The 288,358-nt window shown below is 41.2% G+C and overlaps 2 protein-coding genes and 1 long non-coding RNA gene across 9 annotated transcripts in view; 2 read left to right on the forward strand and 1 right to left on the reverse strand.

Moving 5' to 3' along the window:
- Nucleotides 1–77,175: 77,175 nt before the first annotated feature.
- On the reverse strand, nucleotides 77,176–176,001 carry IQCM (IQ motif containing M). 3 transcript variants are annotated; one of them, XM_082237702.1, is made up of 12 exons: nucleotides 175,942–176,001; nucleotides 172,338–172,440; nucleotides 168,881–169,174; nucleotides 166,046–166,136; nucleotides 162,082–162,152; nucleotides 147,627–147,751; nucleotides 142,399–142,469; nucleotides 134,816–135,005; nucleotides 133,179–133,323; nucleotides 122,096–122,230; nucleotides 94,139–94,297; nucleotides 77,176–77,697 (listed from the first exon to the last, which is right to left on the reverse strand). In XM_082237702.1, exons 3-12 carry the CDS (start codon nucleotides 169,167–169,169, stop codon nucleotides 77,564–77,566), a joined length of 1,410 nt encoding a protein of 469 aa, XP_082093828.1. In that variant the 5' UTR covers nucleotides 169,170–169,174; nucleotides 172,338–172,440; nucleotides 175,942–176,001; the 3' UTR covers nucleotides 77,176–77,563. The 3 variants fall into 3 exon arrangements, with proteins under 3 accessions (XP_082093828.1, XP_082093826.1, XP_082093827.1); XM_082237700.1 differs by having other exon boundaries at nucleotides 162,082–162,155; XM_082237701.1 differs by lacking the exon at nucleotides 175,942–176,001 and adding an exon at nucleotides 175,740–175,935 and having other exon boundaries at nucleotides 162,082–162,155.
- A 115-nt stretch (nucleotides 176,002–176,116) lies between these two features.
- Nucleotides 176,117–213,582, forward strand: LOC309540721. Its single transcript, XR_014223428.1, has 3 exons — nucleotides 176,117–176,444; nucleotides 191,592–191,820; nucleotides 213,420–213,582. It is a non-coding gene; the product is annotated as an uncharacterized lncRNA (long non-coding RNA).
- Nucleotides 213,583–244,566: 30,984 nt separating this feature from the next.
- Nucleotides 244,567–288,358, forward strand: part of DCLK2 (doublecortin like kinase 2) — an 84,308-nt gene continuing 40,516 nt past the window's right edge. For 3 of the 5 annotated variants that reach the window (XR_014223383.1, XR_014223384.1, XM_082237632.1), the window contains exons 1-5: nucleotides 244,567–246,055; nucleotides 269,031–269,365; nucleotides 284,173–284,275; nucleotides 286,028–286,147; nucleotides 287,822–287,872. Coding sequence is in view for 3 of the 5 variants with exons in the window: in XM_082237632.1 (XP_082093758.1) it covers nucleotides 245,626–246,055; nucleotides 269,031–269,365; nucleotides 284,173–284,275; nucleotides 286,028–286,147; nucleotides 287,822–287,872 (1,039 nt within the window). In the remaining 2 variants the exon portion in view is untranslated. The remainder of the gene's footprint in view (nucleotides 246,056–269,030; nucleotides 269,366–284,172; nucleotides 284,276–286,027; nucleotides 286,148–287,821; nucleotides 287,873–288,358) is intronic. The other 2 variants (XM_082237630.1, XM_082237631.1) reach the window with 2 other exon arrangements.

Genomic DNA, 288,358 nt, shown 5'->3' on the forward strand with positions numbered 1-288,358 from the left:
TTTGCAGGGCTTGCAGCTTAAAATGTTGTGAAATATTCCATAGCTGGATAATGAGGTATAAACCGCAGGAATTTCTTTATAATGCATACATGTACCACCAGGCTGAGAAGAAAGCTGGGGGGGGGGGGCGGAGAGGATTTGTGTACTGCCTGGGAGGACCTCATACTTTATCTATAACACCCACCCTACACTTTTCCATCATTATTGCATTTGATTCTGTTTGCTATCCCACTCTGCTAAATGTCAAGAAGTTGACCATATAATGAGTGCTTGTATCTAAGGTCCACACATCTGTGATTAGTGATATGGGTAGTCTTTATCTAAATTAGAAATTCTGCCCAAGATGGAGATAAAATCCCCACAATAGAGGCACTACCATATTCATAAATCAAATTATTATTATTAATTTCATAAAAATTTATACATTGGAATGTAGGTCTTCCTACATTCAGAAGTTTAATAAAGTTGTGGCCTAATTTTAATTCCATATAACATTGTCAGAGTCTTTATTCCTTCCTTGTGATCCCTGGGGGCTGGGGCTGTCGCTGCCTGGTCACGCAATTGTCCACCCCTGTCAGTAACTGAGCCCAGTAGCTTCATCCCTGGATCATCTCATTGCTTGAGGTAACTGGAAGTTCTTGCAAGCACAAACCCAGGAATCGTCACTTCACATTTTAGTGTATTCTTAGGAGGTGGAGTTTTCATTTGACATGCTATTATTGTCTAGGGTTGTTAAACTACAGTGAGTAGGTACACTATGCACTTTCAGTGCGTACACATTGGTCAGACAATTGCTTATTACTCCAGATTTACTTCCATCATGTTTAAATAAAATAAGGAACTGATATACATTAAAGGAGAACCACCCCAAAAAATGAATAATTTTTCTTCAGACCTATAATTGTTTTGTTTTTCACATGAATTCTACCCCTAGCTGAGAGATGAATCAGTTTTTAATGGTTAGCTCATCAGAAAAGATTTATAACGTTCATTGTTAAACTCCAGCACAGTCTATCCTTATATTTAACATTTAAAATGTGTGTTCATCATGTTTCTTGAACTGAAGAGTAATTTCACCTACACTGCAGTGTTGAGAAAATATAGCCATTATTGAAATTAAAAATACATTTTGAAAGACATTTGATAATTTAATTGTTATGACTATCAGACAGGAATAGAAAACATTGTGTTTGCAGGCTGTATTCATGCTGAATTTAAAACTTATTAAAATCCTTCTGTTCAATATCAGTACTTCTGACATTCTGAATGGCATTTCCACCGTAGGAACATGGAAATCTTTTGGGTCACTCAGAGCATTGGTCCATACTGTTGGTTTATTTTCTTACATTCATGTCAATTCTTTCTTCCACTCTGGAGCCCATACCCCTCAACGGTCCTGTTTTAAGTGGGACATCGCAGAATTACAGAAGCCATCCTTGATTGGATATAAGAATGTCCTGTTTTTTGGTCCAGCGTGAGTCAGCTGGCTTGCACCAGACCAAAAGTCACTCAAAAGTCATTTTTGGGTCTCACGCTCTTGCGTGGGATCAGCTGTCTCCCGTGAAAACTCAGAATGACCGCTCCCCGCTTAAAACGGGGGGCGCCCTTTGCGTGGGCGCGTGCAGCCCCTAGACCTGGAGCGGCCCCAAAAGCATAGGCTTGGCTTTGCCTTCCCTCAGGTGTGATACCTGGAGGTCTCCGCCTACCTCAGTCAGTTGTCCAATCCCACCTGGGGGAAGCGTTGCCAAGGAGACCAGGCCAGGTAGAGGAGGGATTACCTGCCCACACAATAGAGGGAGGATCTTACCTAGGAATCCTCACTTGGCTCCAAATACAACCCCCCCAAATACATCCTGGACCTGACCAACCACTGCCTAACCAACACGTACTTCATCCACAATGGACAAAGATACAAACAGATAGAAGGAGCACCTATGGGATCACCCCTCTCACCGGTCATCGCAAATTTGTACATGGAACACTTTGAAACCAATGCTTTAGACAAGTCAGAACACAAACCCAAACTTTGGCTCAGATATGTTGACGACACCTTTGTAATTTGGCCACACGGGAAAGAAAAACTAGATAGCTTCCTCACACATCTCAACAGCCTACACCCCAAAATACAATTCACTATGGAAATAGAAGACAACAACCAACTCCCCTTTCTTGACGTCCTAATCTACAAAAAACCTGATGGCTCCCTAGGACACACTATCTACCGGAAAAAAACACACACCAACCGCTACTTACATGCACAATCACACCACCACCCTGCACAAATAAACTCCGTAGCCAAGACTCTCATCTCCAGAACCAAACGCCTGGCTGACAAAGACCACTTGACAACTGAGTTACAGAATCTCTCAAATGTGTTAATCGCCAATGGATACCAGAAAAACAGGGTTACGAAGCTAATCCAAAAAGAAACACCCCCCAAAAACCAAGACACAGAAGAAAACAATGGCATGGCCCTCCTTCCTTATATCAAGGGCACTACAGACAAAATCAGCAAAATCCTCCATAAACACAATATCAAAACAGCCTTCTGCACCAACCAAAAAATAGCCAATATCCTCAGAAACCCAAAAGACAAAATCCAGCTGGAAAACCAAGGGGTCTATGAAATACCCTGCAAAGTCTGCCCAGCCACGTACATTGGACAAACAAACAGACGAATAAATGCACGTATCGCAGAACACAAGAATGCCGTCAAAAAAGAAGAAAAAACTTCCTCTCTTTTCCAACACATGAAAGAAACAGGACACGAAATTAATTTTGCAGATTCCAAATTGCTCTTTAACATGGAACATCACCACAAGAGAATAATCATGGAAGCCATCGAGATAGAGAAACACCCTCACAACATGAACAAGCGTGACGACACGTCCCGCCTACCAGACATCTGGAAATTAGCCCTCCCCACAAAAACCGACACCAGAACCAGAGGCACACAGAACGCCGTCACCAATCAACCACACCAGACCCAAACCCAGACCCTCTCCACAGACATATTACAGACTCCATCCAGTAGCCAAACTATAATGGCACCTCCGAATGCTGCACCCCCCTGCAATCCCTACACAGATCTGGCTGGCACAAGGCACAAAATCACAGCTCGCCCCTATACACGAAGCCAAGCCAGAGCACAACTAAATGCAGCACAGCCATCTTCTCAGAAAAACTCTTCACAAGTTCAAGAGGTCAAGACACGAAAGCTTTAGCAACTAATCTACACTTAATGACCCACCCAGTGGTATTCAGAATATCACTCATGAAATCACTCAAGATATCCCTCAAGTAATTAAGGAACAAAAGAAGAAAAGGCACACTAATCTAGGAACTTCCTCTCTGCCCAGAACGTTGGAGGCTATACACCACACCCCTCAACAGTATTTATAGGAACTCAAACACCAGATTCTGCTCTGTTCCAGTAACAAGAAGCCGAAAGCACCAGCCTGAAGATGACGAGTGAGACCTCGTCGAAACGTCGCCCAGACACCCCGACTCTTACACGGGAAGACACCCGAAGACACCAAAACCTGCATATATATATATATATATATATATATATATATATATATATATATATTTCTATGTAAACTGCTTTGTGAAGTTCAGAAAAACTATAAAAAAAGTATTTCAGATGAAAGGAGATTTCCATTTGGGACATTTCTCGCACCAATCATCAGGTCCCCAAAAGTGGGTCAATAGCCTTATCAGTGAGCACAGAAAAGAAACCACTGAGAGACTCAAGTGGTCATGGTAGTGGTCAGTCACATGATAGCTCTACATTGCCTGAATCTGCTGTCAGGGATTAAAAAAAACCAACATTATCACCCAATGAATGAACCCACTAGCTGGTTTGTCAAATCTCATGATAACTTACCCATGGACAAACTTCCAATCTGGTTCCGTCATGTGCATCTGTCAGAGCAGAATTTGTCGTGCCTTGTGCTAGGAGAGCTGATTTAAATGAGCTGATTAAACTGCACACCCTAAAAAGAATGCATGTGCTGTGCACCAGACCATGGAGAACAAAACAACTGAAACTGTTTTTACTTGAATTCTCAGCAAAAGAATAGACTTGTTAAAATTATTTTCAGTTCTCCAGAAGGTGAACTGCAGTAGGAAAATGAATGCATTTATACAAAATGCCTGACAAATATGTTCTGCATTGCAAAGCAATACGTATTTCACAAAACCATGGGGCATTTTTAATGAACATTAGTTTTGTGCCAGATGCTTAGGCTTTTAAAGCGGGTTTCTAGTGTACTTTAGTTTTAACCCCATGCCCCCCTACTGCTTCCCAGTATAAAGTCCCAGCAGGCCTGCACTTGGCTAACAAGTGAAGAACCCTGCCCCAGTTTTCCATAATGCATTCATGAAAGGATTTGTAACAACCGGCAGTTACTGCAGCGAAAAGAATAAACCAGTGTTACAAAGGCATTTGGGAAGTAAGCACAAAACCACAATCACTACCATTCTTATGGCCCATGAATGCCCTATAAACATTTGCATATTACCAATATAAGTCATGCTCAAACCGTATGTTCAATACATATCCTTCATATCCTTTTTATTTACTCTCCAGACAAAAAGTATTCTGATAAACCTTTTATTGAGACCTAACATCTCTATTTTAGACACAGTGACTTGGAAGGTTATAATGTAATGCTCTGCTAATTTGAATGGCTGCTAATTTCAAGTGTCAAACAAGAAGGGATGGTAAGGAAGATAAGGAACTCCTACAAGATTCTCAGCTAAAGCAGACGTCTCATGCTCCTATAGCTGTTTCTGCACTACATTCTGGACTAGCAGAGATCTGTATGAGGATCTGCACTGCTCCAAGTGGATTGTGGTGAACAGGCATGCTGACACTCCCAAAGGCCTACATTTGAAAGCACCTGCAGAAAATAGATGTTGCTTCGGATGTTGCAAGGAGGTGCTGACAGACTATTCATTAGTAACTTTGGGCACTGCATTTTTGTGTGTGTGCTTATTATGTCATATTCAATGTAGTCACTTGTGAGAAGAGTTTGGATTTGGATTTGATATCCCGCTTTATCACTACCCGAAGGAGTCTCAAAGCGGCTAACATTCTCCTTTCCCTTCCTCCCCCACAACAAACACTCTGTGAGGTGAGTGGGGCTGAGAGACTTCAGAGAAGTGTGACTGGCCCAAGGTCACCCAGCAGCTGCATGTGGAGGAGCGGAGACGCAAACCCGGTTCCCCAGATTACGAGACTACCGCTCTTAACCACTATACCACACTGGCTCTCATGAGAGCCAGTATCTCTCATGAGATACTTGAGTTCCAGATAGGTATGGAGGAGAAATTCATTTCAGCTGTGATTTAAAGTCAAATTTATCAAATTTATGCAAAGCAGAGAGAGAGAGAGAGAGAGAGAGAGAGAGAGAGAGAGAGAGACTGAAACACAGTCATTTTCAAGAATTGCACTTATCCAGATTTTGTAGAGCTGTTCTCAAACCAAACAGTGCTTACAAAATTGTATGTTTTAGGAGGAAATGTGCATTAAAATAGTGGGGGGAGGGGAATTACAAAAATGCATTATATTAGGAGAAATTGCTTGCAAAAATGTGTACATTAATCAAAACTGCACACAAAAATGTGTTTGTTTGGATAAATTCACACTAAAATGCTGACAACTTTTAATGAGGTTTTTTTTATATAAAAATAATAATATCACAAAAGTCTGTGGAAATGTGGATAACTGAATTTAAGACTGAAAAGATGAGAAACAGGAAGAACCAAAATCGACAGACCTTCCATCTGTAGTTCCAGATGCACATTTCATTTATCCATTTCTCTAGAGGTTGGATGCAAAAATCAACAGTCTGAGAGATACACCAGAAATTTTAAACAAGGAAGTATAACAACTTCCTTCATCTATATTGGCTATGCAGAATATCACATGTACTTTGCAGTGATATAGTTTTATAGATTAAATAATCAAATTGGCTTTGAAAATTAGCTATGGCTCTTCCCAACTTGGAGTGGGGAGAACATTTCCAAATTAATCCATTATGAGCTGGGATATTCTTGCCTATCTCTAATGAATAGACAGTATAATTAATTATTTATCCCTCATGGAACAAAAAGTGTATGAAGACATAATGAAATACTTTCAACACTGGTTTCCACCCTGGTTTTAGGACCCAAACACCCTTGGATGCCCTGATAGATGACTTACCCCTGAGAATTGTAGAGGGGATGCAACCCTGTTGGTTTTCCTGGACCTCTCAGCTACTTTCATTGCTATTGACAATAGCATATAATATTGTTTCTTATAAAGGCTTTCCAGCAAAGGTACATTAATTCATGCTAAACTGCAATTGAGTATCCACGGAACTGCAAATTTCATCGACATGAATAAGTAGAGAGGTCATCTTGATTAATGCTATTATCAAAGTGAATAATAGAGATACCAATGCCATCCCTTTCTAACTATGAATTATGACCATTTTTCCCCCTGTTGAAGAGCATGAGATTGAACCTAATTATTTTTAAAGTTACATTCCCCTGGCATTACGTACAACAAGGCATTTCGATCTTTCAGATGAAAGGAATGGAACTGAATCCCCGCCCATTAAGATAAGATTAGGTCTTGCTGAACTGTGTGACCTTATTGTGCAAAACAAAGATCAGCTCGCATGAAAATGCTTTCTGTTTCTGTGATTTGGAGCACATTTTATGTATGGCTTCCATTCAAAACACAACTGATAATATTTCTTAACAGGTAATGATAACTAGTGCATCCTCCCCTGTTTCAGTTCAGAATGGCTGTTCAGCTACAACTAATCATTTCCTCCCACAATGAGAATAGCTTGCATTACTACAAAGCTCAGTCTGATACTTTATGAGATGTATTGTGCAAAGCATGATATCCCTAAAATCTGTAAAAAAATGCTGGACATAGGGTACTGGCTTGCTAAACCTAATATTTAAATGCCAGGGCAGGGACTTGGGGGAAGCGCTGTAGCTGAGTGATAGACTGAGAGAGTGATTTACATTCAAAATGCCCCACCTTTGGAGTCTGGCATCCTCAGGGAGGGCTGAGAAGGACCTCTTGTCTGAAACCTTGGAGAGCTGCTGTCAGCAGTTTGAGCTGCTTAGACCAATGGTCTGTTTCAATATGAGGCAGCTTTCTGTATTCCTCTGATTGCAAGAATTTGTATGGCTGAGCAGCTTACTAGGTCACAAGCTGGCTTATAACATTGGACGTTAAAATATAGATTCAATAAGTATGGAGGACTTTTACTTAACGTTGGATGGTTAGTTTCTTTGTGGTGATGGTGGTTATTGTGATGCTACAGAGCACAGCTTTCCTATGCAAGGTATCTTGTCTAACAAGGGATGGTCATAGCTACAACTGACAGTTTTTAAAAGGGATTTTTCACTGGTGTTTTTTAATTGAGGGAGTTTGGCAAGCCCACATAGCAAGCTTAGAAAGTGTAAAACAAGGAAGAACTCTCCTGTGCAGATTGTGTTGACTCCTTAGGCTTAACTCATTGACAATCTGTCAAAAAAGCATTGCATTGGGAGGCACAATATTTTTGTTATAGCATGTCATGGTAAATTAATCTGCCCTTAGGCTCCCAAGATTGGCAGGGATGGGATTTGCATACTTTTTTCCTGAGAAGAAGTAACCAGAAAATAGTTTGTTTATCGCCGTATGTGGTATTTTTTCAAGCTTTCATAGTCTTAGCGATGCACAGCCAAATGTTCCAAAACTCATCAGAATAGATAGGCAAGTAGTTAACTTCATTGAGTTGCCCAAATATTTGTTGTAGATTACCCATCTAAAAGGGGACGTGGGTGGCGCTGTGGTCTAAACCACAGAGCCTAGGGCTTGCCAATCAGAAGGTCGGCGGTTTGAATCCCAGCGACGGGGTGAGCTCCCATTGTTCAGTCCCAGCTCCTGCCCACCTAGCAGTTCGAAAGCACGTCAAAGTGCAAGTAGATAAATAGGTACTGCTCCAGCGGGAAGGTAAATAGCATTTCCGTGCGCTGCTCTGGTTCGCCAGAAGTGGCTTAGTCATGCTGGCCACATGACCTAGAAACTGCGGACAAACGCCAGTTCCCTCAGCCTATAGAGCGAGATGAGCGCCGTAACCCCAGAGTCGTCCGTGACTGGACCTAATGGTCAGGGGTCCTTTTACCTTGACCTTTACCCATCTAAACCTGGAATAATAACAACCCTGTGGTTCATTTTCAAATGGTAATGCTACTTGTGCTACTTCACACCTGCAAGATCTCAACCGGTCTATCTCTAGGATACTCTTCACATAATGGTATCTGTATTAGGTATCAGATCTTAGTAGCAACTCAATGGGTGGGGCAGAACCATTACACTAGCATCCTGGCAGAGGGGGATCACTGTAGCTTATTGGGACGGAGAGGAGTGAGGTGACAAGGAGGTCCATGCAGTGCAAACACAGTGGCAGAGCCAATCCAGTGCTCCCACTGATGTGGCTGCACCTCTTCAACCTCCCCACCGCTTCACCCCTCTCAGTAAGCAGCAATGACCCAGAAAGGTAGCGGAGTGCCTCTACCCTCCCTGGTGAGCTGCTTCTGCCTGATCTACTTCTGTTTATTGTTCTTTGCTTTGTCTTGCTTTCTTAACTGTTGCTCTTATGATGTCAGTCCTCCAGGACAAACGTTTGTAATGATAGATGAGTGATGGGGATTCATGCTATCAGACTGCAGCTCCCTGACCATTGGTCATACTAGCTGTGGCTGATGGAAGCTGTACTCTAACAACATTTGAAGGGCCACGTGCATCATCTCTGTGTGATAGAATATGCTTTGAGATGACGCCTCTCTATGTTATTGGATTGCTACAATTCTGGGATGGGGGAGAAATTTGATGTGCTCCATATTTAAAGATGAACCAATCTAATTTGCAGTTTCCAAAACAAGATGCAAACTGAAGCACAGCTATCCTTCAAAATTTAAACTTCTCCAGATTTTTTGCAATACAATTCTCCAGCCAAGTAATGTGTACAAAAAGGCATATGTTGGTGCAAAATGGTGATAAAAATTAATACATCGGTGTAAATAATGTACAAAAATGCATTCTGTTAGGAGAAATTGCTGTGCAACAATGTGCATATTAGACAAAATTGAAGACACAAAAGTGTGTATTGGGATAAATTTGCACTAAGATGCTGGTGAATTTTCATAAGAGCTTTAAAAAAATCTGTTGTAGAAATGTGGGGAACTGAACTTAAGATAGGAAAATTAAAAACTGAGAAAAATTGAAATTGATGGATTCATCCATTCTTAACTTGTTTATCTTTACTGAAGCTGCAAATGAAACCAGTGTTTCTCAACCTTTTCTCAACCCATACCACCTTTTAGTTAACATGAAAATCCCATGTCCCCCTTCAAACCTGGCTCCCCCAATTATTTTATCTGAATTTTAAAATGGATAGAAATGTTGACTTTCCTTTAAAAAAAGAGACCCTGATATTATACATTGGGGGACACTTATGGCCCCCTACTATTTTCATACATGATGTACATAATTTGCTTAAGCTCTGTGCATGGAGGGAGATAAAGTTTGGGTAGGGAAAGGAATTGATAAAACTTAATCTTCATCTCTGCAGCCAGTTTCCTGAACTGAAATTACAATACTACTTTGTCACTTTCAAGGGAGCTGGGCATGTTTAGCCTGGAGAAGAGGAGGTTAAGGGGTGATATGATAGCCATGTTCAAATATATAAAAGGATGTCATATAGAAGAGGGAGAAAGGTTGTTTTCTGCTGCTCCAGAGAAGCGGACACGGAGCAATGGATCCAAACTACAAGAAAGAAGATTCCACCTAAACATTAGGAAGAACTTCCTGACAGTAAGAGCTGTTCGACAGTGGAATTTGCTGCCAAGGAGTGTGGTGGACTCTCCTACTTTGGAGGTCTTTAAGCAGAGGCTTGACAACCATATGTCAGGAGTGCTCTGATGGTGTTTCCTGCTTGGCAGGGGGTTGGACTCAATGGCCCTTGTGGTCTATTCCAACTCTATGATTCTATGATTCTGTACATCCAGGAAACAAGCAGGAGGCTTCTTAGGAAGACTTTTGCAAATGTATACCTTCCTGTCCCACAGCCCTTTGCGAAGTGTACCATAATGCTTAAGGTACAAGAATGAGCAGAATGAGGTGGAATTGCTAACACCACAGTGAAAGGAAGAAGAAATATTGCCAAACCTCTTGCAACCTTTGAGCACTGTTCCGAGAGCTTGAGTAACCTGTTGCTCATCCAAGTGCTGGTGTTTCTTTGAGCACTAGTGCAAAACGCTTCTTATACAATGGTCAACACAGATGAATGTTGTAAGATAAAATATTGCTTTTTCATCTGCAGCCCCTTTTGGAAGTGACTTGACCACTATACTTCATGCTCTGGTAACTTTCAGTTTGGCTAAATACAGCATGCTCTGCAGGAAGCTGCTCTTGAAGATGACTCAGGAATTTAACGCAGCAGCCAGATTACTGACTGAGCTTTTGTTTAGAAACTCAACATAAGTCCTCTTTTAAAACAGCTACGCTGGTTGTCGGTTTGTTTCTGGGCCCAATTCAGTGTGTTCATTATGTTGTTGTTGATGATGGTGATGATGAGGATGATGATGTTATCATTAATTAAATTTGTATGCCACCCTTCATTCATAGATCTCCGGGCGGTTCACAACAGTGTTTAAAGCCTGTCGGGTGTTAAGATCAGCATAGAGGACCCTCTTGGTTGTCCCACAACCCCTCATTGGGTGGGGAGACATTCTTTGCAATATTCTTTGCAACAGCTTCTAAGTTGTGGAATTCCTTCCTCCACAGAGATGTGCCTGGCACCTTCGCTGTATGGCTTCTGTTTCATACTGAGGATGCACATATTTATCCTGTAAATTGTTTTAAGTGATTTGAATAATGTTGTAACCCACCCTGGGCCCTTATGTCTGAAGGGTGCACAAGAAATGCTATCATTTTTTTAAAAAAAAATTATTAAAAAGTGCATAATGCAGACTTTAAAGCAGCATAAGCACAAAATCATCAAAACACTGTTAGGATAGCTGTAGAAGGCAGTAAAGGATGACATCACCAACAACAACACTGTAGAAGTAATCAAAGAGTGCTGGGCTGTTTGACAGAGTAGGCAGACAAGCAAACAATGAAAACAAGAAAATAAGAGGAAACCAAATAACAATTCACAAGGAAAAAGAAATAGGAACGAAACTGTGCAAATGCACAACCATTTTGGAAGGATTCGCATAGAGTACTGACATGTGGTTTACTAACCATATGAATATATATTATGTAATAAGAGAATCTATGCCTTGTAGCTAAGCAAGCTTGCAAATAAGTAGCAATTATTTATACCAGGATTTGTTACTAAGAAGTTACATACAGTGGTACCTCGGGTTACATACGCTTCAGGTTACATACACTTCAGGTTACAGACTCTGCTAACCCAGAAATAGTGCTTCAGGTTAAGAACTTCGCTTCAGGATGAGAACAGAAATCGTGCTCCTGCGGCGTGGCAGCAGCAGGAGGCCCAATTAGCTAAAGTGGTGCTTCAGGTTAAGAACAGTTTCAGATTAATAACAGACCTCTGGAACGAATTAAGTACTTAACCCGAGGTACCACTGTATATTGTTTGTGTGCCTACTACAATGCCTATTGCAATTTTTAAAGGTTAATTTGGACTTTGTTAAAGCTGCTGCTGCGTTTCAATTTTGCATTATTTATTTTTTGCCTACATTATCCCTTGTTTTAACGCTCAGCTGTATTTGATGAAATCTAGGTGATGAATTGTTGTTATTCAGTGCACTGATATGCTATTGCCACATTATAAATTCCCCTGTTGCATTGAGATATTGCAATTATAGATTAATTGTTGCATCACCTAAATGTGGGTGGATATTTTTTTTAATGAAATAGTTTTCCAGTTGTGTTATATTGATTACGTTTCACATTGTTTGATACAAGGAGCTTGTTTGGAACTGCTTTTCTTTTGAGGCTTGTGATATATTGTTGCAGATCTAATTGTTCTATTGCTGTTATTTCTATCATTTGCTGTTGTTGCAAACAGCTTTGAGCATAATGTATGGAAAGGAGACATATGAACAATATGCCAAATGCCTATGGAAATCTTCCCTCCGAGCACAATGGTTCCCATAGGCATGTACACCAATTCTGAGGCCACTGGTGGCAGAAGGAGCAAGCTTGGCTGTGTCCTGATAGTTGCCGTGTCTGTATGCAACAATGCTGGGAGGGGGGGTAAAAATGAACTGCTGGTGCTCATGTATTGATAAAAGCACCATGGATGCCAGCAGAAAATGGCAACAAAAAAGGAATTCCACTTTTCTGTACCAGTGTCAGACCAAAAAGCCCTGGTTAGCATTGAGAACAATATCGTACCACGGTGGAATCAATAGCAACACATTTGTAGCAGAGATCTGCTACAACAATGCCTGCAGTCTACATATGGGGACAAAGAGGGGCCAGAGATAAAGTGAGGCTCTCCTGTGGAAATGTATCTGGCATAGTTCACCATTTCAGATAAACAGATCTCTATAATATATAAGCAGTCACGACAGCCGAATACCTGGACTTAGATCCTCCAGATTGTAAAAGGTGAGCTGTAAACAGGAGGGAGTTGGTAAGCAGCAGGCATAAGCTGCTTATCTTTACTGGAAGCCTCTTTCTGTATATGCTTTTCTGACCTTTAACATTATTTAACAGAGTCATTTTGTATTTATGTTATGAGTGGGCCAATGGCATTGCTTGGAAGTTGGGTATGTAAACAGCAGAGGAAAGTCTGCTCGCCAAGAATGTTCTGTTTGCAGGGCTCCACTTCGTTGGCGGGGATGAGATGAAAATCAGTACTGTAATAAAAGAGATGCATTTACAACGCAGTCAGCAAATGAGAGAATTGATGGTGACCCCTGTTGGTGTAAGTGCCTTCTGAGTGTCCTTCATGTCATTTGTCTCAAATGACATCATCAATAGATGCCCACAATTGCGGTGTACACATCTGTGGAGTTAGCCTTCATTTGCTTTCTAGGAGGGGAAAAATAGCTTTCTGAGATGCAGCTTGATGTGTACCAAAAACCTACAAAATTAGGATGACCAGAGACAGCAGCACAGAATAAATGTTTATGCCTACTTGTATCATTCTGGAAAATGTTACTTGGCTCAAGAGGAGATGATATTGGTGACAGGGATTCGTACCAACATTTGCTCCCCAGATTCACTGGAGTCTCTAAACCTTTCTGCTTGTCTTCTCTGCTCTTGTATTCTCTAGATGTTTAGCAAAAGTGCATACATATACAGTGATGAAACTTCACAATTACAACAATACATCTAATGAGCTCTGTATTGTCTAAGCTAAATGAATCTCTGGTACTACAATTCTGCCAATAGTTTAAGTAATTTAAGTTACATTGATATTAAGACCAAGTCTTCCTAGAGACCTTGCTCTATTTTTTATTTTATTTTTTAATTTTTTTATTGCTTAGAAAGAATGGTAACCATTTTTTCCTAAGCCAGTGAAATACCGGTAACAAAAATAACTTTAAAGTAAGAGATCCTTTCCCTGAGCTTAATTATCTGGAATCTCAGAAAGGAGACTCAAAGGACAATTCAGTAGTTTCATAACTATATGAACTAATAAAAACCTGTGCTATATATAGGCAGGCACAGCTGTATGATAAACTTTTTATGGGGAGTGTGCATTTTTCATTATGAACATCCATGATTAAGAGGCTATATATTTAAGCATTACCTAATGGAGTTACACGGCATCAGGAGCCAAAAAATAGGCATATTTCACTGCCACTTGATTTGTGAGGTCATAATCCTATATAAATGCTCAGACACATATTGCAAACTGACAAATTAAGGGCTCTAACTTAATTTCCTTTTGACTGGGGACTCTTCTTTCTTTCCCTTCATCATTATTAGTCGTGGTCTTGATTCAGGACCATCTAATTCACAAGTTCTAATGCTTTCTGTGTATGTCAGGGAAGTATATCAGGGCAAACCTTTTGCAGTTGTTACCTTAATGTAAGTATCTATAAACAGTAAAAGGATTATGATTTTTAAAAGTCTTAAATGGTTTTCCCTTCAATTACTCCTTTGATCAGAACTGCAGGATGAATGAAGAATAAAAATACAATGTTTTAATGCTACTTTGAAATTTGATCTAACAATATGAAAATAAAGGGGAGAAGCACAATGAACAATCCCTTCTTTTTTACAGAGATTGCCTCACTATAGAGTAGAATCCTCATATCACAGAATCAGAGATCTGGGAGAGACATAATAAGTCATCAAGTTCAAACCTCTGCCAGAGGCAGAAGGCTACTTGAATATACAAGTGTAAGAAACTTTGAAGGGGCTATCCTGTTACTCTTCCTGCTCAAGTATTGAACTTACCTAAACAGATCTAATCACTTGCTTCTATTAGACAGTGAAGGCCTTAGGTGCTGAAGATTCCACCTCATCCATTTAAAATCTAGTGATCTAATGTTCCAGGGGTAGAGTGGGAAGGCTTTTCTTAATTTCTGTTGAGATAATTATAATCTTGACCACAGTAGATAAGAAATACTGATCTCTATCTTCTTTAAAGCAACTATTTATATATTTGAAGATTCTTAATAAATCCTGCTTCAGTTCCCTCTTCTCTCAGCTAAATAAACACAATTCCTTCAGCCTTTTTTCCTAGACTACATTGTCAGCCTCCACCATTGCTTGTTGCTCTTCTTTGGATTCATATGGGATCCTTCACTGTAAGCCAATGTGATCATATTCTGATCAGATGGTTATAAGGCAGGTTTTAGTGGGCAGTTGCCATGTTTTATGGTACAATGGTGGGAACGTATAATGACAAAATGTGGATATCCATCTAATTACATACATGAGTGAAAAAGTCATGAGACAAACATGAGTGGGTGATGTCTTGGTAGGATACATTTATTATTGATTTGCCAGCACAATCGAGTAACATGAGAAGCAGACTACATGTCCTGTGAACTACCAACCATTGTTAGTAGTACGTTAGTTCTATAGGTGTGAACTGAAATTTGTAAACTAGTATATGTATGTGCATCACTGTCTTTCCCCATATCTTATATCACACAGCTTTCAGTTCACAGCATGAGACAATCTGTTGCCTTTCAGACTTTTGCAGTATTCCTTAGTAACAATGAAAAGAGGAAACACATGGTTAGGAGGTTAAAAAAGCTTCTTGTTGCTGGAAGCTGAAAGGCACTGTGCTATAGAGATAACCAAAGACCTCACATGTTGCTAAGGGATGGTGCTAGCTGTGTGGCAGAAATCAACAACATGCTATTATGAGTGTTATCCTTCCTCATATGGACTGTTGGCAAGTGACCTACAGCGAGAACAATATCAACCATCATATTCATGCCATACTGCAAATTGTTGAACAGTAATTTCTCAGTTGCCTAGAAGATTGCAAATGGGATGGAAAAGCAATCCAAGTATGTGCCATAGTGCATTTCACAAGGTCACACTGTGGATTGGCAATGAAAGCTCTGGAACTTTGCAGCTCAACTGTGGATGCCTAGTGCTTGGTGATGGTAGAGAACTTTGCCCCACCTTTTTATGGTGAAGGTACAGAACAAAGGTGGCGCTGTGGTTTAAACCACAGAGCCTAGGGCTTGCTGATAGGAAGGTCGGCGGTTCGAATCCCCACGACGCGGTGAGCTCCCGTTGCTCGGTCCCAGCTCCTGCCAACCTAGCAGTTCAAAAGCACACAGTGCAAGTAGATAAATAGGTACCGCTCTGGCGGGAAGGTAAATGGCATTTCCATGCACTGCTCAGGTTTGCCAGAAGCAGCTTAGTCATGCTGGCCACACGACCCGGAAGCTGTACGCCGGCTCCCTCGGCCAGTAAAGCGAGATGAGCGCCAGAACCCCAGAGTCGGTCACGACTGGACCTAATGGTCAGGGGTCCCTTTACCTTTACCTTTATATAGTATACTATATAGATTATACTAGGAGGTAAAGGCTGCTTTCAGACAGCACTTCATTCTGTTTTCCTGTACCTGATAATTTATGCATCAATGTGATCTTTTACATAATGTAAAAACCACTTCTAGAAATCTAGTGGAATCTAGCAGAAATTTAGTGCTCATTTCTATGTTAATTGCTTCCGGGAGGGGGGGGGGATTCCATAGTAACCTGAGAAATCACAGTAACTTAGTACTGTACTTTCCCTGCAGTCCCCCCCCTTGCGATGTGATGAAATTTGGGGTGGTATTCAAGCATACAGTCCCCCCCCCATGTTTTTATGGGTGCATCATGTGGCAACAGAAGCACACATGCACATAAAAGGTGGTGACATCTCCAATGGTATCTGTCTGGTGTGAATGAAATTTAGCAGAACATGTGATCTAACGGTCACAGTTCCATAACATAACAGGTAATGGAAGAATGTTTAGAAATCAGAACAGAAACACTAGCATAATCAGGAAAACCAACACAATAATCCCCGTGTCAAAATGCACCCATGGGAAAGACAAGACTGTGACCATAAGGTGAAGGTAGTATATAAATAGTCATATAAATAAAATAAATATTCAGAAATGCAGTAAGATTTAGAACTTACATAGGAAGAAATAGTAAGCAAAGCAGAAGCCAGCTGTAGAAGGGCTTGTATGTATGTATGTACCGTATGTACGTATGTATGCATGTATGATCTTGACTGCAACATATCACCTACTGTCACTTTTCCTTTGACATGAATGCCCTTTTTCATCTGGGTCCCCAGTGGCCAATCTTTCTTTTTCTTTTGATCCCTTCAGGATTTCTGGCTTCCATGCACAGCCACCTGTTTCACACAGGCAAAAACTCCCACTGAAGTGCCTTGCAGTTTTCCCCCAGTGCAAAACAGGCATGGGATCTCAGCAGCTATAAAGGGTTTTAAAAACCACCCCTCATACTAGGATCCCAATCCAGTCCAGTCCCTGTCTGTGGTCTATTTGTGTAACAAAAGAAAACCACACTCAACAACAACACTAAAAGGCACAGAAAGGTAGTTAATGTAACATGTAGCTTGGCCACCACAGAAGTCTCACGGTCTTTCTAAGATTTCAGTAAGAAAGATAGTGAAGACCAAGTCCAAGGAAGCTCTTTCTTCGCTTTGAATAAGTTTGTTTGGGAAAGGAAGGCAGGCCCAGCCATAAAACTTGGCTGGCAGTGAAGATAAGTCCCTCCCGAACTTCAGAAGAGGTCTGGAGGACTCAATTGATAATGAGGATTGTATTTGCCAGCTAGGATAGTTTTGTTTCTAAACTCTAGTAATTCCAGAATTTGCAGGCCTCATTGCCTTCTATTGATCTTCTGATAGCAATCACAGAATGTAACATATGGGGGTGAGGGGAAGAAGGATACACTTGCGCCACTAAGAAACAATCACTTCTGTTCCCTTTTATGTTCTAGTTAATCACTTCATTTTAAAAAGGCCCAGCAGTTCCCAAAGTGTTTGCTTGCTTAAACTCCAGCTCCCGTACACTGTGTCATGAAAGTGCAAATGTTAATGATTAAAGCTATAAAAGCGGACTGAAGCGAATAGTCACTGAAGTCAAACACAGCCATCTCTCATTTTATCCTGCTGTCATCGTGTGGTGTGCTCCCAGATATGCAGTAATAAAGAGGAGGCTGAAGATGATAAATGGTATTTCTGCCAGCTAGCTTCTGTTTTAAACCATCCCCTCTTGCCGCTATACCACCATCCCCATCCCAAATAATCAGCTACTTATTGTGTAAGAGAGAGAACAATATTAATGCAATGTTTTTTTGAAAGCACGTCATAAAAGTGGAAACTGGGTCCAAGATCACGAGTGGAGCAGCTCTAACAGGAGTGCTCAGTTTTTTTGCAAATTTAATACTTCCTCCATTACCATTATCCAAAATTGCTCTCCTTCACATGTTAACTTTCTCATCTAAAGCTGGACATTTAACATGTTTCAGGCTGACGTTCTTCATCCATGGGGCTGCAGATAGACCTCCAGTTTCATTTCCATAATAAACCTGCTTTCGGGATATTTATAAATCAGATACTTTTAATTTGATTCAAGCTGTAATGATCTTTGTACATACGCCAGGGAGTGAGGCACTTTTTTTCTGTATATTACCACTTCTTGATGTTTAGTCATTTAGTCATGTCCTGCATTTCAGCCAATAGCCTGTAACCCACAATGAGGTACCTGGCTTTACATTATCTCTTAATTACACAAAGCACAGAAAACAAACAGGATTTTGAAGGAACTCTGTGGAGTAGAAGGGTGAAGGGGAAAGAGAGAAAAATAGTTCCTCTTGCTCAAACAGAAGTGTCTTCTACTTGTGCAGCAATACCATTAAATCCAAGCGCGCTCTCTCTCTCTCTCTCTCTCTCTCTCTCTCTCTCTCACACACACACACACACACACACACACAATGCATGCATAGAATGACATTTTCCCTGAAGCTGTCACTTGAAGAAAATAAGAAGTCTGTATGTACATGACAATGATCTGATCTTTTATTTTATTACCATTTGAGGAGTTTTGCCTTCATCCAAAAATTGCTTGAATATTCCCTTTGCAGCAGTTATCTGTTTTTGTTTTTATACGTATCCAGTTCCAAAATTCATGTCCTTTACATTTTCCTTGTTCTAGAATGTGTGTGTGTGTATTTGTGTGCTTGCACACACACATCTGGTCATGGCATTTCTCTCTCCGCCCCACCCCCAATATATTATTAAAGATTTTATTAAAGCTTTTTCATGATAGAATAATATCAAATAAACTAATCTAAACAAAAACAGAAAGAGAAAGAGAAAAGAAAACTCTGACAAATATGAAAGATCAGAAAAAAGAAAGGCTTCTGTGTGTTGATGAGGAGATGATAGTTTGGTTATCTCAAATTAGACCTAATATAAATGAGATTACCCAGCAAAAGCAAGCTCACACCTCTCATTGAGTTTGCATACATGCTTGAGGTACATATGTAAAAGGCTAATTTATAATGATATTTTGGGAATGATTCATTATCTTATGTAACTGCATTGTTTTATAGTTTCTGGATGTCCCATGATCATATTATAAAGTACTTAGGTTCTATGTTATAAATCAAGCAGTGCTAGAAGTTGTTTTGTTTTGTTTTCCAATTTATTTCTTATCAATAAAAAAATCAGTGTGGTACAAGCAAATTTTTGTTCTGTGGCCCAGAGAAAAAAGTTTGAGAAGCCTGCTTTAGAAGTATTGAAATATTACTCTCTTTTTTTCCTATATGGAGAATCTCTGGTTTGGAAAACCTGTAAATCAGGGCAAGAACCTCTTTTATTACAAATTAGGATAGAATCCAATCTGTATATTCTCAGTGGAGAAATACACTTAGTTCTGGCTTAAAAACACCCCCTCTCTAATGTGGACATATTTTCCTATATAGCAGTGATCTCTGTGTAGAATAAAAAATAGTATGTGACATTGCTGTTACTAAAGGGTTTTTCTTTTGTACCTAATCAGCCTTTCTGCCATCTACACTTTTCTTCATCACCAGCAAATTGCCTCACCTTCCTGCATTCTTGTCTTCTGGGGTTACATGATACATAATGTGAACATAAAAGCTCTCTCTGCTTATCCTTGTAGCATCCATTACTTACATTTCTGTTTCTGAACTGTTCATTCTCACTTACCCTTCTGCCCTATTTTTTCCATTCTGTTTTGCATCCATTTAAAACTCTTGTGCCTTGTGCTATACACATACAACATCATTGATACTTGTAAGATAGATGGATTTTAGGTGTGTGGGGGGAAGATGCCCTTCTGCTTTATTTCTAAAAAGTCACTTAAAGGATATTTAAATTAATATCCAAAGTATCCTCCTCGTCTGTACAAGAATTATTTCTATGTCTCTTCATAACAATCCCATCCATGACATATGGCCATCCAACCTCTGCTTAAAAACTTCCAAGGAGGGAAGGTCCACCACTGTCTGAGGGAGTCTGTTCCACTGTCAAACAGCTCCTACCATCAGAAAGTTCTCTCAGATGTTTAGTCAGAATCTCATTTCTTGTAAGTTGAATCCATTGGATCCGGTCCTGTCCTCCAGAGCAGGAGAAAACAAGCTTGCTCCATCTTCGATGCAACAGCCCTTTAGATATTCGAAGATGGCTATCATATTTCCTCTCCGTCTCCTATTTCCCAGGCTAAATATACTCAACTCTCTCAACCATTCCTCATAAGGCTTAGTTTACAGACCCTTTATCATCTTGGTCACCCTCCTCTGCATACTCTCCAACTTGCCAATATCCTTCTTAAATGGTGGTGCCCAAAACTGGACACAGTACTCTGGGTGTAATCTGACCAAGTTTGTCCTTACCTTAACCGAACCTAGTAGCTGGAGGGGAGGAAAGAGACAGAAAAGGATATGCTGAGATGTGACTGGAAGTTATGAATAAAGCTTTTTCAAAGAATCATTAGAATCTTATTTCTCACCTGAATAATAATAATAATAATAATTTTTTATTTATACCCCACCCTCCCCAGCCAAGGCCGGGCTCAGAGCAGCTTACAAGCAATAATAAAAACAAGATGAATGATTACAACTTAAAAACAAAAATAAAATACAACATTAAAATAATGGAACATTAAAATATTAAAATGTAGCCTCATTGCAGGAGGAGAAGGAAAAGAAAAAAGAAAGAGAGGGAATCAAATTGGCTCCAAGCCAAAGGCCAGGCGGAACAACTCTGTCTTACAGGCCCTGCGGAAAGAAATCAGATCCTGCAGAGTTGAAAAGGCTTCTGGTTGAAGCCAATCTAGCTTCCTTAGGGCCTGGGACCACTAGAGTGTTGTTATTTATGGACCTTGAGGCTCTCCGTGGGGCATACCAGGAGAGGCGGTCCCGTAGGTACGAGGGTCCTAGGCCGTGAAGGGCTTTAAAGGTCAAAAGCAGCATTTTAAAGGTCAAAATGAAGAGGTAGATACAAAAACTGGCAGAAGGAGCGACCACTCAAAGCATGCAACCAACCTGATCAAAACATTAGGTAAGAGATATTAAATAGTGCAATAAGAAGAGAGGAGAAAGAGATAGCATCTTTGTCAAGTGCCTTCTTGGATTACACAACAACCTGCCTAGCCTATCCCTTCGATAAATGCTTCAGAAGGGCTTCTTCTAACCGCATTCATCTAATATAGGTTGTCAGTTAAATGATTTGATTAGAGTCTACGAAGCGTAACTTGTGCTCAGGTGGTCAACTGTACCATATGGATTAAAGCTTTGGGAGTAAAATGGATTAAAGGTTTCACTGGATTCCATCATCTTGCACATTTTATTATTAATATTATTGGTTCATCTACCTCAGCATTGTCTACATTGACTAGCAGATGCTCTCCATAGTGTCAGACAGGTGATGTTCACAGCCCTACCCGGAGATGCCAGGGATTGAACTGAAGCCTTCTACTTGAAAAGCAGATGCTTACCACTAAGTTGTGGCTTTTCTCCATGGAGGAAGAGAGCTTTGGACATGCATATCAAGCTGCTAGAACACAGAGAGGTGCATGTTCAGTTCCCTTTTTGCACAATTGAGTTCTTGCTCACCCAAGAGCAATGATGTGTTATATTATTTGGCAGAGATGTGAGCTTTGCTGTTCATAAAAATCCTAACAATTCCATCTACATTTAGATTATTGAATAACAGGCATTAAAAAAAAAAAATGATGCACTGAATACCTCTGGAAGCCACCAGAACACAGATTGACAGTGGACTGGAACTTTATGACAAAAACCCAAAAAAACTGGGACCCTCAACATACAGAGCCTAACCCACAAAAAACACTTATTTGAAATAAAACACAGATTCTACAGGGGTGGGGGGAGGTCAACCACATCTCTCATTTTGAGGTTTTTGAAATTTGTGGCTTTATAATTTACATCATATGTTGTAGTACAAAGAGCAACAGTGTTCATTTCGGATTTGCTTTTGAGTTAAGGAAAGAATAAATAAAGACATCTGTCTCCGGGTTTTCTGTTCCTTACTGCTCAGAGCAACTGATGAATGTGGATAGCTATTACCTAGAGATGAGTACAAGTTATGGAACTAGTAAGAGCATAAAAAATATTAAAAGCTCTGCTGGATCAGGCAAAGGCCCATCTAGTTCTTATGGTGGTCAACCACAAGCCTATGAGAAGCCTGCAGGCAGGACCTTCACACAACAGCATTTTCCTCATTTGTGGTTCTCAGCACAACATAGCCATTGTGGCTAGTAGTAGCCAATGATAACCTAATCCTCCATGCATTTGTCTAATCTGTGTTGCTTGATATATTGCATATGGTAGGAAATTAGAGGTCAAGTCACCTGCCGGCCCCTTCCAGTTCCTCCCATAATGGTCCATAGGATGACTGCCTTTGTGATGGTTTCAGTAGCAGACTTCCTTCCTGGATCAGACTTCCTTCCTGGATCAGGAAGGAAGGTTATAATCTAAGTACTAAATAGGGATTATAATCTAAGTACAAAGCAGGCAAGTGCTATTATTATTTATTATTTATAGCCTGCCCATCTGGCTGGGTTTTCCCAGCCACTGTTCTGTTCTTGTTTATGTCAGTAAGACCCAGAAGTCTTCCCTCTTCCCCCCTTCCCTCAGGTAAGCTCCCCTACCTCCCCAGTGCAATTCTTTCTTCCATGATACACATTGCATGAGATAAAGTGCAGTCCAGGGAAGGGGTGTTCTAATGCAAGCGTAAAGTAAAGGTGACAAAATGCACTCACAATGCAAGAGAGTGCCAACTCAGCTTGAAGAACGAGAAGGTTCAGGTACTATGCAGGATTATTGTTGCCCTGTTCATACATTCAGGATGAACACATGTAGGCTTCAGGTGGGATGGGGGCACACAAAACCTGCTTCCAGCATCCCTGCCTCCACCGCTACAAGTTCTGAGCTTTCCACATTGATCATGTCGTTTGATCATCGGTTTTGCAGCAACTGAGAAGAATTTCATGAAGAGAGCAAAGGGTTAACACTAATTAAAGAACTTTTGTCCATGTCACTGCAGTGCAGATGGAACAGTCTGCAAAGCTGACAGCACTTGGGCAGAATCTCATTTCACAGTTTGAACCTGAGAAGAACCTCTCGGGGACTCATAATCTATCCAGGCATCACAAACCGGGCAAGCTCATATGCTGAACCAGGAAATTACAAAATTCAGCACCATCACTACCTGTCAGAGATCTTAAAAGTTATGAATAACTAATAATATAATTATATAAAATAATGAGCTCACAGTCGTGCCTGCTGGCAGGAGGGTTGTTGATTGGCCAGTGGTGTGAAATGTGGCAAGGCACCCCACTCCCCTCTGTTTCATAGGCAGTGATACACTGAGCTAGGCAAAATTAATGAATTACCTTTCCCCTAATCCTTCCTAAGCTATTCCTAGCTTTCCATTATGACAGGAAAACTTCTTCCTGGCTCAGAGGCAGCATGCCACTAAATATCAGTTGATGGGAACTGAAAGAACTATTGCCCTCATCTTCTACTTCACAGAGGCATCTGGTTCACTGAGAAACAAGGTGCTCACATGCATGGGTCTTTGGTTCAGCAGAGTTCTTCTTTTTAGTAAAATGGCATGGGCTTGGCATACGGATGTATTACAGCACACAACTAAGTTCCTTTTGTTATTTAATAAATAGCTTGTGAAATTAGCTTGCTAATCACTTCAACAGCTCACTGCAATTGTCAGTGCTGTTAGCGCCACCCTAAGTAAAGCACCAATATGCAGCCAATCAGAAAGCGGGGGGAGGGATGCAACACCAATGGAGTTGTCTCCACATGCTGTGCTGCAATGCATGTGCTTCAACAGCCAAAATTTTCAACATGCCCCGTAAGCATATCGCATATGCTAAACAAAAGTAATTCCCAGTTTGGAACAGCATAATGTGAATTCTTCATGAGATATGCCACTCATTTCCAAAGAGATATGCCACTCATTTTTAAGAGAATAATATGCAGTAACTGTTCTTTTCCTTAAAAAAAAAAAAAAATTCTGATGCCCCATCTCAAAGGTGAGGTCATTGTTGAAGTCAAAATATGTAAGTAGGAGTTCCCTAAAATGAGGTGTGTAATCTGAGTTTATGCATGTTTACATGGGAGGGGAAATCCCATTTGCTCCATGGGGCTTGCTCCCTCAGCTAGGTGTGCATTGTTGACAGATTCTTGTTGTTGTCAACCACACCTTAGGCCACCCCCAACCTCTCTCAGCACCAAAGAAATACAACAAAAGAATAGTAAGAGAAAACGCAATTTGAAAAAAAGAGAAAATGCATGTATTTTTGTAAACTAAGAAATCTTTAATAAAAATATGTTTTTAAAAACTAGGTGTGCATTGTATTTCAGTGTTACTTTTTATTTAATTCATCTACCTGGGTGGTTTTTAAAAACAGAAACAAAAAAAAATACAATTCACTAAGACTGCATCCTGTTTCATTAAGTTTTTAAAGGCATGAACTTGCTTCACTCCCCTCCACCCATACCCCTAGATAGCTGAGGTTAAGTTTTCCTTTAATTTCCTTAGTTCTCTGCTTAATTTTTATGAGACTTGGTTTTCCCTATGAAACTTGCCATATCAAACGGCAACTTCCCTGCCTTATCCTCTTCTGCATACATTTGTACATAGGAACATAAGAAGAGTCCTACTAGAGTTGGCCAGTCCACCTAGTCCAGCATTTTATTGTCACAGTGGCCGGCCTTATGCCTATGGGAAGCCCACAAGCCGAATCTGGGTCCCTCAAAACATGTTTGTTGCCTTGCTATTACTCTGTTACCGGTGAGGGGAGAGAGCTCATTCCCATTGATAAGGCAACCATGTTCACATGAACCATGTGGAGCATGCATAGCAACCCCTAGCATTGGGTTGCACATACAAAACGTGCCAACGCAAGACTGAGGAGTGACATCCATATTCAGACACACAGTTGGATGCAGACCCAACTGCATATACCCTAATGCAGATGGCATTTCACTACACTGTGTGGCTTTCAAATGATCTGGAGGCACGCCTGTCTCATTGCAAGCAGCATGAAGTGTCCTAAAAGACTAATTTTACAAGGGGTGAAAATATCTGCAGAACTCACACCCATTGCTTCACTTTGTTTCCATTAATAATTGCAAACAGACTTGAAATCGATTGTGAGGTGTGTCCTGATATCACTTTGAGAAATGCCTCATGGGTAACAACACAATATTCTGGGCTACCAGCTTTGAATTCATGTAATACAATAAGTGACCTACAAAATGCAAGAGGCCATAGGATAAAGGTGTACATATGGGGCATGAAAAAGCAATATGAAAAACCAGGAGAGGACTCTGTTAAAAAAAGAAGGCCATTTTCATGTACCTTGAGCATAAGCCACAAACACATAGGACACAAACCAAGTGAACTGTGGAGAGTCTGCCTATAACCAGTGAAGGCCTATTTATAGTGCTAGAGCACCTGTAAAAATCCTGGCTCCTGACCACTGCCTGGAGAATAAAGTGGCCAGGGCCAGCCTAAGACATTATGTCACCTGAGGCAAACCACAAAATGGTATCCCCCCGCTCCTAGCCAGGGAAGAAGGGTAAGTGAAGATCTACATTAGGAACAAGGTGGGGGAGGACTAAATATTTAAATCAAGTTGTCATTGTAGAACCTGCTGCCTGAAGCAGTCGCCTCATGGATGGGCCGGCCCTGTCCAGGTTCCCTTTAGAAGCAGTATATAGAATTCATGGCAGAGTAAGCTAAATCACATATTATGCATTGCTTGTATAACTGGGGCAGGTTTCATGTCATCTTTAGAAACTGTTGCATGAAGTATATCCCAGAGTGCAAACTGATACCTTTGAACTTACAAGAATCTACAGATTTGCATTAAATAATACTGATGGCCTTTGCATATAAATGTTTTCTGAAGTGTAAAGAAGCAGATATATTCTTCTGCTCCATACCTGCACAGCATGAATAGCAATGCAAAGCATTTGCAGATTAGCTTAAAAATATGTAAATTTTGAATGTTTTCTCCAGTGCTGTGGGTGGAAGAGGAAATAGTAAAACATCTGATTAGTTACGGTTTTGAGAATATTTACACTATTGAATATTGAATGAAGACACTCAAATGGGAACAGGTGGAGATGGCCTTTGAAAACGGAGGCAAATGCCCGGAGGATAGGTCTATCCATGGCTAATAGACATAACAGTTAGAAATGGAACCCCTGTGATCAGAGGCAGGACATACCTGCCTATCATATCCTGGAAGTAACTTAGGGAGTTGCTATTTCCATCAAAATGTTCGTGAGTTTCCCAGGGACACCTCAGTGGCCACTACTGGAGAGCGAGAAAGGGGGTGGGGTGTTAAATAGACTTGGGAACAAAAGAAGCTGCCTTCTATCAAGTCACACCATTGGTCCATCCAACTCAGTCTTGTCTACACTGACTAGCAGCCACTCTCCAGGGTTTCAGGAAGAAGTCTTCCCCAGCCTTAGCAGAAGTGGCATGTATACCAGGTGCTCTACCACTCAGCTACAGCCTTTGTCTAGCCCTTGTGTTTTGAACAGGCAAAATGGTTCCTACCATTTTTAATGGGGTTGTTTTTTTTAAAAAAAGTGGGAGCATGATACTAAACAGACGATAACAGACAACATGCTTTTTGCCAACAGCATCTAAAAAAGGTTTACTGTTGCGAATAATAAAAGCCAGAACTATGGAACGGCAATTAACTTTTGAAAGATAAATAGCATGGCACTGAGCAAGGGAAGATGCTTGTAAAATGGAAACCGGCAGGATCGGTGGGGAGATGGGACAACAAATGAGGGCAGCCCTCCCTCCCTCATCGTTCCCTGTGGCTTCTTGTGTGCCCTGGAGAAAGACAGAATAGGAAAAGAGCAGACCCTAGCAACACGTACCATCGGCTCCTGCAGCAACCATCAGTGGACTGAGAAAACTGTTGGGGTAACTCCCTCAACCCTCCCAGAGGCTACTTAAAGACCTCTCTGCCCTATCTGTGCTATCTTACCACTTGCTGGGATTTGCAAATAGGGAGCATTTTTGCTCAGGTCCTGCTGATGGGCTTTCCATAGGCCTGTGGCTGGTCACTGGGGGAACAGGATTCTGGACTAGATGGGCCTCTTCTTATATTTTGTCACAATTTAGCAGTGCAAAATTGTAAACCATCTTGGGTGCCATGGCAGCAAGGTAGTACACAAATGCAGTACACTATATAAGTCAATCAGGGTCAGAGGCCAAGACCTCATACTTCAGTGACAGGCATTTCCTAGATGATGGAAAGTCAGCAGAGTTACTACCTTCCAATTTTCTAATTGAAAATTGAAACTAATTGAAACCACCAACTCAAGCAGGCTTATTTTAGCATTTTAATAATAATACTTTTATATTAATAAGCCAGAGTGGATCAAAAGGTTAAAAGTAGGGATGAATCAAATGTCAATAGTTCATGCAAATGTAGTTTAATTCATTCATTTCCCCTTTTTTTGTTAACATTCCATCTCAACATTAAAGTTGGCAGAAAGAGAAACAGAGCACTGACACATGAGAGTCTTTCTTTTTCTAGTCTCATATTTTAAACCCTTCTCTCTCTCTCTCTCTCTCTCTCTCTCTCTCTCTCTCTCTCTCTCCCTCTTCCTTGGCGGAAATTTTAGTTACTTGGTTACCATCGCAGTTAGAAATGCAAGAAAGCTAGCTAGCTAACAAGGCCCGGTTCAGGTGGTGGTTTCTTCACCTGGTGCCAAGATAGCAATCAGACTTGGCAGTCCCCAAAACATTCCCATGAATTTCACACTGTTCACTTGTTCATAAATTAACACCAAGTTGGCTTTCCTCTAGCCCTCCTTCAGTTCTTTGTTAAATAGCTATGTGCAAGGTGGGCAATCATTTGAGGCATCTGGGATCTGCCACATAAGGACTATGGAAAACTTAATAAAATAGTGCAATCCTAAACATAGAAACTTATTTCCATTCATTAAATTGGCTCTTTCAAAGAAAAAGCTCTGGATAGCCTTTCCTGACCTGATGTCTCCCAGATGTTATTGGACTACAGCTCCCATCAGTTTTGACCATTGCTATGCTGGCCAAGAGTGATGGGAGCTGTAGTCTAAAACATCTGGAGGGCACAGAGTTGGGAAAGCCTGGCTTATGATCTTGGGCTCAATTCAACCCCAAGTTTTAAATGTGTGTTCTGAGTTTTTACAAAGATAGCGGTGAAGCTCATTTTTTTCCAATTCTCTTAGTGCTACATTTCCATTTGACTTTATAGGGGCTATATCACACCCTATATTTCTAAGAACATTTAGGTGAGCATCTGTTCAAACAGTAACCAGCCTATGTTCACATATATTACCTTTTTCTTGTATTATTCTAGCTTAATTCTTACTTACGGAACTGAAACAGTAGTAGAAAATCATGTGAACCTACTGCTTAAATGTTTTTACTGCATAGCAGATGCAACTGTGCAGAACTGTGGTCATCTCTAGCCTCTGGTCAGAGCACCAACTCCATACAGTTTCTTGGGAATTTAAAGAAAATCATGATACTGCTAGGATTATTATGGGACTGAAGACTTCACATGTAGTTACATATACAAATGAGAGAAGCATTTGAAAAGCAACAGCTTGGTTTCAAGGCATGTGTTCCCACCCTCCAAAGCAATGGAATGTGAAACATGCAACACACCAAATATGTACGCTTCAGTGATTAATTTTATCACATTCCATATCTAAAAGTCAATAAGCCAATCCAACCATTGCTTTGCCCATGCAGAAAAGTTATTCTGCATGCACAGACCCTCATCAGAAGCACAGCATAAGGGCAGAAAGGACTTATCCAAAGGGCTGGCTTTTGTGACTGCACATTGGCAAACTGGGCAATAAGTATGGGTGCAGGTGCATATCATCCAAAATGCATGTGCCTACAGATGCACATTTATATCAAAAGATTCAAGCACTACAATGCAATCCTCTTCCATTGTGTTACATTCACATAGGCTGGTAGGTACAGGGTGGAACTAGCTTGGATACTATAAATTGGGGTGTGGAGTGAGGCTGGATGAAAATCTCCAGCACAAATATTCTATGTTCAATTTACCACTGGTAGTTGACCAAATATTTCCAAGAGAAACTTTGACATTATGCAGAAAGTTTGGTTCCTCCTATAAAGCATGAGTAATTGCTTTACTCACCCTGATAATAGTCTATGCAAAAATATTTTTAGACACTGATGAATTCATATGGCAATTTAGGATGTTCGCGGAATGGGTGAGGCTGTTTACCACGATGGACCAGCTGTCTCATCTAGCTTAGTTTGTATAAAGGCTTACATTATCACATTTGACCAACAATGTACATAGGACTGCATGGGAAAAGCCAGCCCAGAATTAAGGAACTCACCTAACCAAAAATGACTCTGTTATATAACATGACATTTTCTCCATCTCAATTTTTTCCTGTTTGGATGTCATTTAATATTAGGAAGGTGTTGCTTCAAACACCTGTTATTTCATTTGTCTCATTTGTATTTATGCACCAAATCATTCCTTCAATTATACCAATGCAATGCTATTGCCATTGCTGATTTGCAAAGGCTTCATCTAGGGATGCTCGAAGATTTTGTTTGATCTGCATCTCGTAGGTGATCCAACCTGATCCACATTTCCCAGATTAATAGATGGATTGGAACACAGTTCTCCTTTGGTTTTTGCACTTCTCTGAATTTTGTAGCACAGTTATTGGCTCAAAATGCACATAAGATCAACATGCATTAAAATGTGTGTATGCAAGGTTAAAATAGGCACAAAAAATGTATAGTTTAGGTTAAAACACACATTTTAAATTGCACATGTAGGAGAAAGGGCAAGCAGAATGCATCTTTTGTGAAACATATGGAGAAAAATAATGTGATTTATTTTATTTTTTTAAAAAGCAGATTGATTCAGAAAGTGGGCTGAATGGACTTTTGAATATCAAAATATATCCTCAGTTGCCATCTTTCGTTAGCTCATTAAGACATTCGCAGGAAAAATAGTGGTGTATTCTGGGATGACAGGAACTTCCAGCACTCAGTCTAAAACAAGAAAAATGTGTGTATTTTAAAGTTGCAAAAGGCCAGGAGGGTAGTAAGACTATGTGGTCAAGGCTGCATGGGGGAGGGAGAGAAAGGATTGGGTAACAGCCTGGATACAGCAAGGAACTGCATAAGATATATGTGTTGATAGCTATTACTGCTAAATTTATAGGCTGTTCTAGTTAGGCTGGTGCATCTGGATCATGCAACCCAAGATGTTTGCACAGGAATATTTGGAATGCTGTGTGTTATCTGAGAGTTGAAGCTCATCATCGAGTCTTGCAAGGGTGTTTTAGACAGCAACCCTTGCACCTTCACCCCTACAAATATCCCTATCCCAATGGGTTGCTTGTATAACCACAAAGGACTCTGCTTGCAGAAGAGAGGAATACATGCTGAAGACAGAAATAAAAGCTCTTCCCAGGCAGTGTGGGAGACAATGTCCACTAGTGCGGTCTGCTTGCACATTCCCAATAAGCAATCCAAGTACTGCCCAAGCATAAAGGGGAGCAACTCATCCTTAATGGATGGGAGATGGGGGAAAGAGTCTGTATACACAAGAGGGCCAGGTTCCATTATTTATCTGAGGAATAATATTTATGCTCTGTGAACAGAGCTCAAAGTAGAAACCTGCCTCAGGTAGGAAGCTGTAGAGAGCAGTACACATTTATTTATTTTTTAAACCCTCGTTCTCTCCCTATTCTTTGTGTTCAGTGAGTGCTGTGCATGTTTCATAGAGTTTCTTGTTCTTTTCAGCAGAAAGAGTTTGCTTCTATAATTCTGACTCTCAGCAAGCATGGACAGCACACAGCCTTTTTAACTGCCAGGCAGGTCTGCCTCCGCAAAAGTCTAGCTAGCCTGATTATCTGAAAATCGAATAATGTTACCAATACACCAGCTGCTGTTGCCTCCTGAGCCTCAGGATCTTTATAGCATCTGCTCTGCTAGGTACAAAAAAATTGCTCTTTTCCAGTTTTATATTCTACATCATTGCCTTCTGTTCAGCTTGCAAGCGCTATGCATCTTCTTCTTCCCCCGCCACCCCCACCAGTGTTTCCTCTTACCGAACCACGCTTTCTGAAATTGTGACCTTACAACATTTGAGAAAGGAAAGGGAGGGGTCATCCTGAGGGGGGGAAAGGCCAAGTCAGTCCAACGGAAGAATAGGCAGGGTTATCAACTCTTTCTTAGCAGAGGTTTCACCCAGAATTCTGTTGCTCACCAGGGGGCCCTTACCATTCTGTTGGGGCTTCTGATATTAATTTTTGATCCATTCATAAAGTGGAAACAACGGGCCTGGCACTTTACAGAACAAATAATAATAAAAAGATAGACCTCTTCCCTGAGTAGCTTACAATCTAAAACTTGGCACAAGTGAATGCAACGGAGGGAGGAGACAAAAATGGAAGTGAAGCTAAAATATATGCAATAAGGCTACTGGTGGCTTATAGCTATGGTTACTGTGTTCCACTCAACTCCTACTGCTATTGCACTCAGCTCCTGCTTGGGGGCTGCCCACTTGATTGGCCACTGTGAGGACAAAACTCTGGACTGGATGAGTGTGTTTGCAGGCATTTCTTAGACCCTTCTAGGACAAGAAAATCATAGGGCTCAGACTCATTCAGGCCAGAGGATGGGATGCAGAACCAACCAGTGACAGAAACCAAGGGCTGAACTATAGGTAACATGGGGATAGGACCAGTGGCCAGGGACAGCCTTTGGAAATACAGTGCCCTGAGCGAGAACACAATCTGGTGCCCTTCACCCTCCCATTCTGTGCATGGTCTCACGTGCACTATGTCACAGTTTTGTGCCCCCTTGGCTCAGTGCCCTGTGTAGGGGGGAAAGCCTGCATCACCCAAAATCCAGTACTGCGGTGGCCCTTCATGTCGTTCCCATCAGCCCCAGCCAGTTTGGCCAATGGGCAGGGATGATGGGAGTTGTAAAGCAACAATATCTGCTTCCTCATCCCTGAGTTACAGTCTTGTGCAGTGCTCTTGCCTCACTATCCTGCTTCCAGTCTCCCTGCCCTTCTTTGGATGCTGGAGTTGGGAGTACCAGAAGTTATATCATATGAAATTCATGGCAGTTATCTAGCCAGATAAAGTGTCTTCTCCCCAGTCCTCTAGGGTGCCGTCTCAAGTGTCCATTTGGGCTAATATTCTGCAAAATGAATAATTGGAGAAATTGCATTTTAATGTCCATTATTCCTTTATGCTTGATCACAGCATAGCAAATGATCTAATTTTGCCTTCAAGCATTCACTTAGTAATTCATGTTCATTGGGTCCTGGTACTTCTTCCCTTTATGGAAAACCCTCTAATTTTTGCACACACCCTGAAACACCACCCCAACATATATGAAATTAGATTTTAGATACTGAACTCGACCTCCCTGCACTAAAAATAGCACTAGATGGATTTTCTGAGCTTCTCTTTTCCTTTGTGCACCATAGTCTATGACCTACATAATTGGCTTTTCAATATTAGACACATCTACTTAAACGTAAGCTGAATTGAGTTTAATGGGGCTTATTCCCAGATAAATGGGCATAGGATTCCAGCCTAAATCTAAAAACACATCACAGCATTTCAAACCATTTTTAATAGACTTGTGAACAATATACAGCTCACTCCTAAACATGCTGATTTGGAAGGAAGCTCCACTGAGTTCCCTGGGACCTTTTCCCTATTATGGATGTGCTTGTGTACAGCCTTCATCTGCCTTTTATCTAATGCTTGTGTATGAAAGGCATCAAAATGGCAACAAAATTAATGTCACTGGTATATTGAGAACTGTAAACCACTCCTTACATATTTTTCCAATCTGGCATTTGATTACTCACTTGTAATCCACCTGGTTTCTTGTCCCTTTTGAGTAGTATGCAGTAAGCTTGCTTTTAGCAGACATGTAGAGCTTTGTGCTATAAGTCACACACAGCAGTTTATTGCCTGTGACTTTTTCACCTATTGTTTACTGTTAATCTAGAAAGATGGGTAAAGAAAGTGTACTGCAGTTTAAAAACTCTGTGACAAAGGCTCAAGTCACTTCCTAAGGCACAAGGAAAAGAAAGAATCAGGTCCCAAAACAGAATAATTTTCAGGGGAACAGTCCAGCCAAATATGTTGCCGTATTTGATTTTTAAAAGCAGAGTTTGGTTTAAGCCTTATTTGAAAGGCAGTTATGAAACCAAATTCTCTAATCTGAAGTATTATTCAGAGGAAAGAGGTAGGTACTTTGCACATGTATGTATTACTTCATGTGTGCTAGAGCATGGAGGGGAACCTGTGACCCTTCAAATGTTATTGGACTCCAACTCCCATCATCTCCAGGCAGCAGGACTAATGGTCAGGAATGCTGAGAGTTGTAGGCCAACAAGACCTGGATTGGCCACAGTTACCCCCCCCCCCATGTTCTAGACCTTGGCCTGTCAGGTTCTGAGGTTGAGCATTAGCAACCCTAGCTTCATATGAAGCCCTGCCAGCTGGTAATAAATATAAGCTGGCCTTTCCTTCACAGGTCTGTTTTTCAGTCCATCCAAATAATCAGCTGATTTCCTTGCATCATTGTTGCAGTCTCCGAATTTACAGAATGACCTCACCAGCATTCAATTAGAGCATATGAAATAATGATGCCATTCACTTAGGGAATACTTTATTGTGCATTTATTCTGAGTTGGAAAATATTTCAGCCTAATGTATTGCTTGCTACCTTTTTAGAAAGAGTCCTGCGGCTGACATTTTAGAATGTAACTTATACAACTGTTTTCCTTGATCAGCTGCCACAGAGCAATCCAAATGGCACTTCTAAAGGGATGAAAAATGTATTAGGTCCTGACTGTAAGTTCTATGAAGTTACTGTCCAAGGGTGCAATCCAAACTCCTTTGTAGCAGGCTGGCTGTGTGTGTGTGTGTGTGTGTGTGTGCTGGCTGAGGAGGGGGGGACGGGGGACGGGGAATGACAGTGATGACAGGGTAACTAAAAAGTGATGCCAGAGTCCTTTCATCAGTTCAGAAAACCTCTCCTACCCACCAATTTGTTGGGGAGGTGGAAATGTTTGCTAGCAGTGAGCTTTCCACTGTGAATGGCAAGCAGAATGCCTTGAAATAAGGCATTGTGGGAGCAGGCAAAGGAGAGGCTGAGCATTCCCAGGATCCATTGGATCCTGAGTCCATCCCAGTGCCATCATGTGAGTTTGATCACTGGGGCTGCCAAGCTGGTGCAGCAATTTGCCTACCTCCAGAATGCACAGCAGGTGACTCCACTGCCCAGTTAAATCCTGCAGAGCAGCAGCCAGGGTTAGGATTCCACCCCACATTCACTTATTTCACTATGGATCCACACCATCGACCAGTTAAATGTATGAGGGGCCTAAGACATTGATAAAAATGAAGGATGTAAGGAGTATGTATTATTAAATTCCATGCACTTTCTGTTCATCTAAAACACATTTGACCCCTATAGTCTCCATGGCTGCCAATCATTGCTGGTTCCCATGTGAACTACACTGTCTGAACCAATCTACAATCCTATAGGACATCATAATTAAGTACTCCTGTGTAGTTTACAGCACTATATCATTAATTCAAAAAACTTCCACCCAAAACTTACAGTATATGAACTTAACAGCATGTGCCGACAGAGGGGTATTATTGTTAACAGTGCAAAAAACATACATTACTATCTATCTTGTGCATTACATCAGGCAGTCCACCTGTTCACGGAATTAACACAAGAACAGTGGAGATTCTATCAGTATGTCAACGGGAGCTGAAGTGAACTCTAAAGTCAGAAGAAGAAGAAAAGATTTGGCATAAATACAGCAATGTGGGGGTGGCCAGTCTCGCTTTTAGTGAACCAGGAACACAGAGTAATAATCTGACTTCTGTTTTCTGCTGTTGCAGACATGTTGGTACTGAACATGTGCTGGAGTATTGTGGTGCTTCAACCATAAGGAGACAACTCTGTGTTTTGCTAATCTCTGTGCCATGCTACAGATGGCACATAACCTGAAATTACCCTATAAAAATGTAAATCTTTGATGGCTTTTTTTAAAAAATGCAATGTTCACTTTATCTCCATTTGCTTTTTGGGGGGAAGAGAAAGTAGAGAATGGCACCGGCAAGGACACACCCTCCAAGTGACCTTGCCCTTCAAAGTGAGATGGTGGCGGATAAGTGGGCATTTTTAGGTGTGATATGACTTGCCTAAGGCATGCTTTCCCCAAGTAGTCTTGCCTGCTGCCTACTATGATAGGATTTCAGAACCAGGTAAAGACCTTTTAAATCACTTACTCCTATCCCCCTCAAGACCCCTTCTAGACTTCACTGTTTCTCTGATTCTATGTTATAGTACTGCTTTTAATCCACTCTGGGGTGTGTTTATCTGTTCTTCTGCTCCCTTTTTATTGTTGTTATTCTGACATTATTCTTATATCCTTCTTTCTTGTGAGCTGCCCTGGAAATATTTACATGGACTGGCCGGGTACCAATGTATCAAACACATAAATACAGTATTGGTTGACAGGGACTGCAGAAAGTTGGCAGGACTTGAATGCTAGTTATATCTGCTAGTTCAGGAATGAGGAACCTCAGACCTGAAGGCCAAATGTGTCTCTCCATGAACTTTTGCCAGGCCACACAGCTCACCAGGCCTTGCTTTTTTTTCCCAGCCCACTCCATGCCATTCTCAAATGCATTTGTCTGGATGGAATGCTTCCTTGAAGTGTGATAACGCCTCTTGCTTGCCCAAATGAGGAAGTGTGTGGAGACGTCAGAAAACATTAACTTTGGGACGGGTGGAATATTGCCTAGTTTACAAAGGTAAGGTCTACATCTATTGCTCCAACCACTTCAGCCTCCCACCCCTGTGCTAGGTAGCTGTCTGTTTCACTTAAGGTGAATGTGGAAGTTCCTGAACAGGTAAAACATCTGAAGGAATTTCGAGATTAAATTCGAGTAGCAAACTTTTTTCAGTAGGGTTGCTCTCATTGCCACCATGAAAAGTGAAGATCCACTGACATCTATAGCAAGACCTGAATCTCATTGGGTTTTCTCTTTAAAACAGTATTTTAGTGTTATGAATTTGTGGGTGCCAGACTCCTTAAATTCTTGGACCCAGGAGGTGTTAGAATTTAATTAAGCTTGGTGTGTTAAGTTGTGTGCTGGACACTTCTAATTCCTTGGAATCAGCAAAGGATAAAAGCTAATTAAGCCAGGCTATTTTCCTTTTGAGGTTGAAGCCTAGGTGTTGGGTCATAAAGATAATAAAGGATCAAAAGGACTCAGTGTGGGATGGGAAAGGGGTGGGTCCACTCTCACTCCACAAATAAAATCAAAACTTAGAGTAGGGAGAGTTAGGAGTTATGTGATTGAGATGCAAAACATGATGGCTGATGTCTGTTTGAATCAAAGGCTGTGGCTATGGGAAAAGCAAGACTCTCTTGGGGAGACTATGCTGTCAACCCCTCTATCATAAGCTCAGGTGGTATATATGTGTAAATAAATCATAAAGACACCTGAGTCTCCACTGTGTCTCATTTCCAAAAAGAAATACAGACCCTGGATGAATGCCTAGAACCCCTGGAACACCACTCAGAGATTGGGGTGGCGCACAACAGTACATTACAAGAATGGCTAAAATAATTAAAATTTATTAGCAACATTTTTCAGGGAGGGCTTGTCTATTTCTTATCATGCATGCCATTTTGTGTAGTCATAAATATTATGCTATATGCTTTTACTTTTTACTCCATGAACATCACAGGTATCACCTCTGGAAGCTACATTTCTTTGAATGTTAAACAACAAGAACCTGTATAGTTCCAAAACCAGAAACTCAAATGGGTTTGAAATTTTTCAAGAAGCTCCACAATATTTCTGCACTGTGACTATCATTTTACTTTGTAATCCAGCCTCATAAGAAAATACAAATGCATCTGATAATTGCCTCTTCTTTTAAATTCATAGGCTAATTCCCAACAGTTTGTTGGAACCTGAAGTTTAAAACAAGCACCGCTGTCCTCAGCAATGCTCAATATTTGCAGCTGAGTAAAGGCTGGAGTCAGTACTAAACTAGTACAAACTGTATGTGGATGAACTAGCCTATTTTGCTATTGTTATCCAGAACTGTGTATGCTATGTAACAAGCAGCAGTTTAATTAGGGTGCAGCAGCAACTATTATTATTATTATTATTATTATTATTATTATTATTATTATTATTATTATTATTTACCCACCCTTCACCTAGAAGTCCCTGTGACCCTACCAGTGTTGTTGGACTACAACTCCCACCATCCCCGGTCATTATTCACGCTGGCTGGCACTGATGGGAGTTGGAGTCCGACAACATTGGGCGGGTCAAAGGTTAGCCACCCCACCTTACGTGGCTATTGATAAGCTTCTTTATCTCATGCTCAGTTCATTATCTGCCCTTTATAAATGTTAAGTATTTTTAAAATAAAAATTGTGGGACTTCTTGTACAAATCAACCTAGTAAGCACTAATATATAGACTGGTGCCACATGTCTTGTCTATGAAGACAACTGTGCCTTTCATGAAAGTATGTTTTGCAGCATTCCTCTGTGTGGAGCTGGAATATAGCCTGATGGTGAAAGCAAATGATCTGCTGCAAAAGTGTATGCAACAATAAAGAGACACCAAATAGCTCAGCCTCTGAGCCTATTCTTGAGCTCCTGGTACAATCCTAAGAAAGGGCAAGATATCTCAAGCTGTACGGAATGCAAGAGTTAGATGGGATAACTCTCCTTCTGTAAATCAACACAGACCCGTCAAGGAAGGACATACAAATTGAATTATAAAGTGAGGGCACTGTGATATGACAAGCAAATAAGTCTGCTGCTCTCTCTGCCTTGTAGATTAATCCCAGGAGAGAAAAGGGCCAAGGGAGTTTACCTTAGCCTTCATTTTTCCTGGGGATTAAACCTACAAGGCAGAGAGGACTACACACAAATTTGCTTATTGCTATGTTCAGAGCTTTTCTCCAGCCAGAACTCACCAGTACACAGTTCCGGCACCTATTTCCCATTCTAAGAGAATGAGGGGAGTGTTCATGGTGAGTTCCAGCAACTCTTTCTCTAGAAAAAAATAGCACTGGCTTATGTTGCTTATTGCCAGTGCTTTTTTTCAGGGGATACTCAAGGGTATCCTGTACTGGCCATTTTTCTTTTCGTTTTTTGGTTTAAAGGTGAAACTTACTGTAACAACTTCATGGTGAGTCCCGGCACCTATTTTTATAGGGGAGAAAACACTGCTTGTTGCTAACGGCGCTCTGGAGCGACCCACCTGACTAGGGTTGCCATACGTCCAGAATTTCCCAGATATATCTTTAATATTGCTATTGGAAGCAGTGTCTGGGAGGAAATCAGGAAAATGTCCAGGAAAATCCGGACATATGGCAACTCATGTTGGCAGTGTCATTTCCCCTTAAAAATAGCTCAAAAACACCTGACTCACACCAGAGTGAGGACATTCCGGGATTCAGTCAGAACTCAGAATTGACTTCTGTAATTCCAGGATCTCCCACTTAAAACGGGGCAGTTGAATGGTATGGAATGAGCAAAACAACAATGCACAGGTATACTCATATATATATTAGGTCTTTAATAAAACATTAACTGATCTCTTTACCGTCACCTGTTCACTTTGATATGTGATTATTTGTACACAGCACAAAGTGGCCATCACATTTTTTTTTTGTTTATTTAGAGTAATCTCTCTGGAAAATTGAAAGGATGTAAACAGCACTGTGCTATGTGGAAATTACTGGGGTATTCACTTCAAACTTAGATCTACCAGAAGTTTAAATATTAATAAAGACTTTCTGCTGTGTTTTATATGCAGCAAAAGAAAGAGGAAGTGCTAAAATCAATGGGCAATCTATAATATATGGCTTGGGAAAATCCCCGCTGGAGCAGCATAATATATATTTATTGAGCAGTGCATGCACTTTTTAACTGTGAAATTCCCACTGATGTCCATGGGACCCAGGCCAAAATAATCCCACATTATGAAAAATGAGGCTCAACTAAGCCAATGACTGAGGAACGCCTGTGACCGTTTTTCACTGAGGTCCATCTAATAAAGTTCCACTGCATATCACAAGAAAAATAATTCATTTCCTCTCCCAGCTGGGTGTTTTTAATATTTCAAAGCCCCATATTCAATGAGTTAAGTAAAAAGTGCATTCTCAATGATTTCAACTGCAGAGACCAAGAAACTGCAGCTACACTGGAAGGAAACCAGGAAGTGCTGGTGAGCATCTTGTATATGTGTGCATGTTTGTGTGTGTGTGTTTGTTGTAAATATGTGGGTTATGCGTATACAGCTCAGGAGTGTAATAGGTTATATTTTAACAAGGCAGCTGGGAGTGGAAAACTTGCCCATTATCTGAAGCAAGTGGGTCCCTGCTGTATAAAAGTCAAATTGGTAGGTTTGGTGACAGGGTTGCTAATGTCACACATTAAATTGGCTCGATGTCAGCTCAGTCTCAGAATTTTGTTTCTTCAGTGTCAGATACTAAGGCTTGGAAGTACTGTAGTACCCATTTACTGAGTACTCTGATTTATTTTCTTTCTCCTTGACTCATTCCTCTTCTTTATTATTATTATCATCATCAAACATGCACAATACAAAAACTATAAGTGAAATCTATGAAATCAGCACATTGTAGTTACCGCCACCTACACCATCTTTAGTATTCTATGGGCATCAATTTTTAAAATCCTGTTTTGATTATTCATTGAACAAACATTGTAAGGTGTTGTATTACCAGTAGCAGAACCTTCAGTTTCTAATTGTTTCCTGCTTGGCAGGGGGTTGGACTCGATGGCCCTTGTGGTCTCTTCCAATTCTATGATTCTATGATTCTAATTGTCTTTTACTTTACCATTTTACTCATAGACTACTTCTCTATGGGCTAATCCACATTTGCCCCATGATTTCCAGGCATGGGTCCAAGTTCTTCTTTTTTCCTTCCAGTTTCCTCAGGAAAACTCACTGTTTCCTGCTAAACCAGAACAAAAACATCAATCTGCAGAAAACCCAGCTGAAGGCTCATTCACATGTTCACTTGTCCCATTCCCAGAAAGCACAGGTCCAAGTGGTTTTACCTTTGCCTTGTCGCTTTCCCCCAGAAAACCAACTTTTCAGGGCTAAATAACAGCTATCTGCAGAAAATCCGAATACTGTTTGTTCTGATTCGGCGCTAAAGATCAGGTTTCCCCAGAGGAAAGCAGAGGGGCAAACGGAGGTTTGAATAAGCCCTGACATTTGTTTCCATTCAGCAGAAGTTTGGGTGAACCCTATATTTCTCTATGAATGATCAACAGTCTATGGCCTTTAAGATGTGTTTGTGGAAGTGGAGTTCTTGGTTTGCTTTTCCTTTTGTTTTATTGTGCATTTTCTGTTCTCATTTTGTATCTTTTTGGGTTGTGAACCACTCTGCAGACTTTTTACCTGGGAGATAGTTCATTACCCCAGCTCAGTACAAAAGGTTTGTGTGCAGAAACAGGCCCACAATGACACGGCATTAAAAAGCTCTCATGACTATAAAGTATGGAGCAGTGGAGTCCGCAATGCTGAGTCTGCTGGCATGCAAACTGCCTTATTCAGTGGATGACCCATATCAATCAGTCACAGGAAGGTTTTTTTTTTAAAAAAAAGAATACACTACTAAATGATCAGATGGCTCTGGCTCCTTCAAAACAGTCTCAATGGATAGATATGTAAAGTGGAAATATGCATCACCAGCATCTGTGCAATCCAATAACTCTCTGATGACTAATAGCATACAATCGGAAGCTAGCTGGCAATGAGGAAAATCTGTAGGAGTCACAGAAGGGTTCTTTTCTCGTTTATGAATGAGCAAGACATAATTATCCCTTATATTTACTACATCTCTGACACAACCTCCTGGTGAATAGAGAGGTCAGAACCAGGTATAGATTAATTTTAAGACGGACAGACCAGCCTAAGTAATGTAGAAGAAGAAGAAGAAGAAGAAGAAGAAGAAGAAGAAGAAGAAGAAGAAGAAGAAGTTTGGATTTGATATCCTGCCTTTCACTCCCCTTCAGGAGTCTCAAAGTGGCTAACATTCTCCTTTCCCTTCCTCCCCCACAACAAACACTGTGGGGTGAGTGGGGCTGAGAGACTTCAAAGAAGTGTGACTGGCCCAAGGTCACCCAGCAGCTGCATGTGGAGGAGCAGAGACGCAAACCCGGTTCCCCAGATTACGAGACTACCACTCTTAACCATTTGACTTTGAACTATAACGCTTCAGTCCAGTACTTCTAGCCCTCCGCTGGAGTACCCTGGGACAGCAGAAAATGCTCTGGGAGAGCACACTGCTTCTGATCTTGCAGTTTTGCTTTGGTGTCGGTCCAGTGAGACCTACTATATTTATGATGTTCTGTTGTAAGCTCTAGATGATTCATGAATGTCCTGGCGGCATTTGTCTATAGCAAAGAATGAAATATAGGATCAAATTTAAGAGCATGTGTGGAATACTGGTTAGAATGTTGAGCAGGGCTAAGAAGACCCAAGTTCCAGTTCCCATTCATCCATAAAGCTCACTGGGTAACCTTTGATGGTCACTATCTCTCAGTCTAGCCTAATTTAGAGGTAGGGAGCAGAGTGATCTTAGATTTCAGTTTAAGTTGAACAAATAATTGGCCTGATCCAACATGGAATATCCATATGTGAAATATCAAATGGGGCTCCTGTTCACAATGAATTGCATATACCTCGGAAGATGAGTGCTATCTGCACCTAAACTTTATGGTATGAGAAAAGATTGTTTATTTCTACCCATCTTTAAATATGGAAAGACTGTGGATGGGGAAACTGCACACACATCTTTTTGCTGCTCTACACTAATGTTTATGCACAACAGTTTGTTGACGATGTCTTCTCTGTTTTGGATCCACTTGGAGGAGGAGCAGAGAAAGAAAAGAGGACTAAGATGTAATTATAATCAAATAACATGATTTCCTTGTTTAGGAGCCAGGTAGACCACAGTCAATTTATTTTCTTAATTCAGTTAAGTAACTTATGTCTTTTGAAGGCTCCTTGACCCTGGCCATTAAATGTCGAAAAACATTTGTTTTTAAGATATGACATTTCACTATATAATCATCCGAGAATACATGGAAATTATAGGAGATAGATCAGGATGCAGGATCAGTTGAGTCATGAAGTAGCTGCCTCTAAGGGCATTTGGAAGAAGAGAAGGGTGTCCTTGTGATTGGCGTTGCTGCAAACTGGATTTGGCTGCTTTAGGACAGAAGCACTTTGCAATAGTGACAAATTGCTTTGCAGCAATTTGGGAAATGTTGAAATATGGCTTGCTCAAATATAACCTTGGGAAGGAATCTGAAAATCCTAGATAATGTATTTGTATTTTCCTATCACAGTGTCTCAAAGCAAAAGGACCCATCAACCCATGCTCACTCACACTAGACAAGCTTAGTCATTTGAGCAGCTTTTGAACAGCTTTGTTCGCATTAGTGAGATTGCTCGCATACGTCTGTGGGAGGAGACAATATGGCCATATAATTGTATGCTAGTTCATCGGTTTAAATATGTGGCATAATGGTAGACTGGAAAGCAGGAGGAAATAAATACTTTCTGTAGGATATGCAAATTTGAAATCCAAAGTCAAATATAATCATTTCAGAGTTTTAAATCAAAGAACACACATTTATTTGTGCCAGCTGTGAAATATACACCACAATTTTTAGAAAGTCATTTCAGAATGGTTTCCTTTCTGACAAAAATCGTAATTGCAGACTCCTGTGGTCCACTTGAGCACCATCCAGCATCACAGAATCATAGAATCATAGATTTGGAAGAGACCACAAGGGCCATCGAGTCCAACCCCCTGCCAAGCAGGAAACACCATCAGAGCACTCCTGACATATGGGTGTCAAGCCTCTGCTTAAAGACCTCCAAAGTAGGAGACTCCACCACACTCCTTGGCAGCAAATTCCACTGTCCAACAGCTCTTACTGTCAGGAAGTTCTTCCTAATGTTTAGGTGGAATCTTCTTTGCATCATGGCACTGAAGCATCAGGAAATGCCTTGGTTCAGGGACTTCCGGTCGGTGCCAGCGCTTAATGGCGGTCCTACCTCCGAGCTCCGGAGAAGGACTGCTCCGCAAGTTCGGGTCTTACCCGCTACGGCGAGCGGGGGACCCCTAAAATCTCAGGCGCTGAAGCCTGAGAGCAAGGAGATTCGGTGGGCACCTTTGCGCCCCCCGGTACTGTGAAAGAGCCTTTTTAAAGGCTCCGGAGCGGCATCGGGAGTGAGCGCGGTGCTGAGAGTCGCTACCCAGCCTGCGGAGTGAAGCCGCGTCGCCATAAGCGGAGAGCGCCGATTTCTTCCTGAAAAGAAAATCTGGACTGAATTCCCGTGAGTAAGAGCAGAAAAAGAATCGGGACCCTTTAAAATTTGAAAATCTGGCTGAAAATGGGAGGGAATAAAATAAGGAAGTCTGCCCCCCCTGGACTGCAGAAATTTAAAGCAACGAAAGACCCTGCTGCAGTTACAAGAAACTTAGTTGCGAACTGTCAACCCTGAGCCGTCAAAAGTATCTCTTCCCCCCTGATCGGAGGAGAAGGGGGGAAAAAAAGACAGTCTTGTGAAGATACTCTTAATTCAAAGGAAACAAAGTTTTCCACTGCCCTGATCCCCTGGGGACGATCTGCCAGGAATTAACACCGGGAAAATTGTTCTTTAAAATAGGTATGAAGTGGATATAGACTATACCTTAAATGGTGAACGAGTTTTAAGACTTGAACGGGACTTTGTTACAGATATTTGATTAGCTAAATCTACCTGGAGAAAAAGTTTTAAATAACTTTAATGGCGGACTTCTGACTCTTTACATCCGGCTTTCTGTTTCTTTGTTTCCTCCAACTTGGACACTATTAATTGCTCCCTCTGGAGGACTAAGAGGGAAAAAACTGTAAAGTAACTGGCGGACAGTGGGATTTTCCATCGCAAGTTTTTCCTGTGAGAACGGCCTTGGGATATGAGTGGCACGGCAGAGGAGATAAGAACCAGATCTAAAGCTAAAGTGACACAAAAGAAAAGAGGCTCAATCTCTGGCAATACAGTGCCTCCACCGGAAAGTGTGACAGCAGCATCAATGGAATCTATGACACAGGCACTGCTTAAAATAAATCAATCCCTAGAGGTCTTAACAAAGCAATCTACAGAAAATTCAAAGAAATTGACAGAACTCACAGCAAGACTGGACTTGAACACCACGTCAGTGGCAACTAATACAGAATCCATAAATAGACTGATTCAGGAATCTACAGAAACTAAGAAAATTGCAGAGAGTGCAAGATCTATTGCCGGGGAGACACAGGAAAAACTTGCACCGATAGAGAAAAAGGTGAATGAGCATGAAGCGGCCCTCTCCTTACTGGAGCTACAACGGAAAGAACGGAATCTGAAATTAAGACAGGTCCCAGAGAATGAAAAGGACAACCTGACGGAATTTCTCACAGAGGCAATTTTGGAAAATTGGCAAGGAGATCTGGAGGAGGATGAAGTAGAGATAACAACTGCTTTCAGACTTGGTAGAAAGCAAAGTGCGAAGCCAAGGGATTGTCTGATCACCTTCAGAACCAAAGAGGAAAGAGACAAGATACTGAACCTTCATTATCAAAAAGCTTTGGTAATTGGAAACATTCAAGTCCAAATCTTTAAGGACATCCCTAAATACATCTTGGAAGTGAGGACTTTCTATAGAGACTTGGCCAATTTGCTGAGGAAGAACTTTATACCTTTCAGGTGGGAATTTCCACAGGGGTTGTCCTTCAACTACAAAGGGAAGAAAAGAAGAATAAGATCAGTACAGGAAAAAGAAAACTTCTTGGAGAGGAACCTAGAGGATCTACAGAAAGGTACGGTGGGCCTGGCAAGAGGAGGACAAGAATCAACACCAGAAGGAGGAGGGCTAACAGACATTGCAAATCTATCATTTGGATTAACACAACCGCCAACTGAAGAGGAAGAAAAGCTTGGAGCAGTCGGAGGGTCAAACATCTAATAAACAAAATGTCTCTGCAACTTCTTAGTTGGAACTGCAACGGTTTGAACCATCCCAGAAAAAAACGACAAGTTTTTCATATTTTGAAAAGGGAACAACTGGATCTGATATGTCTACAGGAAACCCATATAACCAGAGCACACAGGAAACTGTTGGTGAACAAAAGATTAGGACAAGAATTTATATCTTCTGACAAAGTAAAAAAGAGAGGAGTAGTGATTTATGCAAAAGAAAAATTGGACCCAAAAATGAAATTTAAGGATGAAGAAGGAAGATATTTGGCAATCGAAGTACAGATTCAGGGAGAAAAATATTTGATAATTGGAATATATGCACCTAATGATGGGAAGGCTGAATTTTTTAAGAAGTTGCATGAAACCCTATTGGACTACCTCGACTGCAAAATAATACTGATGGGGGACATGAACGGAGTGGTCTCCACAAATATGGATAAGGCACAAAGACAAACAATTTCTAAAGAAGGAAGACTACCAAAGACTTTCTTTGAGATGACGGAAAATATGGATTTGATTGACATCTGGAGAACAAAGAACCCTCTCGAGAGAGAGGGAACCTTTTTCTCGGAATCTAAAATGACATGGACAAGAATCGACCAAATTTGGGTATCTAGTGTGATGGCTACAAAGATAAAGAAAGTAGAAATCTGCCCAAAAACCTGCTCCGACCATAATGCAGTAAAGATGGAAATGAAAATGACAACAACTGGATCCTTTAGATGGAGAATGAATGACTCCCTATTTAGAGACGAACAATTCTGTAAAAAGGCCCTAAAGACATTGAAAGATTACTTTGAGATAAACCTGAGAACAGAAGTGGAAAAAAGAACAATCTGGGACGCGAGCAAAGCCGTGATGCGAGGCTTCCTGATACAACAGAATTCAATTAAGAGGAAAAAGCAAAATGAAAGGAAAGAAAGAATTTTAGAAAAAATGAAGGAAGGAGAAAAGAAATTGAGGTCTAAACCAAAGTCTCAAGAAATTTTGAGAGAAATAAAGTATTACCAGACGCAATATATGGAACTGACAAATCAAGAGATAGAATGGAAAATTAAACAAATGAGACAAAGGACTTTCGAGTCAGCAGACAAATGTGGGAAGCTTCTTGCATGGCAATTGAAAAAGAGGCAAAAATTGAATACAGTCACTTGTTTGGAGATAGAGGGAAAGAATATTCACAAGCCAAATGAGATAAGTAATTGTTTCCAAAGCTTTTTTAGGAAATTATACACACAAGGGCCAGCGAACGAACAAGAAATAGATGAATTCCTTAAAAATCATGGACTACCCAAAATTTCAGAACAGAGCAAGCGGACTTTGAATGAGAAAATAACAGAGCAAGAAATAGAGGAGGCCATTCAAAAAGCGCAATTGGGAAAGTCTCCAGGACCAGATGGTTTGACGGCTAGATACTATAAAGCTTTGAAAGAATGTTTAGTGCAACCATTGAAAGAAGTTTGCAATGAAATATTGGAGGGGAAAAAGGCACCTGAAACGTGGAAAGAGGCTTTTATTTCGCTTATACCAAAAACTGAGACTGAAAAGAATCAGGTCAAGAACTACCGCCCGATATCATTACTAAATGTGGATTACAAAATATTTGCAGACATTTTAGCAAAAAGACTGAAGAAAGTACTGATAGGCGAGATTCATAAGGACCAAGCTGGCTTTCTCCCGGGAAGACATATGTCTGATAATGTGAGGATCATAATAGACATTGTGGAACTGCTGGAAAGGAACATTAATAGAAAAGCGGTTTTGATCTTTGTGGACGCGGAGAAAGCCTTTGACAATATTTGCTGGAGTTTTATGAAAAAGAATCTCCAAGGGATGGGGGTAGGCCAAGGTTTTGAAAATGGTATAGGTGCAATATATTCTGAGCAGAAGGCAAAGCTAATTGTGAATAATGTGGTAACAGAAGAGATAGCTATAGAGAAAGGAACACGACAGGGATGCCCTATCTCCCCTCTACTTTTCATACTGGTCCTGGAGGTTTTGTTAAATATGATTAGAAAGGACCAGTTGGTTAAAGGAATTCAGCTCGGAGTGAAAGAGTATAAACTGAGGGCATTTGCAGATGACCTAGTTTTGACTCTACAGCAGCCAAACACCAGTACAAAAAGAGTTTTAGAACTGATTGAGATATTTGGTCAAGTTGCAGGATTTAAATTGAATAAACAAAAAACTAAAGTGCTGGAGAAAAATTTAACAAATGAGGAAAAAGAGACATTTCAGAATGAAACAGGTTTGGAGATAGCAAAAAAAGTGAAGTACTTGGGGGTGAACTTGACAGCGAAAAATGTGAACTTATTTAAAGACAATTACGATAAATGTTGGACAGAAGTTAAGAAAGATCTAGACATATGGTCAAGGCTGAAACTTTCCTTGTTAGGCAGAATTGCTGTTATCAAAATGAATGTATTGCCTAGAATGTTATTCCTGTTTCAGACATTACAAATAATAGACAAGATGGACTGTTTCAAGAGGTGGCAGAAAGACATATCGAAATTTGTTTGGCAGGGCAAAAAGCCAAGAATAAAATTTAAGACATTAACAGACGCAAAAGATAGAGGAGGTTTTGCCCTGCCGGACTTAAGACTTTACTATGAATCAGCAGCGTTCTGCTGGTTGAAAGACTGGCTGCTCCTCGAGAATACAGACATTTTGGATCTTGAAGGGTTTGATAACAGATTTGGTTGGCATGCATATATATGGTATGACAAGGTAAAAGTGCACAAAGGCTTTAAGAACCATATGGTAAGGAAAGCTCTGTATAATTTCTGGATAAGGTATAAAGATTTGTTTGAAAGTAGAACCCCTAGGTGGCTGTCACCAATGGAGGCAAAAGAGGTGAAAAAATTGAATATGGATTCTAATTGGCCTAAATATTTTGAAATGATAGAACAAGATGGTGAAAAAGTAAAATTGCAGAGTTTCGAGAAACTGAAGTTTAAGGTGAGAGATTGGCTACATTATCGACAGATAAATGAAGTATTCAAACAGGACAGAAAGAAAGGCTTCCAAGTGGAGAAGTCAAAACTAGAAACAGAACTGTTAGAACCCAATACTAAAAACTTGTCAAGAATGTACAACTTGCTGTTGAAATGGAATACTCAAGATGAAACGGTGAAATCTAGTATGATTAAATGGGCACAGGATATTGGGCATGACATTGAGCTTGCTGACTGGGAGCAGTTATGGACCACTGGTGTAAAATTTACGGCATGTAATGCCTTAAGAGAAAACATTATGAAAATGATCTACAGGTGGTACATGACTCCGGCTAAGTTAGCAAAGATTTATCATTTGCCCAATAACAAGTGTTGGAAGTGTAATGAAACGGAGGGAACCTTCTATCACCTTTGGTGGACCTGCCCGAAGATTAAGGCTTTCTGGGAAATGATCTATAATGAAATTAAAAAAGTTCTGAAGAGAACTTTTAATAAAAAGCCAGAAGCCTTTCTCCTGGGTATGGTGGGCCAAATGGTGCCAAAGAAGGATAGGACATTTTTTATGTATGCCACAACAGCAGCAAGAATCCTTCTAGCAAAGTATTGGAAGACACAAGATTTACCCACGTTGGAAGAATGGCAGACGAAGGTGATTGACTATATGGGACTGGCAGAGATGACTGGCAGAATCCGAGACCGGGGGAAAGAGGCGGTGGATGAAGACTGGAACAAATTTAAAGTTTACCTTAAAAACTGTTGTAATTTGGAAAATTAGAGGATCAGGGTTATAAAAGATAAAGAACTACAGCTGTTTTAATATCTTATGGAAGTTAAATTTATGAAATAGAAATAAGTTTAATACGAAAGGGTTGCTGAAAAATCTTGAAACAAGAATGCAGAAAAGGGGTGGTACGGGGAAGTCGTTTTGTGTTTATTTATGTTTTTGCTTTGTTTTCTTTTTTACTTTTGGAAAATTAATAAAAAATTTATATATATATAAAAAAAGTAAATGCCTTGGTTCAGTCTGCTACAGAAAATCATACATGGCAATTTCCACACACATACTGTAAGTATTTTCCCACTAACAGGAACCTTTTCCCATTTCTGCAGAGATTCCTCTGGGAAGTGACTGAAATGAACTCCAGGATTGCACCCAAGACCTTCTTCCCTTCAAATTCTAAACATAAGCCATTACAACACAAGACTGTCAGATGGTTTCTCTACTAACCATATAGTAAATGTGAGTAGGTGGAAAGAAGGCTTTAAAGTGTATTCAGTTGAACACGCCTAGAATCCCTCTTCTTAGTGTGCTACCACTAAGTTACAGTTCTTTCCCCATCTGCATTATCCATTATTTGTAAAGTGGAACATGGGCAACCTTCAGTTTGTGTCACTAAATGTAAAAATATGCTTATTTGGAAAAGAGGAGACTGAAAGGAAATATGGACACCATCGTCAAATATCTAAAGGGCTGTCCCATGGAAGACAGAAGCTTGGTTTTTTCCTGTTCCGTAGGGTAGGATCCAAACCAATGGCTTTAACTTACAGGAAAGGAGATTTCCATTAGGCATCAGGAAGAATTTTCTGATGGTAAGAGCTGTTCAACAGTGGAGGAGACTCCCTTGAAAGGTGGAGGACATTCTTTGCAGGTTTTTAAGCAGAAGTTGGATGGCCATTTATGATTCTATGAACTACAGTCCAGAGCACACAGAAAGGGCAATAAAGTTTAGTTTGAAAGCAACGCTTTTGCAGTCAATATTCCAACTCCAGAAGGACTTTAGTAACAGTTTCAGCTAATATGAAGCAAGAAGAAGATTTGATAAGATACCAGAAATTATGGCAGTCTACCCACCCACAGCCTTCTTCCCTTCAAATCCTAAGCATAATTCATTGTCAGCAAAAGGCAGGGCATATAATATCCAGTTTACAAGATTTCTTTTAATAAAAAAAGTGATGGGTAGATCCAGCATCTCCAACTATTAAATCACATGGAAACCTGGCGTACTGATTAAAGCTAATGTTCATGCTGCAACACCAGAAACATGCTCAAAAATAAAGTTGGGAAGAACATAAATCAAATTTAAAATTGTCCAGTCCAAAGACCTTCATTTTTCATGAAATATAGATTAATATCACCGGGTGAAATCAATTCACCGTGGACTAGGAAATGGCAGCTAAAAAGTTAGAAAGTGTCATAAAGTTTTTACTATTAGCACTCTAAAATAATTATGTTTTCTTATCAGAAGGTCTGGAACTGACCTTCACATCACATGGGATTACCTGAAGATAAATAGGTAAGTAGATAGGTAAGTGGCCAGGCTCTCTTTCATTTTGGTCTAGCCAAGAGTTAATATAAGTGAAGGTTATTCTGTTCAAAAAATGTACCGTATAGAACCATTACCAATAATTTCCATGTACTTAACCTCGGATCTATTAGATGTAATTCATCAGTAGCCACAGCAAATGGGTTTGCTGTATTTAAAGGCTGTGGGTTTCAAATGGCTTTCTGAACCAGTTAGCATGGATGTTTTGAAATAGACATTCTGGCGGGAAAGCATTTCTAAATAAGAAGCTTCAAGCATGCTATTTCACACCTGAAAACAGAAACTTCTAGTAAGAATTTTATTTTTAAAGGGTATACTGTACTGCAGTTATATGCATATTAAGGAAAGGTTAAGAGAAGTAATAAACTCACATTCTAAGGACTCAAATTGATGAGGTGCAGGATCCACAACTGGGTCCTAAATCTATGTATATGTTTCTGTGTGGTTTAACTAAAAGCTAATGTGACTCACATTTTGATCAAAACACAAGCACTGAGGGAAAGTGGCATGTAACTTCCCTATTCACAGTTTTTTCGATTCTTTCAAAGGTATTAACCTCACTGGACAGGGGAAAGCAAATGCCTGTCTCATATCTGCATCTCTCCCCCCCCCCCTGCACTAAAGCTAGTAGCAACTTTGAGGTATGAGGCATTTTTGATAATAGAAATGTAGCTGTGGTCCATGTCATATTATAAGCTGTCGCAAATTATCATTGCAGTAATTAGGCCAGTTAGCATTGTCACCGTCATTCAAGTCAGGCAAAATACCACCTTCTTTTGCAGACTTTGCAGGACTCTTACTATCTTGACGTCCTCTTTTTCCTACGTGTGTTTTCCAGAAAAATCTCAAACTTGTGAAACTTCTGTCTTATAGTTTGTATCATTTGCAGTAAGAGCATCACATTCAGCTCCCTCAGTGTTAGTTTCAACAAGTGTATAGAGTGGTACCTCAGGTTACAGACGCTTCAGGTTACAGACTCCGCTAACTCAGAAATAGTACCTCGGGTTAAGAACTTTGCTTCAGGATGACAACAGAAATTGTGTGGCGGCAGCGCAGCAGCAGCGGGAGGCCCCATTAGCTAAAGTGGTGCTTCAGGTTAAGAACAATTTCCAGTTAAGAACAGACCTCCAGAACAAATTAAGTTCTTAACCAGAGGTACCACTGTAGTCATATTCTTGTTCTTCAATTGCTTTCTGTGTACAAAGATATTTCAGGAGGAACCCCTCTCGCTTTGCTTGATCCTTAATGTTTTCTACCTTTTGTTTGTCCAGATGGTCGGGGGGTTTTTATCTGCCATAGCTTACTAGAAAAATGAATGTATTTTCAAAATAAGGTTAAGATGTGGCTGCAAGTGCATTTTCACTTATTATGTGTATGCATTACCTAACCTCCAAACAACTCTACAGTCTATTTCATATATACATAAAAAATATAATATATGAATTATCTCAAAAAGGATAATATAAACTGAAAATAAAATATAATCTGAAATTTATAAGCTATAACAAAAACTACTCGGTATAAACTGTGCGCCTCAAATGTCAAAACTGTGCTCTTCCGAGTTCTGAGCCCTTGGCAGCTGCCTAGTTGGCCAATGATAGCACCAACCCTGCTGCTACCTTTGATGAAGAGTGGGCTTGTAGAGCAGATTCCCATACAAACCTTCCGGAAAGTAATGATCATATTTGATGGCCATGAGGTTAGGAAATGGCAACCAGGGAAAAAATCCTTCCCAGCTGTAGCACTCCATTTGAGAAAGGCTGGAGACTTGGTTAGGGCCAAACTTTGAATCATTCCAGCAACAGATGAAGACATTTTTATTCACCCAGGCTTTTTAATACCAGCCTTTAATGCCTGCTAAATGTACTATATGTGCTGCTGTTGCTTATTTGTTCTGCTGCTTTTAGTTGTGTTCTATTATGCTTTATCCTTGACTACTTTTAATGTTGGATTGCAGGCTACCCTGGGAGTTATGAAGCTGAAGGGTTGGGTAGCAAATAAACTGGAATACATTTGCAAATAACATATTTTTTCTTCAGGTTCACCTCCTGGTCAGGGAGCTTGTCTGAAATGGTTGCAATCACTCCCCCCCCCCACATAAACACACAACCTTCCCCATAACTGTTGCTTTAAAATTAGAATCTCATAGGAGCTTTTAAGTTTGTGTGTCTATGTTACAAAATTAAGACACTGGGCTCATGAATCTCATGTGTCAATGTCTTGGGGGGGGGGCTAACAGGAATCACTCATCTAATTTCATTGTTGCTGTCTTTTTATCGTTATCCTAAATATTTATGAAATCTCACAATGCCATCTAGTTAATTTACTTAATATACTTTTCCCATTTGGATAAAAAAGGTATACTCTTAATAAGAGAATAAACAAACAAATTGCTATGTATTTTTTCCCTGCTTCAAGAAATAGCAAAACAAAGCAAGGTCACTTTATAGCAGGGGCCAGGGAGCTGGGTGCCTTCATAACGTTGCTGGACTTCAGGTGGGGCTGATAGAAGCTAGAGTCCAGTGGCACCTGGAGAGCTGCAATTCGGCTGTCTCTGCTTTTTCCCTCGTGAGCCTCAATTATGCTGGGCTAACAAAGAAATCCCCTTCCTTCTCCAAAATCTTGTCTGGTTCCAGAACAAAAAAACTGGTAGCACATGATAACATGGTGGTTCACAACTGGCTGGCCACTGGCAAGAAACTGCAGCACAAATTAAAAGCAGAATCTCCAGCGCTTACCATATTGTCTTATGAATTTGGCAGCACAAATACACATAGTGCTTTTTTCTGGGGGGAACGCAGAGGTACGCATACCACTAAACATTTTGCGAATCTAAGTTTGGCCTCATTGAGGAGAACTATTTCAATGCGTGCAGGAAAATGAGAGTACCCCTAGACATTTTTTTAGAAAAAAAGCACAGAGCACTTATATGTGTGGCACTGAAATTTTGAATGGCAACACCTGTGTACCAACACTTAACAGTTATTCCTATAGCTTACTAGCAGATGTTGATGGTATTGCTAAGTGAGAATGGAGGAAGGGTTGTGTTAGGGCTTCATAGCGCAGTTCCCACACTATGACACAGGGGAGTGACTACTGTGCCCAACATGGCTGGAGACCAGTAAGATCATTCATCTACAGGTTCTGTTGCATCTGCAGCATGCAGCTCCAATCTGCCTCAACTTCCTCCACTGGTGGCCAGCAGCATCCACAGGAACTTCACTCATCCTCTTTCAACTGTTCAGTGACAGCAGCCATGTTGTACATTCTTCTGCCCTCCCCACATGTGCCACCAGAGGAGGGATGTCAGAGGAGGGTCAGCACCAGGACAAGTCAATGTGAATGATGCTGAAACAGAGGTGCTTATTCTTTTTTCATTTCAACACAATGCAATTCGTTTAAACCAGGTACATTGCTGAAAGCTTGCCCACTTTACTAAGATGAATGGCTGAACTGAAAAGGGCTTCTGGGGGAACAAAATGTTGCTGTTGTCAAAGCTGTTTAAATGATTGTTCCATTTTTGCTATAAAAAAAATTCAGTTAAACTTTCAACAAGTTTTCGTGTTATGGTGTTGCTCCAGAAACAAACATTTTCCCCACCTAATTTCCTAACCGGCCAGCCAGCTGCTCCCAAAGGTGGTTCCAAAATGTGGTTGCAATGCACAGTGCAATTGGAACATGGTGTTAGAGGTGCCTATTTGACTGTGTGATTAAATGGCTAATGTGAGGGGGAAAGATTGCTACATTTGGTTTAGCTGAATTTGACATTGACATTAAGCAGTGGTACATTGAGTTAAGTGCATAGCACACAGTCAGAGTAATGATTATATTAATAGACAGCACAGACAAAAATCGGTTTCATCTGTAAACAAAGGTTTTCATCTCAACCTGTCCAACCTAAATATCACTTGACAGTGGAGTGTAGGAAATAATGTTCTGCATGTTCAAACATGCAGTCATAACTCATTTTTGTCACAGTTCTGGTTTTTCTGTACCCTTCACTTCCTGTGGTAATGTCTAGGGGTTCAACTAGCTGGCTAGGGTTGATGGGAGTTTTTACTAATCCATCAACATCTGAGGACCCAAGGCTGTAGAACGTTGTGTTATGATATTGGTGTTCTGTTCCACCTTAAAAGGAACAGACATGATTGTTGTATGTCACATGTCTGTTTACTCTCCAGCACAGCTTCCGTTTGTGTATAGCTTTTGGTTTTTGTTTCCTGCTCTTGGACATGCAAGAGAGCAGACATGTTTTCTTTGTCCTGAACTATGCTGAATAAACTGCTTGTAAATATGCTTCACATATGCCTCTGTCCGCCACTTCTGTTATGTGTTATTCACTCTGCTGATTAAGGTGTGCTCAAGTTTCTGAAGGCTTTTGAAGCTGTGTGCCGCTGTTTTGATGCTCTTCCAAGGACCAGAGTTCGCCTGGCTGCCAGCTGGTGGGCTGGAGCCAGCTGGGGGCCTGCAAACTGCCCCCGTTCCCTTGGACACATCCCAACAGGTTGTACCAATGCAATGATGTTGTCTTCTCCCTTTACGACAAACATAGCACCAGGAAGACTGGCTGTTTGAGAGGCCAGGTCAGAGATCCAAACTGAAGGTTGGCCTGATTGTTCTTGTCCCATCATATGAACCTGAATGAAGTCCACTAGAAACTCAAGTTATTACTATTCACCCTGCAAAATAAGGAACATTAAAAGAACAAGCAGAAACACCACTTGTAAAGAACCTACAAGAGTCTTTTGGGGAAAAGGGGTAATAATAAATCTGAACTTAAAACACAAATATTAAATAGTGCAAAGAACCTACGGATCATTTTCTTTTTGTTTTTTTTAAAACCCTTTGGAAATAAAAACAAAAGGTATTGAAGGAAGTATAAAAGTGTGAGCAAAGCATGCTGTTGCCTTGTGCTCCTTAATATGCACAGGCCTATTAATTGAAGCCCTACATAGCATAGTCAACACCATGTTTCCCCTAGCAGTAGAAATTATTCCCCACAGTGAACTCAATGAGTTCTACCAGGGACTTGAATATTGTTTTTGTGTTGGAAAAGCACACAGCTGATTCAGGAACCCAGTGTTTTCACTTCAAGGGTGTGCTGTTCTTATAGAGAAATTACACTTTCCCCAAAACCAAACACAGTATTTTGTTCTGATTCCGCCCCCGCCCCCCACCAATTAATGGACCTATTTGATAGCTTGTGCACCATCTTTAAATACAAGTGCCAAGGACAACTGTTGCCTACAGTACATGACATCATGTGATATAATTCCTCTTATTCCTCATTTTGTGGTTTTTGTGACTATATATGAACATGAAACACATAATACAAATAAACTGCCTTATCCAGTCTTAGGGAAGTCCTGTCTACCATTGTAAATCGCCCTTCTGCTGTAAAATTGCTCTAAAAACACCTTAACGGAGAAATGTGGTGCATGTATAGACCACCTAATTTCAATCTACCTATGTTTCAGACTACCCCAGCAAATCCCATTTCTATCAGCCCAAGGCTTTTTAGTTTACGTGAGTCAAATATTTTGTTGTAGCTGTGCATTGCTTGCTCTATACTGGACAGGGATGGATAGATCTTTTGAAAGGGAGATCTCAGAAAGCTGTTCCCATTTCAATTTGATCCAGAGACCCATGCAAAACTGGATCAGGTCTTATAAGGGAAGGGGCTTCCTTTCCACCCTGCAGACTGGATGCAAGCATCAACAGGTGCCAAAGAAAAAGCACTTCAGTTTACAACTGATAAAAGTACACTCAGTCCATACAACGTGCTCTCAAACCTTATGACGTGTTGCAATTATATGGAACAAAGTACCACTATCCTCTGTTTTATGTGCAATGCATTGGCTACAGAGGAAAAAATGCTACTTAGTACTTAGAAATATCCTTCTCTGTTTCTGTAGCCAAACTTTACCCATGTAAATACTACTGCATTCAGTGGGGCTTATTCCCTAGAAAGTACACACAGAATTGCAGTGTAAATGTCTCTTTCAGTTTCCCTCTAAATATCTACTACTGTTCTGGTTGATGTTAGAAACTGCAACAAAGGTGAGCTCAGCTGGAGCGGACAAAACACCCATCAAGTCCAGCAATCCTGTTCTCACAATGATCAACCAGATGATTCTGGGAAGCCCAGAAGCATGACCTAAGCGCAACAGCACTCTCCCCACTTGTGTTCTCCAGCAACTGGTGTACAGAAGCTTACCGCCTCCAATTAGTAGCCATTGATAATCTTACTCTTCATGAATTTGTCTAATCTTTTAAAGCTATCCAAGTTGAAGCCATTCACATTCCAACATTTTGTGGTAGAGAATTTCACAGTGTCATTCAGACAGATGTTTTCCCCAGTCCTGCCTGCGATGCTATGTACTGAACTTGATATATTTTGCATGCAAAGCATTTTTTAAAAGAAGTTGTTGTTGTTGTTATATTACTTCAAAAAGGAGATGAACTCAAAGTGACTTACAAACACATATCCTGTCCTTCATCATAGGTGATCTCAGGGCATGTAAGAAAATTTAAGATACAATGAAAGAGAAAATAAGATCCCGTTAAAACAAATATAGTATAACTCTCCTCTGTTGTCATGCTGGCCATATGCTCTACTGCTGCACAATAGCCCCTAAAAAAAGTGTTTGAAGGTTGACCTAAACAAACCTATCAGGCACATTTTTACTATAGTGCTCCAATATAGAATATAACACTAAGTGGTTTAACTGAAATATAGACATTTCTGAGAGTGGTTAAGTTTGTTGTCTCTGGCTACAAACCCAGATTATAGAAACCTCAGTGGGCTTGTCACACATCCAGGGAATGAAAATCTTAAACTCCATTTGCTATTAAATCCAGATGTTGGTTAGCTGAAAGTGCATAAACTGATTATTCCTCTTTTCCTTGTGGTGCATAATATATTAAATCCTCAACATTGTTTTTTAATAAATGGGCATAGCTGCAATACAACAGCAAATGAAATATCTTGAGAAGAAGATGCTTTTGAAACATACATGCAATCATGCAAAACGGAATGACAAACCTGATCATGGTTGGATATAACAGTAAGAAATTCCTGAAATAACCCAGTGCTACATCTTTAGCTTGTCAAAAGAGATTGCCACATAGCAGAGGAAAGAAAGGTACTTATCTGGTCCAAAGGCATGGTGGGAAAATGAAGCCGCTAGCCTCTGGCTAAGGATGCTGCAGTTATCTGTGAAAAGAGATATTCATGGTAAAATACGAAGTTTTGCTGGGTCAGGGTTCTTCTCTTTGGCCCACAATGTAGGATGTGGGCTTTGGGATGAAGAAGCAATACATGGGACAAGCAGATACAATATGGAATGTGTCTCTTGAAGGTGCATTTGTTTTGTGCTGTTTTTAGCTGCTGGGTGAGGGGATTTTTGCCCCAGTCCTCATTAAAATTTTCCCCTCCAAAGCTGCTGCTTATCTCAGAAAGGAAGCATCCATTGGTGGCAATGGAAGAGGGCTCTCCTAGGACTAATAGCAATTTTGGAGAGGTCATGGACTTCATCAGGACCCTGGCAGGGAAGCAAAGGCTCATTCCCCTGTTCCCCACACAATGTTGTCCTGATACAAGTCCCACCTCCTGCAGTGACTATTAAAAGTGCCACACAAATGCAACGTCAAGGGACCCATTTAGCATTATGTATGGTTTAGCACATACGTAATGTTCTCGTGAAGTCTAACTATAACTGAATTTACTCCCATCCTTCCCTTGCTATCTTTGTTCCTCCCCTCTTTATGTCCTCTTGTCTTTCTCTTCCCTCTCCTCCCTATGTTCATCTACTCTTCTGTCAAAATTTAGACCCGAGGTTCCTTGGGGCAAAGACGTTTTTGTTCATGAAAACACATTATACAGTATATAAGTATGTAAACTGTTTGATGTGTCTCAGCCGTTAGGGGTGTTATCCACTGTTATCCACAGAGAAGACCCATCAATATGAATGGTCTACTCTAATTTAGTTGGGTATCACCCTAGATGTACTGGAAGACGCAGCATGCTATGCATCTGCTCAGACCCAGTACAAATCTTTGATCTGTGTATCCCCAGCCATATTAGCAATTACAATGCAATAAACGTTATGGAACTGCCAGCACTTTCAAGTTCTTGCCAATCCTTACAGCTCTCTGAGATTCATTCAGTAGATTAGTTAAAACATTATAGAGAAGTTGGAGACGATGACAAAAGCTGATGACAACAACATTTGTCTGGCCCTCTTGAAATCATTTGAAAAACTGGAGGTTGTGTACGGTCTTGAAGCAAAAGTTTTATTGCTTCTTAAGGAAACATTTGCATCTCTAATAGCAACCCAATTGTGTGTCACTAACTCAACTGACTGAGTCAGATTTGTGCATTGATTCTGTCCTCATCTGCAGACTCAGAGCAGAGGATAGTTTGCGATCAGTGTTTTACATGAGAAAAAGGTAGGGCAGGTGGTGAGCCAGGAGCCAATGCAATTGAATACATGTCTATGTGCATTCAGGAAAGAGCTTTCAGGATGTCACAACTGCTGAAACTCTTCGGCTATGCAGTAGCATTCTGGAACAGCTGGTTGCAACTTCCAGTAAAACCTTTGCCAAAAATAGGGAGGGTGCTGTGTATTCCTTTACAGATCAGCACTAAAGGGGGGGGGGAGAAAAACTTTTTTTTCTTTCTATAGCCATGGTCTGATCCTAGCAGTCTACATTCTTATGCTGAGAACTTTATTTTGAATTTGATACTGTTGTGATTTTCTGTGGTTATATATGCTTTTGAAATGTTTTTCACCTTTGTTAATTAGGTACTGGTTTTGCCTTGGTTTAGTCAGCTGCACTGGATCTCTTTAATGAGAGAAACGTGGGATACAAGTATTTTATTAAACTAACAAAAACAACAAGCTTTTTCATCACTACCAGTTGCCTGGGAACTTGGGCATTCCTCAAAGGATGGTGGCGATTCACAAGGTAATCTGCCCTGCGTGTTATAGCCATGGCACAAAGCACTTGCCACAGAGAGTCTGTGATAAGTATAGTGTGCTCAAAGGCCTTTAGATTTCAGAATCCTTTTTGGAGTGCTACTGCTAATGAAATAGAAGGTCAGACAGCTTCTTCTGAACGATAATTTGCATTATTAACACAGATTCAAATGCAGTTGAAAAGCAAGGAACTTGGGGCAAATAAAAAATAATCCATATGATCTAGCATTTCCTTTAAAGGCCTCTTAACGTAAGCCATTCAGACACATCAGGGTGGTTTCCATCAAGCCATAGATCACTGGTGGTGAATGATGCACAAGCAGAGGTCAGTGCATGGGTTAAGAACTCACCAAATATAATGCTGGACTGCATAGAAGTAATTTATGTGCACATAGTGTTTTATTTAAACTGGCTCTAATGCTCCTTGTTTTACTGTTTTCATGGTCTTTCCACTGAAAGTGGTAAACCAGCTGTGAGTAGAGAGAACACCAATTTTACTGGGAAAAGTGTATTCAGATTCTCAGCTGTCTAAAGTATGCATTGAATCCAAACTGTAAGAACACTGCACTTTTAAAGCCAATTTTCAGAATATTAAATGAATATTTTTGACAGAGATTTGAGCTTATGGTGGGTATAAGTGTTCATATCAGTGCTCAGCTTTTGGTGACATAGCTTAAGAAAATGGGTTGGAACTCAAATGTATTATTTACTTTGCAAAAATGGGAATTCTGAATTTTAAAAATGTGAGATGTAATATTTACTTACTTACATATTCATGAGATTTACTGCCCTTTACTAGATGGTCTCAGGGTGTAAGTACATAGATTGTTAAAATGACATAGCGTGATTGCTCTTTTGGGTGGCCAAACATTGGAACAGGTTTTCTCAATGTCTTCATATATAATAAAAATATAAGGCTGTCACCATATTGGCTTGTTTGGACATCAATAGGCTGCTATGCCAAATCTAGGTGATGAATGGCAGATGGGCAGGTGAGTAAGCAAGCAGCATGTCAGAAAACCACTAAGGTTGGGTTGGGGTGGGGTGAGCTGTGAGGCATTGATGAGAGGCAGATTAGGTGTAAAGAGTAGAATTATGTTTTATATACTATTCTCGGATGGAGATTCCTTGAAAGTTTGAAAGTGTATAAATCCTGAAATGAATTAAAAATACCTCCTTTCTCAACTAACTCGAAGTCCCGTTGCTCATGAAGCCAAATTCCCTAGTCAGTCAATGAGTCCCTCAGATATAGCACACTTGTTTTGTATCAGAGATCATCAATTTCATGCATGAAATGTATGCAAATGCATGTGTGAGATCGAATTAAGGCAAAATTTTTGTTGAAAAAATACAAGGTCTGCTGGATGAGTCCAATTGCCCATTTTAGCCCAGCACCCTATTCTCACAGTGGCCAGCCAGATGCCCTAAGCCAGATTTGGAAACCAAGGTGCCCCCAGTGTCTTCCTTAACTCCTGCAAAATGAAAGCTATTTGCTGAACTCCTTTTGAAACAATGACATTTTCCTTCCAAACATTTTGCATGATGGGCATGCATTTGGGGGTGTAAAGACTTGCAGAATAGGAGCTATTTTGCAGCATTGTAAATGGGTGGAAAGGAACTTGCTTTCCTTAAGATGGGTATGTTCAGTGATTTTTTTTTCTGGGGGGACACAAGGGTATGCATACCCCTATTTCAATATGAGTAGGAAAATGAGAGTACCCCTAAACATTTTTTTAGAAAAAAGAACTCGGTATGTTACATAGAAGCCTCCAGGGAACTATGATGACCAGAGAGCTGTTTCCACCCAACTTCATGTCATGAGTTGGAGCCAAGAGTGATAATAAACTTCTTTGCTAGCTTCCTCACTGGTGATAGAAGGCCTGGATTAAATTAGACAACAGCCACATACAACACAGGACAGCAACACATTTAAATCGTACAGATGCTTCCCTTGAGACAATTCTCTTTTATGCTGAGAGTCCTAGAGAAAGTGAGAATCTGGATGCACAAAATCCATATTTCAGTCTTGCCTTACTGTCTCACCGGAACCTAAATCCCAGTTCTGCAACAACTCAATTTAAAATTGAAACTCACATGCTGGTGAGGTAAAACCACCAACTTTGGACACTCTGCTGTAACGTGACAATAGTTTCTTATTAGCTGTACAGGAAACCATGCCAGGCTCTCTCTGAAAATAGTGTAGTGAAATATGAACAGGAAATAATGCAATAATATAAATTACAAACATAAAAATATTTAGTGAAGAGCAACAAACAATCTGCTTGCTCAAACATGGACTGGCTGCTCTATCAAACGAAGGACTTACAATTATCACACTATGAAAACTATCAGAGCTAAGAGATGTCTTAAAAGAACTGCAAAATGCAATCTGTTCACAAAAGCCTTATGATGCTTCTTCCAAGGTATAACATAATAACAGCTGCACAATTTTTATGCAAGGCTTTTAATAATAAGGTACCATGTGTTTTCTACAAGCAAGATTTACTTAAATAAACTTGTTACAAACCCTGCAGGAGCACTTAGACAACAAGCGGAACATCAACAGAAGGGAAGGTGTTCTCTGATGGACATTCAAATGATCAGAACCACAGAACTATGAAATTTCAGAGATATCTGAAATGTTAATTTTCTGATTTCTCTGTTACTAGAGTTTATGTAGCATCACCATCCATTAAAACATACCTTTAAATGTGTAGGAATGTGTGGATATGCCTCTGAAAAGCTGAAAACATCTTATTGGAAATTAAAGAGAGGAAGAAAATAAGAAAATGGGGATAAGAACTAAGAAAGAAAAACTAATATAGCAGCAGCATATTCAATTTAATTCCCAGTTTGAACATGGAGACCATTTCACTTATTTTCATTTTCATTTTATTTTTTGCTTGGGTATTTTGCCTTCATAGTAAGGTTACCAGACATCCCCGTTTCCAGGGGACAGTCCCCGGATTTACAAATCAGTCCCCATACAAAATCCATTGAAGCTGAAAAGTGTCTCTGGATTCATTGGGGGGGAAATCTGGTAATCTTACTTCATAGGCTACCCAAACATTGATTCCAAAATGTTTTATTCCTTGTTCTAGCATTGACAATATCCATTTGCCCACAGCCAGCTGAGAGACAAAATGATCCATCATGTTAGAATCATTAGTCTAGATTACATGACAAGCATGGAGATCAATGTAGTTTTCCTACTAGACGTGGCTAGCAAACAATAATCCACCCGAGACTTAAATCTGTTTATCCCACTGAAGCCAATAGGTTTACCAGTCAATCTTATGAATGCCTACACAGAAGTAAACCCCATGACGTTTAATGGGGCTTAGTCCAAGTATGTATAGGAGAGGAGCCTTAATTGCAATTTACATTAGGGGTTTTTACTGGGACTCTGCCCAATGTTCTCCTGTTTCAGTTTTCATGTGAAACTCAAGTGCTTTAGGGAGGCAGAAATGTTCTTTCTAAAACTTCTTTAATTGCGGGGCATGTTCACATTTTTTTAATGAAAATCCTGACCTGATAACGGCCATTATTTTGTCTCTCTGTTCTTGCTTTGGCACAATTCCTCCTGTGTAATTACTTCATAGACTTCTTCTAGAGCAAGGACTCACCCACACCTCAGCTTTTCCTGTGCCTCAAAAGGGCTGGTCCAAGTGGTTTTCCACTTGACCCACACTTTCTAGACACAGATCCAAGCAGATTTGACACAAAACAGTGAATTGCTGTTTGCTCCGATTGATGGGAGCAGAGGGGAAGCAGCAAGACAAGAGGAAGTGTGGATAAACCCTTAGTAATATAGGTAATCCCAAATATTCTGAGATCTCATAGCAAATGAGAGGATGTTTCTGGTATTTAGTAGTTTGGTAAAATTAATGAGGCACTTGTATGTGAGTTCACACATGCAGGCACATCACACAATGGCAGCAATGTCAGGCAGTGACTGACTGTGTACATACCTCAAACAAAATGTGATACAGTAGTCGGAGAACCTTTAGACCAGAAATTTGTATATTAAAAACATTTAGCCTTGTCTCAGTTTCCAATGAACCTGCATACAAGTTCTCCTAAGAAATACCAACTTTGATTTGCTAACAGAACGATCTCGTTCTCATTTGCTTGTCCTTAAGAGTCTCTGATGCAACTGAATACAAACATTAAGCTTTTGTAAAGAATACAGTGTGTGAATGGCGAAAATGTAGAATAGGTGGTTTTTGCATATACAGTACTTCCATTGACAAACCAATCTGGAAACTGATCAGATATGAATGGAAGGCTCAGAGCAAATCAGGTTTTCATGTCCTCAATTGAGTCTGGATTGGCTCCAGGAGCTAATCTGATGTCAATGAAAGGACTATACTGTATTCATTTGGAGATACTATTGCTGTAAAAGCTGCTTGTCTGGATTTTAATTAGGGAACTAAAAACAACTTGGGTGGATTATATTTTAATGCATCTATTGAAGCTTTATTAAAAGATTGTGTGGGGTTTTTTCCTAATGATCAAAGGTCAGAGGTTAAGCAGGATACTATTAATAATATTTTGGGTTTTATTTTATTTTTTAAAAAATCACTTGTTTTCGTTTTGATTTTGGCCTTTGCTTGTCTTTAAGATACCTTTCTTTCAAACATGATTCAGCATTTATAAGGTTTTAAGTCACACTCAAACCCCAAAGATATTTCCCATGGGAAAAGAAACATACCAAGATAAGCTATAAATCAGTACTTTGTACCCATAGTGCAGCAAAGGCAAAAATAAGAAAAATTACTGACTAGATGGAAGAAAAATAGGCCACAAATTTATTGTAACTTTCAACACATTGCAGTTTGGCAGCACAACAGGAGCCGTGGACCACCTATTGGTGGCACCTGGGTGAAAGAGTAGCATATATTGAATGCCTATAGTTAGTAGGCACAGTTAGTGGGCACAATGGCATTTGGAATTATGGCCAGCTTCCCTCTCCTGCATTTGGTGAACACGTGAGAAGGGTGATTTGAACGTCTCTTTACTCTCCTGCTGTCACTTTAGCCTTCTTCATACCTTAGAAGACTGACTAGTGAAACTGGGTGGGAATCATGAGGCCAGGCAGGATGGCCCGACTCACCTGCCTACAACATAGCGAAAGGTATTCCAGTAGACAAAGTTTCTGGTTGCATGAAGGTGTGTATTCATGTTCAAATGAACACATATACAAGCTTACTTCAGTATTTACTACTGAATGTGAGAGGAAGGGACTACAGCCCCACAAACTGGAAACCTCATTTGCACAGTGTTGGCATAACTTCTCTAACTCCTTTTTCCCCTAAGCCATAGAGGCCGGCCTTTTAACCATTGCTTGTCATTTCTCAGTTCTTGTTAGTCTTATCTGCAATCTTTTAAAAAATGGAACACTGCACCGATATATCTAGCTGCCATTATTTGTATTGCAACAATGCAGCATACTGCAAAGGGATGCCTTTCATTGTACTGTACAACGATGCTACTTGCGAGTAGATGAATTATAAAGAGTACTTTAACGTCTTTCTTTCAAAGATCCTTGTGCTCGTGGAACTAGCAAGGGAAACCACCGAGTCTAGAAGGGGATTGTTGAGGCCGTTTCACCATGGATTCCCCTTACTGGATCAAGCTGCTCATAAATATTACCATTTCCAAGGATGGAAATAATATTGTCATAGATACAGAGTAGTATTCCACTAAGTTTAACACAGATTAGACCAATTAAAATTAAGAGGCCTAACTTAGTCATGTTTATTAATTTCTGTGGGTCTAATATGAGTAAAACTTACTTGAATACCACCCATAAAATTAAATTTTGTAAACACTCATTGAATTATCATTTTAAAAAATGTGCATTTAATTGACTCATTTTTAGCAATTTCCTTCTTCTGAATTTACATTTAACATGTTTATGTCCTTCAAAGCTTTCAAAATAACCATAACTTTAAGTAGCTTCTCTGGCCTGTAGACATATCCATGCTTCATTGTTATTGGAAACATATCATTAAATTAATCATGCTAGCTTTATGGAAGCAAACACCATGTTGAGATTTCAATAATCTGGCATAGGGTAACCAACTGTGCAGAAAAAGTAAGCCAGAACTGCTGCTCTCATGTGGCAGCTTGGTATGCTTAAAATGCAGGAATTAGCAGGAGCAAACACATTTTGGGGACTTTGCAGAGAAAGAAATCACTTTGGAGTGGCAACATGAAAGAGGGAAATAGCAGCTGGGGAAGGGGCCAAGCAGCTTGACCCTCCATCACTTCTCTGCTCTGAATTTTCCACTGCTGGAGTTGCTTTTCATTAAAGACAGCATTAGCCGGCTCAGATACCCATGCCCATGCATTTAGACCTAAAGCCTAGAGTGAGTGCGTTTGCTGGTATTAATCGCTATGTTTGCCTGCTTTTGGGCTCCTTTTCATTTGCTATCAGCCCCACTCTCCAGCTTCAGACTCTTTGCTCCTTGGAGCAGTAATTTGCCTTTCTTTGTTCATGTGGCTCAGTAAAATTTAAAACTCATATGTTGCTGGTGCTAATTGAAAAATAATTATTTGCCTGGTTTAATGTTGTCAGTATTTTTCCTTACAGCAAACAAGTTTCTCTGAAAACAGAGCATTAGAAAGAAAGAAAGAAAGAAAGAAAGAAAGAAAGAAAGAAAGAAAGAAAGAAAGAAAGAAAGAAAGAAAGAAAACCTTCCCTGGCCAACACATGTATCCATTTCAGCACTTAAATCTTAGCATAATTCTTTACAAGCACCTTTGTTATGCAGGGCTGGATTTTTATGGGAGCAGAAGAGACTGAGGCCCTCTGGTGTTTGTGATCTGTGAATATTTATACTGTACTCCTGAAACTTTTTACCACCTTTACCATGCTGACTGTTTTCTAGTTTCAGTCAATAACTGAGGGCTGCAATATAATACTTAATGGAAGTGTACTGGACAATATTTTTATTTTTAAAAATCCTGTGCATACATGCTGGAAATTTTCAGTACAGAACACAGAAGATTTCTTACCCAGCCACCTACGATATCTGGCACTGTGTTTTTCTTAGTGTATGACCAAATCCCATATGCCCTGATTCCAGAACTTGCTGCACCAGTATAGCCTGAACGTTATGTAATATATACTTAATTTATTTGCAGAATCAAACTCCTTAAACTAGTGGTTATGAAACCTTTTAATCGTGTAGCTTCCCCCTTAGCAAATGGTCTGATATGCATTGTGACCACACATGGACACAACAGGTTAGGTCACTGGGCCACATTTATTTAAATATTTAAACCCCAAACAGATCTGCATTGTGGGTACAAGGTGTGGGATCTATATCTAACAACCAAACTTTGGGCAAGCTCGCCCTCCCTTAAGCCCCACTCTTTCAGCTGAGTAGGGAGGCCTTCCTGCTACACCTCCTCCTTCTGGGGCCCCATAACTCTAAGCAGGTGTTTACAGCTTGACCTCAAAGGTGCTCCCTAACCATGTCACACAGCCCAACAGTCCTGGAGCCGGGTCTTGGGTCTACATCCTTCCTCTTTAAAGGTGCTGGGAGGAGCACAGAGAGAAGAAATGCTATGGTGCATCTGCTTCACCACAAGTGGATGTCTTCACTGCAACAAAACATGTCTCTCCCTTATTAGTCTCAGCAGTCACATCAGGCGCTGTAACCTTCCTGAAATTTGACTTTACAGTACCTCATAACTTCCCACACCTGTCTGCCACAGAAGCTTGGTCACCTTCTTCATACACAGAAATAATAATTTCAAGGAGTCACATCATGTCTCTCCCCCTTCCTTCAAAAGGAAGGCGGGAGACATAGTAGGCGGACATAAATACTACTCTCTGGTGGGGCAATTTCCAATTTCCCACCCATTGCTGCTGTCAGCATTAGCCTTCTGGCCATCAGCACCTTAGATGAGAGAAGAGCTGGTCTGTCCAAGCAGACGAAGGAGGAGAAGGAGGTTGAGCAGAATGGTGCCCAGTCCATTTAAAGGGCCGGCCACTCCACCACAATGCTGAGCCCCAATAAGATCCTATGGGAGTATTGTCCCCCTCCAACATGGCAGCCAACACTCACTTCAATGTACTTGTTGGGCTGTAAATAAAAAGCTATGTGAATAAACCATTGGAAAGGTATGTTATAGACAATTCACCACTTCCACAAAACCGAAAGCTCAGTAAAGTGAGGTGAATGTGGGGCACCTTTTCTAGGGACACCAGTGAGTGAGATCTCAGTCAGTAGTTCTTTTATGTCTAAAGAAAAAGTGGCTTCATACTTTGTCCTATTACTCACCTACAATCAGTACCATATATGTAGCCCACAACAATAGTTTAATAGATAACATGATATTTTAGTTTTTTAAGTCACACAGAACTCATAAACGCTCTTGTGCTATTAACAACAGCAGAGTGCTGTACTTTATCTCTATGAAATAGATACACAGAAATATTTATTATTTAGGTATTTTTAGTGATGTACTATTACCCCATCAACCCCCCTTGCTAATACCTTTTAATACCTTTTCTTAAAATCAAAGAAAAACAAGCAGTTCATGAAGAAGAGCCAGCTTGCATTTTATTAGGATGGTTACCTTTCCTTTGTTAACGATCTTAGGATGACTATTTTGGGAGGCTGTTGTGAGAGAAAGTGATGAGAAGAGATACAGCCAGACATCAGCCCTCACAAACACACTTGAAACAATGTGCTCTCACAGTTGCTTAAAAGTCATGGAGCAGCTGCACTGAAACTGTAAAATCTGCAGTTTCGGTATGCCAACGATTTTCAGTTGGCCTTAATCAGAAAATAACACAATTTTCATTGAAGTTCTCTGCAAGCTAGAAAAACACATTAGGGCTGATGAAAATCCAGCCCAGAAAAGCAACCATCCTGCTGAAACTTATCAGAGATCTACAAATGAGACACTTTAAAAAATGTGGCAGGGTGATGGTGCTCCAGGTTCAAAATTCCAGGCAACTGCTTACATTCCCCCTCCCTCTTGGTTTTCTCCCTACTCCCACATTTAGAGAGCATTCCATGGCCACTGAGCATGATCAGCCTTCACTGGGTTATTTTGGGGGTTCTCTTCCTTTAGGGTTCTCCCCCTCCTAAATCTAATCACATTGCCTATTCCTGATTTACACAATGACCTATTTTCAAGTTATCTCAGCACTATGTTTCCTCAAGTTAATAAATTTTATCCATAGATAGAAAAATAGCTGGCAGTGAGATTATTACATATTCTTATTTTACTACATAATATATGTGGGTGAAAACCCTTAATGAATGGTATATAAGTTTGCCATCAAAAGCAGGATTTTTGATCTAAGGTCTGCTTCTCTCTCTCTCTCTCTCTCTCTCTCTCTCTCTCTCTCTCTCACACACACACACACACACACACACACACACACACACACTTGCTGCCACATGGAAGCCACTTGAAATTGCAACCATGTGATGTAGCAATTGCCCACAAAGTGACACCATTTTATGACATCATAAAATATTCTTTGTTGGGTGGTCTGTGGGCAGCAGCATGAAGAAAACTGTATGGTAATTAGCCATCTTTTTGAAGTTAAGTTTAAATTGTGGCAAAATTTTAACATACAAGCATGCAAAATCCTAAGGGAATGCTGATATTATTTAGTTGTCTGAAGAAACTGTATGACATTGGCTTTGGAACTGGACCTATCACCCCTTCCATTCCAAATATCAGTGACAAAGCCAAGAGTAGTGGCTGTAAAGTTAATTGACTACTGAACTCCCTTTGGCTGCAATCGTATGCATATTTTCTTAAGGGAGTAAGTCCCATTGAATTTTGTGGGGTTTACATCTGAGCAAATGGAAAATATTCTCCAAACTAATCCTAAAGCCTGTTCAGGTGATGAAAGTTGCAATGGTTAATCCTGTCACTCACCTCCAGATGTTCAAGGGGCTTGTTTACATGGAGGCTGGCCTAAATGCATAGACTTCTCTATGCACTATCCCTGAAAAATGAAAGGCCAGAGATCATACATAACACCTCATGTACAAGAACCTATGCATACTTGAGTGCATGCAAAAACACTCAATGCAAACAAGATCTTTTAATATGTGGAAGTTTCTGATGTGAATGACAAATCAGGTAGCAGGATTTTGTAGGAACCTGGGACTTGTGGCAACAAGAAATAGCTTAGATGAGCTGTACTAACTGTTGCATTAGTCTAATGTTGCAAACAGTGGATGAGATCCATTGGATCTTCACTGGAGGAAGGTGGGATTTTTGCCAATTCCCACTGCAGCCTGCAAAATAATTATTTAGCGGGTTGGGAGGAAGCCTCTGAATTAAAAAAAAAAAATTATAGATGACACTAGAGTAAGGAGAGAGAATTGGCAAAAATCACCTCTCCTCCCGTTCCTCTAAGAGGAGTTTCTACTAGATTCTTTACATGCATAATAGGAGACCTTCCTTTCATGCAATTAGCAAGTCAGGATCCTTCCCTTTGACATTATGGGCATATTCATATAGGCAAGAGAAGTTTGTTTTGTGTTATGAACAACATACCAGTTCCTGATGCTCTGCTCATTCTACTCTAGTATTAGAAACATTTCCCAAGACTGGGATATTCTGGGGCAAGTAGAGATGCATGCCAGTGGTTTGCCTGCTGACATACATGAAATGGCTCTCTATGTGCTAGAAGTACAGTTTCCTATCTTATGTATTACATTATTGTGAAAAACTTAAACACACACAGACACGCAACAGCAGTTTCCAGCAATCAGTGCAGGTGTTGCAGCTCACCATGCATGTTACAGAGGAGACCTTGGTAAAGTCAGCTGAACAAAATCAGCACGGGGAGAAAAAACTAATAAATACACTGCAAACTGCTGTGTATAAACAGAGTGCAAGGTGCATCCATCAAGATACATTTTTATTTCAACAAATACAATATGGCAATTGTTGCTGGCAAGCTGAGACACTGTACAAGCTAATCACTTGTAAATACTAACTTTAGATTTTTAAAGAACAAGAGAAAAACAGTGTCTAATTAAACTTAGAAGATTTTTGCTGTTGTTTCTGTAGCGTGTACATAAAGGACACGATAAGGTTTAGTGTACTGTGCGCTTTGAGCAGAGTACTAGATGTTCTAAATATAGTACCTACTTGAACACAAGATAGATGTTGCAGAAGAGTGTAGAGCTTGGAGGCACAGTGTCAAGGAATCAGTGGGAAAATCTCTTGATGCAATTTTTCTGACAACAGATTAAAACGTTAAGGGTACTGAGATAGGATTGTAAATAGAAACGTGTAACGTTATTCATGCAGGTTCACCTTTTGTCTTAAAGAACCGAAACGATACAAATCTGCTTATTTTAAAAGGAAGACTGCTCTGTGCCTGTGTTCTATAAGAAGACACTAAAGGTGCCATCCTGATCCACAGAGCTTACTAAGGTATTTGCTATTGTTATCAAGATTGGTGCTGGTAAAAAGCTTGTATGCATGAAGACTGTAAAATGCGTCACTGGCAGTATAAATAATATACAATGATCTGCATAAAAGCACACTTTCCATTAGATGATGTTCCTGTTCAAAGAATAGTGCACTGCAACATGCTATACTTGATTACTAACTTTTTGTAGTAAATCTTCAGAGGCAGCGTGATATTGATTTTTTTATATATTAGTGGACCCGTTACTATATATACTAAAGTAACATTTTTACATGTAACTGTGTGTTTTGTACTATTTTGTTTAAGTTGTCTATTGCTACTTCAGCTTTATGTACACCACTTAATATATATAAATTATATAATCTAATCTCAGTGTCAACTGCTGGGAGCAACAATGAAGGAGATATATTGCCTTCCTGTTCTGACCTAGCTGGATCAGCTACTTAGGGTAGCAGTGGGGAATCTTCAGCCCACAGGCCTAATTAGACTTTGCATGGGCCTCAAGTGTGGAGAAGGTAAGGACAACGCTGAAGGTGAGCTTTCAGTTTTTCTTTTGCAAGTGAGGCTTTCTGACAACACCAATCAGCTGATTGGCACTAACAGGGAGACCCATGGCAATCAGCCCCTTGAGAACTCTGAAGTGCAGCTGAGGGGGCTGTCTTTTCAAGTGGTTTGCCTTGAAACCACCAGCTGAAAGTTTCAATTTAGCAAGTGCCTTCAATGCAAACTGCTTCTTGCTAATGGCCGTTCCTCACAAACCACATCTACCTGCCCACGTGTTGTATGCAAGCACCTTTGAAGGCAGGGTCCCAGCACCGATCAAGTGCTTGTGTGGAAACGAAATGCAAACACTTTCATGTATCCAATCTAGTTTCACCAACAGTTCTTCAATCGTACCTGGATTAAGCTTCAGTTAATAGGCTCTCATCCATTACTGAGAGAATACATCAATATAGCACATCCACTGCTGTTCATGCAGATTTGGAGCTGTGTGTCATCAGCATATCGCTGACAAGATACTCCAAATCTCTGGGTGATCCCACTCAGCAGTTACATGTTAAACAACACTGGAGAAATCCACGTTGCATGAGAAATGGGGAGAGGGATAGGCCCAATGGTCAGTGGTCCAGGACGTCCTGTACGTTAAGGAAGCAGGTTCGGAGTTTTGTTAGTAACTGTACCAAAGTCATAAAAAAGAAATGTGACTTTAGATAATTTGCATAAACCACCAGTTTCAGTTCATGCAATAAATTCATTTTAGGAACTCTTTTGCCTTACTCATAGTATGGATATTTATACCACTAGCGACATCCAATATTATGATACAGTTATATTTCTCTCAGCTGCAGGGGTAAGACTTGAACGGCTCCACTATAAAAACAAACCCAGGAGTTCTTCTGTCGGTATAGTTCATGGAATCTTAAGCTAAAAATAGCTTAAAGGGGTTCTTGTTTTGTTTTTAAGACTGTTTGAGTCCTTCACAGCAGAAAAATAACAGCTTTGCTGAGAAACTAAACAATGGGCAAGTGAAGAGAATATTGGGAGATGATATCTTGGGGGGGGGGGAAATAGAATTACATCTGCACAGAAAGCAAACAGCTCCAGGAATATCTCAAAATAATGATACCATCTGCACAGGGGAGTATAAATAGCTCAAGGGATATCTCAAAACAAGAACAGAATTCTGCAACAGGCAGCATGGAAGAAAATATATTTTATAGGTATTTTATAAAAGGATAATATACTGCTGTGGAACATGAGTGTGTACAACTCGGTGAAATCACTGAAAGATTAAACTGGGTTTCTGCCCCACAGGCTGAAATAAACTAACAGCACTTGGTAAATTTATGTAACGAGGGTCTTATGGTGGTTTCTCATAAGCTGAGCTGCAATATTGGTAGGAAACACAAACAAGAGGAAAATGTACAATACATGAAACATAATCTCTTCCGAAACTGTAATTCATGCTGAAGCAGTAGCAAAAAGAACTAAAGAGTCTATGAAGAGACTGCAGCTGATTTTGCATGGACAAAGAGGTTGTCACATAAAGTTCACTTGTGAATGTATTACAGGGGACTGTTTTTCATAGTATATTTGTTGTTGTTGTTGTTGTTGTTGTTGTTACTATTATTACAATTTATTACTGGTGTACAACAATATTGTAACAATATTGTTTTTCCTAGCACAGCAATATTATTATTACTATTACTATTACCATTACCATTCTTACTGATTAAGTAATTAATTTATATTCCACTTAATGTCCAAATAGGCTTCTAACCCCTTTATGAAGTATAAAAACCAATTCTACAAAAATTGAAATATAAACATCCTTAATTAAATACACAATATAGCAATCCTATTATTGAGATTCGCAAGTATCCATGCCAATAGAACGGAGCACAACCACCAATCCAAGCTTTGTGTTTCATACATTCACTGCAAAGTTGGGGTCCCTTTTCATCAATTCTATAGCAGCACTTTGAAAATACATGAAGTCCAGCCATTGCACTGTGGGTAGAGGGAAGTGAATGCATTCCTGTGTTGACTAGGAAACTAGGGAGTGCTTCCTTCTTTCCTTCCAGCACAGTCCTAGAAGAGACAAAGAGTCACTCAACTGCCTATGTGATATTAGGTGTGATCCAGGCACAAGATATGGCTGGGCCAATCTGCAAAGCCCTGAGCATGGCACCATGAGCGAGAGAGCTGTGAGTGGTGCCAGGAAGCCTTGATGATCAGCTGATTGTCTGGGCTTCAAAGTGCCACAAACCAGGCTAAAATGGGCCACCTGACATTATTGTTGTGTCCCAGCCACCTGCTGAACTTGGCCTGCAGGGGATGGGGGAGATAAGGACCCAGTCTACCAGACAAATCTGGTTCCTCATACCTGGTTTCTGCAATGTGAGGGACACTTCCATTTCTTCCTGCATCATATAGCTGTCTTGGGAGCCACCATATTGCAGCACAGCAAGCTAGGAAGAGTCACCTGATTGCCAAGGCGCTTGGGCAACTCACCCTCCCCTATGGGCCACCGCACCATGCTGTGGGAATACAGGAGGAGTTTTCTGGATGTCTAAGCCATTGGAATATTCTCAGTTATGCCATGACTCACTTCTTCTGTGGCTGTAATGTTTGTAAACAGCACAGAGACAAATTAAAGGCACAGCTGGAGGTTTCAGGAGAAATGTGCCTCCCTGCTTTCCTTTGAAATATCACCTTAGCAAAAGCTCAGCTCCGTACTACGTGCCAGTGCATTAGGAGTGGAGTGAATCAAGTCTTTTAACAACCAAGCAATACCTCTGAAGACAGATAACCATGGTTGTAATATTATTTCCTGGTTTTACTATTCCAATCCTGTTAACCTGTTCCGTTACAATAGAGTGAAGCTGTTCGTTTTATATATATACTCCTTCCCTTCCATCCATTGGTGCTTTTCGTTGCTCTTTTTTATTATGTAGGTACTCATATTTCTGTCCTTGGTGTGTTAAAAGATAATTCATACTGATAACAGCATTAATGGGATTGGCTTCCAAATTCAACATATAATGTTTTCAATATATTTGCCTGGTTTTTTGTGGTGGTGGTGTAGTGGATTGTTCTTTTTTAAATATAGCTTTGAAAACAAACTTCTGTCTTTGAAAAAAAATTATTGCTTGCACACCTGTTCCTGTTTATTTATTTATTTATTTATTTATTTATTTATTTTTTAAAATGTTAGCAGCACATACAAATCTCACAATGTGTGTGTGTGGGAGGGGGGGGGAGAACAGTGGGGTTGATCCAGACTTTACCTTATACGGATGGAAAGTCTTTTTCGTAACATGGAAGGCTTTGGATACAGAGGGAAGATCCCACCAATGTGGGGGGGAGGGATGTGATATTTGAAATTCTCCTTCCCTCCACAACTCCCAGCACCACCAGCCACACCATACCATAAACCATCATTTTGGTATCAGTTTTCCTACTCAGTCCTGTCTCCTATTTAGGCTCTAGATTAGCAGAGACACTAAAATCTCAGGTGGCCAATGTTTTCGTTTGTTATTATGTCATGTATTTCTTCGTTTTTATATTGTAAACCACCCTATGATCTTCGGAAGACGGATGGTATAGCAATTTAATTAATAATAAAAAATGATGAAGCAACCATGCAGAAGAAAACCAACCGTTCAGTTTAAAAGGTAGCGCAATTCTAATCATCTTCACTACAGTATGTTGTGCTGTTTCCAAAAACACTCTGTAGCAGAACTCAATCACGAACTGTGGAGACAATCTCTGTGGGCAGTCAGTATATCCCAGGAGTGTGCCTGTGTGTGCAGCCTGGTGGGTGAAGGATGTGTGGAGAGGGGACTATAGCTCAGAAGTGAAGAAGATGCTTTGCACATAAATGTTCCTTGGGTGAATTTTTCACACCTCCAGTCATGAGGATCTCAGCAGGGCTCCATTAGACCTCTGCAGAATCCCTGAAGAGTCATAGCAAATAGTTATGGGCTAAATGAACGAATGGTCTCTGATGCAGCTCCTGATCCAATTCCAGTTATTTGGGGTGGGGTGGGGCGGTGGCTTTTTTAAATGAGTAGGTTGAATAATACATTTAAAAATGCATGGGTTAATCCTGATAAGATCATTTTAAATGGACAGTAATTTAACTCTAGAATATGGATGGGGTTGAAATTTGATTCTGTTCACATCTGAAGGCAAGCTTATCAAATTTGCATTTTCCGAAACCATACTTGAGACAAAACACTGCCTTCCTTCAAAATCTGCACTTGAGATGCAGTTCTTCAGCAAGTAATACATATAAAAATATGTATACTGGGATAAAATGTGTAAATAAATGTGTATATTAGTGAAGATAACATTCAAAAATGCATTACATTGGGGGAAATTGCTTTGTAAGGCAACATAAAATAAAAATGTGTATAGTAGAAACACACAGCAAAAGATTGGTAAATTTTCATGAGGACTTTTTTAAAAAAATCACAAAACAATGTAGAAATATAGAGAACAGAACTTAAGATTGGAAAAATGAGGAACTGGGAGAAATAAAATTGATATATTCACCCATCCCTGCTTTAGAATACATAGCTGGCTCTTTTTTTTCCATTGAAGAGCATTCCATTCACATTTCTATGTTAATGGAATTTGATTCAGTATGATTTCATCCCCCCTCCCATCAGAACTATTTGTAGAAAAGTCGACTTGGAATTTTGAAAGGAGAAGCTCTTAAACTGGAAAATTATTCAAGTTGCCTGCCATCCATGGCCGTTTTATGTTGATACAATCTCACATTTCTTTTAGTACTGATCAGGGAAAATATTGGTGAACTGCAACTTTGGGTGCTTCCAGGCTGTTGCTATCTTTGGGCAGGATCTAATCACATACCATCAAATTCAGATCGCACAGTTGCAATTGATTGGGAGGTCTGGCACAACGAGCTCGCTTCCCCCAAAGACCTGATTTTTTGCGATAAGGAATGCGACGGGAACATGCACTGGAAAGTATGGGAGAACACTTGCTTGACGTAACAGTATCTAACCTCCCCGCAAACAAGTCAGGACAAGTGTTCCCTAAAAAGCCAACATTGTCTAAGCTCCCTGCAAACAAATCAAATGAATTCTCAATAAACATTGCCCTTCAAAACCTTGGACATAATGCTTTGTTTTGTTTTTTGTTTGGAGGGGCTTGCTCGTGATCTTACCATGTCTTTAGCTATTGGGGAAAAAGATCAGCGGGAAGCAGTGTTTTTGAACTCAGTTGGGTCACTGGAACTTTCTCTGCACTCCATTCTAATTTGCAGTTTTGCTATAATAAAAGCCCCAGATATATTGCTACTGTCTAGACATTTTATCTGAAACAAGTGTCCTTCGTAATCCCAGAGGACTTTTCTATTTTATTTCCAGTAAATCAAAGTCTGTGAAGAGCTTTGGTTCTTATTAAGACATACCCTTCACAGTCCAGTGATTGCCAACAGTGGCAAACCATTGACAGTTCATTTACATATAAGTGATGACTTCCATCAGGTAGTTGGCTCAAAAAACTACAATGGACACTCAGAGAGCATATCCAATATTTCTTGCTCTTTGATGAGGATCAAGTGCCAATTTATTTATAGAAAAGTGACTATTGAAAGGTAAAGGCTTTCCTTTACTGACCTTACACTGTCTTTTTGCAGATTTGGGGAATATATTGTTAAAGCGCTTGATGCAAGTTAGTTTGTTTTGAAAAGCACACAGAACAACTTTGAGATCAAAAGGCACCAGAAAGGCTGTAAAATTTCTTGGGCAAAAAACACTGACACATTTATTTGATGTTAGACGCTGCCATACAGAATACAGAAAGACAAAAACAAAAGAACAGTGCCTATTATGATCCAAACAAATAAGCATGGGATTTTTTTATTTTAATTTTTTTTACACATTAGGTTTCTAAATCCTACTGAAATTACGGTTTCTAACAATATAGGAATCTAGTGTATACCATGGGCTCAAGAGTGATGTTTCTGTTATCTTCTGTCTACATCTGATGATTTAAAGATGAAATGCTTTCCATTGTATACTGGGAATTTTCATCAGAGGAAACTGAAGTTTGTTTACAATCCAGTATCTTTATAATCAAATTGATGATGCCATTTATTACAACTGGGCATGAATTGCATCCTATGTTAGACACTGTTCTCTGTTACAGCAGCAGCTTGGTTTGCTTCCTGTTCTTTGATCTTCCTTTCTCGCATTGATGCAGCTACCAAAGCTCCAGCAACTCGAATATCAGCTGCCTTTAATATTGGATGTCCACCCACTGTAACACAAAATCAGTAGATTTATTGGTATATTAAGAGCATACAAATGAAGATCCATCTCAATTGAGGACAATGCGGACAAAGGTTACTGTGGTGTGTTGTTTTGAGTTTGTGGGTGCCAAACTCGCATTTGATCCCTGGATCCAGCAAGCGTTAAAAGCTAGTCAAACCAACCTAGCTTCCTGAAGCCCTGGATCCAGTAAATGTTAAAATACACGCCAAGCTGGCTTCCTCTTGAGATAATGGGCCATTAAGAGCACAAAGGGGGTTACAGATGTAGATACATTCTGTATAAACTCATTCCAAATGTTGTCATATTTATCCAAACAAAGTCTATGTCTGTAAGAAGTCCAGTCAAAAGTTGTGAGTGCTGCCATATTGTTGATCCAGTGATTATCTTTATTCTTCCAATTCATCAGTATCAGTCTTTTGGCCACTTTACCTTCTTGACAATCCTGTGAGGACAGGTTTACTCTCCCAATGTAATCCAGTGAGCTTGCTGGCTGGGCAGGGATTAAAACCCACAACCCACTATGCCACCACTAGCCCTGTGTGTGTGTGCGTAATCCAGTGAGCTTGCTGGCTGGGCAGGGATTAAAACCCACAACCCACTATGCCACCACTAGCCCTGTGTATGTGTGTGTGTGTGTGTGTGTGTGTGTGAGAGAGAGAGAGAGAGAGAGAGAGAGAGAATATAAACTTTAGTCCCCATAGTCACTTTAAGATGCATCTTAAAGCAACTTGTTATCCTTGATTTTTCCATGAGCTATTTTGAATATAAATTTTTGGAAACATTTTTTTAGGAACTTTTTAGGAAACTTTTTAGGCAACACAAAAACACCACCACCAAAAGCATAAATATTACTGTAAAATTAACAGAGAACACCCTAATAATGCAATGACTATCATCAAACTATTTGATAAAGAAATGATGCAGCAGAAAAGCTGACAACTAGAGGGCAGGAGAGATTCTCCAGACATAGAAAACTAGTGAGCCCATGTTGTGACAGCAAACTCTAAATAATTAAAATTGGCCTGAGTCGAGCAGAGCAAAAACCATGCACAAGCACAGTTGGAGCAGAAAGAGAGTTTGGTTGTCCTCACTTCAAATGCTTCAGGAATACTTCTCCCATGAAGATGTAAAGCAGAAGAGGAAGTCATAGAACCATTCTATAACCATTTAAATGTGGCTATCCACCAGAAAAGGAAATATTCCATCTAACTGCTAAAAGGCCAGACATCCTTTACCTTGGTGAAGAAGTAATCATCTCAGCAGAAATGAAGATGTAGCAACATAAAATTGCAGCTTTCAGAAACTGAGCGTCCAAATATTGTGAGTGGCTATGAATATGTTCCCCCTGTACATTCTTGCTGACAATAAAGCTCTCAAACAAAAGCAAATTTGAACTGTGGATAGGTAAGTCTGCAGTCAATTTGTTCTTCACAAAAAGAAAATTGTGAAGTAAAATTGCAGATATGTCCAGATGGTTGTGATTTACCAGTACAGTTGAAGTGTCATTTTAAGGTCATCCCAGGAATGTAAACTGTGTTAAGGCTCTGAACTGAAACTAATGTGGCTTGTGGGCCAGAGCAACCAGATTGGTCCTGCAGCAGTACAGAAGAACAAGCCTTGCTTAGGAAGAATCTGCATGGCTTCTGTAAAGGTGGCTGTTTCCTCACTAATCTTTTAGAATTCTTTGATGTGTCATTAAGCATTTAGATTGAGCTAAGAAGATTACATTTGTATTCAAAGACGAGAACATTTCCCCAATAATATTAAGAGGGATTGGTGCCATTTTACTTTATAAGGAAAGAAACTAGGAGGATGCACCATTTTAAAATCTTTTTGATAAGAATGGCATGGGAAAGTGAATAAGGAATATTCAGTGTTCAGTACTTCAAAGCACTCTTCTCCTTCTTCTTCTTTGGCGATCTTCGTAGCCTAGTAAGATTGTCTTCCATAAAACACAGTTTTAACAATGAGTCTGTAAGTGCCTGTGAAGGCCAATTATGGAACCACACATCCTTCAAAACACTACACCACAACCATCCAATGACACTGATTATACATACAAAATAGAAGCATTTCTTCATGCAATACATTAATAATATGGTTGACAGCCCCCCCCCCCCCCCGTTGCTGTGATAGGCAGTAGGTTAGATGGGTTTAAAAAGGAATGACACATTTATGCACGAGGGGTCTAATCAGTGCAGATTCATCACGATATCTAAAAAATGGAACCTTCACATTCTGGAGCAATCCACCCCTGTTTAGCAGATGCTGTTATTATATCTGATTTGCAAATTTCCAGGGGCATTTGTTTGAAGAGTGTCATGGGGTAAAGTGCTGGACTATGTGGGATCTTGGCCCAGGTTAGCAGTTTTCTAACACAAAAAAGTCTCTGTAAAAAGCACCCTAAGCCAAAGGGGGAAGCTAGAAACCAGAATGATGAAAGAATAAAGGAAAGGAAACAGATGGAAGACATAACTGGAAGAAGCCACAGACTGAAAAACCTCTTTTGGCAGTATGCGTGGAAAACCTAACAGAACTGCATAAAAGATTCTAGTTACAATTATGAAGTTATAATCTGTTACCACCTTCTATTCTCTCTTTTAGAGAGAGAGAGAGAGAGAGAGAGAGAGAGAGAGAGAGAGAGACTTGAGATATGTGAGAAGTAAAATTTACTTTGTGAAGAAATTAGTTAAAATTCTTACCGGGTATTTAGGGTTCAATTGAATAAATTGTTCATCAGACTTTGATGCGCGAATACAAAGACGTTTCAATTTCTAAGTGGGTTTCACATACTAAGCTGTTTTTCCAATGAAGTGGAAAACAGCTTGCTGTAAGTCCTGAATAGGGTCTAAAGATCAATTTTCAACAGCAACAGAAAGGGGGTCCAATCTTTTCCCCAAACTCTTCCCCTTAATATTAAGGCAGAAAATGTGCTAGCAGCAGGAGGAGAAAGAGAGGATTCTCTCCCTTGCACCGATATTCCTCCTACACCAGGGTAGTCCAGTGTGCATGCTGCCCTTCAAGCCTTTCCTGGTGGCCCTCAACAATATTTGATGCTCTCCCAAAAAATATTTGATGCCTTCCCAAAGCCGGGTAAGCAAGGCGCTGGTCTTTGGCAAGGAGGCGTGAGGACTCTGGCGGGATCCTAAAGTCCACCCACCTCCTTCTCAAAGCCTAGGTAATGGCTGAGGGCTGGGTGAGGCGTCAAATTATGGTCTTGCTTCCCACACACCATGCACAACAAGGCAGTGTACGGCCTGCCGGTTCTCTGTCAAAGACTCCATTAACCAATTCCCCACTTTGCACTCTTGGATGCCATTGGCGAATACATATGCCCACTGCTTATAACTCACAGAGGCTACAAAACTATTTCTGTACAGCTTTGGACCAAGATATCTGAAAGATTGTCTCTTCCCCTTATATACACAACAGGTCACTGTTCTCTGCGAGAACAATTCTCTAGCAGATATCTTATCACAATGTAGGATTCAGGCCTTCGGTGTTGTAGCACCTCCCCTTTGGTATTCCTTCCCTTTTAATATGAAACTGGAGCCATCTCTGTGGTCTTTTTGATGCCTACAGAAGACCTTCCTCTTTCTACAAACCTGTCAAGTGGAGATATTTCCCAATCTGCATCTGGTTTGCAATTGATTTTTAATTGTTTTATCAATTGTTATGTGTGGCCCTGGGCTTCTTGGGGAAGAAAGGCAGGATATAAAACAAATATATAAAGATCCTCTTCCCAGATCCCAAGAGAGCCATCTACAGTAGCTATTCCTTCACCCCGTCTCCAGTGCAGAGGGCATCCATTGACTGCTCCTCTCTCACCAGCTCTCCTAAGCGAGCCTCACTTCCACAACACACCATGGCAATTCCGCCTACATCATTTGTGGGTGTGTAGGTGTACATGCCAACCTAGCAGTTCGAAAGCAAGTCAAAGTGCAAGTAGATAAATAGGTACCACTCCAGTGGGAAGGTAAATGGTGTTTCTGTGTGCTGCTCTGGTTTGCCAGAAGCGGCTTAGTCATGCTGGCCACATGACCCGGAAGCTGTACGCCGACTCCCTCGGCCGATAAAGCGAGATGAGCGCCGCAACCCCAGAGTCGGCCACAACTGGACCTAAGGGTCAGGGGTCCCTTTACCCGTTACCTTTAGGTATACATTTATCTATAGTGTTATTATATGGTTTCGTCACTAGATGGCACTGGACTTAGTTTATCTGCTAGAGTCAGAAGTTACCTGTTGCTATTCTGTTTTTGCTTAAGAGAGGCAATCAGGAAATGTATATATTTCACCTGAAGATCACAGGGTGGATTACAACATAAAACATGCAGCTAATGTATATTCTTAGCCTTCTGTGACACAGAGTATGTAAGCCCATGAGATGGTTGAGATGCCTTGGAAAATTCTGCTGGTCTTTACACACTCAGTTTTCAATGCCAGCCACTATCTATCTTCTTCTTCTTGGTTGGTTGGTTGGTTGGCTTGCTTGCTTGCTTGCTTTATATCTCACCCTTCATCAACAGATCTCAGAGTGGTTCACAAGATAAAGGCGCAAATAAAGAGAAACAACAAAGCAATAACCTACCACCCACCTCTGGGACACAAGGCAGGCACCAAACGCTTAGGGTTTCTTGCATATGGCAGGTGTGAGCAAACTCCCTTCTCATGTGTTAGCAAAGTCACTTAAATAACAAAGAAAGAGTCCAGACACATGTCTCTAATATTGTCTCCTCCACTGTGGTGAGATATATTTCAGTATTATTTAAACCACATCCACTTCTGTGACAATCCATAACTAGCCACCCCATTTGGGAAGAGTGAGTTGATCCTTAAGCTAAAAAAAGTAGCTGTTTTATATAGTTGAAAAGGTAACCCATTTGAAAATGTATTAATGAAAAATGCTAAAATTCTATTAATCTTAATAGGATATCTACAAGGAAATTCAACGCTTAGTAAGGACACAACACAGCATTTAGAATGTATTAGCAAGAGGAGAGAAAAAGTAAAGACTTGTTATTCTTTAAGCAACTCAAATGCAAGATAAGATCTCTATTTATTAAGAAATAAGGTGATAGGTTGTGTAGCACTAATTAGCAAATAATTTGGAACAGAATAGCAAGGCATGACTTTGGCTCCAGTGCAGTTCTTATGCCAAAGTATCTTGTATATATTATCACTTGTTCTAGTACAAAGTCAACAAAAAATTCAGGCCAGTTCAGGCATGCATACATAAATACACTAATTTTTGTATGCCTCTTCTTTCTATATTTTCCCAATGAGAAACTTTGCCATTGAATAGATATGTCTCCCATATGTTGGATTTTGCATCTCCCATTTTCGTCTGTTTCCCCAATGATAAACTTTAGGACTGAGTAGATCATAAATTCTACATCAATGTTTGTTTGTTTGTTTTTTTAAATGCAAATGATATTTCTGGATCTCTGAATAAGAGTTTAAAGCTGTGGTGTTGGTGGCCATTTTTTAACCACCTTCACATTTTGAGATTTTTGGGTGGTTCACAGGACACAGGTGGCGCTGTGGGTTAAACCACAGAGTCTAGGACTTGCCAATCAGAAGGTCGGCGGTTTGAATCCCCGCGACAGGGTGACCTCCCGTTGCTCGGTCCCTGCTCCTGCCAGCCTAGCAGTTCGAAAGCATGTCAAAGTGCAAGCAGATAAATAGGTACCGCTCTGGTGGGAAGGTAAACAGCGTTTCCGTGTGCTGCTCTGGTTTGCCAGAAGCGGCTTAGTCATGCTGGCCACATGACCCAGAAGCTGTACACCGGCTCCCTCGGCCAATAAAGCGAGATGAGCGCCGCAACCCCAGAGTCGACCACGACTGGACCTAATGGTCAGGGGTCCCTTTACCTTTACCTAATTTATTACTATATAGTTTTGGGTGCTAAAATTCTGATGCAATCCAATAGGAAGTACAGCAAATGAAAGAACATGGCTAATCTCTACGGATAAGTTTGCACATAATTCTGAAGTACTGAGGCCTTCTGTCCATCCTGCAAAGCTGCCCTAGTTCCAGTAGTTTGTACTGCCTTGACATCTGCCAAGCAGCTAACCAATAATTTCTTTCCAGCCCTATTCTCTTGGCCATTCTGTGGCTCAGGCTGATCCCAAGCTGGTATCCACATCCCCAGGAACAAAGGAGATTCAGAAGGGTGGTGAGCATCATAACCTACTGTACCAGAAGAACATGCAAAGACTACTTGCTGACCCAAACCATTTATTAACAGGCGTTATCCAAACCTATATAAAGCATGTTTCAAAGACAACTTTCAATTGCCAAAAGAGAGAGCATGCAATTAGTATTTGAAATAATTGTGATTACATTTTGTGCTAATATTAGCATTGGGGGGAAAAGAACAACAATCTCAAATGGCATTATTATCAAGGCACTCAGCTGGTGACACAAAGCAGGGGAGGGCTGATCTTGATTGTTTCTTACATTATGATGCTCTGCACAAACAGAAACCCTTATATAAATGTAAAGTGCATCAGAATTAGTATTTATATGGTGGCATTGATAAGAATTTCATGCTTCCTTTGGGGTGTCTTGTCGTAACAGAAACAAACTACTGCAATATTTGCAGTGAGCATCCATTAACACAAACTTTCTAATGAGTCTCTCTGGTTGTATACACTGACAAAAGGAAGATTACTTTCTCCTTTCAGTGATTATAAATCTTCCCGTAAAGTTTTAGACTGTAATGTTCTTAATGAAGAAAATGTGTCTATTTTGATCCAAGGAATTCAAAATGACAATCAGCCATTCACAATGTTGTCATTTAGATTTTGTCAACACTGGAATTAAAGTCTCCAAAGCCTTTCGTGTGAATTTGTGGCCATGGTATAAAAATGTTACGACTGAAAGTTACGACTTTTCAAATTTCAGTTATAGCATGTTTATCATACCAAGTGCATGAATCCACATATAAAGTACTAGAAGCCTTGTACATGAAGTTGTTTGGGAATTCTAAGAAACAACAACAAAAATCAGTGCAGTTTTGAAACCAGGGGTTAAAATCAGTGCTTTGAAAGTGTCAACTTGTAATCTTGTTTCAAAATGTAGATGGAGACTTTAATTCCCTGAGCTTCCCACAGCTTCTGTATGCAAATCACACAACCCACAGATCGATTCATACCTGGAATCTGGAGTCACATCCCAGAAAATAGTTTAACTGCTACAGAAATAAGTCAAACTATTTGCCCAGCCCCCACAACCACCCTCCAGATGTTTTGAACGGCTATCATCTCCAACCATTGATCACACTGTTTGCAGCTAATTGGAGTTCTGGTCCAAAACATCTGGAGAAGGCTGAGCTAAGCTAATACTATCTACTCTGGCAGCATCTCTCCAAGGCTGAGGCAGACTTCTCTCCTAGGAATACTGTACAAGTGACTGAACCTAAGACCTTCTGCACAAACCATGTGCTGTACTAATGAACTACAGGTGCTTCCATATACTAGGACCCCATTTCCCCCCAAGAAAGCTTGGCGGGGGAATAATGAATTATGAAAAATGCTAAGGGAAACTCACCCATCATTAATACTGACTGGATATATTCTTTCCTAAGCCTCCTAGTAATTTGGTGGCACTGTTGGGGTTGCATGGGAGCTAACAAATGTCTGCTGTAACACTGGAATCTGATATATTTTTTAAAGGGGAAAAATGAAACAAAACAAGCTGTTTCCTGTGCAAAATCTGTGGTGCCAGCAAGAGAATCAACAGTGTTAATTACCTTTATAAAAATTAAATTTCCTTAGGCAAACACAATTACTAAGGAACAGTGGCAACAGCAAGATCACAGGACTATTTTTATAAGATGGCTATATGATTAACAGACCATTTCCCAGCCCAAGGAACTGGAAACCTAGCAAGAGGCTGGTTTGTTTGGACACAGCATTGTTCGAGCTTTAAAACAGAGCTGCTTTCCAGCTCCCCTTCTTTTGGACTAAATTCCACCATGTTGAAGAGTCCAAGGATCACCTTGCCTTAGTCCAGTTGGGGAATGAAAATAAAAATGATAAAGTCATTCATGAGCTTACAATACAGCTCCTCTGAGCTATCTTCTTTTTCACTCAGAAAAACTTTCTTGTAAATGTAATTCATTCCATTTGCTTAGCAACAGCTGCAGTTTTTATTACTGTAACAGAAAAATATCAGATGTAGCCTTGAAAAGCAGAGTGACAGGGACTCTGGCATATATTCTGCCACACATACATATTAATGTAACTGGTCTGCCATTGCTATTTTTTGTAACTCACCTTTTAAAACACTGTATAGTTCAGCTTGTAATGACAGAACATTTCTCATTCAACCCATGCAGGAACAAATACCATACCATGCCACAGATTTTATCATTAGGAATTTCAGCATTTAAAAAGAAGTTAGTGCAAATTTATTTAGTTAGGCCTCCATTACTGATTAAAGGCCCTGTTAGTTATACAATATAGTTGAATTTCTAGAGTTATGGAAAGCAGAATTATACCATATGTTGATGAAATCAGCCATTGTAAGGTCATATTTATGGCCCTACCATTAGGTAGAGTGAGCCATCCACCTCATGAAGTTGATTTGGGGTGTCATGAAAGGGCAGCAAATGATTAGTTGATTACAGTGCAAGACTATACTTGGCTACTTAGGGTAAAAGTGCCATATAAATATCGACGGCAACAAGAGAAAGAGCCCTTAAAATTGTACACAGCTGGTACTTAACACCTAGATGCCTAGCTAATATAAAACCAAACTGTTCTCACATGTTTAAGAGGGGATGTTCCATTATAAGAACATATCAGCACATGTGGTGGGAGTATCCAGAAGTAGAAAGATACATCCAGGTATTATTTCTTCCAAAACAGTTCTAAACTTTGGATATATGCTTTGGAAGACTGATGATTTTACAAATTAGTCCAAAACATGTCATTTGAACACAAACCCCACTAAACCTAAGATTCATAACAAGAATCCAAAGTTTTCTTAGATTATCTAGTGGTTGCATGGGCCCAGAAAAACTATTAAACTATTGTTTCTTTAACAGATGAGTATCAAGGTAAAATTCTCTCTTGGATGGTAAACCAGTCCCTGAGTCATATCAATTCAGGCTGCAGGTAAAGTGTCATGCAACAGATGTTCCTTCTAGTGCTCGACTGAAGTATTCTGCAAAGAATACTTCACTCCAACCCCAAGATTTGATTAACTTCCAGCAGTTCAGCAAATTCTCAGAATCTGGAGGAAATGTTCCTGCTTCTAAAGACAAAGAGGCCAAGGGCTTTGTCTTTTCCTTATATAATGCAAAAGAGAGCGAGAAAGGAAAAACCCTCAACCACTTCATTTTTAAAGGCAAGACCACCCTCCTGCAAGATACCCCTCTCACTTTTCATGGAGGGTGAATGATTCTGAAAGTAAGTGGAGGACGATGCAGTTCAGCTGTAGCTCCTCCAAATGACACAATCCTTCAAGAAACAACACTGGTGGACTGAGCCTTTCAAAACTACTAGCTGACTTTGGGTTTGAGGCTGCTAGTATGTTCAACAGAGAGGGGGAAACTGCGGCATAATTTTTGTTGCTCCTCTCTTAAATGGGAGGAATGTGGCTGAAATACTATGACTTCTCTGAAATAATATAGCCAGAAAGTTGGTCAGTATCATCAAGTGTAGTGCTAGGTTTGACCAAAAAACTGATTCAGAACGTCAGCTCTTTACCTGAAGGCAACTTGTAATTTTTCAGTGTCTTCTCTTTCAAAAAAAAGTGTTAATAGTAGCAACCTACCTTATTTGTTAATAAGAAAGTATGATATTTAATAGTGCTGTATTTAAAACAGATGCATTTATGCTTAACAAAGCCAACAGTGGAGCAAAGTCAAAATCCAGCATTCTAATCTTGGAATCACACAAGTGCTCCAATATCCTGTTTCTAAGATACCAAACAGCAAAATGCAAAAGCCACAAACTTCACACATACACTAATCAGGACTGAACTGGCCATTAAAGAGATCTTGGGATTGTGGTGGATAGCTTGGTGGAAATGTTGACCCAGTGTACAGCGGCTGTGAAAATGGTGGATTCCATCATTAGAAAAGGGGTTGGAAATAAAACCACCAAGATCATATTTCCATTATACAAATATATGGGGCAACTGTGCTTGAAATATACTGTATATAGATAGCTCTACTCCATAGCTGTCAACTTACAGATTTGAAAATAAGGGACCAGCAGCCTCGAAAATAAGGGATCAGCAGCCACAATAAGGGATTTTTCAAGCACAGGTATGTTCAACTTCTGAGCCCCTCCGAACCAAAGGCAGAACGCCCAGCCAGCAGCCAAATGAAGCCTCAAGTGGTGGTTCCCACAGTGCAGCAACCCGGCAAAGGGGATGCAGCAAGGGAAACCACCGTCACCTCTCTGCTGGGAAACGCTGAGCAAAGGCGAGTCCCCAGGCAATGCGGGCAATTTGATCGGCACAAGGCATGCAAGCTCCACCCTCCAGTCATTCTTAGACTCCTTATTGGGTGAGCAACACAGCCAAGCAACACAGTTGGAGCCTCCCTCCTCCCTGGCCTGCAGGGAGGGAGGGAGAGGAGCTACTTACCGTACTTTGACAGCTATGCTCTAGTCACTGAATCCCCCCCCCCCAAAAAAAAATAAACCTACTGTAGAGCTGGAAGCAGGACTACCTGTTTCCTCATTGTATGAACCTTCAAAATCTGCATCGCAGGCAAGGTGATCTTTATTGTTTGTTCCTCCTACCTTTGGAATGTATCTATCTATATACAATTCAAGATAGGTAAATGCCCAGTAGACAAACTTGCATGTTATTTATTTAAAAAACAAACAAAATGGAATGCACTAATATACTGAAAAGTATATAATTTTCTGATCATGATAATGTTGAAATTAATCTCTGGCAAAGCTGTAAGATCCTTAGGAAAGAACAAGGCAGAGATAACAACTGAAAATGGGAGGCATTGGTATTCTCCATGGTACCACAAATGTAACATGCATTTCACTTTGAGAAATATACAAGGCTATTTGCATGCTTCCATCTCAGAAAGAGGGAAGAGGCAAGGATGTCACAGTATTATATTTATAGATGTGTTTATCAGGTGCAAGGAACCCAGCAACTTTTTCTCTTCAGATATATAGGCTATCATTATATAGCCCTGCAGTAAATACTAAATATATTTCCAAGCTCAAATTAAATGGCAGTTCCATCAAATGAATAGCAGAGTGGTGGAAATCAATCTTATCAGTTGTTTTTCTGTTCCAAAGACTACAAGAATGAATCACAGATTTGACATTCCTAAATTTATTGAATTGACTGCAATTTTGAAGCTGTTCTTCTGTCTGATTAGTCAGGAAACAGTTGTCTCAAAAGGGGGAGAGACATACTACTCTTATTTCACCAGAATCATAATGGCATACTTTCACAAATGAATATGTTTTTCTCAGTGCTTGAAAAAAATAGAAAATACTAATTATTATTTTTTAAAGTCTCAGGATTGCTGGTAGTTCTGAAATTTGATTTAGTGGTTGTTCTTGCCCCGCTCACTTCATCACAGAGGAGATCTCAGGTTCAGACCTCTGGTGCCCTTATGTTTCTCTGGACCAGGATGTTTGTCTAGCTTTTGCCAGTATTGATGTAGAGTTTCATCAGTCCTTTCTTTTCATGTAATGCATGCCGGTTCCGATTGTTAGAATCACAGATGAAAGTTTTCGGTGTAAGAGTGCAGATCTATACACCTGGACTCTGATCCAGCACATTTTGGCAGAAATTGAAGAAGTGCTCGGCAGCGGAAGCCTCTTGGGCTGCACGCCCAGGGGTGGGGTGAACCGCCCATAGGGGCAGTATGGGGTGCACGGTGCCCATAGGGAGGGATCACTGTCTGCCCGCTGCCTCCCCCCCCCAGCTATAGGGTGGCTGAGGCCCCACAGTGCACCCCCATCCAGGGATGGGATTGGCGGCGCCCTTAGGGAAGGATGGGGTTCCTGGCCTTAGCTGCCCTACAGCTGCGGGGGAAGGCAGTGCCACCATTTTGTCACCCCATCAAGGTGGCACCCAGGATGGACTGCACTCCCCCACCCCTTTCTACGTCCTTGGTGTTCAGGATAGGTGGCTCTGGGTTGGGTATTTTCAACCTTTTCAACCTTGCCCAGAGGCCCACTCAAATCAAATTTGATTCAGAACCAATCTGAAACAAGCAGCTTCGCATTCTAGGCAACACACACCACATTAGCTCCTCGAAGATCAACGGCACTTCTAGCATGTCTGTTTTTGCCAACTCCAGAAAAAACCTCTCAGGGCTCTGTCTCTGCCCAAATTCAAACTGCAAAGCTGCCTTCTTTTTTCTGCTGATTAGTAATGCTAATATTAAGGGGATTTCCCCTATCTATATCACCTATAACTTGAGGGAAAGTGGGTTTAGGCTGTTAGCCTCTAGCACCCATTTTTAGTATTCATAAAAGTGACCTCTAACACATTCTTAGCAACTGCCTTCCCTCCTTTCCAGCAATCCACTGGAAATAGGATAACAAAGGAAAGTAATGAATTATTCTGTTTAGGTAATCCCCTTCTTAAAGCTGTATTAATTTTAATAAAAGTATAATGTTGAATCTGGGATGTCGAACATCGTTGCATATGCTAAGATGTTTTAAAAGCTAAATTTTATTTAGGGGGAAGCTCTACAATGCTTAGTTTATGATGTTTAATTCATTTCTAGAAAAATAGCTCAATTATTTTTCTAATCTTATTATAACTTTACTTCTCTCTCCCAGCAAGATAATCAATATTTGTCTTCACAAGTCATTCTCAACAAAGAAAGCCAGGAACTAAAGGAATTCATATTCTTCCCTTAAAACTACCTCTGAGATTGGTATTGCAGGATTCCGCTTTGAGTTTGCCTCAAAGACTGATTACCGGAGCAAATCTGATAAATGTATGGCTGCAACATGGTTTTTATGGTTTAGAGTGAAAATCATTAACAGCCAAATGCCATGTGTAATTGACAAGGAAATCCACATACTGTATTACAAATAAAAAATAAATTTAGACAGAAGTGCCACCATATACAGCAGAGTAAATATACAAGCAGTATCTTCAGCACGATAGAAGCAAGACATAATTCTGAGTGTATGCAACTAGCAAACACACTGAAATCAGAATTGGGCTTTATAAGCAGCAGCTTCATGTTTGCTCCTCATCATTCCCCTCATAATACCTGTCAAATTGCTCCTCCACTCTCCCCACAAGTGGCAATCAATGAATGGTAACCAGGCAAAAATCTCACACAGTTATATTCAGAGTTCCTGTAAGAGAAACTCCAGTCAGGGGACACTGCGGACAGAAGAAGAGTAGGAGGCCATTTTTTTACTGAGACCATTTTCCCCTCCCCTCCAGGTGCCTGAGCCTTCCCCAAGTCTGCTCTGGAGAGTGGTGGGACCTTGCAGAACAGTATGGTAGGTGGTACAGCAGGCTTCAAGAGGAAAAAGGAGACCAGAAAAAAAAAAATCCCCTCCCTTCTCCTTCATCCAGTAAGAATGTCCACAGGAGCTCAGTCCCTTCTGCAAATGGGAGGAGCCCTTTCATACGGGCAAGGGCAATTCTGGATTCCACCCACAGTGTACTGATAATGCATCACGAGTTTTGTAATACTGGATATTACAGAGGAAGAGAAAACACAGTTCTTGCAATGTCTAATCCCTGTCTGAGACTTGCATTTCAAGTAATCAGACCAAATGCTCTCTCTGTAAATACAAAATAGAAATCTGTAAATAAAATCCAATTGCTTGTTGTACACACAACTGATGAAAGTTTACTGAAGTCATCAGAGCAGATTCAAGAAACACAAAAAGAAAGTCTGGAACTTGTGCCAGTGTTTTTTAAGTATCAAGAGTGGATCATATAACAAATGTCCAGTGCTATCTTTCCAAAAATGTTTACAGGGAGAGCAGCTGCTGTGCTACAGAAAGACTTTCTTTAATAGACTAATCTCTTTTCAAGGCAACTCCTGCAGTTCTCTTGTCAACTAGTTTAATAACCACTGTAACTCAAAAAGATACACTATCCAGTCATCTAGGGTGGAATTATCTATAACTACTTTCTGAAGAAAACCTTGCTGTCCACAAATGGTGTTAGTAAAAGCCCACCAGGCCAAGTTTAAGGGTGAGAGAGAAAGGAGTGAAGGTTCATGACTCTTGTTTTGAGAGACAAAAGACTATAAGAAGAGGCCTGTCGGATCAGGCCAGTAGTCCATCTAGTCCACAATCCTGTTCTCACAATGGCCAGCTTGATGCCTATGGGAAGAAAGGAAGGAAGGATTCTCCCCTCCACTTCAACTAAGGCTGCTTCCCCCACCCGTGGTACTCTCCAGATTTAGACAACAACTCTGATAAGCTCAGCCAGCATAGTCAATGTTCAGGAAAGGATGGGATTCTAGTTAGCAACATATGGAGAGCACCAAGTTGGGAAAGGCTTTTCTAATGTTTATAACATTGCTACAACAAGTGGTCTCAAGGGGTCTGGGATCTGTTGTTTTCCCAAAATACCTGCCATCCATAATAAGACTTACAATGAGAGCCAGAGAACTATTGGGAGGAATTGCTGTCATTTCAGAATCTGTAATCTAAGGTGGGAAATTATGCAGTTCAGAAGCATCCCTAATGAGGAATTTGCTTCAAATAAAGCTCATTTTATAATTTTAATTGTGGGGGCAGCATTCTTTGTTTAAATTATGTAAAGAAAATGCAGCAAAACACTTCCAGCAAATTAGTTGCTCCTGAGGTACTATAATACCTATCTCCTCCCAGTATTAATCCACATCGCACAACAAACTTATAACTGCTATATCATCACTCTTATGAAAAGAAATACAAACATTAAATTAATGGAATGAGGTGGAAGAAAACATACAGCGCAGTCCTAGTTTAGAATGCCTTTAACATGAAATTAAATTGTAAGGCTGTGACAGAAGCACCTCCATGAGTGAGAAGCCACTACTGAGAAAGGCCTGTCACAGGTCAGCACCAGCCATGCAGCTCTTAATGCGGGCTGCCTGAGTTTATTATGATACTGCTATTCTCTGTCATTTTCTCTGAACTGTAGGCCCAGTCACAAAATGAAAAGACGCCTGCTTCTTGGGAGAAAAGCAATGACAAACCTAGACAGCATCCTAAAAAGCAGAGACGTCACCTTGCCAACAAAGGTCCGTATAGTTAAAGCTATGGTTTTCCCAGTAGTGATGTATGGAAGTGAGAGCTGGACCATAAACAAGGCTGATCGCCGAAGAATTGATGCTTTTGAATTATGGTGCTGGAGGAGACTCTTGAGAGCCCCATGGACTGAAAGACGATCAAACCTATCCATTCTTAAGGAAATCAGCCCTGAGTGCTCACTGGAAGGACAGATTGTGAAGCTGAGGCTCCAATACTCTGGCCACCTCATGAGAAGAGAAGACTCCCTGGAAAAGACCCTGATGTTGGGAAAGAAGGAGGGCACAAGGAGAAGGGGATGACAGAGGACAAGATGGTTGGACTGTGTTCTTGAAGCTACCAGTATGAGTTTGACCAAGCTGGGGGAGGCAGTGGAAGACAGGAGTGTGTGGCGTGCTCTGGTCCATGGGGTCACGAAGAGTCGGACACCTCTAAACGGCTAAACAACAACATAGTTTCCAAGCATTCTTCAAAATGCAGGCAATCAAGGACACCTTGCAAAAACCCAACATGGATTGTCATGTTAACAAAGAATGTGTGATAAAGGCCAGATCTCCATACAAGGGTGCATACTAAAAAGTTATGGGGAGGGTCCTTTAAAAAAAACAGCCAACAACAACCTTTCATTGTTTTAATTATTGTCGTTTTACATTGCTTTCTTGTGAGATGCTTTGTGGGTTCAGAAAGTGGCACAGAAATACTTGCATAAAACAATAAGTAACTCACCCATTGCATGTTTTAGACCACCAAAACATATTGCAAAGGAATTAAGGCTTTGCTGCACTACAAAGCATGACCTGTACACAGGTGACTAGCCACCACAGTGATATGCTCTTTTTGTGCCCTGGCCACCTTCTAAAATCCAGCTTTATGCATCATACATGGAAGGTGTGGAGATCTTCAGAACAAATGCTCTTCTGCATGATTCCCTCTTACAGTGAAAATTTAAAAGTTTGCCCCCAACTCCTCTGCTAACTGAAATTCAAATATTTATAAAGATATACTATCCTTTAAACAAATTCGAGAAACTGCTTGTCCCCTTCTGTCTCCAGGAAGTGATTTTGCTGAAAATCCTGTAAAATACTAACGGCATCTAAACAGACTACATCAATTTCTAATCAAAACAGAGGTATGAATACAGATGTAGATACAACACTACTAGAAAAACCTTTGAATATTCAGAGCCTGATTTTATATATAAACTCTTACCTAAATATTTGTAACCATCTTCCCCATCGACTATTGGCTTCAGCCAGGTTGACCTGGGAGCAGCTGCAGTTATAAGCTTGAGACCACGAGGTGGATACAACATGAAGGTCATTTCAACTGCTTGAGACTTACTGATGCTCTTTATTTTTGAATCAGCACCTGAAAAGTGTAAAGGGCTACTTTGAGTGTTCAAAGCATAATTAATTTTTAAATCTCACTGACACATAATAGCTACATGGGTTTGAAAAGGGGAGTAGCATAAAAGGAGGTTAGGCATGTTCATGGAGAAAGGTCAAGCAATAGCTAACTCTTAGTCCTGACTGGCTACAAGGATATTCCAGATTTAAAGCTATAGGGTCGTATCTAACATAGTACTATGTGAACATTCCATCAATACAAGGATTTCCTCTTGCTTAGTGGCATTTTTTGCTCCCTCTCCTCCTGTTGCACATTTCCTAAATCTGTTCTATGAGCATTCCCCCCAATGCTCTGGAGAAGATTGAGGGTGGGATGCAGAGCATGCAGTGGAGGAGGAGATGGGGGAAAGTTCTGTTAAAACAAGCAAAACCCCTTGAATTGATGGCAATTGGATACCACCCTTCGATTTAAGACTCCAAATACTAGCTGCTAGGGAGAAATAGCAGAAGGGAGCTATTGCCATTTTGTTTATTTGCAAAACTAAATGTACTGTTCTCCTTCTATGTGCTTGGCATGGCAGTAATTCAGGATCTAGTTGGGATGATGGCGACAGAGGCATCACTGACACCCAAAATCACATCCTCAAATTCCAGCATTGATGGCACTAAACTTGCATCTCAGGCAGAGGAGATTTTGTTTATACCACTTTTTGTAGTTCAAAAACTGCTCAGAGCAGACACAGCTAGTTCTAAACAGCAACTAACAACAATTAACATGCAACAGTTATTTTTTAAAAAAACAACAACAACCCCACAATAATATTGCAATAAGAAGACAGGATGAAGGGCAACAAAATCTGTATTGTCCTATGGAAGCAAGAAAATAATTAGCCTGGGCCTTATAAAAAGTTAAATATAAATTATATAGATAAATAAATAAATATAGCTTATTTAAAAGAGAAGAAGATGTTTTAAGGGTCAGAGCTGGGATAAAGCCTGTGATTTAGAGTTTGTAGCTGAAGTATGAGTTGAATAGACAGGCTCTAGTGCTTGCTGAAATAATACGGTTTTCTGAGGTTCATGTTCACTGGTTAGTATGTTTGCCACTAATGGTCAGTAGCAGTTTTGTTCTTCTAATGGGTGTCTCCTTGGTTGCATGGGGCTTTAGACAGAGTGCGTGTTCACAGTGGAGACAATGGCTTGTAAAATGTAAAAGCGCTGAGGTTTTAAACATTTTTTTGAGTAAAACCTTGACCATCTGTTAATGAACTTTGCATGTGTTTCCATAGTTTGACAGCATGTATAACAATTTATATCCCTGATTTGCATTTTTAGATTTCCTCAATGCACTTTTCTTTACATTTTATATGGTTTGGTGGTTTCAAGAGGCGATAACAATGTTGTCCAATTATTGTTATTCTTATCTTTGTTTATAGCTCCTGGTGAAGGAGTTTCAACTAACTCTGCAATGTGTGAGCCAAACAAGCACCCCATTACATTAAGCACCAGAACCTGTCTGCTCTCTAGTCTACTGACCCTGGTGCTTTTCCCATCTTCCTGCTCACCTCCATCCCCATCTGTGAGCCAGAAATCATGGCTAAGTGTCAGCAGCAGATAGCGAGGTAAACTGAGGCAGGACATTCCGTAACTGTGATTTCTACTCCTTGCATTATGCCAGAAACCATTTTTCATGGAATAGGATGTTCCCAACTGTGGCGTTTGTATGCAGCCCCCGGTCGTCTCACAGGCTATTGACCCGTACACCACTAATCCACTGCCACCATAGCAAGTTCTCCCCAGTAAATCACTTAGTCTCAGTCAGGTTCTCAAGTTAACAATGAAGATTGTATTTTATTGCAAACACAAATAAACTTTAAATGCATTCGAAACACTGTTACCCTCTTAGTCTTATTTTATCCTGTCTCTAACTCTTCTACGTCCCCTCACACAAGAACCAACTGCACTGTCTCCCTATTTCCATCTGTCTGCCAACTGCTTTCCCAACTGCTTTTTCCCAACTGTCTAAACCTCTGACTAAGCCTTTTAAAAACAGGTAGACTCCGCCTCTGGCTTTTCTATTGGTCTACCTATTAACCCTTTCTCTCCCCCTGTACAGACATTTTCAAAAGAACGGGCAAACGCCATACCGACCCTCACAGAACATTTGCATCATGTGACCTGCCCTGTGCCCCCCAACACAGCTTGCTGTCCTTAGGCAGATGTCTCATCATGACTGGTGGAGTAAGATTTAACTGCTACTCCAGTCTGTCTATGGAATGGGGCACCATTTTGCCCCCTGCTTCAAGCATCAAAATACATTGGGCCAACCCTAAATATGTCAAGTACTAAAAGGATTTTCAGCCATTCCACTATGACTAATCAGAATTGCCTTAGGAACAATTTCCAGAGACAATTTGGGGAGATCCAACCATACATTTAAAGTACGTACAACCCACATTTAAAACACACAACTTCCCCCAAAGAAGCTAGGGGAATACATAGCTACAGTTCCCAGCACCATTGCTAAAAGACAGTTCCCAGGATTCTCTGGTGAAAGTCATGTGCATTAAATGTGGGTTGGATGTGTTTTAAATGTCTGGTGTGGATCTGCCCTAAATGTGCCATGCCATGCAATCAGCTCTGTTCATAAATATGAACTTCTGACTTACCCTTTCCTTCTCAGATTCCTTCTCTGTTTTAACAAAACTAAGCTGTTTTTGAATTTATGTCCAAAAGTTTTGGTCTCAATTGGTAGTCAAACTAGTTTTAAGAACTCCCAAATATAAACTTTGAAAATTTGTTATCACTAAAACAGAGGGTTCATTTACTTCGACATGAAAAAAGTGAATGTCATGCATTTTTGTCATGTCATTTTTATTGAACACTTCTGTTCATTAGTAATAAAAATTATAAACAGAGCAATTCATTCATCAAAGTGAAAAATTTTGTGCTCGTATACCAAGAAAAGGGGAGCCAAAATAGACTGTCCTAATTCTTAAATTAATGGAGCATCTGTTGCTTGGTTACAATGTTTTCTACTTAAGCAGGAATATAATAACTGCAAGGGTATTAATGAAGACTCAGAAGGTCAGCATTAACAGCTGAAAGGTGAAAATGCTAGCAAAAAAAATTATTCAAATGCAGGTCAGCAAGGGGTTGTGATTTAAGAAAATAAATAAAAAGTTAGAACTTCCAATTTGGAAATGCCATTTATGAAGCCCTATTCTTCTGTCACAATATAATCCCCTTTATGATCCTGTAACAGAAGGGAAGGGATGATATAGCAATATGTGAGCATGTTATGCAATAGCTGCTCCTCCCAAACTCTGTGAAGTGTCAGTGAAGCTGCTGTAACTTCATAGCATTACAATTTGGGCTGAACTGAATAACTGAAAGGCTCCTCTAGCACCTGAGGAACCTCTAGCTCACAGGCCTAATTAGGTGGCAGGAGGTGTCCTTATTTGGACCATGAGTACATTTTCTGCAACCCACACTCATCCGCCCCACACCAGACATCCCATATAGGAGACTTATAATGTGCTCTCGTTTTTTTCTTGCCAAGTGGGGATTATATTTGGTGTCTTTAAAATCTGGCATTAATTGCAAGACCTGCTGGGATTGGTTCCCACTCAGGAGGGCTTGATGACCATGTACCAAGTGTCATGAGTCTCATGGAGAGGTCATTTGGTGGGGGGTTGTTAGATCCTGAGGAGGAACTGTAGGAGATTGGGGAGATACAGCTGGACCACCTTAGGAAGGGTCCTAGCAAGGTACAAGAAGTGAACTCGGGACCCCAAGAAGCACCTGAGCCTGGAGAGGGAGACAGTAGTCCAGAGGGCAGAGAGCTGGACCCAAGGGAGGGACCAAGTGGGTTGGCAGAGAAGTGGCCATCCAAATGACATTAAGCCTGACTGCTATGGAGCCACCTTAGGTACTTCCTCCTTTCAATGAGGAGCTCTCACCTTCTGAGATGCAGAGAGAAACCAGGAGAGAATGTGGCGGCTGGAGGGCAGTATATGGAATAACACCCTGTAAGTCTTGGATGGAAGTAGGTGGGCCACCTCTGTAATGTTAAAAACGGTTGCCTCCCCTCTGCAGAACACCAAGCACAAAATATATTTTCCTATACAGTACTAGTGCAAGGATCCCATAGGATCAGCCTTTTTATTTCCTAAGCAATGGGATAAGATAGATGTGGGTGAGTGATATTGGAAAATCAATTTCTAAAAAATTATTTTAAAAAATTGGCATTGTTATAATGAGGCTGTTATAGGAATGTTATTGGAAAATCAATAAAAATATTCAGTAAAGATAGCTGTGGGTGACCTGCATGTGGAGAGTTTTAAACTCTGTTGAAATTAATAAAAGCAATACATTACTATTTCGACCCATGTTCCCAATCACCTTTTTGTGTGTGTGTGTTCCTATTGCAGCTAATCAATGCAATAATCAATCCAATCCAGTGATCAATTTTCAACTCTCTCCCCAAACCGCATGAACTTTGAGTTTTGAGCAAAAACTGAATTGCCTTGCCATGCTTGAGTAAGTCATGTGATAGTCGCAAGAAAATAGACAAAATCCAGGGGGAATTTAATTCCAGGTTCTAATATCTAGGAGCAGCCGTACTACCAAAATCACTAGCTAAAATTCTGAAACTACTAAAGCACAGCTAAGAGTCCTGGGGTGGGGGTGGGAAGATAAATAATATAATCTATCTGAAATAAGCCCAAAACAGAATGAAAATGCACAAACTGCCTGATCTATTACACTATAAAGCAGTATATAGGAATCATGATGAAAGATAGTTGACACATGAACCAGAAGGGGGAAAATGCTTTTCTAAAGGCCCACTCTGACAACTCTGTCTCCACATGACAGCCAGGAATTTATATTCATGTTAATGTAGGAAGTCTTTCAAAATAAATTGTGGTGATTCCTCTTGCAAATAGGAGCCCCAATCCAAAGGACCATAACGAAGATGACACACTCACAGATTTTTGCTTAGCTAAAATCCCACTGATTAGCTAATCCTAGTTACATAATCCATAATAATATATTGTCTTCCCCAAAATAATGTCTGCTAAGTCATTTCTAGAGCTGTGAGCAAATGGCCTTTCATAATTTTCCATGTCATTTGTGGATGGAGAAATGGGAAGCACCACTGAAGACTTTCCATATTTTAAAAAAAGCAAAGAAGCAGAAAGCACTTAGAGAATATGCACCTAAGCATTTGGTTATAGCAAACATAAGAGCAAATCAAGAAAATCTCCCACAAATGTTAATTCTGTGGCCAGGGCAGCTGTGTACCAGCTCCATCTGGTACACAGGCTGAGACCCTACCTGCCCGCAGACTGTCTTGCCAGAGTGGTTCATGCTTTAGTTATCTCCCGCTTGGACTACTGCAATGTGCTTTACGTGGGGCTACCTTTGAAGGTGACTCGGAAACTGCAATTAATACAGCTTGACTGGTGACTGGGAATGGCTGTCGAGACCGTATAACACTGGTCCTGAAAGATCTTCATTGGCTCCCAGTATGTTTAAAGCCCTAAACGGCCTCGGTCCTGTATACCTGAAGGAGAGTCTCCACCCCCATCGTTCAGCCCAGACACTGAGGTCCAGTGCCGAGTGCAATAAACAACTATTTTACTTTTAAACGACAACTGAAGGTGGTCCTGTTTAGGGAAATTTTTAATATTCGGTTGGAAGCCACCCAGAGTGGCTGGGGAAACCCAGCCGGATGGGCGGGGTATAAATAATAAATTTTATTATTATTATTATTATTATTATTATTATTATTATTATGCACAATCCATATCATATGAACAAATAAACACTAAGTCAACAAAATGGTGGGCAGTATTTAGAGAGCATTCTGAAAAATGACTTCCTTTGGTGGGTGAGGAAAAAAGAAAAATGTCAGGGGGAAAGTGGCTTCTAGGAAATTTCAGCTCAGCTGTAGTTTTCTCTAAAAACTTATCAGTGGTTCTCCCCTCACCCTTGTCTCATGGGATGTATAACCAAATAAGTTCAAAGGCATTACTGTCAAGGCTCCTGGCTGACTGCTGGTTAATAGCACTGAATAGTCAGCTGACAGGAGCTAATTGTTAGTTAGGAAACAGAACTTGGTCCAAGTGACATCGCTGCAGCTGAGGAAGGAGCAGGTGTGAATGTGTGCATTTACATAGAGAGGGAATGCTGTGAGTTGGCTGAAGACACCTTGAGAGTGCAGAGCCTCTATGTATGTTCTAATTGTACATGTTCAAATAAACTGAATATTAAAGAACATGCCAGTTCTGTCCCTATTTTCCTTACTTTAGAATGACATTGATCGACAGAAGCTACACATGTTTGATGACTGCAAACTTGGTGATAAATCAAATGACCAAAGTATTCCCCTCCTTTCAGTTGTTTGGACTGCAGCAAAAGATGGATGACATGAGAGTGATTTTCTCATTCTTCTGAAAGCTGTTACCTAGGACATCTGTTAATCTTCCAATTATGCAAAAGATCATGAGTCTTATGGGGGAGGGGAGAGAGCAAAACGTAGGGAGGGTAAAAGCACAAGAGAATCCATGAATGAATTACTTGAATCCATGAATGAACGAAGAAGCGGCTATTGCTTAGAGATAAATGTCAAATAGATGCTGCAGTTCTGCATAAAGATCACAAAATTTTGTGCATCTCAGTCTTTGAATTAGGACCTATCCAGGAGCAGCAATTATAGTGCTATAGATGCTCTTTCCTATGAAGCAAAATTGTGGCAGGCTAGCCACACAACCAATCACAATGCTGTTTTCTGGAGGCTGTCTGTGCTTTTTTCCATCCACGCCAATGGTGAGATGTATTCAGATTGAAAAACTCTGTGCCTTTATTCACACCCTTCCATTCGTACATTCCACCAACCAGTAAATGCTGGAGTTATGAGTATGTGTACAGGTCACTGACAACCCCTGGGAGGGGGAATGGGGGCAGGCTATATAACATCTGGTATTCTGGAAAGTAGACCCTGAGGGAGATTAGGAGAATAGATAGCAGGAACATTCATTCATTCATTCATTCATTCATTCATTCATTTTAATGTCCTTCATCCAAAGATCACAGGGCGGTTCACAACCTAAAAATACAAAATGAGAACACAAAATACATAATAAAATGAAAACAAAAATAAACCAATAACCCTCACACACACCCACAAAAACATTTAAATGGCTATAGAATGTTAATCATCCAAAGGCCTGGTTATAGAGAAATGTTTTTGCCTTATGCCTAAAGAACTACTTGAGGTAACTGTGTTGGTCTGAACCATCTGTCATGTTAGAGACCACAGTGACAAGCCACCTGTCAAAAAAGACAACATAATGGCTCAAAGTGGATGTCACTCAGCATACGCACCACTCACTCTACCTGCCACACATAAAAGCAGTAAATCGTGCAAAACAATGAACATGTTGCTGAACCAGTCCATATATTTCACAAATGTCAGAATTTCTGTGACAGAAAACAGCACTTTGAATTATGAATGTAATATTCCATAATAGTGTCAGAGTGAAAACGACGCCATGTGGAAGCATCTAGAAAAATCCAGGGGGCGCCAGACAGCAACTATAGTACTGTACTACCAAAGGTATGTATGGAAGGGCCAAAGACCTCCCTATAATAAAGGAATGTATTTAAACCACTGGGATTTTAAACAAAGGCCTGCTGTGCCTCTGGCCTCTTTGGGGCTTCCTCCACCCCCACTGACATCCTCTTCAGGCTCTGTATAGCTACTATGGGACTGCACACAGATAGTATGTTACTGGAGCTTAGCCAGAGAGAGAGAGAGAGAGAGAGAGAGAGAGAGAGAGACTCACTCCCAGTTGAAGTCCTTATAAATATATGTTGCTAGCAGTACTGTAGTTGAAATATATATAAAAATTAAAAATTGTCCAATAGCACTTTAGAGACCAACTAAGTTTGTTCTTGGTATAAGATTTTGTGTGCATACACACTTCTTCAGATACCAGGCATGCACACAAAAGCTTATACTAAGAACAAACTTAGTTGGTCTCTGAAGTGCTACTGGACAATTTTTTATTTTTATATATATTTCAACTGTGTCATACCAACACCTGAAGCAGTACTATAGGTAACTGGGGAACAGCAGCAGAAAGTAAAGATGATAAAAAGAAAAGGATCAGCTAATGACAGAGAGGTCATGACCATGCAAATGTTTAACATATTATACCTTTGATGACTGATTTACTTTCATTTCCTCTGATTGGCAGAAGCAGTAGGTTTCTATGTCTTATGGAAATCAAATATATGCCTAACTACCAGACAGCTGGTCATTTATTTATTTAAACTATTTTACCATCCATTTATGGAAAGTATGAGTATTTTCAGAATCCAAGATTACCATGGGAACGAAAAATTTTGAATCCCTAAGGGTTGAAAAAAAAATGGTTATGAAATATGGATGGCTAAGTATCCAAGTCTACAATAGCTCTAGTTTTATGAAAGTGTTGAAAATTGCCTTTTCAATACAGTGTTCTCTCTAACTATATTTGTCACGATGTTTGTGGTCATGCTAAGCTACAAAAAACCTGAAACAAACTCCACAGAATAACCTGTGAATCATCACTTCCTTTACTACTACTTCTATAATGCTTATCGAGAAAGATGACTACTTTCATTTAAGATTCCACGAAAGAAAAGGAGAATGCATTGGAGCTACATGAACCCTGAAGGTGTTGATTGAGGAAAGACTGAAGAAGCTTTCTGAAGCAAAATGTTGGAAAACAGAAATGTGCATGGGAATCATTCCCTGAACAATTTGGTACTGGGATTCCAAAGAATTTATCAGTTTGGATTTCCCCCCACTAATAAAAGCAGTGCTTTTTGTCTATATAAAAAAAGTTTAGGGGTACTCTCATTTTCCTAATATTGAAATACTGCCCCTCAATGAGGCCAAACTTAGATTCACAAAATGTTTAAGGGTATGCGTACCCCCAGAAAAAAGCAAAGAATAAAAGCATTTGTGTTCTTAAAAAAGCATAGAAGAAAATTACCAGGAAGCTGACTGTGAACCTCTACTTACCTGGGAGTAAGCGCCATTAAATAGGATTTATATGTCTACATATTATGGGTTCTGTGATATAACAATCATGATATTAGCATTACGCTGACATCCAATATTGTCAGAAACCGCATTACATAAATATTTTCTTTTGCTGGTGGGTTTTGTCTACAGCACACAAAATTTGTTAGTTTCATCATCCAACTAAATGCCATAATTTTTGTAATGATTCTGTAGGAACCATTAACAGACTTCCATTTTGAAACAGTATTTTTGTATTGTTAAATTGCAACAAGGAGAAGACCATGATGGGGTGGTCCAGAAAGCAAAGAAATCTTTTAATCAAGAATATAGACTGTTCTGGGTTACTTCTGCTTCATTTTCCTAACCCACACCTCCACCCACCTAATGCAATATAAGGAGGCCACTGACGGAAAGCAGAGCTCAATCATCTTAACAGTTGGATTCACCGTGGCTGTGATCTGATCTATTTTTTTCTGCAGCTTAACTTGAGTCGAAAATGTCCCACAGAACTGTAATTTCCTTCACTTTGACTGTGTGGGGAAGTAGGATGTTGCACCAATGCATTGCAATTCCATATTTCATTACATAATAAAATACTTCAAAAACAGCACTTTTGGAGCTGTTAGGCATTTATTTACCATGGTGGGTTAATCTTGTTCAGGGAGGTATAGCAGCTCAATAATGAGCACTACAGTATATAAGCTAATTGCAAGGATAAAACCAAATGAATAATTACTTAACTCCAGAATGGGGCCTGAGGGAGTTCTTCTTTAATAAAGGTTTAACTCACCAGTGATAATGAATGCAATCTCACATACTACTGAATAACACTATTAGCATAATGGCTGAGATACAAGGACTATAATTAGAACTTAACAGAAATGTTAATTACCCACCAGTAGGGTACTGAATGGAAAGGGAATTTTTTATCCCTACCCATAAAATGGACTTGTAGGAGACTAGTTTAATTATTCATGCCTTCATTTACCTATTCACCAAACCAGAAGATTAGCAGGTAAAATAGCTTCTAGGTTATTTTTCCAAATAGAAAAACCAGTAAAAACTTCATTTTTAAAAATAAAGTTGAATTTTTGGTTTTAGGTACTGTTGCGGCCTTAACAGCTGGAGGCCAAGAGTAGGGGTCTATATTAGGTACTCCTGCCCATACAGGCCAGTCGTGTCCGACTCTAGGGTTGTGCACCCATCTCACTTAAGAGGCCGGGGGCCAGCGCTGTCCGGAGACACTTCCGGGTCACGTGGCCAGCATGACGAAGCTGCTCTGGCGAGCCAGCACCAGCGCAGCACACGGAAACGCCGTTTACCTTCCCGCTATAAAGCGGTACCAATTTATCTACTTGCACTTAAGGGTGTTTTCGAACTGCTAGGTGGGCAGGAGCTGGGACCGAAAGACGGGAGCTCACCCCACCGTGGGGATTCGAACCGCTGACCATGTGATCGGCAAGCCCTAGGCACTGAGGTTTTACCCACAGCACCACCCCTGTCCCAGAATCATAGAGCTGGAATAGACCACAAGGGCCATCGAGTCCAACCCCCTGCCAAGCAGGAAACACCATCAGAGCACTCCTGACATATGGTTGTCAAGCCTCTGCTTAAAGACCTCCAAAGTAGGAGACTCCACCACACTCCTTGGCAGCAAATTCCACTGTCGAACAGCTCTTACTGTCAGGAAGTTCTTCCGAATGTTTAGGTGGAATCTTCTTTCTTCTAGTTTGGATCCATTGCTCCATGTCCGCTTCTCTGGAGCAGCAGAAAACAACCTTTCTCCCTCCTCTATATGACATCCTTTTATATATTTGAACATGCCTTTCATATCACCCCTTAACCTCCTCTTCTCCAGGCTAAACATGCCCAGCTCCCTTAGCCGTTCCTCATAAGGCATTGTTTCCAGGCCTTTGACCATTTTGGTTGCCCTCCTCTGGACACGTTCCAGTTTGTCAGTGTCCTTCTTGAACTGTGGTGCCCAGAACTGGACACAGTACTCCAGGTGAGGTCTAACCAGAGCAGAATACAGTGGCACTATTACTTCCCTTGATCTAGATGCTATACTCCTATTGATGCAGCCCAGAATTGCATTGGCTTTTTTAGCTGCTGCGTCACACTGTTGGCTCATGTCAAGTTTGTGGTCAACCAAGACTCCTAGATCCTTTTCACATGTACTGCTCTCAAGCCAGGTGTCACCCATCTTGTATTTGTGCCTCTCATTTTTTTTTGCCCAAGTGCAATACTTTACATTTCTCCCTGTTAAAGTTCATCTTGTTTGTTTTGGCCCAGTTCTCTAATCTGTCAAGGTCGTTTTGAAGTGTGATCCTGTCCTCTGGGGTGTTAGCCACCCCTCCCAGTTTGGTGTCATCTGCAAATTTGATCAGGATGCCCTTGAGTCCATCATCCAAGTCGTTGATAAAGATGTTGAATAAGACCGGGCCCAAGACAGAACCCTGTGGCACCCCACTAGTCACTCTTCTCCAGGATGAAGAGGAACCATTGGTGAGCACCCTTTGGGTTCGGTCAGTCAGCCAGTTACAAATCCACTGAGTGGTAGCATAGTCAAGACCGTATTTTACCAGCTTCTTTACAAGAATATCATGGGGCACTTTGTCGAATGCCTTGCTGAAATCAAGGTAGGCTACATCCACTGCGTTCCCTTCATCTACCAGGCTTGTAATTCTGTCAAAAAATGAGATCAGGTTAGTCTGACATGACTTATTTTTCAGAAATCCATGCTGACTATTGGTGATCACAGCATTCCTTTCTAGGTGCTCACAGACTGTTTGCTTAATGATCTGCTCCAGAATCTTCCCTGGTATTGATGTCAGACTGACTGGGCGGTAATTATTTGGGTCCTCTCTTTTCCCCTTTTTGAAAATAGGGACAACATTTGCCCTCCTCCAGTCTGTCGGGACTTCGCCTATTCTCCAGGAATTCTCAAAGATGACTGCCAGTGGTTCTGAGATCACATCTGCCAGTTCTTTTAATACTCTTGGATGCAGTTCATCTGGCCCTGGAGACTTGAATACATCTAAACTAGCCAAGTATTCTTGTACTATCTCCTTAGTTATTCTGGGCTGTGTTTGCTGAATCATTTGCTCCAAATTCTTCAGGCCGGGCATTGTTTTCTTTATCGGAGAAGACTGAGACAAAGAAGGCATTGAGGAGTTCAGCCCTTTCTGTGTTCCCTGTTTGCATTTCACCATCTTCTCCTCCGAGTGACTCCACTGTTTCTTTGTTCTTCCTTTTGCTACGAACATACCCATAAAAGCCTTTTTTGTTGCTTTTAACCTCTCTAGCAAGCCTGAGTTCATTCTGTGCTTTAGCTTTTCTGACTTTGTATCTACATGTGCTGGCTATTTGTTTGAATTCCTCTTTGGTGGTTTCCCCCCTTTTCCATTTTTTGTACACATCCTTTTTTAATCTTAACTCAGTTACAAGTTCTTTAGATAGCCACCCTGGCTTCTTTAGGCACCTTCCATGTTTCCGTCTCATTGGTATTGCCTGACGTTGTGCTTTTACTATCTCCCTCTTAACAAACTCCCAGCCATCATGAACCCCCCTTCCTTTTAGTATTACAGTCCATGGGATCTCACCCAGAACTTCCCTAAGTTTTATGAAGTCGGCTTCCTTAAAGTCAAGAAATTGAGTCCTAGTATGCTTGGCTGCTCCTTTCCGCTGTATAGTAAACTTCAGAAGAGCATGATCACTCGCGCCTAATGATCCTTCCACTTCTACCCCACTAACCAGGTCATCAACACTGGTTAGGACCAGATCTAAAATGGCTGTTCCTCTTGTTGCTTCTCCCACTTTCTGGACAATGAAGTTGTCTGCAAGGCCAGTGAGGAATCTGTTTGACCTTATGCTCTTGGCTGAGTTTGACATCCAACAAATGTCCGAGTAATTGAAGTCCCCCATTACTACTATCTCCCTTCCTTTTGCATGCTTGGCCATCTGTTCCAGGAAGGCATCATCTATGTCCTCCGTTTGGCTTGGGGATCTATAGTAAACTCCCACAATGAGGTCACTGTTATTCTTCTCTCCCTTAATTTTGACCCAAATGCTCTCACTTTGGCTTTGAGGTTCTAAATCTTGGATCTCTTCACAGGTATACACATCCCTGACATATAACGCCACTCCTCCTCCTTTCTTGTCTGGTCTGTTTCTCTGAAATAGATTGTATCCCTCCATTATTACATTCCAATCGTGCGGCTTATCCCACCAGGTTTCAGTAATGCCTATTATGTCATATTTATTTTGCTGTACCAAGAGCTCAAGCTCATCTTGTTTATTTCCCATGCTTTGCGCATTAGTGTACAGACATTGAAGTCCATTAATCATTCCCCCGTGTCTCTTATTTAAGGATTTTTTCCTCCCACCACTAGGTCTGCGTGCTGTTTGCGTGCTGTCCCAGGGGTCTATATTAGTGGGTACCAAATTTCATTTTTTAAAAAATGTATCCAAAATTACACCAGATTGCAAGCCAACCATTCAAATGTACTAATTTATCAATTGTTTCAGGAATAAAAGAATGGAAGTATTGTATTGTCTGCTGAGACTGAGGCTGTGTAAGTAAGCAAATAATTGCCCATAGAATTAAAGTTATAGAAAATAAGTAGATAACTAGAAGCTCACAAACATATTGGTGAATCAATACGTGAGGGCACATGCCAAGAGGGATCTCACTAAATTTGAATTAATGTTGTAGAATGAGGTTGCCTCGGGAAAGAGATAAGTTTCTGCCGCATAGAGGGAATTACTGAATTTATCAACCAGATACCTCATAGGTCTTAAAAATCTGGAAAACATATTTCAGTATTACCATACTGGACAGTAAATGGAATAACATGTACTGTAGTATTCTAATCCATATAAATCTATGTTTGAATGTATAACAGAATATTCACAGATGGCATCACATATTGACACAGTTGCCCTTTGTAATATCTAAGGCAGCACCATTATGATTCCATATGAACTGACCTGGACCTCTAGTCATCATTTGGTGCCCCTCTTTATGAAGGGCAGCAACCCAAGAAGTTATTTTATATGGTGGCTCCCTGCTTGTGGAATGCTCTCCCCAGGGAGAGAAATGATGGGAAGGATACAGTTAAGTTCTGTCTTAAGTCTTTGGGACACTGGTTCCCAATTCCTTCTCCTCCTCAATTATTTTTTTACTACTAATACTGCTGTTTATTTATATACCTCTTTTCAATCTTCTACTTGTCAGTGAACAAGGCATGGCCTTCCATTTCAAGGAAAAGGAATTATATGAGCAAAGGCATCTGTGGACCCCACTGTACTTTAGTGAAGGCATGTCCATATCCTTGACACATGTTTTTCTATCTCCATCGCCTTCCAGCTGGCCTCCCTTAACTGTCCTTGAGTGACATTATTATTTTCAGGTGCCCTTGGCTACAGAGGAGTGCAGGGATCTCTGAGGAGTTAAGTGTCAGATAACACTCATTATCTCTACCAATATTTAACTGTAAACACTTCCTTGAAATAGAATGCAATCTTTAATGTAGCTTTAGAAGGAATAGCATGCATTACGCCATACAAACTCAGCAGTGGGTTGACTTTTTCTTTCTGAGCATAGAAGAAACTAAATGTATATATTTGTACAAAAGATGCCACAGGGCAGTTTCGGTATTTTGCAGCATGTTATTTCCTCCCCCATCCAGTAGACTTCCTACCAGTACAAAATCACAGTGGAAAATAAGATTCAAGCTGCCTCAACCTTTGCCTCCTGCCATCCATTCAGCAATCCAGCTGTTTTAGCTCTTAACCCTCTTTCAAAGAATTTCTGACTCATTGCTTTGGCTATACTGTAACAGAAGTGCTCCAACTGTCGAGGATTTGAATATCTTTTAAAGACTTTCAAGCTTGCTTTTGCTTTGGGGTTTTCTGAGTAACAATGAATAAAATGACCTATTTGATTAGCTTGCAAGTTCATGTAAATATAACATAGCCCTTGGGAGTTTTGAAATCATTTTTCAACTAAGCAAGGTAATATTTTTTTTACATGTAATTGTCTTTCAGAATGAATACACTTTTTTAACCTCACAAAAAACCCCAACCCACTAGACAATGAGCAATATCCAACCAAGTCAGAGTACACCCATTGATTTAGATATTGCTAATTATGCTATATGGCTGAAAGAACATGTTAAATTAACATCCCACTTATTCAGAATTAAGCCCTGGTATATTCAATAGGGCTTATTCCCCAAGAACTAAGCTTAAATGTTAAACTGGAGCCATTGTATCCAAGCTGTTATTTGTATAAAATTAACAGATAATATTGCAAACTATTAACAGGGATGAAAGAGGAGATACATAAAAAAATGCCTTAAGACTTTCACCACTTCTTTCATTTTCACAGATTCTTTAGTCATGAACCACTATGCATGAGTGTTCACAAATGCGTGTTCAACTTGTATGCCATACACTGGAATGATTATTATTTTTTAAATAATTTTTATTAACCGGCCAGTCAAATCAAATTAAATCACATCACATAAATTCTGAATTACAAAGCCGAATTTTAAATTTTGTTGGGGGGACCCATATTTCAAGATCCGAAGGGGGATTCTGATCATCTTCTTGCTGCATTAATGTCCAAATCAGACCAAATCAGTCCAAACAGAGTTCATAATTCTATCCAGTCTTATCTTGCTGTTTCCACATCACATCTTGTTCATATATTTTCTCTTTTTTCTTTATGATCTCTTCTGATAGTCTCCTTAAGCCGATAAACACCAATAATAATCCTGTGTGAATTTTTCCGTTCTTCCAATCCTCAAATCGAGATGGTTTCCATATATCATCGCCTTCATAGATAACATCGCTCTTTCCATCATTTTTCTCGCAAAACTGTCGCTCCTAAGTCCCTCTGAGGAGTTTCACCCACCATATAAAAGCAGCTCTATTTCTCTCTTTCTCCTCCCAGACTCAAAACCTCCTGGGGTGGCGCCAGACTTCCGGGGTGGCGCCATCGGTAATGGCGGATTCCCTCTGATCCGGAGGGACCAGCTCCACGGAAAACGGGTCTTTCCCGCTACGGCGAAGCAGGGACCCTTTTAAAAATCACAGGCGGATGAAGCCTGTGACCATGGGACTCGGCGGGCACCTTTAGCGCCCCCCAACCCGTAAAGGAACCCATTTATGGGCTCCGGAGCGAAGAGGGGGAAGTGGCGCGGTGCTGAGAGTCAACTGCTTCTTCTGTGGAGCGAAGCCGCACAGCCGTTGCCAGAGAGCGCTGCCTTTTTCCTGGGACAATTTGGCTTTTAAAACAACGCCCCGTGAGTATTTTAATTTCGGACAATTGGACTTTAAATAATGACCTGCGAGCAGAAAGGAAAATTGGACTAAGAAATTCATCTCAATTTGGCACTGAAACGCGAAGGTCTAAACAGGAAGTCAGCCTTCCGTTTCTTGTAGATAGATTAAAGCAAAGACATGGCAAACTAGAGTTCAGAAAATTGCCTGTAAAGGATTAACTTTCATCATTTAAAACTGTTGAACCCCCTTCGGAAGCAGGAGAAGAGGGGGGATTTTTCCGGACTGTTTAAACCTGCAGAAGAGAGTGTAAAGCAAAGTAATTTTCCACTGTCTTGATCCTGGGAGCGGGGTGTCAGGACTGACGTTCTTTGGGAAGCTCATTGACCAGAGACAAACGTCTTTGACAGATAGTTAAAAGAAGAGAAACATAGTAATTCCATTGTTCTCCTTCGCATTTTAAAGGAACAAATATTGACAAAATATCTGAAAAAGGAAACTTTGTTGTTAGATCTGCCATTAAAAGAAAAGAACAAATAGAAGTTCTTCCCCTAGAGGGAGCCTGTGAAACTGTTACTAAATCTGAATCGGGGAGCTCTGCAGCTGCAACAGATTACGATCATGGGAATAGACTTCTGACCTTGCATAACAATGTATCCAGAAGCTCTGGTGAGTGCTTTCTGCAAAACAGAACAGCTGGAACAGCTACATGAGAAGACGGACTTGATGACTGCTGTGATTAGAAATTTTGGACAGGTAGTGGGAAACTATATAGAGCCCACCCAGGAATCAAATCCGGAGTGTGCTCTGACAGATCAGATGAGGGAAGAGGATGTTGCTGAACCTCGGGCGCCGGAGATGGAGGGAGCTGTGGCCCAGCAGGAATATGAGTTTTTGGATCTAACAAATGAACTTGGAAAAAGCCAGATTTGGAAAGATAAAGTTTGGTTTGGAAATGGGGGGTTGGATAGACCCCTATGCAGGGATGTTTGGACTTTTCAAATCTGGCAATGGGCCATGAGATGTTTGGGGTTGTGGGGGCTCTTAATTCTGGAGGGACTCTGAAACATGTTTTTAAATACCACATGGAGTTTAGTGTGGAATTTGTTGAGAAGGGTCAAAAACACTGTCAAGTTGGAGTTCCCACGAATGAAAGGAGCAGGAGATAAAGTAAAGTACAGGTATAAATATGAAGAAGAGCCACGGAAGGGACATGGAAGAGACTTAAGGGCCTCGGACATAAGATTACCAGGTTAATGCGCTAGATTGATGGGATAGAAAGGACTGACAAAACCCGGGACCAGGAGGAAGAGACGCTGAATGAAGATTGGAAGAAAAAAAAAATTATTAGGATTGCTTTATGAAATTGATGAATGTTAGAAAAATGTTGGAACGAAATCATTTGGCTTTAGCAAAAATGTTAAAAAGAATTATGTAAGAATATTATGGTTATGAGAAATTGGTATAAATAAGATCTAAGTTTTAAGTTTTAGGGTCTTTTATAGTAAGATAAGGTTAAAATAGACTAAGGTAATGTAATGACAGAATATTATGAAAAATGGAAAGGATTTGCTGTGACAATTAACAACTAGGATACAAAAAAAGGGAGGAGTGAGGAGGTCAAAGAAAGAAGGTAATGACAGTTAAGGATTTGAGAATATTGGATTTGTTTTTAAATGTTTGTGGCTTATTTTTGTTTTTTGATTGTGTTGTGTTATTTTTTGATTTTGATTTTTATCAATTTGTATTGTTTGATTGTGGTTTGTTTTTATTTTGTTTTCTTTCTTTCCTTTTCTTTTTTGTTTTTTTCTGTAATTCTAAAACTCTTAATAAATATCATTTAAAAAAAAAATGCGACGGCATTTTTAACTGCGTCATTCCAAAGCTCTTATACATTCCACGCTCTTCTTAAAACATGCTTTGGTTCGAAAGTTTATCTCCACACAGCCTTAAATCCACAGCTTAAGTCCTTAAAACGACATATCTGACTCGTGAGGGGAGGGGATTCTTGTTTAATCACATAAGAAAAGAAAGGAAAGTTTTTTCCCCTCCCCATCAGTCATTTGCCATACCGTATCTTGGCGTATCTTCTCATGATTTATTCTTAGAATCATAGAATCACAGAGTTGGAAGAGACCACAAGGGCCATCGAGTCCAACCCCCGGCCAAGCAGGAAACACCATCAGAGCACTCCTGACATATGGTTGTCAAGCCTCTGCTTAAAGACCTCCAAAGTAGGAGACTCCACCACACTCCTTGGCAGCAAATTCCACTGTCGAACAGCTCTTACTGTCAGGAAGTTCTTCCTAATGTTTAGGTGGAATCTTCTTTCTTGTAGTTTGGATCCATTGCTCCGTGTCCGCTTCTCTGGAGCAGCAGAAAACAACCTTTCTTCCTCCTCTATGTGACATCCTTTTATATATTTGAACATGGCTATCATATCACCCCTTAACCTCCTCTTCTCCAGGCTAAACATGCCCAGCTCCCTTAGCCGTTCTTGTCTTGTTTTATCAGAGATCTCTTCTGTTAGCAGTCTTTACTCCCCCTCCTTCCTTGAAATATGTGCATTCGCTTCATCCAAATTGTTTCTTTTGAAGTTCTTGCAGCTAGTGGCGCAGATCAGGGACAGCGTCCAGGAGTGCCGGAATCCCACAGGAGGGCTTTGTGCCTAGTGCCCCCATCCCCACAAATTCAGGGGTGGTATAGGGCACAGCAGGCAAGGACAGTCCCCCCCCACCATCCTGGGGGGGGGGTAAGGAGGCTAATTACCCCCATCATAGCCTCCAAATTACCTCGTGTGGGTCGGAGAGATGTTATTGTCAGCCATCTTCCGATGCGACCCCTAGTGGCCCCCCCATACACTGGAATTAGCAGCAGTGGTTGGTGTGGTGGAGCAGAGCCACAGAGTTGCCCTCCTGACACTGGGGAGCAACCTTCAATCTACCTGGATGAGGATGGGGCTGAGTACAGCTGTGGTGAGGTTGGGGCTACACAGAGCCAACCTGGTGCACCCACTAGTACACTCATACAGCCCTAATCTCACTGCTGCCCTGTCCCATTTAGGCAAGATGCTGCCACACTAGTGTCAGGATTGTGACCCTGAGGCTCTGCCCGTCTGCATCAGCCATAACTGAGCATTAGTGTAAACTGCCCAATAGTCTTGAAAAGTGTTTGGGACTTGCACAGGAGGGCAGTGTGGAGCTGCAGCAGATTAGATTATGTCCTATAATTAGGGCCATTGGTATAGTCTCAAAAAGGCAGCACCTTCCATTTAGATCAGACCTTTTTGGCTAAGCAGGCCAGGTCCCCACCCCACCTGTCCCCATCCCTTTGGGCCAATTTTAATAGGTGGACAGGACAACCCACCTGCCAATCTCCTGACAGATGATTGACTGGTGGGCTGTCCCAACTCCCTGTCAAAGTCCCTAGTGCAGCACCTTCTAAGAGCTTCAATGCCAGCAGGCTGACAGGTGCTTGGGAAATACAAGGAGCATTGCAACATGCCTAGCACAGGACTAGAAGGCTGCTCTGTAGCTGTTGGCTGCACTATTAACAATTATTAAGAACTGGTCAGCTGTTGCTATTTTTTCTATATTTGTTGACTTGTAATGGATTACATTTATTGCATTGTTATTTTTCTGTTGTAAGACACCCTGGAATGATTTTATGAAGGTCAGAATAAAAATGTTTTAAATAAATAAACACATAAAGTTGATTCACAAGATCTGCTGTTGAAGATGCTGTGCACCTTTATACCCTTGTTAGAGCATGATCAGATTTTGATAATGCACATAATGAAGATAATTTTGTATTCTTGAAGTGCTTTTCTCACTACAAGTGCAACAGCTGGCGTGTGTTATTTCTCTTGCAGTAACTTGCATCCATACAAGTGTATGCATGGCTCTGTTACAATACAGAGCACATATTTACTGACTAGTCGAATCTACAGTAAAAACTGAGAGACACAGCAATATTTAAGATCCAGCTAATTATCATTTGGTTGTAGGTGACTAATAGCTTACTTCAGTAATCCACCACTGCGCACGCACACAAAAGTGCTACTGAAGGTTCCTTCATGAAAATAATCCTTATTTCTTTTCCAAGTTCACAGCTGTGTACACTGCAGGCAGTAACTAATGAAACACTTAAAATATCTGTCTCTTCATACTCCAAAAGCTTATGAAGCTATGAGCCACGTGGAAGGTCCAATTCTGCCCTTCTTGCTGAAGATAAAAAATTGTTCCCTTCTCCTCCACTTTCAGGATTTGGAAACAACCATACTACAGTGTCTTTTGCATACTCCCTTTCCAAAGATAACTTAGAACTGATTGCGGTAATATCTGTGGCAGCTACCTTGCTTTTCTTGTAGGTCCACACTTTACGTCGCTTCGGATGAAATCCATTACCTTTTCACTATCATCCACACAGTAAATGACTCGCTCATGCTACACTAAGATGAAGCAGCGTTTCACAAGGGCACTCTAGGCTATCTCTTTCCATTTGGGGAAACAGAAGGAATCACCAATGACGGGCTGTTCATTGCCCATTTAATGCCATCCCACAGGCAATGCTTGTAACTACATTGTCAATGGATTTTTTTCTTGTCTAATAAAATTGGATTTAACAGAAAACAACGACCAGCAGATATGAGCCTTACAGCAATCAGCAAGGGCACTCCCAGACACCAATCTCTTGCCTGCCTGCTTGAAGCAGAAGTGGCAGATCATAAGCTATGTAGAGGCAGTACCATGGCACACTCCTTATTGTGCATGTTTTTCTAGTCACTGCCTCCTGCACCTCCTGTTTTATCCTAGAGCATGGAACAAAGAATTGCAGAAAGCACTCATGTCCTCAGTTGTGCCAACACAGAGATTTCCCATCAGGGATGGTGGAGCAGCTCAGCCCAGCTATGTAAGGGACTCTACTGGCTCCTCAAGTCACTTGATTCCCTAAGGGCAGAAAGATACACTATACCCCCTAACACCTGCAAAGATCCAGCCAGCTGTTCCCTTTGCTTACAGAGTAATATAGTGGTAGCAGAAGTAAGGTGCCAGGATGCTGACACTGGAGTTCCCGTTTCAAGATCCCCAGTTCCTCGCCTGATAATCTGTAAGGAAAAGTTTAATTCAAAAAAATCCTTTATTCTACCCTCTAAGTTAAACATCTTTCCCTCTGTCATAAGCAGAGTAAGTGCTAAGTAGACGTGGGAGGCTCAGGTTACAGAGAATTTCCTCGCCGGCAATAATATGACAGGAGATGGCAAAGGTCAATCTTTATCCGAGTGATGTTACATGTTCAGTCTACACACAGGGCCCCAGCTGTCAGAACACAGAATGGTAGACTAGTGGTGCTTAGAAGCATTCAGCCAGCTTTCATTCCTTTAGAGCACTCTCATTTGTGTGTAATACAGGCACACACGTCCATATATTGTTGCAAACCTGAGGAGAAGGACAGTTGTTTTTTAGTGCCGTCTAAGTCACTCAGAGTGTTTTAAAGGACAAGCCACACAGCATATACTGTGTATGTTGAGCATGTTGCAATCAGGCATACTCTTTTTCTTTACTAAGCAGTTTAGAAAAACTAATAATTTATTTCTGAATAACTTCTGAACAGTATTGTTTTTTCCCGCAAAAGCAAAATTCTGCTTAAAGACGTGTAATACACTACTAAGCTACTAAGTTATATATTGTCCTAATCCCTTTGTTGCATCTAATGGAACAAGCATTGAGGTGCTGGCACTGCTGTGCACTATAAACTGGTATAAAGCATTTGCTATGATCCACCAAGGAAGAACCATGTGTTTATGCCAATCTGGCAATGGAAAATTTATGTTGTGCCCCACTTCCCTTAATTCCCTAAACCATAACATCTTACATTTCTCCCATGAAAATAGGGACATCCCATTCCATAATGATAATTTTACTATTTATACCCCACACATCTTATTGGGATGCCCCAGTACTCCATGCAGCTTCCAATATATGTAAAAGCATAATAAAACATTAAACATATAAAACCTTCCCTATACAGGATTGCCTTCAGACAGCTCAGGGGTTAGATAACTCCATACCCTCCAACATTTTTCCAATGAAAATAGGAACATTCTAAGGAAAAGTGGTACACTCTGGGATCAAATCAGAAACTGTGATGGCTTCTCTAAATCAGGGACATCCCTGAAAAATAGGGACAGCTGGAGGGTTTGCCTAAACACGAGCTTATTTTGCTTAATGGTAAATCCTGCCCTATTGCCCTCCCAAAGCAACTTGATGGGGGGGGCATGTTACATGAGACAAAGACTGGAATTGGGCTACAACCTTTAATGTTATGCTTTTTCCATTAGGTTTCTCAGCACCACTGTTGGTAACGCAAGACTTTGAAAAAAAACATGTTAAAATTCAAAAGGCTATGGATAGGGTTGCTAACTTTTTTCTTTTGACAGTGCTCCAGCACAGTGCCCTTAACAGCAGTTTGACATATAGAGAAATTTCCTCATCAGTCCAGCTCCAAGCCTTCAAAAGTTTCACCCGCTAAATTTCTACAGGTCAGACAACTGTGAAAGGTATAGGAGTTGTGCCAAAAGAGGAAGATGACTCAAGCTGTGGCTTTTGCCCAGCAAGAGGAACTGGCATCCATTTTTCTCACATAAATTACCTCCCTAATATAGTTTGCTTAAGGGAGCCATTCACTTAGAAAGAATTTTGAATACAAAGTTCTATATAGTAGTTATGAAGATCTACATTTTGGCTTGTCTCTTGGAAAGATAAAGTAAGAGAATATTTATCTGGCTGTTTAATTCTTTTCCCCAAGGAGCTTCAAGCATGCCCTCTCCACCATAAGTATAATACATATTCCACTCTATAGACTATAATACAAACTCTGTAGAGAGGTCCAAGCTGCATAATTACCCCCTCGCAAGAAAAGAGAGAATAAACATGTATATTGAGCTTCCACACATACAGCCCTCTGTGTGCATGAGAATCACACATTTGAATGTATAAGCATCTGTGTGCATAGGGATCCACATTCAAACTAACATTTCAAAGAAAGCAATGCAATGCAAATAGGTATCATCCACACTCAGATGTACATTGGATGCATATTTTGATATTTATCTAATTTATGCTGGTGATACTTGGATGCTTGATGCACATAGATCAGGGGTCCGCAAACCTTTTCAGCAGGGGGCCAGTCCACTGTCCCTAAGACCTTGTGAGGTGTCCTTGTGGGGGGCCGGGCTATATTTTTTGGGGGGATATGAATGAATTTCTATGTCCCACAAACAACTCAGAGGTGCATTTTAAATAAAAGGACACATTCTACTCATGTAAAAACACACTGATTCCCGGACCATCCGCAGGCCGGATTTAGAAGACGATTGGGCCTTAATTTGCCTACCCATGACATAGATGCTTGATTAAGCACACAGGTCTTCTTAGACGGATCAGGCATTTGTTTTGTTTTTAAGAATTAAGTTGCTGTAGCTTCAGCTGAAAAGGTAAAACTCACTGCCATTGCCTCAGAAAAAGTACATAGTCACGTTCTCTAACATACAATGCTGAAATCAGTCCTAGACTTACCTTTTGAGCATTGTGTCAAGGGCAGGAGTGAGTGAATAACTTGGGTGGCTATTGGTTTTAGGTATAGATGGAAAGTTATCCGACAGCACTTTTGTACTTTTATGGAGAACCATGAGACAATCCTGCCTATCCACAGGATTTGCTTAAATGATTAAAAAAAATAATCTAGTGAAATACAAGTGGGATTTTAAAAAGCCACATTTACCCATTCAGTCATAATAAAAGATGCAATGTTTCCCAGTAGAACCTGTGGAATAATTAAACTAAATTTCCAAAATTATTCTAGTGTATTCAATTACATATTTTAATTACTTTAGAAAAAACAACTCGCAATGTTAATGAAGGAGACAGTAGTAGGAATCATGGTAGAGGACAGGTTTCCTGTTCATGCATTCCAAAAGCCTTATTAGAAAATGTAAATCAAATATTTGATGAATACTAAGAGCCTTTGGGATGCTACAATTAACATTACCGTTGTGACACCAGGAATCAGGTTGAAATATAACTGAAGTCAGTTAAGGTAAGTGGATTTCAGTGCCAAAGGGAACATTAGCTCTTTTAAAGAGGCCCCCCAGAGATTTGCCTGGCATTAAAAAAACATTTTAACTACACAGAAATTGTGATGTAAACCAACCAAGGCTGCTAGAAATTCAAGTTAAAGCTCATCTATGGCCTTTGAAGCTATGGCTGGAAACAATAAAGCATAACTGTGTTAAAACATTCCCCAAAAAGCAGAAGAACACTTGATTTGAGTTCCCTTTGTCCAAATAATAATTTATCCAACCTTTGTAAAAAAAAGAAAACAAGAATGGCTTTGTGCTGGTATCAACAATACCAGCTTTGTGCTGGTATCAACAATACATGTAAAATTTTATACTTTGAGGACTGCAGTCCCATGAACACTTGGGTAACTTATCTGTGAATAAACATGAACAGGACTGGGCTGCAAGGCTCATGAATTTAATCCAAAGTCTTAAGTGCATGTGGCTAAAGTAACATTATTTTTGTTGGAATCATGCATTTTTATATTAATATTTTAAGCCACTTGCCCATCAAAAGATGAAGATGGAGATCAGAAATCCAACTTAAAAACAATATTCATATAAAGAGTAAACAAGAACAACCAGCAAAAAAAGAAACACAGCAACAAAAATTTGAGTAGAAAACCAGGGGAACAAATGAAAACATCCTGATCTATAAACCTGACAAATCAAAATTGTTTCCAATGAACATTTAAAATGCTTGTCATTTGGGGGCCATTTGGAATTCTAAGGAGAGACAGTTGCATAGCCTAAGTGCCACCACCGAAAAGGCCCTGTCTCATGCCTAAAACCGCTATGATCAGAAGTAAATGGAGAGCTCCAGAATCTACAACCACCAGTCACAGAAATACACCACCTTCTCTGCCTCCCCCACTATGCTTTCCCCCCCTCCTTTTAATTTATGGAGAGCTTGGAGGTGCTGGCCTGAAAAAGTAAAAAACAAAAACACACTTTCAGAGCTCCAAGGAACTTCAAAAACTTTGGGAGGTGGGGGAGTCTATATTGTGGATCACTATGAATATTACTTTCCATGTGGCCCGGTGAAGCAGTACTATTTACCTTAAATTTGTGCCTTGTCTAAAGCTTTTGCACAGCCTCAGTAGCTATCATCCCTCCATGCCCTTTTCAGCAGAAGCTTTTTCAAGACAGCAAATGGTGATGAATATTTAAAGATGGGTTTTTTTAAAAAAAGAAAACTTTGAAAAATGTTTTGATATTTATATCCCACCCTTCAACACATTATCAGGACAGATTACATGGTCAAGGAATTGAAAAACACACACACACACAGTTAGAACACAATCACAAATCAAAATTCCAAAAATTTGGGGAGTAATTAGGATGAGGAATATTTTGGATGCATTCCTAAAGGTCTTGCATGTCCTCTCTGCCCCAGTCAGATATCTGTTACAGTCAACTGACCAGTAATACAGAATCCAGACAGAAGAAGCCCGTCACACCTTTTTTCTTGATCAGACCTTGTCAAGAAGTTTGTGGATTTTCCTGTCTGTTGCTATGCAGCCCCCTTCCCTCGAAAGCTACAAGGCATATCATTCATGATTGCTATGAGAGAGCAATTTTCACATGGCTTTGTGTGTGAAGGGGGTTACTGTCAATCTTCTTCAAGTTACTCTTCCTGAGTTACTTTTTCCAATGCAGTCTTACTGTCTTTTGTGAATATTTGCTTATTTACACATTTATGGGCTCAGAAGGGACACATGAAAAACAACTGGCTGATTAGGTAGCTTGTTTGTTTCCTAACACAATTCAATCTATTGGTTATGATGTTTAAAGACCTATAGGATTTGGGACCAGGATATATAATAGGCCACCTTTTGCCACACAAAACAGCCCACCTAAGAGTTTCTCAGCGCCAATTACACTCTAGACTCAAGATGGTGTGTTCAGGCAGTTTATAGCAAACCATGAGCTCCATCAACCAGGCAGCATTATTTGAGGTGGGGGTGGGGAACAGAATATGGTATTTCCACTTCATCTATCTTCACCCTGTTAGGAGTTCAGCCTACACTTGAGTAGGAGCCTGGCAGAGTCACATGCCTGACTGACATGTTCTCTCCCTCCTGGTTGAGGAGCTTCAAAAGCTTTCTTCTGCCCGAACATCACAGCAACCAATGTCAACAGACACCAACACACTTAGGGATCCGCAGAGTCTTCACAACTTGTGTGACAGACCTCAGCAACTTAGCATTTTGGCTAATCTTTTAATTTAATTACATATAAACACACACGGAGCACTGTAGCATGGCTCCCTCCCTCTCTCTCTAGCATCAGACAGCAAAGAGAAAAGGAATAAAGGACAATAGTCCTACTTCACGGAACACAGTAACACAAACATCCTGTCTCCGTCAGTTGCCACTCTGTGGAGTCAAAACATATACCGTCATGTGATAGACAACAATCCCATGACTGCAATCATGGAGCAGGAATTCTAACATCCTCCCCCAGTTCATGAGCTGTGCTGCAGTCATCTGTGTAACTGCAACAACCATACAGATGTCATACACACAGTATATCCCTGTAGTACCCGTTCCACCCTTGGAACTACCTGCAACTGGTTTAGCCTTGGGCCTCCCCATCTTGTACTTCTGACTAGTCTTGGCGTCATAGCTCTTATCCACTGCTCTTAAGGTAAAGCTACAACAATAAGACACACACAAAAACCAAACAAAAACTAGAATGCCTGGAAGATTAAGGTGGCTTGTCTTCTGAGGATTTTTGCTAACAGATCTGGTTTTATAGAGCGCACAAAGCACTACACTTAACAATGCATGTGAAAATGTTGCATAGCCACACAACACTGACGACATAGAACACAACAAATTGCTCACAAAACTACGGAGGGGGGTGATAAATAAATCAAATGCTCTCTTTGGTAAGAAACCTCTACACTTCTCTCTCTGAAATATAGCAGGCTTCATCCCCTGAGAAGAACCTACACTGCCTGCAGTTTCCTTCATATGGGGGGGGGGAGGCATTATTGATGTTCTCATTCTAGTCAATAAAGAAGCCATCCAAGTCTTCAGAAAATGAGGTGCCCTCAGCTCCAAGATGAAGGAAGCACAGTGTCTGTCCAAGCCTCTGAGGGCAGGGTGACCCAGCTGTCCAAGTGAGTCAGGTTCCAAGCCCATTTTTGTTTTTTATACAGCCCTAACAACCACTGGCTCATTTGAATTACTCAGCAGCATAATGTAGCTTCTAAATATTACTTAAATAAACAAAGTGCACATTCCTTCAACAATTTAAACCCCCCCCCTTTGCCTAAGAATAGCATTCTCTACTGCCTCGGGGAAAACATCCAGAAAATATCTTACCTTCTAATACCATTTTCATTGTATTGTTCACTTCAGCCAGGGTTGGGAAAAGGCCACAATCTCTGAAGAATTTAGGTAGCTCGTTTCTATCCATCTCTTTCAAGTAGTCTCTCTTGGTAAACATCGTTTCGTAAACTAGAATGTAAAATAATGTCTATGTACATTTTTATTAGGTGACAACTTTAACAAATCTTGAATTTTCCGTATCGTTTTAAATCAGATTTTTTTAAAAATAAAATAAACAGTATTTATGAGTAGTATTTTTCAAAATACTAAAGTTAACAGCATAGTTGCATTACCTTCTCAAATGCAAAACAAATTATAGAAAGCAAAGAATGAGTGGGATGAGGTGTCATCCACACATAGCATGGTATAGGGGTGAAGTATACTATGGAAAATGGTCTTTCAGGAGCTCTTGCAATTGCAGGTCTTAACCCTCCCGTAGACTATAACTCATTGCATAAATGGGAGAGAAAGCTGGAGAGAGAGAAAATTTTCTTTTCTCATCTTTCATTGATTCCACTGCTGCTCCTATTCCCTACTAATGGACAAGAGAAGGAACAGGGAAGTGCTTTGGAGGGCTGGGGGTAGGTTGTGGCTTTGGGGGGGCAGGGAAGTAGGAGAAGCAAGAAGGAGGGTGTAGGAGTTCCTCTCTTTTGTTTAGAGGTGGTTTTTTCCTCAGTTTTTTTTTTTTTATCTAACTCTGGAGCAGGGAAATTGAAGGTGGGGTTTTTGAACCCTGAAATGTCATATCCAAGTCAGGCTCAGGTGAACTCCCACAATATCCCTAATTAAAAGGAACAGGAAAACCTGCTTCTTCAGAGTACTCTATGTGTTTGTCAGTGTGAACACAAATTCAAGAACAGGATGCATTTTTTATTTTATTTTATGGATCAGCTTTAGCTACTCAAAACGATTTTTCTAAAGCTGAGTGGTTCTTATTCAACAGCCATAAGCACTCAGAGCAAAATAAAATAAATGCATTCTGTTGTTATATAGAATTATCTCCAGATGAGATATAGGTTCAATTATAGTGTTTATGAGAAGACGCTGGAAACTTAGGTCGGATGCCGTCTCCATAGGTGAAATCAAACAATGTGAAATCAAACTCTATTTACACTTAGGCCAACAAGGCTGTTAGCTCATCAAAACTGAATGTATAAAATTCTTCTTTCATCTCATCTCCAAACTCTGGTGCCTGGTAGACACCCTTGTGGAGTTTCAGAGCTTTCAGGACTTTTGAAATGGGACTAGAACTCATTTAAGAAAACATTTGGGACACCATGCATGAAAGCGTTGCAGAGGAATGATATGACTACTAGGGGTGGAAGTGAACTGAGTCACCAAGGTCTGTTTCTGAAGCAGCGGCGTAGCGTGGGTTATCAGCACCTGGGGCAAGGCAAGTAATTTGCGCCCCCTAACCGGGGGCAAGGCAAGTAATTTGCGCCCCCTAACACCTAACCATGGTCATTAATACGCCAAGACGCGCGTCTTTGGGCGTCGCGCCGCAGCCTTCTCGGTCTCCCTCCCCGGCCCGGCTAGTCCCGACATGGCTTCTTTCTGGCGCAGGGAGGGGGCTTCTTTCTGGCGCGGGGAGGGGGCGGCTCTGGGGCCAGTGCATCAGCTGGCCTCCAGCGCGGGTGGGCGGTCTTGGCGCGCAGGCACTAGAGCGCCGCCGATGGCGCGTTTGGCGGGCTGCGCGCGTCCAGACAGCGACCCGAGCCTGGGCGGCGTGGCGCTTGGTGCCGGAGCCTCCGCCTGCAGCGCCCCGTCGGGAGACCCGGCCGGAAGGAGCCTCGAGCCGGCTGTCGGACGCAGTTGAAGCAGCCAGGGCGGCATGGCAGGCGGCGGCGGCTCCTCGGCGACTCTACGCGGCCAGCCCAGCGCGCTGGCCGAGCCCCGCAGGCGAACGCTGCCCGTCGGTGAGGAGGCGCGCCCTCCGCGGCCCTGACGCGCGGGGACCGCGGCGAGCACTGAGAGCCGCTGTCAGCTCGTCGGTTCCACGAGACATGGGGCTCTGCTACAGCCCGAGGCTCTTCGGCGACTCCGGAGGCAGCGAGCGCGCCCCCCAGAAGTTGCGCCCGGTGCGGCTGGCACCCCTGGCACCCCCCACGCTATGCCACTGTTCTGAAGGCTGTGCATTTCTTCTGGCCATCAAGCAAAAGAAGAACGAGCTGAAGGGGAAGAGCCAACGTGCTCCTTTCTTGTAACTAATCACCTAGGGCACAGCCTGTGGCCACCAAGATCTGCAGGCCCAATAAGAATATAAAGAATTATATAACTGGACCTCTTGTTAATGCTGTTGATTATGAAGCCTGAGACAGTGTAATATAAAAGTGTGTGCCTTGGTAAAAGAACAGTCTTTCCGGATATAATAGTTTACATTTTTTTTATCAGTAGTGTGCTTGTTTTATGTAAGTTTTAACAGTGGATTTGTGATATTGCTTTTAAAAGTGGGGGAGGTGCAGTACTTTTAAACTATTTGTGTTTTATAATGGGTAATACCAAACACGTAGGTAGTCCCGGACTTATCTCTCTGCGTCTAAATCTAAAGAGAGCAGAATTGAGTCTGCCCCCCCCCCCCTGTTTCTCCAACAATCCCCTTTGAGTTTTAACGTTCCTGTTAGATATCCTTTTGCAGTATTTGATTCAGGTGCTACAGGGTTGGCAGTGGCTTCTGACCAAGCTGCCACACTTTCACCTGAGGCATTTAAAGCTGCTCCTACACCTGACTCGGATAATGTCATTATATAGCCATACCTGAGGCAGCTAAATTTGCTCCATCTAATCCAATTTCTAATAGTGAGGATGAGAACATTTTGGGTAAACTGTGTTACAGACTACAACTCTGTGCCCAGGTAGAGTGCCAGTCCACCTGCTCCCAATAATATCACAGTGTTGTCAGGTGTGGAAAATCCAGAGTGAGAAATCAACTTGTCATTGTCAAAAGTACACTTACAAATCAGGGGGAGGCATATCCATCAGTCCTACCTCTCTGAGATAGTCCTAGATGTGCACCTGATGAGGCAGTTGCCACAACAGAGGCCCTGCCCCCAATCTTGGCTTGTGTATGCTCCCTATTTGGGCTGCACAAAAGCAGGTGAAGACTCTGCCTCTGTGTAACTGAAATATACTCAGAGTCGAGAGTAGATTTCATGCTCTTTATTCAGCTCATAGTGGTGAGGAGGAATGGAAGTTCCCCCAGAATGTCTGCTTTATATACATTATTTACACAATGGGCCCCAAGTGATTGGCTAATTCCGGGATTCACCTGTAGGCCAGTCAGGTTACGGATTCACTTCCACCTGGAGCTGGATTGGGTGGCTCCTGTGGACCAATCAGACTGCTGCATTCTGAATCCTATTGTTCTAGGACCAATCGGATTGCTGCCTTTTGGATCCTATTCAACTCAGTACATAACAGTAACCTTCTGCTCCTTCCGCTTTAATCCTCTTATGGTCCAGGAAGACAGTGGAGCAAGAGAGGTGGGGGCAGGAGGAGGCGGTGCAGAAACCCTTGACTCTCCACCAGCCTAACTTATCATTGCTTCCTTCACTCTCCAATCCTCCTGCATCTTCTCCTGCCTCTGCCTCTTGTCTTCTGGCTGTTACAGGTTCCCCCCATTCACTGATCCCTTCTTCCAAGTCAATCTCCAACTCCACTTCTCCTGGTGCCCACCCCTCAGTATCCATCCTGTCCCTGACAAATAATATTTCATGCCTTGTCAAACTATGTATATATTTCTTGCTACTGTTTCTATATAAGGCAGAGGGCCTTCTCAGTGGTGGCGCCCACCCTGTGGAATGCCCTCCCACCAGATGCCAAGGAAATAAACGATCTGACTTTTAAAAGACATCTGAAGGCAGCCATGCTTTTAATGTCTGAAGTTTTATTCTGTTTAATATTCTTGTGGGAGCCAGAATATTATTTTTTATTTCCATTTTCACTATGTTGATTCCTCCACTATTGCAGTCTTCATTCAGAGAGTGCCGCTCCAGGTCTCTCTCTCTCTCTCTCTCACACACACACACACACTCCCTGGATATGCATGTACTGATATAAGATATTCAGTGGTTAACTTCATCCTTTTTATGTGTAACTGTACCTATTAATATTTTGAAGATGTAGGCAAATTCTAAGAATTGGGCCGGGGGGCAGGGAGGCTTGGTAATCTTATCATTAAATAAGAGGTAGTCACTGGGTTTTGTTTTATTTTTTTCATTTCATTTTACAGGACAAGCTTTCTACCAGGATGCTGAGGGTAGCCAACCTGCTATTTAATTCATCAGCAGCCAACTCATATTAAAGGTAACACCAACACCAAATAGAATTTGCCTACACCCACCCACATCAAGGACTAACACACATACACACAATTCAGAAAATAGTATGAAAATTGCTGGTGTGCAGATTTCAGCCCAGCACTAGATCTCCTTGCTGTCACTAGATATATTCACTGTCAACACAGAATGGTATGATCACTGCTACTTCAGCTACTTTACTAGTTCTACTGCTTAACTTCAAAGTAATACTTTATATTTATCTATTACCCCCTTTTCAACATTTAGCATCGCTAGTGTGATAGATGCTGCTATATCAAGCATAGACTGTTGCTTTGCCACATTGGCCATATGTTCACTCCATATTCTGTGCTGGAAAATGCCTGCCAAGCGCCTCATTTTCCTTTGTAGATGGACCTGCCTGTTTCTCAAGCTATCTCACTGCGAATACTCAGATTGAGTGACTTGCCAATTTGCTCCATCACTTCCTATCGCTTGCCAGTTTGCTCCATCATTTCCTATTTCAGGGTCAATGTAAACATTACAGCCTCCTCATGGAGACTGCCAAGAAGACCTTGGCAGCGCTCAACACAGTGCACATCATGTTTCAGCATTTGCTAATGCATGTGTCTCCTCAGTCACATGTAGTTCCTGTGTGCCAGTGCCATTCCTGCCAAGGACATGCCACACTGATATGCAAACGTGGCATGCCCTTGGCACTCAGTAAGTTGCTTTTGCATGCTGTGACCATCACCTTTCATGTGGAAAGACTTTGCGGGCAGCTTCCATAGGGGAGATACAACATTCAGACTGGAGCTGAGCTAGCACAAGACTACAGAAGACTGTGGTGAACCTAGGAATGCTACCAAACAGCAGTGCACAGTAATTTCCACTGAAGAAGCTGAGGGCAAAGTGGATGCTGAATATTTCCTCCACCTGTCACCCCCTATCCCCTCCCTGAGTCCCTTTCCAGAAACTTCCCTCCAGCTGGACTTATTTCCCATTTTGAATACCAGACTGGAGTGGGAGAAGCATATGGAGAAAGGAGTTGGGGGGCAATAAAACAATGGACAGCATTTTCAGCAAAGCTCTTCCACCTTCTAATGGTATTCACTAAATCCACCCCACCCCCTGTGCTTTATTACTGTTTGGTGGTGAACTGCATTGGAAGATATAGGACTCCCACCATCCCATGCAGTTCTAACCACAGAACCTGACAGAACACACAGTTGTGCATCTCAGTGCTCAATTAACTAGGAAGCTCCTAGTGTTGCCTAAATCAGGGGTAGCCAACATGGTGTCCTCCAGAAGTTGTTGGGACTGTCATCAACCCCAGTGGCTAGGGATGATGGGAGCTGTAGTCCAGCAACATTTGGAGGGCACCAGGTTGACTACACCAGTCGAAACTGGCAAGCAGGTGCTTCCCAGGGTCTCAGACTGGATTTTCCCCATCATCTGCTACCTTATCCTTTTAACAGGAAACTTGGGACAGTGTACCTGTGTTCTACCAGTGAGTTATGGTACCTCCACATAAGAGTCTCATAATGTTAATACAGTGGTACCTCGGGTTAAGTACTTAATTCGTTCCGGAGGTCCGTTCTTTTTTCCCCCTTCCAATTCATAAAGAAGAGTGTATTTTATTTCAGACTTAAAACAAAACTATTACAGCATTCCAAACAGTGTTCCTCTTTACTTTCTTAGTCTTATGTTCCTCTCTCTATCTCTGCTACCTCCCCACACTCAAGGACCAACTGCCCTAACTGTCTCTCTATTACCAACTGCCTTTCCCAACCAGCCAACCCACTCAAAAACCAACCAACCGATCTAAAGAAGAGAGGGATAAAATTTTGGGTTGGCACTACGAGAAGACCTTGGTAATACATCAGTCAAGAGTGGAAATATTTAAAGATATTCCAAAACACCTTTTGGACCTCAGGTTTAATTTTGGAGATTTGGTTGCTCTGTTGAGAAGGAACAAAATTATCTTCAGGTGGGAATTCCCTCAAGGCCTATCCTTCAGCTTCAAAGGAAGGAAAATTAAAATAAGATCAGTAGAAGATAAAATAAAGTTTCTGTCTAATTACGAAGAAGATCTACAGAAGGGAATTGGACAGAGGATCAGAGCAAAGAGCACTGGAGAGATCATCACCAAACAGGAGAACGCTGGACATATCAACATTATCTTTTGGATTGGACCCCCCAGTGAACGTGCCAACACTATTACCAACAGAAGAAGAGCAAGCTTTGGGGGCAGTTGGGGGGGGGTACCAAAGTAATCACATGATGGTGCTGCAGGTCATGAGCTGGAATGTGAATGGACTGAACAGCCCAGAAAAAAAGGTGGAGAGTATTTCATTTATTGAAAAAAGAGCATTTGGACTTGATTTGTTTACAAGAAACACATGTGACAAGGTTACACAGGAAGTTATTGAATAACAAAAGATTAGGCCAAGAATTTATTTCATCGGATAAAGTTAAAAAAAGAGGAGTGGTCCTCTACGCAAAGGAGAGCCCATCACCAAAATTTATATTCAAAGATGATCAAGGAAGATTTGTAGCAATTGAAATTCAAACACAAGGAGAATTTTTTTTGATAATAGGTATCTATGCACCAAATGAAGGGAAATCGGAATTCTTTAAAAAGCTACATGAGACCCTGATGGACTATTTGGATTACAATATGATTTTGATGGGAGACATGAATGGCGTAGTGTCTACAAATATGGATAAGGCACAAAGACAAATAGTTACCAAGGATGGAAGACTACCAAAAGCTTTTTTTGATATGACTGAAAATATGGACTTAGTTGTTATTTGGAGAACGAAGAACCCTCTGGGAAGAGAGCGAACTTTCTTTTCCGAGGCTAAAATGACATGGACAAGAATCGACCAAATTTGGGTAACCAGAGGACTGGCTCCGAAGATTAGCAAAGTTGAAATTTGCCCCAAGACCTTTTCCGATCACAATGCTGTGAAGATGGAAATGAAATTGATGCCAATTGGTTCCTTTAGATGGAGGATGAATGATTCTCTGTTTAGGAATAAAGAGTTTACTAAGAAGGCCCAAAAAACTTTGAGAGACTACTTCGAGATAAACATGAACACTACTGTGGAAAAAAGAGTAATCTGGGATGCAAGCAAAGCTGTCATGAGAGGATTCTTGATACAACAGAATGCAATTAAGAAGAGAATGCAAAATGAGAAAAAAGATGAAATTTTGTAAAAAATAAAGGAAGAGAAGAAGAGAAGAGAGAAGAAATTGAGGGTGAAACCAAAATCCCAGGAGATTTTGAAAGAGATAAAGCTATATCAAGTACAATACATGAAAATGATGAATCAGGAAACAGAATGGAAGATCAAGCAGATGAGACAAAGGACATTTGAATCGGCAGATAAGTGCGGGAAATTGCTGGCTTGGCAAATGAAAAAAAGACAAAAGCTTAATACTACCACGAATTTGGAAATGGAAGGAAAGAATATACAGAATCCAGTGGAAATTAGAAAGTGCTTCCAGAGGTATTCTAAACAATTATATACAAAGGAGAAGCAGAAAGAAATGGATATTGATAAATTTTTGAAAATGAATGGACTACAAAAAATTTCCCAAGAAAACAAATTAATGCTGAATTATAAAATAACGGAACAGGAAGTAGAAGGGGCCATTCAGAACATGCAATTAGGTAAATCTCCAGGACCGGATGGACTGACGTCTAGATATTATAGATCTTTGAAAGAATGGTTAATACAACCTTTAAAGGAAGTCTGTAGTGAAATATTGGAAGGGAAAAGGGCACCAGAGTCGTGGAAGGAAGTGTACATTACTCTTATACAGAGACTGAAAAGACGCAGCTTAAGAACTACTGCCCCATATCGTTGCTTAATGTGGATTACAAAATTTTTGCAGACATTTTGGCTAAAAGATTTAAAAAGGTGTTAGCAGAAGAAATCCATAAAGACCAAGCGGGCTTTCTTCCGGGCAGACACTTGTCTGACAATACGAGGAATATAATTAATATTTTAGAAAAATTACAAGTGAAGATTAATACTAAAGCACTCTTGATATTTGTGGACGCGGAGAAAGCCTTTGACAATATTTCCTGGAGTTTTATGAAGAAGAATTTATTGGGGGTGGGGGTTGGTCAAGGCTTTGGAAACGGTAAAGGTGCAATTTACTCAGAACAAAAGGCTAAATTAATTGTGAACAATGTAGTGACGGAAGAATTTAAGATTGAGAAAGGAACACGACAAGGTTGCCCAATCTCTCCATTGCTTTCTATTTCGGTCCTGGAGGTGTTGCTAAATATGATTAGAAGGGACCAATTGGTAAAAGGTATACAAGTGGGAGCCAAACAGTACAAATTGAAAGCATTTGCTGATGACTTGGTATTGACTTTACAGGAGCCAGAATCAAGCACTAAAAGAGTATTAGAATTGATTCAAGAATTTGGTAAAGTAGCAGGATTTAAGTTGAATAAGATGAAAACTAAAGTTCTAGAGAAAAAATTAACTGAGATTGAGAGAGATAAGTTTCAGAAGGAGACTGGATTGTCACTGGTTAAGAAAGTGAAATATTTAGGGTTTAACATGACTGCTAAGAATGTGAATTTATTTAAGGATAACTATGAAAAATGCTGGACTGAAGTGAAAAAGGATTTAAAAATATGGTCAAATTTGAATCTATCGTTGTTAGGCCGAATTGCTGCGATAAAAATGAACGTATTGCCAAGAATGCTGTTTTTGTTTCAAACATTGCAAATTTTGGATAAAATGGACTGTTTCAAGAAGTGGCAGAGAGATATCTCCAGATTTGTCTGGCAGGGCAAGAAACCTCGAATAAAATTTAAGATACTAACAGATGCTAAAGAAAGAGGTGGATTTGCCCTGCCAGACCTTAAACTTTATTATGAATCAGCTGCATTTTGTTGGCTGAGAGAATGGATGCTTCTTGAAAACACGGATGTGTTGGATTTGGAAGGTTTCAACAACGTTTTTGGTTGGCATGCATACATGTGGTACGATAAGGTTAAAGCACACAGAGCGTTTAAAAACCATATTGTCAGAAAAGCATTGTTTAATGTTTGGGTAAGATATAAGGATTTGTTAGAAAACAAAACCCCAAGATGGTTGTCACCAATGGAAGCAAAGGCTCAGAAAAAAATCAGTATGGAGGCCAAATGGCCGAAGTATTGGGAAATCTTGGAACAAGAGGGAGACAGATTAAAACTGCAGAGCTTCGAAAAATTAAAAAACAGAGTACGAGATTGGCTCCATTATTATCAAATAATGGAGGCATATAATTTGGACAAAAAAATTAGGCTTCCAGGTGGAAAAATCAAAATTGGAAACAGAATTGTTAGACCCTAAAGTTAAGAATTTGTCAAGAATGTATAACTTGCTGTTGAAATGGAATACTCAAGATGAAACGGTGAAATCTGCCATGATTAAATGGGCACAAGATGTTGGACATAATATTATGATGGCTGACTGGGAACAGCTATGGACCACTGGTATGAAGTTTACGGCATGTAATGCCCTAGAAGAGAATTTAATGAAAATGATTTATAGGTGGTACATAACACCAGTCAAGCTTGCAAAAATTTACCATTTGCCCGATAACAAATGTTGGAAATGTAATGAAACTGAAGGTACATTCTTTCACCTTTGGTGGACATGCCCAAAGATTAAGGCATTCTGGGAGATGATCTATAATGAAATGAAAAAGGTATTTAAATATACCTTTCTGAAGAAACCAGAGGCTTTTCTCCTGGGCATGGTCGGCCAATTGGTGCCAAAGAAGGATAGAATTTTTTTCATGTATGCTACAACAGCAGTAAGAATACTTATCGCAAAGCACTGGAAGACACAAGATCTACCCACCAGGGAAGAATGGCAGATGAATCTGATGGATTACATGGAATTGGCGGAAATGACTGGCAGAATCCGAGACCAGGGAGAAGAGTCGGAAGAAGAAGATTGGAAAAAATTTAAAGCATATTTACAAAAATATAGCAAAATTACTGAATGTTAGAAGGATGCTGGAATGAAGTTACATGGCTTTAGCAAAAATGTTATAAAGAATTAAGTAAAAATGGATTGTCTGTTTAAGGTCAGATTGGGTTAAGGTAAATTATAGAACAAAAATTGAGTAAGATGGAAAGGATTTGCTGAAATAGCTAAATTGAATTAGAATACAAAAAGGGAGGTGTGAGGAGGTCGATGAAACAAGTAAATGAAAGGTAAAGATATGGAATATTGGATGTGTGTTTCAGTGTTTTTGTTTCTTTTTGCTGTATTGTTTTTATGTTTTTCTTTTTATGTATTGTAATGTAATTTTTTATTGTTGTCCTTTTTTCTTTTTTCTGTAATCTTTAAACTTTTAATAAATATCATTATAAAAATAAAAAAACCAACCAACAGGTCCGTTCTTAACCTGAAACTGTTCTAAACCTGAAGCACCACTTTACCTAATGGGGCCTCCTGCTGCCACCACGGCGCCGGAGCATGATTTCTGTTCTCATCCTGAAGAAAAGTTCTTAACCCGAGGTACTATTTCTGGGTTAGCAGAGTCTGTAACCTGAAGCGTATGTAACCCGAGGTACCACTGTACATAAGCCTGTATTTCATCTATGGTGGAAAGGTCTTTGAAACAATACTGTAAGCTTTGGAAAGCACAAGAGGTGGTTGCATTTTCTGGAAATCTGAAATACTGAGATATAGACAGCATTTTAAAAAGCAAGAGGTATTGCAATTTCAATAATGGTTTGCTCTGAAATATAATATAATATAATATAACCAATACATACATCTTTTGTGGTCAAGATAGTCTTCTAGTTGATCAAATATTAGGGGTGTAGTTGGATCCAAGAGTCCACATCGGCGTTTAATGCGAAACATCACTTTGCGATATTCCTTTACAACAGCTAGTAAACTTGGTCCATGGCTCCTAGCCTACAATTACGCAAATATTTTGTTTTCATTTATTTAAAAGGGAAAGGATTATAAATTATTAGTGTGTAAGGTAAGAAACTCTTAGAGCTGGTGAACAGAGACAAATCCCTTGCAAGTGTGTACAACCACAACTATGTCACACACACATCTAAATGAATGTGATGAGGCAAGTATCAAAGTCTGTTCAAACTATTGCAGAAGTTCTACAAAGCAAAAGTGAAAAAATAAAACAAGAAGCAACAGGTGTTAGTGTTTTGGTAGGGGGGGAAATATTACCAACGTGCAAGAGCAGACACTGAGATACAGGAGAACACAAGGAAATATTTTGTGTATTTTATTTAGTTATAAAAGTATTTATATACTGCCCTCTCATAAAACTTCAAGACAATGTAAAGCAACATTAGAAAAAACTTCAAAAGAAATGCAGGTGGATTAAAAATTACCGTTAACTACAACCAGATATGGGGTGCTATACACTGACCCAGTTCTCATGTAATAGTAAGCCAAGCTACAATTAAGCATGAACGAGTAAGAATGGGGACACACAAATTGGAAAATCATATCTGCCTTGCCTCTCCCCCCCCCCCAGCCTTGCTGCCACTCACACTACCCAGAAGTCATGGTTTGGCTTAGAGTTATGTGTGAACCTGGGTGTGTGACTTCTCTTCCCCAAACAAACAAGCCAAGAGCACGTGGTTTGTTTAGAGTGAGAAAAACTATGACCTTGGGTTCACACATAATGCTAACGCAAACCATTGCTTACGTCTGGACAGCATGGCAGCAGCAGGACTGGGGAAGAAGGAAGGATATGTGCTTTACATTTTCTATAACACCACACTTGATCATTCACACTAAGCCATACTTATCATTATATGCAAACCATTATATACCTGCACCAATGTTTAAATAAAGGGCACAGCTTGTGGGCCTTCAGTCTATTTAACTGAGATTGTGGCTTCAGGCAGTATACAGTAAGCTACATAGAAAGCTGCCTTATAACCACATCAAGCTATTTATTTTACAGAGAGAGAGAGAGAGAGAGAGAGAGAGAGAGAGAGAGATCTACCTACCAAATCAGATTCCTGCCTATCAAATTGCTGGAATGATATAAGGGCCCCAGTCCAGGACATTTCGCCCCTAGAGGCAAAACAAAAACACTGCCTCCTGCCACGGCCACCCCTGCTGTGCACCAGCCACACCACATCTGCCCAGGTGCCCAATGCCACCCACCACTGCTGGGAGGTGGGCATTTGGACACAGGCAGCACGTGCATAGCGAAGGAGGACAAAGCTAAGAAGCACAGGGCACTGGGCCAGAGCCTCCTGCACCAAGGCAACTGCCTTGCCTTGACTCATGGCAGTGCCAGCCCTGGATAATATTAATGCATAAAAATCATCATGGTCATCTGATCTGCCTAATGCAAAGGGTTCATAGTTAAGCCTAATCATAGGAATCCTAGCCATGGCATGTCACCTAGCTTCTGATACAATACCTTCAGCCTTAATCTGTGCATTTTGCAACGAACAAGCCATCCTCTGATTGTTTTCTGAATAATAATGGCAGATGAAATATATTTATCCTTGGTTTGTCTTTTTCGGAGGTGTTTGAAAGCTTCAAAGATATCCAAGTGTGGCCCAATCCTTTTGACTTTCTCGTGAACTATACTGAGCGTACGTCTTCTCCTACAAAATATTTTGTTAAAAAACAGAAAAAAAAGTTCAACATGTATGGAAACAAGGATGAATGCAAATGTTAACAAAATATACATTTCCACTGAAATAGAGAAAACCAGATGTATTAATTGCATCCATCTGTATAAATTGCAAAGTTGCAATTTATACCCATTTCCTCTGAATCAATCTTTTTAAAGTTGAGACTATAAAACAGCCCCAACATTCACCAAATTTATGTGACTAATTTGAATACATGGGTCATCCTTAAATCTATATTATTTTTCATGTCTTTCTTCACACAAACCCTTTTAGTGACTGCATAATAATAATACATACATACATGCATACATACACAGACATGTGTTGGAAATAGTAGACTGAAAATTCAGGAAAACAACAGAGTAATAGTTTTTCTAAAGCAGTTTTACACCACTCTTCAGCCAAAATAGGTTCCCAGAGCAACTTATAGAGATCAGAAAGTTCAGCCCACAGACTTCCTCTGTACAACTCAGTTAGTGCTCAGTCATTGTTGTTGTTTTTAATAACTTTTTATTAGCTATTTTAATAAGCATAATGCAAAGACTGGTCCTGCCTCAAACCCCAAGTGTTTCTCCCAGGCTGGAATGTGTCCTTATACTCTGATAATGACTCTTGCTTGCCTGGAACATTTGTTGTTTTGCCAACTTTTGCCTCTGGCCCTCCCCACCATCGGCATGTGCCCCTCAAATGGTGGCCCTTTCCCTTACTATACAGTAGTCCTTCAGCTGGCAGATCTTTACCACTGGATTGTGCCTTAATGTGGAAGAAAAGCCGAAACAAATTAGAATTCTAAATTCATCAGTTTTAAATGAAGCCCATTGTGATTTTTCTAAGGCATAATATTTGAAATGACTTTTTTAAAAAAATAATAATAATAAACTGTACTTTCATCTACATTGATATATATATTACTTGAATTAAACATTTTGGTTCAGCTATTGCCACTAATTAGTTTTGGCTGATTGTGAAGTATTTTGTATGCCCCATTTATAAAAGCTGTTTACCCATCTGTTAATAGGTTGGAAGTGATTAAGGGACATTTATTTTGGCTGTTGTAAAGGCCAAATAGATTTTGAGCTGAAAATATGTGACTAAACCAGCTGGAGGGGTTGCCAAGTTCAGAATCAGATGTCTGCCTCCTCCCTCTCCAATCACCTACCAACCCACATTCTCTCAAAGCAAATATTCTGCCTCCTTTAACAGGCCCAGCCTTCCTGTTTTGTCCAAATGTAATTTCTAGTGTAATTGCAATTTGCTTTGAGTTGGCTGATGTCCTGTTAAACTGAGCCAAGAGGCTTCTACTTGCTGCACAGTGACCTTGAAGAAGAACTTCTGCTACATTCACTGAAATTGTGAGGACCTTCCGTCATATATGGGTTGTAGGCCTATTGGGTACAGTTGCATTTTTTTTGAAGATGGCATTCATCTTTTGGTGGTCTTTTCTTCTAAAATGGAACAGTTGGAGGGTTATACAAAGAATGCAAGGTTTAAAAACAAACCACAGCATAAAGAACATACCTAAAAGCGATATGAAGAGAAAAGTTTGAACATGATGTTATCGAGAAAGAACACAGCAAGGGCTTTGCTGCTGCATCAGGCCAGATGTTTATCTAGTTCAACGTTCTGTTCCCACAGTGGCCAACAAGACAGCACACTTCTCACCTACAAATTCCAGCAACAGGCCTACTGCACCCCCAACAACTCATAGAATCACAGAACTCTACAGTTGGAAGGGACCACAAGGGTTATCTAGTCTAACCCCCTACAACGCAGGAATCTTTCACCCAATATGGGGCTCGAACCCACAACCTTGAGATTAAGAATACCATGTTCTGCTGACTGAGTTGCCATCTACTTTTAGACAAAACACAGATAGATTTGGTTTAGACATGCTCATTTTTAGCTAAGAATTGATTGTGTGTGTGTGTATTTGTACTACTAGACACATATTACTTTCATTAAATGTTTGGTTTGTTTAAAATATTTATAACCTGTTATTCGTGTTCAAAATGGTATGCCACAGAAGTTCACAACATAAATGCTTAAACCAGAAACATCATATAGCAGGGTAGAATTGCCTCCTATATTTTGAACGTAAGAGAGAAAGCTCAAAAGGAAAAACAAGAAATTATCACTTTTCCTCAAATGATTTGTTGTTATCATCATCATTTACATGTATAAACCCTTTTATCCCAAGGGACTGCAGAGCAGTATACAAATATTCCAATCAAATGCAAGATACCAGAGCATAAATGTTAAAACCATAAAACCAATAACCATCACAACTTTGTTCAGTAGAACACAGTGGGATTTACTTTTGAGTATATATGCATAGAATTGCACTGCACATTTCTTCCCATCCCTAAGATACATGCACTCTCAAAATCCGCATTGCTTTGCAACCATTCTCTCTCTTCCAACCGACCCACTCTTTTGGAGCGGGACTAAACAGATAAGGAGAATGAAGGGGAGAAAAAGAGGTTACGCGGGACTCCAAGAATATACAAAACACTTGCAGCCAACAGAGTATGACATCATACACATTCATTATATAGTTCTAAAACCTTTCTTAAGTATTTAAGTGGTAGATTGAATTTATGCCACATAAGACAATTTGGATGTATTAAATCACTGATGGCCTACCTTTCGTGCCAAGTGTGTGTCACAAGTCAGGTTCAAAGTATGAGTTAGTGCCACTGTAATATGTGTGGAGTACCTGTGCAGCTTCCCTGCCTCATCCCAAGGTCATAGTGTCTCTTGTGTAATGTTGTCTTGCCCAGTGACCTGGAGAAGTAGGCAGCAGTGGAGAGCAGGCAGGCTGTACAGGCCTAGCTCTCCTATCATAAGGCCTGCAGCTCTTTCTGTCGCTGTCCAGTAGTCATGTTTTCACATCACAATAAGCCAGGATTCCTGGCTTTCCTGGACTTACTGTGAATGAGCATCTTCCTTTCATGTTCACAGGTAAACTCAACTGAGGCTATCTCATTGTGGCATGAAAAGCCAGAATCCTGCCCCAGTTGTTCTCAAGCAAGTCAGAATTTATAAGCCAACTTCAAATCCTGATTTGCACTTCTGGTTTGCTTAAGAGTAGCAAACATAGATCTCAAGCTAACTATAACTGGATTGTTTTGAAAAAGGGGTGAGTGAATGGATTGTATGCGCCAGCATATTGTTCATTCACAGTAAACCAGTAATTTCAATTTATTGTGATGACATGGAAAGTGTGTCTCAAATAGGAACATAAGGAGAGCTGGCTGGATCCAGCCAATAGCCAATCTAGTCCAGCATCCTGTCTCACAGTAGCCAACCAGATGCCTGTGGGAAGCACAACAGCAAAACCTAACTGAGCACAACTGCACTCTTCCCACTTTTGAATCCCAGCAGCCTGCAGTCAGAGCTGCTTGTGCAATTTTCTGGAATCTATACAAAGCATTAACCATCCATACATTCCCTGCTCTTTGTTCACCAACATCTCGTAGTGTAAGATCTTATAGAGCAGGTTGCCCACATGTGAAGCTATGAGGAGGCAGATAAATGGCAAATGATATTTTGCGTTGAGATTTCAAGTGTTCTATCGGTGCTGAAAGACGGTTCGTGAATGCCAGATATTTTTGTGCCACCTACAATTTTAACCTTAAAAATTAAAAGAAATCCATCAAAGGATCATCACTTTCTTGGTACCATTTTACTGGAAGTTCTGTCAGCCTACTAACTTTAGTGATTCAGCATCTTTGAACTTCAGCAGATGAAAGGATTATCGCTGAAAGCATATTAATCTGCTGAGGATTAGCAGCAAACTGTTGGAGGACTTGAACAGAGAATAAATGGTTTATTTATAAACTGCAATAGGGTAGCAAAAAAATTCATACAATTTGTGCTGAACAAGAATGCAACATTTGGAGCACTAAAGCTGAAAGAGACAGAAACCAACATATGAACAATGTACGTGAGGTATACCATATATATTTATGATGGACCCAGGCAGCCCAGTCCTTTTATGAAAGGATGATATGGCTTTCCAGACTGTCACAGGGCTCAAGCTTAAGTCTTCTACCTCCCTTTGTCCCACTCTCTCCTGTTTCCTTGCAATTGTGAAGGTGGGGCTATTTTATTTATCTGCTTTGAATAGTAGCTTCACAATTTCATTAAGAACAGAGATTCAAAAAACAACTGTTGAAATAAAGAATCAATCCAAATGTGGTTTAGGGGAAGGACCTGAGTACAAAAGGTATGTAGCTCTCTTGGGGCTAGCAGCTAAACATACAGAAACTAGGATGATGCCACACAAATGAAAATATCAAGGATCCACTCCAGGGTGGAATCTACACACATATTAAAAAAAAAAAACACTGTGAAAATGCTTTTTTTTAAAACGTTTTGAAAAATACATTGAATTTGGCATAGCTCACTGTCACCATCTAGTGTCACATTTTTATATTGCACTTTACAACACATTTAAAATGTTTTATTGCAGCTGTATTGCTGAGTCCCACATCTTTCAGACAAGTTGCAATTCTGTGATAGAAAAGGGGGTTACATAATTCTAGTAAAGGTAAAAGGTAAAGGGCCCCTGGACGGTTAAGTCCAGTCAAAGGCGACTATGGGGTTGTGGCATTCATCTCTTGAAAGCGCCAAGGGAGCTGGCATTTGTCCACAGACAGCTTTCTGGGTCATGTGACCAGCATGACTAAACCGCTTCTGGTGCAACGGAACACCGTGACGGAAACCAGAGCACACGGAAATGCCATTTACCTTCCCACCATAGTGGTACCTTATTTATCTACTTGCACTGGCATACTTGAATAATGATGATGTTGTGTAGTAGCATACAAAAAAAATTGATGGGGGGCAATAACTATACTACAATAGATGGTAAGTTCAAAAAGCCCCATTATCACATTAATGTTGAGGGACGTTGAGCAATTATAGTATATTCCGATATAGTAATAATCAACAAGAGTAGCATTACCACAGTTAGCTTTATTCCTTCTCCCTTCCAATCTGTTTTCCTCTTATGCCATGTGTTTTTTTTGGCTGAAGAGTGGAATAAAAATTCTTCAGATAAATGACAGAATGAACTAAGAGATGGCCTTTTTTTAGCCAGTGTTCCCTGTGAAGATGCATTAATATCACACTCCATATCTTATGAAATTGAATGATCACATTAACAGTTCTTTTCAAAGGTTAAGTCATTGTGACACTTGAGTAAAACTAAGCTCTGGAGATTTCTAATCTTAGTTTAAGAACTTTTTGGAGAGGAATTTATTATCATAGACATTCCATTTCTTAGCTTTAAGGGTTAAAAATACAGACACACATAACACACACATAACATTACACAAAGATCAGTAACAGAATAAAGAATCTCACTTATTACAGTTTCTACTATGTCATGCTTGTGGGACAACTAGGTCACTAATTATTATATCTCATATAAATTATATATCACATATACATCATAATCAGAAAAAATGCAGTGCTTTTTTTGAATTAGATCAGATGTTTTAACGGCCTCCGCACAAGAAATAAACAGAAACTATGGTGCAGTATGCTGTATTTGCACAATGATAGATCTGACCATATAAACCAGGAATGGGAAATGACCGCTCCACGCTTAAAACAGGGGGCGCCCTTTGCGTGGACGCGTGTAGCCCCTAGATCTGGAGCGGCTCCAACAGCATAGGCTTGGTTTGCCTTCCCTCAGGTGGGATACCTGGAGGTCTCCGCCTAGCTCAGTCAGTTGTCCAATCCCACCTGGGGGAAGCGTTGCCAAGGAGACCAGGCCAGGTAGGGGAGGGATTACCTGCCCACACACAATAAACAGCCAGCATGGTCAGGGATGATGGGAGGTACAGAGCACCCACATCTGTAGAGGCAAGAGTTCCCTGTCCTTTCTACAAATAAATATTTCAGTAAACGGGGTTTCGAGACAGACTAATTAAGGAAGGCATATAATTGAAAATGCAAAGCTTGAAGCTTATGTGTGTCAAACTGATATAAAATAGGCTTAGGCACATTAGGGGGAAATGCACTTTCTTCTGTTTTCATTTGTTAAATTTTGTAATGCATTCCTGAACGGCAGCTGAATTTAAGAATACTAAACAGGAGCATTAAAGGGTCGTTCCAACTTTTCTGATAAACATTGTGTCAGAAGGTTGGGTGGAAAACGTGACATTTCGATTCTTTTAACACAACCAGCTTGCAAAATGTTAATGGCATGACACAGCAGAGGATAGTACCAACCACTGATAATGTCTGTCTCTGTTTTAGTGCCAGGTAATGGCATAGCCCAATCCAGCCCAGTCCTTGTCCACTAATGCTCTCCATATGGTATGCATGCCCTTCACAGACTATTGGGAAGGGGGAGAATAATCTCATTCCAGAGTGGAGTTCTGCACACCATCCCAGTGTTCCCCTGAATTTATTGGATTTATTTTTTATTGGTTTTACCCTTTGGATAGGTTGACTCTATAGGAGCCTTCTGGTCAGAGGAACCAGAAGGCATCTGTATAAATTCCTTCCTTTATTCTCCCAAACCCAGTTGGGAACTGTAATTCATCAAGGTTGCTATTCCCCTCACAGAACTACAATGCCCACAGTGGATTAACAATCAATTTCTCTTCCCAGGGAACTCTGGGAATTCTGAGGGAAATAGTTTCTCCCAACAACTCTCAGGACCTCTAAGAATGTGCAGTACCCAGGATTCTCTGGGGGAAGCCATGATGGTTTAAAGTGGTGTGATACTGCTTTAAAGGTGTAGTGCAGATGAGCCCTCAGTTTAAAGAGAATAGCTAGGTATTAGAGCGATAGCAACTCCCAGGCACTCTCCCGGTGGTTCACCCTGAGAAAGGACTTTCCCTTTGCCATTTCTCAGTGTAAGGGGCTGAGGGTAGGAGGGGAGGCATAGCGACTGCCACTACGGCAAAATAAACGTAAAGAGGGGTGGAAAGAAAAAGGAGACATGGAGTCATAGAAGGAAGAGGACTTGGGGAGGCAGGGGCAGAATCTCTTGATGCAATTATCACCATTTTACATTATGACTCATTTGGCCTTCAAGCACCCCACATATTCAGCGGCTTGGGTGGCAAGTAGCTTGGCCTTCCAGCACAGCTTCTGTTTGCATGTTTGATGTCAATACTTCACAGCACTGTGTAACAGCCCTAGGATCCACTTACCAGTGCAGAACCTCTATATCCTGCAGAGTTGAAGTGCGCCTTAAATCGTTACCAAAAATAATTTGAACCTGTTCCTTTCTTTTGCTTTTGGAAATTTAAGATACCTGACATTTAAAACACACACACACGGCAAACAATCCAATAGCAAACTAGGTTGTGTCCTGTTTCAGAAAAATAATTGAAAGCACCTGTAAGATTTCTTTGAAGGCTTCAGAGGCTCTTCAGAGCATATTTTCACTTTAGTTTCTCGACGGTGCCGCTATGAAGAAAAATACCGATTAACAGAATTGTTCAGGAGACATGCATGAGTATTCACTGTGACAGATCTTTCATGGAACAAAATGGTCACAAAGGAAGGGGTACCCTTCAAATATATATGAGACAGCTACCTAACCACACATAAATAAATATTATTTTAAAGCATGGCTAATGCTGGGTGAAGGAAATTGTGCCGAAACGAGATCAATGCGATGAGGATGCAGTAGCAATTGCAGTACTGCTGTCACACACTCACTTCCCTGTTCATGCAGGAAGAGGAAGTTATGTTAGAATGGGGGAAAGAAGTCATGTAGAAGAGGAAGCAGATGGCAAGAACTGGTGAATGGGGCAATTGCCCATTCACCAATTGTCTGGCTTTTAATTATATTTGTTTGTCAGGCTTAGGGATGCAATCTGATTCTGATTACAATTATACAGACTCATCACCTGTACTGTTCAGTCCTTCACTTGTTGTTGTTTTTTTAAAAAAATATCATTATTGTTTACATTTTTTATAATGATTTCAGAGTTGGCTGCAAACTCAGTGAGATAGTAATTGCCCACTGAAGTATGCATATTGCCACTTCCGGGGTGGCACCATCGATAATGGCGGATTCCCTCTGATCCGGAAGGACTGGCTCCACGGAAAATGGGTCTGTTCCGCTACGGCGAAGCGGGGACCCTTTAAAAAATCACAGGCGGATGAAGCCTGTGACCATGGGACTCGGCGGGCACCTTTCGCGCACCCCCCCCCAATTCGTAAAGGAACCCAATTACGGGCTCCGGAGCGAAGAGGGACTAGTTGCGCGGTGCTGAGAGTCAACTGCTTCTTCCGTGGAGCGAAGCCGCAAGCCGTTGCCGGAGAGCGCTACCTTTTTCCTGGGACAATTTGGCTACAAAAACAACTACCCGTGAGCAGATCAAATTTGGACAATTGGACTTTAAACAACGATCTGTGAGTAGAACGGAAAATTGGATTAAGAAATTCCTCTTAATTTGGCACTGAAGCGGGAAGGTCTAAACAGAAAGTCAGCCTTCCGTTTCTTGTAGATAGATTAAAGCAAGGACATGGCAAACTAGAGTTTAGAAAATCGTTTGTAAAGGATCAACTTTCATCATCTAAAACTACTGAACCCCCTTCGGAAGCAGGAGAAGAGGGGGAATTTTTTTCGGATTGTTTAAACCTGCAGAAGAGAGTGCAAAGAAAAGTAATTTTACACCATCTTGAACCTGGGAGTGGGGTGTCAGGACAGACGTTTTTGGGAAGTTCATTGACTATAGACAAATGTTTTTGACAGATAGTTAAAAGAAGAGAAACATAGTGATTCCATTGTTCTCTTTCACATTTTAAAGGAACAAATATTGACAAAATATCTGAAAAAGGAAACTTTGTTGTTAGATCTGCTGTTAAAAAAAAGAAAGAAAGAAAAGAGATTGATACAAATAGAAGTTCTTCCCCTAGAGGGAGCTTGTGAAACTGTTATTAAATTTGAACTGGGGAGCTTTGCAGCTGCAAACAGATTAAGATCGTGGGAACAGACTTCTGACCTTGCATAACAATGTATTCAGAGGCTCTGGTGAGTGCTTTCTGCAAGACAAGTGCTTTATTGGAACAGTTACATGAGAAGATGGATTTAATGACTGTTGCAATTAGAAATTTTGGACAGGTAGTGGGTATCTATATAGAGCCCACCCAGGAATCAACTCAGGAGTGTGCTCTGACAGATCAGATGAGGGAGGAGGTTGTTGCTGGACCTCGGGTGGCAGAGATGGAGGGAGCTGTGGCCCAGCAGGAACATGAGTTGTTGGATCTGACAAATGAACTTGGAAAAAGCCAGATTTGGAGAGATAGAGTTTTGTTTGGGTTGGAGATGGGGGGCTGGATAGACCCCCCCCCCCCTATGCAGGGATGTCTTGACTTTTCAAGTCTGGCAATGGGCTGTGAGGAGTTTGGGGTTGTGGGGGTCCTCAACTCTGGAGGGACCTTGAAACACGCTTTTAAATACCACATGGAGTTCAGTGTGGACTATGGAAAAGGGGCTGATCTGTCGAGAAGGGACAAAAATACTGTCAAGTTGGAGTTTCCACGAGCAAAAGGACCAGGAGACAAAGTAAAGTACAGGTATAAATATGAAGAAGATCTGCGGAAGGGACATGGAAGAGACTTAAGGGCCTCGGACATAAGATTACCAGGTTAATGAACTAGATGGATGGGATAGAAAGGACTGACAAAACCCGGGACCAGGAGGAAGAGACGTTGGAAGAAGATTGGAAGAAAGTTTTTTTAAAAAATTATTTGGGATTGTTTTGTAAAATTAATGAGTATTAGAAAAATGTTGAAACGAAATTATTTGGCTTTAGCAGAAATGTTAAAAAGAACTATGCAAGAATATGTTATGGTTATGAGAAATTGGTATAAATAAGATTTAAGTTTTAAGTTTTAGGGTTTTTTATAGTAAGATAAGGTTAAAATAGATTAAGGTAATTTAATGACAGAATATTATGATAAATGGGAAGGATTTGTTGTGATAATTAATAACTAGAATACAAAAAAGGGAGGTGTGAGGAGGTCGATGAAATAAGGTAATGACAGTTAAGGATTTGAGAATATTGGATCTGTTTTTAAATTTTGTGGTTTATTTTTGTTTTTTGATTTTGATGTGTTATGTGTCTTGGTTTTGCTTTTTTATTTTGATTTTTATCGATTTGTATTGTTTGTCTGCTGTTTGTTTTTCCCTTGTTTTTTTCTTCTTTGTCTTTTTGTTTTTTCTGTAATTTTAAAATGCTTAATAAATAAGTATGCATATTGCCTCGGGAGTACTGTGTGTTCAAGTGATGAGGAGGAGCTCTCTCTCTCTCTCTCTCTCTCACACACACACACACACACACACGTACGTACGTACATACGTTACTGTTTTTTGACATTTTTTATTGTCAGCTGGCTGGCATATTAACAACATATTGCCAAGCAAATGAGTGACACGTTTCAATGGTTGTAGGTTTGGATTTTGCAAAAGGAAAAATCTCTCCCACATCACACACCACCCTCCCACTGCAAAGAGATTGACTCCCCCTTGAGAAAGACACCTGAAGTATTCTGAGCTGAGCCAAGGTCACATTAGTTCTAATCACATTTGTGTATTTTCACACATTCATTCATCATCAATATTTTAGGATACAGAGGTTTTTCCTCTTGGTAATAACATGCTCAGTCATAATGGGACTTACTATAAACATTGCAATAAATAATGTAATTAATCTAATTAGAAAATATATGCATCAAACTCACATTTTAACACTCACAACAAGAAAGTAAAGTCCATTTTTGGCTACATTAATAAATATGATAGATTTACATTAAGATGCAGGTCAGCGGCTGTGCTTTCTGTGTCCATTCGGCTAAGGGGGATAGGCGGTATGTAAGAAAAGTTAACAATAAAATTCAAAGACCTGAAGCGTCTGATTAGGCCCACAAGCCAGGGGTTTTCCAACCCTGTTGTACAGCATTGAATCTGCAATGAAATATCTTTGGATGGCCAGGTTAAGGGCATGAAAAAGACTACCTTGAAGAAGAAGAAAAACTGTTTATCATTGTAAGAAAAATAGGACAAACCAAAAGCAATATTTATTCAGGCACCACCCCTCTAATAATTGCTAGGTTAGAGTATGATCCCTGTGTATTCCACTATACAATAAATCCCTTTAAATGAAGGGATCCCTTCTGTAAATGAAGCTATATACGATACTTCTGTAAATAAACCTCAGTGAATAGCCTTTCACAGCTGAATGATTAGGTTCTATTTCCACAAATTCAGCTACAGAGATAACAGCCTCAGAGAGATAACATGTTAAATGCTCAGTAGCAAAGTTCAATAAATGAATTGGCTTTGTTTCTACATGAGATTTGCTGTTATCTCTTAAAGTGAGTTTGTTTAAATAATTACTTAAGGACTCAGAAGTTAACTACTCTAAATGAGGTGCTTCTCTCAAATTAAACAGCACAGTGCTAGCAATTTGCTTCTCTAATTATTATTATGACTTTAATTGAAGGAATATAGTATTCTGATTTTCCTCCAGTGAAGTGGTGTGCCCCTTAACTAGTGTTAACATTGATGGAATTGCTCTGATATTCTGAAGATATCATCTCATTAATTGTGGAACTGGTAAATTCAGCACCACATAATATAGGGAACTTAAGTACACTTTTTTGTACCTAACACAGGGCATCTTAAAGAATAGAGTTCATATTCAGTGACCAAAAACCTGCCGGTTTAAAGACCAAAGCTAAGGCTCTCATGTTGGCTCAAGCTCTACAAGCCAAGAAATTGGAAGCCAAGGCAAATGCCTTAACAGACATGTCCCGTAATTAGGAATGATGCTGTGCAAATGTCACAAATTGTACTTACTTACAATTTACACTCCACACACCCACTTTCCCCTAGTTTTCAGGCCCAAATCCAGATTGGGATGAAGATGTGCCTGGGAACAGCAAAGATGCCTCATGCTGTGGTCCTTATGAAGCAACTGGGCCTTACTGTACTGCAAATGAATTCTTCCCTTGCATGAGTTGGCCTGTACTTGTTTGTTGGATCGGGGTCAGTGTGAAGTAGTGTGTGCAAGGGGGCTTACAGCACAGGGTGGAGTATGTGAAGGTGTTCAGTGAGGGATTGTATATATAGGAGAGGGTTGGTGTATGAAAGGAGATTATGTTTATAAGTAAAATAAAATTGTGGTGAAGGCTTCAGTGTAGAGTTGGATGTTTGATTGTGAAGTTTCATAGTGTAGCAGGGGTGTAGGGGAGGAAGAGGGCAGCAACCCAGAACAGAACAGTAGCACCCACCCCACATAATGTTCTCTGTGAAAATCTCCACCTCTGCTCTGTTTTTTATTTACCCCATTAGGAAAAACATATTTGCACATCAAGTATGGCCTGAGGTTTGAAAACATACAGCTAAAGCTCACTAGGTTCACATATATGAACTCCTCTATTCTTTAATATGAACTCTGAAGACTTAAGATTGCTCTCCACAAGCATACACAGATCAAGACCACTCAATAAACTTCTGTTCTTCATAATTCGGCTCCATAGTGTCAGAGCATACTTCCTAAACTCTATGGGACGCTTCAGAAGCTGCGGGGAAATCCAACTATGACTTACCATCTTGTGCCTTTGCCTTTTCGTTATTGCTTTCAGTCTTTCTTGATGTTCCTTACTGGTGAGCGATGAGTATGGAGGCATAGTATCTGATAATACTACCCCTCTCCAGTCTTGGTATGTTCTTCCTATTGGGAAGATCACTGAAATTTACCATACATCAATGCCGTAATAATCAAGACAACACAACTTAGTAGCAAGATGTGTGTGGGCAAAACCACACCAAATGATGCAAACTGAGTAAAAGCATAACTAGACTTTTATTTTTAAAATATTTCCAGTCTTTCTGTCTGATGCTATAAGGAGGAGAATCTGTGGAAGATGAGCCACATGCCTCTGCCAGAGCTCTGAAAGAGGTCAATTTTCAGCAGGTAACATTTTTCCCATTACAGTTTTCATTGTAACACACCTGTGGATATTCTGTGACCTTCAGAGCTTCTAAAACAGACAGTGGATACTTTGGAATACATTTCTTCTGCCAGTCTGACACAACACGCACCCCCCCAAAAAAAACCCAACCACGTTCATATTCCCATCTTTATGCACCTCATCTGTTCGTTCTTGGCTGCTGAAGGCAAAATTGTTAAACCAACCCTAGGAATCCAGCATGGACATCAGCATTGACAACTGGCAAGTAAAAGGCAGTAGAGGGCTTTATGCAGCGTGAGTTATATCTATAGCTTCAGAAATGCTGAGCCCAGAAGCGTGAGCTGACCCAGGTTTCAATAGAATTAAACACCGATTAGAACCATTACTGGGAAAGACATCAGGTCCTATTCAAATGTTTTGTTATCCTAGCAGAACCTGACCATGTCACCACATAGCTTCCAAGTGTCCCGATTTCCCAGAGACAGTCCCGGAATTATGAAAATCGTCCCAGCTTATGATCTGATCCTGGAATGTCCCTATTTCCCCCATCAGTGCTGCCACCATCAAGTTCAGGGAAAAGGATGAGCCAACGCTTATCCCAAGCAGTGGTGGTGGTGACAGAGTTGGAGACAGCTGCGAGGGAGAATCCTATTGCCTCTCCGTGGCCTTTCCTTTTGCAAAAGGAGTCTTGACTAAAAAAAGAGAGAAAATGCTATGTGTGTCTATGTCTAATAATGGCCCTTTATAAAATATATTTATTGCTGCATGTTTTTCTTTTTGTAAATCTACCGGAGAATAAAATAAAATCGGGATTGAGGGGTGTGATGGGATGATGAGCTGCTTGTGCGTAAAATCGTAGTCCCTCAGAGTTTGTGCAACTCCACAAACCTCTGTGTGTGACAGAGCTCCTCAGACATGTCTGCTCTAATCACTTGCAGATTCCGACAGTGGTTGTTTTCGGAATCGTTTCCAGCATAAGAGCTCCTTAACGGAAACACGTCTTCTGGACTCACGGCGTGACAGTTTCCGGCGAGGCGTGGGTCTCCCTATGGGAGCTTCAGATACCTCCCCACTGTTCTCGCTGGAAGTGTCTCTGAGCCCTCCCACCTGCTCGCATTCCCTCAGAGATCCACTCCTCCCCCTGCTGGTTCCTGCTTCAGCTGTTGAGTCTCTCCCAGCCTCCCTGAGCCCCTCCACCACCTGTTCCTCCGATGGCAGTTCCCTGACATCCACCTCCCCTCCAGGGCCCCCCTCACCCCCTCCCGTTTCCTCTCCTCTGGGAGGTGAGGAGGTAAAACCCCGAAAAGAATCTGCTTCATCTTCAGACGTCTCGAACAATTCCCTCCATCGATCGCCGTCCTGGCTCGCTGAATCCTCCTCCTCCTCGGAATCTGTGAACCCCTCCAACTCCTCTTCTTCGTCGGTGGTGGCAAAGTATTCCCTCCGGAACCTCGCTACAGGCTGAGGTTTACGTGGGAACCTCTGATGAAAAGTTTCTATTAAAACCTTGTCATTGACATCCTCTGCCCTGACCCAGGTGTTTTCCGACTCCAGTTTCCCTTCCCACATTACCAAATACTCTACTTGATCTCCCTTCCACCTGGAATCGAGGATCTCCGCTACATGGTAGCTTTGTTCCCTTTCCTCCATTGCTGGTCCCCGAGTGACCCTCCCTTCTCTGTCCCCTTTATACAGTGACAGCAATGACCAGTGGAAAACTGGGTGCAGCTTCATGTGGTTCGGTAACCGGAGTTTGAAAGCCACTGGATTGACCTGTTGTGTGATTTCAAATGGGCCCAATCTTTTGGGTCTTAACTTCTTACAACCCCCTTTGAAGGGTAACCCTTGGGTTGACAGCCACACTTGGTCCCCCACCCTAATGGTTTCACCTTCTCTCCTGTGTTTGTCTGCCTGCCTCTTATATTCCTCCTTCGCCCTGTTTAAATTAAGTTGGAGCTGGCGATGGATCGCTTCCATTTCTTCTACGAACTGTTCGGCAGCTGGAACGCTCCATCTCTCCCCTTCCCCCCCCTGGGAAAGCCCTGTGATGGCACCCGTAATTAGCCCAAAAGGGGCTCATCCCCGTGGACACGTTCTCCGCATTGTTGTAGGCAAATTCCGCCAATGCCAACTTCTCCACCCAATCATTCTCTCTGTCATTAACATAACACCTCAAATATTGCTGGAGGATGCCATTGGCTCTTTCCGCCTGCCCATTGGTTTCAGGATGCCGGGCAGTCGAGAAATTAACCTCTACATGCAGTAAGCTCATGAGCTTCCTCCAGAACCTGGAAGTAAATTGTTTCCCTCGGTCTGAAACCACCCTCAAGGGGGCACCATGCAACCTAAACACATTTTCTACAAACAATTTAGCTGTTTCTTCTGCCGTGACTGCATGTGAGCAGGCTATAAAGTGTGCCATTTTGGTTAACAGGTCTACCACAACCATGATGGCTGTTTTCCCTCTGGACCTTGGCAGATCAGTCATGAAATCTATGGCCACTGCTTCCCATGGTCTTTCTGGTGTGGGTAGCGGTTCTAATAACCCTGCCGGTGCCCGCCTTTCCCCTTTGGCTCGCTGGCATTGGTCACAACTCCTCACATACTCCCGCACGTCTTCCCTGACCTTGGACCACCAAAATTCCCTGGTCACCAGCCACATGGTTCTGTGTTGCCCAAAATGCCCCGCTGTGGGGCTATCGTGCAGCTGCTTGAGTACCTTCCCCCTCAACTCTCCTTCAGGTATATATAACGCTCCCTTGTAGTACAACGCCCCGTTTCTCTCCTCAAAACCTCCGGGTTTATCTCCCTCCCTCCTGAGTCCCCTGAGTTTGTCCTGTGCGTATTCATCGTTCTCCGTTCCCTCTACCAGTTCTCTTTGCCCCACCAATGCCGCCCCACACACCCAGCGGTCCTCTGGAATGACATGTCTCTCTTCGGGTGCTCCCTCCCCCTCCAAATATTCAGGTTTGCATGAGAGAGCGTCCGCCCTAACGTTCTCTGGGCCTGGCACATAACAAATCTCAAAGTTAAATCTGGAGAACTCCTGGGCCCATCTCAACTGCCGTTGGTTGAGCACTCGTGCCGTTCTCCAATACTCTAGGTTCTTGTGGTCAGTGCACACTTGCACCTTATGTTGTGCGCCAATTAGCAGGTGCCTCCATCTCCGAAAAGCCTCATGAATAGCAAGATGTTCTCGATCGTACACCGTGTAGTTCCTCTCGGATTTGTTCAGCTTTCGCGAAAAAAAAGCACACGGTCTCCACTCTGACTCCTCCTTCCCTGGCTGCAGAAGAAGCACCGCCCCTATGGCTCTGTCTGATGCGTCTGTTTCGACTCTCATCTTTTTTTGTAAATCCACATGCAGAAGTTGTTCTTCAGAGGCGAAGGCCCTTTTTAGCTCCTCAAAAGCTCGCTCCGCCTCCTCAGTCCAAACAAATTTCTTTTTACTGCTGAGACAGTCCGTTATGGGCGCCGTCAGGTGGGCAAAGTTTCGGATGAACTTACGGTAAAAGTTCCCAAACCCTAGGAACCTCTGCACATCCTTCTTTGTTTTGGGTGTTTTCCATTCCAGCACTGCCTGGACCTTGCCGGGATCCATAGCCAATCCCTTGTCTGACAGGCGGTACCCCAGGAACTCCACCTCCTTGGTATGAAACTGACACTTCTCCAGTTTCACCCACAGCCGGTTGGCTAGCAGCCTGCGCAACACTTCTCTGACGTCTCTCACATGCTGCTCCTCATTCTCAGAATACACCAACACGTCATCCAGGAAGGCCACACAATTCTTGTAAAGCAAAGGCCCTAGTACGTGGTTCATCAGCGATTGAAAGCACGCCGAGCCTGCTTGTAATCCAAATGGCATAACGAGATATTCAAATGCCCCCAAAGGGGTGAACATGGTGGTTTTCCATTCATCCCCTTTCCTTATACGTATCAGATTGTACGCCCCCCTTAGGTCCAGCTTGGTAAAAATCTTTCCCTTCCGCACCCTGTTCAAAATGTCATCTATTCTAGGCATGGGAAAGGCCAATGGTTCTGACACTGCGTTTAAGGCCCGAAAGTCACACACAAGTCTCGGCTTGTCCGTGTTTTTTTTATCCACAAAAAACACTGGACTACCTCCCACCGCTCTTGACTCTCTGATGAAACCCCTCTTCAGGTTCTTGTCAATGAACTCTCGTAGCTCCTGCATTTCTCTGTCTGACATGGCATACAACTTGCCTGCGGGGAGCTGCGCCCCAGGCAGTAAATTGATTTGACAATCAAAGGGTCTATGCGGGGGTAGTTGGTCAGCTTCCCTTTCGCTGAACACGTCGCTGAGATCTGCGTATTGTCGTGGTACCTTCACCTTCTCCGTTACTTCTGTCCCTGCTAGGGTAGCTTGGGCTCCTGCTGAACCCTTTCCCTCCTTGCAGTGTTCTAAGCAATGTGCGGAACCAAAGGAAACCACTCTCTGATGCCAGCCCACCAGTGGATCATGTAACGCCAGCCAGCTCATCCCCAAAATAATGGGAGCCCCTCCCAAGGTGGCCACATTAAACGCTATCAGTTCTGTGTGCCTTGCCACCTTCATTATCATTGGGACGGTCTGCAAGCTGACTTCCCCTCCCAACAGCTCCCTGCCATCGATCGTGGTCACCTGTAGGGGGTTGCTTAAAGGGATCGTCTGTATCTGGTGTTCAGCTGCAAACTCTTTGCTCATGAAATTGCAGGAGCTGCCTGAGTCCAACAGCGCCTTAATCTTCAGAGGGTATCCGTTTTGCAACTCTAGTGACACTTCTATCACTAGGGCAGGTTTGGGAGGTTCTGGCGTGGGCACTTTCACTACTCTTTGGCCTGGCTGCTGTGCCCCGACGGTGGCAGCCAGGCGTTGGCTTTTACTTGCTCCGATATCTCCTCCACTCCTCCCTCAACAGCTCCCACCATCCCTTGCCATTCCTTCCTCTGGGGGCAGACTCTGGCAAAGTGACCTGGCTGTTGGCAGAGATAGCATTTCCGGGCTCCTTTTCCCTCCTTCTTAGCCCCCTCACTGGGCTTTGAAACTGCGCGCGCGCGGGCTGTTCCGATTTCCATCGGCTCTGCCGGCGGGAAAGCTGGCTCAGGAATGTCTGGAATGCGGAACTCCTTCCAACGTTCCCCCTTACCTTCCTGCCTCTCCAAGGCTCTCGCCTCCTGGCGCGCTCCTATGGTCAGCGCAGATTTGGTCAGCTGATCCATAGAAACCGCCCTGGGGCTCCGGGACAGTTCGTCTTTCACAGCCGAAGAAAGACCTTCTTCAAATAGCATCTGAATGGGTGCCGCCGATAAGTCCCTCCCCAATCTGTGAACCAGCATGGTGAACTCAGTCCAGTACTCACGGACAGATCGGCTTCCCTGCTTGCAAGCCATTAGCTGTCTGCGCACCACTCCCTCCTCAATATCGCTGGAAAACATGAGATCCATTGCACGAAAGAACTTCATGGTGTCCTTTAGGACGTCATTATGCGTTGCCATCAGGGGTCTAACCCAGTCCCTCGCCCCTTTTTCAAGATGCCCAATCACAAAAGCCACTCGCGATTCCTCGTCAGGGAATTCATCAAACTGCACATTGAGGGCATATTGCATCTCTGTTCTAAAGGCATGGTAGTCCTTGGGGTCCCCCACAAACTTCTGCACCAATCCTGGTACCTTTCTGGTGAACTGGGTGGCTCTCCCCTTCTTGTCTGCATCCTGAGCCCTTCTCTCCTCAAGCCTCGCCGTCTGCAGCGCCAGTTGGATTTCCAACGCTCGGTACCTTTCTTCCAAGCTTGGACCAGCTCCAACCCCTGCTCCTTCGGTTCCGGCTGGGTCGCTCATGATGCCTTCTCCTGCACAGGCAGCTTACAGAGACTGTCGGAATGCTGTGATGGGATGATGAGCTGCTTGTGCGTAAAATCGTAGTCCCTCAGAGTTTGTGCAACTCCACAAACCTCTGTGTGTGACAGAGCTCCTCAGACATGTCTGCTCTAATCACTTGCAGATTCCGACAGTGGTTGTTTTCGGAATCGTTTCCAGCATAAGAGCTCCTTAACGGAAACACGTCTTCTGGACTCACGGCGTGACAGTTTCCGGCGAGGCGTGGGTCTCCCTATGGGAGCTTCAGATACCTCCCCACTGTTCTCGCTGGAAGTGTCTCTGAGCCCTCCCACCTGCTCGCATTCCCTCAGAGATCCACTCCTCCCCCTGCTGGTTCCTGCTTCAGCTGTTGAGTCTCTCCCAGCCTCCCTGAGCCCCTCCACCACCTGTTCCTCCGATGGCAGTTCCCTGACAAGGGGTTTTCACAGGATGGTGGAGGGTGTGTGTGCTGTGTCCCGTTGGTGTAGTGCTGGTGGACCAGGGGCCAAAGATGGCCCTTCAACTCTCTCTGTCTAGCCTTTAGGGCTCTCATCAACTATGCCCCTCTCCCCAGGCCACACCGCTCACCTGACCTGCTTTAATGCCCCCCTCTTTGAGTGTCTTTGAGTGTGTCCTTGAACTCTGGTAGTACTTCTTGCTTGCCTAGGTGAAGAAAACAGAAAGCTGTTTATGTGTAAACTGTTGTAAAATTAGGATTTGCTGCTCCACTCATCTTTGCCTCTGGCTTCACCTACCCTTGGCACATGGCCCTCAAAAGCTTGCCCAGAAGGGAATGTATACCCTGATCTGAAAATGGTTCCCCATACCTGCTCTACCAAAACCAGAAATTATAGGGTTGTGGCAGGCCCAGTTGGGTTGAATTACAAGGCCTGTATGCTTTACTATGTCAAAGCAACAACACAAGTGTCATTTTCTTGTGATGTTGTTAAAAAGATAAATACTATATCCTTATCTTGTCAGTGCCAGTCAAAAGCTCAACTGCAATCATTCCATACTTGTCTAATTCCCTTCCTCAAGTTAAACGCTTGCATGGTTATAACAGTAATCTAATCCTTCAGAGTGTTACTCCCGGCAAAGCAATAAAGAACTGGGAAGAACCAACCGATTTCAGCAGCACTATTCCTCGGTGACCATTTAATTCAAAATTTGTGTTATCTTTCCATAAAATCTCACAATAGTTTAATACCTTTTTAATTGGACATTTAGCGTTAATCTTTAGGCACTTACAAACAATTAAGTGCTGGAAGATAGAATTAGCAGCTACCAGTTTATCTGTATAATTAGAAAAATGAGGAGGGAGGATCTTATGTCAGTTCAAATCCTAATTATTTGAATAGTGGTGTCGTGAAGGGTTGATTTGGACAGTTTAGATTTCACCTAATCGAGTTTTCTAAAACGAAAGAATATAATTGAATAGATCAACATACTGTATTTCTAAATAACTTGTATACAGGGCTGAACTCATGTTCATTTTCTTTTGAACTGTAAATAAAGGAAAATAACTCCATATTTGCACAAACATGGCTATGATGTCAAATCACTAAGTCATTTATAAGAACCCAATACATTTCATGCATAAGTTTTTGCAAAACAGAGATCATCTATAACAAGGAAAACTTGATAAGCACTGGATCTAAGAAGCTACTAAATGTAACAGACTGCGAAAGTGAACAGAATTCCAAAAAGCATTGCAACTGATAATATAAGATGCAATATGGCTATCAATGGTATGGTAATGTGTCATGTTTTTAAATGGCATTTATTTCCAGGAGGACTGTGGTATCTGAGAAACAGGATTTTAGCTGAAGAAGTAAGAATCAAATTGTGAGCAGGAACATCCCTGGGTTCCACTTCCACATGGTGAATAAGGGGTAGCAACAGACCTGCAGAATTCAGCCCAGCTCTTGTCAGCAATGTAAGGGGACTAGAAGGCAGGTGGAGAGTTCAGAAGGAATTCCCTCCTTCTATCCCAGGGCCAGCAAATGTGATGCTATCCAGATGTTGCTGGACTACAGCTCACATAAATTCTGACCATTAACCATACTAGCTGGGGCTCATGGGAGTTGCAGTCCCTAACCAAGCCTTCTTTCAATTCTAGCAGCACATAAATGAACAGAGAAATTCAGTCAGTTGGGCTAGAGCAGAAGGGAAATAAATACGGAAGCACTCAGGCAAGGAGAGTTGTCTTCTAATTCCACGGAGCTTAAGAAGTTGGAAGGGAGAAGAAGCATAAACTGCATGCATTCCAAACACATGTTCTAGTGCCTGCTGTCAGTCCACCCAGGATGCCGTGCTTCCGCTATTATGGCTCATCACATGCACTGGGTGCGCAAAGCACAAGTTCTCATCTCAGGTCATGAAGCAAGTCAGCTAATTCCAACAGCACAGGCTGCACAAGGGCATTTGGCTGTGAATTCCAACAGCACAGGCTGTGCAGGTGCAATTGACTATATCGTACTCAGTATATGCCCCAACACTTCCTTCCCTTGTGCTATGCAGGCAACTTTATGATTACATTTCACCTCCTCCCCCCCAAAAAAGTGCTCTCTGTATGCCCTTTCAACACCTACTGCATTCCTTTTTTAACTGTTTTCCCTGTGAATTTACTGATATGCCACAAGTCCAGAATCACAGTCTGCATTCTCAGTTATATTGCACTTAATGTATGCCTAGAGGATTCATTTCCTTGTACCAGGCAGACAATCACACGACTGCATATCTGTTTTCTTTTGGCAGAGTACTCTGAATATCCTCAGAGTCTGCCTGTTCTGCCAGCATGCATGGCCAGCTACTGTCTGCAGGGTCTATTTCATTGCAAGGCATTTGTGATCTGGTTTGCTCAGTGTCTCCCAGCCCTTGCACAAGACATACTGTACAGGAAACATCATACAGTTTGACTTATTGAATGAGGAGTGCCAAACAAAGGTGGGGAGCATTTTCTTGGATTCTATATGATCTACTTAACTGTCACTATCTCAAAAGAGGCATTCTGTTTGTGTAAGAAAAAAGTAAGAAATCCTGTTCAAAGAAGGCACCTGCCAGTCATGAATTTGTGGAGTTCTTACATGAACAATTGTTGTATTTATTTCTTATAAATTTACTTATTTATGAATTTATTTCTTATAAATTGAGACATTCTTACAAACAAATGTTTTGAAATTAATTACAACAAGGTTAAGTACAACAAATAAATTAATTGCAACCTAATTGACTATAGATAGATGATTGATAGATAGATATATAGATATAGCTATCTTGCTTCCTGAATACATAATTGGGGCAGCTTTTTAATCAATCAAAATGTATTTCATTGCTTAGTCAACTAAATGTTGCAGCTGATAAACATACAAATGAGCATATTTCTGTCTATTCATTCACACACACACAAAGAAAACACCGGGCCCGCAAAGTTAAGAATTTTCAGAATTGTTTCATCTTAAAACCAGCCAATTTGTGCAAGACTCACAGTGGCAGTGAGCTATGGTACTAAAAAGGATCAACAGTTTACCAAAGTACAGCTCAATTTATCAAGCTAAAAACCAGTTACCATCAGCCTTAGAATTATTTATGCAATCCAGTGCACCACAAGCAGAGGAAAAGGAACAATCAAGTTATACCACCCTAAAGTGCATACAGAACGAACCATTCAAAATTGCAGGGAGCGGAGCCAAGACCTATTTTATAACAAAAGGGACAAATTATGTGCCAATTGAAGCAGTCAATCCAGTGCCATGATAAATTCCATCCTACTCATAGGTAGCTATATCTGTATCCGTTGAGCATGAAAAGAAAACCCACCCTGATCTGTCCAAGGAAATGTCAACAAGTGAAGTCAATTATACTAAAAGGAATGAGTCTCTACTGAGGCAGGACAGGTACCTTCCATCAGTTCATTTCAACAGAAGATTTCACTCCATTTCCATTTCGTTCCCTTAATTAGGCTGATACCATAATATCTGAGATACCTGCCAGAACAAGGACAAGTGCCAGCCTGCAATACCTCTAATGGCAAGTATTTCCTAACACTATAATTATTGAATGATTCTCATTTGGGGGGCCAAGCGACTAAGTGACCACGTTATGATAAACATGGCACTGCTGATAGGAATGGTTACTTTTAATAGCTCAACAACATATACCAACTTTTGCTCATTTCTTTATTTACAGGATTTATATCCTGCCCTTCATCAGAGGTAATCTTGAGGTGGGTGACAGCAATTTAAAATATGGCGGGGGAGCACTGGCATCCCGCACTGAATTCACATTGTTGTGATGAGGGGGGACACCTCTTCAGGTAATCAGGTCACAAGCCATTCAGAGTATTTTTATGTCAAGGTGAATGCTTTGAATTAGGTTCATTCATGGATAAACTGCCAGGGCAAGAGTTCAAGAACTAATGTTATGGGGGAGTGGAAATGCCATCAGAACTACCTGGAGTTTCCAAGCCATCTTCAAGAATAGCCACATGTACAGTGAGTTACACTGAATAATCCAATAGCTGCAGTGGCACATAAAAACCATTTCAAAATAAGCCTCAAGGAAATATAGATAATAAGTCTGGAGGAGATATAAATAGCATTAGAAGCAATCAGCAGCATCTGATTGTAAAGCTGGCTTCTGTTCATCAAAAAACAAATATTAACCCTTACCACACAACAAAGGCCCAGAACACCATAGAAACATAGAATCATAGAATCATAGAGTTGGAAGAGACCACAAGGGCCATCGAGTCCAACCCCCTGCCAAGCAGGAAACACCCTTCTGCCTTAGCCCACAGTCATGTTACTTTCCTTTGTGTACATTGAATATTAGCTGCTGGGAAAACAACAGCAGGGAATGGGCGACTGCACTTGTGTCCTGCTTGTAAATTTCCAATAGGCACCTGGTGGAGCACTATGGGAAACAGGATGCAGGACTAGATAGGCTTTGAGGCTGATCTTATGATCTTAGAGAACTATCGCCTCCATGTCCTGCATTTGGGATGCTCAGAAGCATCCAGCTGGCCACTGTAAGGAGGAGAAGGAGGCTGAACCAGGTGGACCTTTCCTCTGATCTAGCAGGTACTTCTTATTCTTTCTTTCTTTCTTTTTTCATTATTGGCCATCTATTACAGCAGAGAAACCAAATGAAGAATGGACTTTCCCCCTAACTCATTAACCTGACTCAGAGTATAGCATATTGATGATAAATGATGGCATTAATCTTAGAATATTAATTTCATCAAATTAATTTTAAAGCATTTGATTAATTTAGAATGGGTGCATCATTTTTATTCGCAGAGATGAAATATCCTTAAATGCACCAGTCAGTCAGCCTTATATTTTTAGCGAGTGGTGCTGTATCAAAGGTAAATCTTGTTTGTTTATTCTCTTCAAAATGTACCAGACAGACAGAACAGAGAAAAATAAAGCTTCTGAAAGATCACTCACAAAGGTTTGCTTTTCAGGGGTTGATATTACAAGCAATTAGCGTGACATTTAATAAATGACATTTCTAAGAACTGCTAGAGCTGACTTAACAGGCAAACAGAACAACCTTGTTTTGTTTCAAAAGGCAGTTGCATTGTAGCACATTTTATGCAAAACGTCTGTGCCAACTCATGTTTAAAACATTTATGTGGATGAAATATTTGGAATAAACAGGCTTTGTATACATCCAAATTACGGTGTTCTCTACTTAGTGAAAGTGTTGAAGAGATGACTTGCCATAAAACAGGAAATGTATTTCCATATCCAAATTAATTTGTATGCATTTACTGCAAATAACTGGGCTCACTGAGCAATAACAAATTGATCCTTACTTAAATTAATGCAGTTTTTTCAAAGCATAAGTCAAGTAATGAAAAGAGACACAATTTTCTTACATAAAGATGTAAAGATGTAATTAATAAAGATAGAATATTTAGTTACACTGTGGGAAGTGTGATGAGAAATGTTGCTTCACACCAAAAATATGAAGAGCATTGTATCATTTGGGATAATGTGGATTTGCTGATACAGTTAACTTGTGGATCTTCAACTGTTGAGGATCTGACAAGTGGATTAAATCACACACACCAAGATGATGGCTGTCATTCCTCCTGTTCAGCACCAAGAATGACCAAGCTCAGAACTATCTCCAGACTTCTAAGAGGACTATGTGTATTTTGTGACACAAATGCTTCAGTGGGAACCATCTAGAGCAGGGGTTGTCAACCTGGTCCCTACACTACAGCCTACTAGTGGGTGTTTCAGGATTCTATGTGGGCAGTAGGGGGTTCTATGGCACAAGCTGAATCCTCCTTCCATCGAGCACTGGTGGGCAGTAAGAAAATTTTACCATCAAGAAAGATGCAATAGGGAGCGGTAGGTATAAAATGGTTGACTACCCCTGATCTAGAGGAAAGGGCTTTCCAATTACAGAATGCATGTGGTCAGATGTAGTCTTGCATACAAATAAATGCAAGTGGTGGCAGGTTCACACTGGGACCATTAGGAGAGAAGGTCCAAGCATCAGGTGGAGCCAGAGCCAATGACAGGAAGAGCCAACTGATTCGAGTTTTGTTATCATCCTCCTGCCTGCTAGGCTCTGCAGGCACATCCCAGAGATTGAGGAAGAAGAAGCTGACAGGCAGGGACACCCCCTGGATAGAGTGTAAAGTGTTAGGATATTCCATTCCACTTTAAGGAACAGGCATGATTGTTGTGTGTCACATGTCTGTTTACACTCCAGCACAGTATGCTGGGAACTTCCGTTTTGTGTATAGCTTTTGCTTATGCTGATTTTTTGCTTTGGACACAAAGGAGATCAGACATGTTTCCTTTTGTCCTGATGTACACTGAATAAACTGCTTGTAAATAGCCTCTCCTGCCACTTCTGTTTGAGCAGCGTTTACTCTGATGAGTAGCGTGCCCTAGCTTCTGAAGCTCAGGTCGCAGATTCATGCTGCACCAAGAACTGGAGTTTGCCCGGCACACCGTCCAGTGGGCTGGGGCCAGCTGGGGGCCTGCCAATTGCCCCGGTTTCCTTGGTTGCATGCCAACATAAAGAAGGCAAGCAGGCAGGTGAGGGTCTGGCTGAGCGCATACCTGTTAGTAGGTCCATTTGCTTCCACTGCATACAAAATCAACATGAAGCTGCATAAACAGGATAAAACCATTACCTAGCTCTGCCACACGAAGGCTAGCATGGTTCGTACATTTTGATTGCACCAAAAAAGCATTGCAAAGGAGTGGCATGAGAGAGTAGCCTCCACTGTATGGACCCAGACTTCTGTGGGGGCACCACATTACATAGATACCTGATTTGCATTATTCTTTCCTTCCCAGAAAAGATGAAGACCATGTGAATAAGGGCTCCCTTGCAATTGGGTGCACATTCAAGCTTGGGTCACACTGGAGGCTAATGGATATGTGGTCCATGCTATTTCAGCTTCGCCTCCAGCTGAATGAGGGCAATCATGCTCTGTACCTGAACGGCAAAACAAAAATGTTGCTCATCTTCTTGCCAGTTTTTCCAGTCCTAACTTTTCACCAGCTACACAAACTAGGAGATGAGAAACTGTAGCAAACTTGAGAGATCTGGCCACTGGTGTGCATAGAGACAGAGACAAGATAATATATAGGAAGACATGCCCATGAGCATTTTCAAATCTGGGAAGAAGTATGTAAGAGTAAAGCAAGCAGCTGAGGATTGATGAAGGAAGATCTGGTATAATCTATAAAATAGCAACTACTGTTTGGTCGTCAATGGGCAGAAGTAAAGTTAAAATACTTCCCTTTTTTGAAGAAAAATCATAGTTTAGATAACAAACCTCAATAAAGTATGGGTAATAGCCATACTCAGAGTAAGTTCATTGAAACCAATGGACAAACTCATAGATCCATTGAAATGGACCTGAGTCCATTTATTTCAAAGGGGCAGCTCTGAATATGGCTAACATTAGGTGTCACACTGTATTCAGAAATATTGGTGTGTGTGTGTGTGTGTGTGTGTGTGTGTGTGTGTGTGTGTGTGTCTTTATCTATACACACAAACATGAAACTTTCAAAATGTATTTCAACAAAAAACCCTTTCCCTATGGTCATTATCCATAACTCATTCCTTCAAAAATATGTCACTTCCACCCCTAGGTAGAAATAGTCTTAAATGTACAAATGCGGTATAACATTTTTACAGTAACTGGCAATTATTTAAAATGAAATGAAACTGCTAAATAACAATAAAGATTTACCCTTCTGAAGTTTTGGAATCCAGGCAGTCTGATTTTGTTCATTTGAGGATAATCCAAGCAAATTGCCACGGCTGCTTAAATACAAAAACAAACATGCACAAAACAAACAGCCATTATTTCTTTTTTTCTTTTTTATCTTTCTACTTAAATAACTTATGTACAATTTTTTTATTTTTTTTTTAAGGAACAGAGCAGTGTGTTTTGTAGAAACAGTGGTACAAGTACATGCCTTTTATATAATCTCAAAAATCGAAACATTTCATGAACAGTGAGGAATTGCTTGGAAAAGCATGTGCCCTGCAACCACTTTCAGTGCTCTAATGGAATTGAAAGGCAAGCAATACATTTTAAAAATAAAATAAAAATAAATAAAACTTGGTATTGATTTTTGCAAACATACTGTGTTCCGAGTCTGAACTGTGGTTTATGCTCGGAAATAAAGTTTAATAGCATCTGTCCATTCTCTAGCTATCTGTAATGCAGATAACTCTACAAGAAGGAAAGCCGTCTGAGCCGTCGTTGACATTCCCTTCTGTACAAGTGGGTGGAATTGGGCTAAGCCCCATAACCAGCACAATGCCAATCTGCTTTGTGATCTGTTCCAGAAACAGCACATCAACACTTTCCCATTTGCTTAGGATTGAAGGCAAAAGCCACCGTTGAAACATGGCAGCAACTTCACATGAAAATGCTGTCTGGGTGGGGAGGGGAAAAGCTAAATGTCAAACTAAAGCACTTATGTTTTCATGAAATATTAATTTTTCATTCAGATTTTCTTGAGACTGAAGTGTGTGAGGTGTCATGCAGGGCATAATGAGAAAGGAAGGAAGGAAAGTTTTCAGAGACTATCTTCTCTGGAATCAGTTATAAGGTGCTAGTTTATTTTATTATAATATTCTTATATGTCCTGGGCAGAACCCACCCAAAATTAAATACTACCAATTTGAGTTAAATAAATAATAATTATTATTATTATTTTAATTTATATAACACCCTTTGTCAAAACATCCCAGGGCAGTGTAAAACCTTAAAAACACATAACAGAATATCAATGATAAAAACATAATAAAAGCAAAGTTAAAAGCATACAGACAGATGGCCTAATAATAAAACAATCATTGTAATAACAGTCCTGTCCCCAACACTTTTACAGAGCACTTTTGTCTCAAAGTCGTTTACAACCATGCAAAAATGTAAATGGATAAAATCCAACAGTAAAACCAGTTGAAACAATTAAAATATCCAGTTCCATCCTAGGAACATAAAAGCCTGAGCTTGGGAGTCCTGCTTACTGCTTATTGCATTAATTTAGCTCCATCAGCAATTAAGCCTTTAACTCTAAAGAATAAAATCCAATAACCTAGATTAGCCCCCAAGAGCCGTGATGAAAAAGTGGGTCTTTAAATGGACCTTAAAGTTAGCAAGGTAAGCCTGATCTCACTTGGAATCAAATTCTCTAATTGTGGGGCTGCTACTGAAAAGGCCTTGTTCTAGGTGCTCACCAACCTGATTGTTTTTACAGGGAGGCATTTCAACAGGGTCTTCAAATTAGATATTATGATATGGCCAGACTGACAGTGCAGACAGCCCTTAAGATAACCAGGTCTCAAACCATTTAGGGCTTTAAAAGTCATAACCAGCACTTTGTACTTGGCCAGAAAATGTAACTGGTGAGATAGTGGTGTAATTTGTTCCATCTGCCTGGCCCCTGTAGTAGTTGGGTGGCTTCATTCAATCAGAATAATTCCCCATTGGACCTTTGGATCTAATTCTGAGAAAACATGCATAGAATTGGGCTGTAAGAAAATCATCAAAGCTGACAAATTCAAACAGACATTCTTACGGATGGAAAAGATGTATTTATGAGTTAATTTTAAACTGGATGTGTGAATTGGCTTTATACAAATTACACCAACTTGAGCAAAAAGAATCAATGCAAGCATACAGAAAAGAAATTGTATACAAGTTATAATTTTGTTATCCTTTGAGTATGTATGTGAAACTGCCAAAAGCCTATATGCACAACTACACTGTTCACTGTGATCATTCATTTGCACAGTATTCTTTTCAAGAGAATATAATTATCCCACAAAGCAGAAGTGAAGAATGCAAAAATGCATTCATCTCTCTATATTCCAACATTTATTTTTCAAAAGAGACTTTCAGAATTTCTAGAATACACCATTTTATTGTCAGTCAGTATTAGACATTAATAAAGAGATGTTAGAAGCAACATGGCTCAACTGGGAGTTGTTGTTTTTTTAAAAAAAATGATAATCATGACAGAATGTTTGGAGTTCATTAAACTGTTGAAAGATTAGCAGTTCAAAACACCCTCCAAAACTCTGCATAAGTAGAAATAAATTGCAGTACCTCTATGACATTTCAAATTATGGAACAAAGGTTCTGAGATGACCCCCATGTGTGAGATCACAAGCAGAAACAGCAGCTTTAAAGCAAATCGCTGGTTGCCTATGGCAATATAACTTCATTGGATGAAACTATGCAGCGGCTTGTTGTATCATAGGGCGGCGCTGCTGATTGACAGCAGCAGCATTAGAGCTGTCTTAGCATCATCATAAGTAGTGGTTACCAGCATGAGCTATGTGTCACAGCTGAAATATTTACACAGCTATAAATTTACTGTGTACTCTCAGTAAAGACTATACAATTTCCCTCCCTCCCCCGAAATATGGGGTTACAAAACTCAAATGGCTAGGCAATAACCATTTGCAAATAATATTTGCCTATCTTAAATCATTGTGACAATGAGGCAACGGACTCTGAACATTTAGGAATTGAGTTATTTTCATACCAAGGCTGTGATTCTATATTTACTCGAATGGGAGGAGGTCCAATTGCGCTCAATGGGCCTTATTTCTGACTAGACTTCCAAGTTTGCACTGCATGTGTTATTGCTGTCATAAATATCATTGGGCCAATAATGTCAGGAGGAAAAGTGGAAAGCATTTGTTCAACTGGGATACAACATCCACATGTAGATGTAGAGCACTAAGAACACAGTGTTTTGAACACGTTTTTTCTAAAATGTGTCCCCTTCCTGTCCTGTCCTGCCCTGCCTTGCCACTGCGTCCCTGGCCCCCTCACTAAATGGCCACCTGGCCAATGTTGGAGAGTATGTGCAGGCAGGCAGCGCAACCTGTCCTCATGAATCCTCTGAGCCCTCCAGTGAGGGCTGGGCTGGGGCAGCAGGTTTTGTTCACTGCCCCACCTTTGGTCCCACCCAGCTCATGTGCTTGTACGCCCCGGGCACCAGCAAAGGATGCAACACCACTGACTGTCTCTCTCTGCTCCTGCATGCTGAGTAACTGCCTATGTGCATCTCTGTGTTGCAAGCTCTCTCATCTACATCTATGCACACAGGTAAGTAGTCAAATTACAGCTTTTCTGTTGAGTCTAATACCTGTGATCTAGTCACAAGGCTTAGTTACAAGATAGCCTACCATACCCAGTGAAAATTTACTTGCTATGTGCCTAAAGCTTATTTTACAATACAATGCAATTAAATACAGCATTTATGTACAATTAAACTTGTAGATTTGACAGGCCCGCTGACTTCAAGGGGACTTCTGATATATAGAATTGAGCTGTTAAATAATTAAATGAACACATTCACCATCAGAATAGTTTCATTTAAATTATGGATACATAGCAAGTGAGGTTTCCTTTTCTAAATTGTAGTAGAATTCTGTTGTCAGAAAATTGAAAAGTTGCATTGGTTATATAAAATTGTAATGGATGTAATTGTATGTTGGAAGTTGCCCAGAGTGGCTGGGGAGACCCAACCAGATGGGCAGGGTATAAATAAATAAATAAATAAATAAATAATTATTAGCCTGACTTAAAGCACAATAAGAGCTCAAGATTATTCTTTGTACCCTGTCAAAACGAATTGCAGTAGAGATAAATATGAATTGCTATTCCAACCATTTCAATACATTACCCAAGGGATAGCTTTTGTTTATCTTTCTCACGTTCCATGGCTCTACTCAGTGATCCAACCTCGGTAAATACATCACTTAGCCACATTTTCTCTATCAAAAGTAGAAAGGGGAAATGTTTTTTAAAAATTAATTAACAATAATAGGAGAGTTGCACCAAAAGTAGTAGCTGATATTGTTATTCCAAGTTGGAAAGCATTTAATACATTTCAGAAAGAAGCTACTGACATAAGAACAAACTGCCAACTCAGGCAATTCACATATGTAGATGTACAATTAATTATGGATTCAGACAACTAGTCAAGTAGGTCACACACACACACACACACACACAATTTCTTTATTATATATTTGTAAAGCAAAACATTTTTTAATGTAAACAGCTTCAGAAGCTGGGCTTACAAGGGATGTATGCACAAAATTCTTGTTTTTAAATATGCAAGACCGTGGAAAAAAATTTTTGGAGACTTCAACAACATGCATACGTGAAAAGAACTCCTTCTGTTCTCTTCCCACACAGAGAGGAAAGAATTCTGGATGGAAAATTACACCAAAACTACCATGAACTTCTGTTTCATTATATTTATGGCATTCACTGAAAATGAAGTTACCATATACCCAAGCCACATCAAAAATGTGTATTACAGTATTTGAATACTCCTTGAAAGGGGCATTGCAATTCAACATTGCCCATGTTGACTCAGAAGTCAGCCCCACTTAGTTCAACAGGGTTAGTTGCCCAGTAATTGTGTAGTGTGCACCTTATCCTGACGTTCTTGCATATAAAGCACTCCTGTTTTTGTCAAAGACTCCAGACAAAAATTATTCTATTCTTCTACAGGACAGCCTGTTTGTACTTGAAAGGGAAGCTAATTGCTTCTATAAATGCATGTTACAAACCATTACCATAAAGGGCAGAGTGCCACAGATGCCATTCCTATGTCCACTATGGGCTGCACTCATAATCCCTGCCTGTCATTGTGTTTTTGTTTAAGTCTCAGCTGCCTTGCAAAAGGAATGCTGAAATTTCTGAGGTGAAGAAATGGCGGAAAAGTGGAGGCAATGCTGGCCAGAAGGACAGATGAGAGAGAGGCGAATGAAGCCGAGTTGGCCACAGTCATTAATTAAGAAGAGCCATCCAGCTACCAGCTGAGTATTACATTTGATGCTCCTGATGAAGTAGACACTATTCCATGAAAGCTTGTGCTATAATCAATTTGTTGGTCTTTAAGGTGCACAAGACTCTTTCTTGTTTTCAATTCTGCAATTAGGGGACTGCTGCTGAAAAGGTTCTACACAGCATATTACATATGCAGACATGGAAATTAACTTTTTGGATTACTTTGCATCAACCAAAGATAAAGATTTATGAATGAAAGGTGTTTGTAGAAATCTAACTATAATGTATATGTCCCAATTAAAATACTTGGATATAAACATTCCATTTGTAAATACATCAGTTTACAACTAAAATCCTTTGGTCATTTCACAACCTCTAAAACAAGATTTTTTAACAGGTGCATACAGACTCAATAAAAGTATAACAATCTTTGAGCATTAAAAAACCCCTGAGAATTTCTCAGAGCTCAACTTTTATACACAAACACACATATATACACACACATAAATAAATTAAAAGGATTTTACTTTTTGAAATATAAAGACAGCATGGAGAGAAGTAAGAGCAGAAAGGCCTCTGTGGAATATGGTTGTGTCAGCTTTTCTTCTCAGTTCTGTATTTGAGTTTCAAGAATTATGCATACTCTACGAAAAAATGTCTGTACAAACACACATACCCTTTCTCAACTATTCATAGCCAGCCTTTTTCATTTTGTCATATAGATTTCCTGTTTCCACACCTGTGGCTTGCTGGGGTAGACATCAATTGAGCTGCTCACATGTAGAGCAAGAAGATAAAAAATGTCTCTCTTTGACCTAAAGCTCTAATATATTTTTAATACACCATGAAGAGAAAAAGGCTTTATTGTCTTTTTAAACTCCACCCATTCCTGACAAGTATTTTTCACATATCTTTCTCCATGCCATTTGGGTTGGCTACACCAACTTTTCTCTTTTGTTAATCAGGCACACTAGGGCAAATGACCTGACAAAGGCCATATCTAGTTTGGCCCTTTGTCCTATTGAGTTCAGGGAATTACTCCTGAGTAAAAACATTTAAGGATGGGCTACAAGCCATAAACAAGCTATGGAAAATAAAGTCTCATAATATATCAGGGAATCCCTCAAAATAAATTCTGAGCTGCTGGAAGGAACCGTGAAGTCACTTGTTATGAATAGGAGTCTGCCTAAAGGTAGGGCCAGCTTTGAGGTAAAGCGAGGTGGTCACCTCAGGCAGTACCTCATGATTTGGGGTGTCATGAAAAAGCAACAAATTATTAATGATTTATCATTCTTGTATTTTTTTCTTCCAGGAAATTGGGCTTGTGGGAATTTCTTCATCAGCATAGCTTGACCAGCCTTAGGTTCATTTCTAAATGAATAAAAAATAACAAAAGTACCATATGTTTGCAGTGAGCTCCCCTTCTAAAGAAAGTTAAGCCTGAGTTAGTGCTGTCTGGGGCACTCATGTGCACCAACAACACATACAAACATACAGATATAGAATTGTTAAATAGGGTAGAAATAGTGTGATGACCACCTTTGAGGCATATATGAACAGTTGCAGCAAATGAAGTCAATGCTATTGACTTTCACTGAGGTTTGAATTCAGCCTGGCTGAATTATCTCACAGTAGGAAGAACATCAAAACTTGGTCAAGAGTGGTATGTCATTCTATATGAAACCATATTAAGTATATTCACAAATATATATCTCACCTTTTCCCCATCCATACTCCATCTTCGTAGGACAGGATTTTATACCGCTCAGAGACCTCCATGTTTCAGAGTGTGGTCTTAATGGCAACATGTCTAATATTTCTTCCAGAGAGGTCTTGTTAAGAGTTTTTGCTGACTGGGTGCGTTTAGTGCCCACATAAGATGATAATTTAGGTGGTGCACTAGTAGCTCTTTCTGACTCCCCAAGGATTTTGCTATGAAAATTCTGGTCACTCATATTTTCTGTGGGCTCCTCGAGGATATCGCTAAGAATCAGGTGCATCGCCATGTTTTCTGTTGACAAAACAAATGAGTAACACCATCACCAATTTTAGTCTGAAATCATCCCTCTTGCTCTGTGCTACTTTCAAAGCCATTACTCTTCAAAAGTTTAAGTATGGAACAGTTTTATTTAGCTATAAAACAGAAAAAAGGGAGGGGGAGAGACATTCAGAGTTAAGCCACACATTTGGCTCTCAATTTCCTGGCAGCCAATGAAAACAAAGAAACATACAAGATAACATAGTTTCCTTGTCCAACAGTAAGAAGCACACAAGCACATTTGATGTAACAACAAAAATTTCAACTGTTGCAAAAGTACATGGTGCTTTGAATTACCTCCTACATGCTTTGAAAGAAAAGAGTGCAAGCATCTTCTCTCTTAACTTTCATCCAATTTTGTAGGGTACAGTGGTACCTCGGGTTACATACGCTTCAGGTTACATACGCTTCAGGTTACAGACTCCACTAACCCAGAAATAGTACCTCGGGTTAAGAACTTTGCTTCAGGATGAGAACAGAAATTGTGTGGCGGCGGCAGCAGCAGGAGACCCCATTAGCTAAAGTGGTGCTTCAGGTTAAGAACAGTTTCAGGTTAAGAACGGACCTCCAAAACGAATTAAGTACTTAACCTAAGGTACCATTGTATTTGTGAGCCCATGCACTAAACCCTGTCCCTGGACGCCCCCCCCCCCCCGAAATGAGACATGACAACAATATATGGGTTTTAATTAGGCCACAACTTCGTTGAAATTCAGGTGTAGGAACCTTGGCATAGGCCTTGGAAGGTATCCATGTTCAATAGAAATGTTCCATACAAATCTCAGTCACATCCATTGAGGACACATATTATCTTATAGACTACCATTACATGATTTGCAATAACCTTGGATTGCTTAATCAGCTCTGTGTACACTTTGGAATCTACATGTGTAAGAAGCAAAGGTCATTAATCTTCATTAACAATAATGCTAGTGTCTGTGGGCTATAAATACCTATGTGATGTATTAGGTTTCCTTCTGCATGCTTATTTTACATCTTTATTCATCTGTCCTAGTTTAATAATTATATGTTAAAAATAAATTATAACTTTACACAGATACAGAAAGGGAAAAAATTGAATAAGTATTCATCATTTCCCTTTCCAAGTTCTTTCTTTCAAATATATTAATTACATTGGTTATGTACAGATCTAGTAAGTCTTTATAATTGTTGGAGACACAGAGAAACTACATTAAAATACCCCACTACAAGAGTAGCCATAGTTTCTCCTGAATTCAGCACTTCAGAAGATTGGGAGGAACCTTACGGATGCAATCTGAAATCTTATATTGAGAAGACTGAACATTATCTGCCTACAGTATGAAAGAGTATTTTATTGTTTCCACTGGTGTCTCTTCACCACAAAAACCTGCTTTTACACCACTGACTTTCCATGTCGTCATCTTTTAATCATGGGTACTCTGCCAACATTTCAATTTTGAGCAGGGCACTGCCTAAACCAAGGATGGGGACCTGTGGCCCATCAGCTCTAACTAGCATGTTCAATGGTCAGAAATGATGGGAGTTGTAGTCCAACAACATCTGGAGAACCACAGTTTCCCATCTCTGGTTTAAACTCTATTCCTTACTATAAACTCAGAGATATGACATATGGGTTGGATCTAGATTTATTCTTGCTTAAACTGGACCTGCCAAAATAAATGGCAATTAAATTATGGCTAAGGCTGTACTCTTAACCCCACTCACCTGCAATTAATTCAATAGGACTTACTTCTGAGTAGAAATGGTTAAGATTATGCAGCAAGTAAATCATATCTTAAGGCAATATCTTTGCCATTGAGCACTACAGTGCTGTCTGATGTCACATTTTTATAACACACTTATAATGTTATAATTTCAGCTGTGTAGCTGAGTCCCTAATCTTAGCATGATTAAGTCTGGAACCAACCCTATATTTTTATCTCAGAGGCAGGTGGGTTTGTAGCAGTCATATTTCATTTTTCCTAAACTTTATATTAGTCATCTTTCACTGTTTCTTAATTTTATTTTCCACAGGAAAATAAAGAACTGGAAAATGTTCAGAATAAAATCCTGCTCAGAGGTAAGTCCCATTGCGTTTTCCCAGGTCATTGGGATTTGGATTACAGTCTGAGAGTGCATTCCTATGCCCACTTTTTGTTGTTGTTTAGTCGTTTAGTCGTGTCCGACTCTTCGTGACCCCATGGACCAGAGCACGCCAGGCTTATTATTATTATTATTATTATGCCCACTTACCTGGGAATAAACTTCACTGAAATCCAAAGGACTTACTTCTGAGCAGACATACGTAAGATTGCACTGTAAGTAATTAAACTGAAGTAGACCAGCAAGAGCAATCAGTTGCAATTACATTATTGATTTTTTTTCATTCTGAAAACACCACAGCTATGAGTCAACAGTTGACAAATTGGAATTTTGAGTATTTCTTGTCTCCATTATTTTTCTTGTAATAATCTTTACTGTAGAGGTTAATTTGTCAAAAGCTATTAAGCTGGGCAGGCAACCTGCAGCCCTCCGGATGTTGCTTGACTACAACTTCCATCATTCCTGACCAGTAGTTATACTGGCTGGACTGATGGGAGCCGGAGTCAAACAATAACTGGAGAGCCACAGGTTCCCACCACTGATATACAGGGTGTAGTCAAGAGGGATAACAAGAAGGAAAATGTGTCCAAAAGTGGATAAACATACACATTCTATTTATCAGTCTAAGCTATGGTGTTAGCCATTTAAAACACACTTGTTTTAATATGAACAAAGACAGCACTGTCAGCTTGTCTGAAATACAGGCAACCTATAGAAAATATCTGATTAGATTTAAACCCTCCCGTGTGATCTTTTGTATTCCCATTTTGGCAAAACAGAATTTGCAAGGCCTAATTTGAAAAATTCAAAAGCAAAGATGCCTGGTGTAAGTCTTCAGCATCTTGGCAGAGCTCTCCTAGTTTCTTGAAACAGGAGCTGGTTGCGGCACAGCTACTGTTGTTTGTCGCAAGTCAGGTTTGATTCTGTTTTCTTTTTATTTCACCAAATAAGAAACATATGCTTCACAAACTTGATTGCTTTCTCAATTCTTCTAATAATTTGTAAAGTAACAATAGGTTTAACTCGGCTGTATAGTTACACTTTTCCTTACCTGTTCTTCCCTTTCCTGACCAATACCGAAAATAATTACTTCTTCCAAGTTCACCTTATGTGGAGTATGGCATACTGCAACATGGCAATGCCTATATTGTAATCTGAAAATGAAGGAGAATAGATTAGAATTATTCCTTTTTATGCTCGTCAGAACACAGATCTTTAAGATTTAATGACAAATTTCCTTCTGCATTTGAAGTGTCAAGGTTAACCATGGAAAATAGTCTTGAGCACAATTACCTTTGTACTCTAGGCTAGAAAGTAGGTCAGTTTTCATCAGCTGATAATAGATGAAACTATGTTTTTTGGGGCAGGGGGTGTTGCCCAGTAATTGCAAATTATGATAAAACAGCCCAGTGGTTTGACACCCTCAATCAGTTTTGGTTCACCTGCATATTCAATAGCTGTCATAAATTTTCATTTCACCAATCCCTTTCTCTAGAAAATGCCTCACTAACATTTGCATGCATTTGTTCTGGTGTAATACTAACAAAAAGGCTTTCAGGCAAATATTTGGAAGCTTGGAAAAGAGCCATGATCCTGCCCAACCTCAACTGTAGCCACCAAGAGAGAGAGAGAGAGAGAGAGAGAGAGAGAGAGAGAGAGTGTGTGTACTCTGACAGCTGAGGTACAGGTACATACTAGAAACTCCAGATCTGACCAGCTATCTCTCCCCACATTTTTAATGGGGAACAGCTAAAGTACCATGTCAATTTGCTCCTCAAATTTCTCTTGTTAAGGCAGCTTTGCCTTTCATTTTCATTTTTTATAGAAGGTGGAGGGAGCTGTCCAAGGGAGCAGGCATTTGACCAACATTTTAAAAATAGATTAATCAATTTATTAAAACCTTTGTTGCTGTATTAGTGGTGCTCCAACTGTAATCACTGGAAGCAATGTTCTGTCAGTTGGACTGATAAATTTGATTCTGGTATATGGAAGGTTTGGTTTCCTTCTTTAAAAAAAGAATAGGTCTTGATTATTAAGTTATCTTTCACTTCCTTCTTGAAAAGGCACATATTGAGGGCCTTTTCGGTAATATGTGAGTGTATTTAAGTTTAATTTGGTGAAAGATAGATGATCAATCAATTAAACATTTTTTGTTTTATGTGGATATTGCAAAAGGCTCTCGTTCATGGAAAGAGAACACAATTCCATTTCCCCCCTGAATAAATCAGCATTCTCACTACCTTCAATGCCCAGTGTTATTGGCCCATAGGATGATTTTCTACCAGATCAAAGGAACACACTGCTCAACTGAAGTGTAGTAAAGTTCCTGTCATCATGAATAAAATTGGTTTTTAAGAGATTGATTGTCACTAATAACTTTGCTTTGAGAGAATCCGCATCCTAAGTGTCACTAAGGGAAATGATGACAGGCTTTGGGGGAACTGGGGATAACGTGTGTTTTTAGAGCAGGGATTCAGAAAATGAATACTTAGAATAACTTCTGCTCTTGTTGACACATTTTCACAGATCATAGCAATGAGGAAAGAAGAGTTTGTTTCCTTCAGACATACCCAAATCCCAGTGCAATCAAGTCATGTTGAATGATATCACAGCCTATTGCTGGAAATTCAGTTCCTATTATTGAATTATAATCCCCCTTCGAGGCCTCAATCAAAACTGAGGATTTTTTTGTATTAAGTACATGACATATCTGACACGCAAAGTATAATGGCATCCACTTACCAAACACCCCTTCTTCTCAAGGGGCTGACATTATGTTATGTTATCACAAATCCACAAAACATGCAAGAGACCACTTATTTAAGAACAGAGAGTTCAGAATTCTACAGAGCTGAGAACATAGCATGAATACACTTTATTTATAGGATATTGTAGATCAAAACAGCATTTTTGGAGATATAAAATACATTATGAATTAACTGCAGTTGCCTCTTCACCGTACCAGTAGATCAAATGTAGGGACATTTTAGAAAAGTAAAGATGAAAATAAAAATCTTATTATTAGGTTGCAGGCAGGTTGCTTTTTTGTTTTTAAGACTGATTATAACTAATTAGAACAGGGTTACAGTAGGAGCTCTGGGTGGGCAGTGGCGTAGCGTGGGGGGTGCAGGGGGGGCCGGCCGCACCGGGCGCAACATCTGGGGTTAGGGCAAATCCACGGGTTAGGGGGCGCAAATCCACGGGTTAGGGGGCGCAAATACACGGGTTAGGGGGCGCAAATTACTTGCCTTGCCCCGGGTGCTGACAACCCACGCTACGGCACTGTGGGTGGGTGCCCTTAAGATTTTGGAACAGTTCATACTTGCATGTAAAATACTTGATTTCTCATCACTTGATTGCTCAGTTCTTAAGTTCATTCTTTCTCTCCATGTAGACATGTGGCAGGAGAGCAGGATCATGCACACTGGTTCTCCCTGCCTCAACGTTTACATGTTCAGCAGATGTGTAAGAATGACTCAGTGCGTGTAGACTTGTCAACAAGCCAACAGTAAATCACACTGTGTAACTTAGAGTTAACTCTTTATCAGCAAAAACAAGATGTGCATAGGAGTGTCAGGCCTAATGAGCACAGCAACTCCTCATGTCCAGTAGGTCTTTGCCCCATGAAGCAGTTGCTGAGTCTGAAGGTCCCCAACTTTCCATAGCTGCCTAAGTCCCCTCCTCTCCAGGGTTTTTCCCCAAACAATCAGAGACTATGTCTGGGTGTACTAATCTCTCCTGTGCCCTTTTCATGCCTCTTCTGGCTCTGGGAGACAAGCGGTGGGTGGGTGGGGGGGAGCCTGTTGCAGCAGGAGGGGGAGACATCCCTGACTCTTCACCAGCCTAACTCGTCTCTGCCTCTTGGCCTCTCTCCTCTCCTGCTTCAGTTTCTGCCTCTGATTCTGGACTTCTCTCTGCCACAAACTCTCCCAGCTCACCAAGCCCTGTTACCTCTTCAGCTTCCAACACCTCGTCTTCCCAGTCTTCTCCCTCTTCTCCCTGTGACCAGTCATCATTGTCCCACCACTTTCCTGGGTGGGCTCTGAGCCTTCTTCCCTTGGGGGTTCCCCAGCTGGTTCCTCCCACCATTCTTCTGTGTCCAACCAGTCCATGACAAGATCCCCATGCTGTCTGGAACCATTCACATTCAGAGTTTCTAAGCATTTGACAGAGCCTTTTCATGCATGTGTTGAATGTGCAAAGGTCAGAACCCAAGCCATGTGTTCTGTGTACACCTGAAGGGAATGAGTGAGCACAACTTTAAGCTGTAACTTTCTTTGGACATACATCTCCCTGATTTCAAGTAAGCACACTTAGGATCTCATGGCACACTACTCACCGCAGAATGCATGAACTTATTGCAAAAGCATTGCTTCAGAGGCAAAATGAAAGTTCTAACTAAGTCATTTGTTTTGTACAGAAATAGGAGTGGCTGTGATCCTAAGCCACATACCTGGCAATACATTTAGTCAAACGTAGCTCCAAGCTAATGTTTTTAGGGTGGGGCTTTCATTCAGAAGCCAAAGGCTCATATAAGAAATGGGGGGAGGGCTGGTCTTCCAGTTCTTTAAAATAACATATATAAAAATAGAGTCCGAGAAAAGCAGTTAAAAATACATGGAAAAAAAACCAGAAATAGATTGAAACACACTCACATGTTGGTACTCTACTAACCCATCCTAGCGTTCTACTAGAAAGCATCTGTGCACTGTGACATCACCAGAAGAGCAGAGGAAAATAGAACTTTCTTCCTCCGATACTGATGGAATGTGGGCATTGATTCTTTGCATAGAATCAATGACAGAAGAACAGAGCTATTCAAGAAAAGGATTTCTGGCCATGACCTGGTCATTAAAAAAAATAATACAATTATATTCACTCTTGACTGCTTTTTGAAGTGCTTTAACTTTGGAAAATTGGAACTAAATGAGAGGTCATGTTATGCTAATTGAATCCTATTATGTCAACGTAGGCTGTCTTGAGAGTACATGATCTAAAGCATATGATTCATACTTCACTACGTGTCACAGAGAGTCTGCCAGACTTTGGGCAAGTTGGGAGATTTCCCAGTGTGCAGTTTTATGTGTGAACCAGAGAGGATATTCATCCTTGCCGCAGAGTCAACACATCAGATACTGAAAAGACATCAGATAGATATGTATGCAAGCTATTTAAATTGTTAAACCACTTAAATTTCTTCATTACCAAAGTATTTATAAGACTCGCTTCTTATGAAGCTGAGGGTGGAGAACAGGCAGCAAAAAACAGAATCTGCTACTGTGCAGAGCAACAAGGCAATGTAGAAGTCTCTAGACGGGCAGAGGGGCAACAGCTGATCTATTCTGACTTATAAGGGTAAAGAATTGTCCATGCTGCTGTGACTGTACAATAAACAGTACAAAGAGGTTGAATCTTTGCCCAATGTGCTTTAGGATGCCAGTTCAAAGCCCACTATGGCTTGGTTCTAATTCAGATTTGACGATTCTGCATAATCAATACTTAATAAAAATAAAAAGACTATTAACATGGCTATCCCTTATTTTCCAGGATGATGAGCTGCATTTTCAGCAAACCATTGTTTGTGAAGTATTCCTATTTTATTGTATTGTCCACGGCCATTTATAGGTCAGGTGGGGGAGGAGAGATTGGTTGTGTTCTATATTATTATTATTATTATCATCAACAATAAAATCATACCATACCAAAATAAATTGGTCCTTACTTTTTAACCTCTAGAGAATCTCTGTTTATATGCCATTTTTTTCCTAGCAGAGATGATTCCCACACCTTTGTGTACCAGTATGAAATATTTGCTCTGGCTAGATCCCTCCAAAATTGGGTTATTGTGTCTCTGATCACAGCTGGCATATGGAGAATCAACTCCATCCAGCTTAGTTCTTGATCATTATCATCAATAATTGTTTAGAAGAGCCATTAAGATATGTGCCATACATTGCATGGTTTTAAATCCCATAATAAATAGACCTTGTGCATCCTTGCATCTCATTCATTTTGAGTGAAGGTTTCAGCCATTGCAATAAGTTTTTATTTTCCTAGCTGAACAATAGATTATTTGCCAAACTTATATATTGTTTAGAAGATGCACAGATAACTAACTGTATGATAGTCATTTCATGTTGAATCATAGTTATCACCTATCAGTCTTAATGCATTTTGTGGTGTCAAAATATATCACAAAGTTAATCCTATCGGCTTTATGTGCATTGCAAATTGATAAATCATGATATAAATCATATGTGAAATACATAATATATATATATATTTTAAAATAGATCAGTGAATAGGGGACTTCCGGTTCGGCGCCAGCGCTAATGGCTGCTCCCTCTCCGAGCTCCGGAGAGAGGACGGCTCTGCGAGTTCGGGTCTGACCCGCTACGGCAAGCGGGGGACCCCTAAAATCACAGGAACGGAGCCTGTGAACAAGGAGATTCGGTGGGCACCTGAAGCGCCCCCCTTTACCGCAGAAAGAGCCTTTTTAAAGGCTCCGGAACGACAACGGGGAGCGCGGTGCTGAGAATCGCTACCCAGCCCGCAGGGTGAAGCCGCGTCGCCATTAGTGGAGAGCGCCGATTCCCTTCCTGAATAATCTGGACAAAAAAGACCCGTGAGTAAGATTGAACCTCTATTCGTGTCAAAACTACTTGAAATTAGGCTGAAAACGGGAAAGGCGAAAATTAAGGAAGTCTGCCTTCCCCCGACTGCATGACAATTAAAGCAACGAAAGTTACTGAGCTGCATCCGTATGGGATATTGTCTTTAACTGCTTGAATCCGACATTTGGACTTTGACTATCCCCTCTAGCTTGCAGGGCAGAGGGGAGGAATAAGTGATTTTATAAGCTGCATGACCAACTTAAAGGAAAGGGAACTCTCTGCAGCCTTCAACCTGGCACAAACTGCTATTAAAACAAAGGAACACTGAACTGACTTTAGACTCCTGTGAAAGTAACAAAGTGGAAGTCTCATTGCTTATTTGTTACAAAGTTTTGGGACTCTGTGGACACAATATATCAGGGAAGGCTGGGACTCTATCTATTGGGAAAGTGTTGCAATATACATATAGAAGCCTCCCGATAAATTTGTTTTTTAAATACTTTTTGCCTTTGTTTGCGGACATCTTGATTTGCTCCCTCTAGAGGGTAAATTAAAAGTTGCTACGCTTTGGGACAGTGGAATTTTCCTTTAGGAGAAGGCTCTCGTGGGAAACGACCTTGGGATATGAGTGGCCCAGTAGACGAGATAAGCACGAGAGCCAAGACAAGGCAATATCAACAACAGCTACAGCAACACAAGAAAAGAGGTTCGATCTCAGGCATAACCCCTACAGTGACAACAGGACAAGAAAAAGGTACAGCAGTCTCCATGGATGCAGTGTCGCAAGCCCTTCTTAAGATAAACCAGTCTCTGGAGAATCTAACAAAGCAGACGGCAGAAAATACCAAGAAATTGACAGAGAATTCACAGAAATTGACAGATTTAACAACAAGACTTGACCTGAATACAGAATCTATAAACAGGCTTACGCAAGAAAATTCTGCCACACGCCAAATTGCGGAGGAAGCCAGAACTATTGCTGGAGAGACCCAGGAAAAATTAGAACCGATTGCCAGGAAGGTCTATGACCACGACGCAACTCTGGCATTGTGGGAACTACAAAGAAAAGAAAGGAATTTGAAATTACGATCAATTCCAGAGGACGAAGGAGACAATCTTACGGACTTTTTAACGAAAGAGTTTGCTGATTCCTGGGAAGATCTAGAGGAAGACGAATTTAAAATCACAACAGCATTTAGACTGGGCAGAAGACAGAACAGAAAGGCGCCGAGAGACTGTCTGATTACCTTGAGATCGAAGGAGGAAAGAGACAAAATTCTAAGACTGCACTTTGAAAAGGCCTTACAAATTGGGAACTCACCGATACAGATCTTTAAAGACATTCCTAAACATATTTTGGACTTGAGAGCTTCTTATAAGGATTTGGTCTACCTGTTGAAGAAGAACACCATTCTCTTCAGGTGGGAATTTCCACAGGGACTGTCTTTTGACTATAGGGGGAAGAAGGTGAAAATAAAGACGATACAGGATAAAGACAGGTTCCTGCAAAGAAATCAAGAAGATTTACAGAAAGGAACTGTAGACCCAATTGCTGAGCAAAAGAGTGTAATAGACATCCTGAACCTTTCGTTTGGACAGAACCTTCCACCACCAACAGAGGAGGAACAACAATTGGGAGCTGTTGGAGGAATACCAGAAAAATAACAAGATGGCCCTGCAATTCCTTAGCTGGAATTGTAATGGGATGAACAGTCCTTTGAAGAGACGACAAGTATTCCATATTTTGTACAGAGAACAACTGGACTTGATTTGCTTACAGGAAACCCATATAACTAGAGCACACAGGAGACTGCTTATGAATAAAAAATTGGGACAAGAATTTATTTCGTCGGACAAAGTGAAAAAAAGAGGAGTTGTGATTTATGTAAAAGAGAAGTGGGCTCCAAAAATGATGTTCAAAGATGAACAAGGAAGATATTTAGCGGTGGAGATTCAGGTACAAGGAGAAAAAATTTTGATAATTGGGATCTATGCACCAAATGAAGGTAAAGCAGAATTCTTCAAAAAACTCCATGAAACTTTGACGGATTATTTGGAATACAATATGATAATCATGGGAGATATGAATGGCGTAGTTTCTACAAACATGGACAAGACACAAAGACTGACACTTACTAAAGAAGGGAGACTCCCGAAGACTTTCTTCGAAATGACTGAAAATATGGACTTAATAGACATTTGGAGAACAAGGAACCCTCTTGAAAGAGAGGGAACCTTTTTCTCCCATGCAAAGATGACCTGGACCAGAATCGACCAAATATGGGTTACTAGTGGAATGGCTCCGAAGATTAAGAAGGTAGAAATCTGCCCAAAAACCTGTTCCGACCATAACGCCGTGAAGATGGAAATGAAATTTACAACAACTGGTCAGTTTAGATGGAGAATGAATGACACCCTATTTCGAGATAGAGAGATCCACATGAAGGCCCAAAAAACTCTAAAGGACTATTTTGAAATCAATCTAAAGGGCGATGTGGAAAAAAGAGTGATCTGGGACGCAAGTAAAGCTGTGATGCGAGGATTTTTGATTCAACAAAATTCAATAAAGAAGAGAAAACAGAATGAGAAAAAGGAAAAAATTTTGGAAAAGATAAAAGAAGGAGAGAAAAAATTAAGATCAAAACCAAAGTCCCAGGAGATTTTGAGGGAGATTAAGTTGTATCAAACACAATATATGGAATTGATGAACCAAGAGATAGAATGGAAAATAAAGCAAATGAAACAAAAGACATTTGAGTCGGCAGACAAATGTGGTAAACTTCTGGCATGGCAACTTAAGAAAAGACAGAAATTAAATACAGTCACAAGTCTAGAAGTGGATGGAAAAAATATATCTAAACCCAACGAGATAAGAAATTGTTTTGTGAGTTATTTTAAAAAACTTTATTCCCAAGGATTACAAAATGAAGAGGACATAGATAAATTCCTTAATAAATATGGATTACAAAAAATCTCTCATCATAGCAAGGTGGATCTAAACCAGAGAATAACAGAACAAGAGATAGAGGGTGCCATTCAGGACATGCAATTGGGCAAATCTCCAGGGCCAGACGGACTGACTTCCAGATATTACAAATCTTTAAAGGAATGGCTGATACAACCGTTAAAGGAGGTTTGTAACGAGATCTTAGAGGGAAAAAAGGCACCCGAATCGTGGAAAGAAGCATATATCTCACTCATACCAAAGACAGAGACTGAAAAGACTCAACTGAAGAACTACCGCCCAATTTCGTTACTGAATGTGGATTACAAAATTTTTGCAGACATTTTAGCAAAAAGATTTAAAAGAGTACTGATGGAGAAGATTCACAGAGACCAAGCAGGCTTTCTCCCAAAAAGACACCTCTCAGACAATGTTAGGAATATAATAGACATTTTGGAAAAGTTAGAGGTGAACATAAATACTAAAGCAGTTTTGATATTTGTGGATGCGGAGAAAGCCTTTGACAATATTTCGTGGAGTTTTATGAAAAAGAATCTTCATGGGATGGGGGTAGGACAAGGATTTGAGAATGGTATGGGTGCAATATATTCCGAACAAAAAGCTAAGTTGATTGTAAACAATGTAATAACTGAGGAACTTAAGATAGAAAAAGGAACACGACAGGGGTGCCCAATTTCCCCATTGCTTTTTATTTCGGTCCTGGAGGTGTTGCTGAACATGATTAGAGATGACCAGCAAGTTAAAGGTGTAAAGGTCGGAACCAAACACTATAAGTTAAGAGCGTTCGCAGATGACCTTGTATTGACCTTGCAGGAGCCAAACACTAGTACAAAAAGAGTGTTGGAAATAATCCAACAATTTGGACAGGTAGCTGGATTTAAATTGAATAAACAAAAAACTAAAGTCTTAGGGAAAAACCTAACAGATATGGAAAAGAATAAGTTTCAAGAAGAGACAGGTCTGACGGTGGTTAAGAAGGTGAAATATCTAGGGGTTAATTTAACATCTAAAAACTTGAATCTGTATAAGGACAATTATGAAAAATGTTGGTCAGAAATTAAAAAAGATCTAGAAATATGGTCAAATTTGAGATTGTCAATGTTAGGCCGAATTGCAGTGATTAAGATGAATGTACTGCCTAGAATGTTATTTTTATTTCAAACTTTGCAGATTATTGACAAGATGGACTGTTTCAAGAGGTGGCAGAAAGACATTGCGAAATTTGTCTGGCAGGGCAAAAAGCCCAGAATAAAATATAAAATATTATTTGAGGGAGATTAAGTTGTATCAAACACAATATATGGAATTGATGAACCAAGAGATAGAATGGAAAATAAAGCAAATGAAACAAAAGACATTTGAGTCGGCAGACAAATGTGGTAAACTTCTGGCATGGCAACTTAAGAAAAGACAGAAATTAAATACAGTCACAAGTCTAGAAGTGGATGGAAAAAATATATCTAAACCCAACGAGATAAGAAATTGCTTTGTGAGTTATTTTAAAAAACTTTATTCCCAAGGATTACAAAATGAAGAGGACATAGATAAATTCCTTAATAAATATGGATTACAAAAAATCTCTCATCATAGCAAGGTGGATCTAAACCAGAGAATAACAGAACAAGAGATAGAGGGTGCCATTCAGGACATGCAATTGGGCAAATCTCCAGGGCCAGACGGACTGACTTCCAGATATTACAAATCTTTAAAGGAATGGCTGATACAACCGTTAAAGGAAGTTTGTAACGAGATCTTAGAGGGAAAAAAGGCACCCGAATCGTGGAAAGAAGCATATATCTCACTCATACCAAAGACAGAGACTGAAAAGACTCAACTGAAGAACTACCGCCCAATTTCGTTATTGAATGTGGATTACAAAATTTTTGCAGACATTTTAGCAAAAAGATTTAAAAGAGTACTGATGGAGAAGATTCACAGAGACCAAGCAGGCTTTCTCCCAAAAAGACACCTCTCAGACAATGTTAGGAATATAATAGACATTTTGGAAAAGTTAGAGGTGAACATAAATACTAAAGCAGTTTTGATATTTGTGGATGCGGAGAAAGCCTTTGACAATATTTCGTGGAGTTTTATGAAAAAGAATCTTCATGGGATGGGGGTAGGACAAGGATTTGAGAATGGTATGGGTGCAATATATTCCGAACAAAAAGCTAAGTTGATTGTAAATAATGTAATAACTGAGGAACTTAAGATAGAAAAAGGAACACGACAGGGGTGCCCAATTTCCCCCATTGCTTTTTATTTCGGTCCTGGAGGTGTTGCTGAACATGATTAGAGACGACCAGCAGGTTAAAGGTGTAAAGGTCGGAACCAAACACTATAAGTTAAGAGCGTTCGCAGATGACCTTGTTTTGACCTTGCAGGAGCCAAACACTAGTATAAAAAGAGTGTTGGAAATAATCCAACAATTTGGACAGGTAGCTGGATTTAAATTGAATAAACAAAAAACTAAAGTCTTAGGGAAAAACCTAACAGATATGGAAAAGAATAAGTTTCAAGAAGAGACAGGTCTGACGGTGGTTAAGAAGGTGAAATATCTAGGGGTTAATTTAACATCTAAAAAATTGTCCTGTATAAGGACAATTATGAAAAATGTTGGTCAGAAATTTAAAAAGATCTAGAAATATGGTCAAATTTGAGATTGTCAATGTTAGGCCGAATTGCAGTGATTAAGATGAATGTACTGCCTAGAATGTTATTTTTATTTCAAACTTTGCAGATTATTGACAAGATGGACTGTTTCAAGAGGTGGCAGAAAGACATTGCGAAATTTGTCTGGCAGGGCAAAAAGCCCAGAATAAAATATAAAATATTATTTGAGGGAGATTAAGTTGTATCAAACACAATATATGGAATTGATGAACCAAGAGATAGAATGGAAAATAAAGCAAATGAAACAAAAGACATTTGAGTCGGCAGACAAATGTGGTAAACTTCTGGCATGGCAACTTAAGAAAAGACAGAAATTAAATACAGTCACAAGTCTAGAAGTGGATGGAAAAAATATATCTAAACCCAACGAGATAAGAAATTGCTTTGTGAGTTATTTTAAAAAACTTTATTCCCAAGGATTACAAAATGAAGAGGACATAGATAAATTCCTTAATAAATATGGATTACAAAAAATCTCTCATCATAGCAAGGTGGATCTAAACCAGAGAATAACAGAACAAGAGATAGAGGGTGCCATTCAGGACATGCAATTGGGCAAATCTCCAGGGCCAGACGGACTGACTTCCAGATATTACAAATCTTTAAAGGAATGGCTGATACAACCGTTAAAGGAAGTTTGTAACGAGATCTTAGAGGGAAAAAAGGCACCTGAATCGTGGAAAGAAGCATATATCTCACTCATACCAAAGACAGAGACTGAAAAGACTCAACTGAAGAACTACCGCCCAATTTCGTTATTGAATGTGGATTACAAAATTTTTGCAGACATTTTAGCAAAAAGATTTAAAAGAGTACTGATGGAGAAGATTCACAGAGACCAAGCAGGCTTTCTCCCAAAAAGACACCTCTCAGACAATGTTAGGAATATAATAGACATTTTGGAAAAGTTAGAGGTGAACATAAATACTAAAGCAGTTTTGATATTTGTGGATGCGGAGAAAGCCTTTGACAATATTTCGTGGAGTTTTATGAAAAAGAATCTTCATGGGATGGGGGTAGGACAAGGATTTGAGAATGGTATGGGTGCAATATATTCCGAACAAAAAGCTAAGTTGATTGTAAATAATGTAATAACTGAGGAACTTAAGATAGAAAAAGGAACACGACAGGGGTGCCCAATTTCCCCTATTGCTTTTTATTTCGGTCCTGGAGGTGTTGCTGAACATGATTAGAGACGACCAGCAGGTTAAAGGTGTAAAGGTCGGAACCAAACACTATAAGTTAAGAGCGTTCGCAGATGACCTTGTTTTGACCTTGCAGGAGCCAAACACTAGTACAAAAAGAGTGTTGGAAATAATCCAACAATTTGGACAGGTAGCTGGATTTAAATTGAATAAACAAAAAACTAAAGTCTTAGGGAAAAACCTAACAGATATGGAAAAGAATAAGTTTCAAGAAGAGACAGGTCTGACGGTGGTTAAGAAGGTGAAATATCTAGGGGTTAATTTAACATCTAAAAACTTGAATCTGTATAAGGACAATTATGAAAAATGTTGGTCAGAAATTAAAAAAGATTTAGAAATATGGTCAAATTTGAGATTGTCAATGTTAGGCCGAATTGCAGTGATTAAGATGAATGTACTGCCTAGAATGTTATTTTTATTTCAAACTTTGCAGATTATTGACAAGATGGACTGTTTCAAGAGGTGGCAGAAAGACATTGCGAAATTTGTCTGGCAGGGCAAAAAGCCCAGAATAAAATATAAAATTTTAACAGATGCAAAAGAAAGAGGGGGATTTGCCCTGCCGGACTTAAAATTGTACTATGAAGCAGCAGCATTCTGCTGGCTGAAAGAGTGGATGCTCCTCGAGAATACAGATATCTTGGACTTAGAAGGTTTCAATAATGCATTTGGCTGGCATGCATATCTATGGTATGACAAAATCAAAGTGCATAGTGCCTTTAAAAATCATATTGTAAGGAAAGCGTTGTTTAATGTTTGGATGAGATATAAAGATCTGTTGGAAAACAAAACCCCTAGATGGTTGTCACCCTTAGAGGCTAAGGCCCACAAGAAAGTTAATATGGAGGTCGGATGGCCAAAGTATTGTGAGATCTTAGAACAGGATGGAGAGAAACTGAAATTAAAGAGCCATGAAAAACTAAAACCCAAAGTACAAGATTGGCTCCATTATTATCAAATAATGGAGGTTTTTAAACAAGACAGGAAAATTGGCTTCCAGGTGGAAAAATCAAAACTTGAGACAGAATTGTTAGAACCCAATACTAAGAATTTGTCAAGAATGTATAACTTGCTGTTGAAATGGAATACACAAGACGAAACAGTTAAATCAGTTATGATTAAGTGGGCACAGGACATTGGTCATAATATTATGTCTGCTGACTGGGAAAGGTTGTGGAACACTGGTATTAAATTTACGGCATGTAGTGCTTTAAAGGAAAATGTGATGAAAATGGTCTATAGGTGGTACATGACCCCAGTTAAGCTAGCAAAAATTTACCATTTGCCTGATAACAAATGTTGGAAATGTAAGGAAACTGAAGGTACTTTTTATCACCTTTGGTGGACATGCCCGAAGATTAAGGTTTTCTGGGAGATGATATATAATGAAATGAAAAAGGTATTTAAATATACCTTCCTTAAGAAACCAGAGGCCTTTCTCTTGGGCATTGTCGGCCAATTGGTGCCAAAAAAGGATAGAACTTTTTTCATGTATGCAACAACAGCAGCAAGAATACTGATCGCAAAGTATTGGAAGACACAAGATTTACCCACCTTGGAAGAATGGCAGATGAAAGTGATTGACTATATGACATTGGCGGAAATGACGAGCAGAATTCGTGACCAGGGAAAGGAGACTGCGGAAGAAGACTGGAAGTAATTTAAGATTTATCTTAAGAACTATTATAAACTTGATGAAGTTTAGAATGTCGAGATTTTACAGAGAGAAAGGGTTGCAGTAATATAAGATTAGATTAAGAAAGGACTATGATGAATTAGGATGGGAAAAAACATTTATAAGTTGCTATAAAATTTGGACATGAGGATGCAGAAAGGGGAGGTATGGGGAAGTCCGAGGAAAGAAGTTTATGAAAGGACATTTTGAAATTATATTTGTTTGTTTGTCTGTTTTTCTTTTATGTTTGTTTGTTATAAAAACTTTTGTAAAACCAATAAAAATTTTATAAAAAAAAAATAAAATAGATCAGTGAATAATTTACACAGATATAGAATCTGTATACAAAACTATAATCAGTAAACATTGCCATTTGGAGTTTTAAAAAACTAGAAAAGGCTAAACTGGATTTTGCTCCCAGGATTTTGGATTCATTTAGAAGTAATATTTAATTTTTTAAAAATAAAATAAAATGTGTACAATAGCTATTGCTATAATTTTCACAGTGCTTGGAAAGTTCATTTTGAAAAGGAACAAGTTATAGTTCAATGTCATCCTGTCCAAAAATAATCTAGGATCAATTCAATTTTACAAAACAAACTAGTTCAAGCTGAGTTCAGAATCTTACAAGCTGTTATAATGAAGTATAGGCTCCAAAAGTAAACCAGAGGCCACACACAAGTAATATGATGCCTGAAAAACAGAATATCAACTAGTGAAGCTTTTCCCATAATTGCATTTCTATAATAGAAAATGCTTGCCCTGTTTAATTTTGCCAGCCACAGCACTCTTAACGGCACTAGGCATCATCTGCTTTGTTTATGTACCAGTACTTCTCACTGTAAACTGCTACTGTTGGAAGAGAGTGCCTCACTTCAGCAAGAAAGATACAGGAAATGCCTCATATCCCTTCCTTCTCATTGCTTAACAACAGGGATTAAGTGACTAGACATTCTTAGAAACAGCAATGCCTCAATATCTGCCTAATAAGCATTAAAATGCCACCTGCTGGGGTGGGGGTGGGTGGGGAGAGACTGAATGTGAAGATCAATCAGAAATCATTCAGAGTTGTGCTCCAAAATGAACTTAATTCAGCTTTAGTTCACCTGGTAATATGGGAACTACTTTCAGGTGTAGTTTTTTGAACTATTTTAGTGAACTTTGTTCAACTCAGCTAGTTCATTCCAAGCACTGAATTTTACTGAGGAGATATCAGAATATAAGTGACATTTATTCACCTTCTTGAATTAATTGGAGCATTCCATCTCAACTAATCTAAGAGAAAACTGCTGCAATTTATGCAAATTTTAACTTATCCTGGGAAGACATAATAGAATCAGTACTGTTTTACACCTAATTGTATAATTGGACTGAAAGAAGATTAAGATTACTAGAAATAGTAATGTCTACTATTCTGAGAAGTATGTATTCAACATCACTTAAAGTTAAGAATATGTACATTTTAGGGTGTGTAGAATATATAATTCAAGATAACTTCAATAAGTAGAAGCTTCCGAGTGTGTTATTTGCCAAGAAAATAATGCCAAAAGGATCATCCACATACGGAAACAGAATGCTTATGTACTTATGAATCTGCCTTTCAACCAAGTCTAGTCCACTCTAAACTGACTGACAGCAGCAATCCAATATGGCAAGCACAGAGGTGTTCCCTAGCCCTACAATCTTGATATCCCTTTAATCCTAGCTACTAGGGATCAAACCAAATATCATTTGCTTGCAGCACAAGTGATTTACTACTGAGCTATGGCTGCTCCAATACTGCACAGTGATTGTACTCCTGAATGTGGTGTCATGGAAACATAGAGGTGTGGATATAATGTTCCTGAAGCAAATGCACTCTACTAAAAAATATGCTAGTATTGTCAACTATATTGTCACTAGTCACCTGATGAAACAGAATATTGCAGCAAGTAATGAGGCATGATTTGGTATATATATACACACTGTATTATGTATTGCTGTGTTTTTTAACCACCCTGTGATCCTCGGATGAATAGTGGTATAGAAATTTAATTAACAACAACAACAACATCTAGTACTAGTGGGACTGATTGCATTGTAAAAGGTCATTGAATCAATCCTACATGTAAAGAGACAATTACTTTTCATTGGGACTTGAAGTTTCAAGGGAAAGCGAAATTATAGAGCTTTGATACAGATGTGGCCAAGAGGTTTGTAAATTATTCATTTTATAACTCATTCCTTTGCTGGTCATAATTAATTATGATAAAATACTGCATACTAGATACTGGCATGCAGAATCCTAAAAAGAAAATTGGTTTCAACAATTTATAGCTGTCTCTTACTTCTTTATAATATCCACAAAGCACATAAGTAAACACATCTACCAGAGAGTCCTTCTTAATGATTTTGTAGCTGGAATAACTGAAGCCAGAGCAGGTGAACTGACCTTGCCAAGTTTACAGACTGTGCCAGTAACAGAGCTGGGATTAGAAAACCAGATGATTAAAATTTTGCTCACTAGGATAAAACACTTAAAACGAATCATCTCAATTTCCAAAGTGTCCTCAGGTTGCTTTAGGCACAATAAATTGCAATCACATAACAGCAAACAATTATTTTAAAAATTAGGACTTAAAACATTACATCTGACACTGAAGCAGTGCAATTTCCATTCAAGAAATCTACTTACATTGCCAATGAAATGTATAATATTTGGACAAGATGTTAACATTATTGTTCTGTTTGAAAACATGTCTATTTTTTTTAGGGGAAATGGGCTACAGTTACACATAGGACATTAATGTCGCTTCTTCTACTATGCCAAACTAGACGAAATGTCATCAGTGGTGGACTTTGAGCTTTTGAATTTCAACTGCACCCTGTGCGATGCCAAAATTCCTCCCCTGCCCCCCCGCTGCCACCTCTCACCTTCCGTTCCAAGTCATTGTTGTGGTGCCCTCTCAACTCTCAGCACCCAGTGTGGGCAAACTGGTTGCACTCCCCTAAATTCACCTCTGGCGCCATTCTCACAATTAGCAATGGCGCGAATGGCTTTTTAAGAAGTAAATAGCATGTGTGGGGAAAGTATTCTGGGAGAAGATCCTGGCACTGGAGAGGTGGGCGGGTGTTGGGTTGTAAGGCCTTTGCCCCCTGCTGCAGTCCTACTCCAGATATATTTTTTTTGGGGGGGGGAGGTTCTATTTGTGCCAATGGAAGTTTTCCCTCCAATACTAATAGCAGGTAAAGCTCCAATACTAATAAGCAGGATTGGGAAATCTGGACAGGAACTACGATTTGTTTTAAAATCTGTATGTCACAAAATTCTGGACTTCCATGACAAGGAGAAAGGGAGAATTACAGAGGGGAAATGCCCAACATAACCACAAAAGAGTGCTGAGTACATTCTAGGAAGCACATCCTCAGCTTGATGTGCCCCAGACATCACACTGCACTGAGTTCTCACCAACTGAGGACCAAATTTGATGTGACAGTAAGCATGACTTGAAATCACGTCCACTTAAGAAATAAAAATAGAAGGCATGTGCGGGATTTTCACAGCACACAGGGAAGGAAGTTGAATCCTTTCCTCTTCTACCCTGGTCTTGGCCAACCACCTGCTACTGCTCCTGAGAGGGAAGCCTCAATGGAGTAGTATCAATGGAGGTTTCCTTCCTGGAACCAATAGCAGGCATGGGGCAGAATTTGTATTTTGAATGCAATGTCAGGGGTGGGGTTAAAAGTATGGTCCCACTCCTCCATCTGCGTACTTACCATATTGGCCTGAATATAAGCCACACATGAATATAAGCCGCACCTTTAAAATTCAAGGGCGGGGGGAGAGAGAGAAGGAAAAAACACAATACCCGAATATAAGTCACTCCCTTAAAATTCCGCAAGCACTCACACCTGTTCCGTTTTACTGTATGTCTGTTTCAGCAGCAATATCGTAAAAGTCAATTTTTGTAAGGTCATGAATTTAAGCTGCACTTTAACTTTTCACGGTCGGAATTGGGGGGAGGGGAGTGCGGCTTATATTCAGACCAATACGGTATGTTCTGCAACAAAGGTGAATGGAGCTGTAGCCTCACCTACTCATCCCACATGTGCCCCAATTGGAGATGGGATAGAAATTTGGTTCCATTTACATGTAAAAGTGATTTTATGAAATTCACATTTTCCAAAACAATATGTGAATTGAAACACAGCTGTCCTTCAAAATCTGCACTTATCTGACCTTTGCAATGCAGCTCTCCAGCCAAGTAATGTGTGCATATACTAGAGTAAAGTGGGCATATAAAATGCATATAATTGTGAAAATACCATACAAAAATGCATTATATCAGGGGAAATTGCCTTGCAAAAATGTGTATATGAGGCAAAATTGCATATAAAAATACATATTGGAGGGGGGAAATCATGCAAATCATTCACCCACCCACTCCCTTGCAAACTGATGTAGAAATGTGAAGAACTGGTTAAGGATGGAAAAAGAAGAAACCAAGAGAAACAGAAAATGACATATTTGCCCATCGCTACCCTAGTACGGGACCCTAGTACCCTAGTACCACAGTGGGTGGCGCTGTGGGTTAAACCACAGAGCCTAGGGCTTGCCGATCAGAAGGTTGGCGGTTCGAATCCCCGCGACGGGGTGAGCGCACGTTGCTTGGTCCTTGCTCCTGCCAACCTAGCAGTTCGAAAGCACATCAAAGTGCAAGTAGATAAATAGGTACTGCTCCAGCGGGAAGGTAAACAACGTTTCTGTGCGCTGCTCTGGTTCTCCAGAAGCGGCTTAGTCATGCTGGCCACATGACCCGGAAGCTGTACGCCGGCTCCCTTGGCCAATAAAGCGAGATGAGCGCCGCAACCCCAGAGTTGGTCACGACTGGACTTAATAGTCAGGGGTCCCTTTACCTTTACCTTTACCCTAGTACACATTTCATCATTCCACAGAGTGAAAGAGTGAAACCCAACACACCATTAATTGGGTTTTTAGATGTACATGCTTTCCCTGGTATGCTCAAGCAATTGGGTTATGCACAGTTTGTTCTTAACATTTGACTTTAGTTTCTTTGATGAACAATATAGATTTTTGGCATGGATTCTGCCTAACTCAGGAAATACAGGAGAACTGTCATTATATGAACCATTGGTTATTGATATTAAATGTGTCCTACTTGTGTTCTTTCAGCTCACAGCTCTCCTATTCATCCAAACACATTCATTACACAAATGTTTTGGATGCCCTTTGGAACGTCTGATCAGTGAAGCTCTAGCATTATAAACTGCTGAATACTTTCTTAACAAGTGTGTGCCCAACATCCATCACGAAGGAGAGAACTGACTAACCAAAGATTGAAGTGATGTACAGTAGATGCCAAGAAAAACTGTCTTCTCCTGCCAAAAGTTATCCCCAAGAGGTGAATATCATTTTCCATAAGTCTGTAGAAATAGCTGAATTAGTTTGTTAATGAAATACCCCTAGCTAATTTCTATGTATGATTCAACATGTCGGTGCTCTTCATAATAGTTTGGCTCCACTAATTGCATAAGAGGAAACCCATATTTATTCTTCAATAAGATTAACACAAACTAAAATGCAATATTAAAATTACTTGAGGTAACTTTGATTCACTAGAGAATACCTGTAATGGTTAAAATAACAGATTTGTATATCTTAACCTACTTTCGATGTTGAAAGTATATTTATAATTCACTGTAATTCTACAGAATTTGAATTACATATAAAGTACACTGGGCATGTTCTGTATTAGGATGCAGTAATTATACAATGACTGTCTCGTCATCACAAATAAAGCTAATACAAAGGTCTATAAATGAACAATTTAGCTTGAAAATATATGCAGCAACTATGATTTGATTTAAGCACAGAATTTATTAGTGGCCTCTTTCCCAGAGACAACTAATCTAAATGGGTGACATTTAATCATATTCTATCAGACTATTCTCCCACATGGAAGGTCTCCTAGGAACCACATGTACTCTACCTTGTCAGAAAGGTGGGATAGAGAAGTAAGAAAATAAAGAAAGTAAAATTTTGTCTCAGATATGTCAGTCCATCTGTTAAGATCTATGGGCTGAACTCAAGGGTTGAGTGACTGGAAAACCACCGATACAAGTCATCTTTTTCTTCCTCTCTGCTCCACTGAAGCCCCCTGTGTCCCTCAAAAGCCATTCCAGTGGATTTGGTGCCCTCTTGAACAGCGTGGGCTGTGCTGCTGAGGGGCTCCAGTTTGGCAGAGGGGATTTGTACAAGTGGAAATTGATTGCACAAAGAGCTTTTGGAAGTCACATTCAACTATATATTTAAATTACATTTAATGCATGTGGTTTCCCCCCAAAGAATCATGGAAACTGTAGTGTTAAGGGTGCTGGGGAATGTAGTTCTGTGACTTGCAAACTACAGTTCCCAGAGTTCTTTGTGGGTAAACATGTGCATAAAATGTGCTTTAAAGGTACAGTGTGGATGGAGTGACATGCAGCCTTTGGATCCAATCCCTGTGCAAAGTTCATAAAAAGCAAATTAACTTGGCCCTTTTTGTTCAAAAAATAATATTTGCTGGCCATTATTACTATTCGGGATACAACTTGAATAGAATAAGAAGCTGTGATAATACAAGCTGTATTTTTCATTTCTAAGAAGAATCAAAGAACAGAGTTCCCCATGAGCCAATGTGCTACAAAACTAAAGAGGAAAACAAGTATGTAGCTTCCTATTGTTCTCTATGATATGTCATTTTTACTTTACGCACTACAAGATTCATATACAGCCTAGGAAAGAAAAGAGGGCAACCCTCTATTTATGATTTATGATTTTTCATGCCTGCTTTGAAATGGGGAGGAGGGTGGCGGAACGTTTGCCTATTCAATAAGCATTGCCTTCCCTCTGAATGGACTTAGTCTGATCTCAGTGAAGTCTGTACATAGTCAAATTTGATTTCCTCTGTAACGTTAGGGCATCCACATTTCACTACATGATTCCTGATGGATTGCCTCAGAAGTGTCCTAGAAAAAAATGGTTCCAAAACAGCAGCAAATAAGAGAAACAATCAAACGAATGTCAACAAACAAGACTGAAAAGAACTGACTATTTTCACAATAAGAGGATGGTTTTCAACATATGCTCCCTCTAATACTTTCAACCCAAAAATAAAAATGGGAGACCAAAAGGTGAAGCCATCATTTCGTAGTGCAGTCTAAATGGAATCACTCTGAATTATGAGTTCAGATGTCATCCTAGAAATTGTGCCCATTTTTTTTAAAAAAAGAGGGTAGTATCCCAAATAGAAATATCAAGAGAATTATTGTACAGATCTGCCTTTCCATATGATATATGAAGCATGCTAAGTAACTTGCAGCAATACCTCAAATTTATGTGTTGAAAGCTATTCAAATATAAAATAAGCACTAACAAACGGGCAACCTTGTCAGTTGCAATGTTAATAAATCAAATTCACCAAGGTAAGCTGTGTTTTTTCTTCAAGTGGATCTATCATCAGAGGCCACTGATAATGATACAGCTACAAGTAAAATAAATGTGTTTTCCCTGACCTTGACTATAATTCAGTAACAGCTTGCCTTACAATTTTGCACTGAACACATCACCAGGTGTCACCTGAAAAAAGGCTTATATACCTGTAGATAGATGTTTTTTATTTGTGTCATCCCAGTGAAGAATTTGAGAAAGTATGCAAATCAATCTCTTTTACAACTATTGCATTTACTAGATTAGTTGATTTCTGTAGAGAGAAAAATGTTAGATTGATCCAGTAAGATTACTTCATGTGCCTTAAAATAGCCTCAGGTTGGAAGGCATTCTCAGGTGTGTTCCTACCTTAGCAAAGTCTAAAAGCATCTCAAGATGGAAAGAAAAAGTTTTACAGTATTTGCTATAAATGAGAGTTATCATCCAGTGTACAAAAAAAAAGTGGTTCGAGTACAAACTGGCATCTCCAGGCTCCTTGACGGTAGAACGATTTAGCTCTGAGTTGAATGTGCCTTGCTCCTTATTCCTAACCTGAATATGCTGGACTACAACTCCCATTAGCCCTAGCTAGCATGACAAATGCACAAGGTGGGCAAAGGCAAACACTGGTACACTACACCTTGTGGAAGATGTATATGTATGAGAATTATGTTTCCGGGTAGGCTCTCTGGGTGTTGTCTTCAGTTTTTTATGTAGACATTCACTGCAAGCTGAGTTAGTGGCTAACAAAATTTGTTTCTGGTGAGGTCTGGGAGCTTGCATAGAGTAGGGACCAACCTCTCCAGCTAGGCCACACCTCTGACTCAGCTCATAGGTCATAGCTGTATCTCTTAAAGAGCCCACCAGCAAGCTATTTAATTTCCCCAGGCATTTTAGAACCATTGGTTTTTAACTCTGCTTTTCTTGGTTTTGCTGTATTGTCTTCTTTTTTAAAAAATATTATTTATTAATTTTCTAACAGTTTAACTACAACACTACAGAAAAACAAAAAAAAGTATTCCAACCATACAATACTATACAAAAACACTACAAAACACTAACACATAAGACTAACAAAACAAAACAAAACAAAAACCATTTAAAACACAAAACAATTTCAATATCTTATCTTTCATTCACTTATTTCCACGACCTCCTCACACCTCCCTTTTTGTATTCCACTTCTGTTAATTGTTTCAGCAATTCCTTTCCATCTTCCTCTGCTTTCTATCCTATAATTATCTTAACACATTCTAACCTTATTTTTCCCTTTAATACTCTATTAATCTATTTATACTTAATTCCTTATAACATTTCTACTAAAGCCATATAACTTCATTCCAACATTTTTCTAACATTCATTAATTTTACAGTATTTCTGTAAATAGTCTTTAAACTTTTTCCAGTCTTCTTCCACCGATTCTTCTCCCTGGTCTCGGATTCTGCCAGTCATTTCCGCCATTTCCATATAGTCCATCAACTTCATCTGCCATTCTTCCCGGGTGGGTAAATCTTGTGTCTTCCAGTACTTCGCCATGAGTATTCTTGCTGGTGTTGTTGCATACATAAAAAAAGTTCGGTTTTGCTGTATTGTCAATTGCAGTTTTCCTGTTGAAGATTTTGTTGTGTTTGATGTTACTTGTTTCATTGCAAACTACTGTGTAAATCCAAAGACTGCAGAGTAGGTTAGCCAGTGTCATAAATATATAAATAAGCACCCAAAGAGATTCATTATAGGCTTTAGGCCAGGGCACAAACAGCCTTTGAAAGCTGTGCCCCTCTGTTATTCCAAGCCAAAGAATCCATACAGGAACTTGATAGTTCTGTTGCTATAACTATACTTCCTAGGGCTTTGATTTAAAACACTGAGCACAGGTCAGCTGGTTTATTCACATTTAACCCTTTTTTAAAACCCAAAATTGAGCCACTCAGCTGTCTGGTAAGCAAGGGTGATTAGGAGATTGATCCATGCCCCACTCTACTGCTGATTCCAGTCCATCACTGAAATTCCTTCCTTCTTTCTTTCTTTCTTTCTTTCTTTCTTTCTTTCTGCTGGTTTATGGAGGATAACCTCATAGAATCCGTTTGTGCATATGGTTCTTTAGCCAGTGAGGGATATGATCATGGAAGTGTGCTTCTCCTTAGCTAGATTGGGGCACAAGTGTATATATGACTATAGATGTGGTGTAAACACGGGATTAGATAGCTCTGCACCAGATAAGGATGCACTTCCCAAGGATGAAACACTGGCCCTGAAAAGAAATGGTGCAGTCCAAACGCAACATCAGTGCCTCATGGGGGGGGGGGGTTGAATCAAAGCAACAGTTCTTAGGATTACAACATTAAACACCTTCCATCTTTAATGTGCCCTTTTATGGTAATCATCATATACTTAACCTGATAACATGTCTGGGAAGCAAGGACTAAAACATTTTATCCATTTCACAGATTGACACTGAGGCACACAGGCAGATTAAGTGATCTGCCAAATTCCTAGGAAAGGGAATGAAATCATGAAAATTAGATAATGTTTTTGTTTCTGCATCCTAACTGCACCTGCTATGAGCAGATGGGGATGTGTGTGACATATTTCTTAAGGGGGATTTGAGGCCAGACCTTCGGAAATGTTAAAAGGAGACAGCACACCTTAAAAACTGGCTCATTTGAAAGCTGACCTCTTTTCATGCTTTGCCCGTCTCATCCATTTCTTTATGGTACTGGATCCACATATAATTCATTGATACTATACTGCTGTCTTTGTCTTCAATAACCCAACTACAAACAACTAGAAGTGTTATCAAGTTAGAGGTCTTATCATTATGATCTAGATTAGTATTTACCAATGCAACCTCCCGTGAGCCAAAGTGAGCCCTATGTCTCAGGTGGTGGATTGGGAAAGGTGGCAGATCTGCATTCCCTGCCCAACTGGCACTTTTAGGGTCAGCCACTCCATTTTATGATGCTATCAGCTGCCATTAAGGTCATACCCACACTCCCTGCCATTCGTTGTGGAGTGCCTAGGAGGGACACCTTGCCCCTGCAGCAAAAGCAATCTGGAACCTCCAGTGCTGATATTAGAGATTAGAGATATGCTGCCTGGTCTTTAATAGTCAAAGTCAGCATTTTCATCCATGCCCACCCCCACCCCCAGTGCTCAGGTAGATGGAAGTGTGGGGCATGGGGTTAACCCTTAAAGGTCAGACAAAGGGATACCTCTGTGTGTGTAAGTGTTTGTTATGCTTGTTAATTATTGTTTTGTCTTTCACCCATTCACTTCTGCCTTTTGCCCCATACAGCCTTGGCATGTGGCCCTTGTAAGGTTGGCCACATTAAAATCTGGCCCTCAGCCTGAAAGAGGCTTCCCACCCCTGCCTTAGGTTGAAAACACCAGGCTAAACACCAAAGGTAAATTCAATAAAAGGTTGTAGCATGTCAAACTATGAAGCATCTGCCAGTGAAGACACCTGCCAGAATATTATATTTCCATTCCTTTATAGCATAAGCAGTAAACACCAACAATGCTTTACCAGCTAATCAGCTATTCATCTTCTGAACTTCGAATCTGTACCATAAGTTATTTTCTTAAGTTTAGGAATGTGTCTCAGGATTATGTAGACAAAAGCTGTAACCTTGTTTTATGACTCTGAAACTCTTAGCTAAAAACAAAGTGGGATTGGATCAAGCTTCCAATGAGATTAAGGCTATTTCATCTTTGCTTTGGATGCCTCCATTGGCATGTATTATTTACAAGAAATGGGGAGCAATAATAAGGTAGATTAACAAGCAGGCTGTTTACAGCAGGAGCCTTATGAGGTTCAAGAAAGCACAAGATGCCACAATAAGAATCCTTAAACAAGAGTGTGAAGGCTTCTGTGGCAAAAATAATAATCTATTTTTCATTAATATCTATGTCACTCCTACTCACCACTAGGGAATCAACACTTAGTTAAAGCAGGAAACAAACTTCCCTCTCACTGGCGACACTGCTAATGTCATAAAAAAGAAAACTATGAATCTCAACAATGTCAGTCTACAGTCCTAGAAATACAGTCCTATTGAACGCAGTGGGGCTAACTTCTGAATAAACTTAGGCTTGCACGGTTAATGCAGTAAAAGTTTGTAAAACAATTGAAATGATAAGGAGAGCAATTTAGTCACCCAAAAGCAGTTATTGAACACATACATCCCCCACAACAATCTTTCAGATAAGACTGTTCTGCAACCAGCATTTTCAAACATTGATTTAGCGTTATAGAATTTAGCTATGTACAGAGTGTATCAATTTATACATATTCTCTCTAGATAATGAAACCTTTACAGGAAACCCTTTTACATAACATAGAGTCCATAACAACCACTTAAAATGACACAATGCAATGCTCTGATGCAGTTGTGAACTCAATATCTGAAAGAAATCCATAGAAATCTGATCAGGCAAACACAACAGGGATTCAAAATGAAAAGCCAAGTATTTACAATTGTTGGAAAATTATTTGGCCCTTCTGTACTCCCAATGCTACCTACCAGTGAACCCTATTCCTATAAAAAATGTTATTTTCAAATTCTGTTACTGATTCTTAATGTGACAGTGCTGTGCAGCAAAGAACATTTCAGCTCTCTCTTGGATTCAGTACAGAAGATGGTGTAGCAGCACAAGCCAAGCTCAAGTTAGTGGAAATAGGGTGTTTAAGAGCTTATTGGCTGAAAGCTGTCCATAATGAACTTCTGTGCAAAGCTAGATATGCAGAAAGCCTTACAAGATTCCATCAAAATGGAATAATTTGCCAAAGAAGAAACAGTAAGAGAGTGGATTTGTCACTCATGTCATCATAAAATCCAGGATGCCGCAAATATCTAGCATGATGGGCATAATCACCTTCTGGTACTCATTTTACACAGAGGAACAAAAATACATGTATTCTCTGCTAAACGTCACTTAAAATTGAGGTTAGATAGCTCTGGATATATATGGGGTTATTTATCTCCCACATTGCAGGTGGTAATCAACTAATTTTTACTCAGAGTAAAATCAATGAACATGTCTATGTTAGGTCCATTAATTGCAGTAGGTCTACTCTGAATCAAACTTAGTTGAATACCATTCCATATTTCTGAGGAAAACAGAATACTTGGCTGATAGCAACCTGAGAAACCTTTGCTAAGAAATGCTACAATTTGTCAGTTACACACACATACACACACTTTCAATCTTCTGAGTGCTCAGGGTTCCAGCTTATGGGGCAACCCAAGCTGCCCCATTGCAGACATCCAAATGCACCAGTAGCATTGCAGAGGGCTAGCAAGGTGTGTGACTGTGGCAATAGTGTGAACATGCGCAAACCCACTGTCCTTGCTCACATTATATCATTTGCATCAAATTGTACATATGAAAAGGGCTTTAGTGTGCTCCCCCACCCCCACCCCCCACTCCACTGGCTAACAGTCCCCCTATCTGAGCTCACAGAAATGTTCCCAGGTGCCATTTCGGATCTCCAGGGTAGATTTTAGCATCATTTTAATTTCTGCTGCTGCAGTTCCCACCCCACCCCATTTTTCATCATGATTATGTTGTTGTTTTATTATTGGTTTTATTGCTCTGTTTTACTGTTCTCTGCTTTGAGAATCTCTTGATTGAAAAGTGGATTATAAATTTTCTAAATAAATAACGAGGAGAAAACATGCCATCTGCTCAGGAGATGTTGGGAATAACTGAAGAGGCTCTGTTAATTATAAAACACTAAAAAAAATCAGCTCTGGTCCTTTTGAAGCCTGCAATAAAACTGTTGACAAGATCACAGCCTAAAATTCTATTTAAGCACGAAACAAAGTTTGGAGTTCAGTTCTTTTATCATTTTGAATAGTAGGCACAAAAATGTACTGGAAGTATATATCTCCAGCAGATAATAAATTAAAGGATGGCAGGCGAATCTCCAGAGATGACTGAGATGTGAGCTGTGAATGAATAAGGCAAGGAACAGATCATTTGGATATGAAGAGGAGAAAAGGTGGAGCAACTCCATGAAGAATTTTGATAACCAGGAGAGCAGAGGAGAATTGGATTTAGGAACAGAAACAAAACGAGTCAAACTGGTTAAAGAAACAATTGGATACCAGTTTAAAATTAAGAGAGGAGAGTATACTGCAGGGCGGAGAACTACAAGAGGGGAAGTGATTTGTTGAGACAAGAATACAGTGCATGAAAGCAATCTTTGAGCATCAAATAGCCCAACATTTTTGATAGCGTCAATAACATTGTCCCACTATTCCATAGGGGACAATGGGTAAAGTTATGGGAAGAGGACCCGGTAACAAAGTGGTGGGAGATGCAGGACAGATTTTTAAAAGTACTTCTTCACGTAGCACATAGTAAAATGATGGAACTTGCTCCCACAGGAGGCAGCAATGGCCACTAACCTGGGTTGGATTTAAAAGAGGATTGGACAAATTCATGGAAGATAAGTCTATCAAAGGCTCCTAGACCTGACGGCTATGCTCTATCTCCATTACTGGAAGCACTTAGAATCATGGAATCATAGAATCATAGAGTTGGAAGAGACCACAAGGGCATCGAGTCCAACCCCCTGCCAAGCAGGAAACACCATCAGAGCACTCCTGACATATGGTTGTCAAGCCTCTGCTTAAAGACCTCCAAAGTAGGAGACTCCACCACACTCCTTGGCAGCAAATTCCACTGTCGAATAGCTCTTATTGTCAGGAAGTTCTTCCTAATGTTTAGGCGGAATCTTCTTTCTTGTAGTTTGGATCCATTGCTCCGTGTCCGCTTCTCTGGAGCAGCAGAAAACAACCTTTCTCCCTCCTCTATGTGACATCCTTTTATATATTTGAACATGGCTATCATATCGCCCCTTAACCTCCTCTTCTCCAGGTTAAACATGCCCAGCTCCCTTAGCCGTTCCTCATAAGGCATCATTTCCAGGCCTTTGACCATTTTGGTTGCCCTCCTCTGGACACGTTCCAGTTTGTCAGTGTCCTTCTTGAACTGTGGTGCCCAGAACTGGACACAGTACTCCAGGTGAGGTCTGACCAGAGCAGAATACAGTGGCACTATTACTTCCCTTGATCTAGATGCTATACTCCTATTGATGCAGCCCAGAATTGCATTGGCTTTTTTAGCTGCTGCGTCACACTGTTGGCTCATGTCAAGTTTGTGGTCAACCAAGACTCCTAGATCCTTTTCACATGTACTGCTCTCAAGCCAGGTGTCACCCATCTTGTATTTGTGCCTCTCATTTTTTTTGCCCAAGTGCAATACTTTACATTTCTCCCTGTTGAAATTCATCTTGTTTGTTTTTGCCCAGTTCTCTAATCTGTCAAGGTCGTTTTGAAGTGTGATCCTGTCCTCTGGGGTGTTAGCCACCCCTCCCAGTTTGGTGTCATCTGCAAATTTGATCAGGATGCCCTTGAGTCCATCATCCAAGTCGTTGATAAAGATGTTGAATAAGACCGGGCCCAAGACAGAACCCTGTGGCACCCCACTAGTCACTCTTCTCCAGGATGAAGAGGAACCATTGATGGGCACCCTTTGGGTTCGGTCAGTCAGCCAGTTACAAATCCACTGAGTGGTAGCATAGTCAAGACCGCATTTTACCAGCTTCTTTACAAGAATATCATGGGGCACCTTGTCGAATGCCTTGCTGAAATCAAGGTAGGCTACATCCACTGCGTTCCCTTCATCTACTAGGCTTGTAATTCTGTCAAAAAACGAGATCAGGTTAGTCTGACATGACTTATTTTTCAGAAATCCATGCTGACTATTGGTGATCACAGCATTCCTTTCTAGGTGCTCACAGACTGTTTGCTTAATGATCTGCTCCAGAATCTTCCCTGCTATTGATGTCAGACTGACTGGGCGGTAATTATTTGGGTCCTCTCTTTTCCCCTTTTTGAAAATAGGGACAACATTTGCCCTCCTCCAGTCTGCCGGGACTTCGCCTGTTCTCCAGGAATTCTCAAAGATGACTGCCAGTGGTTCTGAGATCACATCTGCCAGTTCTTTTAATACTCTTGGATGCAGTTCGTCTGGCCCTGGAGACTTGAATACATCTAAACTAGCCAAGTATTCTTGTACTATCTCCTTAGTTATTCTGGGCTGTGTTTCCTCTGCTGAATCATTTGCTCCAAATTCTTCAGGTCGGGCATTGTTTTCTTTATCAGAGAAGACTGAGGCAAAGAAGGCATTGAGGAGTTCAGCCCTTTCTGTGTCCCCTGTTTGCATTTCACCATCTTCTCCTCTGAGTGACCCCATTGTTTCTTTGTTCTTCCTTTTGCTACGAACATACCCATAAAAGCCTTTTTTGTTGCTTTTAACCTCTCTAGCAAGCCTGAGTTCATTCTGTGCTTTAGCTTTTCTGACTTTGTGTCTACACGTGCTGGCTATTTGTTTGAATTCCTCTTTGGTGGTTTCCCCCCTTTTCCATTTTTTGTACACATCCATTTTTAATCTTAACTCAGTTAAAAGTTCTTTAGATAGCCACCCTGGCTTCTTTAGGCACCTTCCATGTTTCCATCTCATTGGTATTGCCTGAAGTTGTGCTTTTACTATCTCCCTCTTAACAAACTCCCAGCCATCATGAACTCCCTTTCCCTTTAGTATTACTGTCCATGGGATCTCACTCAGCACTTCCCTAAGTTTTATGAAGTCGGCTTTCTTAAAGTCAAGAAATTGAGTCCTAGTATGCTTGGCTGCTCCTTTCCGCTGTATAGTAAACTTCAGAAGAGCATGATCACTCGCGCCTAATGATCCTTCCACTTCTCCTCCTTGGTGGTGACGGTGTGCTCTGTTGCTTCCAAGAAGAGCTCCAGCTCTCTAATTCTTTGGATCGTAGCTACACGTTCCTCCAGTTGCTGGACTTCGTCTTCTAAGAGGGCAATCAACATGCAATTGCTGCAGGTAAAGCTGCCTGCAACCTTTGGCAAGATGGCAAACATTGCGCAGGAACCGCAGGCGACTGCAGCTGTTCCCTCACCCTCCATCTTGAGAACCTGTCGTTGGGGGTGGCTACAGCGGTCCTCCATCATAAAAAGCGTGAAGACAGGACAAATAACTCCCCCCCAAAAAAACCTAGGTCTCCCCCAACAAACGTTTGAGACTAGCTCCCCTAAATCTAAAAGATGGATCAAACTGCGCGCACCGCTAGGCGCGCGCCACTGCCCTGCAAGCTCTGATAAGCTCCTCCCACAGCTAATCACCTGCCTCAACAGAAACCCTGCCCCCTCTGACCTTTGCACAGGGAGAGCAGCTAATCAGCCACAAAGAGACACACACAGAAACTTATGTTTCTGAACACCAGTTGCTGGTAACCACAGGAGAAGAGAGTGCCCATAGGCACCTGGGTGGTGACTGTAACAGCGGGATGCTAAAGTAGATGAGCCAATGGTCTGATGCAGCAGACTCCTCTGATGTTCTTGTGATGTGAATCAAATACATTTTGTGGACAATCTTTGAAAAGCAGCTGCAATTTTGTACAAAAAGGCTGCTGAAATCTTGTTTACTTCAGTGGGATTTAATCAGCCTACATGTGTGAAAGACTTCAACCAAAACACACCAACCCACCATGCCACCATGCCAGAGCTGCGTGAATACTTTCCCCCCGGCACAGAAATACTATTTTAGTCCTTCTGGTCCCATAGAATAGATAACAGATTTTTGATTTATTTATTTTTTACTTACTTGGATGTCAGGTTTAGGCATCAAGTTCATGTGAAACCAATCTTGTTAATCCAGAATTCAAATCCAAGCTTACATTCTACTTTGAAAGCCAGGTTCGGAGGGACTGAAGATAATATTAAACTGGAGGTGGGGAGCGGGGAGAGCCAGGCTGAAGCATGATTATAGCAAGCAGGAGTTTTGAAGTGCCACTGGTACACTTATGCGCTGTTGATAAGGATGAGGAAAATGTATGGAAGGCAATGGCCTCAGAGAAGCAAATAAGGGAAGTTCTTTCTCAGATGACCAACTAGGGAGAACATCTGGGAAGGCGTTCCCAACCAGAGTTAAGCCCTTGTTTCCCAAAGATCCTTTCCAAATGCTTATAAAAGAAATAATTTTAATGCTATACTGTGTTGGCTACAGTCAAGCAACAGTAGCACACATGCTCACAACAGTTTTTGTTTATTTCATAGTAGGACTTTTGGTCTCAAAACCAGGGGAGAATGTTTGTTAGTGACATCACAGGCACTGTCCAATAGAGACCAACAGATGTTCCTGAGACTCATACAATCACATTTCTCACAGCATTCATAATGGCATTCGTGAGAAAATTAGCATTTTCCAAGCAGCATGCTATTGCTTCTTTAGTGCTGAAGAAATGTGATAGTGTGCCAACCTAAGTGCTTCCTTAAGGGTCAAAATGGAAATACTTTGTAAGCTCGAGGGCGCAATTAATTTGTATGTTTCTATTTTGTAGTACATATATTTTCCATATATTTTTTTATGAGCATGGTGATGGGAACTAAACAATACTTGGCAGGGATGTTACGCTTGCTTTGCAATAGTCTTCCTGAAAAATCATTGTTCATAAATGAGAAAGCCACAGCCTTTGCATGGGGGGAAGCTTTCATCATATGAATTTACCCATCAATGAAATTGGGGAGGGACGGGACATTTACTTGTTTCATTCAAAGCACATAGTACTTTTGCCACTGCATTTTTAGAATCATCTCATATGAAGTCCATAGACATTTGCTTTTAATTGTACACAATGGGCGGGATTCAGCTAAGCTGTTGCACCACCAGAAGGCAACACAATGAGTCCTGCTAGTGCAATGGGGCATTCCAGAATCCTGTTCTCCAGTGGCCAGCCAGATGCATATGGGAAGCCCAAAAGCAGGGACTGAGCACAACAGCAGTCTCCCCATGTGTGATTCCTAGAAACTGACACTCAAAGGCATGGTGTTGGAGGTGCACAGAGCCTCCTGCCCTCTCTGCATGTTCATTTGATCAATGCATAAAGGGAACTGTGTGTTACCCCCCTTGCGTGTTGTGTGCTGCATTCTCTGTGTGTTTTGTATACATGCACCAAGGTAAACTGGACCATAGTTTGAGTGGAGGGGTGTCCAGCCGCTTGACTGACATGCTGCTAGATAAAAGCAACCCCCCCAAAAAAAAAAAATTCAAACCTCCTTTAACTTAAGACTTGGAATCTTGCCCAGCCATTACATGGTGGGAAGCCCAACCCCGTGACAAATGAATGGGTCAAAGCTACAAATAAGGAATGGGGGCTCGTGTCCTTAAAATTTCTATGTGCCACATAGAAACTTCAGTTCTGATCTACCACCTCCTTGCTAAACTTAATGCAGACATAACCATTCATATACAAATTAAATTCAATTCATGCTCATTTTATACCTATATAGGGTCCTGCAGCACCTCAAAGAAGATTATCAGATTTCTTCTAGCACGAGTTTTCAAGGACTAGAGTCTGTCCTCAGATGCAGCTTGGAAGCAATAGTGTTGCAGATAAATGTGTGATATATGACTTCAAAGGCTGAATATTATATATGGAGTGGGGGGGGGGCATGCCTGTTTTTTTAAAGTTATGAAAACGTACTTTCTCATATCATGAGCAACCAGTACTAAGAGGAGATCATTTCCTGATAATGGAGCAAGCCAGCAGCCTTCAAGCAGCTACCCAGTGTACTATTCATCATATTCCAATGGGCAATACAAATTTGTCATCACTATATTGACAGCTAATGGGATGCTTATTGGCACCGATGCAATATGGCACCCAGCATGAAAGGGTGGGAAGTGTTTCATGGAAGGTGCTGAGAAGTATTCTCAGAATAGCTGTATGTAAATGCCAGAATGTGGTGTCAGGTGAAAACTCGCTTTAAGTTAACATTAGTTTCATTGGGACTTTAAGAACTGGCGTGCTTGCTCTTCAGTCATACAACTTGCAAAGTGCACATTGATCGGTCTGTTTCTGGTCCATGTTACTATCATTTTAAATAGCCTTTATACTAGTGTCTGTTCCCCCCAATCTTCTATTATATTTGTCCCTTTGTGTTTCTGCTGGTGCAAAACGTTTAGCTGCTACAGTGGTTACAGACTCTTCAGGTTACAGACTCCACTAACCCAGAAATAGTACCTCGGGTTAAGAACTTTGCTTCAGGATGAGAACAGAAATTGTGTGGCAGCGGCACGGCAGCAGCAGGAGGCCCCATTAGCTAAAGTGGTGCTTCAGGTTAAGAACTGTTTCAGGTTAAGAACGGACCTCCGGAACAAATTAAGTTCTTAACCCGAGGTACCACTGTACTTCTATAAATACTTTGTATTGTTAATATTGCTTTATTGGTTTATCAGATTTAACATGCCATGAGCCATCTAGAGAGCACCAGGTGGACAGATGGTATAGAACAGGCTTCCTCAACCTCGGCCCTCCAGGTGTTTTTGGCCTACAACTCCCATGATCCCTAGCTAGCAGGACCAGTGGTCAGGGATGATGGGAATTGTAGTCTCAAAACATCTGGAGGGCTGAGGTTGAGGAAGCCTGGTATAGAACTAACAGAACAGATAAATATATTCCATGTGTGCTCACCCATAAATATGTTTGGTCTCATTTCTATGTTATTCTTTTTGGGCAGGGGGAATAGATCCACCCAAATATTCACACCTAAATGTATCATCTCTCAAAATATGCATTTCCAACAGTTGTTTTATACTTATGTCGGCTGACAAGTGCATTGGGACATTTGGGGATCATTATTACTAAATTTCAACTGGTGCATTAGTTTGAGAGGTATGGATGAAATAAGTTCATATCTGCAAGTGTCAAGTTCCTCAAGAATCCCTAGGTGTAAGCCCAAGACAATGGATTTTGACCACATATGAGACCTCTGTGTTGATTGATGACATACAAAGAATCATTCAGTCCATCAGGAGGAAAAGGCAAAATGTAACTTCTTTTGCCAGCCTTCTTCGCCAGTTTGCAGCAGCCGGGTTGCATTAACTGGAGTGGTCATGCCAAGCTTGTTTTCTTTAGCAATGCTGCCACCTCCTGGAAGATGCCATCTTTAACTTCCTCTTCCTCAATAAAAATACAATCAAATCAACGTGTTTATAATAAATATTCTAGGGTTTCTGATGGTTTGTGGGTTATGTTACACTCCCGTTTTAAAAGGCACAACTTGTGTGCATTTGTGTTGTTTCTTTTCTGCTATTCCTGCCCTGATAACCCTACACTGTATTTGAAGTTTATGGTCTATAGGTCAAATAAACTGAAATTGAAGACAATATTTTTGCTATGCTGTTTCTGTCTGCTTTTGCTATTATTTTGATAGCAAAATAACTCCTTTAAATAACTCCTTGACTGCAGTTTTATTATATATATATATATATATATATATATATATATATATATATGCTTTTGCATTGGGTTGCGTCCAATGATGTGCTGCTAAGTTATTTGTTTTGTTTATAAAATTTATATCCCAGCCTTCCTCCCAAAGGATTCTAGGGTGGGAAACAATAAAAACATATTTTGACAATCTTAAAACACTGAAGTCCCTTAGCAATCTATTCTTGTTCCACTGAGAAAATGTTCAGCACCAGCAGGACACTGTTGCGGAAGGTCGCGCATAAGCAGCTTGCTTGTAACTTCGTTGCACCATCTGTCGTGCAACAAGTTTCCCCTAATGCAAACTGTTGCATTGGATTCCATTGTTACATAACATGGAAACATTGCACTAGTGGACCAAGAATGTTAGATATACTACTCCCTGTCTTTTTACATCGCTCTCGTTGACCACCTAGTGTGGAAAGGCAGGGTATAACTGTAAATAGTTAAGAAGTAACCACAAACATATGACTAAATTATTTTATACCAAGCACTTCCTCTCTTCCTAAATTGCCAGTGTGTCACTCACTTTTCTCTGTGGTGGTGGAAATGTGTGGGTGAGCCTGCTGTGTGCCATCTGTGTGAAAGGGCTTTGCTAAGGACAACAAAACTCAGATGCCTGCATTTCATTTCGAGTTCAGAGTATTCTTTATTGGGGCTGAATTCTTTATACAGCTGCCACACATTCAAAGATGCTGGCTGTGGTCCACAGCATTGCAGTAACACCTAGATTTCTCTTTAACTATCTCTCTTAGAATTCCCCCCTTAGAATCCTAAGATAGCTCTTTGAATTCCCACACTTTCAAAATGCAATTAGGGCAGCTTACCCTAACCTTGTGCCCTCCAGATGTTTTTGACAGCAAGTGCCATCCATCAGACCATTTCAGGGATGGTGCAAGAGGTTTTCAGAGGAGGAAAGGGAAGCAAATTGTGTACATGCACCAGGTGGTATTTCTATTGAAGGAGTGTGGATTTTTGATGAGTTATGGCAGCTTCCCCCCCCCAGTTGTGGCCCCCTGCAGCCACAATAATAGTGTGAATATGTGGCGCCACTGGTCTTTAATGTCGGGAAAGAATTGTAGCTAGAGATGGGGGACAGGGAATTTGGCTCTGTCCACAGTTAAAGGTGAACAGTACAAGAACTGAAATGGATCCATTCTTCAAAGTGTGCACTTCTCTGAATTTTGTGATGCAGTTGTCCAGCCAACCAATTTTACAAAAATTGATATATAAGGGGGAAACTAAAATTGCATTCAAAATGCATTGTTTTCTGGAAACCTCCTTGCAAAAATGTGTATATCAGTGAAAACTACATACAAAAAATGTATTTTTGCAAGAGAAATGTGCTGAGGATTTTTCATGATTTTTTAAATTATATGCAACATGCTGCAGAAATGTGGCAAACCAATTTTAGGACTGAAAAAATGAGAAACTTAAGAGAACTAAAACTGAGCTATGGCTAGGGGTAGATGGATCTGTCAATCGTAGAACAGCTGCTTTGCATGCAGGAAATCCCAGTTTGAATCCCTGGTGTCTGCAGGTGACTCAGTACATATATTGTGTTCATGCGCTTGAGCATCCATGCGCTGACAATCTTCTTTCCTTCTCAGCCAAACTAAGGGCCAACCAACCTGCTACTTTGTGCACTCTGAGGGCAGTGACATATTGCACAATGGACAGAACTGAGAAGTGGACGAGGCCAAACCAGTCACAGGGCCTCAAGGCCAAGCCTCTGATGTCAAGAGGCTAGTTCAAGACATAAAATTGATATTTCAGTCCAACCCCTTCCAGCAACCACTCCCCCCCTTAAGGCTTGTCAGTGGAAACAGGGGTTCCTAATTTTGTAAGCCTACTTATTACATTCCGAAACCAAGTTTTTTTCTCCAAGGAGCACAGGATAGCAAATGACGGAGTAGCAAAGCAGAGCACTTTAAACAAATGCAGGATTTGAAGAGACCAGGGGACTCATATCCTACATTCCCAAGCAAAATTTCTTTTGTATTCACTTGTAAATTTCACCTTGCACCTCTGTTGCTTCTAAAAATGCAGCGACTGGTCCTCAAAACAGTCTCCAACTATTTCGGAGTGTATTCAAGTGAATGTATTCATCCCTGCAACTGAATCTTGCTTCCCACTGGTTGTGGGAGACCTTGGCATTTGCTTGCAGTGGTGCTGGGGCCTGTATTGTGAGGCCTTATGATCCCTAGAGCTCTCCTTAGAGACATCACTTCCTTTCATATGTCTGGAGAAATCCAAGGGTGGCAGGACATCTTGGAGCGTGTAAAAACAATCCCTTGGGGTTCACCCCAGCTTCCCTAGGAGCCTATGAGCATAAATCAGTCCAGGAGAGAACCCATAAAACTCCATGTTAAACTCCTGCTTCAAACCCTCACAGAGCTACATTTCCCAACCATTTTAGCAAACTACAGTTCCCAGGATTCTTGGCGAGGATGTGCTTTAAATATACAGTGCATCCACAGCCTTAATTTAAATACAGCTGCTATTTCATCACCTTTGTCTTACCTTAAGAACCTTACATTTTCAGTATGACATTTTCCTGTGTTTTTATTGTTTCCTGTTTTTATCTTTAAACCGCCTTCAGTCCTGTCAGGCAAAAACGGGGTATAAATACATTTTATTATTAATAATAATATGATATGTTTTTGAATATATATTCATAATTATATGGAATAACTTCCCAAGCTTACACGTACACTATCTATCCTAGTCCAACAGATTTTGGGGGAGGGGGGAGTGGAAATACCTTTTAAAATAATCACTGCAAACTCGCTTGTCTCTCCAACCATCCGGCATCACATCAAGGACCCTGACTAGACCTCAAAGCTTTAAATGCAAATATAAATGCCAACCTCTCTGTAGTGTTAGGATCACAAAAGTTGAATATTCAGCCACTTGCAAAAGTTTCCGTAATATGCTGGGTAAAGTATTATTTGGGAGATAATAATCTCAGAACCTATACAGGATTATTTCCCCCAATTCCACCTAAAACTTCTATTTCACTTGTCATGAAATAAGAATTTCTCTCTAACGCATTTCCCTCCCCTCTCTTCCTCCCCCGCCCCGTGTGTTGCTACAGCGCACTCTGTCTGGTTCTCAGCTTGGACTTCAAATACTAATCCGATCTCCTGGGAGGCTTTCCGGGTGATTGACAGGGAAGCTCTTAATAGCTTCTGCTGTTATGGCAAGGGAAAAAGGAAGCAGCTTGAGTAACTTGAAAAGATGAGGTACAGGTATTTGAGGAGGTCTAAAGGGAGAGTCGTTTGATAAGCTCTGAAGGAAGAAGTGTTTCAGAATTTTTAAGGGGCATGATGAAATGGATGAACATCAAAGAGATGGCTGGGTTGAGCTTCCCACTTGCTACTCACAGTGTGGGAAGGGGGAGAATAGTATATTCAGCACACAGGGAGAGTTCTAGGTGAATGTATCTATTGTGAATCATTTTCATAAGTGCTGTCATAAAGGGGGGAAAAGGATCTTCCTGATGTCTCATGAATCACAGCCTCTTATCTACAGAAAGGATATTACTGTTCCGAATACACATGATTTGCACTAACAGCAATGAGAGTTCATCTGTGCAAACAAAATAACAAAATATATAGTAATAGGAACTTGCCCTTCATGCTAAGGTCCCTGGATGAGTTACAATATTAAAACACAATATCAAATAATTGATCCAAGTGATCCAACTATGGATACAGTTTGGACTAGAGAGCCCATGAGTAATGTAGGGGCTACTCAGGGATCCCCCCCCCCGAACCTAATCAGTGCTTTTTCCCCCTAGAAAAATAGATGGCGGTGATGGTGATGTTGCTCATTGGGGGGGGGGGCTTCACATATACTAAGCCACCAGTCCGTTTAAGGAAAGCCTGTGTCATCCCACAAGGCAGATGAAAGGTGATGGCTGGGAGTCCAGGGCCAAACTAAAAGTGATTCAGGAATTGCATGGATGCGTTTCCCAATGTCTTTTTTCTTCTGCTGAAAGTAACCATAGGAAGGGTGATTTCAGTTGGGGCTGTGGTGAAGACAAAGGAGGCCACACCCTTTCTTCCTGCTCTACAGTTCCAATCCCAAATGCGTTCCGCTAAAGTTGTTAGCCATGCAGAGGAAACATCAGGACAGAATATACAAATAAGAGCAGCTTCAGGAGGAGTGAGCTGTACGTATCAGGATCATGGCCCAGATATTAAAGGGTTGGATTTCCTTCCCCCAGCACCATAGCACCGTTCAGACTAGGGGAGGAGGTTCAGGGTTGATTTTAGAAAAATTAAAAAACAGCAGAGAAGGCATCCATGCATCTCCCAGGTCATGCTTCCATTGAGCTCATGAGCGTGATAAAATGTGAACACATTGCATTTTAGCTACTCAGTTTCACCAGCTTTCAAAGAAAAAGAAAGAAAGAAGGGCAGCTCCTTAGGTTTTTTCTGACACAAAACCAGCCCAAGCTGTCTATGGAATGGGGCCAAATGCTAAACTAAATATGATGCTAGCTATTAGCAACTATTTGAACACCTTCAAAACTTTTAAAGAGGCCATCTGTGCCGTAGAGCATTGCCATGCCAGCTAACACACTTCAGCAAATCGGTTAACAGTGGAAGTTACAGTGACATTTCAAATCTCGTCATGCACTTTGACCATGAATTACCTTCCTGAATGAGTGGGATTGCATTAGAGATGCCAATAGGATGGAGCCAAAACTAACAAGATCTTTGAAGGTCTCAAACGGAGCATTTCCTGCAAAGTCTAGTATCTCCCAGACTTGCGGCCTGGCACACTCACTTACACCATCAGCTCTGATTAACAGATTGTGAGATTTGCAATTTCCTAGGAAAATTATTGTGTCACAACCTACTCTGGGTCCCCCCCCCCCCGTGTGTGTGTGTGTGTGTGTGTGTGTGTGTGATCAGGCTGCTCACTTCTCATACCAGCTGCTCCACCCACCTGTTGCCTTGCATATAATATTTTCCCCCATCGTCAGATAAAGTTCTGTAGTGTATTTAAGCTATATATACTTTGAATGCAACATTGTGGCAAATACCTGGCTGCAAAAAAAAATGCCAAGGTCCCATGAGGAGAAGTTGCCAGAAGATGTTTGGGAATATGAAATCTTGGAGGGACCAGTTCTGTTCATCTGTTACATGTACAACTCTGCTTTTAAAGAATAAACAATAAAAGAAAGCCTTAGCAGGCTTATATGTTGAAAGGACAATGGGGAGGAGCAACTTAATAAAAACATAAGAAAAGCCTGATGGACTGAGCCAATAGTCCATCTAGCTGTCTTAGTGAAGCCTTAGCTTGCATAACAATAATAACTAGACATAGAATATACCTTAGAAATATGTGTAATCTGTTTCTCTTGAAACACTCACAGAACACATCACACTGCTCTGCTCTTTCCGCCACATTATTGCTAATGCAGGTGACCTTTCTCCAACCTTCTCCTTCCGTGTTCTGCAATTGAACAGGCCTCCACATCGTAGGATGCTAGGAAGGACAAGAACTAACTGCTAAGAAGAAAAGAACTAACGAGGCAGAATGTAAATTCTTGCCTCTTTGTCTACTTTCAGGGTGCTTGAACCTTACCTGCAAGCAAATCTTCAACTAAGGTCATGCATTTGTTACACCTTGGTTATTTACTTCTTTGACTGCCTTGTGGGATATCTTTGGGAGAGGAAAAGGCTAAGGAGTAAACCCTACACAAATCCAGAGTGGAGTCCCTAAGATGGTTGGGTGGTGTCCTGTGTTTCTTCTTCTGGCAACTGCTGCAGCCAAACTGGTACCAAACGTATTGCTCTGCTTTCCTTTGGACCACATCAGCCAGGCTGAGAGGGCGGTATTGTTGTCTGGGCAGCCCAGGACCTCCATATACACTGCCCAGGCTTGTGCCCAGGTGAGGTCACCTTGGTACTGATAACGCAGCAGTTTGACTTCAACCCTGGAGGTGCACTCCATTGTTTTTCGAGACAAATGGATGCCAACAATATTATTGCTTCCAAACATGAACTCAAAATATCCAATATGAACAAGTATACACATCAAGAAAGGAGGGGGGATTTCAAGACACAATGAGTAATCTTTAACAGCTACCATATATCAAATATAACATAATGTTAAATGTAACAGGCAACTAATATAGATTTTTCTTTTATTTATTTAGACTGTTCCTTCCTTCCACTATCATGGAACAACATCTTTGTCCTGCCCAGGAGAAGGAAGATTAACTCCAGCTGCAGTTTCTATCATATTGTTTTAGATCTCCTCAGAGGACAATAACCCAGCTCCTGGCTGTACGTTTCCAGGGATGCCATAAATAAATAACTTCCTTGATAACCACACACCCAACATCTGCAATGATATATTGGTCTTTAAAAGTTCATGCCATGAGATACTGCTGTGTAATCACTTTAAAATGGTTTCCTAACAGTACAATACCAAGTGAATACTTTCATCCCTGTTTTCAGGAACAGGGTTACAGAGATTTCTTTCCCCTATGCATTTGTGTAATTACTCACTTCTGATAGCAGAATTCTAAAATAAGATTTACCATAGATTTTAGAAGGGAGGGGCTCATTTTAAAAAAATAAATACCGATATTTGTAACTCTATTATAAAAGTGAGGCACCCAGTTCCAAAGAAGAGATGAAAACACTTTCTATCTGTGCCACAGCGGTGCAGACAACCAGTGCTATTTGTGGAAGGAATGTGTGTGCCAGGGTCCTGGGAAGGAGACGTCATTAGGTTGTATCCAATGATGACACAGGAGGAAGTGCCGCTGATCACACAAACCACAGCACACTACTTTTGCTGATCCTTCCTGTCTACCTGCCAAGCTCTGCATCATACGCTGTTCTGACCAAAGAGTCCTCCCAACCCTCAGCAACAGCTTATCAGGGAGGAAAGAGACTTAAATAACTAGGTAAGATTGATTACCCTCCCTACCACAGGAGCTTTGTACAGTTCTGTCATTGCAACTCAGTAGTAGAGCTTCTGTTCTGCAGGTAGAACGTCCTGAGATTCAGTCCCTGGCACCACCAGTTAGGAATGGGAATTTACCTTCTTGAAAGCATGGAGAGCTGCTGTCAGACAGTTTAAACCAGGGATAGGGAACTGGATGAAATCCAGAACTAGCCCATCTTCCATGGGTCATTTTTGACAGGTTGGCATGTGATTCAACTTCAAAGAAATTATCTTCTTTCTTTCTTCTTTTTCAGCCTTGGCTCTGAAGTGATGGTTGCAAAAGAAACAGGGGTGCAAGATTCTTCCTTTCCTTGAATTTAAGCCAGGCCTGTTCCTGCTGAAGATTCCTGGATCAGCTCCAGCGGCAAGCTCTGATTGAGAGCTCCAAAGCAAAGCCACCTGCAGCTGGGCTTGCACTCAAGCTCGGAATTCAAAGAGTGTCAAATGCAAGCCAGACTGGCAAGGAACAATCAGGAATGCACTTGGTAGCTCCGGCTGCCCTCAACAGGGCTTATCTGTCACACATCTGAAGTCACGTGATAGCACTTGAAATGACAGCTGAGTGTGGATAGCTGAAAACTGTCATGTAGGCCAAATGGGCCAGTCTCGTGTGCCTATTGGGCCCCTGGTGTGAACAGCACTGAACTATAGGGACCAATGATCTCACTCAACATAAAACAACTTCCTATGTTCCTATAACTTGCACTTTTCACTAAGGCAAAGCAAACACTGGATATAGCCAATCAGTTCATCTCAATCCCTTGATCAGGAATGGCTGGGCTGATTTTTTGTATTCCCAATCCTAAGCAGCTTGATGCCCACCAGAGAGTCAGTGAGATGGACTTAACAGAATCCTTGTTACACAAAGCCCTGTGAACTTGCAAGTAAAGCAAGGAGGAAATAGTAGGTTTTATATATGTTGTAGAAAATAAAGATAATGTACAGCTAAGAATTGCAATCAAGCATTTTTTATTTTTGAAACAAAAACATGAAAAATGTTGCAGAATTCATTTTTCAAGTGAAATGGCAGCACTGGACAAAATAGAAGCCCGGAACCATCACAGACAAAGATAATCTTCTTTTACTTCCCAACGGATGACCAGCTAATTTAATTACCTGGTTAAAAATAACAATGTTTTTCTGGATAAGACACTACTCAGTCTGGACCACTTTATCCATGTGACCTACAACTGATAGGAGACCAGAAAGAGGAAGCTTGCAAGTTGGTAGAATTGCCCGCAACTTAGTAAATACTGCATGAGAAATGCCCTTATTCTACTGATTATATTTAATTCTAAATGTTCTGAAAGGCACCTCAAGGTAACTTACAAAAATCAGGATGCAGTGAAGACATAAAACCAAAAAGAAAAATTAATAAAGTCCAATGACAATCATATATGTAATTATATGTGATTAATCTCATTCATTGGTATACAGTGGTACCTCGGGTTACATACGCTTCAGGTTACATACGCTTCAGGTTACAGACTCTGCTAACCCAGAAATAGTGCTTCAGGTTAAGAACTTTGCTTCAGGATGAGAACGGAAATCGTGCTCCGGCGGCGCGGCAGCAGCAGGAGGCCCCATTAGCTAAAGTGGTACCTCAGGTTAAGAACAGTTTCAGGTTAAGTACGGACCTCCAGAACGAATTAAGTACTTAACCCGATGTCCCACTGTATATAGTTCAGATGTGCAAATAATCTTCCAAAGCATACATTTTATTTTATTTTATTTTATTATAAGATATTTATTAAAGTTTCACAAATTATATAAACAAACGCAACAATACAAACAAGCACAAACAAGAAAAAGGAACAAGTATAATTTCAAAACCTTATTTTCTTAAAACTTCCTTCACCGACCTCCCCATACCTCCCCTTACTGCATTCCAATTTCAAATATTTAGTTCAGCAAATCCTCACCCTTAATTTTATCTAATTGTTAAGCCTTCTTTTCTTTTAACTTAATCTTTACAACTGTAATCCACTTACTTTCTAAAGCCGCATCATTTTAACACTCATTAATTTTACAATGTTTCTTAAGATAGTTCTTAAATTTCTTCCAATCTTCTTCCGCCATCTCTTTTCCCTGGTCTCGGATTCTGCCAGTCATTTCTGCCAATCCCATATAGTCTATCACCTTCATCTGCCATTCTTCCAAGGTGGGTAGATCTTGTGTCTTCCAATACTTTGCGATGAGTATTCTTGCTGATGTTGTAGCATACATAAAGAATGTTCTGTCTTTCTTTGGCACCAATTGGCCGACAATGCCCAGGAGAAAGGCCTCTGGTTTCTTAAGGAAGGTATATTTAAATACCTTTTTCATTTCATTATATATCATTTCCCAGAAAGCCTTAATCTTTGGGCATGTCCACCAAAGGTGAAAAAAAGTACCTTCAGTTTCTTTACATTTCCAGCATTTATTATCAGACAAGTGGTAACCAAAGCATACATTTTAAGGAATCTTCCATATTCATTTGTTTCTGACTTGCACTCCCCTCAAACAGTCTCAAAACCCAGATTTGTAAGAGACCACTATTCTGAAAAAGCATTAAGTACTTAATCCGAGGTACCACTGTATAAGCAGATTTTGATTCAACTTCTATTCTTGTATCCTATCCCTAAGTGGTTCTTTTGGTTCAGGTTTGTCTGGAAAAGCAGAGGAATGATGTCTTCTATCAGGTAGGCTGAGAGCACTCAATGCAGCCTTGATAACTCAGCAGATTTGCACCTGATCGATGTCTGGATGCCAGGACTGGCCTGCGGCAGAATGGCAAATGGCACCTCCCAGCACAGGGTAGTATCCAAGGCTGACCATTTTTTCAGTCAGGGAATTATCCCCAGCTATACCTGAAGATGCCAGAATTGAACCTGGGACCTTCTGCATGCAAAGTACATGCTGTACCATTGCACTATAGCCCTTCCCCACTAACTCTGATACAGGAAGTATCTGGGCAAAAGTCCTTGGAGGGGAAACAAACAGCAGGTTGGGAGTCCAGTTCAGCAACCTCACCTGTGCATCCATTTTGCTATTAAAAATAATCCCTGAACAAACCTCATACGCTATTCATGATTGGGGGAAGTCTACCTTTAAATAGCAAAATCTATTGTGAGCACTCTTACCTTGGTCTAGAGATTAATTCAAATCCAGTCATTTCCTGCCCTGAGGTTGTTTTTTATGGTTGTCATTTGAATGCCTTTATCTTGTTGGCTTTATTTAACTTTTGTATGTTGTTTAATAAATTTAAGTCTTCCAGTCCATACATTTAATACATTTTGCTGATGTTTAGCACTTCTTTTCTTTCTGTTTTAGATATTGTAGCCATATCTGCTTCTTCTTGGTTTGAGGTCTGGTTCCCTAAGCAGCTGGAGCAAAATCTTTCTGGGCATGGGTCCTCATCTCACAAACACACCGTTTTATTGATCCCTCTTCTTGAGTTAACTCTTGGCTGGAAAACTGTCTGATGTTCTTTTAAGTTGCTTTTTGCAGTACCTGTTTGTAAATATCATTTCTCAGCAGCACTGCCAGTAACAGGTTGGAAGATGCTTATTAAAAGGGGGTGGGGGTGGTTTTAACTCTCTTTTTTCCCCAGCTATCATTTAATGAGGATGTATCCCCATTGCTTTGAAATGACCTGGTAACAACCTGGCCTGAGATCTGTTGATGATGGGTGGGCTAAAAATGCTGTGAAATAAATGCATAAATAAATTAATCAATGCTGTGTGGATTGAGATCCCAAAGGCACATGACTATCAGCTTATTATGGGATAAGCACTTGGCAAATGCTTCCAGGACTGCTGCCATAACAAAGTATTTTAACAGCTTAAATATTCAGTCGTCTTGACCCCGGTTATTATAACCATTATAAAATTTTATTTTATACTTTTAAGAGATTGCTATCAATGCAATCCAGTGTATTGTTATGAATGGGGGGGGCAGACACACCAAATCCTAAGTTTAGTAAAGGAGTAGAATTTAGCTCTTTTTTTAGAGTATGATGGGAAGATGCCAGGCCAGTGAAAAATACAGGCTGAACCTATTTTCCTGTTCAGGAGGCTTCCAATATTGATGCCATTAAGAACACAAGGAGAACTAAGTACAGGGCCATGAAGGACAATTGACCATTGTCCTTTCCCCCAGCTGAGGACTAGACAGAAACAGAAGAATTTGGAGGAAGAGATTGCCAGGGTAACAGGGGCCTTTTATAGCAGAGACTTTGGGAGCAAGTGAAGTGGAGCAAGTGAAGTGGGCAGAAAGAAGGAGCAGGAAGTGAGCAGAACTGCATTTCTGAAGGGCCCACTCTTTGGCAAGTCTGGGCACTGCACTTGTGTCTAATGTTTTCCCACTTACACCCACCCTGAAAAGCTGCTTCTCAGGGTTCGGGGGCTCTCAAGAAAAAAAATGAGACATGGTGCAGAAAGCTTCAGTAGGTATGGGGGGTGGGTAGTATCCCAATGTTCATGCATGGAGGCATTGCTGTAGCAGAGCCTCTAGCAGACACCGCCAGATGCAACCCATAGACTGCAGTCCTAGCCTCCTTACCTGGGACTAAGCCTCAGTGGGACTTACTGCTGAGTAGACATGGATGGGGATAGCACTGACAGCCCTGACTAAGTCAACTGATTTCCGTGTTTTGAGATGCAGCCCTAACAGTGTAAGACTAATCATGTCTACTTAGAAGTAAGTTCTATTGAATTCAGTCCTGCTGAACCTCAGATAAGTAGGATTAAGATTGCAGCCTAAGGCTTCATCATATTGTCTTTGAGTTGTCAGAAATGATATATTCTAATATATGTGTCTTTTAAAACATATTCACCATATTCACTCCCTTGTGATGCTGAAGATGGAGGAGATGAGCAGGCAGTGCAAGCCTCATTCCTTTTCCTATACTGGTTGGCAATATCCATAGTTGGACTATTATATCTCTTCCCCCTACCTTGTACCTGCATCACTTTTTCATATCTGAATGCAAAACAAGTACAGCACACAATATAAAGCAGGAATCATGGTAAGTAGTAATTTTGGAACAATCTGAAACCTACAGTAGTTCACAAGTTGAATACATGTTGATGTATAAGGTGATAATAATGTCAACTGCGTGTTTCATTAATATGCCTGAGAAAAGAAGTGAAAGGGCAATCAGCCCCAGTTATTTTGCCTTTTTGCTTACATGTCTCCCTGATTTTAATATTACTGCAAAATATATCATAATACCACCTTTGGGAGCATTAAGCTTGGGCTACACACTTACATGTTGGCACAGCAAGTTTTAGCATCTAGAATTCAAGATATGAAGAATGGTTAAATGGGCTCGATAGCAGACATTGCAGTTTGTATATGAGAGAGAGAGAGAGAGAGAGAGAGAGAGAGACCAGTTTTATGTCTAGCTTCAAACACTCTGGAGTGAAAGTGTGTAGATTATCCTTTTATACATGGGGAAATGAGCCTGCAAGACAACTTACTTAATTATTCAACTATTTAATTGTTACATTTATTTATTTATAAAATTCCTTTTCCATCTCCAGCTGCCCCTCACAAAACTCAGAGCACTGATGCATTCATGGCTTAGGTGACGCTTGAAACTTATCTCCTTGACCACAATCCATCAGTTCTCAAAAATGCAATGTATTTCACAGATATGTAAAATTATGTGCACTTTCAATTAGCTACTTTCAATCAGTTGCTTTTCCTTGCTTGAGATTATTTAATTTGACCAGTCCAATTATGATATAGTTAGCTAAGACCAATAGTTTCTCGTCTGCCTCCAAAGTCATTAGCAAGACCTCACGGATTAAAATGCTTCCTATATAACTTTAATTGTAATATCAACAACAAAAATCAAGATTAATTTTCTTGAATGGCATTCCAGAAGAGTGTTGAACATCAACAGTGAAGTGAATCATAAAAACGTGGAACAATAATGGACGGGTCAAGGATTTGAGAGGGTGGTGTTTTTTTAAGCTGCAAAAGAAATTGAGGCGAAGCGAGCAATAAAAAAAATATACACAGTGGAGTGTGAATTAGTGCTGCAGGCAAAAGGAGAAGGGCAGCCAAAGGCAGAGTGAATTGTTCAGCCAAAGTTATTAAGGAGATGGGCTATAACAAATATATCAGAAAGGCGGAAATGAAGATAAAGTCATCCCTTTAATAAATTGGGAAAGTAATGAAATCCACAAAGCATATTCAATTGAGCTGAGGATGTGTTCAATTGAGATTCTCAACTCCTTTCTTAAAATGGCTTCAGCTAAGGAAGTTACAAGGCAGGTTACATAGAAAGCAATAAAGACATTGTCAGAATATACACTGATTTATAAGGGCAAAGCATAAATATCCAAGTATGCATGAATTGGTCATGAGCCCAAGCCAGCCTTTTTGCATCAGGCCAAGGAAAAATATGTGTGTACCTGTCCACCACCATCCCATCACACCAACATAAGGGGGATTGCCACCCCAGGGCTCAGGGATTCCCAGTTTGCAACTCAGTAGCCCATCTTCCAGGGGCTTGAAGGGGACTGTAACTGGTTAAGCTCACTGAGCTCTATAGTCAGGCTTGCTTTTTGAACCAAGCAGCAAGGATTCCATCTGCCCATGTTCTCTGACCAGGAGCAAAGTCTGGCAGCAAATGCCCTTTTCTAAAAATCAGATAATACAGCTAACATTGCCTGCATATCCCTGTCCGGAGTAAAGACTCACAAGACTGGTATTTGGTATGAAGATCACAACTTTATTCAAGATATTGCAGCAAGGCAGAATGAATAACTGTAGACAGGGAATTGGCAAAGACCATGAAGTGCGTGAAGTGGCCCTTGTCTCTGGTCTTGGGCAATAACCTCTGGCTCAAACCACATCATCTGTTTTAAACCTAGGCAAGGTTCTCATTCCTAACTCAACTCAGCATGAAGATAAGCTGAGGGAGGTGCCCTGATTCCCTGTCTTATGCCTACTGCCAAGGAGGCTCCTCCAGGGACATCTCATATTAAAATTAATTCCCATCCCACCCTAAATGCTAAGTTGTGACAGTAAGGTTAAGCCAGTTAGAGCCACACACCCCAAATCAGAACAGTGCAGAGCAGATGAAAAGGGACACACCAAGATCAAAAATATTCCCACTCAGCCCTAGAAGGCAACTGCGCTGCTCACAGGGTAGCTGGGCAGGTCACTATAAGGGGAGCAGTCACTCTCCCACCTCAGTCACAGAAATGGCCTGATCTCCCTGCCTCTATGCCAGGGATGGGTGGGACAAACTGGGCCAATGGTGGCAGCACAGCCATTTCCCTGCCAACAATTTCATAGCAAATAAAACCATGGTACAGCAACAACATCTAGAGGGCACCATGTCAGACTCATAGAATTGTAGAGTTGGGAGGGGCAAAAAGGATCATCTAGTCTAACCCCCTGCAACACAGGACTCTCTTTTGCCCAACGTGAGGTTCGAACCCACAACCCTGAGATAAAAAGTCTCATGCTCTACCAACCGAGCTATTCCTGGGTGTATCACAGTAGTTCTCAAATCAGACTGATTCCAAAGATTCCAAATATCTGATATGTAGGTATTTAGAGATTTGAGTTATTTGTATTTTATTTTTTTACTCAGCTAGTTCCTTTTTAAAGCCTTCAAGGTCACAGATTGAAGATTGAAGCGGTCATGACACGTAAGGGCACATAAGGTGATGGTTGAAGTGGAATTGTCCTCAACCACTTTGGACTATGTTACTTGAAGGTTTGCCTTACCTAATACGTACCCTCTCAGCCACTTCAATCTGAGAAACTGCTTTTTTTTCCCTCCACAATTTCCACACAATGTTCATTGTAGCTCTTTGGAACATTAGCACAGTAGTACCTCGGGTTACATATGCTTCAGGTTACATACGTTTCAGGTTACAGACTCCGCTAACCCAGAAATAGTGCTTCAGGTTAAGAACTTTGCTTCAGGATGAGAACAGAAATCATGCTCCGGCGGCGTGGCAGCAGCAGGAGACCCCATTAGCTAAAGTGGTGCTTCAGGTTAAGAACAGTTTCAGGTTAAGTACAGACCTCCGGAATGAATTAAGTACTTAACCTGAGATAGCACTGTATTAGGCAAGTGCCTTTGCTTTATTGTTATGGGTGCCTGCTAAGATGTTTTTTGTTTAGGTAACCCTACCCACACATGTAATTTTAGCATGCAATGTGAAAAAACATGTGATTTTATTATGTTTATATTTTTCCCCAAAAAATGAGTAAACCAATCACATCCATTAATTTCATGGGTCTACAACCCATAGACATAATGACAAGGAAGTACTATTAGAAACAATTGTGCAAATATGCCTGGCAGATTGAAAGATGCCAATGACAGAATGGGGCAAGTTTGTCTAGGACAGGGGTCTGCAACCTGCGGCTCCGGAGCCGCATGTGGCTCTTTTACACCTTTGCAGCGGCTCCGGGGCGGATACTAGTGAGGGGAGGAGGCGCATTGTGCGCCCCGACACTCCCCACTGTGGCGGGCGCTGTACTGGCTGTGATGTCGCATGGGGGCGGTGCGTGCATTAGTCATGCACCGTCCCAATGTCACCTTCCCGCTCGCTGTCAGATCAGAGGGCAGCGGCGCGTATGCTTTAAATGTCACAATGTTTTTGCGGCTCCCAGGTGTTTTTTTTCCTTCGGAAACGGGTCCAAGTGGCTCTTTTTGTCTTAAAGGTTGCAGACCCCTGGTCTAGGAAAAGAATCCCACCATCAGGATGTCACCGCAGAAAAGGCCTCTCTATGGTAGTCACCACTTAACTGCCAAATGGAGAAGAGACTCAGATGAAGGTCTTAATTCATGGACATGTTAATAACAATGAAGCTCATCCCAGACTTTCCAGGCTTTAAAATTTAAAACCAATAGGATCAAAACAATTCACACATATACACCAGTGGGAATAAAGCATTTCACCTCTCTCTCTCTCTCTCTCTCTCTCTCTCTCTCTCTCTCTCATATATTATGTTCATTTTTGCTGAAGTATGCCGTTCACGTCTCCTTATTTTGCCATTGTCCCAAAGACAGTGTGGCTTAATTCAGCACAAGGAGCTTATGACCTTTCATTTATATAAATATCTCTGCTCTGACAGAAAAATGCAAGTCGTACTTGTCCTAAATGCACATGCAGTTTTAAGAAAGCAAATGGATTCTAGATGCTTCTTTTTTTCTCCGCATGACTCATCCCCAGATGTCTTATCTGCTACAATAAGCAGAAAACGAAAGCAAGTAACAATTGCTAGCATGAAGCCAAGAAGTACCTAATCAACCCAATGCATACCAAAACAAATCAGCAGGAAAAGCAATTTTAATCATACTTAAATTAATACATTCGAAGTGCAATCCTGTTCATGCCGACTGAGAAGTAAGTTCTACCAAGTTCAGTGAGGCTACTCTGAGTACGTAAATACAGAATTAGAGCCTTGGGATTATGTTGGTTGTATTTCCTTAAAACGAAAAGTCATCACAAAATGAAATTCCATACATATTTGAGTATAGTAAAGTGTATAAGGTCAAAAATCCACAAGTGGATTTTATTTTTTTAAAAAAATCTATAGGATAATAGAGAGATTACCACAATTTCCAGAATTCAAATAGCACCACATTTTCCTGTTCATACTTTTACCTATTTTTTCCTCAGCAGTGGAAACAGATAAAATCACCTTATAAATCACATATTTACTTTTTGATAATAATGCATTTGGTCCTATCCAATATTTTTTTGAGGGAAAACTTTCCATTTGCAAACAATGCAATAGACAACATAATACACAATTAACAACATATGACAATTTTAGCAAATGTTCTGTCCAAATAAGCCAAAGGCGTGGTCTCAACATAGAGGACAGAAAAAACCTTCTGCAAGGAACAAGCTGTTACATTATACAGCTCTGGCCCTAAAGCATAGTTTGGGCATAGGCAAACTCGGCCCTCCAGATGTTTTGGGAACACAATTCCCATCATCCCTGACCTTTGGTCCTGTTAGCTAGGGATCATGGGAGTTGTAGTCCCAAAACATCTGGAGGGCAGAGTTTGCCTATGCCTGGCATAGTTGGTTTTTAGAACCCCCATGAGGCAGTTGATGACTGAATGTGCCTGCCTCCCCACAGCTTCCTAAGTCCTCTCCTCTCCAGAGTTTCCCCCAAGCAATCTGAGAAGGCACCTGAGTGAATTAATTTCTCAGCTGCTCTCCTCATGCCTCTCCTATTTCTGGGAGACACCCATGCTTCTTCACTAGCCAGACTCATCTCTGTCTCTCTGCCACAGACTCTCCCAGCTCACTAAGCCCCATTGCCTCTTCTGACACTTCCTCCCAGTCTTATCCCTCTTCTCCCTCATTGTCTCCCCACCACCAATCCTTGAGCTCTGAGCCTTCTTCCCTTGGGGTTTCCTCTTCTCTTAAAGGTAAAGGTACCCCTGCCCGAACGGGCCAGTCTTGACAGACTCTGGGGTTTGTGCGCCCATCTCACATCTATTGGCCGGGGGCCAGCGCTGTCCGAAGACACTTCCGGGTCACGTGGCCAGCGTGACAACGCTGCTCTGGCGAGCCAGAGCCGCACACGGAACACCGTTTACCTTCCCGCTGGTAAGCGGTACCTATTTATCTACTTGCCCCCGGGGGTGCTTTCGAACTGCTAGGTGGGCAGGCGCTGGGACCGAGCAGCGGGAGCGCACCCCGCCGCGGGGATTCAAACCGCCGACCTCTCGATCGGCAAGCCCTAGGCGCTGAGGCTTTAGCCCTCTTCTCTTAGGAGAGCAACAAAGGACTCCTGTCATGCGAATGCTGGGAACACTCTTCACAGTAGACTCGGGTTTTAATGTGTGTCAATAATAAGCTTCCACTCTGCCTTAATTTTCTGATGGAAACACAAACCCTGGGTGAGCACCTGGAACCCCATGGAATCTTGTCACCAGCCGGCAGAGATTGGGGATGGCATATAACAGCATATACCTGAAGGAGCGTCTCCACCCCCATCGTTCTGCGTGGACACTGAGGTCCAGCACTGAGGGCCTTCTGGTGGTTCCCTCACTGCGAGAAGCCAAGTTACAGGGAACCAGGCATAGGGCCTTCTCGGTAGTGGCACCCGCCCTGTGGACGCCCTCCCACCAGATGTCAAAGAGAACAACAACTACCAGGCTTTTAGAAGACATCTGAAGGCAGCCCTCTTTAGGGAAGCTTTTAATGTTTAACAAACCACTGTATTTTAATACTCAGTTGGAAGCTGCCCAGAGTGGCTGGGGAAACCCAGCCAGATGGGTGGGGTATAAATAATAAATTCTATTCTATTCTATTCTATTCAAGCAAAAGTTATGTCTTTGGGGAAATAGCTTCAACTTTTCCAGTGTGCAGCTTAAAAGTAATATGACACATGCCACACTGGTTTGGCCAAAGACCACAGAAGAGCAACTATAAAAATAAATATGTGCACAAATGGGTAGTGGCAGCCCCTCAAACTACCTTCCAGTCTCTGAAAGCTACCATCTGCCCAGGTATATTACTGAACAGTTCACCCCAGGGCAGGCCTAGGGTTGAACAGCTAATGCTGTGCGTGGGAAGAGCATCTGGCTTTGATGGATTTGCTGCTGCCATCCAACCACCTCACTTTGATAAGGCTAGCAATGCTGAGGACTGCAAAGGTTCTCTTGATAGTTTGTCAGGGCTTCGTAGCAGGCTTCTCTTCCTTGCGTAGCTAACTGCACCTCAATTATTCAAAACCACTGGTGGAGATTAAGTGGCAAAACAAAAGGTATGATGACACTTTGTTACAGCTTTGAAATTGGACGCAGGTAATCTAGTTCCTCTACGGGACGCGGGTGGCACTGTGGGTAAAAGCCTCAGCGCCTAGGGCTTGCCGATCGAAAGGTCGGCGGTTCGAATCCCCGCGGCGGGGTGCGCTCCCGCTGCTCGGTCCCAGCGCCTGCCAACCTAGCAGTTCGAAAGCACCCCCGGGTGCAAGTAGATAAATAGGTACCGCTTACCAGCGGGAAGGTAAACGGCGTTCCGTGTGCTGCGCTGGCTCGCCAGATGCAGCTTTGTCACGCTGGCCACGTGACCCGGAAGTGTCTCCGGACAGCGCTGGCCCCCGGCCTCTTAAGTGAGATGGGCGCACAAACCCCAGAGTCTGTCAAGACTGGCCCGTTCGGGCAGGGGTACCTTTACCTTTAATCTAGTTCCTAATCCAGTCTTTGTAGGTTCTTATAACATGCCCCATCCACAGCAACCTCTAGTTTAAAAGAGGAAGATATTAACCCAGAAGGGTAGCTCACAAGCCCAAGCATTTTAATGTTGTGAACCCACATGATTAAATGAGTAATGTTCCAGTGTCCTTAAAGGTAAAGGTAAAGGTACCCCTGCCCGAACGGGCCAGTCTTGACAGACCGTGGGGTTTGTGCGCCCATCTCACATCTATTGGCCGGGGGCCAGCGCTGTCCGGAGACACTTCCGGGTCACGTGGCCAGCGTGACAACGCTGCTCTGGCGAGCCAGCGCAGCACACGGAACGCCGTTTACCTTCCCGCTGGTAAGCGGTACCTATTTATCTACTTGCACCCGGGGGTGCTTTCGAACTGCTAGGTGGGCAGGCGCTGGGACCGAGCAGCGGGAGCGCACCCCGCCGCGGGGATTCGAACCGCCGACCTTTCGATCGGCAAGCCCTAGGCGTTGAGGCTTTAGCCCACAGCGCCACCCGCGTCCCGCTCCAGTGTCCTTAGGCAGTGTCTATAGTTGAAATATGTGCCCTATTGTTTGATTGGTTTTACATAAACATGTCTCTTTCAGAACAGAAAATCAGGATATTTATTTATTGCATTCATATCCCACCTTTTTCCTCCAAGAAGTTCAAGGTAGCATGCACAGTTCTTCCTCTCCTCAATTAATCTCAACAAAAGCCATGTGAGGGAGGTTAGGCTGAGAGGCAGTGATTGGCCCAAGATCACCCAGTAAGCTTCATGGCTGAGTGGGAATTTGAAACCTGGTTTCCCAGGTCTTAGGTCCAACAGTCTAACCGCTACTCCACCATAGGCGCCGACTCCATGGGGCCTGAGGGGGCCCGAGCCCCCTCAAAAATTCGTTTGGGGGGCTCTGCCCCCCAATAATCTCGGGCGCCCCTCCAGCAGAGCGCCACCGCCACCCCTCCCCCAGCCCAAAATGCACAGGGTCGGACTGCATGCCTCCTGCCCTCCCTCCCGAGCAAAAGCTCCACCCAATTTCCTTCGGAGCTGATTAATAGGCGCAGCACGCTCTCCCCTATTCGTTCACGAGGAGGCGGCGCCACTTTATCTGCATATACATGAGCTTATTTATTATTCATGAGCTTTCGCGGGCTCCCCCAATATTTTTTATAAGTCGGCGCCCCTGTACACCACATTGGCATTACTTATATTGTTGTTGTTTCTGAGTCAGCAAATGTTGAAGGGGTTTTCCCTAGACTTTGTGGCAAGTCACTCAGTAACTGACTTGGGGAGGGGAGGACAATGTCACCTTCTTGTTTGCAAAGTAAACTATTACATAATATACAGACTTGTGTGGGTGAAAAAACTATTCATTGCAAATAAAACTATTCATTGAAAAACTATTCATAACCTCTCCCCTACCCTCCAAAAACCCCAGCAGAGCAGGAAAAATAACTTTATGCAGCATTAGCTTTAAGCATTGTTAAAGCAGCTTATGTAAATACATTACATAACATATTGCATTGTGTGTGGGCTGCCTTTGAAAGCTATTCAGAAACTTCAAACTTCAGAATAGTGCAACCAGATTACTTACTGATGCACAGCTCGCTAGTAGTAAAAGATTTTTACTAACTTCTGCTTTATTCTAAATACAACTCAAATGCTGGTTTGAACCTATATTGTTCCATTCAGTTTAGGACTAGGGTATCTGCAGAATCACCTACTCATATGGGTACCTGACAGTTTATTAAGATGTGCACCCATCTAAGATGTGCTGCCACCTGCAGAAGAGAGATAGCTGGCAAGTGGAGGCGGGGCCTTTCCAGTGACGGCTCCCTCATCATGGAATGTTCTCCCAGGGACACTCAGCTGGTGCTGAACCTGTTATTATCAGTGCTGGTTGCAGATGGTAACTTCATGATTGGATCACTGCAATGCACACCATATGGGGTTCCACTTGAGTTTGATATAGAAGCTGCAGCCAGTGCAGGATGCAGTGACTAGACTGCTGACTGAAGCAACATACAGCCGCATATAACACTTTTGGGCCAGGCAGGTTTAAGATTTTGGTAGTTGTGTCCATGGCCCTAAGCAACTCAGGGTGCAGTTACTTGAAAGATCACTTTACCTCCTGTTTGGCTGCTGCACTCATCAGGAGATGCTCTTCTGATTGTGCCTAAGATATCTGATGCCTGCTTCATGACAGCTCAGAGCAGGGCCTTTAGCATCACAGCACCGGTCTTTCTTATGGAATTCCCTCCCTGAACAAATTAGATAGGCAGTGATCATATGGTGCCTGCTTAAAATTTTCTTTCTTTTTTTCAATTTTTTTATATTAGTTTTCCAAATTTATAACAAACAGATAGAAAAAGGGAAATCAAAAAACATACAAATAAACTAACAAACATTTATCCTGATTACAGTAATTCCACTTTTGTTAACATTGTTAGGTGACTTCCTCGAATCCCCCTGGCTGAGTTTCCATATAAATCATTGTAACAGTTTTCCAAAACTATTTTCACATAAAATTTACTTGGTCAATTAACATCTTTCTTTCTTTTCATTTTTAACTTTAACTTAGTATTTTACACATCACATTTTAAAATCCTAGGCCTATTTGGTACTCGCAAGTAATTCGATTTATATTATCTTAAGATATTTAGCTAAATAGTCTTTGAATTTCTTCCACTCCTCTTGGTACTTCTCCTCCCTCTGCTCACGGACTTTTCCGGTCAGGTCGGCTATCTCCCAAAAATCCATCATCTTCATCTGCCATTCCTCCACTGTTGGGACTTCTTGTAGTTTCCAATTTTTGGCCTGCTTAAAACTTTCTTATTTTGACAAGCCTTCCCAGAGGGGTGACCTCAGCCATGCTTCTTATCAGTGCTCAGATTTTACATAGGTTTTAATATTATTATCCTTGTATATTGTTGTCTCAAATAATTTTTGGACAACACTACAATTTTAAAAAATATTTTTATAGAGTGATTAATAAATTTGGTACATAAATATCTTAATTCTCCTAGGCTATTAAAAGGGTGTGTTTTTTCTTGCTGTGCCTTATTGCTCTCCTTGCTAGTTTCATTGTTGCATCCTTGCTGTTTGTAACACTGTTGATCTCTGCTGTTTTAATCATGTCCTCCTTTCTTTCTAAGCCATGCTTGAGAGCTTTAACCTTAAAGGCAGCCTTAATTTACACACACACACACGGGCAGTGGACAAGTAACAACTTTAGGTCTACTGAAGGGCTTGTGTATGCCTAATAAAATGTTGTTTTTACCTATTACACACACACACAGATGCCATATCACATACAGTCTTAAAAACCCATAAGTACTGGTGGGAGTGGCAGATGTTAGAGTGGGAAAGATAAAAAGCCCCCTTGCACTTACACACGGCTGGCCCAAGACATTTTGGCACCTAAGATGAACCGCACAATGCTTTCCCCCTTCCTGCCAGTTAAGAAGGTGTGAATGGAGATCTACATCATGAACAAGGTGAACAAGGGGAATAAATGTCTACATCAGGATCTGCAGTTACATAGGAAGGGGGGTGCGGGGGGTGCGGTTTGCCCCGGGTGTCATCACTGAGGGGGGAGACAAAATGGCAAAAAAATATGAGTTTTTAAAATAAAATAAACATTTGGGGGCTCACGAAACTTTTTAGTTCAGTCAACAAACACAACGAAAGGCAGCTGGCACTGGGCGCCACACCGCAGGGGCCTGCGGCATGCCTGAGCCACATGTCTCTCTTGGGATTGACGTGGTAACTTGGGCCCCTACAGGCTCTGCGCTGCCTGAAATGGCAGTGTGGGGCTTGCGTCTGCCCCCGCCTCTCCCTCAGCTGCCCCACAGCTGACGGGGAGGCGGCGGAGAGGCTTTGGGCAGTGTACCCTGCCCTGGCTTACTCTCTCCATTCCCAGGTGCAGGGCACGTGTGCTGCCCCGAGCACTCGAGCGGCTAGCCATGCCGTTGAGGATCTGCTGTCCCTGTGGATCCTGCCACCCGAGGCGGTTGCTTCACCTTGCCTCCTGGGTGGGCCAGCCCTGCACTTACACAACATTCTATATATCCTGTATACATTGGCCTTAGACTGTTCTCACACTCATTTAGTTTGCATCTAGTGCTCTTCCCTCCCAACCTAGCAGTTCGAAAACACGTCAAAGTGCAAGTAGATAAATAGGTACCGCTCCGGCGGGAAGGTAAACGGCGTTTCCGTGCGCTGCTCTGGTTCGCCAGAAGTGGCTTAGTCATGCTGGCCACATGACCCAGAAGCTGTAAGCCGGCTCCCTCTGCCAATAAAGCGAGATGAGCGCCGCAACCCCAGAGTCAGTCACGACTGGACCTAATGGTCAGGGGTCCCTTTACCTAGTGCTCTCCCACTGATGGTTTGGGAAGCAGTGTACACATGGCATTAGCCACAATCTTATCTGCCTGTATCTATCCTTTCTTATGGTTCATTTCCCTGTCAAACCAGCTTCAGTCCGAAGTGAGAATAAAAACGACTTGGCTGTGTTTTAAATTGGTGGTGTGTACAAAGCCTTATTTTTACAAGGTCCCATTGTAAGAGCAGTGAAAATATATGAGTCGTTTGAAACCACCAGGTGGCAGTGCTTGCATCATATAGCACAGCCTCACATAAAACATCTGAAACCCTTGTATTTCTGTGTGTTGGGTTATGTGTGTATATCTTTGTGTGTCCATCTCACAGCAGCCTATGACACACACTTCCAGAAACACATATTTTTACTTCCCCCAAAGCTGACTCAGGCTAGGATATTTCCCATTATCACTGAAGAAGCAGATTCAGAGATCACAGAAGAGGAGGAGAAGCATTGAAATGTCAGAGGGCTAAATAGGGAAAGCAGTAAATTCCTCAGCCCACTTACATTGCAATCCATAATTGCTCCTCCATAAGCTTCATTTATCATTATCTGGGTTGATGATCATTAAAAATCCATTTTCCTACTGCTTTACTGATCCCCAAGCTTGTTTGTTTGTTTGTTTATGGTATCTATAGGCTCCTAAATGATTAGCATAGATAAGCAGCGTGCATAAAAATAAACCAGAGGGAAAATAAAACAATAGAAATAATCATGGATGATAATGGAACCCTCCATTCTGTGTACAGAAGCTGACTGAGCTGGCAGCTGAATCTTAGTTCAAAGTTGGCAATGGGGTAGCAGAGGGGACAGCAGAGTAGCTATGGGGTGCAGGGCAGGCCATGTGGCACATACAGCTCCAAGAAGGGAACAGCCAGGGGGCTGCCACTGCTGTCCCTTCAGCACCTGCTGCCTAAGGTGACTGTCTCATCCTGCCTAATGATAGGGACGGCCCTAGTGGAGAGAGGCTAAGGAAACCCAATAAACACTATACCCCCTCCCTGGGTGTATATCCTGAAAGCTGGAGCCATGCTTCCACCAGCTTTTAGTCTCTCAATATCACAATAAAGTCACTTCCACGAGATACATTTAAACCACTCTCAAACTACTTTAACCGTCCTGGCTTCCTGAAAAGAATCCTATTGTCAGCTACAGATGCTATGAGTTGCTAAGGGACCCCTTCACTAACCAACAATTCCTAGCACCCTTAACCAACTACAGTTCCCAAGATTCTTTGGTGTGGGGGGGGGGAGAGTCATGAGTGCTAAAATGGTGCAAGAGTTCTTTAAATATATTGTGTGACCTAACATTAAGAAGGCAACTGCTAGAGAAATGCAACTACAAGCCTGTTTTGATTTAAGGCTGCGATCCTACACTCACTTATGACCTAGCTCCACTGAATTGAACAGGGGTTACTTTAAAGTAAGCATGCCTGCTCACTGGAAGAACAAATCCTGAAGCTGAGGCTCCAGTACTTTGCCCACCTCATGAGAAGACTCGACTCCCTGGAAAAGACCCTGATGTTGGGAAAGATTGAGGGCACAAAGAGAAGGGGGCGACAGAGGATGAGATGGTTGACCAGTGTTCTCAAAGCTACCCGCATGAGTTTGACCAAACTGCAGGAGGCAGTGGAAGACAGGAGTGCCTGGCGTGTTCTGGTCCATGGGGTCACGAAGAGTCCGACAGGACTAAACGACTAAACAACAACAAACAAACCATGCCTAGGGTTGGTTTTTATGCCATATTCAAATGTAAATAAATCTCATTTGCCATCAGCCTTTGTCTCTTTCTACAGTTACAAGCACGCCATGACCCATCAGCCTGGAATATCTACAAAATAAAATTTAGTTCTGTATTTTCCCATTCAAAGTATGTTACACTGGCTGGAATCCTACACACACATGGTTGGGAGTACTGAACTGTAAGAGTGGCTTTGGCGTAAACATGCATATAGACTAGTACTATTAATATACAATTATTGTTAGTCCCAATAGATTAGGCCCTTTGTTAGGCAGATTGCTGGTTAATAGCCCAGAATGATCAGCTGTTGGGAGCTAATGGTTGGAAGAGGGTTTAAAACGTCCATCTCTCTCTCCCTCTCTCTCTCTCTTTCTCTCTCTCTGAAAACCATCAGTGCTTGGAGAAAATTCTCCCCCACTTCTTCCTGCTGCCCAGATAAGGGAAGGAAACAGATGCATGTGTCTGGGTGCAAAACAACAGATTGCTGCTTTGAAAGAACCTAAGCAGTCAGTTGGCTAAGGGCACTTTGAAGGTAGAGGGCAGTTTTCACAGAGCAAAACTGAAGGACACATTGCCTATGTAATTGTGCCTTCTGCTTGCTTCCATATATGTTCTGCTCATATATCTGCATATAAAGCAAATATTACAGAGCTGGCATAAATCTCCAGTGTTTTCTAATCCAAAGGAAGCACATGGGTAGCACTACCCCAGGAACCCCATAGAGAAGGGACATATAACCAACAACAGCATTATCCTGCTAGATGATGACAATGAAGGTGCTCTTCTGCATCTTACTTTTGCTTTGTGCAGAAAGGTTTCTAACTCTAGAGCCAGTCACTGACTACCTCAAAATGTACTGTGCACTTTCCTATTTTTTTTCTTTCATTTTCTCAGCACAAGACCTAGGGCAAAAGCCTAGCAAAATTAAAGTTTTATTTAGGGCCCTGTTGCCATAGTACATAGGGGGCAGCCTTATAAGCTAAATATCTTCTGTGGCCTCTACTCCACCAGAAAAACATGCTGCTTTAGAAGTCAGAAATATGAAAAGGCAACATTTCAAATATATGTATTTTAAGTATCTTTCCCCCTTTCCAATCTTCTATTATTTCTCACACAGGGAAGTGAAAGTAGCCTAAGGAGAATATTAAGTTCTGCATTAATGTTTGACACACACAGACAGAGGGAGAGACAAGGAAGAAACAAAGTGAAGTGGTTATGGGTTGCTTGTATCTAGAAGGGGGGGAAATAGCCAAGAAGCATAATATGGCACCTCACCATCCATAAATAAATCTAATAAGAACCTACAGTATGTACAGAGGAAGCTGTGTTTTCCCCACAAGACTAGCACAGGGAGGAGGAGGGAACAGTAGTAAAGCTTTCACAAGCACCATGTAAGTGCAGTAATTGCCACCAGAGAGGCCATTTCCAGGCAATTATTGCATCCCTGAGATGACCAGAGGGTCTGGGTGTGCTGCTTAGGGGGTCTTAAACCAGTCATGAAGTTAACTAACTGTCAGGAAACACCTGATCCAGTGCTGATTTTTACCAATAAAACTCCAATGCTTTTAAGGAAAAATCATTACTATTTTATTATTATTTATCTACATTGAGAGACGCCCACAAGACAAATTGCCACTGAAGGATCAGAGAAGTGGCATTTGTGATGAATTAGCCAAGATCAGTCTAGAGAGAGGGAACAGGATATTTTATTTTAAGCAGTGCTTTTTTCGGGGGGGGGAAATGTTTAGGGGTACTCTCATTTTCCTACTCATATTGAAATACTGCCCTTAAATAAAGCCAAACTTAGAGTCACAAAATGTTTTGGGGTATGCATCCTCCTGTGTCCCCCCCCCCCAGAAAAAACACTGATTTTAAGTAACCAAATTTGACGTTTTAAATATATAAACATTGATCACAATCCAAAGAAGGGAGCTTTGCAGTGCAATCCAAACCCAAGATCCACTGGGGTGAGAGAGTTTAGATCTGGTGGAAGTTGGACTTCCCTGGCTAAGCCAGGTTTCAGCCAGGGCTAAACTGGGTGGCGCTGTGGGTTAAACCACAGAGCCTAGGGCTTGCTGATCAGAAGGTGGGCGGTTCGAATCCCTGCAATGGGGTGAGCTCCTGTTGCTGGGTCCCTGCTCCTGCCAACCTAGCAGTTCAAAAGCATGTCAAAGTGCAAGTAGATAAATAGGTACCACTCCTATGGGAAGGTAAACGGCGTTTCCGTGTGCTGCTCTGGCTCCCTTGGCCAATAAAGCAAGATGAGCGCCACAACCCCAGAGTCGGTCACAACTGGACCTAATGGTCAGGGGTCCCTTTACCTAAACTGGCATAAGCCCCTGACCTCAGCTGAGCTACACACACAAAAGTCCTTCATTGTTGTTCAGCTGGAGCTCAGTCAGTGGAACTGAAGCTGATGTAAGCAAAACAAAGTGGCAGGATGCAGCGAAGAGAGACTTCCAGCTATTCCAAACTTTGTTCATATGGGTCATGTGATACAGGGGGCCCAATCCTCAAAATTTGGGCCCACACTCACCTAGCAACTCAACCTGCAGTAGCCTCTCTCTTCCAGAGGCTCCTGAACAAAGTCTGGATTAGGAGTAAATTAGTCGGACATCTAGTTCAGATGGCTCTGTGATTTACAAACCTGCCCCACTTGCTTTGTTGGATTCAGCACAGCAGGCCCCATAGCTGAAGAGATCAGTGTTGCTGTTTAAAGCAACATATCTGCTCTAGTGATATCAAGCAAGCCACCACCTGTGCATGTGCTTCTTCCAGCCAGGTAAGGAGGTGTGAGGCCCACCCATTGGTCATAGAATCATAGAGTTGGAATAGACCACAAGGGCCATCAAGTCCAACCCCCTGCCAAGCAGGAAACACCATCAGAGCACTCCTGACATATGGTTGTCAAGCCTCTGCTTAAAGACCTCCAAAGAAGGAAACTCCATGGTCTCTATGTCATTCTTGGTCATTCCGATGGGGTACCCCATGTGTATACAACATTAATGTCCCACATCAAATGTAACTGATCTCTAGAAAAAACTCTATGACCTGGGGAAAAAAGAGACAATGCAAGTACTTTTGTAACCTAAGAAATGTTTTAATAAAAATTATTTTAGAAAAACAAATAAACAAAGCAACTGGCTTGACCAAGTCTGCAGGTTCCCTCCACTGCAACCCCTCATCTCAGAGATGCTGCCTCACAAGCTTGGTTTAGACCCATGGGCATCAACGAAACTAACATTACAATTCCTAATGGCTATTGCAAAAAGGGGGGCAGTTACATGATTGCTTGACCACTTAGTAGGATTGTAATATACACAAGTATCTGTGTAATGCATATGAAGGATATGAAGGGAGGCAGAGGAGCAATCATCCTCTGTCTCATAGGGACTGCTTAAGTATTATTTTCACATAATATAAGCTAATATAATTAAATACAGAATGATTAATTGTTATCCATAAGATGGAAATGTACAAAACAAAACAAAAGAACATTGACTCCATTATCTTAAACAATTTTGAATACTTGCTGCTGACCTATGGAAACATTGCACAGAATTGCATCCAATGTTTTTTGGTTGGATTTGTGGCTTCTGGTGGATATTGAGGCAGCTTCTGCCCACTAGAATATCTCATCTGTCTGGTGCTTCCATATGGCAGTTTTCAAAAAAATAAAGAGCATTTGACCAATACTGAATAACATTCATTCTCTAAATATGTTTGGTTTTCAGAAGGTGACAAAATATCCAGATTGTTTGCAAATAAACTAAATGAATTTGATATAACTTTGGGACAGTCCTGAGGGCTTCTTCAGATTATCACGGTTATCTGCCAGTGTATAAAAGAGCAAGGCTGTGATTCTGCTTACATAATAAATAAAAAATACTGAGACTTTATAGTTTGCCAAGCCCATAGGAGTTGAGAGTGTCAGCTCAATTCATTTCACATGCCAAGAGCAATAAAAGCATTTCAACTCAAGAACACTCAAGCCTCATACAGGTTAGGGTGCTATATCTAAATGTGTTATACCTATAAATGTGTGTACCCACCTACTTTCTCTATACAGATAAGGTGGAAGTTGAGAGAAGTTGAACCTTTTGCATTAAGAAAAAAAATCTTGCTTTTGAAATGTGACACAAATATTCCTTAAATCTCCAACCCCCCCAAAAGGTAGAAATACTTTTTTTTTTGCTGCCACTATAAAATAATGCAATCCCCTCTCAGCAATAAATATTGTTTGCTCCTAATGCTTACATAAACAAACAAAAGAATTCTTAGATATGCTGACTTTTCCTGCTGCACAAAAAGCTGAAGTTACCACAAAAAATAGCTTGATTAGTATTTTTGGCTTGTGTGATTCAGCAATCAGTGTCTAACTTATCATATGATATTTAAAATATATAATGCAAAAGTGATATCTTTCCCTACTAGGTTTGAATACTTTAGCTCAGAAAGCAAACATTTCTGAGCTTTATTTTCACTACCGTTTATTGAAGCTGAAACCTGATACATCCCACATACAAACTAAATATAAGTTGAAAGCATCCTAGTAAGAAGGGTAATGCTAGCAAACATAAACACAGCCAGAAGTACAACTAATAATAAAGGCCATAAATGGAAAGAAATTGGAAACTTGGTACTGGAGAACCTATAAGGAGGTTCTGGACTATATTTATTTATTCTCTGTATAGCTGCAAACTGCTTGTGCAGTTTTAAGTTGGGCACAAGAAGTTGAACTGAGCAGCAGATCACACCCTATTTTTATAAAGCCAGTACCTTCCATGGTTTCCATTTACTAAAGGTTTCAGTAAATATTCCTTCAGAATTTGCAGGGCACGAGCAGCTGTTTGCTCTTCCTGCTCAGTTCCGGTTTTTACTGGTTTGAGTCAGTACCGTTTGACCTCTCCTTGTTGAACATGCCTCCTTAAACATGCCCGCATTTCATTGGATACCAGGATTGAACGCCCAGTTTCCCTTCCATTCTGCGCAGATGAGGTGCAAAGGGCTTCTGTTTGTGTGTTTCTACCACTGATGTAAGTGCCCTGTGCTTTTCTCCATTGGTACAGAGCTGATGGAGGCGGCTTGCCTGCACCATTTTGTGGTCCTCTCTCTTCTTTTCTGCTCTTTACATGTGGCATCCATTTTGTGTTATGCTGTTAGGGGTTAACAATTATTTATCATTCAAGAGCTGCAAAGGGGGCACAGCTTACATACAATCAGCATCCCTCCTAGCCTGTAGGTGAGAGAACTATGGAGACATCAACTGGACCAGTAATACGTGGTCAACAAGCAAATTGTTAAATGCTGACTGGGCACTTTATTTACTAGCTAGAAAGGTTTTTTAAAAAAAAAAATCTTACATACCCTTTCATGCAAGAGCACTGAACATTTACAACATCTTTAGCAAAGTAGAAAGGATTATTTCCATGGCCTTGATATTCCCAGACTGGTGGGGAATCTTTCTGGATGTGACCAAGAGCCCAGATTTCCATGTCCTTTTTCCTTTTATACCCTTGCTATTGCACCAAATATTTTTATGGATGTTATGCTCAATCTAATGATACATTTGGTTAAATAATATCTCCCCCCGCCAACCGAATGACAATATATTGTTTCAACAGAAGGTTTTCATCCCTACATTTAGTGTTTTTTTAAAAACCTCAAGGCCTTCTGAAACTGGCTGACGTCTCCTTTTTAACCTCAGAATGTTCTCTCACTCCTTGTACCTGTCCTGTTTTCTGATCCAGAAACCCGACAGTTACAGTGAAAATGCTTCTAAAAGACTCTTGTCAGGCATTCTGAACCAGAGTATATAATACAGAGGTTTAATACAGAGTCCAGAGAAACCACCATAATCATTAGATATGATCTCCTATGCCTACCCAAGCTTATTGCTAATATACACATATATTAGCAATAAGCTTGTGTAGGCATAGGAGATCATGTCAAAAGCTCTATCCTGTAGCCACAAAATTAATACATCTACTCCCGTTACAATGCTGTGCCCCCATGGGAACCAGTCTGCATTATGCCATGCCCCATGGCAGCTATTTGTATTAAGCCATGCCCCCTTTATTATTTTTATTTTAAAAAAAGATCCTGACATTTGCTTGTTATCATTAACACCCTATTCACCTGAGCAAGATTGTACTGTTAACCAGTCATGTGTAACTCTCAAGAATAAGGGACTTACAGGGTAATCATATGGATGTCTACTCAAAAGTAAATTCATAAGTAAGTGCATATACTGTAGGGTTGGAGAAATTAAATTCAGTTCCTCATCCTAATTTTCTATACGGCCTTTCTTAAATCAAAGACAAAAAAATGTGATTCATTATTGCTTGAATGATATTCATCACACATATCCCTAAAGGAAAAGCAATGCATGTGCACTGTAAAATTAATAAGCAATAATTGATAACCTCTGAAATTTTAATTTGTATGTTGCTTGTCAATAAAAGAGTGTACTCAAAGCAGCTGAAAATATACAATAAAAACACAGGAATAACAAGTAATTTGTGTTGAGCTTGTTACTTGCTTGGTTAACTTTTACCCCTTTTATCTTGTATCCCAAATCTGCCTCCACACTCTAATATATACTTGTGATGGAAAGGTCTTAACATTTTATTTGTTTGTAGGACTCACAGAAGGATATTGTATTCAGTAGTTCCCAGCCCTCTCACTTAGGGGATGCAATTTCTTGCAAGCCTGTCAACCACAGTGCAGATCTTACCCCACCCCCCTCAAAAAAACCCCATACAAATGCCAACACAGATAGAAATGCTAGGTCTCTGAACTGCCCCAGCATAAACCCAGAAAAATGCAATCAACTTTGCCATTCTACATTCATCCTATTGTAAAATCAAATAACATTAAATACGTGTATTTTCGACAGAATTCTGCATGCAAAAAAGGTGTGTCCAGTTTTCATCATCTAGCCAATTAATTGGCACAGTTGTGACATCATAACATGGTGCACAGTAGCTTTGACTCAGCAAAGGATATTTTAGCTCAAAGAGATAAAGTAAGGCAGGGGGCAGGGGGAAGAAGTTATGTAATACAAGGTTATAAACAAAAGAACAACAGAAAGCAGCCAAAGATAGAAGAAGCTAGAGGGTAAATTGAACAGAGTGAAGGGGGAACACGAAGGGTGGTTAAAGAAATGCAGTGCAGTCAATTGTGATAATGCACACAGCTGTGATTCCAAAATGAAGAACAAAATATGGGGGTTTGGTTGAGCTTAAAAAAAGAAAATGCTAGAATGTCAGTGGGGAATATTTGAAATAAGACTAATATATGGTGCTGGTTCCTCATCAGGGAAAAAAGATATGAAAGATCAGAAAGGGAAGAGGGCTGTGGGAGAGTTATTTGGGTTCAGGCTTGTCCAAATTCCGCTTGTGTCTGTGCCTAGAAAGCATGAGTCCAAGCAGTTTTCCATTTGTCCTGGCAGTTTCCCCGGGAAAACCCACACTTTATCACTAAATCGGAGGTATTTCCTCCTTAGCCACGATCAGCTCATGGTTAGTGAAGAAGGAACTTAAACATGATCCTGGGTTCAGATGACATGCTAATCCAAATCTTGGCTTATCTGCCAGTCTGTACTGACCTAAAAGGACCAGAGAGGATCAAAACAGATACAAGCTCCTGTCCAGGAATGAGCAGGTCCTGGTAAGCCATAGTTTGGCTTACCATGGCATGCAAAACAGTCCATTGTTTTCAAGAGGGACTCCTCTTATGGGCAAATTGGAGCTTGACCCTGCCAAGATTCTGAACCCCCCCCCCCAATGCTGAAAGCCATGATCCAGTCTTTGTCCTGTCACCCACAATAATATCAACACATTTCCAGTGCCCAATAGGCTTCTGTCCACCTCCTCTGCTTGGCCAGTCATAAAATTCACTAGCAATAAATGCCTCTTCTGTCTCCAATGAGAAGGGAGTTCTTCATTTTTTTATTTTTTAACCAGGCATAGAAAGATGGGGGGGGGGGATTCCTATATTATTCTCCCTGCTTCTCTCTTTCTCCCCAAAGCCAGACCTCAAAAGAGAAGGCTTAAGTTTCCAAGCTGGTGGGAGGAGGGAAGAGGAGTCTAGTGGGGCAGTTCTTGCATAGCCCCAGAAACAGGGTCCAAGCTGTTTGCACTCTTGAGTGTGCACAGTTTCATTCATTGCCTCCACCACTCTCTCTCTCTCTCTCTCTCTCTCTCTCTGTGTGTGTGTGTGTGTGTGTGAGAGAGAGAGAGAGAGAGAGAGAGAGAGAAGGATTTTTGTCTAGGCACCTTGACTGAGGCAGAAAGTGGAGAAAGTTTTATTGACTTTCTTGTAAACACTTTGTAAACAACAACCCACAGGTGAGAGAAACGAGTGAGAGAAATTCATGCAAGAGCTCATATTTCTTCTTTTGCTAAAACGGTTGTGAAAAAGATGGGCCTTTGCTTACCTAAAGAACCTGGTTTTTTTTGGATGGGCGAGAATTTTGGAGGCAAATTGCAAGTTATCCTATACCATTTTCTTCACTTTTTAAAAGTTTTTTTTAAAATTTGTGTTTTGACTGTTTAACTAATCCTTCTCAGAGAAAACCCACTGCAATTGATGAACCTAAGTGAATCATATCCACTAACTTTAATAGGTTAATGTGAGTAGAATTAGCATTCCATACCACCCCTTATGCCAGAATAGATGTGTGTTGATAAGGTAGATAGTTCTGGGGCTACTGTTGAAATGAGAGGGCAAGATGTCTTGCCCAATGTTTCTGTTGTTCTCTTATATTCTTTGCACAATATCCTGTTTCCTCTGAATATCAGCAGCAGTAGCAGAAGCAGAAGCATTGGACTAGTGGGGTTAGAAATGCAGCCCAAGTGCATGTGTGTTTGTTTGTTGCTCCTTTCGTCATTTAATTTGGAGGAGATGTTTTTACCAATATCATTTCAGATTGCAGCCTGTGTTTTGGGATGGTTATCATTATCCTAACATAATGTTATGAATTTGTGGGTGCCAGACACCCCTAACCCCTGGAGCCAGCAAGTGTTAAAATCCAATCATCGCTAATTAAACCAGGCTCAGGTTGTATATATACGTATAAATAAACTATACTCTTAGCATCAGTTTGACCCAACCTGCTTTGCTGCAGTCTGTTAACACATGGAGAGGTTAACAGGAGAAGATATTCTGGGCCCAGGCCATTTAGGATCTTAAAACCAAGCACCTTGAACTCTGCCAGAAATTGTCACCAGTGGGATGCCTTAGGAAGTGGCTCAGGGGTCAGCAACCTTTTTCAGCCATCAGCTGGTCCACTGTCCTTCAGACCATGTGGTGGGCCGGACTATTTTTTTGTGGGGGGGAGGAATGAACGAATTCCTATGCCCCACAAATAACCCAGAGATGCATTTTAAATAAAAGCACACACTCTTTTTTAAAAAAAACTTTTTAATTCGAAATTAAAGCAAAACATATTATCCAGAAACATATCATCCTTATTTCCCCAATCTGTAAATTTTAAATCAGTTTCCATAATTTTTCCCAATCTTCCATCATAATGTTGTGACCTACATCTTGTGCCCATTTAATCATAACTGATTTTACTTCTTCATCTTTTATCTCCCATTCTAATAACATGCTGTATGCGGCCTTTCACTTTCCCTTCAATCCCTTCCATTTGAAACCTAGATCTTGTATAACTGAATCCTTTCTTGCTGTCTTCTTTATGTCTTTCATATAGTTGTGGCTAATGCAACTAACTCTGAAAGCACACGTTCTACTCATGTAAAAACACCAGGCAGGCCCCACAAATAACCCAGATATGCATTTTAAATAAAAGGACACATTCTACTCAAGTAAAAACACACAGATTCCCAGACCGTCTGCAGGCCGGATTGAGAAGGTGATTGGGCCTCATCTGGCCCCGGGGCCTTAGGTTGCCGACCCCTGAACTAGCTTAACAAATCTCCAGGTATTACCGTAAGTCTGGCTGGTGATGTGGCTGCTACATGGCAGATCCGCTGAAGCTTCCAAATGGTCTTTAAAAGTAGTGTTACATTGAGTACATTGCAGTGATTAATTCATACTGAGCTTGTAACCTGCATGGTTATCTGCTCCCTATCATGTACTGTATCCCAAATCTACCCCTGCACTCTAATATAAACTTGTGATGGAAGGGTATGCAGATTATCAGAATTAATTATATTGGCTAGATGAATCCTGTATTGCAGAAGAGAATGGTCCTGCCCATAGCCACCACTTAAGCATCCGGGACCAATGCCAAGTCCAGAAACAACCCTGCTTTTTATATAATCATGACAGCAACAAAACAGATCAGTCTTCTATCATTACATAATGCATACCCTCTACTTATTTTATTTATGACTTTTGTTTGCCATCCCATACTATAAAGTTCTCTGGGAGGCATACAATAAATAAGGTGTATTTTAACCTCATGCCAGAAGCTTAATAAAGTGTTAAGCATCCACGCCACTTCCCCAGTTGATATTGTCAACTCCATCCCTGAAAAAAAACCTTGTATTTTCTCCTGAGAGAAGCTGTTTGCAATCTGGAACACTACATGGGAGAATTAAGAAAGCTGTTGCTCCCAATGCAATTTGGGAGAGGCGGGATATAAATAATAAATTATTATTATTATTATTATTATTATTATTATTATTATTATTATTATTATTTTGCCTCACCTCCTCTCTGTAACCTCTGTGTTTAAACTTTATTATTATTATTATTAAATAGGCTATCTATCTCATCATGGATCTTCCACAACTAGACTTGTTTGTCCATCAGTCGTGTAGCAAAAACCCAGAGGGTCCATGCTAATGTTTCAGATTCCAGAACTCTTCCCCCCAGAATGCAGCGTTAGACCTGTTGCATGCAAGCTAGCTGGGCAAGTGCCACTGAGCATCAGCAGAGTGCTTTCCCCTCTAGCACTTGGGCTCTGGTAACAATCTCTCCCAGATCTGGGGTGTTTATAGTCACATTTGAAAACAATAAATCTGTATTCGTTTGTCATGAGTTAGGAATGTTAGTATTCCAATCTTGCCACCTTTGTGCTAGTCAAGGTCATCCAAAGTATTAGGCCGTTCTCATTCAATGTGCACCCCAGTCCCAGGTATCTTTACGGAGAAGCAAAGTGAGTTCAGTGGACTTACTCCACAGTCACTATGCGCAAGGGATGGAAGCTTGGAGTGTTTTTAGGGTTCAGGTCTGTCATCCCTGTAGTGGCAGAGGATTAAGACCTTGGTTCATGGAATCTAGTAATATATTATGTGAATCATAACACACCTGTTTTCTTTAGGCAAGCTGTTGTCTATTTCCAAATGGAAACAATAAAACAATAAAATGGAAACAATAAGGACCAGGGGTACCAACTTGAATAAAACATTGGTCTAGTCTACGTAAGCCCTACTGTACATAATGGATCACATGATGCAGAGCACACACACACACACACACTTGAATGGCAATGCCCATCAATTTGGAGGGGGGCAGCCCCCTCAAATATTTTATTGGGGGCCAAAGGGATCTCTGCTCCTAGGAATTGGCTCCTGTGATAAGGAATGTGGCTAAAGTAGCAGGTAGTTTGTGGGCCTAAATATGGCAATCTCTAGTTGTGGCATCAAAATGGAATATTGATTGAGGGCCTATTAAACTTAGCACATATAAAAACCATTATGTAAAATCCCGAAGATGCATATGGATGTTGCATTTGTAAGCATACTTAGCAGTAGATGGTAGAGCATGTGCTTTGCCTGCAGAAGTTCCGGAGGTTCAATCCCTGGCAGGGCTGGGAAAGATTCCCTGCCTGGAAACCAGGCTGCCCGTCACTGTGCAAAATACCAATCAAGATGGATCAATGGGGCTGACTCGATAGAAGCCAGCTTGCTGCGTTCCTTTCTGAGCTCCCTGATCGGGCTCATTCAGTGTATATAACGGGATCCACAATGCAGCTTGGGCAACCAGAGCCTGCCTTGAAGAGCTGCGATTGCTGAGAACCGAGTCGCTCTAGGACCCAGCAGCCACTTCCCCTTGCCTCTGTCACATCACATACTGCATTGCTATTAGTGCACATTGGCCGGGTTGCAGCCTCCGCCTGCTCCTCCTGTTGGATTCTCTGCACTTGGCTTCCGAAGAGGTTGCCGGCACAGGAAAGGAAGGGCGCGAGCAGGGGAAGCCTGCTTCCTTTTGCTTTCCTTTATTTATTTTTCTCCAGCACGGCGGCACCGCCGCACCCCTCTTAAGAGCCTTACGCTACAGTGCGGCGCTGTTTTATCGCCCGGGAGATCAGCCCGGCTACGGCTGCCGGCGGAGTTGTGCATGCGCCTTCGCGGGCGCGCGGATGCATTTGGAGCAGCAGCAGCAGCAGCGACAGGAGGGATTTGGATAGCTTAGGCGCCCTGCAGAAAGGCGTCCTCTTTGTGGGTGGGTTCTCCCCCCTCCCATAGCGCATCGTATTTAGTTGGGGATTCTGGAGAGGGGAGCGGGGGCGCGCCGGCCCCGAGCGGAACAGACGCGCCGTCGTCGCCACCTCCCTCTCCTCAGTAGCTCCGAGCGGAGTGACTGAGGGGCGGGGGACGCGGCCAGCGGCGTCCTCTCTCTCTCTCTCTCCGCCTCCCAGCACCGCTTTTCCCTAGGCGGGCGCGCGCCTAAGGCTAAATGGAGGCAGCCTGGAGGCTTGGCGGCCTCTCAGCGGCTCATGACGGGCGTCCCCGAGGCGGGAGGTGCTGAGCAGGGGCTCTGTGAGAGGGATGCGTGGTGGTGCCTGCGCGCGCGTGACTTAAGAGGGCGACCTGCTGCCTCTCCTCTCTCTCCCCCGCCCCTCATGGGCACGGAGTCCCCGGCACAGCTTGGCGCTGCTACAGCTACAGCTGCTGCTGCTCCTGCTCGGATGAAGGCAGCGGCTTCTTCTTCCTAACGCCCAGCCTCTGAGGGACCGCAGTCTCCCGCCCTCTTTTTTTTGGCGGGATGCTGAGGTAAAGGTTCCCCTCGCGCGCGGGCGGGCATCTCTTTGGTCAGGGCGCGTGAGGCGGCTTAAGGTGGGGCGTGGAGGGGGTGTCGCTTGCGAGGGGAGGGTTTATATTGTATTGGGCTGCGGTGTGGGCGACACGGCTCTCCGATGGCCAGCCCGCGGAGGAACATTGAGTTGGAGCATTTCGAGGAGAGGGACAAAAGGCAGCAGCAGCGCTCGAGCTCCCGCCGCGGCGGAGGGGGCAGCTCCACTTGCAGCAGCAGCTCGGGCCCCAAAGGGAACGGGCTCATCCCCAGCCCCGCGCACAGCGCCCACTGCAGCTTCTACCGCACGCGCACCTTGCAGGCCCTCAGCTCCGAGAAGAAGGCGAAGAAGGCGCGCTTCTACCGCAATGGAGACAAGTACTTCAAGGGCTTGGTCTACCCCATCTCCAGCGACCGCTTCCGCTCCTTCGACGCCCTCCTGGCCGAGCTCACCAGGTCTCTGTCGGACAATGTCAACCTTCCCCAGGGCGTCCGCACCATCTACACCATCGACGGCAGCCGGAAACTCTCCAACCTGGACGAGCTGGTGGACGGTAAGCGGGAGCACGAAACACCTGCGCCCAAGTGGGGCGGGGAAGACCTACTCGGTCGTCAGGGGGCGTTTTCACAAGTGTCTCCAACAGATCCCTTGCTGTTACCCACGATTTCTGGATGATGTCACCCTGTTCCAGCTGATGCTCATTTGCCTCTGTTAATGAGCCAGGCTGTTCTCTGGCTCAGAGGTTCCCATGCTTGCACACACCCACTCGATCTGGATAGGCACTCCTGCTCTTGAATGGCCTGGGATGTATGCAGCTATAAATGGTCATCAGGTGATCTGCAGCAGGCTCTTTAGCTGAGAAGGCATAAAAGAGCTGAAAAATAACCCCACCTTTCCCATACAGCACTCCCTTGATCTAAAATTTGAATGCCTGTGTGTTTAAAAGGTTACCAGAGCAATGCAGGTGTGTGTAGAGATGGAGAAAATCGAGCTTAGTATCACTTGTGAAAACAGCTAGGGTCTAAAAAAAACAAGTGTTGGAAATCTTGTGTATGGTTTATGTATATATGCATGGTATAGTCAACATTCAGTCTTCCAGGTTGAGTGAAGTTTTGCATGTTGCACAAATAGTAATTGTAGGCTTCAAATCAAATTAAATTTCAGAATTAACTGCTGATCCCTAAACTCATTCCTTCCCAGTATTTGCACACAGTCCACATTGGACCTTTTTAAAGGACCGATACAAGTAGATACATATTGTTTTAGGAAAGCTTGTTGAGCAAGAGGCTACAAATGTATATGAAATATATTTGGTGGTGGGCAGGGAAAGGTTATTGTAATTCTATGTAGCATGAAGTAGGTAAAATGGTTATTTGGTACCTCATTCTCATTTCGCTACTTTGTATATGGAACTGCAAAACATAGCAAAAACATAAGGATGCCTTGTTTATATTCTGGTTCCAATGGGAATTAGGAAGGTAATGTCCAATTTATATACTGAGTCCAAAGCTACACACTTGTATGTTGATCTTTGCAGTACATTTATGCAGCTTTTTATATACCCATAAGGCTTGCCATGTATGAAACCAATGGCATCAAAACTGACCATTATTGGGCAAATTAAATATGCAAGCTTTTGGCCTAGGCAAGATTCTTCTTCTGGAAAGTATGTTCAAGGTCCGCATGCACCGTATAGAATAAAGACTTTCCGATTTAAAACTAAACAACACCTGGAATTGGTGATTCTAAAAATCAGTATCAAATTATCTTGTACCAGTTTGGCAGTGACATTGTTAGTTTATCATTGTTGATGACTCAGTTGCCAAAGTACTCTGTAAAGTACACATCTCCTATTTTATAGCTGTTACAGATTGAGCTGCTACACCTATGTTTTTTTACAATATGATTATAAATAAATATAATTATAACATAATTTTAAAATATAATTCTGACATGCCCAATTAAGGATGCAGACAATGGACATGCAATCCACCTCTATGTTCCTCAGGTCCTTAACTATGAATAATTTTTGGATTTCAAAGTAGGGTTTTTCCTCATCATGTTGCCCATATAACATCATTGTAGTCCATTGGTCAGACAAATGGTCAGCAGTCTGTTGGTGTTGGCATCTATCAATGAAAGGGCAACAGCATGGCCAGGGGGAGATGGGCTGCAGAACTATGACCTACTCAAAAGTACAGTGATGGCCAATGGTGGTCCCCGGCTCGCTGTTTGACAAACACTGCTCTAATGTAACTGAGTAAGCAGTCTGCATAACTATGGTGAAAGGAGGTGTGTTTGTAGATTTCTAAAGGGAAATCAGATGCAAGTGACAAGGTTGCTGCCTAATAACTGGGAAAGTCCACCTACTCTTCAATTCTTGAACTCCTACATCATTCTCTTCCTTTCTTGCTTTTGCTGAGCTCTCACCTTGGAAGCTTGCTCAAACAAACACTATACAGGTATTTCATTGCTTGAACAATTGGCTAGTAAAACATTTTGTTTCAACTCTAGAAATGACAGTCAGAATTTTCATTGTGTTCCAAGAGCCTTTATAATTTGGGAAGATTTTTTTAAAAAAAATATGCAATCCCATGCATGGTTACTCAAAAGTAAGACCCACTAAGACCAATGTAATTGTATTTAGGATTGTGGTCTTAGTGCTTTACTAAATGTAGATTACCCTTTCTGCATGGGAGATTTTACTCATACTTACGAGGAATGACTACTAAAGGGAAATCCCTTAAAGACTTAAAGACTAACCAATTTATTATGGCAAAAAATTTAGTAGACTGCAGTCTTTTTCATCAGACGCATGAAGTGTTACCTTGAGTCAAAGAGGTGTGTGTAGATCTATCATATGGGGTCAGCTGAGCTGAGTAGTTAATGTGTGTAATCGGGGAATGTGTACATTAATCATGCCACGTGGAGAATGTACAAATAGTCTGTCCATTAGAAGTAAATAATGCACATTTCCCAGTCAATATACACACTCTCCAACAGGCCTTGGGGAATGTGCATAATGTGACAGCATTTTGTGCATTCTCTGGGCAATATGGTCATTCTCCAGTCAACATATACCGTATACTCTTCAAGAAGCATGCTGTTTGCTCATATACAGTCATATACAATCTGGATATGGATGCTCTGTTTGTGTGTATATGTACACACACACACACACACACATGCACGCACGCATGCACGCTAGGGGCTGTGCCCCTACTCTCTCTTATTCCCCCTGCCATTCCTTCCACATTAACCCCCTAGAGCCTCCCTTTTCGACTCCATGCAACTACTGAGCTCCCTTTTCACCTTCCCAACCCCATTCTGCAGCCCCCTTTGCACAAACACCATTATCACATCCATCCCCTTTTACCCAGCTACCTCCTCCTTCCTTTTTGAACTTTCCCTTGCACTTGGTCCACCCCATACTCCTTTTCTGTAGCAGCCCTTTGCGCACACACCCTGGAGTGATACATGTTACTGCATCTTTAAGATGAACAGAATATCAAAAGCAAGCCTGTCAATTGAGTTGTTCAGTTAGAGTTCAGTTGTTGGATGTTGTTCCTAGATGAGTGTGTGTTTGTTAAAAACCTGTTCTGGAACTTCATGTTGAATATAACACATAATACCAGGAGTAAAAGACAATGCATGAAATTGTATTCCTACTGTTGTTTTAAGCCATCACTTTCCCCTTCTCAGTGACCCTCTCTTCTTACTCCTATGCCACAGCCTCTGCTGTTGTTCCAACACACCTTCTCTTTCACTTCCCTACCCCATCCCAACTTCTTGCACATTGAGGGTTGTGATGAGGTATGACAAATCCTCCAATGGGGACTACACTCTTGACTACATGCAAATCAAGGATTGTGATGCAGCACAATGGAGTCCCACTATGAATGCAGATGTGACTGTATCTGCAACCCTGTTTCTTTTTCATCTCTGCTTAGAAGGAGAGAGGAGGATCAAATCTTCCCCCACCTCTCTCAGCAGGAACAGCTGCACAATGTTTTAGGTCAGCAGAAAGGCACACTACAAGTAACACAGAGTTAGATGGTTGACTGCCTTCCAGCAACAGGTTGCCTACTTCTGAGTAGGGCTGTGTGATATATCAATATATCATCCAAAACTGAAGTTCACATAGTGCTAATTGTTTCATAATATTTGAGCTGGCAATATATCATGAATCACAATGTGTGTAAGGGCTAGGTGATATCTGGTTTTCATCATCAAAATAACTCACCAGCTAAACTTTGTGATAACTTGCAAACTAAACACTGCAATGTTATCAGCAGCTAAACCTCACAATATCACCAGTTAAATATTGCAATCTACCACAATGTCTGAAATAAGGATGGAGCTATACAGAGGCGAACAGGACAATGTCCTGGCAACTGCTACTACTTAGGGGTCTAAATGGATAAATGACAATATTATTAATCATCACACACTCAGTTTCATCAGCAGGCAATTCAAAATGCATCCCAAGAGGACTTTTGGTACACTTGGTGGTATTCAGGACAGTCCAAAGTACGGAGATAAGTCATAGTGAATACAAATAATATGGGACTGCCAGACTGCCAGCAGGCCTGCTAGGTAGCAGAAGCAGCTTGGCAGCAGCAGAATCAGCAATGGCCAGGGTGGGAGGCAGAAGCAGTAGCAGCCTGGCAGTAGTGGCACAATAAGCAGCAGCCTGTGAAGCCTTGCCACAGCAGAGGGCGGTGTTGACAGAAGCAGCAGCCTAAGAGGCCTTGTCTTGGTGGTGGCCTACAAGGACCTGTGGTAGTGGCAAAAGCGGTGACAGCCTGCAAGGCCTTGTAACGGTGTTGTCAGTAGTGGTGGCCTGTGCGGCCTTGCGATGGTGGCAGGTACTTTGTCCTCAATACCACCATTTGGTAGGTAAGCCTGAAATCAAAAGTCTCATTTGGATGCATTTTGGCTTGCCTGCTGCTGAAAGTGCTGCTGAAATGATGATAATATCATCATTTATCAGTTTTAGACCCTTAAGTAGTAGCAGTTGCTAGGACATTGTCCTGTTCGCCTCTGTGTAGTTCCTTCCTTATTTCAGATATTGTGATATATTGCAGTGTTGAAAACCAGCCCTACTTCTGAGCTAGAGATAGAAGCAAAGGGTGTATTTCTTGAAAATAATATGCACATTCTTCAACAATAGTTGCGGAACATGTATATTGACAATAAAACATGCATAATTTTCTCATGGACAGATTATGTCACATTCCATGAGGTGTAATGGCCATTTATAAGGCACATTAACCACTCAACTCACACCTCATCTAATGTACATATTTATCTACAAATAGAATATTTGCAATAAAAGTACCTTCCTTTATATTTTACTCTAATGGTTGCAATGGTAAAGCAATCTTTTCGTCTTTTTTATAGTTAACTTTAACATGTTGCAATTGGATATTGTCATAATAAGTTGAATAGGTTAGAAAGAAATGTGCAACAATGCCTTTTCATTCCAGATACTGTGATCCTCACTTCCTACGTGGATTGTTAGTGATTTTCTTTATATGCAGATTTTGATTCAACTTCTATTCTTGTATCCTATCCCTAGGTGGTTCTTTTGGGCAAAGGGACAATTTCCCAAGTTATGAGATATCTCTGATAACCTAAGAAGATGTCATGTTGATTTCATGTCTCAGTCTTTACTCACTAGTACTATGATCTGCCAATATACTTGGCATCTGTAGAGACACCAAATGCATGGATGAACGCCATTAAAAACAGGCATATTGATAAGCCATATGGGGAAATTTCTTTTCTCTAATGAGTAGTAGAACTATGAAGCATTATTTCATATTTTAACAAGAAAAGGTTGCTCTGATACTCATTAATCAAGAAAAAACTTTGGGACCAATTAAATACTTACTATTAGACTGGCAGATTTGGCATATTGTCGCTCACAACTTGTGCACATCATTAATTCGTATTCAGATATAATGTGTGCTGTTTTGTTGGTCACAAACAGCTTTCAGTCTTGTTAAAATGACTGGACACTAGTTTAAACTGTCATGAATCTGTCTTCTAACTAGTGAAAAGACATGATAACCTCCTTAAAAAGAAACCAGCAGTTGAATTGCCTCTGAAGTAACAAATAAGGTAGTAACAGTTTGACTATTATATTCTTTAAATGTGGGAGCTTAGTTGTAAGTTTCATGTAGGGGATTATCTTGGGGTGATCAAGAAAAAAATACATACGAGCAAAATTAGTGCTAATACATTATGTTAAACCACTAGTTAGTATTTTCTAGGAACATTCTCTTGCATCCTGCAAACTCAGAAAGCATGAGATCTTAAAAACATTTGTATCCTGTAGGAAAACTAAATTTCAGTATATGTCTTGATACATAATTCCTAGTCTAAGGAAGGAAATCTTTTGACTGTCCTTAAAGCTTCACTGCTCAGACAGGTGTATCTCTTGGGGTACTGAAAATAGAAAGGGAACTCTGAGAGCTGTGAAAGCAGAACTGCTGCAGTCAACACTGCAACAGTCTCAGAAATCAATAAAAACTGTTATTGTAGCTTTCAACAGGAAACACTAGATTTTTTTGGGGGGGAGCTGTTTCTAATGAGTTCTACAGTGTAGATAATGGCAGAGCAAGGGCTTGTGTCTTGTAGCATCTGATAAAGTGGGAAAAGCTCATGCCATCATTACATATCTTGAGATGGCAGGCAACAACATTTCCCATCAGGCTTTTAATTTTTTTGCAGCCTCCTTGAAGGAAGGCTTTAATCCCACCTTCTATGAACGTGATTGCTTTCAATATTATTTTTGTTTTGTTTTGTTTTATGGTGTTTTATGTTGCTTTGCTGTTGTAAGCCACTTTGAGCTCCTTTTGTAAGAAAAGCAACTAATAAATTTAATAAACAAATAATGTATCAGTCCTTAAAATGCTACAGGAGTCTCTTGCTTCTGTTTTAAGGATGATTCTAACCCTGATAACTAAGTAGTGTATTGACTCATACTGATTGACCCATAGGTCTAATCCAGTATACTTTTCTTATGTTCTTGTTAGAAATAGTCTACTTATAGAGAGAAAAAGAAGCATGTTAGTACTTCTGTTGGTTGACTAGGGAAAAATATAATCATGTTAATATGGCAAAGCAAAACATCTTTACCTTTCTGCAGCAAGTGAGTGGCATTGAGGACTACAGTGATGCTACGGTCTATGCATAATACGCATATTATTAATTGTTGTTGTTGCTGCTGTTGCTGCTGCTGCTGCTGCTGTTGTTAAAGCCTTCTGCTTAGGGTAGCTTGGCCATTTAATAAATCTTAAAGAAACTCAAGAGAGAAAACAAAGAGATGAGCAGACAAGGTGTTTAAGGAGAAATGTGTGTTCCTGTTCCTTAAATCTTGTAAAATATAGGAGTTTGATTGTTAAGCGATTGAAGTGGCTTCTTTAAGCAGAAGGAATTCATTGTGTAAGCACAGCCTGAAGCTTTACAGATGACAATGAGATGATGAAAGTGGGATGATATATGTTTCAAAAAAAAATTTTTTTTACTTCAGATGGTGTTTCCAGAAGTATTGTGTATGTTTCTCTAGACTACTTAACATCCTCATGTGCTGGCATATTATGATGAGGCACCGTGTTACTAAAGATGGAAACCAGCAAGAATAACTAGTTGACATTCTGCTCAATTTAAAACAGGTCTGAATAGAGTCATGTCTTGCTAATGTTGAGGGTCAGTCATTTGTATGTGTATGATTTATATTGGGAATGAAATGCAAGGTTTGTTTCAAATTGGTTGTGTTACTAGAACATTAGCATACCTCCATTGGCAACTTTTGCTCTTTGTCGTAAGATGCTCCTAATGTTTAATTCAGTGGCAGATGGCGTCAACAATATTTTTGACAAGAAACTCCCTAGTGTTAGTGACATTAATTTTTGCCTGACGAGTCATATGCAGTATTGTTGAGACACTTGTTTCTGTTTCTCCCTCATTTTCAGAAACCACAGTATTTTTGTACCTTATCTAATCCATGCTCTTTATAGGATGCAATATTGTATGGATGAATAAAAGCCAGCAATGTTCATGAATATATATTTTTTTACAATTTCTTTACGGTGGAACTCTGGAATATCTCATGTCACTGAATACAATCCTCTTGGTGCAGGAAAGGGAGTCCATATGTAAATATTCTAATCATAGGGGCAGGTGGTAGGAACAAAGATTGTATAACATCTCAAAATTGATTTATTTGTCTGTAGCTATATCTCTGCATAAAAAGACGTAAGTCAAAAACTGCCAGCATCATCCTACATCTTTAGCTGATATATATGCATTGTAAATATCAAACTGTCAACATCTTCATATTTCTGCCAAAATGCTTCAACAGAATGGCAGGCACTCCTTCGGGATAGTCTGGCTCGTTTCAGATTGTTACTAACAGTGTATTATTAGTACACTACTTCTGTAGTACTCAAACAGTGCTACCTTGGTTTAAGAACAGCTTAGTTTATGAACAACTTGGATTAATAACGCTGTAAACCCAGAAGTAGGTGTTTTGGTTTGTGAACTTTGCCTTGGAAGCAGAACATGTTCAGCTTCCTGTTGAATGTGTTCCATTTGTAAATTGAGCCCCCCACTTTTATGGGAAAGAACACTTTGGTTTAAGAATGAACTTTTGGAACGGATTAAGTTCATAAACCAAGGTACCACTGTACTTGGTTTTGTCTTGAGCCTTAGTACATATTTGAGTCCATATAATACCCATAGTTTGACACTTGAATGTCAAATTTGTGCACTTTACTTATTTAAAGGGGATACATTTGAATATTATTTGTTTACTTTCTACAAGCATATTGCTACATGTGGCAATTTGGGATATTGTTCACAATAATGATGTAAGTGGATAATGGCTTGCCTAATCTAAAACCTAACTTTTGCAAACACTCATATGCAAAAACTTACTAGTTCTCCAGCAAATTGTAAATGTATCTGAGTGGTAGATAGAAAAAAATCGCTTCATGAGAGATTTTGGAAATGGGAACCATAAAAAAACTAAGAATATCTAAATAGGTTTGGACGGAGGACCTTTCATCTCCTATTTGAAGATACACTTGTTTATTTGAAATGTATGGCTAAATCATCTGCCATGCTTAAATTTGCCTTGCAAGCCTATAACACATTTCTTAGCATCATTGAACCCAGTGTAACCAATGCATAAAAATATTTCATTAGCAAAAGCATAAATGTTGAGTATAGCCCAAGAGAGAAATTATTTCTGCAAATTGATGCTAGCTTTCTGAGGGGAATTAATAAGTGCCGCATCAGGGTTTTTTGTTTTTGTTTTTTGTTCTGAAAGTGAAGAACCTTTGAGATTAAAATCATATGTTTAAAAACCACTGGAATGTTTATGCAGACTACAGCATCTACTGTGTAATAAACTATATAATCAAATTCATTGTTTTTATGTGCACAAGATATATAAAATATGGTCAGGAATAAGCAGGTTTCCCTTGGAGCATAACATAATATTTGTGTTCTATAGTATGGGGGCAGGGAGAGGAACCAAATGCTAGCAATTTCCCTTTACAGTATAAACTAACACAGTCACCTGTTTCGGAGGTGATAAAATTGTCGGTGCAATCCTCAGCGCATAGCTACTCAAAAGTAAGTCCCAGGGAACTGGGTATAGGATTGCAGCTTCAGATAGTTATGTCTTTTCATAGTTTACACTTATGTCTGAAATATCAGCCTGGCCTTTTTTCCAAGGTGAAAAGGGCTGCAACCCTGCTTTATGTGATTATCGTAATTTGCACTTCTCTTAACCTGTCCCATGAGGGTTTGACTTGCTAGCTTATCCAAGCAAGTCAGTTGTTTACAATGTTTCTGAGTTGAAATACTACTAGGAGAGCCTTGCAAATCGAAGACTCTTAATGCATGTAACTGAAACAAATGTGATGATAAATACAACTGAATAAACCTTATTAAAGTTTTTTCTTCCCATTTTTATCTTATTATTCAGCTTAGTTGCAAATGTTTAAGGTCTCACAAGTGCGTGTTCCAAGGTGCTTTCATATAAATAACAGCTAAGTACCATTTGGAAATAAATATAATTAACTGAGTACTCGCTACAATCCATTTAAACTTAAACGATTGGATTTTTGTAAACTTAGCCCTATAAGCATTAATGGAACCAGTCTGTCTTAAATCCAAGCACTCTGGCTTATAAAATGATGGACAATCATTTCAGCACTCCTTATTAATTATCACTTTACTTTCTCTACAGGGCCTAGAATGTGTAAAATTCTGTCCAAGAGTGCTTTGGCGTGCATGGCGTCAAGTAGATTTATGCATCTGAACTATTATTACTGAGAAATCACTACATTTAAAAAATTGGGCAACTTTATTGTCACCCATGCATATTAATCCATTTTAATTAATCTTACCCACAGATACAAAGGATATGTTTGGGGGACTATGCTCAAACCGTATAGGATTGCACTGTTCTTAGAAATAAGTATAACTGAGTTCAATGGTGCTTAACCCCACATATGTAGGAATAGGGTTGTGACCTAGATTTTTTGTTACCACTAGTGCTGACTGTCCTTCATAACTCCTTTACATTGTTCAACTATCACTGTAGCTTCGGTAACAGTTGTCTATTATTTGATTGCTAGACTTACAGGGACAGACTTTGGTCTATCAAATTTCAACGGTGCTCTGCATGAAGCCAAAATTCATTTCCACTCTACCGCTCACCTTCCATTCTGCTCAGTTCACTACGCAGTGCTCTATAGGGTTGGCTCCTAGTGCAGTGCTGGAGGATGAAGGTGGGGGCAGTTCGCCCTGGGTACCATCCGGGCAGGTGACATCGCCCCCGCGCCCGGGACACTCAGTGCTCATTGCGCACCCCCAACACGTGCCACGCCCCCTGCGGATGGCACACCATGCCCCCAGGATGCGCACCACGCTCCCTGGGACGCGTGTCAGCCCCTGGATGTACGCCGCTCCCGGTGCTGGAGCAGGTAGCTTCGCCACTGAGTGCAACCGGTCAGACTGCCCTAAATCCACCTCTGAGACCTATATCAGTTAATGTAGTGTCAAGTCTGTGGTAGGGTTGTTGATGTGCATATTGGTTGGACATTGACAGAGGATATTCACTGTTAATCCTTTTAGATACCTTAGTAATCTTTCATACTGTTGAACATAAAGTGTTGCTGAAATGTCAATATGCTTGGCAGATATTTGCCTGACATCTGCTGAGTTGTTCAACATAGTTGGCATACAGTTTTCAGAATGTGTAAAATAGTTATTGCTTAGATTTCCGATACACTTCTCTTGGGACATTGCCTGCTAAGTGTGTAAGATGGACTGCTGGGTGCAGTCTGGAGTCAGGTGATTGTCCTATTGATACCCAAGTTTGCTTTTTCTTCTGATTCGGGATGGAAAGATCTGTCAATTTTGGTTTTCTCAGTTTCACAGGTGCACAATCCTAAACTCAATCATCCACATTTTGCAGCTATTTGTGGGTTTTTTATTTTAAAAAAGAGATTTTTGTATGATATTTTCACTAATAAATTAATTTTTCTGCACATGTTCACCCTAATATATGTAGTTTTGCAAAACATTGCTCACTTGCCAAACTGCATCACCAAATTTAGATATGTGCAAATTTTGAAGGGTGGCTCTGTTTCAGTTCATACATTGTTTTAGAACGTGCACATTTGATAAGAGTCTGCTCTAAATGCATACCAAACTGAAATTCTCATTCATCCCTGCTTCTGACAATGTAGTGGCATTTCTGTTCTTATGTTTGGATATGTTTGGGGACTGCTAATGACAGAGCTGTTTGAAATGGAAATACACAGGAAATACAGTGATTATGGATATCATGGTCCAAAGAGTCTTCCAAGTCACCTTGACTGCTTTTCCCTCTTGGGATCATTCTGATGTGTTTCTAAACTTTCATTATGTCTCCAGACTCACTAGCAGGGCTTCTCTCTCATTTACACCTTACACTTTACTTTCAGTTTGGTAGCATTTATAAGCAGGAGTTTGTGGCTGATGCAAAATACTTGCTATTTTATTATATTATTATTATTATTATTATTATTTTATTTTGGTAATGTCAAACATAATGAGTTGAATCCAGACATCATCATCATTTTGAGTAGACCTATAAATCATTGGGATTTAAATATGAGTAATTTAAGTTGCATTGATTTTCAGTGGTTTTCGCTTTAAGCATAGCTAACTCTGGATCCAATCCATAGAGATCTGAGCAAAACTTTGTATGTCAAAGAAAGGTTTTTGAATAAAAGAAAAGCAAATCAAGAAAAAGGAGCAATGATTTAAACAAAAACATTAAAAAGATGGTGTCAGGGGTTCAGGAGCAGAGACGCAGAGAAGGGAGGAAGCAGAGAGCGAGGGGGAGGAATCCGAAGGGAAAATGAGTGATGATGACGACCCGAGATCTCCAAGCCTAAGCAGTGAGTCAGAGGACTCCCAAAAGGGAGCCCCAGTGAGCAGAGCAAGGGGGGGATCCGGGGGGACACCCCAGGAGGAAGGGAACAGAGGAGATTCAGAGAGTAGCAGCTGGAAGTCGGGACCCACGCTCATAACTGAGGGCGGCAGCAGCTGGAAGTCGGGACCCACGCTCAAGACTGAGAGCAGCAGGGAGGAAGGTAGCCAGGCATCGGGTTCCGGAGGCTGTCAGCAGGAGGGAGGGCACGAGTCAGGGGTGGTCACGCCCTCCTCAGAGAGCGAGGCAACGGTTAAGAGGAAAGTAGAGAGTTGGGCGCGCGCGCCAAGTTCAAATGCAGCGGAAGCCGGAGCAGTAAGCAGCCCGGAGAGTGAGCCAGGTCCCAAAGCCCGCCGCAAGGAGGCAGAAGGATCAGGGGGGTCAGCGTCAGAGGAGAGTAGAAGGGAGGAGGCCCAGGGGGGCAGAAGGACCCAGAGACGTAGGGAGAGGCGAAGGAGGTGGAGCAAGGCTAGGGTATTAAGCTGGTGTGCAAGAGGCGGGGACTCAGACGGGTCTTCGCCGACCTAGGGCAGAAGGTGTAGAGCTGCACGCTGCAGTTCGGAAATGAAACCTGTAACTTAATAAAGACTCTTATAAAGTGAACGCTGGCGGACTTGGTCCTATGTGAGCTGGGACTGGGTGGCAGCTCTGACAGTAAGACCCGTCTCTTAAAAGCTTCGGACACCTGATATCTCGCAGCGGAGAGAGAGGCAGCTGGAGGAGGGGATCGGTGTTTGGGAGCAAGCTCACGACGGTTAGCAGAGATGACGGAAGCAGAGAAAGTTGCAGCGCTGCAACAGGCAGTTACCCAATTGAACGCGGAGGTACTGGCATCCAAGGAGAGGGAGGAGGATGCGGCAGCCGCCTACAGAGATCTCCACGCCAGGTTTGAAGCATGGGTTAAACACGGGCAGCCAGGACCCAGACCGGAGGGGGTTGGGTTGGCACGGAGAGCAGGAGGGCTTGTGGCTCACTTCGATGGGAATTTACAACAGTACCCCAATTTTCGAGCAGACGTAATGTGCGCACTGCAACTGCTGGCAAAAGACTTTAGAGATGAGGAAGAGAAAGTGGGGTTCATACTATCCCATTTGCATGGGGATGCTAAAGCGTGGCTACGCAATTTGTGGAGGGATAAAGATCCGGCGCTTCAGAATGCAGATGCCTTTATCAAAGCGATGGATGCGTGTTTTTTGTCTACTATTGATGTGGATCTTGCCCGACGGGAGATTCATGGACTGAAACAAGGGAGGGCAAGCGTCCGGCAGTACCACGCCCGCTTTTTTGCGCTGGTCAGTGCCTTAGAGTGGGACCGGGATTCGCCCCCTGTCAGAGACCTGTTCTGGGAGGGTCTAAGCTCAGCGGTCAAGGATGAAATTGCAAGGGGGGAGAGGCCCCGAAGCACGCAGGAGGTGGTCCAAAGGGCGCTGACTGTGGGGGTGAGGCTGGAAGAACGTCCCTGGTGCAGAGATGAAGGACGTGGAGGGCGCGAAGCAGCGAGAAGTTTCTCTTTCGTTCCAAGAGAAGCAGCGCGTGCGCAATCCACACCTCCGCCAGGAGGGGGAGGGGAACCGATGGAGGTTGGAGGTGCAAGGGCTCAGTCAGCAGCCAGAGCCCTAGCACCAACAGCAGTGAAAGCGAAGCCTCCTAGAGGGAACAGGAAGTGTTACATCTGCGAGGATCCAGGCCATTTGGCGAAAGAGTGTCCCCGGAGGCTCCACAAGCACACTGCAGCCTCAGCAATGGTGACTGCAGCAACGCAGCAAGGAGAACCACAGCAGGGAAACGACGATGTCTGGCTGGAGACAGAGGCACTGGGGCCCAGCCAGACGCATCAGTGAAGCAGTCCCCAGCGATCTTGCAACCCACGGACCCCCTCCCACCCAAACCAGTAGTGCAGCTCACAGCATCTCTCCAGCTACCCGATGGCGTCACTATCGAAGTACCGCTTTCTGTGGATTCTGGAAGCAACGCAGACTTTATAGCGCAGGATTTTGTGGAGCAGCACGCTATACAGCTACTGCCTGCCACTCTGCCCCTGCAAGTCGTCACAGTGGATGGCAGAGAGTTGCTAGGGGGGCAGGTGGTGAAGCAAACGCCACCGATGGTGATGCGCCTTGGCAACCACAGGGAAGTCATCAGTTTTAATGTCACCCAACTGTCGGACACGCCCATTGTGTTGGGCATGAGTTGGCTGGACAGGCACAGTCCGACACTGGCTTGGTACCAGAGACAGCTGATCTTCGGCTCCTCTTATTGCGCAGAACACTGCATCCTGCCCAGACAGGAGGGAGAGGAGGAGGAATCACAACTGCAGTTGGGAACGTTGCAAGCAGTCCCCCACAAATACGCAGACTTTCTGGAGGTCTTCTGCGAGAAAGAGGCTGACAAGCTACCACCGCACAGGCAATATGACTGCAAGATTGACCTCCTACCAGGGGCGACGCTGCCGAAAGGGAAGCTGTATTCCATGTCTGAGGACGAATTACAGGAACTCAAACAGTTCATAGATCACAATTTGCAGCGCGGTTTCATCCGGGAGTCCAGGGCAGTAGGGGGCAGTCCTGTTTTCTTCGTGAAGAAGAAGGACACGCCCCAGAAAAGACTGGTGGTGGATTTTCGCCTCTTAAACAAGATGACCAAGCCTTCTGATTTCCCCATGCCCAGGATTGACGACCTGCTAGCGACGGTGCGCAAGGGACGCGTGTTCACCAAGTTGGACCTGCGAGGTGCGTACAATCTCATCCGCATGAGGGAGGGCGATGAGTGGAAGACAGCCATGTTCACGCCTCTGGGCACCTACGAATACAGAGTGATGCCGTTTGGATTGCAAAACGGTTCTCACTGTTTCCAAGCTTTCATGCATCATGTGTTGGCGGGACTCCTTTACAAGAAGTGCGTCTGCTTTCTGGATGACATCCTGATATTCTCCGACTCGCAGCAAGCCCATGACCAAGATGTTCGGGAGGTGCTGAAGAGGCTGCAGCAGCATAGACTGTACGCCAAACTGGAGAAGTGCCAGTTCGACACGACGGAGGTGGATTTCTTGGGTTACAAGTTGTCGGACAAGGGGCTAGCCATGGACAGCGCCAAGGTTCGTGCGGTGTTGGATTGGAAGAGCCCGCGCAATCGGAAGGAGGTCCAGCGGTTTGTCGGCTTCGCCAACTTCTATCGCAAGTTTATCAAGGGGTTCGCGATGCAGACGGCGGCCATTACGGACACGCTAAGCTCCAAGAAAAAGAAATTCATCTGGACGGAGCAGGCGGAGCAGTCCTTTCAGGCACTCAAGCGTCTCTTCGCGTCGGAAGAGCAACTGCTGCATATCGACCCCAGCAAACCGATGCGGGTAGAGACAGACGCGTCCGATAGAGCAGTGGGAGCTGTCCTGCTGCAAAGGGACCCACAGGGGGTCTGGAGGCCGGGAGCGTTCTACTCCAGAAAGCTCAGCAAGTCGGAGCAGAACTACACCATCTGGGACAGGGAGTTGCTGGCCATTCATGCAGCTTTCAAGGCGTGGAGGCACTTCCTGATCGGCGCCAAGCACACGGTGCAGGTCTGCACGGATCACAAGAATCTGGAGCACTGGCGCACGGCTCAGTTCCTGAACCAGAGGCAGATACGTTGGGCGGAGTTCTTTGCTGACTTCAATTTCCGAATAGAGTACGTCCCAGGCGACACCAACGTCATGGCGGATGCACTGTCCCGCAAACCGCAATACCTCGAAGAGGCGACGCCAGCGGCAGCCATGCACATCTTCGCGCCAACAGCGTGGGCGTGCGCTTCAGCCACAGTAGACCTGGATGCGGTGCGGCGGGCGTTGCAGGACGACTCCTTCGCGCGGGCGAAGATGGCAGAGGTGCACAAGGGCACGGCGAAGGGCGACGAGTTCCAGATACGAGACGGCTTGCTCTTACGTAAAGGGGCCATCTACGTGCCGGGAGACGAACTTCGCGCCAGGGTACTGCAGCAGCTGCACGACGCACCCACGGCCGGGCACTTTGGCACGGAAAAAACGGTGGAATTAGTCGCAAGGGACTTTTGGTGGCCCAGACTGAGAGGGGAAGTCGCGGACTACGTTGCGAGGTGCGACACCTGCCAGAGGGCCAAACCGGTGCACAAACCACCGGCGGGACTGCTGGAACCGCTGCAAACGCCGTTTGAACCGTGGGAGAGAGTGGCCCTGGACTTTGTTACGGATCTACCCAGCTCGAGAGGCAAGACAGCTGTACTAGTGGTGGTGGACTTGTTCACCAAGATGGCACATTTCATTCCGTGTGCGAAGGTGGCCACGGCGGAACAAACCGCCAAACTGTTCATAGATCACGTGTTCAAAGTGCATGGTCTGCCGCGGTCTATCCTGTCCGACCGCGGGCGCCAGTTCGTCTCGAATTTCTGGCAGAAGCTGATGAGTTTTCTAAATGTCAAGGTCGATCTGGCATCAGCAAGACACCCGCAGACCAACGGGCAAGCAGAGAGGGTCAATGCCATCATGCAGCAGTACCTGAGATGCTATGCCAATCAACAACCTGCGACCTGGGTGGATTACCTGCCGCTCGCCGAGTTCGCTTACAACAACACGAAGCACGTGTCCACAGGGGTGACGCCGTTCTTCGCCAACAATGGGAGGAATCCCAGAACCTTCCCGGGACGGGAGAGAGTGGGGGACGGAGAACCACAGACGGCGGACGCGTTCGCGTCAGAGTTGCAGGCGGTACACGATCAACTCAGACGGCAGCTGGAGCTAGCTAAGCACGCCTACAAGGTGCAAGCTGACAAGCACAGGCGGGTTGGCGAAGAGATCCAAGTGGGAGACTGGGTCTGGTTGGCAGCCCACGCAGTGCCGACCAGGTCACTAGCCAAGAAGAAGTTGGGGCACAAGCAAATTGGTCCGTACCAAGTCGAAGCACAGATCAACCCGGTAGCCTTCCGACTGGTGCTGCCGGAGGGTTCCAGAATGCATCCGGTGTTCCACAGGTCGGTGCTCACTCCCTACAAGGCACCTCACAGATTCCAGGAGCCAGGGACGGCACCGAGTCCGTTCCGGGAGCGGACGGAGACGCGAGGGGTGACGCAGCAAGACCCCATCAACGAGGTCACGGAGATTTTGGACTCCAGATGGGGGGAAGAGGGAGTCGAATACCTCCTAGCCAGAGAGGGCACCCGGGCCAGCGCCAATAGCTGGGTGCCAGACTACGCTTTGGAGGAACCCCTGCTCAAGGACGAGTTTCATGCCCTTTTCCCACACAGACCCATGCCAGCGAGCTTCTTCGACGACTGGCTGTTCACGCCCACACTTTCTTCCAGCACGTTCCATGGATTCGACTCGGACGGGGAACCCGCACTGAGCACCCGTTCCCCAGAAGGATCGCCGGCGGGTGCGGCGTCAGACACCTCGTATTGGTGGGACGATCGACCGGAGGAGCAATGGCGCAGGAAGTGGCTGGAGATGCCAGGTCGAGCGACCGACGCAGAGACTGACATGGACGTGTTCGGGGAGGACCTTGGGTTCGAGCACGGCGGTACAGAGATGGAAGCGGAACAGGTCAACGTCGGCGACCGCGAGGAGGAAGACTCGGAGGTCTTCAGTTGGCGGCCAACCACGGGGAGCGAACTGTATCCGGCATTCCCTCCCGTGATGATGGAGCACCCAGCACCCACACCTGAAAGCGGGGAGGGGGGAAGGGGGGGCTTCGAGGGGGGGATGGATGTCAGGGGTTCAGGAGCAGAGACGCAGAGAAGGGAGGAAGCAGAGAGCGAGGGGGAGGAATCCGAAGGGAAAATGAGTGATGATGACGACCCGAGATCTCCAAGCCTAAGCAGTGAGTCAGAGGACTCCCAAAAGGGAGCCCCAGTGAGCAGAGCAAGGGGGGGATCCGGGGGGACACCCCAGGAGGAAGGGAACAGAGGAGATTCAGAGAGTAGCAGCTGGAAGTCGGGACCCACGCTCATAACTGAGGGCGGCAGCAGCTGGAAGTCGGGACCCACGCTCAAGACTGAGAGCAGCAGGGAGGAAGGTAGCCAGGCATCGGGTTCCGGAGGCTGTCAGCAGGAGGGAGGGCACGAGTCAGGGGTGGTCACGCCCTCCTCAGAGAGCGAGGCAACGGTTAAGAGGAAAGTAGAGAGTTGGGCGCGCGCGCCAAGTTCAAATGCAGCGGAAGCCGGAGCAGTAAGCAGCCCGGAGAGTGAGCCAGGTCCCAAAGCCCGCCGCAAGGAGGCAGAAGGATCAGGGGGGTCAGCGTCAGAGGAGAGTAGAAGGGAGGAGGCCCAGGGGGGCAGAAGGACCCAGAGACGTAGGGAGAGGCGAAGGAGGTGGAGCAAGGCTAGGGTATTAAGCTGGTGTGCAAGAGGCGGGGACTCAGACGGGTCTTCGCCGACCTAGGGCAGAAGGTGTAGAGCTGCACGCTGCAGTTCGGAAATGAAACCTGTAACTTAATAAAGACTCTTATAAAGTGAACGCTGGCGGACTTGGTCCTATGTGAGCTGGGACTGGGTGGCAGCTCTGACAGATGGCATAAGGAAAATTTAAATTCAGGCACACACAAGCATAAGAGAATACTCTCTAGCACATTCCTGTACAAATTTATTTAGAAGTAAGTCTCACCAAATTCAATGGGACTTGCTCCCAAGTAAGTATAGGATTGTATCTTTACAATTGTTTACATTATTCTATGGTAACAAAAATATACAGTGGTACCTCGGGTTACATACGCTTCAGGTTACATATTCTTCAGGTTACAGACTCCGCTAACCCAGAAATAGTACCTCGGGTTAAGAACTTTGTTTCGGGATGAGAACTGAAATCGCGCTGCGGCGCGGCAGCAGCGGGAGGCCCCATTAGCTAAAGTGGTGCTTCAGGTTAAGAACAGTTTCAGGTTAAGAATGGACCTCCAGAACGAATTAAGTACTTAACCCAAGGTACCACTGTATGTCTGTATTTTGGGATGCAAAGCTTGTTGGCAAGATGTGCGTGAAACCTGACAGTCCATGTGATGATAATATACATGACAACATCAAATAAAATGGAACCACCCCTTTTTATGTGGAAACGTCTCTTTGAAACATTTTTTTGTGGGTATGGATAATATCTGCAGAATATTTTGAAGCAGTGATTTCACAAGGAGCTAAATTGGTGGCTTATATACCGGTACTTGGGAGGCCGAGTATGTGAAGCGACTATTTGAGAACATACAGGTTTAGCCGGTGATGTCATAGATATTGACAAAAGCGGAAAAGCTGGAAGGCAAGGCAGCTAAAAGAGGCAATGCATTTATGTATGTAAATAGGAATGAAGTACTACTATGAGAACTAAAAGACAGCTGACAATGCTTACTGCCAAAAAGGTTAAAAATGAATATATAGTGTAAGCATATTTACAATGGAATTGGAAGAACTTTTGACCTTGAATTGGGATAGCTTTATGAGTGACATTGAGCTGGTAGACTTGAAGCACTTCTTGACTAGTTGTTTGCACAGAAGCCCTGTGCAAGCTTTTTCACCAGATGCAGAAGTAAATAGTTCTTATGGATGTGTACTTGGCAGCTGTCATTCATATTTCTGTAGCACCTGGGCTTAGCTACTGAATGTGTTGTGTGTGGAACTACCCTTCCATGACTGCTAAAAGATGCAGAATGCAGCACTGTATTCTTGTGGAGGATTAAAAAGCTGAAATTTCCAAAGGTTTGCATTTCCCTGCTACATTACGGTACTTTAAGTGTAAGCTAAGGGCTAGTTTTAAGCTTTGGAAACACTGTGCAGCTCTAATGTGTTCATACCTTGTAGACATTGTCTTTTCACAACTCCCATCATGACTATTTGACTCAAGACCAACTTGGAACTTAATCACACTCAAGCTAACATGGTAAATGTGAGGATAATGTCCTCAAAATGATCTTTGGAGTCTGTGTATTTTGCATTTTATAATGGGTACTGCAAATGATGGTTTCTGCAGGCCCTGCTTCTCTATAACTTCTAAATCTTAAGAGTACTTTTCAGTCTGTTTTTAAACTTGCTGCACATCATGAACCTTAGGGAGTGTAAGAGATACAGACTGAAATAAATAAATCATGTGATGCAATCAGAGGAGGAGGTTACTATCTATATCTGATCTGTGTTTTCATATGCTACCCTTTTATAAGTTTCAAAACAGTGTGGGAAAGTGACTCTTAAAAACTTAAATGGCTCAACATAATCCTTTTATCTTCTTTCGCAAGTACTTTTCCATGTACTTCCATTGCATAGAAAGAAATAACTTTATTAAAACAGGTCAGAGAGATAGGTATCTCTCAAATCTTCCACCAAAGGCGCATCTCAAGCCGATACAGGTGTTGAGCTCAGAGTAGTTATGGGCCTTGCAGCTACACCAGGCAAGAAGCAGGTAGAAAAGAATGAAATCTCTAGAATGGAAAGCAAATCTGTAACAGGAAGAGAGTCAGATTGTTGGTCCATCTAACTCAGTTTTCTACACAGGCAGTAGCTCTCCTGGATTTCAGGAAGGAAACTCTACCAATCCAACCTGGAGTTGATGGATATTGAACCTGGGACATTCTGCATGCCAAGCAGACAAGGTGCTGGAGACAATGCACCTGACTATGTGCCCCCTCAACCCCTGTCCCTCCTGGCTTATCAAACAGAGAGGGTATGGTTGTGTCCAGAATGTGGCTAATGCCATAGTACACGAGGGGGTGGTCTGTACTGCATTGAAAGAGGCAGTGGTGTGACCACTCCTAGAGAAACTGGCTTTGGACCCTTTGAATTAGAACAGCATTTGGCCAGTTGCCAATACCCCTTTCTTGGGGAAGGTGATGGAGAGGGCCATGGTGGGACAGTTGTAGGTGTTTCTGGAAGACACAGATTATTTAGATCCATCCCATTCTGGGTTCAGGCCCTGGCCATGGAACTAAGTCTGTCTTGATCACCCTGATGGATAACCTCTGCAGAGAACGGGACCAGGGAAGTGCTTCTGCTTCTTGATTTCTCATTGGCATTTGATACTGTCAACCATGGTATCCTCCTGGACCAGCTTTCAGGAATGGGAATTGGGGGCATTGTATAACAGTGGTTCCAATCCTGCCTTCAGAACCGAATCCAGAAAGTAGCATTGGAAGACCGTCTTTCTATGTTATGAGGTGCCGCAGGTGACTGTCTTATTGCCAGTGCTATTTAATACCTACAGGAAGCCATTGGGAGTTATCATTAGGAGCTTTGGGGTGAGGTGCCATCAGTATGTTGATGGCACTCAGCTCTATTTCTCCATAACATCTAGATCAGGAGAGGCCGTGCAGTCCCTGGGCTATTGCCTGGACACAATGGATAAGGAAAAAACAACATGAGCTTGAATCCTGGCAAGGGGGAGGAGGCACTATGGGGGAGTAGTTCCCAGGTTCAAGACATTGGTCAGTTGCCTACCCTGGGTGGGGTTTCACTCCCCCTGAAGAAGCAGGTTTGCAGCTTGGAAGTGCTTTTGGATCCAGCTCTGGCACTGGAGGCTCAGATACCTTCAGTGGCTAGAAGTACCTTTTTACCAAATGCAACAGGTTCAACAGCTACAGCCATTCCTGGACTGGAAAGTCCTTGCTATAGTAGTTCATGCATTGGTTACTTCAAGACTTGATTACTGCAATGTGTTCTGTGTGTGGCTTCCCTCGCACTTGATCTGGAAGAGTGCAGAGTGCTGCAGCATGAACCCTACAGGAGTGAGACCTTGTCAGCATATAATACCTGTGTTCAGAGATCTGAACTGGTTGCCAGCTTTCCACCAGGCCAAGTTCAAGGTGTTACTACTAGCATATAGAAAATAATAAACAAACAAACAAACAAACAAACCAAGATGCTCCACCAGTGAACTTGAATTCCTTTCCAGTTTTGTGTTTGTGTGGATTGATTTGTTAAGTACAGTGGTACCTCGGGTTACATACCTTTCAGGTTACATTACGCTTCAGGTTACAGACTCCGCTAACCCAGAAATAGTGCTTCAGGTTAAGAACTTTGCTTCAGGATGAGAACAGAAATCATGCTCAGGCGGCATGGCAGCAGCAGGAGGCCCCATTAGCTAAAGTGGTGCTTCAGGTTAAGAACAGTTTCAGGTTAAGTACGGACCTCCGGAACGAATTAAGTACTTAACCCGAGGTACCACTGTATCTGCATGCTACTTCTCTCTTAGCTGTTTCATTTCAAGAAACTACACTAATGGTACTACCGTCTACAGGGGCTCCAGCTGGAAACCTCTGGGTAGTTTGAGGCTGACCCTTGTCACGAGCCACTGAACTGCATGTAGCAATATCTACTTAGGGTGATGATTTGTTTTCCTGGGCAGGAAGGATTATAGGGAGGACTTTCTGTTCCAGGTAGTTACGGCCAAGCACTGCTACTCAGTGACAGAGGATCTGCCTTGCATAGGATGCTAGGTATGCAGTCCCTGGTGTCTTCAAAGAACTGCCTGAAACCCTGGAGAACCGCTGCCATTTAAAGTAGACAATATTGACCTCAGTGTCTGAGTATAAGGCAGCTTCCTATGTTCTGTTCCTAATTCTTTGTATGCAATTTTACCTAGCACTTGCATTTTTCAAACCTCTCAAGGGTGATAGGAAATTTGAGAACCCCTGATCTAAGGGGTCTGAATATGTTCTGTGGCTGTAATGCACAGGGCTGCTCCAATCCAAGCATGATTATGAAGTAAGGTTTCGTATATGGAGGGATGGAATGCAATTTGCAAATATTAAAATAATAAGGTGCAATTTGTAAAGAATGAAATAAGAGCTTAATTTTCAGCGAGATTCATCTTTGTTAAAAAAAGAACTTTAATCGGTGAATTATTATCTAGTATCTGATTCCTGAAAGATATCTAGTTGAAATCAAGTTGATGGTGTGGTGTTTTCTTTTTAACTTTTGTGCAATGATAGGTTTAAATCGAAATCATTCTCAAACCTATGAGGTAGATGGGATATATCAGGTGAATACAAAGGAGATTAAATAAATGGAATGAAAGAAATAATAATGTTTGCGTTTTGTCTCCCATCTTCTACACCAGGTGAAAGCTATGTCTGTGCATCCAATGAGCCATTTCGGAAAGTTGATTACACTAAGAACGTTAATCCTAATTGGTCTGTCAACATAAAATCTGTGTCATCTCGATCCCTCACATCTTTGACATCTGCAAGAAGTGAACTGAAGGAGAGCAAAGACTTCATTAAACCCAAGCTGGTAACCGTTATACGGAGTGGAGTGAAGCCACGGAAAGCTGTGAGGATTTTGCTGAATAAAAAGACTGCTCATTCCTTTGACCAGGTGTTGACTGATATAACAGAAGCTATTAAGTTAGATTCTGGAGTTGTCAAGAGAATTTGCACACTGGATGGAAAACAGGTAAGTTGAATTTACAAGACTGCAATCTTAAATTTACTTGAAATATTCAAGTGACCCAGAGTGACCTTTTGCCTGTGTTGAGCTGTACTTGTCAAGTTAATCTCATCAAACATCTTCCCCTTACTCCATTGGACAATATAACACAATTCCTGCCTTCTTGAAATTGAAATAGCCTTTTTCTTTTACTGCGGCAATGCCTAGATGAAAGTTCATTTACTTGTATTGTCCTCCTGCAGTTTAACATGATGAAAGCTCACTATAGAGTTTGGCAGACAAGGCACTTTGCTTCCAATTACCAACTGATTGAACTTAATTTCTAATGAGGTAAATTGCTCATGCCTCCAAATCTGCTTGGGCAGCACTTTTTTAATATATCATTGTAATGTTGGAAGAGACTGAAAGGAGTTTGTTAGAAGCTCAATTCTAAATGGCGAATCGTGTTCCACTTTCTCTTTTTGAAATGCACAGTTCAGCATGTTATAAAAATATATATTGTGATATGTCCTCCTTGACATCATAAGAAATAGATGAATTTTAAAAAAACAAACATAGGGTTTGATTTTTGAATTTAATAAGACCTTGAACACCTACACATACATGAGACTTTTAAACACGGGAAGCTCTTAAAACAAGAGAGATTTCCTCCCAAATGTTAAAGTATGCATTCTGGTAAAAGAATATGATTTATGCTGAATCACCTAGCATGCTTGGAGCCACAGATCAACATATATACTATTATATGAGAAGGTATAGCCTTCTTTCTCTCCGCAGACCCAATTGACAAAACTGCAGCCCATGCTATATAAATAAACTGCTTCACAAGCTACTTTAGGAGAATATAAATAGCAGATTATGGAATAATCTTTGTCAACCAGAATGGGTCCAAGCATCATGTGCCTATGGAAGCATAGTGCTTCTCCTTTGTTCAGCTACTGACTGAATCTTATTCAAACAGGAAAATATTGAGTCTATGTGGCACTTATGTACTTGAATTCATTTCAGATCTTTGCCTTGCCATTCCCTAAAGACTCAGGTGTACATATTTTTTAAAAATATATATATTTAAAATATATTGCACTCTTCAAGGCTATACCATCTATTGACGTTCAATAATACTCAGCATTTATCTGGGACTCCTGTATTACTTAATTTTCCTTATGTGAGAAAAGGTCATATAATCACCAGGAGTGTTATCTGTGGTGCGCTGAATTCACAGTTCCATGGACACCCACAGTGTCAATTACCCAAGGTAGTAGCCAAATATTACTGAAACATAATGGATTTGGGATAACATTGTTGATAACTGAGCCCCAGAATCTTGATTGTAGAAATAACCTCCAAGCTTTATTCTAGGCTCTTTATGAGGCACAGCTGAAACTGCCAATGTGAGTGGAATAGATTAGGGGGGGGGGCGAATACAAACTTGTTTCTTTTTTTAAAAAAAAAGCAAAACAAAAACATGTATTTTTGTCCCTTAGGGCAGCTCTAAACAATATGGCTTCAGCTGCAGTTATTGATTTCTCTGTTAGGGAAACATGTGTACTTATTAACAACACAGCATAGTCTGGTAATTTACTGAAGCTGGCTAATAGATTCCACTAAGTCCCTACTCCAATATGCCAAGGGTTTCACCATGACAAAATCTAAATCCACTACTAATTTTAGTTTGCAGTGCCCAAATGGGACCAGCAACAAAATGTTCCACAAAGTGTGATATGCTCTTGTTCTTGACTGACTGGCTGGAAACCTTTAGGATATTTCCACTTCGGGATAATTCTGTCCCCTCTTCCATATAGTTTTCCATTTTACACAGTTTAGTTCCACTTTTGCATTCACTTTACTTGAAGCAGGGATCCTGGTTTTAAATTAAATCAGCTCAGTTTGTTAATAAACAGTAGATTTGTATTTGTGCATCTAAATCTGAACCTTCGCATTTTATCAGAAATATATTAGCTTGGCAACAGATCCTGATTGTGTGAAAGAAAGGTGGAAGGAGACACTTGCTATTTGATAATTCTCTGAGGAAGGATACTAGGCTTCTGTAATGAAACAGTACCTAAAGCTAGTAGAAACATGTTTTCAAAGGTTAATGGAAAACTTTTTTAGAGTGAAAGGCTATATACTTTTAGCCACAGATTCTATGGATTGAATTACACTCAAAACCTCATAACCCATTGAGTCAATCACCCATCTCTTACTACCTTTCTGAGAAGTACCCCATCCCGCCCTCCCACTATATATAAGGGTCTAGTGACTTCTGTTTCAGTGTATCTGAAGAAGTGTGCATGCACACAAAAGCTTATACCCAGAACAAACTTAATTGGTCTCTAAGGTGCTACTGGACAATTTTTCAATTCCCCCCCTCATAACTTCTGCTCCACTGCATTTTTTTGTTATGTGTATTTTAGCGATTTGGTTAGATTAGCTAATTCCATTTCAGATAAAGACTGCTGAAGTCTACTGAGAACTAGATTTAAACTAGAAGAGCCAAGTGAAAACTCTTTACAAAACCCCTATGTAGCTTATGGAAGCTTTTCTCTCCTTTGATTCTCTGTGGTATAATGAAAGCCAAACAGGAGAAAACCAGTCAAGGACAAAATTTTACTCTTGCAGGCTGCTGCTTTAAAACAAAAACCAAAAACAACAACCCATAAAACCCCACCAGTTGTGAATTGTGGGGGGAAAGGGAATCGTATCCTTGGGATATTACTGTTTTATTTAGCTTTCAACATTATGCCAGCTGTTTTTTCAGCTTGGAATGTAAGTAATCCCATAGGCTTCCATTTTGTAAATGTCAACACCTTTCCCTCTAGAATTTGGAAATTAGATGGCTAGTCAACCAGCAATTCATTCATTAACACGTTTACTGATTTCCAGAGGCAGATCAGTGAATGTAACATTTATATTTTTGCAGTAGGCTAAAATACACTCTTTGTCTTCCATTCATGCAAGCGAAAGGCATTATCAGAGAACCAGGACACATAATGCACATAACACAAACAAGTGTCTCATTTAAAATTATATCATAAATCCAACATATAACATTTGCATGAACATAGATTATACATCAAAGCTTAAATACATTTCTGGAGTTGTAAAGTACATGAACCAAATACTGCATAGATATTAATATTGCCTATACAACACAAGTGAAGATAACACATCTCTACACAATTCAGAATATGTTAACCATATAATCTGGTTGTGTTCAATGTATCCTAATGCTGACAGACACATTTTGGCTTGTAACAATCTTCTTTGGTGGCATAAGTTCAAAAGAAGCAATGCCCAAATATATTAATGCTGCAGTAGCTGCCTTTAGGCAGAATGAAATGATCTTTATCTTCAAGGCTATAGCAGAGTCCAGTTAAATGCAACCCTAAGCCTAGTTCTCCTAAATAGCACTCAAATGCCAACATGAATGGATGTGTTTTTAAGTTGCTTTCTAAAACTCTTTATTAGTCTGGGTGATTGCTGTATCTCCAGAGAGAGGAAGTTCCATAACTGAAACGCTGCCAGCAAGAAGATTCCTATCCCACATTCCCTCAAAAAGCCCATCAGCAAGATCACAAGAAGGTATCTTCCATCCCTCTCTTGCAGAACACAGGTCCCAGGTTGGGAAAAGGCAGTCCTTCAAGTATTTCAAATTGAAATCTTGACCACTTGAATGATAACCCAACTATATGGCAGAGCAACTGAAGCCAAGCAGTAATGATTGTAACAGGAAAGGATGGTATGGAATGAATCACATCCTACTATGTGGGATCATGACACATTTTCCTCTCAGCTGCTACAAGAAAACTGTCTGCTCCACATCCAATCTAGGTTAATATACATTTGTTGAGAACTGGAGGAAGGGAGCTAAATGCAATGCTTTTCATCAACTAGCTTGTTTGGCAGTCTAGTTTATATTCTGGCATGCTAGGTGGAAGGTAAATTAGTAAATAAGTTTTGCTTTGATACAGCTTTGTTCTTATTTGCACTACCTCTGCAGACTTTAAAAAGGGTTACTGAATTAACAGTTGTCTCTTACAGTTTTCTGTTTTTTAAATAAAATACAAATGACTGTTGTTCTCTTACAGGTGTAGGTTGGTTCCCAATGCTACATCAATGATACATGTATTATCCTTCATTCCTGAAACAGAACACCTCATTCCATGTTATTCTCCTCTGTGCACAAGATCATATGGTGAAGCTGCAAAATTAGCTTACAGACTCCTTTGTTTGCTTCTCACTGTTAGTACTGTGAACAGAATTTATGGGCATGTGTCCTAATTGATGGGAAAACATTAGGGTTTTTTCTTTTTTAAAAAACACAACTATGTTATGTTTTACATAATTTCAAATATGACTACAAGCAGGTTAGGATAGAACATCATCCCCAAGAGGGTCGTTCAGAGAAGTGGCCCTTGTAAAGTCAGGTCTGTTTAAGAGAGATGTGATTCTCTTTGGGTTAGTATCTACGACTGACCTCAAAATTGCCCCTGCAGATCACGTGTTAGCTCCACAACTGGAAAAAAGCTGAAGGAGAACAAATAATTAGATTTTTAAAATAAAATGATAGAAAACCAGATAGCTAATGAAAATAATATCACCTAGTAGAAAAATAATTGAGAGAAGTAGGAACGAAGTGAATAATGAAGAAAAATAGTTAGGGAGAATGAGACAGGGTGCATGGGAAGCTGTTTTGCTAGCCTGCACTATTCCTTTTGGACTTGTCTGTCAATTTTAACCAGCTGCATGCCATTCCATTGAAACTTCCAACTTTATCTTCTCTCATTAAAGCAGCTTCTTTGTTATTCTTTTAAGCTGCGTCCTGTTCTTTAGCCCGTATATTATAATATCCTTGCCAATTTGTCAGACCTCCATGGTGTGAGGGTTGCTTTGATGGATGATAATCTGCCTTTGGGCTGCCTCTCATTCTGCCTGGAACTTTTTTTTTTTTTTTTTTTTTTTTTTACTACAGTTCTATAGCTAACATTCCCTGTACCACCTGCCTCTCTGGTAATTCTGTTCACTCCATTAGATTGAACATGGGGTACAATCAATAAATCTTTCTATTGACCTCATAATTTGCTCTTATTTCCATTACGTTCTTCTGGTTATCTAGATGGCTCTACAGTTATCAGTTGGCATTTTAAATCTCTGGCTTTTATCACCAGTGCATTCATAAAATGAAAGTGATAATGTACGATAGCGTTCTCCTCCAAATGTTTTTGTCTGCAACTTGCACCGTCTTGCCATTGGCTGATGGAAGTTCTGGCCCAAAGGCTCTGAAAGGAACTAGATTGGGAATGGCTAGTGTCTTTATATTTGTATGAAAGAATGACTCTCCATATTTCTGTGAATATATAATGCATAGTATATTGTAGCATTATACAGCAGCTGTCTGTTTTTTTAAACATATATGTCATGCATACTGCATACTGCATATGCATGATAAGATACCTGCATTCATGGGCATAGCCAGGACTTTTGTTAGGAGGAGCAGAACTGACATAATTGGTCGGTCAGTTAAGTATTTCTATTATTTTATTTGATCAGGGGGAGGGGCAGGTGCTCCCCTGCCCCCCCATGGGTACGCCCATGGCAAATGGTTTGTGTGGGCCTGGGCTTCTAAATACAGTTGAGTTTAGAGACACTCACAACTAATTCTTAGAAGTAACTAAATAGGTTTGATTTGCTGTATATTCTTTAGAGCAGGCATCCCCAAACTTGGCCCTCCAGATGTTTTGGGACTACAACTCCCATAATCCCTAGCTAACAGGACAAGTGGTCAGAGATGATGGGAATTGTAGTTCCAAAACATCTGGAGGGCCAAGTTTGGGGATGCCTGCTTTAGAGAGTATAAGTATGGGAGATGTTCACGAGTTGAGTAAATTTATGCCAAAATGCACAGCTTATCTTTAGCTTATAATAATCAAATGTCATTGTCTCTAGACAGTTGTATGTGTACTAATAATCAATACACCTTGTAATGTTTGCTAATACTGTGGTGGATATATACTGGGGTTGGGCATGTCCACCTGATCTAGTCTGGGGCCCAATTTGGTGCTTTGAGTCAGGTTCAGTCTGACCCAGGAGGATCTGGACCTTAACCCTTTCCAGACCCTGAACCAAACTGGGGACCTTTTGCAGCCCTATTTGTTTAATTGTGGTTTGAAACCCTAATTACACATCGTCTGTGGTCAGGAAGAAGAGGAAAAGGCACAGGCAGAGACTCTTGCCTGTGTCTCTTTCTCCCCTTTCTTGCCACTGACCCCAAGTTTGATTAGGGTTTAAAATCCTAATTAAACATGCAGTCACATGACCACCACCCCCTACCTGAATCACTTTGGGTAGGCTCGGAGTAGTCCAGGGCTGCTTTAAACCACTCTGGGCAAATCCCAGATAAACCCAAATCATTCAAGTTTGATATCCAGGATTTGCCTGAGGCCGATGCACAGCCTTAAGAGTTATCAGCTTTGGAAGGAAATGTAGAATGACCTCTGTTTAGAGTTTCTTTCAGTATTATGAAGTTTTATAAATTTGTTAAATGAAGACATCTGTTGGGTGTGCATTATATTTTTTGTTTCCTGAATGCTGTTTTCAGTTGTGAAAGTAATCCAAATGTTTTCAGTTTGGTTAATAATAGGCTCTCCAATTTCCAAATCACTGTTTTTATTCGTAAGTAAGGTTGTAAGTTGTCCTCAAATAGATGCACATGAATAATCTTTTCTTGGATTTGTACTGGAATATTAAATTGTAATCTCTGCTGTATGCCGTAGTGGCCTGATTAATAACTAGTACAGAAAGATATTCAGTCTTTCGACACTGGCAGACTGTTAGGTGCTTCTGGTCATATTGCCTGGGTTGTCTGATGATCAGGCAACAAACCAAAGAATATATATTTCAGTACAATTTCTTACTCATTCCAGAATTCCATTGGCAGCAAGGGGTTATATGCTTTCTTTCCCCTTGCTGTCTATCATGAATATTGTTGTTGGCTCATTTTCAAATGATACATGCAGCATGAGCATTGACTGTAAGCAGTTGTTAAGTTTTCTGGGTGAAATTAGAATAGATCCACTTTCTTCTGATTGTAATCAATAGCGTCCACCCTAGATTTGACCCAGAAGACTTGAACAACTATAGGCTGGTTGCAAATGCCTTTGTCTTGTGCAAGGTTCTTGAGCAGTTGGACGGTGACCAAATACAGGCGTGCTTAGAGACTGATTTTCTATATCCATTGCATTTGGGGTTCAGGGCCAATTTTGGCATGGAGACCACAACAGTCAGGAGATGGATGAGGAGTATCTTTGTTGACTGTCCAAGATCTCTTGGCAGCTTCTGAAACAGTCAACCATGGTATTTTTCTGGGGAGACTGAGTTGAGAACAAGGGGGCTTGTTTTCCAGTAGTTTCACTTCAGAAGGTAGCAATTAGGGGGTGCTGTTCAGCCCCTTGGAGTCTCTATAGTGGTTCTTCAGAGTTTGAATTAGCTCCCATGCTGTTTAACATCTACTTGAAACTGTTGCATGAGGTCATCCAGAATTTTAGATTGGGTTTTAGGATAATTTGCATTGGAACATTTTTAATTTGCATTGGAGAATTTTATTGTGTCTTAGTAAGTGATCTAAATTAGCATGTTTATTTTAATTGTATTTAGTAAGCAAAGCAACAAACTTTGAAACTGTCAGGCTTGCCTAATATTTATTTGCAGTTGGCACCCATTTATTGTTACCAGTGTTCGAAACTCCCATTGTGTTTCTAGATTTTGTGACAGGGAATTTCATTGGTGCAAGCAATTTCTGAGTTCTGGGTGCAGTATTGCGCCTAAGATTTCAGATTAAAACTGCCACTGCTATGTAAAATAACTAAGCAAGTATTAGAAATCACCCCAGAATTGGCCCTGCTAAACATCTTCCAAGATAATAATGCCCATTTACACCACAAAGAACTCATAACCCACCTACTTTCAGCAGCCAGAAACATCATAACCAGACACCGACTGAGACCTGTCAGGAGTAAGCATGGACCAATGATACAAAATAGTATGGGAAACAGCCTTACTAGAAAAATTAACCAAAAACCTGAAACTGACATGGGGACAAATAGAAGAAGGTGCATTCACCCTGGTATGGCTCCCTTTCTGGTGCGTCTTATAGAGCGAAAAATACGGTAGTTTTGGAAAAGTTTTCACCCCTGGCTCAGGAGGAAAGACTAGAACCTCCCATTCACTTGCACTGCCTGCCTCCCTTATGCATGGGAGGCAGCGTTTGATTTTGGGGGAGGCTTTGATTTTTAGCAGCCACATCATGGTGCATTTTAACTGCACCATTAATATAATGTCTACTTAGGCCATGCATAGGATTATGCTGTGCAAGTGGGAGGACTTCAGCTGCTCTCAACCAACCTCTTATGAATTATCTTCCTGATTACAGTCAGTGTAAAGTCTAGACACAACAATATAAAACATGAAATGTGAATAGATGGAATCTATGTTAAGATAGAGGGACGCGAGTGGTGCTGTGTTCTAAACCACAGAGCCTAGGGCTTGCCAATCAGAAGGTCAGCGGTTCGAATCCCCGCAACGGGATGAGCCTAGCAGTTCGAAAGCACATCAAGTGCAAGTAGATAAATAGGTACCACTCTGGCGGGAAGGTAAATGGCATTTCTGTGTGCTGCTCTGGTTCTCCAGAAGCGGCTTAGTCATGCTGGCCACATGACCTGGAAACTGTCTGTGGACAAACACCGGCTCCTTCGGCCAGTAAAGCGAGATGAGTGCTGCAACCCCAGAGTCGTCCACGGCTGGACCTAACGGTCAGGGGTCCCTTTACCTTTACCTTTATGTTAAGATAATATCCATGCAAATCTTAATTATGTTAGAGACATGGCAAAGAAGGTGCCCACTCAAGAAATATAGATATATAGGGAACACCCTTGTGCTAGGTTAGACTGTTTAACTCAGCATTGTCTATTCTGAGTAGCACTGGCTCTCCAAGGTCTCAGTCTTTCACATTACTTGGAACCTGATCACTTTAACTAGAGAGGTCAGGATTTGAACCTAGGACCATCTGTATGCAAAGCATGCACTGTACCAGTGAAATGGCCTCTTCCTGATGCTTATGTGAACCTTAAATGTATTAAACATGAATTCCTGTTCATAGAAATGTTTAATTAAAACATTTCAATTGTGCCTCTCAGTCAAACAATATAAATACAATAAAATAATCTATTTAAACACACACACACATCTAGCTTTAGATCACAATTTCTTTCCAGCCTCATATCACAGCTGGAGTTGTAATTGCAGTCTGTCCAGTGAGGACAGGACTAACTCAAATTTGCATTTTGACATTTTAATTGGTTTAATCTTGCATCTTTTATTCCAAACTAAATTGAGTTGGCCAGTGAGTCATTTATGTATTAGAAATACTGGGATAAGTGTTTTTCTTGCAGTTCCCTTCTTCGAAATACTCTAATTGTAAGCAAGAGTTTTATTTTAGGTGCAACTTATATTGTTAAGTAGCTCAAATATATTTGTGTTTGCTTTTTGCTTTGCTTAGTAACATACCTTCAGCAACAGATAAACTGCTTGGTGCCTTTTGTTTTTATACTTACAAATTGATCTGCCAAACCCTTTTGGTAAATCCCCAATTTATCATGCATTAATATTTCAGAACCATTTAACACCCTGCTATCTCTAGATTCTGACAGTATAATGGGTTGTTTGTGGGCAGAAAGCATCAGCTATGGAGAATTTATTTCTAAAATGTAGTTCATTAAGCTATAGTTGCTTAAAGCTAACACTGTGTGTTTCTTTGTATCTCGGTTTCAGCCCCTAGATAATCTAGTGGTTTAGTGTTTAAGGACAAGAATTAAAACACTTATATCCATTTGCCTTCCCACTGCCCCATGCAGGTCCTTTTATAAAAGTCCCTGTGACACTTTGACAGTAAACAATCTGCAGTCTGAGCAAGCAGTGCTATTCAGTAGGGAGGAATTGAAGTGCCCTTTTCACCTCCTACTATATGCTGCAGGCTGCAGAGATAATTTTTTTAAGTCTAGGCCTGGGCTTGTTGGTGGCAGATATGAAATGGGAAATGAGTTGCTGACCTATTTCTACAGCAAGCTTTCCTTGCATTTTGCACTTTAAGGCCCCAAACTATTAACACAATGGTCTCAGACAGTTTAGCTGAACAATACATTAATTTTAATAGGGATGTACTAACGCGAGAGGATGAGGGAGTTCTTCTTAGAACAGGCGCAGAATGGTGATTAGAAATACAATGTGTAAATTGGCAATTAAGCTTGCACATCCCTAAAAAAAAATTGTAAATGTATCAGAGAAGAACAATAAACCATGTTCAAAGCTCCTACAGTAAGTTGAATCCCATCTTAGTCATTCTTGGAGTAGGGCAATTGAAATCAAAGGAAAGTAATGACTGAGTTAGGTCACATTGGTTTTACTAGGTTTTCCCATTGTCTTCAACCTAAAGTATTCTGCTCGGAGTATAGCCATGTTGCTTGGAGGATTGTTGGTACTTGTATTATTGAATGCAATAGAGGAGATTGTGATTAAGGCTAGGGTGCTGTCCTTAATTAGATGCTGCCATTATATTTCAATAATACAGTAGTACCTCGGGTTAAGTACTTAATTCATTCTGGAGGTCTGTTCTTAACCTGAAACTGTTCTTAACCTGAAGCACCATTTTAGCTAATGGGGCCTCCTGCTGCCGCCGCACTGCCGGAGCACGATTTCTGTTCTCATCCTGAAGCAAAGTTCTTAACCTGAAGCACTATTTCTGGGTTAGCGGAGTCTGTAACCTGAAGTGTATGTAACCTGAAGTGTATGTAACCCGAGGTACCACTGTACATGCAAAGTGAGCACTGATTCACACTGAGGTGGAATCTACACATATATTAAAAAACACTGTGAAAATGCTTTTTTGAAAAACGTTTTGAAAAATACATTGAATTTGCCATAGCTCGCTGTCTTCATCTAGTGTTACATTTACAGCACACTTTAAAGGTTTTTATTTGCAGCTGTATAGCCTAGTCCTGAGTATTTCTAGTTGAGCTGCTTGTCATTATTTCTCAACTAAACACACACACACACACACTCCGCTGCCAATTATTATTGGGTGTGCTGTACACTCAAGCTTCCTTTTCTTTGTCTGTTAAACTGAGCATTTCCTCTTTCAAAACGTTAAAACCATATCCTGTTTCCTTGACATTAATATTGTCCAAGGCCATAGGTGGCATTTAGATCTTGCACAAAAGAGAATTTAACTGTCTTTCCCTAGCTTGATGTTTTACTACAGCTTGCATCTGAGGTTGAGGGCTGCTTTCTTTTCATCGAGGCTTTATTCCTTTTGATAGAAGAATGTCATCCACTATTTGCCTTGAAACAGTTCAAGCTTGTTTTCATTTACTTGGAAGCGAGCCAAATTCAGGAGACCATTGTTAACTGCACCTTGGAAGCAATGTAACTATCCTGGAATGGTTCCACTCAGAAGCCCTAGATGTAAGCCTTTAGATTTGCAAGAATAGCGCAGCTGACCAGGATTGCTTTAGCTTATAAACAAAATGAGCTGTGTTGCTTTTCTTTAACAAGTTAAATGAATACAATAGAAATCAGCTTTAGTACTGGGACTTCCAAAACTAATGGAAACATAAAATTAAATAGAAAGGTAATAAAGGTGATCAAAAGCATGGCTGAGAAGCCCTTTTATCCATGGAGATGTGTCTAGTAGCATTTTTACTTGCTGCTTGTTCAGGAACTTTTCAAATAATATATTCCACATGTGCAAATGTAAACATAATGAAATTGCTGCTCATTGGAGGAGTCCACTTATACATAATAGTCAGCAGAAAATCTTTACATTAGAAACCATAATCCTTTTGTATATTTACTTTATCGTATTCATAATCTGAAAAAGATAACATTCATAAAATGCAGTTTTTGGTAGCCATATTCACATGTGACTATTCAGCTTGGAGACTGCATTCAGAAAAGCAGAGCTTCATAGCTGCAATACACCTCTCTTCAAATTCCAAATAAAAGTACTCATTTGCCTACATTTGCAAATCCCCCTCCTTTGTTCTTGTGATGTTCACCCCTTCTTAGTATTTTCTTTACATTTATTATTATGCTACTGTAAAAGGATCAGCTGCATGCCTAGCACTGCACAAAAGGGCTTTCCCAATCTGTGTTAGATCATGGAACAAGTAGACAAAGAGAAATGGACAAAAAGGGGGCAAAATTGCTTTAGAGCTTAGGGTGTTCAGTTTTCTTTTGTGGTCTCGTAGTGTGGGCATGCACCTTTTCCAGCTATTGTACAATGAACTCCACAACTGATGGCTTGAATGATATTCAGGAGTTGGCTGGGTATGATTTCTCTTAGAGTGTGGTTAATTTTAAACCTTTACAAAGAGAGGAACAATTATTATTTTTTCTGTACAGAGGATAGATATTCCTGTTGATCAGGCAGGCTAGGAAAGAGTTAAGTATTTGTCTTGCCAAAACTGCTTAACTATGTTGAGGTGAATTACTTTTTCTCCAGACTTATGTAGACATTTATCCTTTATCATGAGGTTATGCTAAAGCTAACCGGATACTGGGAGGAGAGAACGTTGTGTCATTGAGCTTGATAATAGAATCAAACAAATGCTCAGTGCTACATGTTTCAGCCTACAGATGGTCTTACTGTAAGTTCAGCCAGCTTTTATCTCTGGTTTAGCTGCTATGACAACTGCACTGCTTTCAAATGCCTTGTACAAATGATCTTTGAGAGTGCTGAAAGTCATTGATATTCTGAGTGTTTTTCTACTGCAGGCAGCAACAAACCTTCCCTGTACTCCAGCTCATATTTACTGTTATCATAGAGGGTAATGAATGCACATTTTGTCATTAGACAAGTGGACTGAAAGTGATAAAACTAGGATTGCATATTTAATAATAAACTAAGCAGTTACAAGAGAGTATGCCCCACTGAAAACAGTGTGGCTTACTTCTGAGTAAACATGCACAGAATTGCACTATAATTCTTTATACACTCCCCCCCCAAATCACCAATAGCTTTTTCTTCCTTTTCATTTCTGTTTATTTTATTTTCCCCCCTTCTGTTTTGAAATTCTGGTATTATTTCATGAGGGGAGGGGGGGATAAGTGAAATTAATATTGAACTCATGTGGTCTTAAGGCATGTTCATAATTTGTCTGTTTTGTTTTTGTTTTATTTTAAACATAGCTGTGTAAAGAAGGCCTGCCATTTATTCTGAATCGACATAATTGTCACATGAAAAGGTTATTTTTAAAATACACGACCAGGTTGCAGTTACATCAATGTTTCCAGATCCAGTCAGAATAATAGCCACAAAAAATAGTCTCCCCCATTATCCAGGCGTATCATCCCCCATGGTGGGTAATCTCATAACTGTGGTGGCGAGATTGAGAGCAGGCAAAAGGAACCAGTTTCAGCATTTCAGAAAACAGTTCACCATTTCAGAAAACAGTTCACAGGCACATCAAAGGCTTCCCAATTTCAGGCTTTTGGTGCCTTGGTTCCCACTCATGGTTGCAGTACTCAGACTCCCAGCTCAGTTATTGTTAAAGGCTTTATTCCAAAATTCACTGCAATGCCCAAATGTAGATCAGACCACAGTTTACACAGTTCAGAAGTTCACAGCAGAGCTCTGAAATACATGGTTAGGAGTAAGCTAAAATGTCTTGACACTTAACACGCTCCCTGAGCTCCCCTTTTGAAGGACAGAGTGGGCACTGTTCAATCAATCCACCAATCAATCAGTCAGTCAATCAATCAATCAATCAATCAATCTTTTTTGTGGTCAAAGACCAGACAGCAAAGTCAACGACAACAACATATGTGACATCTGCATGAAGAAGTGGACATAATTTTAAAAATTCCCTTAAAATTAATTACATTGAAAATAACACTCCTTCAGCTAAAGTCTGTATTCCAGAGATTAAAAGTGCACAGTTGTTGTCCCGAAATATGGGACTAGGCAAGCCAGCAGGCCCACCTATGAGTTGTTTGGGTCTGCTTACACCAGCATAGCCATTGCAGCATTCTTAGTGATGGACATGTAGTTGACATGGCTTGCCTCAGTGTCTGCTCTAGTCTTGGATTCCTCCTTTTCAGGACAGAAGATACTTCACTAACAAGGTGGGTTGCCAGAATCAAGTCAGGTAGTTCTACTGTGCCAGTCAAGGCAGCCCATAACACTGATGTGGGAATCTCTGCCAACAACAAACTGGGCACGTTCCCACCATCTAGACCAGCGTTTCCTAGATCTCTTGGCCCTCTCCAGGATCCAGTTCTGCACATTTGTCCCATTCTTCTCCCGCTATGACCAGCTCTGCCGAGATATCTCAATGCAGTTCATGACAGCTGAGCTCATTTGTACTCTCTAGCACTACCAGGAAATTTATAAAATAGCTGCAGTTTTGTTCCCCTTTCGACAGAAGTGAATGAAATTTGTAGGCACAGTAGTTCATTCAGAGTAGATACAGTCAAAATTAAATTTTCTGCCAAGTTACAGACAAATCTTCAGGGAATTTGTTCTTTTAAAAATGAAATGGCTATAATGTTTTGATTTTGAGATGGGATACTGAGGGTGTAATTCCTGCCACCCCTGACTAATTACTTCCTCAGGAAATGCAGTGTTTAACAGAAAAATGGTTGCCTACCCTTGCTATGTGCAAAGCAGAAAGGTAGCACAAAATGTAAACTTCTCTCCTTAGTCTAGCTGGTCCACTCAGTAATATTCTTCTTTGCTTTTTATTTATTTATTTTTAAAAAAGGTTACCTGTTTGCAAGACTTTTTTGGTGATGATGATGTTTTCATTGCCTGTGGACCTGAGAAATACCGTTATGCTCAAGATGATTTTGTACTAGATCACAGTGGTAAGTACTGTCTGTACATTTGTTTTGAACCATAAGCTTCCAGTGCTTATGAAAGCACTGAGTGACATTGTGACTGCATATCCCCACCCCCATATACATATTGCACTGATAGAGACTGTAAATGGGGTGTATCAGGTGTTAGGGGAGGAGTATTACCTCTGGCAGAAGACATGCCATGCTCCTTCCTGGGTAGTGTGTCCACCTTTCCCCACCCTGTACTCAGTTCTCACCTGTGGCTCCTCGAAGCTGCATGCGACAGTGGCCACACCCTGAGAAATGGCGTTGACTGGCTGGCTAAACCAGGTGAAGGTAGCCAATGGGTCTCAAACCTGCATGCGAAGACAGGCTATGGTGGATTGAGTGGACAAGACCAATAGTGGGTCCAAGGATCAAGAAGGCGGTTTCTGCAGAGGGAAGTGAGAGGAAGATGAGGCTTGTCAACCTGGGAAGGTAGCCAATCTAGGGGAAGGAAAACACTGATCCTAAACCTCCGATGCCTTGTGGGATATCTTTGGAAGAAGAAAAAGCTAAGGAATAAATGCTACACAAATCCATAGTAGAATCAAATCCCTAAGACAGTTTGCTTCTGCCTTGTATGCCTTCTGACAACAAATGCAGACAGACTGGTGGCAAATGTATTGTTCTTCTTTCCTTTGGACCACATCAGCGAGGCTGAGAGTAGGGTCTTGTTGCCTGGGCAGCCCAGGACTTCCATACTGGAAGCATAGATGAAAACCAGAGGTGGGTTTAGAGGAGAGTGACTGCTTTCGTTGCACTGGGCACTGAGCCTTGGGGGCACAACAGGGGTCGCTGCAACTATGATTTAGAATGGAACACAAGAAGCGGGAGGGGGCACCTATTTTTCGTGAGAAATTTGAGACCCCAAGTTCCACCACTGTGAAAACCTAAACTCTGTAAAGGGGACCTGTGAGGGAAGGACATACATTCCTGCAAATTGGAGGGTCTTGTGCGGTCCATTTTAAAGAAACTATGCCATCTAGAAAAATATACCACTAGCATTATCCCTGTGCACATCAAGATGGGAAGATGATGGGATGATGCAATAAGACACAAAGGGTTCCTGGAGAGGCAATATGGGGCATCAAGGCATTCTAATCCCTGGGATCCATATGAACCTGAATCATAGAGTTCTGCTGAAGGACCTAAGAAAACAGATTTGCTAGAGACTGTTGTTTATTAAAATAGCTAACTGCACAGTAGTCTAAGGGGCAGTTCAACTTTCAGTTTAAAACTTCTAGTGTACATTGTGTTGCCTATTCATCATGTAGGAGCAGCAAACAGATTGCAGTCTCAGTGGGCACAATAATCACAATAGTTGGATTGGAAAGACACTGGTGTGAACAGGTGGAAGAGGACTTGCTCCAGTCAGTTTTGATGAAATATGCAATATGTTAACATTCTTTTATATTCTTTTATTTGTAAAATAAATGATCTGCTTTTCCAACAGAGATGAGACATATATAAAATTCATATGTACACTCTTCTATTGTAACAGGATAAACAACCAAATCTAGTTTTAAAGCAACCTGGAAAAAAATTAATTTTCCACATTTGACCAGATGTCAACAAGTTTATAAGCTTATAAATTTATAAACTCCTTTTGGTTCATTTAAGAAAAACTGTTTATGAAATGAGTATGTTTGGGTGATAAATCTAGTTGGTAGGTGGTTTTGTTGGAAGTGATTGCAACTCTAAAAATATTTCTTCTGCTACCCATCTGTTTGTTTACAGAATGTCGTGTTATGAAATCCTCTTATTCCCGTTCATGCGGGATATCAAGGTATTCTGGGTCTAAAAGCCCTGGATCTAAAAGCCCTGGACCTTCACGTCGAAGTAAATCACCAGCTTCAGGTACAGCTGCCTGGGTGGATGGGGGAAATGTGCATTTAGAACCTTGTTTGTTTAATTAATATATTTTCTGCTCATCAATCCCCAGCAGCTTACACACACAATATGTCTACCAATAAAATAAATAATTTTAAAACAGCAGAACAATAAAATTAGAGCCAATAGTTGTTTAAATATCATTTGTTAAACAGCATCAGAAACCCTTGGCAAATAAATAGGTTGACACCTGACTGAAAAATAACAAAGTCTATAGCAGAAAAGCACCACCAGGGAAAGAATGGCAAAGTACCACCACTTAAAAGGCCCTGTCTGAGATCACCACCTACATCACTACTGGCAGCAGATAAAACCTGCAGAGGGGCTTCTTGAGGAAGACCTTGGCACCCATGGAAGTTCGTGTAGTAACAAGTGTTTTTTGACATGTGCTCTTCCTTAATGACTGTGCCCCACCATGACCCCCTATTTCTCACCTTAATCTCACCCAAAAAGGTGAGGCAAAATTACACACTCCCCAAGCCTGAGGGAGATGCAAGGGTTGCAGAGGATGAATATGAATAAATTCAGTTGTACACATTTAAGTGTTTTCCCTTCGTCCACTCTATTCTTCTTTTGGGGGCCCATGACTTTCTTACTCCTTTTTTCTCTTTGGTATCCTTAGCCAACACAAAATGCATCTTCCTTCTTCCTATCTCTTTGTGTCCCCCCTTTTTTTTACAGTGGTTGTTCAGGTTATATTAGGTTTTTTTGCCCCAGTTATGTTTTTGATTATGTCTTTCAGTCCTGCTCCAGTGTCAGTATTTTAAAATATCAATGTTTTAGGGAAAGTGGTTCACTGACAACCGGAGAACAACAGATTGTTGATGTGCTGAATCAAAAAACTACTCAGTACAGTGGCCCAACAGTACCATCCAGAAGTTTGGACTTAAGTGTACATAAGGAAGAAGACAGAATAAGTCTACTGGCTGTTGTTGTCATTAAAGACCTGAACATAGAGCAAAAGACTTGCTGGTTTTCTTACTGCAGAGTCATATGAGATTCTCTCCCAGGCAAAATATTAAAATTCCCCCACCCACCCACCCAAGCATATTACCTTGCCCTCTAGGCTTTTTCAGCTTTTGGATGGCATATTTCATTTGTGTGGCGTAACAGTTCATAAAGAGAAATTAGACTTTGGAACATAATAGGCGACTGGAAATGAGAGACACATAATTAACCACCTGAGGTGAAAGTTGGCAGGTTAGCTGAGGGCAGCTACCAGGTGACTTTATCACAAACAGGTTATTGAAGTAGCATCCACACACCATAGGGTCAGGCCCAAGGTTTGGGGAGATGTGAAAGGTTTGAGCATTCATGATGCATTTGTAAAGTTAGTATTTGATCCGTAGGCACAACAGACCTAATTGTTTTAGGGGCTTTATCCCATCTCCAATATGGCACCCCTACCTTTCCCACAACTCAAACAATTTCCATACAACTCAGTTTATCTGGATCTCCAGTTCTATTAGTTCTTAAATTACTTTAAATTGGACTGTGCATAGTAGTAAATATAGGTTCACTGTAAGCCTTTCTGGGAAACTACTTCTTGCTTTTCCCCTTTTTATGTTTTCTTTCTTCCTTTCATGTCTCTGAATAACCTATATCCTGTCTTTTTCCTTTGTGTCAATTGAATGAATACAGTAAAGAGGGGTGGTCATTACTCCAGTGCTTACTCTTCAGCAAAATCCCCAGGTGAGCCATGGCAGTTATGGCTGTGTACCAACACTTGTCTCCTACCTTGTCATTTTTAACCCTTCCGTCTGCTTCTGTGTGCCTATTATTTTGCACTGTGTGTTTTTATGATTTGTAAAACAAAGACATGGTGAGTTTATCCTGTCTCTAGGTAGACCTTGGGAAGGAAGAACTTAGGCATCAGACACCTGTGGTTAGTATACAATGGAGCTAAGTTTGTTAAGGTATAATCCAGCCAGTGCACAAGTAGTACTGGGTGGGGGCGGCAGTATATTTAAAATTCTGTATGAAATGAGCAATATTAGCTGACAGCAATGGTTCCCAAAACTTAAATTCAAGTTTAAGTGTGGTATGGCATGCAAATAAAGCTCAAAGTTGAAACAGAGTACTGTGTCTTTTAAAACACTATGCCCACTTATTTAGAGAAGCATGTGAGTATTAAGACACTAATTAACTTGTGGACTGATCTATGTAAACTAGTTGCTT

This window comes from Podarcis vaucheri (genome assembly GCF_965113315.1).
Source record: "Podarcis vaucheri genome assembly, chromosome: 9".
Taxonomy (NCBI): Eukaryota; Metazoa; Chordata; class Lepidosauria; order Squamata; family Lacertidae; genus Podarcis; species Podarcis vaucheri.

Coding starts and splice junctions, on each gene's coding strand:
- IQCM (XM_082237700.1), bottom strand. CDS start 169,169: ATGGCGATGCACCTGATTCTTAGCGATATCCTCGAGGAGCCCACAGAA. Junction 133,324..134,815: donor TGCACAGATTAAGGCTGAAG/GTATTGTATCAG, acceptor GCGTAATTGTAG/GCTAGGAGCCATGGACCAAG. Junction 94,298..122,095: donor AATGAAAATGGTATTAGAAG/GTAAGATATTTT, acceptor TACACTTTTCAG/GTGCTGATTCAAAAATAAAG.